Here is a 288358-nt window from a genome sequence, read left to right as displayed (position 1 = left end):
TAATACAAATTCAGAAATATTTATTTTTTCCATAAGAATAAACAAGCTGTTCTCAGAGGAAAATAAGGACCCCAGAACACTGTTTGAAGCTAGAAAGGTGGCAGGGTCCGCCACATATAAACAAAGTAAAACAGTATGAAACGCTCTTGTCCTTTAAGGTCAGTTTGTTCATTCAGACATGAAAACAAATAGTTTGTTTATTTAGTTTGTTTAGGCATAAAACATCTTTCGCCTCTGATTAAACTTTCTTTGCCCAAAACTACATAATGCACCTTTACAGCGCGGATAGGAGACCATAGTTAATGAGGCCTTCGCTATCCAGGCTCCTTCCTTCCAGCATTTCCTCATACGCACAATTATATGTTGTGGCTCCAATCCTCTCGAGCCCAGTTTATCACGTTCACCTTTTTTCCTCTTGATCTCCTCACACGAGCTATCTGAAAAGTAATAATCATGTCTATTTCATGCCGTCTGTGTCCTTGGAGCTCCCATTAGAAGCCTTGCAGTAAGAGCCCGGCTGCCCTATATGCTCTTACAGTACGCTGCTACCCTTTTAATCAGACGCATAGTGTCAGAGTCACATTTCTGTAGTCATGCTTGCTGATTACTCAGTTTAACTCTTGTTAGATGTAACAGATATTGTAAGCCCAAAGTAAGGCCTAAAAATAGAGCTGTGGGTGGCGTGGCGCTCGCAGGGCTGGGAATAGTGCATATTCTGAGCTCTGTTTCCATGGTTACTTGTGCTTTCTCCCATTGCCAGCGTGGTTCTTGGATTCAGAAAATTGGACCCTTTGCATCAATGGCTGCTGTATTTTTTTTTTTATCCCTTTGAGAACGGCCTAATTTTACTTTTTATCGTGTTTTTTCAGGAAACGTGCGTTAAAGTTTGTGGAGCGTGTTCGGTACACGCCGGTGTCACAGACTGCGAATTGTGAATGCGTGTGCTAAAAATGTATGGACACAAATACGCCATTAACCACGACTGACTCTACCATCTTTACCTCATCAGACTAAAACCAGAAACCAGGCTTGTCTCTCAGATGGGACACAAAATTGAGGCTGTTTTGAGCTTCCCCTGCAAACTTACAACACACACACACACTGGATCTCAGGACAGACATCAGAGTTGGACAGCGCTCATCACCAGCCCACACTAACACTAGGTGTTCCCAGATCGCCCCTGTTACATTATTGGCCCCCGGTCGCCATAACGACACAGGCAGGTAAACCATCTCTAAGTTGTTTACTTGACTACTCAACTTGATCATGATTGAGCCGACTCACTTGAGTTTTCCCCCAATTAAAATCTATATTTTCCATATCCATCTCCTCTCAGCTCACTGATTGCTGCTGTACACTCTCTCTCCACACGCACACATAGTCACACACAGTCACACACACACACACACACACATATACACCTCCCCCTCACAGCCTGTCCGGCGGCTGTCTCCCAGTACCCCTCTGTGCGCCTAGATGGCATGCTGAGAATGTTTACTTTCGCCACAGTGTGTATTTACAGAGCCTAATAGTTTTTTAGGCCGCAATGGCGCCTCGCTTCGTAACATGTGTACAACCCACCTACTCCCTCACACACACACACACACACACACAGAAAACATACATCGCCCCCACCAAACAACAAATCAAACCTCTGGTATTTGGGGTTTGGCAGTGGCGAGAGGAGCTCTGAGGCAGCCAGGTGACACGAGGAAGCAGCGACATCAGAATGCGACGTTACCTCTGCTGTGATTGGAGTGAATGGATCAGATGAAGCTAAAAATAAGGCCCGGAGAAGAGAGTGTGTGTGCTGTCAGAGGTTGAATGAATGCACGAAGGGTTTTGCAATGAATGGACACACGATGTCTTGAATGGTTATGCGTGACATGTGGCAACCAAAGAGATTTGTGAATGTGTGTGCACTACTGTACTGAGGGAGACGAGTGTGCAAGTGTGCTTGGATGAAACAGATTGCGTAGATGATACAGTTTAAGTGTGATTTCTGATGGCAACTTCTTCCTGGTAAGAGTTTCAAAATAGATGGGGGACCTATCAATTGAGTGTTCATGGTTATAGAAGGCAAAACACAGAAAATTATAGCAGAAGTTAAAGAAGAAATTGGGATAATGACACAATCAGCCAGGTACAGTGCTTCATTTCACAGAAACTGTCCTGCTTGCTCTGGTTTTTGTTCCCTGCAACATGTACTTCGCAAAAACATGACCGTACAAACAATAAACAACTGCAACGTGCAAGTTAGCAATCATGTCATATGACATGTCAGTTGCTGAACCGTGGGAAGACGCCAGTTTTCTCATTTTGTTTGCAGACCCAAAACATTGGGGAGCCACGATCCAAAGAATTTAACTGGTGGTTGTCCCTCCAAGCGTTCCTTCAATCCGATGATTCTTATGTTTTCTGTCCTGGACTCGTTCTGACATGGTTTTCACATCTTATTCAAGCATGGCAATCTTATTATACAGAGAAGTCTTGTAGTTCTCCACATCCCAAATACGTGATCCTGCCTCTGTTATGCGCTTGGTGGTGCCTTCAATAAGGTTGATGATCCCTTCCAGAGTCGCATGTAGTTTGGTAAACTTCCGATCCATTATAGCGCTGACTTTCTGTGTGACTTCCTGCGTGAGGCGAGTAGCCAGGTCTTCTTCCTAGCCAGTGGCACCGCCATGTTGGCTAGCTGAGCGAACAAGTTCTGGCCAGGGTCTTGAATTGGAAGCGGCCGTGCTCATAGCCAACATTAAAAAGTCCAGACAGAAACAAAAATAACTCGAAAAGCCTTATTTGTATCTGGTGGTGACCAGAAGCCTGAACCTTTCCTGTTGACGTCACGTCACCCCAAGTCCCCAGTGTAACAAAGTCTCAATCAATCCTCTAGTGTCTTTACAACAAGTTCCTCATAAGCATTCAAAATCAAAAGGTAAAAAATAAGTGTAACTAATGTTTTTTCCCCTGAATCAATAATGATATCTAATGAATAAGGCAGTGCTTTAACAATGAATGAAACAGCTCATACTTACACTGTTTGGTAATAAATGTTTATCTTGAAGTTGTTTACATGGATCGTGTTGGGATGACTTACGCAGGAGAGGAGTGATGTTTCCATGGAACTAGAAAATAAAAATTAAGAGCATGCTCACATTATATGCACGCAGCCTTGGAGGAAAAAGACAATCCTGCAAACCAGTTCTGTACAGTTTGTTGTCATGCTGGCATACAGTATTTCCAGCGTGCTTCATTTCAGTGGAGTCAATCAACCATTATACAGGGTTATTTACATCTTAGGGGATGCAGATGCCTCAATACTGTTTCATCAACGGTCATTGATCAGAATCCATGGCAACCAAAGAGACCATCTGTTGAATAACAGTTGCCACTTTCAAGCCATTATGTCTGCAGTAATGAGACAATTCTGCTGAAAATTGGTGCAGTCTGATGTGTTTCTTTTTGCACATTAAACCCAGTTTCTTGATCATGAATTTTCAAATTGTACACCTTGTGGCTTTAATATTTTCTTTAAAGGGACAGCTCACCCCAAAATCAGAAACATATCTTTTTCCTCTTACCTGTAGTTTGTTTTGGTGTGAGTTTCCAAGTTTTGGAGATACTGGCCGCAGAGATGAAATTGAAATTGAAAGACTCAACAGTGATGTCTCTTTGCAGAAATGAAGACCCAGTAAGTGTAAGATAATCCACAGACCTTGTTGTGAAGCAGTTTAATGTCAGAACTATTTTCTTTCTGCTGAACTACACCTGCCAGTCGTAGGTTAATGATGTCCTCTTTGGCTGAGCTGTAACGTTAGCTAGCTTAGTGAGCTTAATTAGCTAGCCTTTCATCCATAAATAGATGTAAGCTGCCTTCTGCATGGTGATACGGAAAGGAAATAACCCTACATGAAAGTGCTCACAACAAGGATTATCTTGACAAACTAGGCTATTGTTTCTTTAAAGAGACATTGCTGTTGAGTTTTATATTCCGGAGAAGGCAGACATTTATATGGCCAATATCTCCAAAACTCTGCAACTCACACCAAAATGATCTAGATGGATGGATTGCACTACAGGTAAGAGGAAAAATATGTATTTTTGATTTTGGGATGAACTGTTCCTTTAACCTTGAGTTACTATCTGCTATCCATCTAGATCTGAATACCACAAAGTCTCTGTCGACAGGTATTGTTGGATATGTACATGACGCAGGATGCAATGGAAGCCATCACAAAATCTCTGAAACACCACATACCTGACAGATTAATGATAAACAACAGCGTAAAAGTACAACAACTGATGTGTCCTTTAACTGTGATCACTATAAAAGGGGGTGAATAGGGCAGTGTACTCAATCCCACTGAAAGGACAGAAAAGGCATTAAGAGTGGAGTCTGAAACACTCAGGCCATTGTTTTATTTTCTTTCTCCCATAAGACAAAGAGTGCGAGGGAACCAAACAGGTGAAAATAACTGGCTGTATTTTTCCCCACTGGGCCGCCGCCGCTGCCGTGCACGACTTGGGCTGCTGAACCTGATGTCCTGACGCCTGCCTGTCTGTCGTATTCAGCCGAGGTGGTCTATTCAGAGTGAGGGACCAGGGGATACACAGCCCAGGGGGTGTGGACGTGTGTGTGCTCATGTATGTGTGTCGGTGGGGAGGGAGGAGGCGCTGTGAGCAGCGGGAGAATGCTTGGTGATGGGTTACCAAAAACAGAGCACCGGGGGACAATGGGACCCAGGACATTCCTGACATAACCCCAACACACCGGGGAGGAAGTGGAAGGGGGGGATTTATTGGTGTCAACGGCCCCTCGCCCCGAGAGGAGGAACGGGTGCCTCTTTTGTCCCCTCTGGCGTTGGAGATGGACTGAATCGAGACGCCTTGCACAGAGAGGACGCCTCTAAACACATACACACATAATCACCCCTTTGAAAGAAGAACCACCAATTAGGGAATGGACATATACGGCTATAGAGGTTTAGACTCAAAGGGGGCAGGTTTCTGTGAGTGTGTGTGTGTGTGTGTGTATTGTTGCATGCCTGCCTGCATGCACTTGTCAATAGGGCCTGGATGTAAAGGGAGAGCCAAATGGGATGCTTTTCAGCTCAGATTGCACAAGGGTTGACCCCATGGGAACACTGCTATGAACTTGTTTGAATCAGAGGGCATTTAGTCTCATTTAGGAATGGTTCGTGTTACACTGAAAGAGACCGCAACCAACAAGACAATGTAATACTCTGGTAACTGGCTGGACAATTGTCAAGTGAATTTCCCAGAGTGTTACCCAAAACTTTGAAGGACATGGGTCATACTCTCTTGTTGAGTGAAATGGAATGAAATTAATTTAGAATATTGAGATTTTAACATTTTCCTAGAAAAGGTGTGAGCCATACCACCCGTTATACCCATTTAATATCATCCGACTGGTGAGAAGAAACATCCTTTAGGTAAAGGGAGGGCTGGTTTTGAGTTGCATTGTAATTACTGACCCAGCCTGAGCCTCCTTATAGCTTATGCAAACCATACTGAAGGTAAATACCCCTTTTGTGAACGGAAATGACTACAGAAAACTGACCACCGGGCCTGACAAAGAATACCTTTTCTCCATCGATACTCGAGACTTAAACCCTACAGACAACATCAACACCATGTTGACTGAAGACAGACATTTAAGGTTATTGATTTAGAAAATACCGATAAAGCTGGATATAAAAGTCCATAGTTCTTATTGATCACCATCACTTTTAACGTAACACAAGAAGGTTTAGACGTTCAAAACAGATTTCTTCCCGGTCGGTCCAAACAAACAACTATCTATCTTTAAGGATAAACCTGCAGGGTGCCATATTGATTGATGCCATTTTTTTCTATACTATCCTGGTGTCAGTTTAGACCTTTTGATTGTCTGGATATGGCCTTTCTTCAATGATCACCTACTTTGACTTGGCTGAGACAGGTGGAGGAACATGTCAAACTAAATCAACACTGCCATCTTGTGGTGAAAACACTGTGCTATCCCGTAGAGTGAATGTGGGCAGGCTGGTAAAGCTGTGTGACTACACTGTAATCCCAGATAAGCGGTGGGAAGCTGACCTTTTAAGGACTTTTTGAACCAGTTTAAAGGATTGTTAACTTGTCAGGGATCACATGGTGCTTTATAATCAGATAAACTGACAGTTATCTCACTCATTCTCAAATATGTTAGTTAAAGCATCCTCAGTTTAGCTTTGCAGCAGTGTGACACAGGTTGGACAGAACAATGCTTCTCAAAAAAGGGGGAGCATAAAGGATAATCATTTATTTTCATCATTCCATCCATATATAACACAATGACCGAATATGTGAATATTTTGGTCATGACTTTTACAGACTACATGCTAACATGTCCAAAACGACAATGCTAACCTGCTCATGTTATGCAGATGTTACGTTTACCATGCTCATGATGTTACTTCTGCATTTGTCAAGTACCACTAAAGACCAAGTACAGCAGAAGCTCAGTTAATGCTCATCTTATTTCAGCTCAGGCCTATTCAACTGGAGGTCTGTGGGTCGAATGCAGCCCTTTAACAACCTCATTCATCCCTGGGATCATTTCATTAGTAGGCTAATTAGTCCATTGTGCCAAGGAGGTTATGTTTTCACCCATATCCATTTGTTGGTTGGTTGGTTTGTCAGCAGGATTACACAAAAATTACTGAACGGATTTTTACAAAAATTGGATGGAGGATGGTCTCGACCCAGAAGAGACCCCATTAACTTTTGGTGCAGATGCGGATAAAGAGACGGATCAAGGGAATAATGTGCTCTACTGAGTGCCATTCTAGTTATGTGCTTATTTAATTAAAATGTTTTAACTCAGGCTGTTAAAGAGGGGGGAATATATGAGAATCAAACTGACAAGCTTCTGAGATTAAAAAATGTTTTCTTCCTCTAGTGTCGTATATATACTTTCTTTTTCAATTATGCAAGTATCATAAAGTTGTTGTACAACATAAATTGAAATTTTGACCTGATGGTGGCACTAAATGAAAAGTCAAGGAATCTAAAATCTAAAATTCAACCTGACGGGGCCATAATTGTCTGACCCATATAGTTGTTGAGACATTTTACTAGTCAGGGGGCATCCTAAATGTTGAGATGTTTCAGTCTGGACCATTGACTGACAGACGCTGCCATCACAGGAACAGGAGCAGGGTGCTGTGGTGACCTCGGGGTTAAGTTATTTTAGTGTGTTCACTCTGTTTCAGCTGCTTCAGCTGAACGATCACCCACCAATCAAAACTGGTAATAATTACCATTTTTGATGTTAATCGACTTAGACACAGCGGAAATACCAAAACATTTAAAACTTTTCTTCTAATGGATTGCACATTTATCAGGCTGTTATTTACTATCAGTGTGATTGAACTGAGCCTCCACCATCATCCACTTCCAGCTCACTGGATTAGAAGTAATTCGTAGCGAGGCTCTGTAGCCCTGGGTGGCATTGTTGTGGCCGTACAATTTATTAGCTAATCGACAAGACAGTGCCAGATTCCGCCGCTCATGAATATCAAGGGCGGAATGAGAACCAGAACGTGAGCTTTCATTAGAGCGTTTCGGCTCTCTCACTCTTTCTACATCTTCAGAACACACATCGAGTTCAAATGGGAACTCCCAAGCGCTTCCAGCTGGCAACACTTTGGGATAATGATGCTGGATTCCACACAAATGAAGGGTCTAAATACCACCAGAGAGGTACCTGAACACCCCCCCCCCCCCCCCCCCTCCTCAATGCACAGACATGCATACATGTATGTTAAAACACACACACATACTTCCAAGGAATCTTTTTTTCCCACATGCACTACACACCGAGTGGGAAAGCCAATTTCCCAGCGTCATCCTGGACAGTCGCTGCTGTCAAATGTAAGCAGCTCACCCAAAAATAATCCCGCAGCAAGTCAACAGTGCACACAGACACACACACACACACACACACACACACACACACTGAGTCTTCAGGAGTGCAGATTGGGTTACTGCAGATTCCAAGCTGCGGCCTCAAGGTATCCTCATTTAAAAACTCTCTGCGGTTGAGTCATCAGTGTGAGCTGGGCAGAGACCACCTTCAGTGGTGTGATGTCAAAATGATGGATGGGACAATAATACTGGCAGAGGAGCTATTGATAGCTCTCTTTCCTTAATGTTGACATGTTGATACCGCACACCCCAAGCAATGGAAGTGTGTGTGTGAGACACAGAGAGAGAGAGAGAAAGAGAGAGGCTCTAGCTCTGCACACACACACACACACACACACACACTGCACAAGGACATGCTGGTATTATGCCCATTAATATCTCTTCCGTTCTCACTCAGGGCCCGTGGTCTTTGAAGTGGAGTGGCAGCTGAGCCCTGAGCGAGTGAGTGTGTGAGAGGATGTATACAATAACGCCAACACGCCGTCCCCGACTTGAGATGAGTCGGCAGAGGGAAAGTAAACAGGCGGGGTTCCCCAGGCGGCTGTCGTTATGAACAGGGGGTGTGCTGAGAGGGGCTCAAGCCGTTTATTTTTACACGAGACCTCAATGTCGTTTGAAGTGCCCTCAGTGCTCTCTCTCGTTCTCTTTTATAATCTCCTTTTCCAATTTTTCCCCCCCAAACCCTGCCATAACTTAACCTCCCTCCCCCCCTCTAACCCCACCCCTACCAACACCCACCCCACGCTCTCTGGGGTTCTCGCCAGCAGCTAACTAATTATCAGTCGGTTGGGTTCCCCGTGTTTGGCCCACTTCTCTCTACCGCTGACTGTAAAGGCATGTGGATGTGCAGTGTGCGCGACACATATCTGTGCAGCGGCGTGGAGTTTCAGGGCTGAACTGAAGGGCATCAGCAGGAGCTGTGCAGAATAATGAGGGTAACTTTCAGGCAGTGGCACCCTCACAGTGGGAGGAGTGTCAGGTGTGTGGGTTTGTGAGAGAGGTGTGGAAATGTTGGGTACTTTCAGTGAGTACTTGTTCAGAACATATACGGGCACTACTTTATCTTTACAAAGGATTCAGAAGCAGCAACAAATGGCCTTATCACCTCCGCCAAGGAGGTGATGTTTTCAGCCTTGTGTGTTTCTTGTTTGTTGGTTGGTTTGTCAGCAGGATTACACAACAAATACTGAACGGATTTCCACAAAACATTAGATGGACGATGGGTCATGACCCTGATTAGACCCTGTTAACATAAAGGGATGGATGCAGGAATTTCTTTCTCACTTTCCTTAACATTGCAAGATCGGACGTTCTTTGACCTTTTTGTAAACTTCTCAGGGAATAATGCATGTGGCTGATATCTATGAGTGATTGAAATGTAATGTGGACCTAAGATCTGGTGAGCTTAAATCACGTTTAAGCAGTTTTGGGTGGTGATACAGGGCTACAGAGTTTGACACTGGATTAATTAACTGTGCTTTTTGCAGCTTCTTGATCTAAAGCCAGAACGATCTCTTATTTTTACCTTTAATATCCAATTATAAAGAAAACTCACAAGGCTTTTACTGTAAATGTCCTATAAGCGTCTTTTAAATGTTAACAAATGTCTTATAAGTGCTTATAGATGTCTTATAACCTAATAATATTAGGATGCTATTACTGACATGTATATAGTCCGATCGTGACCTCAAAATGAGCCTTTTATATGTACAGAGGAAGCCAATCCGTTCAGCAAACCAGTTATGTTCTACATGTGTTATGGGAATGGTTATTGTTAGGACCTGACCTACACACATGATAGAATAAATATGTTTCCTGGGACAGATCGGGTACTAATAGGATCTTTTTCCACTGACTCCACCATGATGCACCACCATGTTTCTACAGTAGCCCAGAACGGACGAACCAAACACTGGCTCTGGAGAGGGCCTTTCGGGATTTTCACATTTTAAGTGAGCACCATAGAGGAGGGTGAAATGAGGTTAATCAGTTGGTTGCAACTTGCATCTTCACCACTAAAAGCCACAAAATCCTAAATACAGTATCTTTAAGTTAAGTCCGTTGCTCCCTAACATACAGTATGAGCCACATGCCACATGATCTCTGCTGAGAGAAGATTGCACACAGGAGTGTTTTATACCCAAAAAGAGTAATAAAGTGTTGAACCAGCTGAACAACTGGTGGGTTCATCATTACAAACGGATGGTGTTTAGACAAGCATTGTTAAAATAGAACATCGTGTTACATTTTGGATCAACATGTCTTAAAGATGATTCATCTCACAATTTTTTTCAGGTTTTTTCCATTTGATTTTGGCCATAAAAACTTGATGTTAGTGTTCTTATAAACGAAAGCCTGTAAAGTGTGGAAATGTTTTTGAAAGCTACCACTTGGAGACACTTGAAGAGAAAACAAAAATCTGCTTTAATGGGGTTGAGATAGATTCTGGAATCAAAATGAGAACACAAACAGGTTGATGTGATCGCTTTAATTCACAAAACAACCTCTTTAACAAACCCCATACAAATCCTGCTGTGCACCTACAGCTCAGCACTAATCCAATTACAACTGACAGGATGTGTTTGATTACTGTAATTTAAGTCTTTAGTCAGAAACTGACTCTGAACATTCTCCCTTATTTCATTTCATTTGATTTTATCACAGGGCTTTAAACCTTTCTCAATTAAAGCGGCACTGTGTCGTTTTGGAGAAGCAATTTAAACTAAGAATTTTAATATTTACAATATTAATCAGGTAATAATACAATTAATAATAATACATAATATTGATTTGTTCCTTAACTGCTGTTCTCAGAGGAAAATAAGGTTGCCAGAACACTGTTTGGAGCTAGAAAGGTGGCAGGGTCCGCCAATTATAAACAAAGTAAAACAGTATGAGGCTGTGTTGTCCTTTAAGGTCAGTTTGTTTAGTCAGTCATGAAAAAAAATCAGTCAATGAAGATCTTTCTCTTCTGGTTAAGATGTCTTCCCCAAAACTACACGTTGCACCTTTCCATAAAAAGATTTTGACTCTCAGACACAGGTGTGACTAATAACATTAATGATGGCTGCGTTCCATTTCGGAGATTTACTGCCAGTGCTGGTGTTTGCTGACTCACTTGCAGGGGTAGCTGGGACAACTTCATGGAGCAGAGTATCATTAATGTTATTAGTAACACCTGTGCTGCTATGACACGTCTGTATTAATCAAAGTCTTTATTGTATTACTTATATAAGGCTTTTTTTTATAAGGCATCTTTTATTATGACTACTTCTAATATGATGAAGACAAGAACTACAGTGAATTTGCTCCAACAGAATGTAAATATAAATCTGTGAGCTGAACTGTGAGGGTGGATCACTGGTTAGAAACCTGGCGGAGCTGTACAGGCGCTCGGCCACAAGAGGGCGCCCTCCCCCCACTGAACACCAGTCGTGGGGGTTTCCCCCTGGACAAGGTAAAGCATCTCTCCTTGCGCCCAACAGCAGGGGCGCCCAACAGCAGGGGTGCCAAAAAATGAAGCGAGGAAAAAGCCGGAGGCTGACATTTTCTCCAGGGTGTCCGCCGCAGGGAGCCCAGCGCTGAGAGCCCCGGGCTTTGAGCAGACAAACCACTGAGGCTTGTTTTGCAGACAAAATCAGCACACTGATCCAAGAGTGCAACAACTCTAAAGGACCGAGGAGAGCTCCCCGCTTGAATCCCATCTGACAGCAAGTGAGTGTGTTGCCTGTTGTTGGTCCTGCTTCCTTTCATTCTGTCTTTAACGCAGTCCAATTTGTAATTGGAGAGATAATCTACCTAGATTAGTGCCTGGCTGGCGGGGCTCCTTTATTTCACAGAAATGCGTCAAAATTGGCCCTCTGTGGAAAAAACGCATGGACACGGACAGTAGTGTCAGTGTGTGAAGAGGCAGTACTGTACGTGTGTGCTGGAAACGGAGGGTTTCATAGCTGACAGCAGAAATGTTCAGTTTGTTGTCTTGTTGCTAAGATTTACAGTGTTTTGTTCAATTCCAAGAAAACCAAATTATTGAAATCCTACTTTGATTGTTCCAGTTTCTCTACGCGCTGGCCTACTTTCTCAAATGTCTCAGTTTTAAACTGAAGCCTTTTAATTGAAAACACAGGAGAGCAAAATGATAAGTGTGTCTGCAAATAAAGAAGCAGGGAACACTGGGAAAATAAAAAAATAGGGGAGAATAATGAAGATTAATTATAAAACTAATTCATCCTCCGGTTAAGCCGATGTAAAAAGTTATTTTAGGGTCTGACTCAAGTGGGAAAATCGTCAAGACAGGAGAGAAGTCGAAATGAAGAATTGGGCTTAGACTAATAAAAGAGTAAAGTAATCGGACAGGAGGTCAGAGGAGCGGGAGGAGACCTCACAGTAAATACAGGCCAGAAAAAATGTGTCAAAAGCTGCTGTAAGTCTTCACGTCCTCGACATTTATCCTGCTTAGATTTAATTGATTTGAGCTCATTTCTGATGAAGCTGGCACCACTTCTCCCTCTGGTCTTTAAACCCATTAACTGCGTCTTATTCCTTTTTTTTTCCTGCCCTGTCGCCTCACTGACATCCTTGATCAGTATTGGCTGCAGGTGTGCTCTCACGCGGGCGTCACGCACGCACGCACGCACATGTGCGCGCACACGAGTGGAGTGGATTTGGGTTAATGCTTATTATTTTAAATCATCCGCCTGTTTGAATACACATTTTTAAAAAAAACGCTCTTTGTTTGAGATGAATTACTGGAAGAAAAGGCACAAAAGCGCAGCTCGGTCCCGGGCCGGGCCGATCCGAGCCGGGCCGGGCTGTTCCCCACAGAGGATGGTACAGTAAATACAGTAGGAATGTTGATCAGCTTACAGCGGGAGCCGCGAGGTGCCGATCGGCCGCGATGCTCGAATAATGAGGCAGCACCTGCAATAACACACACAGCAACGAGCCGGCTGTAAATTAACGGGACTTATGAAGCGGATTGTGGCCGTCCGCGCGGTTCTGCTGGACTGGTTTTTACAAATCCAACATATGTTGCTCTACATTATTGTTGGAAAATGATTACGGCGCTCGGATGTGATTGGCTGAGACAATTTAAAAGTTGTAACAGACCAATAAAAAATGAAACAGACGTCACCATTCATGCTCTTTGACTGCTTTATTTGTGTAGAAGTCTGTATTAATATAATTCATGACAATCAACTGCAATTATTGTACATCTACCTGTGGCCTCTCCGGTGCGCTTTTACGCACAGCCTCCCCTGATTGGCTGAACTCTCATCGTGACAAACCACATTTATCTGCTGCTCTTTAACCTCCACACTGAGAGAGGGCTATAAAGCCATATGAATGCGGTTAATGAGTTAATGGGCTGCTGTCATGGCCGAGGGCGCAGGGCCACATATCCCGTGCCAAAACGAACCCCTCTCTCTCTCTTTACGCACACACAAGAGACCCTCATCATGATGCAACCACGAGCCAACACCGTCACATATTTAATTTGATGCCACTTATTATGACATATTTCATAAAAACGTCAACATTTTTGGTGCCTTGACGCACGGGCTCATAAACCCAACATGTGTTGGACTATTATTAGGATTAATAAGTTCTAACATTCGGCATCTGCCTCTTGTTTCTGCGGGCCCCCGGAGCCCCGCCAGGCCCTACTCTGTTTCAACAGGTTCAACGTTGTGTTCTCATTACGACCTCCATATGGCTGCCTGTGAGCGCAGCGAGCCATGGGGCATTTGGAGCAGGCGGCGTAGTAAGAATTAGTCCGTAAAGCGGCGGAGGTATTTAAAAGTGAGAGCAGTTGTGTTGTTTGAGGGAGGGGGGGGGCAGAAAAAGAGATGTTGAACCAAGTGGTACTTTGGTGAATTGTTTATTTTCGTTTGTGCTTTCTTTTGGCTTCACGACTGAATTACACGCATCAGTAAATTGCAGGTAAAATGAAACTCATGTAAAGGAAACACACAGTGGGCTTATGGAATATTTGAACTCTCTCTCTCTCTCTCTCTCTCTCTCTCTCTCTCTCTCTCTCTCTCTCTCTCTCTCTCTCTCTCTCTCTCTCTCTCTCGCTCACACACACGGTTGGGGAAATCTGGGTTTGATTTTAATGGGGAGTAGCCTACCCCGGGCTCGCTTTACAACCTATGGATGTACTGGAAGGTTTTCAGTTGCTTTGAGCTTCGGGCGCGGATGGGTGCAGCAGTCAACTTCCTCTCGTGTGTCCCCTCACTTTTGACTGTGTTGCGCGCGTTCCTCTCGTCCCCCCCTTTTTTTTTTAAAAAAAAATATATATTTTAACGAGGCGAGTGTGAGAAACACGAGACACTTGAGCGCACGGAGAGGACGGTTTGTGACGGGAGAGCACCTTAAAGTGTGACTGGATCTCAGGGGGACGTGCTTTCAAACTCAAAGACATCGACATTCACGACTTGACACTGGGGTAAGTTTATAACTTGCGGGTCCGTTGTTCCTGTTTTATTTTTGAGTGTGGAGAGCTGATTTTACGCACCGCTTCTTCTCTCAGAAAATGAAGTGTGTGACTCACGGCGCCTGCTGTGACGGGCTGTCCCATTACCTGCCATTTGTTTCAAATGAACTCAATGACTGTCATTACTTTATTATACGCTGCTGAGGTCGTGTGACTGGACTGCAAGTAGCTGTTTGGGTCGCTGATTCAGCGGGGCGCGCTGGATCAGAGCGGCGGACACCACAGACAGGTGTCAGTCTCCTCGCTTTACGAGTGGCCCGAGAAAAGCGAGAAAGAACGGGATTTAATACGAGGTACAAGAGGTGGGCTATGCGGAGCCTGTGAGCTTTAATAGCGACTTGGAATCAGAGCCAAGCGCGGATGCCAAAGCAAGCAGCGCGCTTCTCGGTTCCCGTCTTCCTCGGCTCTGCCCTCGCCAAGTCTCCCAATGCGTTTGTCACTTCTAATATTTTCCCTCCTCGCTCTGACACCAGCACGTGCACGCTGAAAAATATTTATTGTTGATGATTGCTCTAAGTCACCCAGGTATGGGGAGGAGGGTGCAGGAACAAGATCAGGCAGCTTTAAAGTGCGTCCTTTCTGTGGTTTATGGAGGATTAAAGGTGCACTGTGTAGTTTTGGAGAAGAGATTCAAACTCAGAATTTCAATATTTACAATATTAATGAGGTAATAATACAAACAGAGAAACATTTCTTTTCCATAACTGTATAAACAAGCTGTTCTTAGAGGAAAATAAGGTCCCCAGAACACTGTTTGATGCTAGAAAGGTGGCAGGGTCCGCCAAATATGAAACAGTATGAAACTGTGTTGTCCTTTAAAGGTCAGTTTGTTTATTCGGTCATGAAAACAAAGAGTTTACTTGTCTTGGCATAACATCAGCCAATGAAGATCTTTCTCTAGTGCACCCAGATGAGCTTCATTTGACACGCTGTGGCCAAGGTGTGACAGGAAACGATAGCCTCAACGATGAGCTCCACCCTCTTTAAACTCATCTGCTCTCCGCTCACAAGCACCGACAAGCCTGGTAGTGAAAGCGAGAGTCCCATCCAGATTGCTTATCTTAACTGCTTCAATAGACTTAAAGTATGCCCCTATTGCACACTGAAACAGTGTCAGCCACTTGACCTACTTCTCACTCCTACCGCAAATGACTGGAATGAGTCCACCAAGCAGCAGCAGCAGCAGCAGAAGAAGAAGAAGAAGAAGGCCCCTGAATCCTCACTGCTCACCGAGGTCAGAGAGAACGTAGGAGTGTAAACTGGAGCAAATGTTTGAGTCGAGTGTGTGAGGCGCTGCTCGTCTGGAGCGTGGCCACCGGCTTGCCATGTTTTCACAAATTAATCATCATTATTTAATTGCATCACACCCCGCTTCCATCAATAACAGAGGCAGGGAGGTTAGAGCCAGGAGCAGCTGAAGGCACATGATGTGGAAGCTAATCCAGAGCAACATAGTGCAGATTTGTGTGTGTGTGCGCGCGCTTGTATGTGGTATTTATGAACCCCAGAGAAAAGCGGAGGGCTTGAGATGGGGATGGAGATGGAGAAGGCTGCCGTAACATAAGTAGATCGTTTTCTTCTACTTTGAAAAGCAGGATTCCTCAGAGCTCTTGGCTCGGTCCACCTGAGCGAGTAAAGTCAACACATCCAATGTATTTTTCTTCTTCAACAGTTTGACGGGGGGAAAGCTAGATGCGAGGTCTCTCTTTTCTGTTTTCGCTGGGTGAAACCACCCGTCCCCCGCTTCAATCTTCTGACATATTGGAAAAACAACCTTGAGCCGATTGAAAAATTTAGCTCAGTTTAACCGTGACCCCGCTGGTGAAGCTGTCAATGAACTCAGAGATCAGAATGATCGCCTTTCATTTTACAGCTGTACGACAGGAGCTAACATATCAGGCTCTGGCTCTTGATTCACACATTCACTGTCTCCGCTTAAGAGGTGAGAATGAAGTCGAAATGCTGTCTTACTGCTGACTTGCGGCCGTGTGTTTTTACTTTGAGAGACAAATTGTGTGTGTGTGACTGTGTGTGTGCTCACCTCTCCTCTTAAAATACCTGTCATTCGTCAGCGTGACACCCAAAGATGTCTCTCGCTGCGGGAAGAGGATCCAGGGGCAAAGATACACATGCTTCATCCTGCCACTCCCCGCACCCTGCTAGGCCTGCATGTGTCAGCCCCACATTTCCTCCAGATGCAGAGATTGTGTGTTTGTGTGTGTGTGTGAGGTCCGCACATGTGTTTGTGCCCACTTATCAGTGTTCTTATCTGACTTGGATACACATCATAGACGTCTTCTGTATTGATGGCAAATCTCATAGACGTAGTAACTATGTCTGAAAAGATGGGAGTTGATAATATTTTGACACTAACGCCATTACGGATTCTGCTAATTGGTCCCATTCTTTATCAATAGGTTTTCAGCATCAAGGCAACTGGTTTACTACCTCCACCGAGGAGGTTTTGCCCTTGTTGCTTCATCTGTTGGTTTGTTGGTTTGTAAGCAGAATTACACAAAAACTACTGAACGGATTTCCACAAAACTTGTATGGAGGATGATTCTTGACTCAGGATAGACCCCATTACCTTTCAGTACATGTCCAGGAATTTTCCCCCACCTTCTTGAACATTTCGAGATAGGGCGTGTTTTTACATTTTTGTTAATTTCTTAGAGATCTTGATGAAAAAATCAGGTATATGTAGGTGGTCGGTATCTATGAGTGAGTATAATCTGATGCAAATCCAAATAAAAATCTGGATTTAAATATTTTTTATCTGATATTAGATTAGGCTTGATCGACTTAAAGGGGACTGTTGGGCCTTGGCGGAGGTATGCGCTCTACTGAGTGCCATTCTAGTTATCCCCAAGTCTGATCATAGTAAAGCTGCCTTGAGCCAATGTTATTATAATATAGGATATTCACCCTTGTGTATAGGGTGAAAAAACATGGCATTCCTGGAATTGAAGTCCACGTTGCCTAGAAAGATCTTTCAGAGTACTGCTTGAGTTTGGCGCATTGTTTTTGTCATTGCCCTAAAGTTAGGCCAGCACTTGGCTAACATGCTAACGACTTGCGCTAAAGTTGTCCATCACACATCATTTTCTGACACTTGGGCTCTCAGTCAATACAATAACCACAGAGGGAGCAGAAGATCACGGGAGTTGTTATCTTCTTATCAATCGGCGTTGCCGTTTGGAGGAGGCCTACTGTTAGCCGAGTTGCCACTAATGTTAGCTCAGCTCGTTTCTAACAACTATAACTTTAAATCCAGACGTCTGATGACAAAAATCCTTCATTGTCTTAGTTGAAAGACATAAAAAGTGACAGTGGTGTGACTTGAAAGAGTAACAAAGTAGACGGCTGGAAATGTTTTGATGTCCAGTCATCCGGCCAACAACCGACTCTTGTGGAAAACTTTGAGCAAGTGCCCCAAAATTGCAAATGTTTACGTCCAGCCGACAAAGATATCTGGTTGTAATTATCAAGGGAACAAAAGAGGAACTGAGGTGACGTTATATAAGTCCATGAGGGGAGTAAGTCGGGGTGGATGGATGGGTCAAAAAACATCGGACTTTAACACGAGAGACCGCTGTTCGTTTCCTGTTTAAAACCAACCGTCAACGTATTTAAGCATGGGCGCAATCATCACAAACCACAGTGTTTCCTTAACCTTAACAAAGTGCTTATTTTAATCCAAGCCATCATTTTTCCCTAAAGTCATATTTGTACGGAGCACACGAAAGCTCTCGGTGGGAATTTCTTTACTCCAATACATTTTGCATTTCCTCGCATTAAATTTTCCGATCCCTCTGATCCATAGAGAAAGACTGAGCTTTATTATGATACATTTACTACGTAGTATTATGGAGGCAGAACAGCTCCAGCTGCAGTTACAGTTGTTCAGATCAGAAAACAGTTTGTCATTAAATAGGCATGGACAAATGGCAAATTCCACTTTTAATCTGGAGGATTTGGAAGTTGAGTTATCGTCAGGCAAGCTGTAAGACAGACACTTGGATGCTTTTGTCTTTTCGCTGTGAGGCCACTGACCTCTGGCCTTTAGGCGAAGGTCACCCGGTGCGTGCCGACATTGCCGTCGAGGGAGAATGAGCAGAGGTGGAGATAGGGAGGAGAGTAACAAGAGAAGAGGGGAAAGGGAGTTGTCCAATGAGTCACAAGCTTTGGCATCCTTTACAATGTGTCTTCCTGTGTGTAAGTGTGGGCACATATTTGGAACGCGAGCATGTGTTTGTCCGTCAACAACGTGTGTGTGTGTGTGTGTGTGTGTGTGTGTGTGCGTGTGTGTATGTGTGTGTGTTTAAGTGTAATGTACGCAACCGTGTGAGTATTCCAAGCACTTAATAAAATGATTTGTGGTTTTCTTCCCCCTGTGAGTTCAAAGCGGGTCCTTGCTTTCGGCTGTGGGGTAGAGGTTGCTCTTGTGCAATGGAAAAAAAAGGACTGTTTTCCTGTTAGGGGGGCTTTTTGGGAAAACCGCGGCTCTGCCTACCGCAGCCGAGCCTTCAAAGGGCTTTGAAGGAGTGCTCACCTCTCCTCTCTTTAAATCCTTCCATCCCTCCAAACGAGCTACTTCCTCTCATATCCAGGAACACCTCACCTGCCTCTCCCCGACCACCAGCGTCCTGCTGCAGAGCTGCGGTCAGGGTTAGGCTCAGGTCCATGGGAAATGTTCTATCAAGGAGCCCTCAGTCGAAACACACTGGAAACAGTGCACTCTGGGTACTTTAACCCCTCGGCATTTTTTGCCTGTCTTTATGATCCCGGTGACCCCGCTCCGCTGCATGGCCCTTCATCCAGTGACAAACTGAGAATCTGTGGCTCTGCCCGCCGATCGCGGGTCTGTGGGTGTCATCCCGTTCTCAGGCGCATCTTGACGGCACATGTAGAGGAAATACTTGTTGTATTTGAAAGCAGATCACAGTTTGACATAACAGGCTGTAAATTTGTTGAACTCTCATCCCCTCACTCCCGTCTATCGCTCTGTCAGTTAAAAATCCGAGACAAAGTGCAACTTTTTCACTCCCTCGCTCCCGAGTACACAGCTCTATTTTTCATTTGTAAAATATTTAGTCTTGACTTAAAGGTGCACTGTGTAGTTTTGGGGAAGACATTTTAAGATCTTTATCGATTAATTTTTTTTATTTAACTTCAACAAACTTTGTTTTCAGGAGTGAATAAACTGTTTATATGTGGCGGACCCTGCCACCTTTCTAGCTTCAAACAGTGTTCTGGGGACCTGATTTTCCTCAGAGAACAGCTTTGTTCAGTAATGGAAAAAATAAATGTTCCTAAGTTTGTATTATTACCTCATTAATATTATAAGCCTTTTGGTGTTATTTTTAGTGACACCCCAATATCTATCAATTAGTAATTCTCAGATATGACTTAAAGTACTTAAAGTACGTCTTGGGTGCGTATTTTATTATTATTTTATTGTATAATTCATTTATTTTTGCTTTTTATTAAAATTTATGTTTTTTATGTTTAAACCTTGAAAACACATACATATAAGTTGGAAAATCTTGTTTTATAAATGCCTTTTAAAGTCCAACCAACTCATAGATAACCTGTTGAGTATTTTTGATTTACTTGAGGAAATCAAGTAAATAAAGTAGATCTGGCTCATAGTCAGCGTGTATTTGTCTCTATCTTTCTCTTTGTGACGTTTTATTTAAGTCACTATAAACCACAGTTAACGGTTGTTGTTGCAACAGCAAACAGAACAATGTTTCGATGTGTCGGGACATAAAATCCGTGTGAAAATGAAACAAAGAGCCCCTCTTATTCTAAATATCTGCTTTTTCCTGTCTTGTCTCTCACAAATTAACCCTGTTTAACCCCGAGCCCAGTGAGTCACCGCTGCTCAGAACTTTCTGCCTGCTCATGTCCTCTCCCCTCCCTACGCCTCCCGTTTTCTCACCGAAAACACTGACCTCACAGAACACTTCATTAACAGAAAAATACACCACAACTTGTCCTATCAGCATTTTTCTACTAATGCGTATATGTGCACAATTGCAGAGAGCAGGAGCTTAGCGCGACTTCCTGTCTGTGAATCTGTGAGAACCAGCCCTGACCTCATATTCCACCTCGCGCTGTCTGTCTTCTCTCCTCCTGCTCGGTTCTGGATCAGGTTCTGTTGATTTTAAAGAACCGCCGTCGGACTCGGGGCCAGGCGTGTGGGCTGGGCCACAGAAGCTGCTGCATTCCTCTGCAGGGCGTTCTGTGCTTCTCACTGCAGTGTCTCTCTTCTGCCAGATTACAGAGATCGAAGGGCAGAGATGATTTCACTTATTGACAATACTTTATTTGTCTCCTGATTTGTCTTTAACCTTACAAACACTTGAGTGCCTGAAATGTGTTAGCCCAGTAACAGGTAGCAACTAGCTCAGGTATGGCCACTGGATCAGGTGCAGCAGTTTGCTCTAGTGAGCAGTTTTGAAAGTTAGAATTTGAGTAAAGAAAAAAACCCCATGACTAAACCTTCCAGACACACACGGAGCCTCTGAGCAGACATAAGCGGTCTTTAAAAATTTGTCAGTGATCCCCCGGCTAATGACGCTCTCAGCTGTGAGAGTTGACCCCCTCCTGCCCTCGGCCCTCCCTGCTCCTCCTCCCCTCCTCCTCGGTCCCTAATGAATGCCAGCGAGGAACTCAGAGTACCCCACACCTCCACCCCCCCACCCCCCCAACCACACACACACACACACACACACACACACACATGCACGCTTACACAAACAGCAGGACCGTCGTCACCGCTGCGGAGACGGCTATCGTCAAGTGGAATTCAGGCCGCTAATATCTGACCCTTGTTACCTGAGGCCTGTCAGTCATGTTGATTCATCTGGACAGGTTTATTTACCTATCAGATTACTCTGTGTGTGTGTGTGTGTGTGTGTGTGTGTGTGTGTGTGTGTGTGTGTGTGTGTGTGTGTGAGAGAGAGAGAGAGAGAGAGAGAGAGAGAGAGAGAGAGAGAGAGAGAGAGAGAGAGAGAGAGAGAGAGAGAGAGGATACAGATGGTAAGGATGTGTTTAGTGCTGAACCAATTAGTCATTTTATTGATTAGTCTATTGACAGAAAATGTATCTCCAAAATTTAAACCACTAGATGCACGGTAAACGAAGCTAACTAGCTAATGGCAGCTACAGTTAGCCAGAAGTTAGCTGTTACTCTGGTGATATGCTGCCCTCTATTTGTTTTGAGTATGACTTCAACAGCTGGCCAATTCTTACATATTGAACCTTTAATCTAAAACTCATTTAAATTATAATCAATCAATTTTCTACCTTTTTTTTGTAGAATAAGTGAATAAAATCTGCAGGTTCTACTTTTAAATATGAGGATTTGCTGCATGTCTTCTGTTCTATATCATTGTAAATGGCATAAAATCCAACTTCATTGGATTTTGGTCTGACGAAAACAAGCAATATGAAGATTTAGAACAGGCTCTCAGAAATTCAGATTCTCAACACTATTTGACATCTTGTTTAAAAAGAATCAACAGATTAGTTAGGACTGCACAAATAATAAAAAAGTATCCAAATTGCAGAAGCTGCATTTTTTGATAAAGGTAAAATGTGTGTCAAAGGAACATTATAATGAAGTCTGTCATGCTACAAATCTTGTTATAGATGTAACAAAACATTGATATATAATGATAGTTAGCATTTATAAAGCAAATTTCAAGGAATCCAATGATGATTGAACTTTTAAAAGGTTCAATATAGAACTTGAATGTGTTCAGCAGCAAAAAAAACCATGCGGGTTTTAAATGAACCCTCTGAAATGGTCTATATAGAACCTTTGAGGGTGCCAAATATGTACCAAGCTATAGAACCCTTAAAGGTTCTATATAGAACCAGTTGTTCTTATAGTGAACAGATGCCATCAAATGTCACAGTATCACAATTTTAAGTGAAAATGAAAATTGTGATGCAGAAATCACCGTCAATATATTCACAATATGATTTCAGCCCTTAGATGAATCAATAATGAAAATAATCCTGTATGTGAAGCTCTGATGTTCAGGTGAATAGCTTCAACTACAAACCATGTGCTGTCTGTGTACAGCGGGGTTTCTGACTTTGTTGCTGCTCTCACTGTTCTTTTATACTCACACAATGCATCTCTCCATAATGATAATGAGAGTGGAGGTGGCCCTGTTGTTACCCAATTAAAAAGTCCTCCATGGTTCTGGGCAGCCACTAATAACCCCACCAGGGATTACTGTACAGCAGGCTGGAGGGACAGCAGGGCACCAGTTTGGGCCCCAGCTTGCTGTCAGCCGAGAGAAGCGACCCCGTAGACCTCCATTCACTCTCAGCCATAGTGGGGCCACCACACCGACTCTCCGAAGCAGCGTGAAAAGCTCCCACTTGGGATACAAAGTGGCTCAGCTGTCCCTCTCCTATCTTCACCTCCCACGGCGCCCTCCTCTACACCCAAGCCAAATAAAGCCTCTCAGCGACTTCTGTTTTCCTAATCTGTGAACTCTGACAGAGGCGCCCACGCTTGAAAGAGAGACAACTCAACATGGGATGATCTCCCGGTGACAGGGAGAAGCTGAAAAAACGCTGCTGAAACCAGCGGACCACCCTGTCATCTTCCTGTTCCTGTCTTTCTCTCTCTCCGCCTGTCTCCCTGCTGCTCTCTGTTGCTCCCTCCATTCCTCACCCGCCTCGTTTTAATTTAATTTCCCTTCCTTTTGCCCCCCGTCATCTACCTTCTCTAATTGGCCTGTCACTGTTTGATTAAAACCATTGAATCCGTTCCAATAGCCAAATGGCCTGAGTGGCTTTTTGTGGTGATGCACAACTTTTTATGCAGGGGGGCTTCCACTCTAAAAGCCCCATATTTTTTGCATCCATTCACATACTGTGCCCATAATACTAATGGGCAAATTATTTAACACTGCGGTAGCTCAGCCACTGGGGATTGTAGCACGGCGGTGCATTTTCCCTGCCATTAATCCACGGAGGAATGTTGCAGTGATGAATTGGCCGTGCAGTTCGTATTTGTCACTGCGCTCCAAGCAGCCATTCACTTGGAAATGGCTTAGCTGCCACAGGAACAGTTTGTCTTTTAACAAACCAGATGGTGGTAGGGTTGTGTGCTGGGTGTCGGATCCAACTTTAAAGGTGCAATCTTTGAACTAAAGGTAAACAGAAAAGTAGCCAATATCAAAACTAGAAATAATTTCACATTTGGGAAATATGCTCACTCTGCGGTTTTAGTCATGTCCCGCCCACAACAATATCTCATTAGTTACATGTTCATGGGTAATAGCCTATCAACACTGAATAATCTGAAGCTACAAAGTAACTAATGGATAACGTTATCAAATAAATGCAGTGGAGTAAAACGTACAATATTTGACTCCCAAATATTTTGTTGTTCGAGAGGAAGCTGCATTGAATCTGATGAATTGCCTCCAATGATGTCACTCAGTGGCTAAGTTACATTGTGGGTAATGTAGGTGCCAGGTTTTGTAAAGGAAGAGGAGTGCGTTGAATAAAAAGAGGCGATATCTCTGGTTCTGCTGTATCGATTTTGATCATTTGTTTTTGAGTCCAACAGTGTTATAGGAGTGCAATGCAGACCAGTGGACTGCTTTTTCAAAAACGTGTGCCTACATTACCCACAATGCAACTAAGCTTCTGATTAACATCACAGGAGGCAACTCATCAGATTACATGCTGTGTCCTCTGGAGCTACAAAATGCTTTATACTACTTTTGTTCACATATGCAGTAGTATGTTTATAAGTTTTAAATACAGTACTTGAGTAAATTATACTTAGTTACGTTCAACCACTGATTATTATTATTATGTTAACCGTATATCAGTTTCAAATATCGTTTATCTGTCTCCGTGGTTGCTAGAAAATGGTATGTGAGTCTGCACGCTGAATATGAAGCTGCAGCCAACAGCATTTCTGTGTGGTATTCATTGTCTTCTTCAAACAGACGGAGACATGGGCCTGCAGCTGTTGCTACTTCAACCACACTTAATGAAAGACAATGTCTGCCCCCACTGAAGGAAACTTGCGGCTTGTTAAACACACTGTCGATGCTGAAAGCAGAGAATTTTCTTGCTGAAACAGACTCTTAGTATTTCAAAGGTCGACCAACTCCACCGTCATGCAGAATTAGTCTTAGGCTAGTCTTACGAAGAATATGTTTTTAATAAAGAGCAGCTTCTTGCCAGAGCGTAGTGTTGTCGGGCCGTCTCAGAGAAGCGTTAACACTTGCTGCGAGGCTAGCATCTATTACAGAGTGGAATTAAACAGCCTTGTCACTGTTCTCTCTCTGTTTAACCTACACGCTCATCTGCCAGACGCGCCTGACAGCACCAGACCCTGGAAGAATCTCTCAGCAGGCCCGGCGGCACACGGACCGCACCATATTTAGTCATCCAAAAGTCCAGACACAGACTGATGCAGTCCTCCACCTTAATCTGTCTCCCCTCTGTTTCTCTCTCCATCTCTGCCTCTCTCATTTTTTATGTCCTTCCCCTAACCCACCCCCCCTCCATCTCTGTCACTTTCCCTCTCTCCCACTGCTTCCATTCATATCTGTCCTCGCTCGCCCTCCCTCGAGTCGTTTCTGCTTTATCACTGTCGCGCCCCTCGCTGTTTTCTCTCCCCCTTGTGTGTCCCTCTTTTCCTTCTTACCGACTGAAACTCTTCTTTCCTCGTGCCTGTTTGTCCTCTTTTCAAATCTCTTAAGCCTGTCAAGTGTTTTCCGGCCTGGGTTTTCATTTTTGTAAAAACTTTTCGAACTTCCTCTCACTCCCTCGACGACATGCCCGTCATATTCTGAGACTGAATAATCCCCTCACTCCTTCTTTTTTCTTTCTTCCCTCACCTGTCATAATTTCCACTCCTCCTTCCTGCTCCCCCTTCTCCTCTCTCAGAGCCTCCCCGCTGTCTCTTTTCTTGGATGAACATGCTGCTGATGGAAGCTGGGCCGGGATGCTAATGAGTTGCTAATTCTATCAGCCGTCTCTCCATGCCCTCCCCAGTGGGTGTCGGGGCCCGCCAGCTTTTACCGCGGCCAGGCTTTTGATGGAGTGCCTCGGCTGATGAACTCCCGCCCGCGTGCCCACTTTAACCTCCTCGTCCTCGGACACATGTCATTGATCAACGTCCTTATCCGTCCTGGCAAGGCACACTCATAGAACAGTCATTTATGAGCAGGCCCATTCCCTGCAATCCATTTTTCATAAGTTGAATATTATAATAGCAGGGGATTTAAAAAAAAAAAAAGTGTTTTCATGTACAGGTCTTCGGATTTCTTGGAGCATCTTTAAAGGAGCACTATGTAGTTTTGGGGAAAGAGAAAGATCTTCATTGACTGATTTTTTTTTTTATGCCTAAACAAACTCTTTGTTTTCATGACTGAACCAACTGAATATACAAACTGACCTTAAAGGAAAACACAATTTCATACTGTTTTACTGTTTATATTTGGCGGACCCTGCCACATTTCTAGCTTCAAACAGTGTTCTGGGGACCTTATTTTCCTCTGAGAAACATCTTGTTGATTCAGTTTTAGTAAAAACAGATATTTCTGAGTTTGTATTATCACCTCATTAATACTGTAAATATTAAAATTCACAGTTTGAATTTCTTCTCCAAATATTAGTAATGAATCAGACATTTTGAAATACATGTATTTACCTGCCAATTTCCAGTGATAGAAGCAGTCTTACTTCCACTTTGCGACATTTTCTTCCTCACTGTCTCTCTGCTTTGTATAATTCCCTCACACTATTTCCCTTTAACACCCACTTCTCTGAGCTTGAGAAGAGGCCAAATGGCAGGGTTTAAGCACTTGAGCACAGACGAGTGGTCCTATTTACCAGGCCACTGGGCTCCTTTTTAGGGCTGCTAGCTTCGGACCCCCTCACGTAAGAAAAGAACGAAACTTTTGTTTTTTCCGACTCCCCTTAAATCCGTCTGTCTGCCTTCCCCGCTTGACTGAAGTGGATACAGAGGCGGCCTTTTGTTCTACGGAGATGAAGAGGGATGCTGTGGTATAGGAGGGAGAGTGAGGGGTAAGAGGCGGTGGGTGTGATTCATTGTAATCTAATAAATACCTCGCAAAGAGGGCTGGGGTGCCTTCTCAACCCCTCAGCTGTCTGTTTTGAAATGGGGCTCTTCTAGGTTTGACACCCAGGGAAGTAAAAAGGGGATTAGGGAAGGGAAAGCCTCAGGCCATATACATCTCTTTCTCTGTCTTTTTCTTTGCCTCGGAGCTTTCTCCTCCTGCGCCCCTCAATCATTCTCTCTTTGGGAGCGAGAGGGCCCCTCGCTGAGCTGCGAGCATATGAATGATGTCATCCAGGTACCTATCTTGACCGAGAGATTTAGAAAGGCTTGAATGGCCTCAGTCCTTCTATAATCCTTCAAATAGCTATCACTTTTTTGTGAATTTTCTGGTTCAGTGAATGAGCATAATGCAGCCTTTTCTGTGTGACAATAGTGTTGCAACGGTTGATTTCCCGTCAAATTCCGGCAAAAATCAAGTAAGAGGAAAGTAGGGCCGCGTCCTCGTATATGAAATAGTTAAAGCAGAGGTTTGACCGGGGTCACCCGCGGTCCACTGCTTTGCAGCATCACCAGGGATTATAGGGTAACTTCTGCCATGCTGCTCAAGCATGACCAGAAGGCTTGGCCAGTTTTGACCTGAATGGAAGTGCTGAATGAGAGGCCGGCATTGAAATTCAGGATGCAGTCACTTGCAGCCACTAATGTCTCTCTTTAAATGGTCACATCCTTTCTCTTGGGCCCCCCACCCGTCCAACTGTCTTATCCTCTGACAGGCTTTTAGTTCTTTATAACATTCACTCGTAATTGTACAGTACAAAAGATACAATCAAAGAGCCACATTTAGTTTGGATTGCACTAACTTGTTTTTTATGCAGCAGAATTCAATAGGCGTCACTTTCTATTTCATATCCTATTATGGTAAAAATATGTCTAACACTGACCTTACTGTTTGTTTCTCTCTCTTACAGGAAGGGCTCTGGTCAGCCTGAAGTGAAGGGTCACTGAGCGCAGACACTCTCCTTCCACTGACTCACACTTACACACACATAGGGGACAGTCACACACACAGACAGACAGACAGACAGACAGACACACACACAGGTCTGCACAAGGACACATCCACATTCAGACTTGTGGGTACACACACACACTCATCGGTGCATAAACGCAGACACACATTCACACACAGGCCCTCTGAGCAGGATGAGGGAACCCTGGAGGTGCCTGTTGGGCCTGTGCCTCCTGGCATGCTCAGCCTCCACCCACAGTGCCGCCAACCCCTTCGCAGGCCAGCAGACCCCGCCGGACCCTTGCTATGACGACTCAGGAGCAGCCCGCCGCTGTATCCCTGAGTTCATCAACGCTGCCTTCGGCAAGGAGGTGGCGGTGTCCAGCGTCTGCGGCCGGCCTCCGTCCCGCTCCTGCAGCGTGGTGGAGCGGGGCGACGACCGGCCTTCTGTGCGCACGTGCCAAATCTGCGATGCAGCCGACCCTCGCCGTGCCCACCCTGCATCCTACCTCACTGACCTCAACTCAGCCCACAACCTCACCTGCTGGCAGTCTGAGAATCTGAACACCTCGCCGCACAACGTGACTCTCACCCTTTCGCTCGGTAAAAAGTTTGAGATCACCTACGTCAGCCTGCAGTTCTGTTCACCGCGACCCGAGTCCCTGGCTATATACAAAAGCATGGACTACGGCAAGACCTGGATGCCCTACCAGTTCTACTCCTCACAGTGCCGACGTATGTACAATCGGCCCAACAAGGCAACCATCACCAAGCAGAACGAACAGGAAGCTCTATGCACAGATGGCCACACTGACCTCTACCCGCTCTCTGGAGGACTCATCGCTTTCAGCACTCTGGATGGACGGCCCTCTGGCAAAGACTTCGACAACAGCCCCGTCCTTCAGGACTGGGTGACTGTCACCGACATCCGCGTGGTCTTCAGCCGGCCTCAGCTACCCCGGGAGCTGGGACTGGGTGCTGGAAGCAACAGCGGAGGGCGGGACGACGACCCCACAGCGGTGACATCGACGCTGCCAACTTATTTCTATGCAGTAGGAGACTTCCAGGTGGGCGGGAGGTGTAAATGCAACGGACACGGCTCCCGCTGCCTGAAAGACAAGGAAGGCAAACTGGTGTGCGACTGCAAGCACAACACAGAGGGACCTGAATGTGACCGCTGCAAGCCCTTTCACTACGACCGGCCGTGGCAGAGGGCCAATGCCCGCGAGGCCAATGAGTGTCTGCGTAAGTCTTTCCCTCTATATGTCATTCTTTATGTGCTTTTAACATGTTTCAGTTGGTCTGCTGTGGAACATACTACAGGTTTCTCTTTGCCTGGAAACAATGCAGACCATTTCTGACAGCCTACATTTAGCACACTTTCTAAAAGGAGACCTCATACAGTGGCTTTATAAAGTTCATCAGAGGATAAATACATACCCTTTAATTCTTTTATATCAAATTTAGTGGCCATTATAAAAGGATTATGCAAATGTGATACGTTGACACCCACTCCTTCATAAGCTCTCTTCCATGTTTGGCTTCTTTTCCCTTCTAATGAATCACGGCCTCATTACAGTATTTCCCAAAGACAATCTCCTAAATACATCTCAGACTTCCTAATGAGGGAATGGGATTGAACACTCTCACACACCATTTACACTCTCTGGCCACTTCATTAGGTACACTTGTACAATGTCATGTGAACTAATGCATCAGCTCTGCCATAAAATCTGCCTTTACAAAGATACCGTACAATGTAGGTATTAATTTAAAGGGGCAGTTCACCCCAAAATCAGAACAATTAAGACCTAAATTAATCATCACTAATCATCGACATATAAATCATTGAGTTTGAGGCAGCAGTGGTGCTCAGTAAAGTGCCGTTATAAGAGGTTTAAGGGGGTTTATAGTTATCTTTGCAAAATGTGCCAAAGTTTTCCCAAATTTCTTTGGGAGGCCCCAACCATTTGCCTCTCCTGACTGTGCTCCTCTGTGAGTACCAGCCTCTCGTCCATGAGTAGATGCATGCTCCCTTGTGTCCAGTGATACAGTCGCCGGGTGTAGTTTGGTAGAGAGGAAAGAGTTCCAACATGAAACTGCTCACAACAAGATCTGTGGATCTGTCTTGAGTAACTGGGTCACGATTTCTGGAAAGAGTCATTGCTGTTGAGTTTGTCAGTTTGAGCGCTACAAGCTGAGTGCCATCCATTGTATTTGAGAGAAGGCAGACATCTCTGTGATCAATATCTCTCACACCAAAACAATCTAGATAGATTAAAAGCGCTACAGGTGAGAGGTGAAAAATATGTATCTTTGATTTTGAGGTGGACTGTCCGTTTAACCACGTGATTATCGTTGAGGTTGTAATGTTGTAATGCATTACGCTGAGAGGTGTTTCTAATATTCTGGCCACTCCATTTTCATACATGACAGAATATTAGTCTTTGAATATAATGCACTCCAGTACAGCACCACCATCCACTATGACCTCAATAATAAACATAAAGTACAGTTATTACCTTTTTGATGACGACGACGACGACAATAATTGTATAATTACAAGCTTCGTAAAAGTAGAATTCATGGCAGAGTGGGTGAGTGTATGAAAATTAGAGCATATTTGAAAATCCAGGTTGTTTACTTCTCTTTTGGATCGAGTCGTGACCTTTTCAGCCCTCATTTTCAGGATATGAGGACAGCGGTGTTAAAACGGCCAACAATTTATTCACACACACACACCAGGAAAGGGAGAGAGGGAGGTAAAAAAGGAGAGCTTTAACTATTATGACCTGTGGTTGACTGTCACATGGGTAATTAAGAATGTTTCCAGAACACACCGGATGGGTTTGTGTTTACACAGGTGAGGAGTCCTGGTAGCACAGAGTGGTCGAGCTCGCAACCTTGGCAAACGTCTCTCAAAACACGAGCCCATCCTTTCCTTTTGCATTTCCCATCAGCCCCCCATCCCCACCCCCCACCCCCTCTATTTACCGTCCCTCTACAGGCCTACTTTCAACAAAATCATGTTTTCTGGACTTGTCTATGAAAATACTCTTTTTCACGAGCAAGTCTAAACAGCGGATGACAACAGCTCGAGTCATTGGCACACGGCTGCAGCTAAGTCATCCAAGAATGTTATTTGGCAGCGTTTGCTTTTACCTCAAGATGTGCTTTGTAAAAGTCATCCAGACGGGCTCTGAAAGCCTGCCAGGTAAAATTATGGCAATTTCTGTGGCAATTTTTGTTAATCTAAATGGATTACCTTTGTATTGGATTAGGCTTTTAGATGATAACAGGTTTTTGATGTGACATTTAGCGCGTATATTAATTTCAAGCCATGTTCGCCGTGTTTTTCTCCAACATGTTGGCGTTTCTTTGGTGGTAATTTTTACAACTTTCTCTGTTAGTATAAATAGACATAGGTGGAACTTAATTCAGGTCAATTTTGCTTGTCATAAAAATGTGTTAGCGCAGGAAAATAAAACCATATTAGAAACCACTGTCCCCGTTTTAACCTTACCCCATAATGAAGTCAAATTACAGCCCGAGAGAAGAAGAAAAAAACAGAAAAACAGTGTATATTTTTCTAACATGTTATAATTGCCCAGTGAGCTGGCCTGGGATCATGTTTAGCATTGAACGGTGCCAGATCTGTTTAAAGGGGACAGAGAGTGACAGAGCCAGAGGAGCGTTGGACTCCAGCCTGACTTTGGCTCCCCATCTACCCTCGACACCCTCACTCACTCACAGATACACACAAACGCTCACACACCTAGCCTCCTTTCACAACAATATCCTGTGAATCCCTCAGTGTGTTCTCGCACACGCCCTCTTTCAAATGTCCCGTAGCTGTTTCCGAAATGTTACACCCGCTTCCCGTAGATCCCTCCTCGGCGGGACTGATATGTCACTTCCATCCACGACTTCTGGACTAAACAGCCCGGCTCCTCCAGCCAACTCTGATGACCTAATCCTAGTGTTGATACAGGGCAGTTAATGCCTATTGCAAAGTTGCACGCTATACCTGATCACACATCCGGACACGCCAAAAAAGCCAGTCCCAGATGTCCCCAATTTCATGTTAAAAGGCCTCTTTACAGCTAGAAACGGTTCCAAAGTATCCTCGAAGTAGCATTAAAAAAGCCCCTCCAGTGTATATTAAAAAGCAACCGCCCCTTGTTGATTTCTCTTGCTTGCTTTTCTTTCTCACGCGGTGCACAAATGGCGGCGGGCTTCACTGGGAGCCCTGAGGCACGCCGCCGTGGCAGCGAGGTGTAAGTATTTAGACTGGGTGAGTGTGTAAGAGTGGCAAGTTACAGAGCCGAGGAGTCCCCTAGGTGTCACCGGAGCCTTCGCGAGGCCTTGCGGGTGTTTGGGTTGGAGGTAGGGTCTGAAAGGGGGGCGGGGCTGAGGTCATGATCCTTTGTGGGGTGGTGACAAGGTTAAGTTGACGGGGAGATGGTTTGTGGGCAGATGTGGAGCAGAATCAATAGTTGTTTCACACCCCACCTCTGTGTGTGTCAGTCCTTGAGAAATGATGTGCCTGGTAGCCGATTTCACCACTTTGGACGTTATTGTTAAGGCTTTGCTCTCGCTCTTCGCAGTCTCGACCCAAGCCTTCACCCTGTAGAACAGGAACACTCTCTCCAACAGGCTGGTTGGATTGCTCGCTTGCCTCGCTAAATGTTTGACATGCACCGCACCAAGATTACTGTCTGAGCTCTTGGCAAGCTCACGTACTGTCTCCAGACACAAGCCATGCACACACACACACACACGCCCATCTGCCGCCTCCCTCGCGATGAATCCTGCCTCGAGACATCGGTTTACAAATCCTCTGCTCTAGTAGTCAGAGAGGGCAGCCTCGTAAAGGAGCGTGTCTGTTTGTATTGAGGGAGACATGATGGAAAAAGCTGTGATTTATCTGCCCCGGAGTTTGAGCCGCAGGACAGAATGAGGAAACAGATGGATAAGAGCTATTTGGTTACTGGTAGTGATTGAGTATTGGCTTTTCTGCTGGCATGGTCGATGCTGTAATGTAAATACTTTTATGTTGACTTAAAAATGTGAGACGGTGTATCATGGCGTAATAAACTCTGCCAAAGTCACTGTGTAAGATGAAGAGGCCTCTTGTGGACTCAACGACAATGTGACATCCTGAGTAGATGATAATTTATGGCGGCGGAGGAGCTCTCTGCAGCCATCTTGGCCCTGTTTGGCTGCGGCACCGAGCTGTTCTATTCTCCAGCCCTTCCTTTCCCTCATTTTGGACTGCAGGAAGTCCACAGCACTGCTTATGGGACGCTGGGCCAGACACCATCCATCCCTAATGGACCAGCCAAGCCAGGTCTGTTCCCGGTGTTGCGCCAGGCACACTGGTATGCATTCATAGCATTAAAATCCAGAGGTCACATGAAGGCTGTTTGGATTGCCATTCGGGCTGATTTGCCAGAAATGCAGGTGAGCTAGCTGCGGTTGGTAGCAGAGCTGGGTGTTCCTGCTCTGCTGCAGTGTTTGGGTGTGGTGGTGAATATTTGAATAGTAAATTTAGACATACTGAGTCCAGTGAGTGATACGGTGTTCTGCTTTTTTGAATGAGGAAGAGGAGTATCCTGGGAAATTAAATCAATCAGCGAAAGAAGTACTCACCGTAGACCCTCATCAGTCCATGTCATCACCTGGAGGGAAATCCCCACAAATTAGTCACTACCTCCAAAAAAGTTATATAATAGATGTTATTAGATCACGTCTGCCACACTTAATGAATGAGCTGCTTAATTTGAGTTTTACAGCGCAAGAAGGAGAAGATATCCAATCCTTGTCACTCCGCCCGATCAAACTTTTTGTGCGGGCTTGTGGGTTTACGACGGGCTCAGCCTCTGTTTTGTGGAAACTATTAGCCGGAATTAGGGGGAATTTGACAGATGGGTTTCTGAGGGAGAGCAGCGTGAACCAGCAGAGGTGTGTGAATGTGTAGCCAGGAACAGGGCTCAGATCACAGCCCGCAGGTCTGTGGAAACTCCGAAGACCACAGAAGCACAAACGTATTTCTCTTTCTCTCGCTCTTCGTTTTTCCCCATCGCCGACAAGGGGCAGATGGTTACTTGATGCTGATTAGAATTTCAAAATAGGCCTCCTCCATCCTTTCACACCATTTCCCCCCCCGCCTCTCCACATCTCCTCGCAAGGGCAAGCAGAGGTCAGGCCCGTGTTCCAGTCGTAGCGCAGATTCGTCAAGACACTCTTTAGGCCTGGTGATTGAGAATGACCTCATTCTTGAACACATGAAAGAAAGACATTCATGAAACCGTGGCGCAGTTTGTGAGTTTGCATGATTTTGATGCCACATGTTATAGTTTCTCAATCGCAGCATGGCGAGGAGCAGGATTTGTGTGCTTTTGTTCTTGCGACACCATGTTGTTTGGTCTTGAGCCATACAGTGTTGTTTGGACTCGGGTAGAGCAAAGTTAATGTCACCCGATTGCTTTGAATTTCCACACAGCAGCCTGAAATTGTCCTCCGAGGCCAGCTGAGGTTTTCGTTAACCATCCCTAGGGAGCAACGTTATATGAAGCTCAGCGAGATGCCAAATATAGACGGGCGAGGATGAAACAAGCCAGAGCTGCCGTTATATTACCGCATGTATGTGCCATGTTCCTACTTTCGCTAATTGACTTAAAGACCCTCCCGCTCCTCCCACCTCCGCCGTCGTCGCCTGTCGCTGGAGGCTAACAGGGAACCGACACTTCAATTACTTACAGCGCGACACACAAATGAGCAGGAGATGTTTGTGTGTGTGTGTGTGTGTGTGTGTGTGTGTGTGTGTGTGTGTTGAGGGGGGGTGGCACAGTGAAAGAAAGTGATTTTGAGAAAGAAACCTCCTGTGCTTTCGAATAATTACACAGCCAAGGAATGTTGTTCTAAAATCAACAGCCCTATGAAATGATGCCTGTGGGGTGGTTAGCGTGAGACGCAGGGGCTGCAGCTCGGAGAGGCCAACAAACATGCGGTGTGTGAGTTTTGTTTCGGTGGCGTTTTAAGGGCATGAAGCAAGAGGTACTTCCTTTATCTGGCCCAGACAACAAGGGTTCGGTCAGTTTGATTGGTTTGTACTTTAGCTCTGCTCTTTGCTTTTATTCCCTCTGTCAGTATTGCAACTTTGGTCCTTGGCCAACCCGCAGAGGATTGATGCTTTTTCTCATGAAGCCACCCATAAAGGCTCTCTGGCAAGCAGGAAACATGGTGAAACAAATGTTAAAGACAGCAAAGTGTCAAATAACAGCGTTCATGTCAGCTGGGTTAAAACCTTAGGAAATGCGCTGCGGCTGCCCGAGGCAGAAGTGTGTGTATGTGTGTGTGTGTGTGTTTGTGTGTGTGTGTGTGTGTGCATACGCATCTCCTTGTGCATGTGTGAGAGCCACATGTAATCTAGTAGTGCGATGTAGCGTTTCATCCCCGTGCCAAAGCAAACTGGTGGAGCTGCAGTGTGCCCAGCCTGCTCTCCCAGGCCCCCATCAGCTTCTCCCCCACAGATGGTAGCAATCACCTCCTGAGGTGCCCGTCACCGCCGGCGCTCTCTCCCCTTTCTATCCTGTGTAACCGACTCTTGTCGAAGATTAACTCTCTGCCTGGACGTTTTCCTCTCCGCTACCTCGTCTTTGATTTCATATATATATATTTGTCTTTTTGCTGAAATCAGCCGTTTTTTCCTCTCTTATTGAATTCTTTTTGTTTTGCTAACAGTTTTTATGCTGTCGCAGGCCTCTGCGCTCTATTGCCTGAGAAAATATGTGGTTTTTGGCTGTCATCCGGTGTTGCTGGTGGCAGCAAGATTCAGAGGCTTTTCACTGAAAATATATGTTTGTTAACAAATGAGCGCACGATGATCTCTTGGCTGCTGTTAGATGTGGTTTTGTGTGACTGTGGCTCACACAAGCTGTCAGTGTGTATGTGCTGCATACATTCATACAGTATGTAATGCATGTTGTTGGTTAGTGTATGTAAATATACAGGTCTGGTGTGAGTATTGTTAACAAATCCTTCACTACATTGTCCGGAAGCAGCCAACCAAGTTCTGCTTTTCAACCCAGGGGTTTCACATCAACCTTACACCTTGAAACCTGTCTGAAAGCTTCAGATTTTATAGTCCCATCATGTACAAAGTCAAGTTTGGCTTTGATGAAAAATTAAAGTTGTTGAATTAAAGGTTGGTTGATTAAAGTTGATGAACCATGAAAACAGTTGCATAATGTCTTCTGTAGTTTGTGAGGAGGGCTTTATCAGGTCTGAGAAAAAGACCCTGGTGATGTCATCAGCTTTGCCACAATGAGCCAGAGAAGCTTGTCAGTGCTTCTTGTTATAGATCACATAATACCATCTTTGCACTTAAATGAGTGCATGTATGCAGTTTTTTTTAAAACACAGGTAAACACACTGCATTGCAGCGCGTCAAAGTAGCACGTCGGGGAAAAAAGGCAAAAGCTAAAGTGGCCTCCTGGTTGTCATGTTTCCATCACGGATGATTGGAGCTGATAAATACCCGTGACTGCTGCAGCGTCATTTGACCTGGGACTGAATGCTGATTGTACCCTTTCCTAGATGTTAGTGGGTGATAGTGTTTTTACTGTATCAAGTGTGATAGGGGTATAAATCCCTGTAACTGCTAAGGGATGAACGCTCATAAAGTGTAAGATTCACATCATTTCATTCTCATCAAACCATTCAATTGGAAGAAACTAACCCTGACTGCAAAGCAAGTAAGCCAAAACATTTCCCCTCTAAACTGAAAGTAACGGTAAATAAATCTAAATGAAAAAAATGACTCATTGCAGTGGATTCGTTCACGATTTTCGGACACCTCCTGCCTCTTATCTTAATATATTCTTCTTCAGCTTAACCTTTGACCTCTAATTTTACTGTTCAATTCTGGGTCACCGATTACCAGCCCAGCACACACACGGCCCTGCGCTACAACCCTAAAACAGTTGGTTTCCCCTCTCACCATTTCTACTGTCATCTCTGGCCACAATGGTGAATTTACACAGTAGGTTCCATCTGTCACTTTCTATTTCTAAACCAGCCCAGGCATCGCACGCATCCCCCGGGGTGCACCTCATGGTTGTGTATGACCAGAGTCATGGCATAATAATCACTTTTTTTACTGATTCGCCATGATAATTTGATTGCACAACAGTCGTCTACTTCTGCTCCTGTGATCCGGACTGCAGGATATTGCCTGTGGAAAAAAAAAAAGAATGAGCGAGACAGACACAGAGAGGGAAGGCATAGGCGGGACAGAGATAACAATGTTTAGATGTGGGGAAGTGAAGTGGACCAGAGAGAGGGAACAGAGCTAAGGACTCAACTCTCCACTGACACCAGGCCCCTAACCTGGCAACCCTCCAGCCTAATCTTGTTAAAGTCTTTCCCTGCCTGATGCCATCCAGAGAGATGGAGGGAAGGATGGACAAGAGAAAGGGCCGGGGAAGGATTGAGAGAGAGGCAACCAGTGAGAGTATATAAGACGGGGTCTCATGAAAGTAAGAGGAAAGAGAGAGAAAGAGAGAGAGAGAGGGGGAGGCTTGAGGGAGGGGTAGGAGAGGAATTAAGGGGACTCTCAGTTCAAAAGGGCTCCCAAGAGCCGGCTCTTAAGCCCACGGCGTGAGGCTAACCGCAGAAACCAGCGGAGGGAGGGGAGAGCTGAGACGTGGTGTCAGAGCCAGAAGTGAAAGATACATCTGTGTGGAAGAGAAGGAAAGAGCAAGTGGCGCTAAAGTGACTTCACAAAGAGGTAAAAGCTCCTGTGTACATCATAGCACGGTCCATGTAATGCACACAGCAGGGCGACAGGAGTTTCCTGTTAGAGTTCTTAAATCTTCGTCTCAGCTTGTTGTCCACAGCTCATTAAAGGCTACAGACCCAGCAGTGTTTACATCGCTTTAAGCCTTACTTCTGTTTGCCTTTTTTGTATCTTTTGCCACTCGATCGTGTCATTTTGCGAGCGGTTTCCACCTTTTTGAAGCAGCGTCTCTGATGTGTGGGGGTGCGTGAATGTGTGTATGTGCGTTTGTCCACACTGTACACTCCTTTGGCTCTAATGAGGAGCTAATTAACCGGGTGTTACCCCCGGTGCCCTGAGCAGGTGGCTGGAGCAGCCAGGCGGAACTCAGCCCAAACACACACACACCATACACCATACACACCGGCACACACACACATGATGGCAGGAGCCCATATAGCAGTGCCTGTTTGGCCAGGCGGGGAGGGCACCTAAAGGGGGGGGGCGGGGGGCTGCTGCAGCAGGTCTGGACCGTGGCCTGGGCCAAGAGGGGAGAGGTGGTGGTGGTGGTGGTGGGAGAGCGGCCCTCTCCAATTTTCAAGGACCAATTTTAGCCATGGGATTTGGGTTTTGCACAGGCATCCAAAATCAATTGGCTGTGCTTACCGGGTTGGCTTTGGTGGAGCTGAAGGAAAAATGAGGTTAGATTTATCCCTGACATATGGAGGGGAACAGAGAGGCGGTGCGCTCCACAAACACACTTGCATTTTATTTGTCGAGCGCAGTCTTTACGGGCCAATTTGTCATAGCAGACTTGACAGCGCAGGCTGTGAGCTTGTTCGGAGCACAGTGACTTGTTGAGGCACCTGCCATGGAAGCTGTAATACACACTGAGGTGTTCTCCTGTCAATCTTACCTGAAATATTGCCTTTCTGTGTCCGTGAACTGTACAGAGGATATGACAAGATATTTACTCCCACCACATAAATTTGCATTTGGCACTGCTCATTTTCATGACAAACTGCTGCAACTATTCCCTCCTCTAATATTTTCCGAGGGGTTTCTTCCTCTATTCTCTCCTTGATTTATTTATTTATTTTTTTTTTTTTTTGTCTCGGCATCCCTCCGTTTGCCAAGCCTCTAGCTTGTGTTTGTTGTCTGATTTCCACGACAACACGAGGAACCACATTTACGCATCCTTTAATTGGACAGTGACCCATAAAGGAGACGTTTTCACAGGAGCATCACCGCTTCTTTGCCCACTTTCCACCACCCATGAAACTGTGCGCCGAAAATGTCTGCTTTTCCCTCCAACAGATAAGAATTAGCAAGTGTTTTGCGGAGAACTAGTGAGGCTTTGATGTGTTAATGAATTGAAAAATGGCCTTCAACGGTGTTCAGTTATCCCCGCTGAGCCTAATTTGGGTGAAGGGGGTTTGTTGCGGAGGCTGGGGGGGGAATCGGGGGGGAAAGGTGTCGGCGTGTGTGTGTGCACAAGCACTTCAAAACAAACCCATAAACATTCCAGGATCTTTGGGCAGCTGCAGCGCCGAGCTGAACTTAACTGCACGCAGCATGCACACCAGGGAAAACACACACATACAAACACCTTCTCGAGGCCATGAATGTTTTTTGCTTATTTAATTTCCTCAGTTATTAACCTTAGATCACTTTTTCATTCATGTTTTTCGATTACTTCCATTATTTCTGACAGAAACTAATCCTCTCATTCTCTCTGCCGCTGTTAAGCCATTCCCAGCCATCGCTGCTACACATGCTAAATCATTTAAAGGTTAAACTCTGGCACTTTCTTTACATTTTCCACACTCCAACATATCCTCTCCCGCACCACACTTTGTTGGACGATCTTGTTGCACGGCAGTAAATCGAGAAGATGCCATAAGAGGGCCGTCGGTACCTCGGCTGGGGGAGAAAATGTGACCCGTCGCTTTCATGTTCCGCTACAAGGTGTTAATGGACACAAGTGCTCACAGCTGTGTGTGTGTTTGAGACGCTTGATCATAATCAAGGTCCCCCTGCCTCGTTTCTCTCCCCCCCAGCAGCTCCAGCCACTCACCGGAGCTGGTGTGTTCTTTGTCACATTTCCTCTCAGAAGAAGTTGGACAGGCTGTTTGGTTGTTCACATGCGCACACACCAGATACAGACGCAGCAACACACACATATGCACACAAGGAGGAGCAATCACAATGTCAGTACGTCATCAATATGGTGTATATTTTGTCAGGTAAAACAGGGATTTAAACTGCCTACATATCTCCTTTGGACAATTCTCTAGGGTCAAAGCTCAACCCTCATCTTGGGCTTACCGGCTCATGAGAGTACAGCAAAAGATCATGCAGTGTCTCTACATAAACATCGCTGCCTCGATATGGATCCATGCGCGAAACAACATTTCATTAACTGCAGAATTCCCAACAAATTTGGCTGCATAATAACCAGATGGAATTGGGAAACAGTCTGGGAATGTGCTCCCCCCTTTTTTTCCAGGGTCTACAACCAGGGAAAACTGGGCCTCTTTCCCAACCTGGTGCCAGGCGTCCCCTCTCAGTGCGGATGGCGATTCATATCGTTCACTGCTTTTTACTTAATATCAAGTGATTCTTCTTCTCCTGTGAAAGAGCCACCAGTGACATTAACAGTCATTTGTGATCAATTTCAGGGAGCCCATCTAACATTGCAAGGATCATTGAGCTCGATGTAACTGCAGAAGTGACCTTGGCTGCAGCAGAGATACATGTGTCAGCTACACTGTAAAATCTAACACATTTGTTACTTTAAAAAAATTTAACTGATAACGTTAAAATTACCAATTAGACTAAGAATTTTAAGTTGTTCAAAACTTTGGCGCATGCAACTTAAATTTAATTGCATACTCGTTATTTCTGGGGTAATCAGTTTCCTGACTGTTTTTTTTTTTAAAGTAAAGTCATCTTTTAAAATTTACAGCATGCCAAAGCTGAAGTGTAAAAACAATTCATTGTGATATGGGGGTTATGTACCAGATGATTTCTTGGCCAGGCACAATAACTTCAGAAAGTAATTGCACCTTGCCAAGAAATAGTCCCACACGTAATCCGCATGACGCCATGGTGTGTCGGTTTTGCACTTCAGTTTTTATAGTAGATTGGCTCGTGTTTGTGCTAAGCAGCTGCCCGCTGTAGCTTCATATTTACCATGCAGACATTAGAGGTATCAAAATTCTCATCTAACTCCTGGGAAAATGAGACTGAGGGAAATTCCCAAAATGTAAAGATATTAGGAGACATATAAAGGAGACATATTATGCTCATTATCAGGTTCATAATTTTATTTTGGGTTACTCCTAGGTTTACAATTTAATGCTCAAAAAACACATTTTCTCATACTGTCCTGTGCATTGAGACGCACTGGACAGTAGCTCCTGTTCCTTTAAGGCCTCCCCTCCTGAATACCCAGTCTGCTCTGATTGCTCAGCTCACACACGCCTGAGCCAGACCCACTGTTTGGCTTCCAGGTGGCTTCACTTCCATCATGGATATAGGGATAAATTGTGCAAATGTTTGACATGGTGATGTAGTGTGATGTCAAGAAGTCAAAGAATTTAAGGCAGGACTACTGACGAGGAGTTTCAGGAGCTGTGTTTTCTGTTGGAGAGGGGAGCTCCCCTTTGCATGGACTTAACTTTCAAGACCTTTGACATGCACAAGAGCCTCTATAACACACTGAAGGCAACGAAAAAACTGAAAAAGCATAAAAGGTCTCCTTTAATAAAGTTTTGCAGGATTGCAAAATACAAAGTAAAAGCATTACGTTGCTTTTTGCCATAACACATTTTAGCATTGTAGGAGCTGCAGTATGCCTGACCAGAACTAGTTCACAGGACATGTTTTCCGCAGGAAATAGTGTCAAGAATGGAAAAAAATAAGAGAAGAGAGAAGTTCTGACCCTGGTTCCTTTCTCACCTCTGCACAACTGGCCAATCACAGTGTGATGTGGGTGTGCATGTTGGATCATGGGTTTCGGAAAGTTACAGAAATGTTTTCTGTACTAAATGTTCTTCTGCCTACTCACCAGTCCCTCCATTGCACACAAAGCCACACATATAGACACAAACAAAACAGCCCTCAGTCCCTCAGCCAGTCTTGTTTACTTATCCCCCATTGTTGTGTCTTATTCTATTCCAAACATCTATTGTTAGTGTGTTTTTCTCAAACACCAGATTAGAGTTAATTAATATCACCTTCCGTTGTGATGCCCTAATAATCCTCTTTTGCCATAACTGTTGATGTTTTTGGTCAAACAGCTCTGCAGTTGTTTACCCCTTCCTAATTTATCTGCGGGTAACTTTGAACTGGAGCTAAGCTCTGCAGCGATCGTCTTTGAAGCCACGGCCAAGTCTTCAGGTCCCAGGTCTGACTCTGATTTAACCAGCAGAGGGTCTGGATCAAACTCTGTTACACAAACAAGAAGGGCAGGTTTCTCATTAAGCTCCTCAAATGCAAACCCCACATGTAGAGAGTGAACGGAGCTGATGAATAATGTCAGAGCTGGTGAGTGTGGTCTAATATGGAGGAATCATTGGAAAGGCTTGTGAAGCAAAGAGACATGAAGGAATCGGACGGATTTCAAGTGGAACTGGGAGAGACTGTGAAGAGATATAACCTCACTTCACATGTCCCATATATCCCGGCTCGCCTCATTTAGAGGACAGCTAGCTCGAGCCCATTCCTTTATCGGAATCGGCCTCGCCTTTAATAGATCTCAGAAGTCTTTACTCATCAGTGATTCATGAAATTAATGTCTCTCTTTCCAGTGATTAATAACTAATGGGCTGAGAGAAGCCGAATTCATTAATTATGAAATGGAGAAAATGAGCTCTGCAAATATCACTTTTGATTGATGAGGTCTGGAATAGCAGCCAAGCACACAGCCGCAGTGTGGATTATAAAGCACTCATGACTGCTTTACTGGAAAATCTCTCCCAGCTCTCCTGTGATATGCACCATGTATGTTTCACTGCAGTGCACACTCTCAACTTAGACTCCACAAGGGGAAAAAACTGCGAAGATATCTTTTATCACACAACTAACCATGTCAACTTTCCTCTCTCCCGCGCAGCGTGTAACTGCAACCTGCACGCCCGTCGCTGTCGATTCAACATGGAGTTGTACAAGCTGTCGGGGAGGAAGAGCGGAGGGGTCTGCATGAACTGCCGCCACAACACCGCGGGCCGACACTGCCACTACTGCAAGGAGGGCTTTTACAGAGACATGGCCAGGCCGATCACTCACCGACGAGCCTGCAAAGGTAAGAAGAGTCAATAAAAAGAGGACGCTGTGGAGAGCACGACTTAAAGCAACATTATGTAGCTTTTATACCTTCAAAATCATGTTGATGGTACAGTGTCTTGTAATAAGGTGAATGGTGTCTCTGTCTCAACCACTCTGCCCTCCTATCACTTGTTTCTGCACTGTCTAAATTCAGTGAGAGGGGAGGATCACAGTGTTACACACGTTTACTTCAAGATACAAGTTTTCAACACGTAACATTATGACCTAATGAGTTTTGTTTGTAGTCAGCACTTACTGTACATTACGTCTGACAAATTGTTTAAGAACCTGGGATTTGTATTATGACAGTGGTGATACAATCAGAAACCAATTTCTACATAATGTTGCTTTAATTCTGTGATTTTATTTGTTTATTAATAGTTTTTTAAAGTGGTAATCAAGCACTGGTGGACTCAATGGCCCCATGTCCAAAAAAGCACCACATAAGTGCCCTCTCGGATGCCCCTATGGTAGATAAAACATGATAAAGTGTCCTCTAGGGTGCCCACCCAGTGTCAGCTGGTGCCCTTTTTAAATTTTTTTCGCCCCTGCCCCTCAAACATCCTGAGTCCACCACTGTATTCAGGAGATCCTGTACTCTGCGGTGCTGTAGGTGCTCATTGCTACGCTTCACTTGACAATCAAACAGCAACTCTGATCTATTTTCGTTGCATTTTACATTGATAAAATCTAAAGGGACAATCCATCCCAAAATCAAAAACACACATTTTTCCACTTATCTGCTGTGCTGTTTATCGATCTAAATTGTTTCAGTGTGAGATGCAGAGGTTTGGCGATATCGGCCGTAAGGATGTCTGCCTTCTCTCGAATATAATGGAAGTCGGCTTGTGCCGCTCAATGTGCCAACAAAAATACATTTGAAAAACTCACCAGCTTTGTCTCTGGGAAAAATACTTATTTGTGATTTTGGGGTAAACTGTCCACTCCAGTGTCTCTCAGTGGTTTTGTGTTTGTCTCATCATACATGGTGGGTGATCACTGCTCCTACAGCTCCAAATACCCAGTTGTTTTTTTGCTGTCAGAAACATGACACACAAGTATTTTTCCGGGAAGGAATCAACCAACCACTCTGATTACGACATCTAATGTGAATCACTTTTTGTGTGATATCAATCAGTAATAGAGTAGCAGAATGAATATTTATTTATATGAAAACGTCACGGATTATTAGTTTAAGCTCAGTTTGACTTTTCAAGTGTTTACGAAATGTTCAAACAAAAGCTGATTGAGATGTTCTAACCTTACTAATACTTGTGTAATCATGTCATTTCTGAAAAAGTTTAAAAGGAGTCGCGAGTTATGATTGGAAACATGTTTCGGTCACGGTAACTTTGACTGAAAAACATCAGCACGTCTGAGTTGCCATACCATAGCAGAGAGAAACGAATTGACACTGTGCCCGAAGCTTTTCTGGCTGTCCCACAGAATGTTTCCCCATACCACACACCACATGATATTATCACTTGACCAAGGCATGTCTCATGGAAACATGTATTTTACCCCTTTATTATTTCACATTTGCAGTGAATATTTTTCAGCCTGATATTATGCTGGAAGCGTTTCTCTCCTCTCGCTGGACTCATTGCAAAAACAACACCAGTTTCCTGTACTTGTTGCTCAGGAAAATACTCAAATCAATAGCAGAGCGGCAGTGTTTTTGATTCTGTTGATCCTGATGAAGGTAAAGAATCACTTCCAGAACATTTAAAAAACAGCGTGGGTGAGAGCTGCCAATGTTCATAGCCGTGACGATCTTTTGGGTTGAAATTTCATGGCGAGAATCTCCCACTGGCTTCCGCTCAGTTTTCCTTCTGCAGCCGTCCCAAGCTGTAACTGAACACCGGGAGGTTAGAAATGGCATGATATTAGTTGCGCTGAGATGTCGAGCCATTCATCATATGATGGCAAAAACTCCACAGTGACTTGGTCACATACCTTAAAAGTTAAGTCATTTGACCTGTTACTGCTCCAGAGCGCTGACAGAAAAGAGATCTGCCTCACCCCTGACAGGAGATCAGTCCTGAGATGTGTTCTCCGTGTGCAAATTGTTCCCTCATCTTCCATTTCCTGCAATACCTGGGAGTGTGAAGCTCTCACACACACTCAAGCACCCTGACTCTGCAATTTGTCCTTATCAAAGCCTAACGATCAGGTGGTAAACAGTTTATCTCCCTCCCTCACAAAGGCCCCAGATGTGACGGAAATGAAAGTTAGCGTCCGAAAAGCCTCTGCTGAGCGCCTGCCTCCGTGATTGATCAGAGCAATTCCACAGCCTTCCATGAGCCGTCATTTTCCTTCGCCTCAGGCCTTGCTCACTTTTTTTCATCTCCATCTTCTTCAGCTCCCCTGATTGTTTATAACCACCAGCTCTTCTCCCTCTCCAACTTCTGATTTCTCTCTAACTACAAGCCTTGAAAGCCTTTCTCTTGTGGTGTTCCTGATTTTATTTTCCAGCCCGATTCTTGCTCTCGTTCGTGTTTTATCTCCATGTGTCGGGGTCAAGATAGAGGTCAGAGGTGCAGTATGGCTGAAGGGGGGGTGAGTGTCAAGTCTGAAATGGAGTTACAACAATAAAATACAGGTGTTTTCTAAAGGCGAGACAAGAGTGGGGAGGGCTGGGGGGCAGAGCAGGCTCTGAGAGGACAAATAGGCCATGTCTGTTTCTAATAAGACCTACTCTGTAGATGGGTGAAGGGGGAGGAGGAACCACCTTTCTCCTGTCTCCATCACCACTTATCTCATTCTTACAAGTATTAAGGAGCCAATGCAAAGTGAACGTACAAGGCTCCAGCTCAGCAGCTGAAATGCCCATTCGCCAGCGTCTCCTGGAGCCCTTTATAGCGTCACAAGCATTAAAACAGTCAGCAGAATGAAAGAACCATGGCAATCACCACATGGCCTGGCTGCAGTATACGAGGTCTTCAAAATACAAGGTTTTTATGTGAATCCAAGCCATCCAGCTGGTATCCTTTGACCACAAGGAACATTGATAAAAGGCATTCAAAATGAGGCCGAAGTCGATGTGAAGCAACGCCGGCCAACATAAACCACACTGGCCATCTGACTCGAATGTCTTTCTGAAGGAGTGCGTGAGGATATTAGCTGTCAGAACGTACTGTGGACAGAAAAAGTATTATGCAATTTAATTCTAAAAGTAATAGTTGTATCCTTGAGGGCGAATAGACCATTTTTGTATCATTAGTATCAAGTTTTGCCAGTACCTGTTGCTGAGTCAAGCCAGAGAAACAAGATTTAAATATCAGATGTCACTGAGAGGGAGGGAGGAGCTGATCTTTGACAGCTTCAGCTTCACAGGCTTTCATTTTAAATGCTTAAATGATGCTAATATCTGTTAAATTATTATTTGTGTGCTCAATTTAATCATTTATGCTCTGAGAGTAACAATTTGTGAAAATTACTAAATTTAATCTCTCGATTTGATCCGATTTTTGCAGACGAATGACTAATTTGCGCTCTCAATTCAACATAACGACACAACTGACTGCTAAAAAGCTAACTACAGACAAAAAGCAGTCCTTGACAGTCCTTTAGCCCAGATGTGTACACACACACATTCATGCAGCAACAGGAATCAGTTAAATGGAGCAAACGCCTGTCAAAGGACTGCAAATCCCAACGCAGTGCCTGTCACGTCTGCAGGCGCAAAAAAGGCTTGAAAAGTCATCAACCTCTGAGGACGTTTTTACTGCTTCGTAACTGGCCCTAGCCCCTGCACATAAAACTTCAGAAAAACAGTTCAAGGAGGAGAGCCGGGGGTGGAGAACGACACCCCCCCCCATCCTGCCTCTTAAAGCCTATTCAGATCTGGCAGTTGCTGGTTGTTTACTGAACAGTGTGGACATTGGCAGTAAACTCTGATGTCCTAACAGGCTGCGATTATTTAGAAGGAAAGTGTCGAACATTACTTACATCTTGTTCATACTGACCGGATTGAGTTGATAGCTTGTGCTGTTCAGTGATCAGCCAGGAAACAATGGCCACATGTCTCGGCAGGCATGACAGACCGACTCCAGACTTGCATCAGACAGATCATGTAACAGGGGGGTTGCCCCACATGTGCTCTGGATGCATCATTTCATAGGCAAGAGTGAACCCAAAATCTTTGTAGATATTTATTTGAATAAAAGAGCTTGTTTACTTTTCAAACTGAAAACAAGTTTGTAATCATCAGCATATTTAATCTGTGCAAATGGCAGGAGATCCAAGGCGACCTTGGTACCTAGATCAGGTATTTAAATGTATGATTTAGTGCACTAATCAGATGGGTTTCATACATGGACATTTATTTCTATAGCGATTTTCCAGTCTACTGACCGCTCACTGCACTTTCATACTTTCATACACTGTTGGCAGAGGCTGCCATGCAAGGGTCCGACCTGCTCATCAGGTGCAATTTGGGGTCCAGTATCTTCAGATTCATCGTCACGCAGCTGGGGAATCATTCCAGCACCCTTCAGATTACCAGACGACCCGCTCTACCTCCTGAGCTACAGCCGCCCCTTTCATTAACAAACTAACTTTAATCCCTGGAAATAGTGGCAGGAGATCCAAGGCTACGTTTTATAGATTAAAGTTTCAAATGTACGTACGTGTCAGTGCATTAATCAGGCTTCATTAACAAACTGATTACTTAAGTACCTGGCAACAATGGCAGGAGCTCTGGCTGATGAATGTGGGTGGGTATAGAGGTGACAATATAGGTTACGCGGTTGCACAGAGCAACAGACAGTCCAGAGACTCCTTGCTGACTTGACCTCTGACATCCACCTCAGCTCTGCGTCTCACCCTACCATATGCAGACGTGTATCCCCTTAAGGTCAGTCGGAAACTTACCAAGTGTCATCAAAGCTTTAGTTTCCTGGTCAGGCCTGCGTGACTCAAATGGTGGGGATTTTGCATGGACGCTGAAGCATCAGATTTACGTCTCCGTGCACAGCTTCAAACAGAGCGCAGCCACTTTGACACCTGTGGACCGGTTGGCCTTGCCGGAAAAGGCAAATGTGTTTCTGAAGATCTGAGCTGCAGTTAATCCCTCCCAACCCTTTGCTGCCAGACACACACGATCACTCTTGGGTCAGTTTCAGCCATTTAAACCCTCTATTTGGCCCGTTCAACAGGTGGTAGGGTCCTCAGGCTCCCCTCTCTGTTGTAGCAGCTAAAAAATGTCCGGCGCAAATAAACACATTCACAGTTCTGCTGAGCGGTGGGAAGAAACTGTGGCATGTTAGCAGCTGCCTTTCTCTGGCAAGCCCTGTAACAAACTGTTAGGTTACAGGGTTTTTCCCCAAAGTGTAATTTTGGCCTTTCTTGTCTTTTCTTGATAAGCTTGGACAATTACAGCTATCGTGTTTCAGTCGAGTCATTCTTAAGTTTGCTTTAGTAATTATGCACCAGCCTGTGCCTGCTTTCCAAAAAAAAAAAAACATGTTGACAATAAGAAGTTCACCTTGCATTTCATGGCTTGTTGTATTTTTGGCAACATGTCAGTCGATAAGGCAGGAAAGGAAACTTTTCTGTATCTAACTTGCTTTATTCTGGATGGAGAATGTGAAACCAATCAGTCACACCCCCGTAGATGACTCAAGAAGATATAAGTCTTACATTTGTTTTGATATGTCACTGATGTGTTTGTCTGGCTGCATTGCTGTGAAATGTTAAGTATGTGTTTATTACTTAAAGAACAAATGTCAGGTTTTTTTGCAGACTTGGAGTAGCCACAGTTCTGCTGGATTCACTGTTGTTTATGCTGCTGAGCACACCAAAAGACTCTGTTTGGACTATACTGAAGCGCTGTCCCTCTCACTCTCTCCCTGTCGCTCTCCAGTCTTCTCCTTCACTTGTCACCCTCTGATATGTTGCTTCTCCCTCTCCCTGTCATCCCCTCTAACATCTCGTAAAGCTCTCTCGGAAGGCTTCGGACCAACGCGCCAGCTCTTGTATTTAACAGCTCTTTAAACCAAAAAAAGAAAGCCTCATGTTGCTTAAGGGGGTTTGAATAAATTGCCTAGAACCAGCAAAACTCATAAAAGCTTCGCCAAAGCGAGGTGACCGGAGCGTTGCTTGTTGCTGTTGGCATTTGATGGGCATCGACTGAACTTTCGGGAAGTGATGAAACTGCATAGCATGTGTCACCAGGAAGGCACCACACGGCAGTTAGGAGAGCAGAAATGAGCAGAGAGGACAGCACAATGTGCTTTTATTGGTCCCTTGATGGTGATATACTACATGCATCGGCCCATCCCCCTGTTAGTCCGTCAAAAAACAGAAATTTACAAGATTTAACAGAATGCCCTGCAGAGACGGTCATATCCAAGGAATAAGCTGGTGTCATTTTGGCAAACAAGTTGATGAATTAACGTGATATGTTAACGTGATATGTTTTCTCTCTCTCCTCTTTCTTATTTCACAACCCCCGCTCCCACTTTCACACCTGTGCCCGACCCCTTACCCCCCACCCAAGCCTGTGACTGCCACCCTGTGGGTGCAGCAGGCAAGACTTGCAACCAGACCACAGGCCAGTGCCCCTGCAAGGACGGCGTCACCGGCATCACCTGCAACCGCTGCGCCAAGGGCTACCAGCAGAGCCGCTCACCTGTGGCCCCCTGCATCAGTGAGTGACTCACAGAGACACGCACACACACCATCACAGCTCCCCGCATGTGGCACTGATAGCGTACACTGTCTTCAGCTCGGTGATTTTATCAGCTTGTTAGTGAGTCACTGCATTAAACTGTAAAACACAACCCGATCACCAGAATAACTGTACATTTCTGCAAACCGCTGATATGCTGCAACTTTATGTTTCCTTATATTCAATTTTCAACTTGGTTATGACAATGCTGCGTTTATGGTCTGGTTAGGTTGAGCCACAAAAACCACTTGGATAATGTTAGGAAAATGTCATGTTTGTTTTGTTTTCCCTGGTCAGTCTACAAACATGGCTGGAAAACATCCGACATGTCGTGAAAAATATCCAGTTGTTTCCAGTTTACAAATCTTGAAACATCGTCTCAAATGTTGGTCTCTGGCGTGTGACCCAACCACCAACATCCCCTCCATGACCATGTATACATGTAATCTGCAGGTGATATGACATGTATTATAGAAATGTTGATACGGTACAAGTATGACACGAACAATTTGAACTACAGCCGGGCGATATGGACTTAAAGGTGCAATATGTAAGAATTGACCACCTGTCGAAATCATACTCTAAACAGACAGGAGGCAGCATATCACCAGACTAACCGCTAAATGCTGCTAACTGTAGCTGCCATGAGCTAGTAAGCTCAGTTAGCCGTACAGCTAACGGTCTGGAAAGGGAGCTCGGGGACCACAAAGTAAATAGATGTCATGTTGTCAAAACTGTTTCTTATTTTCAGTTAATATTATGTTTTCAATTGAAATTCACCTTTAAATACAATATTTGTTAGGCTGTAAGATGATATCTAGTCTCATATCACGATCACAATATAATAACCATATATTTCCCAGCCCCATTTTGAGCATATCTAGGTTTTTTTTAATGCAAAATGCCAACATTTTATTGTGCTGACGGAGCTGGTAAAAGACTTACAAGCTCCATCGTGAAGAACATAATCTAACAAAAGACACAATACATATTTTCAGTAAAGTCATGAACTGCACTTAAAGCTGCACACACTAAAACCATGGAGATTACGCAGCATAATTGAAAGCACACTTCCCTGTAGCCTACAGTCATTCTCAGCCTTCTGACAGGCACACCCAACCCGATCTCTGCACTGCACACACAGTACACAGTACATGTGTTCTGTGGGTTGACATGGCCACTGAAAATGCAACGATAATTTCATAGAGGAACAGCCTGAAACATGTGTGCAAACAAGGACCCACATGTAACATTAGGCTAAACTGAAACGTGATCTTTGTCAACGTGTTGTTCCACTCGGCGTGTAGTGTGTGTGTGTCTGTACTCCACTAGCTGTAGTATGCATGTCGACAACATCAGGTTTTTAATTTCCTGTAACAAGCGTGTACATGTGCGCGTGGATTATGAAATTTGCCAGTGGCCCGGCACATGCAGGCATGTGTAATAGAGGGCAGCTTTCCACCACACTGTGTGCCAGGCGGTACGAGCACACACTGCACGCACACACACACACACTTAGAAGAAAACCTGCACCAAAGCAAACCGTGCCGCCCAGCGCCGCACCGAGCTGTGCCACACTGTTCCACATGCTGCCGTGTTGTTTCTCTCCGGAGCAGATGGCGGATGGGCGAGAAGGAGAAAACAACTGTGGTCATGGATGGCAGACCCCGCTCGTTTGAGTGCCACTGAACCGTCCAATGAGAACAAGAACAGTTGTGTATGTGTGCTTGGATCCATTACGAAAAGCGTTAATGACAACTGTGTGTGTCATTGTGGCCTCATGGTGGGGATCTTCTCTCCTATTGAGGCTCCTGGACACCAAAGACAGAAGACAAGCCCATTAAGCAGCCAATTAGTATGATGGCAGCAACCCTCATCTGAATGATCCTTTCATCATCTGTCTGTCTTCACAAGATGTGGCCCACAAGGGCACACGGACTCAAAGTGGCTTCTAGCAGCTGCGCCTGCCTTCACAAAGCTCTGTGCCCTTATTTGTTTTTGTTGGCGGGGCGTCCATAATTTCAGAGAGACAACTGCTGCTTCTGCCTCAAAACAGCTTACGCCCCCCCACACTCCCACTCGCTCCGTTCAGACCCTCCACCTCCAAATCCAAAAGCAGATCCTCTGGGTGGATGCGAAGCCAGCTTTCCAGTTACTCCGTTTACAGTTAAAAAGCAGAGGGCCCGTTGTTAGCATTAGCATTTGTATTGGAAAGTTGCATACGATTAGAAGAGAAGGTCCTGGAGGAATTCCACGAGGCACTTTTTTTTAAAGTAGCCAGCGGGCACAGCGAGGGAGGGCTGCATCTGTCTCAAGACGATCCAAGCAAAATTGCCCCCTTGCCATCTGTCCATCTGTCTATACATGCCTGCATGGAGATTACACAGCAGCGTTAACCCAGCATCTGTTAGGAGAGGACGAGACTAATCTACCGCAGCCACCTTTCCATTTTTAATCGGAGGGCTTCAAAGAACTTCTGTGTGTGCCGACTTTGAATGGATTGACTTCTCCGAACTGGATTAAGAGTGCATTTTTTTGGGTTGAATTTGGTCCTCAGACTCCACTATTTCTTCCACTGAGGATCTTTGAGTCTGTTCCCTTAAAGATGACAGTGAAACCACCACATTAGTCCGTGGAATGCATGGTTTATTTGAGCCTGTCTTCCCTCTCACCACCAATAAGTCTCCCTGTCAGTCTGTCGATGTTTATCTAGCATGTCTGTCTGCGATTCCTCATGTGTTTTCATCCGATAGCTGACATATGTCACAGTCCAAACCTCCTGCACGGCAACCCTGACACTTTCTACTTCTCAATCCTAAGCTGACCCTTTTGTATTATGTTGTGGGTGTTTTAATATATTCACAAACCCTTCCCAGATACCCACTCTTTTAATGAATTCAGACATACTTCATTTTCTTTGACCACACATGCACTCTGAGCAGGCGCACCGCCAAATCACTTCTTTGACCAAACTTGAAAGGCAGGAATTTACATTTAACCAGTAAAATAACTGTGTATTCCGTGTGTGTGTGTGTGTGTTTCAGAAATCCCAGTGGTCAACCCCACAGCTGTGGTGAGCAGCACAGAGGAACCAGCAGGTTAGTATACGCTCTCTGCACCTCGCCCATCAGCACCGCTGCTTTACGAGAGGAACAAAAACATATTTTTTAATATTTCTGGACTGGAGTTTTAAGGTGTGGAATAAATATTAATGAAGGGTGGGGTCCCATCTTTTGAAGTCGTGCAAAGAGAACGAGCGCACTGGGACCTGCAGAATTTTTCCATTGTCTTTAAAACCTGTGTCCTTGGCACACTTTCCCCAACCGCTAACCTCAAGTTAGTGGAGCCGTGCTGTGCTCCGAACCATAGCAGCTCAAAGCCAAGGCCGGCAGATAGGCAGGTGATTAGTTAGAGTTTAGCTGGGAGATATAGTGGAAGGGAGAGTTTCGAGGCGTGAAAAGAGTGCTGGCAAGTGAGCGGGGGGAAATTTGTTCAGTCTCTCCCTCCAACTGTCCAATTTAAGCTCCGGTCAATTACCCTGCCCTTATTTTTCATTCTGCGGCTGTTTGATTTGAATGGTGGTGTTGATTTGGAAATGTTGATTCATTAGTGGCTTTATAACATATATCATCACTCAGGCTGCAGATCGAACCCCCCACCCTGCCACTGATACTCCACTGCACGATTCACAGTGTATAGTTTTATTGTTTTTTTTATCCTTTTTCCTCTAAAGATTTATGTTTTGTCAGAAAACTCTCTGCAAATGACACTTTTGACTTATGGAGGTCTTACATTTCAAAGGTTTGAGGATATTATAACACTGACTTCACTTCTGTCCTCATTAAATCTAATGATATAGAATGAATAAATTAGTTTACATCAAAGAAATAGTTTGACAGTTTTGGAAAATGCTTATTCGCTGATTTATACCACGCATACCCGTAGAGTAAATCATGTAAATTAGCAACGGTAAGCTTACACCATAGCTTAGCTTGGCACAAAGACTGGAAACAGAAATGGGTAAAGAGAATTAGTCATTTGTCATCACACACTGACAAATAGTTGTTTTTACACTTTTTGTATAGATTAAACAAACAAGCTATAACAGATTTTGTTCCTTTGGAATAATCTCGATAATTAACATCGACATCGTCTCTTCTCAAGTTGCTTATTGGAGTGTAAACTGCGACCGGCTCACGGAAGAGGAAGTCTTGGCCCAGATATCCATTATCCGGATATCCGCTAGCTACGGTGGAAGCAGCCATTGGTCGCTGCCCTCAGAGGATTAATCGTCATTGGACGATAGCCGATTTGCTCCGAGATTGCCTTTGGACAGAGCCAGCCGAGCTGCTAAGCTAAGCTAACCAACCACTTTGGCTCTAGCTGCATGTTAACTGCACAGACATGAGTGTTATCTATCCTCTCATCCGACTCTTGGCCAGAAAGCAAATAAGTGTATTTCCCTAAATGTCTAAATATTTTATTTTTCAATATATATTGATCATTTTCTCACATGTGCAGCTTCTTTTTCACATGTACAACACTCCTCATTCCATTTCCTCTCATTACTTGGGCCTCTGAGCCATTAAAAAAAGCCCTTTCTTGTGTCTACTACTTCCCTGGGAAAATGTTACGGGGTCTAAGAACACAAGAGTTGTTGATCGCCAATTCACCTCAGGCTCGACCAAACACACCAGAGCATTTCCCCTCATCTTTCTCCTTCCTCAACTACCATAGAACGAGCTTCACCATCAGAAGCCGAAGGCCCCCAAATGTTTTTGTGTAAGGGGCGGTGGATGCAATTTGTCCTTGTCATGGCACAGTGAGAGGGGGCTCGAGGGAACGAGGGGCATCGAGAGCCCCGGAGCCAATTGTGAGTGTTTTCAGTGGGCCGGTCTTCTGGGTCAGTGGCCGATTCACCGAGAGCTTTTCCAGGTGAAACAGCCAGCAGTAAGTGAGTCTTCATGGGAAAACACACACCGTCTCCCAGCCAGAGTTACCCCACTGATACCTCCAGGCCAGCCACTGTATACCACACACAGAAATAACGGCAGTGATCTAATGAAATCCATGCACATCTCATACAAATGCATGCCTGTCACAGTTGCATGCACACTCCCATGATAATGATCTGCACATGAAACCACACGCTCTCTTCTAATGAAAAAGACCTTAAGCAAGCTATGATATTTAACAATTTAAGTCTGTGAGTAATGTTCATTCAAACACAAATCCATCCACACGCACACCTCTGCACCCGTCCACATCTACACCTCCACTTCTTTTTTTTTTAACGTCGCCCTGTCTCGAGGTTATTGGAAGCTGCCATCTGCTCTCTCTTTCTCCCGTTCTTTCCTTTTCTCTCCTCTCTCCGGCTAATAAAATCTCCAGCGCTCTGATATACAGCCAAACCTCCTGGACGTTTTTATGGGCTCCTCGGTCCCCTGTTTCTTCCCTCCTTCCATTGCTCCATCCGTCCTTTCCCCCCCAAAAAATGAACGATGCAACACCCCGGCTCTCATGCAACCCAGAGAGCGTAATTTCTCTCTCTCACGACCGTTTTTTTTTTTTTTTTTTTTTTTCTAATTGAGGCATTTCATGTCCAGCGAATTTTATTCGGTTTGCTTTGGGAAGCAAACAGGACTGAATGGTTTTTCTTTTGAAGGCCTGACCGCAGATACCAGCCCGGTTAGCAGCATGTGGTTTTTCAGTTTCATGCCCTGACATTCCAGGCGAGCAGCATGGTCAGCTTCTCATGTCCCTTCACTAAAACTAACCCACGTCCACATTTGGAAAATGAGCTTCTTGGCATTTCTCTGCATTTTCAGTCAATCATTTAAATTTTATTCTGACCTCTGATAGTTTTGTAATTGAAATAAGTGGATCCAAAATTCTACGCTTCATAAAATCTGGTGGCGTTGAGTCAAGTACAGTAGAGCTTTCCTAATGATCAACAGCGTCTGATTCTTTCTTGTCACAGCTCCAGTAACAGTAGTTACCATGAGCACAATTTGAAAAACACGGTGCAATGCTTTAAATTAAATGTTAGTATTGCTAATGTGAGCGCTTTCATCTGTTTTTTAAAGTTCATTTAATTTTGTTTTCTTTGTTCCTCCCTGCTCTCAGCTCATGGAAAGTGTATTTCATGATCAGAGAGAAGCAAAGAAAGATTTTAATGTTGAGCTGACAAAATACATATTTCAGGATTACAAGAAACAAACCAGGGGAAATTATAACATGCATGTTCTCTATTCAGCTTATCTTAGTTCATAGAAAGTGTTGCACACAGTCATTTTTCAACATTAAATCTACAAATAATTCAAAAATAATTGCAATTATCAATTTTTCTTCAGGTTGATGGAAATGTTTGGGCCACAGAATGAAGAGACGTGAGGTTGCAACCAGAGAGCTTGTTGTTTCAAGTCCTAGATTGAGAAATTTATAGCGGAATTGTTTCCAGTGCAGTTTCCATATTTGTGTCACTTTTTGATGAAAGATCAACCTGAAAAAGACACTCATAGATACAGCACATGACAACGAAAACCAAACAAAAGCTGCTTTTTCGAGTCAGTCAAGACGAGATCCAAGAGCTCCATTTTAACTGTCACAATTGTAATTATAACGCCTCATCACTAAGCCGACTCCACCTATGAGTGGTCAGCAGAGGTCATCTTTCCAATGTGTGGTCTCAGTCGTCACGCTGGCAGCCGTCTATTCACACACATCCAACCATGACCTGCTCCCACCGCGCTCTGTCTTTCGTCAAGATCCCAGAAAACATGTCAAACTGAACACTTTTACTACTCTGGTATGCATCACTCGCCTCGCAGCGCCGGCTTTTGCTGGGGTTTGATGTGTGATTTGTCTAAGTTGTTTTTTAGCACACAAAATCCAAACCAGGCTCAGCGTTATCCAACCTGCTCCAGTTTCCTTTGCAGCCCTCGGCCCTGTCAGTGACCAGTGGTGGAGGAAGTATTCAGATTCTTTACTTAAGCAAAAGTACTAATACCACACTATAAAAATTATCCAAAAAATCAAGTAAAAGGGCAGAAGTACTATCAGGAAAATCTACTTTAAGTATCAAAGTAAAACTACTCAATGTAGAGAAATGTCCCATGTGAGCATGCTGTTTATGGTAGATCTATAGAAATGTGCTATAATATAGTTGATCATCAGATTGTCATTACTCTTTTTATATTGTAATAATAATTTGATAATAATTATTTAATTATAGATTAAACCTCTGGTTAACCAATCAATCTATTCTATATTATAGTCACAATTAAACACATATAAGAGATATAGAGACAAGATATCTTATTGTGATATCTTGTTTTGGCCGACCAGCAGTTCAAACCTCAAAATGATTCAGTTCAAAGGAGACATTTTCAGGTTCATCATTTTATTTTGGGTTACTGCTACACTGCTTAAATGCTTTAACGCTCAAAAAACACATCAGTTTTCTCATACTGTCCAGTGCTGCAGCTCTGTATTCCCCATCTGTCTAAAACGCTCTGTTTTAGCTCCTGTCTCTTTAAGGCCCCCCTTCCCGATACCCAGTCTGCTCTGATTGGTCATCTCACACACACCTGAGAAGTTTTGAATGTTTTAACCATAATTCTTACATTTTGCACCCTTAAAGAACAGTACTGTAGTAAATGTAGTGACTAGCCGTTGTGAGGGCAAGTGTGAATATGAGCATTCTCGTCACAAGGTTGTAGAAACAAGCACACAGTGATTTATTTTGTTGCTGTTGACTGTGTTTATTTGTGGTTTCACAGTACATAACAGTTTACAGTGTTTAGTCACACTAACTCTGCAGTGCAGATGGTCGCTGTTTATGTGCTACAGGAGCAGCACATAATGCACTATGAAATGGTCTGAAAGAGACCCAAAATGTAACCTTATGGCAGCGATTCAAATTTCAAGTGTGTAAGTGTCCCTTTATGTGTGTAACCTGAGCGTCAGTGAGTGAGACCCTGCATGTTCTTGTCTTTGCAGATTGTGAGACCTATTGTAAACCAGTGAAGGGCAACCTGAAGATCAACATGAAGAAATACTGCAAGAAGGATTATGGTAAGACAGTAGAATAAATTATCAATCAAAATGAGTAAATCTGCTGTGTTTGGTGTATTGATCTGTGTGTATTTTTCATGAATGTGTCCTCAGCGGTCCAAGTGAACGTCCTGGACATGGAGACGGTGGGCGACTGGGCCAAGTTCTCAGTGAACGTGGTGTCCGTGTACAAGAGCCGCGGCGAGCCCTTGAAGCGAGGCGACAACATCCTGTGGGTGCACATGAAGGACCTGGCCTGCAAGTGTCCAAAGATCCAGATGAGCAAGCGGTTCTTGGTGATGGGCGGCAGCGACGGTGGAACGGGCACGGCGGCGGGTGCAGGGGTCGCGCCCGGGGCCGGAGCCACCAGTCCGGGGGCGGAGCGCCTGGGCCTTATGGCCGATAAGAACAGCCTGGTGATCCAGTGGAGGGACGTTTGGACGAGACGTCTGAGGAAGTTCCAGCGCAAGGAGAAGAAGGGGAAGTGCAGCAAAGCGTGATGGGAAAGCAGCCCTACCTCTCCCCTCCATCGCCCACCTTCATGAACCCTTCCCCCCTCTCCTCCCCCTGAATCCTTTGTCTCCCCCCCCATCACGGGAACACTGCACATTAGAAAGACTGCATGTACCCTACCTGTTTTAAGGACCACGTTTTGTGTATATTGTATAATTATTTTCCTTTTTATTTTTCAAGTTTTGTCTTTGTTATGTCAGTTTGTCCAATTGGTTTGCCTTAAAAAGGGACCATTAAAAAGGGTATGAAGTGTATACAAAAGCAGACGCCATTCCCTCCTTCGATGACAACAGCGGAATTGTCCACTCGTCCCCCAACTACACCCCAAATACCCTCCTCCTCCTCCTTCTCCTCCTCCTCCTGTCATGACTGTCTCCTGCCATTTTGTTTGACTCCACACTTCACACACTTCTCTGAGGATTTTATTCAAGTGTTTGTCACTCCGGAGAGACTGACTGATTGCAGCGACAAGACAAGCCGCACATCCTCAGCTTGGCCTCCTTCGCGTTTCATTGTCGAAACAAACTCAAGCTGTACCGCCTGACAACTTTTCAACACTTGCTGTCAAGATGTTCATTAAAAAAAACGGGCCTACTTGCTCCAGGTCTCTGCAGTAACTTCTACAGACTTTAACTATAAAACTGTTGTCCCGTGAGGAACCAAGGGCTCCCTTTGCAGGGACATTTTCCACAGCAAACCTCAGTCTCACCACCACTGCTGCTGCCGCCAGACAGCCCTCACAGAATAAACTGCTCATGTAGGCTGTTATATCTGCAAGTATTTGATGCCACTGCTCATAGTAGAGTTTATATTCTTCGTGTGGCGACGTTTTATCTCATCCATCCGTATCCCAGCTTGTTTGAGATGTATCTTTTTGTTTCATTTTAAGCAGAACAAACCCTGTTAGCATGTGTGAGTCACTTCCCAGGCCTCCGGGGCTGTGCCTCTTCACCACGAGTCCCTCTCATGAGTGGTTTATAAAGTCATGCATCACCATCATGACTCATTGCTTGTCACTTTTTGCGGAAGACAAATTAAGCGGTGCGGACAAATGGCTGGAATTTCAGAACAATACCAATATTTTCAAGGAGGCTTTTTTTTTTTTTTTGCTTTATGGATAATGTCTTCCGCTGGGTAGTGGCCTTCCAGATGTTGCTGTGTGGCCAATGTCGTTTCTTTGTATTTAAAATGTCTGAACCTTTTCCTGATGTGTCTAGCGACTGGCAGGCTTTTTGTTTGCCAAAATAAGAGATTGAAAGGAGAGTTCCTTTTCATGCAGTAAAAAGAAAACAAAGTCGGATAAACAACATAGTTCGTGTTTTTCTCTCGCATATTTCGACAAAATGAATGAGGCTGGAAAGTTTTTAGTGCTCACTTGATTGTATTATGACATGAGAGGGTCATATTTCATTCCTCATGTGCTTTGTTATGTTTGCATGCTTGTGGTTTTTTGCTGGTCCATCAAAACCTTACAGTGAGCAGAAAAAGACCTAAACCAATATGAGCATCAAGATCCAAAGGAAAACTTCCCCAAGTCGTCTTCCCCCCGCTCGCCCACCCTAACGCAGTCCCTGTCATCCTTTGCCAAATAAGCATAGTCAGTTTTTAAATTCAATTAAGAGACTATGGAAGTCAGGACCAACGAAAACCACAGAGAGACCCGTCTGGTTGCTCTCAAGCTTTTTATCTGCCTTTTGCTGTTATTTCATTTTGTAAAGCACATTACAAGTTATTTAAATAGAGTACAAGATAAACACGCAGTTTTGAGGGGCACATCAAGCTCAGCATAGCAGCGAGTGTGCCGACAGGCATGTCATGCTAGCTCGTGGTTACGCTCCTCTGGCTGCGGTGGTATGTTTGGTTTGTCATCCTTCCAAAAGTGTCTCTCCTCTGCTCTCTTCCATGTGTCAGCCACCACCCTCCCCAAACTCCCTCTTTTTTTTTTTAAACCTATTTTGCATGTCGTGTGTTCAGTGTTTTAGATAAGTGACAGCACAGAACGAGGCTGCCAAAACCCCCTCAGTGGTGTACTGTACTGCACTGTAGCTCTTGTTTTTCACGTCTTTCTGAGAATGTATGTCAAACTGTGAAGAACACACTCACACAAGTGTATGGTCTGATTGTAAGTGTTTATGAAATAATGTCACCAAGCTTAAGAATGTGGACGCCATGACAGTTGATGCTATTGTAAACTCTCGCTGCGTTCCAAATCACATACTTTTTCTTTTAGTACACACAGCAGCTGCCCTTACAAAGTAATGTACTCTTTCATGCAGTATGCATACAACTGGGACAACTGCACCTTAAACATGTGTGGCAGTCCAGCGTACACTGTAAACTCTGACAAAGTGACTTCACTTTAAGAAATTGAGGGAACCGATAACCACAAAATTACCAAGTAATGTCGACTAATAATTTTAAGTTTAAAACTTTTTAGCTCGTACAACTTAGGAATTACTTTGTAATTCTGAGGTAATCAGTTTCCAGACTTTTTTAAAGTAAAGTCAACTTTTAAAATTTACAGTGTAGTATATTAATGCATTAATTATAAACATAATTATTGTGGGTCAGAATAGCCAGAAGAGCATGCTGGCTTGCATACACTGTAAAATCTGACAAAGTGACTGTACTTAGAAGAAATGAGGAAAGCAATTACCTCAAAATTACGTAGACTAATAATTTTAAGTTGTTAAAACTTTTTAGCTCGTACAACTTAAATTGAATAGTGGTAATAACAATACTTTACTTTGTAATTCTGAGGTAATCAGTTTCTTGACTTTTTAAAAGTAAAGTTAACAAAATGTGACCAGATGTTGTGGGACATCAGGATATTTTTGGAATACTGCATCTGACATACTATGTATCGGGTCATACTGAATCTTGCTCTGGTATACTGTACTGAATAGTACAGTATGGGTATTGGAGCGCAGCAGGGTTAGATGATGTTCAAATGATTGTGGATCTTCATGCTGTTCATCTGTCCGTCTGATGATGACATTCTCTAATCCAAAAACAAACCGTAACCAAAACGAGTCATCGCCCACCACGACTTCTAGTGTGTGACAAAAGATCAAAAAAGGACATAAAAATCTTAAAGCTGTTATGGATAACATTTAGCAACTAAATGTGACATCCTATCCACGTTCCACATCACATCGTCACTGTTGTTCGAATCATCTGCCTCCTCAAGTGGCTGCAAGTTTGTGCACTAGCCAATGTTGCTAACACTAGCTACCACAAACTGGCAACTACCAAGACTGCTGATCGCTGACGAAACACAACTCGGTTCCCGCGGTGTTCTACTATTGGCTGACAAACCTCGTTAGAAACTGTCGGGATTCTTACACGGACATAAATAAAATACAATTATTTTTATTGATTTGTCTACGTAAAAATGTATGACCTTTACGTTTTGACATCACTGTCCAGAGCACGATTCCAACTGTTGAATTTCAAAATTTACAAAAATGCAGAACCAAACAGTCAATTATTTGTGCGTAGTGGTCTGTCAGACATGTGGTGTTACAGTCACACCAGTCTCCTCACCCTGGTATGTGAGTATACTGTGACACATTATGATAAATGGTCAAATTACGTGCCTGTGCGGCCTCTCTGGCGCTCAGCTCATTGAACACACTCATGGAGGAACCGTGGTGTCCTTGGATCTGGACTTTAGATTCGTCAAATCCCTCTTTCCTACCTATTGGCTCTCTGTTTTCCTGCTCTTAAACGGCCACCCTGAGTGTCGGAATAAAGATAAGAAGTGAGCCAGATGTTTGTTTGAGGGGTGGAAGCGTCGTCTTGTGAAAGCTATTTAGTGAGCCTCATAGGGAGAGCCGTCCTGTTGTTTTACGTTAACAAGCCCAGCAGCTTGGCAGTGGAACTGAGGCCATAACGGCTTTGCTTTTGTTCCCCCCCCCCCCCCTTTTTTGCAGCATTTATAGCATTCACAGGTGTGTGTCTGTGTGTGTGTGTGTGTGTGTGTGTGTGTGTGTGTGTGTGTTTGTGAGTGTGTGTGTGTGTGCGTGTGTAATTAACCCTACCCAAGTAAACAAGTGATATGCACATGAACTGAAAGTGTAGAGAGGTGAGAGAGCTCTCATTTGAAGGCGACAAAGCTTCTCACATTCGCCACTGTTTAAATGTCTAAACAGCCTCTGATGAAGAATTATCATTTTCATTCTCCTGGTCTGATTTCCATTTTTTGTTTTTTTCACTTCCATCTTGCCTTGTTTAATAAGTCTTGACACGTTTTTTAATGTTGTAAATATGTACTGAACTGCCTCTTGCCATTTTTCTGTTGTCTTTTTTTGTAAAGCGTCACTCGGCCTGGGATGACTCACGTGTATGGATGTACAAACCAGATGATGTTATATGGATGTAGAAACCAGAAACATATGCTTTTGTGATCACGACCAGAAGATGTGGTTCAGATGTTACACAGAATGTATTCCTTTCGGTTTTATGTTGTTTCCAGACAACAACCGCCCAATTGTAAATGACTTTGAGGAGAATCGAGTAAAAAAAAAAAAAAAATGTGACACGGACTGATCGGATTTTGCTTTTCCCGTCAACGGGAACTGACACAACAACCCACCATTTTCTGTTACATTAACGTCCCGGGAATAATGCTTCACTCACCTTCCTTTCTTCAGTTCAGTCCCGCTCCTCACTTCTGTTATATCAAAGTCTTCCTTGTACATTTTCCTCTGAGGCAATGAACCACTGACTTTTTAATCTAAATGATAAAAAAATAAATTATTAGTTAATGAGCTGTGTGTCGTGTTGATCATCTGTCTCTTTGATTGCAGACATTAGCCTGAGCTGCGGAAATCATATCTAATTGATATGTGTGTGTTTCCCGTTGGAAAGTATGCTCGCATACAGTGTGTTTCCACTCACAGGGGCTAGACTGGGGGAGACGGGGGAGAGTACAGAGCAGGAGCTAAAGCTCTGTAAATAAACACTGAGTGTGTACCTCACCTATGAGGAAACCCAACTCCCGAGTCAGGTCCAAAGCAGGAAACTCCTTCCTCTCTTTCCTCCCCCTCTCCTCTCTCTCACCTACAGTCTCCTTTCTCCTCGTCTCCCCACCCTCTAACCAAACAGGCCAGCTCCATCCATCCTCCTGAAGGTAAATTACAGGAAGGTGACCATTTATCATCACTCTCCCCAGGCATGGCCATCAAGGCTTTGAGAATAGGGGTTGCTGAGACTGTCTGGACACACACACACATGCACATACAGCATGACATATGTCTCTGCATTAGGTCCATCTATCCTGGGCATCCTGTCATCAGCTTCCCGTTCCTGTTTCAGCCAAAATGGTTTAAATGGCTATCACCCAAATGGACCGTGGGGATCCAGATGTATGGTCCTATGAGAGATTGAGCTACAGGAGCAGAGTCAGGCCCAAGTCTAAGTGAGACTCCCTTGGTTTCTCTGTTTTCTCCAAGCCAAGCTCCAGATAAACTAAACTATTCAGAATCGATATGTACTGATGGGTTGTCAACACTATTATATTATATCGTATTGTGCTGTTAAGAGACAAAATGGTACCAGGATCTGATGTCCTCTTAATTGACTGACATCCTACACAATGCATCACTCTGGTCAGAGAAATAATTAATAACTAGATTTCCTGCACATTCAAGGAGTCTTTTTACCTCACAAAATAAAACAGCATAGACATTATGATGATTCTTCATCGGTCATCTTTAACTTCTTTATGACCCTGTTTCTCATTCATTGTTCCGTTGTGTCTCCTGAGGTTGCAGTGTACTGAGCTTGCAGTGTTAGCTTGCATCATACTCTGTTATTTCTCTTTCTGTCTCTGGCAACAAAAAATGCTTTAATGTGTATTAACTGGCATCTTGCGGTATAAAGAGTCGAGGATCTGTGCTCGCGTTCATTGTCAGTTATAGCTGTAATTAAATGAATAAAGACAGAGTTTTATTGATTACTGTGTAAAGTGTAAAATGATAACTCTTGGTGTGTGTTTGGGAAACCTCCTCAGTGTTTGCAGAGAAAGCGGAGCCCTGGAGAGAGGCTGGCCTGAGAGAGAGAGCTGCTGCTGTAAAAAGAGCAAAGCGGATCTGGCCAAATACTGTCCATTCTTCCCCCTCCCTATCCTCCTGACACTCACACTCACACACACATCCACACAAACACACACCACCCAGCGGCAGACGAGGGGGGCTTACCAATCGTGCTTTCATAAGCTGCCAAAGCGGCTTCATTGGCTTTAAATGGAGCCTCATTACCACTGTGCTTCAAAGCTCAACAACGGTATTTTCCAGCATGGGGTCTCTGCGTGTGTGTGTCTGTAGATCTGTTTCCTAAATCTTCTCTTTTCCCATAATGTACTTCTTTTTTACCATTCGTCACATTCACGACTTTCCATTCTAATGATGACTTATTTCCCCTTTTTATTTCTTTTTTTCCCCCATCTCGTTCCCCCTCAGAGACACTGAACGCATGTGTGAATATCTGAATGTATCTGCGAACACTCATATGCTTGTCTGTGAGTCTGCGAGTGTGTGTGGGTCACCAAGTACCAACCCCCTCCTCCCTCCCTCCCTCCACACTCCTGAAAACCGCAAAAAATGTGGCGAGAAATCTGTGTGGACCGAGATCATAAATATTCAGAGGTGAAGGTCTGATCTCTTTTTCTCTCCCTCTCTGCTGCATGTCTTTTCCCTGAGTGAAACCAGCTGTCGTCTGAAGAGACACCACTCCCTCTGGAACTGACAACATGCGTGACAATGACCACACCTCCGCTCCCAACATCTGTCATCCTTCAATCTCTCCGTCGTTTCATCTTTCCAGTTTTCCGTTAAACTGAAAAAGCTTGTTTCACCTCTCCAAAGGAAACGTCTTCTTCTCACTTTGTTTCAACCTGTCCAACATTTGAAGCTGCACTATGTAGTTTTGGAGAAGAAATTCAAACTCATTTGTTCCATATTCACAATATTAACGAGGTAATGATACCAAATCATTTCCATAACTGAATAAACAAGCTGTTCTCAGAGGAAAATAAGGTCCCCAGAACACTGTTTAAAGCTAGAAAGGTGGCAGGGTCCGCCAAATATAAACAAGTAAAGTAAAGTAAAACAGTATGAAATTGTGTTGTATTCAGGCATAAAACAAAGAGAGTTTGTCTATTTAGTTTTAAGAATCAGTCAATGAAGATCTTTAAAATATCTTCTCCAAAACTACATAGTGCACCTTTAAGTCCACAAACGGGCCAATCGCATCCATGACACTCAATTTTCCAGACACAAACACACAGTGTCGAGGATTGTGAGGGACTGCTGTTGCACAAAACTGGGATTCAGTGTTCCTTTGTTGCTCTTTTTTATTGGAGAAACAAACTTTATTGGGCCAGTGAGTGATTGAAAATGAGCGAGGAATAAGGGGGTAATTTAACACCGGTGTGGTCCCTGATAGGAGCATTGTGCAGCACAAGCCTGCTCCTAATCCGCCCCTCAGCTTTGTGTTTGATTGGGTACTGTTGAAAATGGGGATGAGTCTGCCTCTTCAAAGCCTGTAACATAAGAGGAATGTGCGCGCCCGTGTGTGTGTGTGTGTGTGTGTGTGTGTGTGTGTGTGTGTGTGTGTGTGTGTGTGTGTGTGTGTGTGTGTGTGTGTGTGTGTGCGCTGCCCATGTATTAAGGTGATCACAAAAAGCGGATTGTGTGCAGATGGACAAATAGAAATTACACTGATACATTTTGCGTAAGCCCTATGTGAGTTGTCTTTTAATAGCTTTGCGTCAAGAATTACAATCCTGGCTTTCTTCAGGCTGAGTAAACCATTAAACTTTCACTTCAACGTGAGCACAAACACTTTTAATGATGTATATAAAAAAGCACTTTGATTTTGTTGCAGTGTTGGCGGAGAAACGCTCCATCTGAGCGCGGTGGGCTACTTCAGGAAGCCTGCGGCAGGCATTTGTAGTTTGGGATAAATGTTGGATACAGGAATCAGAGACATCTTGGCTTCAAGAGAAAAGATAATTCTCCTTGCAGTTGGACTGGATGATAGATGGAGAGGACTTTGCGCTCGCTGCCTAGATCCGGTTAAAAAGGGTCAATAAATCATCTCTACAGAACGTACAGTTCATTGAACCAGATTAACTGGAATATAATCATGAGAAAAATGCTCCCAGAACAGTGTTTGATAGGTCCTACATTTTACAGAATTGTATCCTGAATTATTAGATTTCCAAGAGCATTAGTCATTCATATTTTACAAGTGATGACAGACTGATTGCTGAAAATGTGCCATTTGAGGAGTATCCACCATGAACTGGCTTTAAGTTGCATCGGACGTCCCAGCCAGATATTTGATTATATATGCATTCAGTGGTGAACTAGGGGGCAAAAAAATCTGACTCATTTCCTGGAATACATATGCACAGCTTCTTTATAAATGGACATAGAGAAACATCCTCTAGAGCCAGGGAGGAATAGTGTTGACAATATGTCTTAAAGCACTTTCCAGAAAAAACTGTCTGACCTTAAAGGACAACGAAATTTCATACTGTTTTACTTTGTTTATATGTGGCGGACCCTGCCACCCTTCTAGCTTCAAACAGTGTTTTGGGGAGCTTATTTTCCTCTGAGAACAGCTTGTTTATTCAGTTATGGAAAAGATAAATATTTCTGACTTTGTATTATTACCTCATTAATATTGTAAATAATACATTTTTTAATTTTGAGTTCATTTCTTCTCCAAAACTACATAGTGCCCCTTTAATCTCAGATAAAACCCATGTGCAATTTTCCTTCCTTTCTGGAGTAAAATTATCTTAAAATCTGTCATCTTCTCTCTCTACATCTTTCCACGCACTACATCTTTTGGAGCCCAATAAAAAACTAGATTTAGGAAGAATGCTCCTCTTTCCTCTAGGCTCAGGCCGCTCTCTCAGCTCTACACCCTCAGGCTATACTGTACCGTACTGCGTCAGGCTGGGCCGATCCACTTCAGGCCCCATCTGTTGGCATTTAGCACCAGCTTCCCCGCCTCTGCGCTGATCTCCGGTCTACATTAACTGCCCTAATTTGTCTGCCAAAGCCCACTCTGATTGCTACCATGTGATGTTATGTGAAAGGTGAGGGATGCCTACTTATCTGTGAAGACGGACAGAGAGAAAGAGCAAGGGAGGGGGATCAAAACAAGAGAGGGCAAGCAGGGTTAGAGGAGAAAAAAAAGGTTGAGGGAGGAAAGGAAAGTGATTAGAGAATGACATGAGGAATAGAGACCACATGACAGGATGGTGACGAGATGGGAAGAATGGGGCGGCGGTTAAGACGGCTCATGAAATGTGTAAAAATTGACCCATGTGGTTTTGATGGCTTTGTGAAGACAGGGGCCCTTCCCTCAAGAGATAACTAAGACAGTCCAGACTGAGTGTCATCAAGCTCCAGTGTCCACAAGGACTTTCTCAGTCATGCTTCAATGTCTCCATCAACTTTTTCCTTTTAGAAGTTTTTAAATCCAATTTCCATTCTGGTACATTTTCTCTCCATCCGTCTCCATGTCTCAGGAAAAACAACCCTGAGGCTTTCAATGCAAGTGGGAGTTATGATCTTTATGTTTGTGACAGTTGGACAAGTGTAGATTTTGTGGTAAGAAGAGTCATTCATGTTATTGTACTTGGCTGTTCACAAAAAGTTATGGAAGTAGCGCGGTGTCTACAGCCGTGCTAGCAGTCCTGTTGGTACACTGTACAAGGATCTGACATAAGGATCTAAATCTGAAATAAGCTATGCCAAGACAGTATTTCTTCCCATGTTACATAGGCTACAGTACACATCTGACCGCGGATCGACATCAACAGGTATGTGACGGACTCTCCAACACTATCCCCAGTGCCGTAGGATTATAAAAAAGTCCCAGCAAAGCTCCCCACAGGCAGCAACCTGCTCTCAGTTCCCCCCACGAAGCCTCAGCCCAGCTGTGGTAGGGCGCCTGGCTCTACTGGACCGCAGCTGCTCACCAGGACATGGTTCTGCCAGGAGGACTCTCTACCCAGAGACCCATCACAGCTAATGAGCATTATTGGACCATACTCCCTCAACCATGGATATTTGAACTTGAATCATGATGTAATTTGAAAAACAGTCAGAGCAAAGGACTTGATCCATGCTGCTTTTTCTGCTGCTTTTTGACAGCCCTGACATTCAATCACTCACTGGCCCAATAAAGTCTTGTCATTTACAGACCTGGTAACTATTAAAAAACCAATGTCAAACTGCGCTGCATCTGACAAAATGAGCAGCATCAGAGAAGTGGTATCCGTCCATTCAAAATAACACTTCTCGGTAACATGAATCATGATCATTTACAGATACATAAACACAGCCTCAAATGACCGATTCAGGGAGATATGGTGGTGAGATTTGAGAGAGGAGAGGAGGGGAGCGTACGGGCACCCTTCCTCCCCCTGTCCACCAGAGGAAGTTCTCGACAACCAGGGCCTTGTGTCCGCCAGGGAAAGCAGGAATCAGGCTCTTGGTTCAACAACACAGGCACCTGTGAAAATACGGGCAGCGCACCACGTATCAAACCAAATAAACTCACCTTGGCGTGGAGCGAGGGCACGCTCTGATGACAGATGCCACTCGGCAGCCGCGCCCGCAGGCCAATAAAACACCTCGCTGGCGTGATGGTAGAGCTGTGGACTAGATCTGGTTTTCATGGCATGGAGGCCCTTCATTTGTGTAATAGTGTCCGTATTCAGATTCTGAGTGAAGCACAAACAGACGCCAAAAAACTGTTCTGGGCTCCGGACTGCCGCCTATGGCAGAAATAACAACCTCAGCAGATGCAAAACACCAAACTACACATACAATGAGCGATTGAGGCTGCAATCAGTCATTTTTAATAAAAGCAAATTCCTATGAGTGTATGTCACAGTTCAGTGGCTAGCAGGACCCAAGGCCTGACATGGTGCTGTAAAACCAGAGGAAACCACACTTCCTGTCCTCTACTCCTGTTTCTTGAGCGGTAATGGCTGAAGCCAATAAGCTACGGCCAGGGCTAACACAAGCAGCGGCTGCATGTAGTAGAAGCAGGCCACAAAATAAGAAAGCCGTCACAATTTACTTTGGCACCCAAACCTCAGGCCGGCGTTACCACCGCCAACGGAGACCGCCAGTCTCACACGACATGCTAAACGGGTATCCAGACACAGGCAAGAACCATCCTGGCACGATCCCTCCCCGTTTCCTTTTCCTCCTGACAGGCATAATGAAAGAGTCATGCTTGGCAAAATGTTGACGAGCTTTGGAGTGGTGCGGCGTGTTGGTAAATTGTTACTTTCGAGCGCTCATTGCAGGAGGAAGAAAAGGTACCTCATTGTGCAAACATGAGTGACTGGAAAAACAATCCGTACCAGCGCCATAGACCAGAAACTCATAACCACTGGCTTCCCTCTTTTAAATACAGGAGACTTCAGCCTTGTATCCGGGAAGCTTGACTGCAAGGCATTACACAAATTATTTCCATCATAATGTTCAGTGAACCTGTTTAAATCACTTTTTACACCAACGCTGGCACTAAATATAGTTAATGATTGTGCTTGCCTCATGGTTTCCACTGTCTAAAGAATGTCATATTTGGATAATTTTACTGTCGTGGGGAAGTTTAGCTTGGAATGTGATACCCACGGTGTACGGCCTCACTGAAGCAATTTATAAGTGACATGAAGATGCGATGAAAGTGTTTGCTTTGAAGTGACTGGCCAAAGGGTGAGCAAACTACACTTCGCACCGGAGAAAAGATGAAATGCAGGTGTGCGAACCTCACCTCACAATAAGAGAGCAATGATATTCTGAGATATGGGACTGTCAGTAAGGAGCAATAGAGAGGATCTTTGAGCAATGCTCCACCTGAATGTGCACCTGTCCTGGCTATCCCAGAAACTCGAGACAGGGGTGGGGGCAGGGAAAACCCCCTGGAAGTGATTGTGCCAGAGCCAGATGTGCTATTTGAGGTGTTTTTTTACAGGAATTTCAACAGACTAAAGGAGACCATCTTATAGGCTATTGGGGAAAGCTTTATGTGCAGGTCCTTGTAATAAGAATCAGTTAATAGGTAATAAGACTCCCATAAGTCCTTATTAAACATTATTAACATTATTATACTGTATGTTAATAAGACTATCGATCTAACTGTTAGTAATAGCGTCAAAAACACATTTATTGTTTGTAAGCACTTATAATTAAACATGTTAACAGTTTATATACCCCTCAAGGATGTTAACCTGTTCTTGTTTATGAAAATGTATATAAAATTATCCTAAAACACCTATCCCAGTCAAACCCGAGTACAGGCATGGTTTTCTGCCCTTTTTAAAGGTTATGAGGTGAATTTCCTTTCCCCGAGCTGTCAGAAGCTCTGTACATGCTTCTGGCATTAATCTACTGAATTATTTATTTATTTTTCTCACTTGAAGAAGTCTGCAGATGACCAATAATTGCCCCCTTTATCTGGAAAATACAATGGGTCCACATCATATAGTCTTACATGGTGGTCCAGATTCAGATTAGATAACATTAACACATTTTTCTAAGGAAATATCCAGACCATTTTGTGACCTCAAAATATCCCTGCTTGATAGTAACAGGGCCAAAACCTCATTATAGTTCTTTATTTCCTTAGTTATACTAACTGTGTGCATATAAAATAGTCAAAAACACGTGCTTATGTGGAAAAACAGCCCATTCAAAGAGCAAAGCACATTAAACTACATACACTTGCAAAATGTCCAAGTTTAGGGCTTTAAAAAACTGATATAAACTATATTTGGCTGGATTTTAAATCTCACTGGCTACGTTATGCATCAGTCATCCAGAGAAAGGTGTGTAGGTGCCTCAGTAGAGAGGCGAAAGAATGCTGTTGTAGGCTATAGGGCGGGCGTAGACACTCCTATCTACTCAAATGAGGTGTCAATTAAATGGCTGCCATCTCAGGATCTAGCTAGTATAGAGGGATAATAGGAATGTTTGTTTGCTTCTGGATTATACCTGCCTGTTGTAGTTTTATGTTGAAATGGTTTGCATGAACTGAATCATGAAGAATCCAAGCTTTCTACCAATGTATGGCCTGACTATACACTTAAATTGAGGCGTTAGCCTGTTTACTTAGCTGTGGTTGTATTGTTATGCGAACAAGCCAGATGGCTGGAGCTTGTTAAAGTTAAAGTGCATAATAAATTATTTATTAACCTTAATAAGGCATTTTTCTAGCTTTAGATTCTGTGCTACGCTGAGTACAAGGACCTTAATATGAAACGTTACTGCTACAGGACATCAGTATTCTACATTTCCCTGCATCACATTCTTGAAGATGCCTCTCTTAATGTTTGACAATCCTCCTGTCTCCTTGAACCTGCATGCACTCTCATGTGACCTTAGGGTTCTATATACATTTTCTCTCATGCCTTTGCTTTGAAAAGTCAACACTGATGTTCATATATGAAGGCTCGGGTGTTTACATAGCCCACTGACACCAGCAGGCCATTTCGCAGAGAGATGAAGCAGCTTTGCGCATAATCAAAAACACAGCAGACCTGAACGAGGCATCATGAAGAAGCACTTAACTGCTGAATCCGTCTATATCCCCTCTGCTGCAGCGCAAGAAGCCTACAAATGACAGTTATCTTTGGGGTCCAAGCTCTCGGGCCTCCCCGGTCAGGGCTGTGTGTGCCAGCGTGCCATGACAAAGTTATGATTATTATTTCAAGGTTGAGGTGAGGAGAGGGTTATTGGGGAAAAGGGAGTGGGGGAGGCCGCACATCACAAAAAGCATGCGTAATAACAACCAGGTGAGAGGGATTCACAAGCTCGCTGGAATGCATCAGACTGCTGAAGCGTCCGTCTGATTACAAAAATAAAGTGAGAGAATAAAAATGAAGAAAACACAGCAGAGCATACGGGGTCTTTGTTTATGTTCTCCTTGTCTAAAACACCATACTTGACCTTCACAAATTGCTAAGCTTGTAATCATAGTAGAGTTAAGTGCAGATGGCGCAAGCCAAACTTGCTTTCATAATAAAAATCTGTTTGTTTTATGCCAGAAACACCATAACTGTCTGGCAGCTCTCGCCTGTTTTTCTCTCCAACCAGAACTCCTCTTCCTTCCTTATTTATCTTTCAACAAATCTAACTGCTCAGTCAGTCAGTTAAGGCCGCGACATTCAGTGGGAGTCAATTACAAGACACCTTTTGAAAAGTCCCCGAAGACCTGTTGGTTTGCGGTGTGAACAGCGGTATCACGTTACACATCTTAAGTGAGCTGCAATAGGCTGACGGTCATTAGAAGGTGTTGAGCTACAATATGGCTAACACCAGCCCTACAATAACCACTGTGGTTATGACTTTTCAGCGGCGGTTAGCACAGCCTACTGTGGAGTTTGATCCACTCAAGCGCTTCGGAGTGAATTAATGTTGACTTGTAGCCATTAGCGTGGTACCCCAGAAATTCATGGACCTGGATATTTATTTGTGGGGAGGTAATTTGAAGCAGATTTGTGACATGTGTCATCTGACAAATTCTCTCTGACAGGGGTGTTTGTTTTGCTGCGAGGTTTAGCCAGAACAAGAGTTCAGTAAGAAGGCAAAAAATTTGTTTTTGAGAATTTGATAGTTACTTTCATCACTCTTTTCAGGCAAAATGTATTTATTTATGAACCCTTAGTATAAAATAGTTCAATACTGAGAATAAATTCAATCTGAATTACCCTAAAGGTGCACTACGTAGTTTGGTGGAAGACATTTTAATGACTTAATAGACTGAATAAATAAACAGACCTTAAAGGACAACACAGTTTCATACTGTTTTACTTTGTTTATATGTGGCGGACCCTGCCACTTTTATAGTTCAAATAGTTTTCTGGGGATCTTATTTTCCTCTGAGAACAGCTTGTTTATTCAGTTATGGAAAATATAAATATTTCTGAGTTTGTATTATTACCTCATTAATATTGTAAATGTTTGTTCAAATGTTTGAATTTCTTCTCTAAAACTCCCCTTTAAAAGGCATTTATTCCTTTCTTATGACTTAATGACTCAACTCTGCTAGCATAAGAATAGACCTCTTAAATATTTAAGTTTTTGATATGTTAAACTTGGTTTAACCTTCCTCCTGCATTTTATTGGTCCCAAAATGTATCCCAATATGCATCTGCAAAGACAAAAGATTCACTGTATAATCACATGCCATCACATAGGTGACAATCTTTATATTTCTGAGTGTAATACATGCATCCTTTCATTTTTTTTCTCATTCTTTTTTTAACTGCCACCATCTGGTTTTAATTAAGGGGCCATCTGGATACCCCTCCTGCTTACACTCCACCCCCACCCCCTTTAAAAAAAGATGGAAAGTTACACATGTGTGCAGCCCTCACTGTTATACCTGAGAGGTGAGCTCTTTCCAAAGGGAACAATGGCTAAACAGTAAAGAAGAGAGCTGTTACAGGTGAGATGTTTGGATTGGAAGGCAAGAGCCTATGGTGCCTGAGGTGAATATAGAGATGATGCAGATTATTAATTTATCAAAATGTATAACACTTATTGGCTTATGGAAAGTGATATGTGTTGTTGAAGTAATTCAGGGTCAAGTTTTTAATCTTCACATTGTTGGTATCATTCATGCCTGTTGACAGTAGATATGAGTTCGGACTCCACCATAGCCTTGGACCCAGAAGTCCTTTTTTTCAAGCTTTAATCTGGCCGCATGTTCTTTGATCCCATTTCCAATTTCTACCCCTACCTCCCATTTTCAAGTGCCCCCTTGCCCTCAGATCAGAGTTACAGGTGGCAGTGGTTGAAGTATCCACTGTGAAATGGGACAACCCTTCAAGACCCTCAGTAGTTGTTGGTGGTATTTAAGTAAACAGATGCGACCGGACATTTCCGATATGTGATCTCACAATGCCATTCACTGTTTATCTGATGGAGAGAAAAAGCATGGATGCTTCCAATTAGTTTACAGCTTCACACGGTCAATCAAGTCATCAAATAAAGAGGAACACTCCTTCATGACCTGGCCGCATTGATATGAGAGGAGCTGTACCAAGTGTAGCAACTTCGCTGCTGGACAGAGACACGAGCAAACTAGTAGCGATTTTTTCATGCTTAAAGAAAAGGACCGTTAATACATTAAAACGAGAGAGAGTTCTGAAAACCCTCGGTTTAAGGTGTGTGTGCCGCTGAAAAAACTCTGCTTAGCCCTAACACTTCACCCTACCCCTCTATCCCAACAAGTGCAAAATGGAGGGGAGAGCCAAGTGGTGGGGCAAGGGGTGTCCAAAAATGGAGCTAGAAAAGAGTGAATATTGTCACTGTGTCACTCTGTCTATACATACTAAAGTTGAGCATGTCGATTTACTATCAAATTGCTAACCGTGCCCTCAAGTGGCCAGTTTTAGTTTAAGTTTAGGAGTAACCAACTTCACCACCTCTAAGTTAAAGTGTACATTTGTGAATTTCCCCTCAGTCATCAGTTGTACAGATGACAGTTTTAGCGTTACTGTCAACACCTAAAGTCTGTCATTAATTCTTCTGAGTGTAAGCCATTTCTTAAATCCAGTCTACATCCCGACGGCAGCCTCCCCACCTCCATCCCCTCAGCCTCGGTCCAGCTGCACAAGGATTCCCCTCACTCTCTCCCTGTGTCTATTTGTCTTAACATCTTTTACCACCCTGCTAGCCGCTCTGTGTCTTTCCTTCAGCTTTTCTCCCACGGTGGAGAGCGCAGTCAGGCTGCAGATGGCATGGACCTCCACCCATTCTGAGTATTCCAACTCACAGCCTCGTGCATACCTGTGGCCAAGCCCAGCTGCAGCAGTACAAACATACAGAGAGACTGCATTCCTATACACCCTGTGCCTGCTGCTGCTTAGTCTGCTTAGCATCAACCACTGACTGTTAAATTGCTACTATGCTGTTGTTGTGGCAGTGTTAGAATAATGTTAGATGATGTTGAAGTGAAGAGTGCTCAGCTGCCGCAGCCCTAGAGGCAGCCATTGTCATACATCATGCAGAGAGTCAGTCGGTCGCTCGGTTACATCCTCCTGATAATATTTTTCATTAAGATTTTTTTTATGTTTTGTACTAATTGTAAGAAAAGGCTGCAATGTGTTTTAAGGCAGAGAACCACTAAAGAGACCCTGGGGTGAGACTGTTTTGTTAGCCGTAAAGTTTGGTTAAGGTTAGAAGAAGGTTTTTGTGATGGTTTGGCTTTCTATGCTTATAAAACTGCCACTGTTCAGTCTGCAAATTCATCTCGTTTTAAACAAAAACATTACGCTCCTGTGTGGTTGACCCCTCAAGCGGACTACAAACTACATCCTGCACTGCCAACGGTCATTTGCCCGCATGTGGCTATGTGAAACGGCACCCTTTCATAGTATATCCAGCGACTGGCAACAACCCTGACTCCTGCCACAGTGTATGGAAATCTGCCTCTCAGCTGACATCAAAACTACAAAAACACAACAAATACTTTAGCAATACATCTGTACTACACTAATGTCAAATAGTCTGCATGATTTTAATTTATGTGACACATTCCAAAAATGACAAACATGGGGGCAATTTGTCAGATATTGCCAGAAATTTGCTTTAAACATTCAAAGATGAACTGATATGTGAGTGTGAAGATACAACAGTGAAGAAGTTATGCCAGAGATGTATGCACTGTGTTGTAGAGATATCTACTGAAGTTAGCACGCTAACTAATCCAATACCACTCTGTACCACAAGAGGTGATAGTCCAACTGCCCCTGAAGTTTCAGCTGGGAGATGTTTGTTAAGTTTGTAATCAGTAAACAAAATAAACTCACAAAATGTCAAGAAAGGAAATATTTGTAATAAAATATCAAACGTCTGCATTTTCAGGCCGACAAAAGGCAACAAAAGCCCCTGAATGTACATATTTGTTTTTTCAGAGCCGGCTTTAATCAGTTCCAGCTGAGAGGCAGCTGCAATATTTACAATATCATTAATGCATGCAACAATGTCAATGAAACATATTTAGACCTTAAAGTTTGTGCCTCTGAAGTGTATACGAGGTGTATTACGAAATACTACACTGAAGAGGACACAAACTAACACACTGCGCAACAAATGAAAAACATTTCTCGGAGCTTTTCTATCAGACCATTTTCTGACTCAACCTGTAAACTGAAGTTCATTTAATTACGCAGTAAGTGAATGTTGGATCCATTTAACAAACAGAGCTGTGCGTGGCATTCATAATTTGCTCAAACTGAAAACATCAGGATGGATGCTGTCCAGGTAAAATAAAACACGCTTGTTGTGGAAACACTGCTCATGTTGAAAAGTGAACTCTGTAGTTAGAAGTTATTATTTCAGAGATTTACAACCCTTTAATCAGTTTTTAATATCCTATCATATCTGCACCTCTGTCCTTTATACGACTGTTATAGTGCTCTCTCACCAATGATTAGGCTAATAAGTCAGGGTGTCAGGCTTGAACAGTGAATTAAGTACCATATTTTCTTTTAGTTAATATTTGTTATTTCATGCAGCGTAGGGCCAGTTGTATAGTTATCTTGCATAGTTTCCATGTTTTGCAATGGCTGGATCATTAACGGCAGGTTTTCCACACAAGTGAGGAGCAAAATGTGCTAAAAGTATTTCAGCTTGAACAGGTTAAAGGTCCACTCTGTAAGAAAGATGATTTTTGTGTCTTATTGACTAGATCTATGCTCCCAAAGCGTCAGCATTTTTAAGATAAAGACAATGTAATGGGATAGTTTTAAAATTGGGAAATACTTGCTTCCTTTGTGAGAGTAACTAAAATACCTGTATCTGTATCCTGAGTGGGATTAAGGTGGTCAGTGCTGAAACTAGATGATGGTGGGGGACTGATCTGATGTTGTTAACTGAAGTTGATCAGAAGTTGCCATATTTATTTCTTCTTAGAAAACTACTTATTAGATCAGTGAATTTTGTCAGTAGTTGTGACTTAATTATCTATTGTTTAGCTGCTCAGATTAAAAAGTTATTGTTTGGTATGTCTGTGCGTATGAGTAAGTGCGCTTGTGCATATGTTGGACCAAGTCACTCTCATTAAATGCATCCTCGAGCTTGTAAAGGCCCTTCGGAGAGGCACACCTGAGTCGACTCGTAAAGCGACCTGTGCAGCTGTCTGCCAGTCTTGCTCACCGGATGGCTGCCTGCTACACGTCCATCATTTTTATCACGCGGTCGCGTACACTCAACTTCTTACCTTCTTTACTTCTTAATCACCGGTGACCATCTTGATTTCAGTGTGTTCTGTTACCAACGAACACGATGAGTCAGTTTCTGGTTGTACGTTCATTTCAGTACAACTTGAGCCCCCGTCACCTTTCACCACCGCACACACCTGCACAGTCGCTTAAATACCTGTTGTGGTTCCAAACCCCTCATTCACTTTCCCCTCCAAAGCTTTTCCTTCCACCCACACTGGATAAGTGCATGTTTGTACGCAGCTTAACATTCTGAACAACCTGTGCTCACATAAACACGCATGCAAACACACAATTTACGCACATAGAAACACACACGCTCACTTCCCTTCCTGTAGGTATGCATCCATATGAATATCGAGCTTATGGCCAGCAGGGTGGAAGGTGAGCTTTTCCCATTGGGAGCTCTGCCAGTTTTCTTTTCATTACTCTACCAGGGGGTTGGACCCCCACTATCACAATAAGCTTTATTTTTATCGACATGTCCAGACGGAAGAGGCATTCCAGGGAATTAGGCTCAATTTCACTTGGCCTCCAGTGTTTTTAGGGAATACCGTGTTCCCACAATTGCACCCTCCTTCCCCCAATTTTTTTTTTTGCATATGGAACAAGCTGCTCTCTGAATATCATATCTCCACTGATATTGCATATTGTTATTCCAAAACTGTACGGATTAACTCCATTTGTTTTCACTGAGGCAGTTATTTTGCAGTCGATCGAACACTCAACATCAAAGTCCCTCAACATCATCCTGGTTTCTATCTGAACCTGCCAAAAGGTACATGTCAAAGACTTCTTTATCAGATTATAAGCAAAACCTGCTTGGAAAATACGTCTCAGGTGTTGTCTGGTAACACACTAAAACATCCCACGTGACAGCATGTACAGCAGCTGCTATATGAAATGTCCTATCTATCATATTTTGCATACTTAGGGAAGCAGTAAAGCCACATATATGTCTTGTATTCTGTGTTAGTATAAACTAGATCAGTGGTATTTTGAGGGATGGGAGCAGTTGTTGTGGCGGGCCAACACTGCCTTCGTCTGTAAATCAGCCTACAGAGACAAGAAAGAAGCCTGATGCTTTATCCATCACACTGTCAGTGTTTTATACAAGTTCTGAGTATGGTTCATATACATTCAAGCACTGTAAAAACACATGTTACATTAACATACACAACTATACATATGCCTGGACACATATTCATGGGTGAGAATGTATTTAATGCTGAGCTGAAACCAACATACAACATTCTGACGTAGCTGTTCTTATGTTCCAGGTCTGTGGAGACTGAGTGGAGGGCAGTAGATATGGCATCCTCTTAATGACGTCCTCCCCTCAGCTGAGCTGTAACGTTAGCTAGCTTTGTGAGCGTCTTGTCTATGACTAGATAGTTATCGGGTGTAGAAAGAAAGAGACACTGGTGTTGAGTTTTTCAAATGTATTTTTTTAGTGCTTTGAGCACCACAAAAAGAGTGCCATCTATGACATCTCTACGACTGATATCTCCAAAAGCAACTCGCATAAAAACTAATCTAGATGGATACAAACTAAAATCTAGAAATGAATCTTGATGGATAAATAGCACTGTAGATAAGAGGGGAAACTTTTGATATTGGGATGAACTGTGTGATGAACTGTGTGATGAACTGTTGAAACAACCAGTGCTGGGCAGGTCTTTCCCACAGAAACTCCTCTTCCATGATGTCATTTACTCCATATATCTGGCAGCAGGAACAGAGCAGAATAAGAACTCAGTAACCAGATTATCCAGTGGTAACCCACACACAGAAAGCAGAGCCCCACCTACAGAAATTAAAATTTGACACAACTCAAAGTGACTCTCCAAAAGACATTTCTGAATGTTACCAAAGCGACATCTATGACGGAGTATCAGTGACGGGCGTAGTGACCTTCATGTGGTAACATTGTGAAATGAGGCAATAATGCTACTTGGTTCGGTTTTGGAAAAGATCATGGTTTGGGTTCAAAGAAGTACACTAACTTTAGTTACATTATGTACCTGATATAATTACTGTAAGTATATTTTGCCATTTAAAATTAGTCAAAGTTCATTTTTAGTTTCACACAGGTTACAGGTTAAAGTCTGGATATGTTTGAGCCGCCCTTCCACTCCATTTTGTGCATATGTGCACTTTTTCGCCCTTTATATTACATCATCTGTTTTCCCTTATTCGCTCCGGTTATTATTACTATATAGGCTGGAGATCGCCACCTGACAATATATGAGTCTTAATGAGCTGCTTGCACCGTCGTGCACTGTTTTGGTGCGGACGAGCTAGAGTTTCACTTTAGTAAATGTTAAAACAGTTACAGTTAAATGCCTGAACAGAGCATGCAGTGAAATCATTGGTAGATTGGTTATTTAAAACATGGACTCTCTCTCCACACACACACACACACACACATGTACATGTGCACTGAAACAGAACAAACTCTTTTTCACTCTATTCTTTTCTTCTGATCTGCTCAAAATCTAAAGTCAATAATTAAACTGGCCTGTATTCCTCATTTTGATCATCTTAGCCAAATAAACCACATTCCATATTAATTAATTAAACAATGTAACATTTTTCCCTTTAATTATCGGGTGACTGTTGTTTCATGCAAGATGGTTTGTAATTCTAGCCGTGACCATGTCAGCATGTCTGGAATGAGAGAGTGAAGGAGAAACACTACTATTAGTGGACAAGGTTAAACCACTGGCTGTGGAAACTGTATCTGCAGCTTCTGGGTCAAACCACAAGCATCAAGTCATCAGTGAAGCCTTTTCATAACCCCAAATCCTGCAAAATAAATCAAACTGTTGAGTTCTGTCCAATCTACATAGCCTGTCCTGGTGCTCGGACTGAATCTGCACTTTGTTAAGATGATGTTTAATCAGAAGCAGTTGGTGAAAACACTTAAAATCCACCTGTTAAGGCTTAGTTTCTACCACCATAGTAAGGAAATAAACTGCTGGCAATAGCATGTGTTAGCCTCAGCCTATTAGCGTTTTATCATCCATGCTTTGAGGTAGGGTGGTTCGGTTGACCTTGGGTAGTGGTGCCTCCCCCTCAGTCTGAGTCTGTACATAGAGCACCCCACCTGTAATTATCTGGGGATTACCCCTTTATATGAGCAAGCTTTATAGCGTCCGAAGGGACTTCCTGCCCCCCCCCCCCCCCCCCCCCCCCAAAAAATAAACCTCCAATAAAAGGCCACCTCTGTAGCATCACAGCAGGGCACCAACCAATCAGAATCCCATGTTCAGCAAAAGGATTTTTAAAAGCCGTTCAGTTCAAGTGGACTCATGTACATGTAAAAAAAATATGAGAGAGAATCATACACCTGTAGGGCCTGTCACATTACTCACACCAGTATTCATAGATGGTGGTACAGTCTGTGTAAATGGAGTAGTTGGCGTGTTTCAACCACCTGCTCTCACGATATATATGTTTTCACGAGCAGTGTGCCCACAGCTGGAACACATCTCATTTTTGAATTGTGAGGCTCATTTGCCAACAGGTTACTGGAACAATTTTGCTATTGGTCAATCTCTTCTATTTTCAAAGTGTTACTGTTCAGATCAATGGACGAGTCAGGATGCTTTCCAGCTCGAACCCTATAGGCTGAGGCACCCCTCCTTATCCACATTCTGCTGAAGGGAACAAGGAAAAGGAAAGAACTGTAAAATCAGGCAGGAATTCTGTTTATGGGGCACCAGAACACAGCTGCCTGGTGATGGAAGTCGGTGTCACAGGCGAAGCTGCGATCTGTTGGACCTATAGTGGCGTTTGCCAGATGGTTAAGTCTTTTAAGCACACATATGTACAATATATACACTGACAGATTCAAAAACACTCTAGCTTAATACAGGTGCATCCACTGTCTCACCAAGCAGTAAAATACACACACAGATACACACCTCTACATCGCACCAGCTATGTTATTGCTTCTGGACTGCACCTTTACAGCCTGTTGCACCACTGTCGCACGCAATGTGCCGACTGAAAGCTCCCCAAGTCACAGAGAGAGAGGGGAAGCCAAAGTGGGAGGGAGAGACAGAGGGAGCATGCAGAGGATTTAGACATAGGGTATGAGAGTATGAAAAAAGTCCATTAAGTGACTCATCTAGCTTTGCCAAACACAGTCACACCCAACCCGAAGGATCAACTAAATTCCACCACTTGTTCACGGCCAACTGTGAATAATTAATTTCATGGATCAAAACTGAAATCTCCATTTAAGTGAGTGATTGGGGAAAATCCAAGAGAACGTTTTGTTAGAAGTGCGTTCTCTTTTGGTCAGAAATCACTCAGCTTAGATTTCACAAAGTGAAGGATTTAAACAAAGCCAGTGTGCACAGGTGGCTTAGAGTGAGAAAATGCAATGAACACCCGTTTTTACAAGCCTCAAAAACCCCTAGGTGTATGTTGTGTGCCTCATTCTGGGTTGTGTTTGGACTGTTTTCCTGGCCCATAAAAACAGGCATATTTCAAGAAAAATGTGTGAAGCACAGAGCTTTGAAAGGCCCTGCAGTACTTTTAGAAATTAAACTCCATGATGGTTTCCTCAATTTCAAGTGAGAACAACTTGGGTCGTCTTCTTTACAATGATCATTGTTGACCTTTAGGCGAATGAATAGTGACAGAATTGTAAGCACATGAAGATGTGAGCTGAAGCTTAAACCTGCCGTTAATGATGTTTTTTTTGGACTGCTTGGAGGGAGCGGAAACAAGCTGTGAGCACAAAACCGACATGTTATTATGTTTTAAGTTACCTTCTTTGCTAACAGCTTCAAGTCCAGCAGATTTGGAGCGCCATTAGCATTCGTTTATAGTCTTTGTGTCTGCCTGCTGAATCAAAGTTCAACAATCACTCACCTATTAATTCTTATTTGGTTTCTACAAACCCCTGAAGAAAGTATGTTGCTGTTTAGTCGCTTAATTCTTGGTTCACCACCTGGTCGCTAACTTTATCTGTCTGCTGTCTGGTACGGCAGGTAGGGTTAGCATACAGGGAATTTTATTAGCTTTTAACAGCTGCCTGCTGCAGGTAAAACTGTTGCTCAAGAGAGTGGTAAGAGTGAACCAACAATAGTTGAAAGCTGACAACAAAAGAAGCTGGAAGAATCTATGATGGTCCTGTTATTCTCAGACAGTATGCATGGCATGCTATCCAACCATGTCGGACATCAAAAGTGTTTGATCTGAATTCACAGGGTGAAAAGCCAGCAGCCATTAGGACTTTTCTTGCAGAAATTCAGCGAAAAATACAACAGCGAAGGCTCGCTATTACGTTGGCTTTGCTTTTATACACTGAACCAAACAATGCCAGCATGATGCCGCCAAAGTGAGTGATTTTAGATAGCATGCCACCGTTCTGCAAGCAAAAAAGACACGTCAGTGTCGTTGTCTAGAGTGATGTGTGACATATGCCAGCGCTTGCTAGGGAAAGTAGCTCCCTGACTTTTTCCTGTTGCTGTTCTTCATCTTTGAGTTGTAACTGCTGCTAACGTCTGCTGCTAACACACATGACCTGTTAGCAAACATCACACCTCTGTCCCATCCTGTCGGCTCACTGTTTTTACACGCACAGTTATTGCCATGTTGGATTTGTTGCTGTAACATTCGTAGTTAAATTTGCTCCAGGGCCGATCACATTTTGAGACTTGTGAAGTAGACCACAAAAAATCCACGCATAGGAGAAGTTAGCCTTTGTTTATTAATGCAATACAGCTAATCTGGATGGTGAATTTCTTTCTGAAGTTTATGTGCTTTTGCTGGTATTTTTGTGTCTTTAAGTACTATATTTGACCCCAAAATATTGTTGCAATGATCGAACAAAGTGAAAGATTGTAGCAGCTACAGGAAACACGTTTACCTTAACATGTCCTCGTTCCCTTTTCTGTGTCTGTACTTGGCAAGGTGCTTCCCCCAACAATTACAACCAGATGCAAAGTGGGGGTCAAGAGGGGTCAGTCCCTTTTTATTAAAGGGTTTATTAAAAATAATACAGGGGGAGGAGTAGAATCGTACTTCATCATTCTTTTCATGGCTATTTTTTCTTTGGCAGCAAATGCAGCCATGGCAGGTGCAGACATTCCTCCTCCACTTCTTCTCTCCGTTCCAACCCTCTCTCACTCTCTCCTCACTTTATCCTCACTCCCTCTCTTCCCTCTTATTGTTCCCTTTTTAATTGCAGATATAAAAATGGCCAAATGCTGCCCTTTGATGGGACGGGACATTCCTGGCGTCTCTCAGATGTCTGCGCTGCTTTGCTGTAACCCAACCTCGGTTGAAAGCATTTTCCTGGGAAAAAGAGGCGGCTCGCGATCGACGGGGCACAGGGACACCTGCAGCTCCGGCGTAGCAGCGACTACAGATCAGCCCTGGACGTGACTCAACACCGACCCGGGCGCACAAATGCACACACACACCCTGACACTTGCATTCACACAGAGAAAGTACTCCAGCCATCGCCTACGCTTCCACACATTCCTCTCCGCGACTTCCCCCACCTTTCCAGCTGCCTCTCCAGTTCATTCAGTGATGTCCAGGCTGATGAGAAGTAATACAGTGAAAATGAGGACAGCTGCTCCCATAAACCCTGTCATCAATTTGTCCCGGTCATTAAAATTGTCTGTAATTGGCCTAATTGTGGTCAATCATGCTTTCCAATGGTGCAGAAAAGTGTAGGGTATCCCTTTACAAGAAGAGTGGATGATGTAGTCGGAGCGGGCCGCTCTGCTTCGGAACAATGATTGGTAAGTATAATCTTTGTCTAATCCTCACCGCAAATGGCCTGTTTGATCAAAAGGAGCACAAATGATGCCCTAATGGCACACAGGTTGAAACAGTATGAGGCCGTCTTTTTGAATGTCAGCTATGACTTACATAATTCCCTCTGAACAATGTCTTATTTTTACTCCTTAATCCAACTCCGTACCGCTGGGCTCTGTTTAAAGTCAACGTATCATTTGATCAGTCGCAGCACCTCGCGACAGCAGCAGGATTACATTCTCAGGTCCTGCATGGCGAGGTCTGCCGAGACAAAACAGTTTCAGGTACTGCGAAACTCGATTCCTCCAGCGGGGCCGTAGACTGACACTCGCGGCCGTGAGATGATTGACTCCCAGAATGCCGCTCTCCTCAGACATCGCATTTCTTATGCACACAAACACGGACACATCAAGCGTGAGGGGAATGTGACAGGCGGGGCGTGAGTGACAGCTAAGCATGCTGGGAAGCTTGGCGAAGGGTGTGAGTTTCTAGGGGAGGTGTGCTGGGGCAGCTCAGGTCGACCGGGACACATGGCTGCGCTGGGAGGAATTTGTATTAAATTCATCCCCCCCTAAAATTGTTTCCAGCCCGCGGCCATCAAAACGCTGTCAGATCACCGACGCTCTCGGTGTCTTCTCTCCCTCTTATTCTCCCATCACACACACACACACAACCCTTTTCGTTCTCTCTCTACTTTGAGCTTTCACTTACACAAACAGTCAGAGGAAGAAAAAGGAGGGGTGCTCGGGCAGTCTGGCTGTCTGAGCTCTGGTTCGTGTGTGTTCAAGCATGTGTGCCTCTGCCTGTATTGTTTATGTATGCATGAGCCATCAGGAAAGGTCTAACCGCTAAAACGCGGCGCTTGGAATAATTTAGGCGCAAATATGTCTCGTGATTTCATGCATGCTTGGCGGCGGTAATCAATCTCTTTGAAGTGGTGGCCTGTCTCATTTGGAAACCAAATAAATGGCCAATTTCACTGAGTTGTTTGACATCAGGTTAACTGATTGTGGAAAATAGAAGCATGATTTTGAGTTTTCATGTCGTATCATATCAAGTGGCTCTCTTTGTTGTCTGCGCAGTTATCTGAACTGTAAAGGGAAGCCTTTCAGCAGGTTTCAACAACCTCCAGTGAAACTCTAGTTCACATTTGCCGCCACCACCGTTGAGGCATCTGACGTCACTCTGGAGGATGTTTCCTCAGAGTTCTGGTCCCAGGTCATGGTTCTGGGTCCCAGCTGTGAGCGGTTTGATGGTTGGGTGAGCTCAGACAGAAAAAACAACCTCTCTCCCTGCTTCTCAGGCCAAAGGTACAAGGCTGTGTGTGTGTGTCAATGAAGGAAGGGAGAGGGAGCTCCTATTCACCACTTCGGGATGTGGAGATGCTGCGTGGGGTTACTCGGGGCGACGGGCCACGCCTGACTGGGGGGCCCCAGTCAAGAGGGTGGAGGTCAATTAGAAGCAAATGTCCTCCATCATGATCGTTCCATTGTAGTACACGGTGGAGGACTTGATCTGACCCTGGCAATATCACTCTCACTCCATATCACTCTCAATAACCATCATCCATCCTGAAAAAGCCCATAAAATTCAGAAAACCTTTTAAAAAAGCGCCATAGTCCCTGTAATGCAATCCCGTTGTTGATCCTGCGATACGGAGAGACCAGCTCAACCGCAGCCCCCACCATTTTGCTTTTAAAGACGGTTTGCATTGGCTGTCAAAATTGAAAACACTTTCAGAAACTTTTCATTGTTTCCCTTCGGAGCCGTGGAAACATCCAGCATTACTGTAAACAGCAGCTCAAGACGAAATAAGTTCCGTGAGGTGGACGGGTCAATAAAGACATCTCCTTTTCAGCCATCCCCCTTTTATCATGCTAAAGCTCTCAGCACCAAGACACCACGTCTCCTTCACACTTGGACACAATTATGCTTATAAAACTGTCTCTTGGAAAGGCAGTTTCTTACCCAGTCGCCCACACACACATACACACACACACACATGCACGCATGCCTTCAAAGCAAAGATCTACTCCAGATTTGAACTTTTTAAGCCCCCTGACAGTTATAAAAACATACAGTATGTTTCTCTGACCCCTGGTGGTTTAGGATACAACTCTTACCATTGACGTCTGTGGAGAAGGGAGATGTTTTTGGCATGACTCTCTCAAAGCAGTGGGATGTGGGACGTAAGTAATACATCCTGCAGTGACACAGTTGCGATGCTCCTGTAGGAAAATATTTCAAAGATTTTACTCCAGAGTGGATGACAAGTACAGCGATATCTGATGTGTGCAGGGGAGACAAAAGGAAGAAAGGACTTCATCAAAAAGGTGAGACTGTATAGAAAAGATGTTGGCAGGGGATATGAAAAGGAAATATGAATTGTGAAAGAAAGGAAGACTGCTGTCAAAGAAGCAGGAATGGGGGCAAAGGCAGGGCTGATGGGATAGATGAAGAGACACAAGAGAAGGGCTCGGGGTGAGACGGAGATGCAGATAGAGTAAAAGAGTCTGTCCGCGTACGGTGGATTAAAACCACATGTGTCTGCCTGAGGTGAGGACACCGCAACACTACGCACACACGCGAGGAAGAATCACTCGCACCCACCAGGGGCACCGCACGCCTGTTTTCCAGAATTAATTTCTCCTGCCAACTTTCTGCCGCTCGCAAAAATGTGTCGTCTCCGCCGCGTCCTCCATCGCTTTCGCCTCGCAAAACAAATAAATAAATACACTCTTTTGTTGAGAGGTCATCTTCCCTCTTACTCGGCCCGCTAACAGAACAATACTTTGGAAAGCGTTGCCATGACAAGAAGCTCCCTGATGAAACCTATGCAGTCCGAGAAGTCATGGGAAGAGGGCAACGGGGAAACTGGATGCCCGGGACGCACTGGAGCGCCCGGTAGTACGAAGTATGTGTACCATGCTGTGAACGTTTCTGCTCCGGATTTCTTTATGAATTCGATCGTACGTTCTTCACTTCCCTGTTCCCTCCTGAAAATACATTTGTCAAAATTAATCTTTCGAAGAACTGACTAATTCTTGGATTGAAGTGGTCCAGATTTTACATTTGAATACATTTAGCATCACTTTCATTTTAATCACCTACACATATATTGACATGGATGTTCATAAATTATACCCCAAGATACCCCGACTTTATACGCATCATCTGCAGTAAATGCGTATTTAGGACAGTTGGAAGAGTGAGAGGGAGGGAGAGATGAGAGGGGTAGCTGGGAGAAAAGGGGGCGAGACGGCCACGCTATGGGAAAGTGTTTTGGGGAAACCAAATTAAGGGGAAGAAAGGCCGGACACAAAGGCCTTTGAAAGCGGCAGACAGTTCCCTTGACATGTGCCTTAAAAGAGATGCTGCCGCCGATGCCAAGACGGGGGGAAAGGACAGAGGAGAGAGAGAGAATGGAGAGAGAGCAAGGGAAAGATAGACCAAAAGTAAAAGGGCGACGGAAAGTGAGGGCAAGCAACACAGAAGGGAGAGCGGAAGAAAGAGGTTGAGTTCATGATAGGTGTAATGAGTGAGAATAAAGGCATCAGTGCAGGCAGAGCTGTAGATTTCGGGGGGGCGGGTTGGAGGGGACAGGTCCTCCTCAATATTTAAAGCACGTGCTTTATCTTCCCCAATAAAAACATTAAAGTAGCAGACGACTTTTATTCCTCCCTGCCTTACTGCTCATTATGTTCTGAATTTTCACCTTGCGCCTGTATTCTGTGTTTTTCCTTACATACATAGATAAAGACATTTCCACTATAAACTGATGCAGAAAAGACACAAATCTGTGTATTCAAAAATCACCTGAATGCAGGAAATGTAGTGTTGAATGCTCAAAATTTCCTGGGGAGGGAACACCGTTCACATGCGTCCCCTTCAATGTTGAAACAAAACCTATGCTCTTGAGTCCATGTCTGTTTCAAAACATTCCTCAAGGTGTCTATGTTCATGCATATTCTCACATGTGTGTGAGAAAACTTGTTTGAGATATCTTGATAACAATTATCCGGGCGATGACTTCCTCTTCTGTGTGCCAGTCATTATTTACAGTCCAGTTAACAACTTAAGACGCAAGGAGCAACATTTCGGCTAATCTCTTTAAAAATATATCTGCATATGTTAATTAATTAAATAATTAATAATTAATAATTAAAAAAAAGCTAATGGAAAGATAAATCATCATCAGACAATAGCCTATGGGTCCTGAGATTTAATTTCTGCCAGTGCGTTCCGCCTCTTTTGCTCTCCACACAGACTGTGTCCCCATGTCTGAAAAAAATGCAGCAAAAGTGCCCTCTTGGATGCCCTTTCAGTGCCCTTTCTCTGAGCTGGTGCCCCACAGCATACATGTGGTGCCCTTTTAATTTTTTCTCGCCCTTGCCCCTCAAACATCGGGAATCCGCCACTGGTTAACCTGCTTGCAACCAAGGCCTCAAACGGATACCAAAACCTTGTCCCTTGCCAACAGATTCTCCATTCATATGCAGATATCTGTTGATTATTCAATGGTTAATAAAGATTTAAATTTAGTTCAGTTACATTTTATCAGCATTCATGGAAATACACATATCAATTCTGGTTTAGTGTTCCACAAATCCCGTCTTAGATCTGTCTGATGCTAACTGACATAGCGAGTGAGAATAATGGTTGTAATCTCATTGAAAATATAGTTCAATGGACGTGTAGTTTGGGAATCTGTGGAACAGAAATAATCAGTGAACAACAAACACCCACTTTTTTTGTGGCGCTGCCTGCTGCCGATGTCAACAGCAAAATAGCATCATGCTTTTTCTCATGCAGATCCAGCCTCTTTGATGCAGGTCGGCCCCTCTCCTCTCCTGTCTCTCCCTCTCTCCTTCTGCCATTGTGTGCCCCTCAGAATTCACACTGGACTCTCTTACTCTCCGTCTCTTCCTCACACACACACACACACACACGCACACACACAAACCCACAGACAAACACACACACACACAAACACACACACACACACACACACATATTATCCCTTCCTTGGGGCTGTGTCTGACTCCGGCATGAAATCAATTTTGGAGCCTGCACCCTCCCACCACCCTTCTCCAGCGCCCATTTTCTCTCACCATGAAGCGAGACCGTTGCTGTGCCAGCCTGAGAATGAGTATACCCCCTCCCCCCCTCGCCTTAATGCCCCCATCCCAGAATCCTTCAGTGCTGTTGCCCTCGTAGCGCCCGCCGTCGTCATCCAGTCTCCCTTCCTTCATTCCTCGCCGTCACCCACTGTTCAAAGTGGCTCTAGGGCCCTCATCTGTCCACCATTTACCTCATATATGACTATATTTTAGATTTAAATATAAAAATGTAACTCACACAGATAGATGAGACCACACACTGTGAATCAGTAAAACTATGATTCATTTTCACCCTGAGCATGCTGTTTTACTACCAACTGTATGTGTTGAGTACCTGTATAAATCAAAGACTTACTCAGCTATATAATAAAAAGTTTGCCTTTGATCATCAAAATGCACTAGTGGGACTAAATGGGAGCCCATTAAACTAGCTCCACATCAAAAAAAAATTGAAGCTTAACAACAGTTTGGCAGCATGAACGCAGCATGAAAAGGTTTGGAATCCCAAAATTGGTATAAAGTGACAAATAGTGAGTAAGTTGAAAGAGGGATGGACATGCAGAGGTGCGGCGGCACGGCTTTTATCACTGTTATTCCCTCCGCCGACGCACACCGCTCCTTCCTAATCTGCACTGACAGAGTTTTCATCGTCTGAGGAGGTGGGGACGACGGAGGACTGGAGGGAATCGGGAGGAGGTGGGGGACTTTCCTCCGCTCTCTCCCCAGTGGCGTTGCGGCCCGAGCGGGCTGCAGCCGGGGCCACCAAGGCCCCCTTTGTGCCGGTTATCACCAAGTGGTGAGTGATGGCACCGCGGCCTCCCGCTCTCAGGAGAGGGAGCGGGAGGAAGGGAGGGGGTGAAGAGGAGAGGGTGAAGAGGAGAGGGTGCACATGAGGAGCAGATTGGAATGTTCCCAGAAGAGACAGAGAGTGCGAAAGAGAGGAAAAGAAAGGAAAGAAAGAGGCTGTAGTTGTATCATCTGGGCTTGTCTCACAGGTGCGCTGCAGGAGGAATGTGCTTCGCTGTGATGACTCAATAGAGCTCGAACCATCAATGAAATAGTGAAGAAAAAAAAACTCCCAGCGGTGTGGGAATGGTCAGGATTTCACTCATTATCTTTCTAGTTCATCTCATAACCTTGTTTTATTTGACAGGCTCCAATTTAACAAGCTGATGTCATCCGAGCGCTAACTAGACCCGCTGCGTGTTTCCTGCTATGATTTCATGTCTTGACTCAATTATGCTTGCTGAGACGCGGTCGAGAGAGCACTGAGTGACGGACAAACGTCTAGACAAAGAGCAGACGCTGAGACACATCCGAGTTGCTGCAGATGGATCTTGGGAGCTGCCCAGACGATGAAAAGGGTCAAAGGTCAGGTTACCCCCCCTCGCCACTGCTCTTCTCCCTCCTCTCGTTTCCCGGCCTTCTCCCACACTCCCACCATCACGAACACACCTGTGTCCTCGCTCGCACCCAGGTCCCTATTCTCCCCTATCTCTGTCACACACACAGAAGCATGCATACACACAGATACCAGTGTCACAGACATCTCCCTCTCTCTGTCTCTCTCTCTCTCTCTCTCACACACACACACACACACACACACACACACACACACACACACACACACACACACATTCCTTGCCTTCCCAGCTGCCTGTGCACCTGGGCTGGCAGCTGTCATCGCCGTGGTAACTGGCATACAGCTGGCTGTGTCACTATCACCTGGCTCATCTGCTTCTGACAGAGAGAGAGAGAGAAAAGTGGGCAGAAATGGGGAAAAAGATTGAACAGGAGAGTGAAAATGGACTGAAGGTGTTTGTGAGTGAGACAAAGGAGACGGGGGGAAATAGAGAGAGGACAAATAGATTCTTCCTCTAGAGAGACAGCAAACTGAGAGACACGGACACGAACAAACAAAAGTGAAAGATTATCTTAAAGACAAAAGAAAAAACAGGATTCGTTGCTGCCATCTACAACCACTTTTACGTGCTCCTCTCTTCTGCCTCTCTGTCATTTCTCCACCTGCCCACTAGCGGTCACTATGGAGTTTCCTACCTCAACTCATCACTTCACCCAGTCAACTGCTTACTCAGCTGTTCCTGATTTGCCAAAAGCCACAAAAGGACAGCTATCAATCGCTTCCTGTCAGGATGCCTGTGCTGGCTTAGTGGTTCAGCTGTTATCTTCTTGTCTGGCTACCCTCTCACACCTGAAAAATCTAAAAAAATATTATAACAAATGCTTTCATTCAGGGTGTACTTGGCGTCCGTATTTCTGCATGTTTTCTGAAAGCTTATGGATACAGACCAACGGAGCAGTACCTCTGGTAGTCGTGGGGGGCAGTGAAGCAGTGTTGCAGTAGTAGTTTTAAAAATGGTGGAACTTTTTGAGGAAAGAGTTTGGCAGTAAAATGGCTAATTCCCAGCAAAAGACAGCTGCTAGCTTGTTAAGGTTGATAGTCAGCGACCAGGTTAGGGTAACTTGCCATTTTCAGTATGTAGGTTGTTGTAGTTGTTTACAGTAGTGGTGAGGATCTTTAAAAATGGTGATACACAGCCTGCAATTGGCACCTGAATAGTCAGCAAATAGCAGTCTTAAATGGCAAAAACAATCAAGGTGAAGCGATTAAGCTAGTTAACTGACAATGTGGAAAATAAATGAGCTTCTGTACAGTACAAACACTAGCTTACAATAGCAATGGCCACCATCATAACCATGTTGACGCCCCCTACTGGCCTGGAGTGCAAATGCCCAGATATTACTTTAATCAATTAATTAAAACACCTATCGTCCTTGAATTTGTGTTTATATGAGGTCCTGCCTCCTGAGTCTGCTTTTAGGTACGAGGTCTGTGATCCAGTGCTAACTGCAATGTCAAAGTGAGAGATGAGATATTCACTGTTTCTGGAGTTGTTCTGTATTGTTATTGGGTTGATGAATTTGGTCAGCACTTGTCAAATGCTTGATGGACATTTACTATTATCACAACAGAAAAAACCACATCACCAGACTCCAGCCTTTATCATTTCAACATATTCAACAGTGTTAGGAAAAAAAGAGCCTCACCCGCTCCGTCTTTAAAAGGTCAGGATCAGGGGTGTAGCAAAACAAGACTTTTAGAGACCCCCTGCATGGGCGGCTTTAATTACAGCTGAGGAAGTGGCGCAGCTTAACGTGAACCACCCTGCTTGGCTGTTACATCCCATGACTCTGAATGAAAGCAGAAAAGCAGTTTAATATCTTTTAATGTGCCTGTGTGTGAGAGAGAGAGTCGCACGCTAGCAGTGTGTGGCAAAGGCACCGTGCAGCATATGGGCAGGCATGTCTGCAATGCCTGTTAAGCAGAGGGGACATCAAAAGGTGGGTTTTAACACACACACACACACACACACACACACACACACACACACACACACACACACACACCCCATTGCCACCCCTCACTATAAATCCCACCCCAAAAGGAGCCATTTATGGGACAATAAGAGCCTATTTATGGGCCCCCAGAAAATGAAGGCAATTCAGAGGTGTAGGATGAAAGATGACAAGGGCTTTCTTGGGGCTAGCTGGTAGCTCTGTGTTTCCTCACAACGTTCTCCTGTGTAGCCTTTGTGCAATGCAGGCTTTCCTTCAAAAATCAGGTCAGTTCCAGGCATAAATGTAACCTGTAAGAAATCATGCAAGTATTTTCTATTGTAGCTTTTGCAGAATGTTTTTATGATTTTCTGAAATGACTTCAGATATCACATTTTACCCCAATCTCACATGACATCACTCTTTAGTTTTGAAGCTTCTGGTTTGGTCTTACAGCGTTGCCATCTTGGTGACTGTCACAAGGTAGCCATGCCCTAAAGCATACCCTGCTTTATTGTCTATTTTACTCTAAATGGGACCATGATTTACTAAATAAACGTCAAGTTGTATTAAAGAAGGCTTGAAACTTTTAATTGAGTCCATAAACTCATCAGGAAACTGTTTACTTAGGTGATAAATCAAGGGAGAAGTATCGTCATTTTCTCATAGGCTTACATACAATCTGACCTCTTTTTGAAACCAGTAGAGTTGCACCCTGTTCCCCATCAGAAGAAATGCAGTTTTGAGGCACTTCCACATTGGCTTTACTTCTCAGACCTGGAAGCACCATCCATATTTTATACATTCAGTAATTTTATCTTGTGGCTGCCGCTGCTGGACGACCTCTCCTGTCCCCTGGAGGTCACAAAGCGCCTCCAGTTGAATACATACATAAAGACAATGGGATTAGCAGCATCACACAACCACACACATAGAGGCACAGAAGAAGACACAGACACATCTGCCTCAGACTCACTCAGGTGTGGTGAGATTGCTGGGAAACTGACATGAGACGTTGGGGGGAAATCATGGAAAAGGCCTGTGCCATGCCCTGACTGCTCAAGCATATACAACTGCTCTCTGGCCTGTAGTGTGTGTTGCTGATTGATGTAACAGCACATCAGGCGGAGCACCTCTGGCTATTTTATCTGTCTCTAGGCAGACGCAAAAACACACTTTTTCACTCAACAAATAAAACCGACTTCCACATTGCTTTAAGGTTGCCCAACAATGAGTCAGCTACCTACATTACGTCTGGAAACAACTTCTTAAGGAATCACTGTTCGCTCCGCTCCCCCCTTCTCTTGCTCTCGTTCCTTTCCTCTTTTATTCATTTAGTTTAATAGTCTGTAATAGTTACCAAGTATCATTAAGGCCAACCTCTGTGGCTTCTAACAGCGCTGTAGGCAAGCCAAGTGTTTGTTGTCGGCACTTTATTGGCTTCCAGGGAGGAGGGTTGTTGTTGTTCAGTGTAATCTTGGCACGCCAATAACAGGTTTCAATAAAAGCAGCTGCTTTCTTATGGTAGTTAAGCCGCTCGCCTCCCTCCTCCCTTTTAGAAGAGTATTGGCTGGAATAAACGGAGAGCTACCTGTAGAGAAGACTGGAAGTGTCTCCGTTTGTCCTCACACATCTGCAGTACTTCTGTTTCCCTTAATCTCTCTCTTGTCCGACATCTAAAAATCCCTTTTTTGGGGATTTTTTTAATTTTTTTTATCTTTCTCTGTTTTTATCTGTTTCCTAAGCAGGTTGCTGAGGTTTTATGTGGTATGCTGTGACTTCAGTCAGTGATAACTGGTTTAGCTTGACCACACTGCCCCCTTTAGGGAACTACCTACTGTTGCAAGTCAACAAAGCTGGAAAGGCAAAGAGGCAGAGGCTGCTAAAGACAAGGTGATATAAAGGCCATACAGTCTTTAAGTCAAAATAATTTGGCCCCTGTTAGTTGCATCTGCCCTTTTTAGAAACACATACAGCGGTGAACTAATAAGTATGATGCAAATTTGAGGTTATCCAACGATACGCAGTGAACTAAACTAATAAGTTTCTCACATTTGTAACCAATTAGTCACTGTTCCCACACATCTGCTTTTAAACATTTTCATCCCATTAGACAATGGTGAAAGGAATTATTTACACCAAGACTATTTCTTCATCATGTTATCAATGTTTTAGTAATAAAAACAAAACAAAAGAAAGATCAAGAGTGTTACATCTTGTCCAAGTTGTGCTTTTCCTATTAAAACATTGTTTTAAAGGAGACATATGATGCTCATTTTCAGGTTCGTAATTTCATTTTGGGTTACTACTAGGATAATTTTAAATGCTTTAATGCTCAAAAGATGTGTCTGTTTTCTCATACTGTCCAGTGCTGCAGAACTGTATTCCCCCTCTGTCTGAAATGCTCTGTTTTAGCTCCTGTCTCTTTAAGGCCCCCCCTCCTCGATACCCAGTCTGCTCTGATTGGTCAGCTCCCACATGCCTGAGCCAGCACCACTAACAACAACAGAACTGCTGTGCTTAATTAGTTCTTACCTGCCAAACTAGCTTCTTGGCATAAATTATGCTAATGTTTCGACAAGGTGATGTAGTGTGATGTCACAAAGTCACAGAATTAAAGGCGGCACTACTGACGAGGCATTTCAGCAGCAGAGTTCTCTCTGGGAGAGAGGAGCTTTGGGCTTTGGGCAGACTTTGGGCTTTTAAACTTTACTTTTCAAGCACACTGAAGGAAAGGAACAAAATGAAAAAGCATGATAGGTCTCCTTTAAGCCCAAACTGTCTTGATCAGTGCCAGATTGTGTCAGCATTGATTATAACATGAGAACACAGCATGGATAAAGATGTAGTAAGAAAGGGAGACGAGGGTGAGAGGAAAATTATGTGAAGAAAAGTGTTAAAGTAAGAAAAAAACAGGCAGTGGACCAACTAAAACGAGGAAACGTGGGGGCATTCGTTCAGTCTGATGTGGTGTTTGACTGGACACGAGGAGAACATTGGGAAACACTTGAAGATCCAGTGTAAACAGTGTGATTGATAGTAAACAGTCATGCAAATATAATACGGCAATAACTACAAATTTCGGTGATTGCAACATTTTCCAGTAACTCTCAGGAAGAAAAGGACACGGGTGAATTATGTCTATAATATCCCTCTGATTATATAACTTGAAGTTGATACAGGGCAATCATTTAGGAGTTAATGGAACTCTGTCCTGTTTATGTGTTTTGTCATCCCTAGTCATTTATGTGAAATAACAATACCGTCTGAAAGGAATATAAATTGTTATCTCACTCCTCTGCAGCATGAGGTTTCTCTGAATACATTTAATCTGTCATATAAAACGACAGACCTGACACAGGTTGAAAGTTTGAATTTAAGTGAAACGCTCCCTGTATTGCGTTCGTCCATAAGATCTCTCATTTTTCTTGGCAGTGGAGTTTGATTTGCCACCGCATTCCACAGTTAAAAGGTATAGGAGTAAGAGTCCCTGTGTGGCTGAAAGAGTTCCTGTCTCTCATGTAAAATTAAAAAGCACTCAGACAAACATTATTGAACTTCTACTGGAGCATGAACGTTCCATGATGTCTTGGCTGACCCCGACACAGGTTCATGTTTCCTCTCATGGTTTTCTCGGGGGGTTTTGTTTTTTCTCCTCCATCAATCATCCCTTATTTTCGAACCGTCTAATCGTTATTTCAATGCGCAGAGGTGGCATGACGAGCGCAGACTTCAGTATTTTTAGCCATGCTAGCAGCACGGCTCTATGGAGGGCAATGTCAGTCTGACGGTTGTCTATCACTTTAGTCCAGACTGAATTATCTCAACAACAACTATAGGATGGATTGAGATTAAATTTAATCCAGACAATCATGTCCCCCTCATGATGAACTGCAATCACTTCGGTGATCCACTCACTTTTTCCTCTACAATATAAACATCGCCAACAGGTCAACATAGACTCTGGTTTATGACTGAATTCCTGCATAACTGATGACATTCTCATCAACTTTAGCTGTACTTTGTATTTAGTGCAATCTAGCATATGTTAGCATGCTAAAATGCTAGATTAAGAAGTTGAACACACTGCTAAAGGTCAGCAGATCGCCATCTATCTATCTATCTATCTATCTATCTATCTATCTATCTATCTATCTATCTATCTATCTATCTATGTCACATTCAGTTCCATTCAGTATGAGGTCAGTGGATAGTGAAGTGGAACATTAAAACCTTTGTCTGTCCACATTTACGCAGTGGCTCTGTATCTACTCTGTGCTGTTTTTGAAGCCTTAGTTTGAACCCTCTGCTATCAGCCCCCGGGGAGGTGAGTGACAGCTTTTATATGCCATAACACATGTAACTGATATGAATTACCATGACTCATCCAGAAATGACACATCAATTTCCAAAAATTTCGTTTTTCAGACACGTCCCTCTGCACTTTTATTTTCCTTTTATCCAAACAGCTTTTTGACATAAACACAAGTTCATTTCCATTGTCTTTGGACCGCTCGGCTAATTTGACAGGGCCAAAGTGAATTCACCAGCAACCACCAAAGTCATCACGAAATGTTGTTTTCATGCACCGTTTCACAGGCATTTACAAGTCAATCACATTGTCAATTGGTCCTGTCGTCGCAGCCCTGAGCGGCCAGATCCCTGAGTGACAATATGTTCTGGTCGCATGGAGTGTATCCTGATGGAAAAGGTCTCCAGTCCTGCCAGTTAACATCAATGAGTTTCCAAGAAAAGCCTCACATTGATCCAGTTCAAAGTAGCAGCTTGTTGCCATTGTTGGAGCCATCTTTGCTAACAGCTGCGCTGTGTAAATCCAGCACCCCATCACTTACGACACTGATCGTGGGCTGTAGTTTGGCCTTTAGATGTAATCATTTGTTTCTTGCACAAGCTGTTTTGCAGGCAGGGATGATGGGATAAGCCTGTTTGACCAGTTGAGGCTTCTGAAAAGGACATTTTAAGGCGTAAAAACCTCTCTTGTGTGTGCCACGTAGCTAAATCATTGTATTTAAAGTTTCCATGTTTGTTCATAAACATGTAAAATACTCTTGGGGGGGGGCTCAAAGTATCTGTAGGTCAATAAGACAGGCAAGGAATAATATTGAACTCTGGGCAAAATTAGTCATCTGTTTTGATCAAAATCATTTAAGATGTAATTTTCTAGTAAAATAACTCAAGAAAACATAATTAATCTTGCCTTCGGTGACTTTTTCCCACTATAAATGACGCAAAATATGCGTTTGAAAGACAAACAATAAGGTTTTGACTGGGCTGGTGAGGTGGGGGGGAGCTGAGGGGGTTTCCTAAGTCAAAGACGGTTGGGAACCAATGGTTTATATGACAGTATAATCATGGTCATATGGCTGTGACCTCCCAAAGGCATCCAGAGGTTATCCATGATTCACTCAGATAATGAGCCTCATCACTTAGGCTGTCACGCGCTCTCCTCCGAGGCCCGGGCTAATATTTGAAGCCAGCAATGCATCGAGGGGGTTACATGAGCGGTAATCCCATGCAACGCTGACCAGTGTGATACATTACTGTGAGAGAATGAATGATTAGATACTTATTTAGCATAATATTGAAGTGCACTGTACTGTGATCTAGAGCAAAGTAGAAGAAGTTAAACACTGAGGATTATATGGCTTAGGAGTGGTGCAACTTCTCACGTATATTCATTTAAATACACCTTTTCCCTAAAGTGCACCTTTTTGCTTAAGGGATCAAGGAAAAGCTACAATAACAACAGTGACTTTACTCTGCGTTATGAGATACCGGGCCTTGAATTCAGTAGTACTTGTGAAGTAACAATAATTAAGTTCTGGTTCCTGAGTAATAAATCAGTCTTATCCATAACAACTGCACAAGACAAATCTAGCGAGTCGATCCAGACTGCCATATTTTACACGTTTCCTTGAAGTAAACATGGCACAGCTTCTCTCTTGATTGATCCCTGAATAGTTGAATGTCCACTTCCTTTAAGATGAAACCTTATCACTTAATGTGTTTGTGATGAATTAAAACAACGTTATGTAACTTTTTTTACCTTCAAATCAACATTTTCATGGTAAAGTGTCTTGCAATAGGGTGAATGGTGTGTATGTAGGATCACAGCGTTACATGTTTACTTCAAGATTCAAGTTTTCAACACACAACATTGTTACGACGTAATGACTTTTGTTTGTCGTTAGCACCTACATTACATCTGACAAATTGTTACAGACCTGAGATTTGTGTTATGATGCTGATGTTGCACTTAGAAAATCATTCTAAAACATTGAATGCGAGGAAATACTGAAATTATTCCTTCACATTATTGGTGCACTAAAATGATTTCATCATATCAATGTGCACATGATAATAAAATAGAGTGCAAATGTTATTTCTTTCAAAGCTTTGTTTACATGGAGCATAATATTCTGATTATAAACCCAAACAGAATAAAAATGCTCCTCAATCAGAACAAACAGGCCCAGCCTGAAGACAATTTCAATCGGTTGAAGAGGGGTAGTTTAAACTTTTCATTGGTTATTTACCAGCGTTCTTTTCTACGTCACCCTCTTGATGTAAATGGTCAGTGAAGTACGTTTCTCCACTTACCAAAGACGATGGCTTCTAAGGTGAGTTGGTCTACAAACTCTTAAAGAACTTAACATTATAGATTATAGATGATCAAACACAAGGCAAAAGAGATAACATCACTCTTGCACATGTCACACAGCTGTTCTGATTAAATTTGTTGTTGTACGTAAACACCAGACCACATTAATCCCCAGAAATATTGTCCATGTAAACATAGCTAGTGCGAGATCCACCAACAGGACCACAAAGATTTCAGTCATATTGGCAGGACAGTATCTCTTTGGTCGAGATCCATTCTTTACCTATACAGTATGCATTGCAGATTGGCTCTTTGGTGCTGTCTTGATCTTATTACCTTCTTCCCCTTCTCTTCCCTTCTGTTTTTGCTATTTCCTGAGTTCTTCTATGTTGTTTAGAGGCAGTCAGGGCAAAGTGCCACCTGCCCTGGTAGGTGAGCTCTGCAGGGACAAAGTCTGCGATGTGAAGGGTCGGAGCCGGCACAACTGAACAGCAGAGTCTCCTGCTGGAGGCCACAGTGTCGACCCCAAGGACTGTAGGAAGGGAACAGATGGTTCACTTCCTGCTTCATGCTGGAGCAGCCTATCCCGAGTCTACAAAATGGGAAATTAAAGCATATTTATTTATGTATACTGGCGACCTACATCCAAAAAGTAGATGACTGCTGATTTCTCACCTGTTGAATGCAGCAGGATTGTTCAGGTGGTGAAACAGAGCGGGCTCACACACGTGGGAGGAGCGTCGACACACTTCTACACATGACTGACCCAGGGGACCCAGGTGCACCCTTAGAGCACTTTCTGGTGGCCAAGTAGGGACGGATTTACTGCAAAGATTCTGGAGGGATTCAAGAAAAAGAAAGTTGAAAATGTGGAGAGGTTGAACTAAGCATGAACTAAATAGTTTCTCTGTTATTCAAAACCTTTAGCGGAATGGAAAAGCCTTAGAAACGTCTATTATATGTCCGAAAAACTCCAGTTTTGGGTCGGACTATTGTAGACATATAAGCATCAACGATTCCCAAAAACACAGTGTGACAGGTCTATCCTGTACGGCTCGACTCTGTACCTGATGAGTGATATAAGCATGAACCCTCTCCAGCATTCCCTCACATGTGAACTCTCGCGGCGTGAAAGGCTTCACCTGCAACAACACACACACAGACTCTTATTTAGTGCTACTGAGACTGAAATCAGTCAATCACAATCAAGAATCACAAAAAGTGTGTCTGTATACATTCATATATACCACCTCCGTGTGTAGAATGGCTCTGACTGCCTCCCGTACATCAGTCTCGTTGCTCGCATCTACAGTCCACACGTTGGGTTTGCCGATGAATGTTTCAGCGTACGGGTGTTGGGAGGAGATCTGTGATCCAAAGTCATTTATTACGATATTTATATTTAATTCAAACTATCCTTTCATTTCAGTTGAAGGAGTTGCCTACCTGTCTCGTGGTGGGCTTGCCTTTGTAGAAGTCATTGTTGTCTGATGAGTGTGGTGGGTCAAATCGTGGCTGAAGGAACACACAGCCTAGAGCTATCGCCTCAATGGGAGCTGGACCCTCGTAGGGGAACCCAAGGCCGACAAACACCTGAGGGAAGCAGCAGAGGGATGTTATTTTGCATCATCTTAAGCATATACAATATATACACTAGATGCAGATTCACCGGGGAGATGAGCTCTTATCTGACCTTGGCTCTGCGGAGAAGTCGTAGGAAGCGTTCCTGAGTCAGCAGGCCGTGGTTTGTGATGAAGCTGGGCAGGTTAGAGACGTGTCCTGGAAGCTGGTAGACTGTAGCGTGGGTCTCCAGCTCTTCACTGATCACCCCCACATACTCAGATTTACCCTGATATATATACACACATACAGAAACATGCACATACAGCAACCAGAGTGTGTAGGCTTCAGTACAGCAAGAACAGAAACACAAGGCTGTCTTTGTGAAATCTTGACTGTCATGTAAAATGGTACAGTATCTGGCTTCTTGATGCATTTCTTCTTGACTGGGAGGGCCTTTTTAGGCATTCCTATACTTCACTATATCAGTCATTATACCTGCCACATGTAGTCCTGTTTGCCATAGACGACGGCTATCTTGTCTTTCTTGTAGGCGTCCGCCTCCAGCTCTTCCTCCCTCGCTTCCTCCCTCACTGCCTCCTCGCTCACAAAGCCCAGGAAGGAGTTATCAGGAGTATGAGCTAGAGATGACAGAACACAAAGCGGTTAGATGACACGTGTAAAGATAAATAAATTGCAGCACAGATATTGTTCTCAATGTCCATGGACCATTCTATAAGAAAAGGTCAGGACTCTGTGCTAGAAAGTCCATTTTGTCTTAAAAATGTCCTAAATTCAGCAGTTGTTTTACCAAAACAACATGAAGATGGTTAATGCCTTTGGACACATCTTCCTTAAAAACAAAACACAAAATAGAAAAAAGATATTACGTCAAAGTTATCAGAGGATCGATAAAATTACAGTGGACATTGATATTACTGAGAACATAAGCCAAAAATATAACGGCTGAGATTAAAATTCTGTGCGAGAGGGAAAACACGCTGTGCAGAATAAATCAGCAGTGAAAGGAAATGAGATGTATAAGAGGTTAAACGTCTGGCTGTTTGGATAGGCAGCTGCCACCCTGCTGCCCTCCGACACACTGAGGAAGGTGTGAAAGACGAGTATTTACTTTGCTAGGAATGTGCCAGCAAAGGTGTGTGTGCAAGCATCTGCAACATTTGTGTGTGTGTGTGTGTGTGTGTGTGTGTGTGTGTGTGTGTGTGTGTGTGTGTGTGTGTGTGTGTGTGTGTGTGTGTGTGTGCATGCATCATTCTCCCCTGTCTCGAGGTAGACAGACTTTTGCCAAATCTCTTACAGAATCTCCCCACTTGTCTCTTAAACCTGGTTCACCGCCTCACACACTCATCTATCAGATGAGCAGAGATATGCAACAGCACAGATATGCAACAGCACACTGATATGATCAAGAACATGCAACATGCGGGGGTCGGATAACAAGCTGTGAAGGAATGAAGTTTCTTGTTCGTATCAGTGTCTTCGCCGCCTGTTTACAGTTCGGCTTCGTCTGCTTGTCTGTTTAGTTCAAATCCTTCAATCGACCGTCTTCCTCGCCCCCATTTCAAAACAGAAGCATAAACAGCGGCCCGCAATCTTCTCGAGCTTCTTTCTTTCCATTCTCCTTCCTGAGTCTTTGTTTCTCTTTTGCTGTCTCTCTCTTTTTCTTCCCTTTTCTCCCCGCCATCAGCTAACAGCCATCCCTCTCTCTCCCTCCGTCGGACAAATAAACAGTGTTCCAGGCTGAGACATGAAGGGTGGCTCTCGGCCCAGCGCGTCCAGCTTGTCTCCATCTTCCGGCAGGGTGGGAAAGATGACAGGGAGAGGTGTTGGAATGAAAGCGCTGTCTGGGCACTACGTTTATTTAACCTCAGACATTAATCCTCTCGCCGAGAAGACGCTCAGAGGGGTGTACGTGAGGGATCAGTGCTGCGGCAGCAAGATATAAATGTGTGTAAATGTGTGTCGACAAGTGCATTGCTGAATCAATCTACTGTACTAAGTCACCAACACACAGCTGTGTTCTCACACACACCGAGTCACATGTTCGCATGATTACAGATGTGCACAAACTTACGGAACATGGTCATGTACTGCAGAGGTTGCAGACCCCAGCTGCCCCACAGTGTTTTATATCCATGGCTGCGTGCGTAACTCCCTAAGTTAAAGGCTGGTTCCGTGCCAAAAGAGTCCAGGATTCTGAAGCGACACCTAGAATGATTAAAAACAAAATGTATCCTACAGTGACACACGTTGAACACAAAGAACAAATGGTGTGTAATGCTGCCTTCGATATTTAGTATTTGTTTAGTCTTTGATAAGTTCACACAAAAATGAAAATCTGGTCATTATCTACCCACCCCCATGCCAATGAAAAGTCAGGTGAAGTTTTGTAGTCCACAAAATATTTCTGGAGCCTCAAGTCAATTTGGGATCTGGTTTTTCTGTGAAGCTCTGTTTTGTGGACTGACTTTCCATCAGCATGGGGGTGAGTAGATAATGACTGAATTTTCATTTTTGGGTGAACTGTTCCTTTGAGTGTACCCGGTAAATATCATGGCAAAAGATATTAGAAATATGGAAACAAAAGTTGACATTGTACTTTGGTACTGTATAATGTGAATTATGCAATAAAGCCACAGTGTGCTTACACAAATAAATCAGTGTCACACTATAATGCAAGTTACATTAAATCATTGAGAACGTTTTTGTGGTTGTACCGATAATGCAAGAAAGCCAGTCCCATGGCGCCTTGAAGGTGAGCAAGGCCGTGGTAGTCAGTATAGATGAGGTCAAAGGTCAGGGGCCTCTGGATTGGACAACTGCCTTGGCCTGGAGCAGCACCTATCAGGCTGGACCAATCACAATAAACACACATCACATCACTACTTTCTCAACATGATTCAGCATTGATCTCTTGGGTCTCTGCAGACATCCATGAATACATCATATGTCAGTTGTTTAAATCCTACTCAATCCAATACACTCCTACCTGTGAAGTTGGTGCTGTGAGGTGCTGAAGGTTAAGTTGTGGCCCAGAACTGTCAGACAGGCACTGAGGTCAGCCCACTGAACCAGCTCCCCTAGAGGTCCCCCTCTCTTCACCATGGCTTCAAACTGCTGGCCAACGCTCCCAGCCAGGGCTCCGGGATAAAGCAGCACCTAGAGGACGGCAGATGTGGATGTTATAAAGACAACAATTTTATATGAAATATCTACCACCTAAAAGCCCTTTACATAAACATGATCACACAGGCATGTTTGAAAACAACCAGAGTTGACATGCTGGTTTATACCTTCATCAGGGTCAGGACTGTCTTGTTGCTGCTCTGCCTCATCCTCAGACCTGCCTGTATCCACCGTTCAGACATCCTTTCCACTCTGGACCGGATGAAGTTTACGGCAGGACCGCTGCTGTTGCTGATGACCTCATACAGCGGCCTTAAAGTTGTACGTATCTCAGCCTGTGTACAACAGCGGTATGAAACAGTGAGGAAGTGCAAAGTATGATAGAAATTATTGTTGGGTAGTGTTTTAGTAAAGTAGACTAGTGCTCAATCAGTCAACATCAGCCAGTGATATTTTGTAAACACATTTATTTTTGCCTATTTTTAATTTTAAAATATAGTTGTTAAAGGTGTTATATGTATGAATTTTAGTTGAGAACATCAAAAAAAATATATCCACAGAGTGTGAAGTAGTAACAGTTCTGACCAGCTAGCTAACCCGCTCATCTCAGGCCGCCCATTCAAAGCTCCCGTGTTAGCAGTTTAAGCATCAACACCCCTGTTGCTCCAAGCTCACCGCCCGGACCGCAAGCTACACGGCTAACTAAGCTATCTAGCTAACGGCAGCTACAGTTAGCAGCGATTAGCAGTTTCTCTGGTGATATGCTGCCCCCTATTGGCCAATTTCTTTACACATACTGCACCTTTAAATAATGAAATGCTTTATTACTGTTTCTGTGACACTTGTCCTCCACAGGTGTGGTCGTACCTTCTCTGCGTAAGCGTGAGGTTTCTGGTGCCATTGTGGGGAAGAGTGTTTTTTTCCAGGACGAGGGGGACAAAAGTCCTCTATTTGACTAAGATAAGTCAATATGGAGCAGGTGGTGCCATCCACCCCATAAAAGGCATAACAGGGGTCTGACTGCCAACGGGCACTCAGGAACTGCCAGAGAGACAGATGTTAAATCAAAATAATTATAAGTCAAAACAACAGCACATGTTTTTGGTTATGTACAGTAATTCATCATGCAGATTAGCTTAGCTAGTCTATAAGGGTCTTTTCATATCCAGCTCATATACTTGGAACTAAATATTACACTTTAAACTTTAAGTGGAGCCACACAGTTCATGCTACCACATACAGCATATTTCCACTTTCTCACCTCCACTTTCTCCGCACACACCGGATACGCAGGATCCATTGGCACCTCGCACTTCTCATTGGGCCCTATGGGTGAGATATTAGCCGTCACACCATTTTTCTTGACGTGGACGTTTTGAATGCATCGTTATTCCACATGCCTGGCTTTAGCAACAAAAAGAACATTGTAGAGTTAATGAAGAACAGTGGATAATAACTTTGATATACAACCTCTCCACTCACAATGAATAGCAGCCATCAGCGCGATGTATGGTGCGGCCATGCGTGTAAGAGGCATTAGTAGAGGCAGTGTGTTCTCAGAGGCCCCTTCCCGTAAGCCCCCCACCATCTCTAGCCAATGTCAATCAAGTGGAATGAACACACACGCTCACACACACCTGACCCACCTGCCTCCTACCAAACATACCCTTTTTACAATGCTAGCCCATGCCAAAATACACAGTGTTTAACTATGTAAAACAACCTAGTAAAAAGGAAAAGAGATGAAAAAAGATAAGAAAACCTGCAGCCGTAGTCGAGGTGTGAAAGCCAGAAAACAGTGATATGCTATAGGAGCGCGGCAAGAAAAAAAATAAAGTGCTCCCTCTGCAAAAACAAGTATATGAGTAGACAAGTTGGTGAAAGGACTCGTGGGTAATTCAGTCGTATTTTATGGGTGTGTGAGGTAATGTGAGAGGAAGAGGGTAGGGGGCGAACAGGCTGGTGATGGCGGAGTGTGTGTTTGTGTGCATGCGGGTGGCATGTGTGTGTGCATGTCGACAAGTGTGCGCCCTCACATATGCACAGTATGGTGTCCGTGTGGCCCGAGCTTTATGAATTCCCCTTTTTTTCAGCAGGGGAGTTAAGCATGTACCCACTCATCCCCACTGCCCACACACACACACTCACACACACACACACACACAATCGCTCGCGTGCCAACCAGGGTGCGTAACCTGACTTTCACCTGACACCTCTCGGGAGGGTCATAGCATAGACGTAAACTTTTTTTCCTCCCCACGGCCAGTTGACCGGCACTGGCTCTGTGGGACTTGTTAAACTTCTATTCAAGGACTTCATCCCCCATAACCACCTGCACCCACTGCCCTTTAACCCCCCCATTCACACCCTCCATTATCACAGCTTGTTAATTTCACTGTGTGGTTAACCTCTATTGAGGCTATGAACCGTGCGTTTGGCTCGGAGTATCGCACTACCACAGCAGTAAACCACAGAAAAGCTTGCAATTGGCCAATTATTGAAGCTGGCAACATGTAGGGGGGAGGGAGTGTATTCATTTGGTGTACAAGAATGTAAAATCATATTATAACTGGAACAAATCCTAAAATCTCTGTTTTTGCTGCAGGACAATGAAATGGTTTTGGCACAGTACACAGTAAAAATAAAATTTAAACCCAGCAGATCCTCCCAATCTGCTTTAATCAAATTCTTTGGTTGGGTATGTACAGCACTTGTACACGACAGGACATGACAAATCTAAACTAAGGAGCCAAATAGAAACTGTTTCCTGAAACACTATCCAGAGAAAAGTGGGTTTCTTTTGCCTTTCTTATCTTTTCCTTCATATCAAAAGCATCAAGGTTGGTAATCATGAGCATGCTATGTACGCTTTAGTGAAATAATGTCATGTAGGACACAATAATAAGTATTTACTGAAAATGTAGTAAAAGTCGCACTAAAAGTGATTGAAAATTGTAATAAAAAATGTAATATCAACATTTTCACCAATAACGTAACACCTTTCAGTTGAATTCCTTTTTCCCAAAAAACCTGATAATGTAATATTTCTGATCCTGATGCTGATGTAAAGTGTGCAAGTGTGACAAAATAGTATGAAAATGTATAATACTCTTAGTCTCATGTTAGCCTACTTTAAACATTTGACACTGATTTCATGTTTGGAAATGTAAACTCTGGGCTTTTCTTTGCCTCTTGTGAAATTCTTGCATTCAAAAAGGGTTTTAAAGACAGATTACATATGATTTATAGGCTAGGTATCTGCTGGGCTTTACCTGTGTGTAGTCTGAGTTCATCATGCGGTGACGGTGTGTGAGACTGATGGTGATGGTGACGGCTGAGCTGGTCGAGCCTCTGAGACACTCTCTTCAGCTCCCTCTCTACCAGGTGGGCTAAGCCTTGCTGGTCCTGCCTAAAGCTGTAACAGAAACCTTCATGTAACAGCACTGTATGACGAAATATAATAAACCACATCTGTATTTTCATTATCTTCTGTTTGTATGTTAAGACTGTAGATGTTGTTGAATACCTCTGCAGTAACAGACTGAGATCTTCTCTGGTCAGCTGGGTGACGTCTCGCTCTCTGCTCAGCCTCTGCACTTGAGTATTCAACGCCTCCAAGCGGAGAGCCAGCCTGCGAACGCCCAGACCACGCTGACCTATGATATAAAGTGTAAACAATATGGCACAGTATGTCATGTATGTACAGTATCATATGCTACCGCCTATCATAATGTTTAAGTAGTGATCCTGGGTATTATGTCATAGGAAATCTTGATCTGTCTCATGAAATAGCAGGGTTATGTAATGCTATTTTCTTAACTTGATCTTCTGTAAATGAATCAGCACTGATGATGGGGTGTTTTCCATGTTCCAACGGCAACTAATCATTTTCACAGAGGTGAATTTCCCTGAATGACAATTTTATGAGGGATAAAGATGGTGTTGAGTCATAATTTCTGACAACCACATCTTTCCTAGAGCTTTGCAGTCATCTCACATTACATGTTGTGGTTTCAGAGACAGCCCCCCCACATACACAGGCACGTACACCTACAAGGACATAGTGAATGCTATGTTTATGTGAATGTTTTCACACCTTCATGGTTAAAGCATTAAGCTCAAATTCCTGACTTCATATGCTGTTAAGGTTATATTTCAACGTGTACAATGACGTCAGGCTATTCACAAACAGCACACTGTCCCAAAAATGTTCAAACTTTGGGGAATTGTATTCAAAGTAATCGTGCGTTTCATCTGGAGAGAGGCGAATGCTCACCCCTTCTGCTGGACGACCATCCTTATTTGAGAAAAATGTACATATGATAGTGAATGACAAAAGAGAAACTATTTTTTTAATTGTGCCGTGAATTACACTTACGTTTTTCATAAAACGGCTGAAGTATGAGACTTTGAAAGTAAATAATTAAAAAGAGCACACATCCAACAGTCACATAAGTGACGTCGTCTTGTTCAACACTCACCAGAACCCATTACCAAAACCTTGTAGACCCAGTCCCATACATTAGCTAGCTCACTAACCTGACTAACTTAGAGTGACTGCAGTTGTACACAACTATCTTTGACTTGCAACTTGCAACTATCTTAAAAATTGACAAAAATCATATGTGTAATTCATGGCACAGTTTAAATGGGATCAAAAATAGAATTCGTCCTTCTTCATTGACTACTTACAATTTTTTTTTTCGCAAATAAGGTCCCATGGGGCACACCAGAAGGGTGAGGCCTCTATGTATCCCCTTGACCCCAAGCCCCCGGGAAGCCAATTTGACATAGTGGCCAATAAGTGTAAAAACTTGGGATTTTTTTGGGTGACACAATCCCACAAAATAACACATTCCATTCGATCATGAATTATTTTATTCCCATTCAATGAAATATTAAGATTAAAATTAAATCATTATACTGTAAACCTCTGGGACAGTTGAAAACAGTTGTTGGGAAAGACTGCTCACTCTGTGTTTTCTCTATTCAGTGAGGCGGGTGGCGTTGGTGGAGTTAGGGTTGAATTGAGGTCATAAGGATCTCCTTGGGAATTGAGATTTAACCTGCGCAGTAAAATCCTGCAGACTGGTGATGTCACTTCATTTCTGTTTGCTCAGCTGACTGTCAGCGTATCACTACTCACATGTACAGGGGCCCGTTGGGTACGGGTGCAATGAAAGATGAATGAGAGAGAAGAGGTGGGGCCCTGGAACAACTTAATGCCAGCTAGGTGAGATAACCATAGCCAAACAATTTCTAGACTCATAAAGGTGTGTATGTGAAGCTTATAAAATTGTATGTGTGTGTGTGTGTGTTACTTACTAGCTATATCACACACTAGACAATATACTATAAGTTATTTCTACAGTGTCAGATCACATGGAAACTGAAAGTGTTTAAGTGTTTTTAGTACAAAGCTCCTTATTCTGTGTTTTCCAAACACAATAATATGTTTTTATGTTAATATGTTAACACTACTATACATTCCTCACTGTCAGTGCCAACATATTTCTTTTTCATTGACAAAATCCCTTCATGAGGAACATCTGTAACTGTCTCATCACCCGCCACCCCCAGTGCTGGAGTGATCTTTAAATTAAAGATAACTGTAAATAAACTGACTTGGTCAGACAGATGATTTTTCACAGAGATTGGTTGAAAACCGAGCATCTTTTGGTAATAAATTTGAGCTGTAATTAACTGTGTGTGCTGACCAACAGCTTCCCCCATGTGGTATATTTTCCAACACAACCGTCGCCGGGTGGCTCTTTATACACAAGTCGTGGTGGGTCTCTCAAAGCACAGAGCAATTAGGGGTCTGTGGCTGGGATGCACCCGTGGGTTACATTGTCAGCTAAAAACTATTTTCCTAGAATTTGAGAAGAAAATGATCAGGATGTTTGGATAAAAAGTTATCCTCTGGGATTACATTTTGAAACTGATGCAGTTGCCACATTGTCCACGTCTTTCACAAAAATTGTTGAGAGTTTATTCTGTCTTAAGTTAAATCTGTGTATTATGATATTATATCCACAAAGCTATATTTACTGACAAAACATTGCTTTGAATTGAGAAAAACAATAAAAACCATCATGAATCAGGATCTGTGCTAGATCATCATTTTTCATTTGGGGTCTAACGCAAAAAACTAAATATCATCAGCAACTATTTAAATGATTCAAACGTTCAAACGTTCAAAACAAAAGCAACAAACAAACAACTTAATGTTTATTTGAGACTTCCTGAACACCTCAAAACACTGAGTGGAGCTTGTTGAGTCTATTTCCAAATTGCTCCTGATGATGTCTAAGAACAACTGTTGGGAGAGGCACAGCACCAGAATATTTCATATTTTTCATTTGGTGCTTGATGAATGCTGATTTTATCAAAAAAATACACTTTGGAGAAGATTGTTGACGACATTTGTTGCTTCCTTGTAAACCACAAAGAAGGCTTTTGCCCAGACAAGCTTGTCTACTGCCCTCTTAAATACCTTGTTTAGCAACAGTTTAAAGAGTATTGTATTAAACAGCAGTATCTATTTCTTTCCCGCAAACCCACAACTATCAAACACATGGGAGGTCCCACTGCTATTGTGTATAAAGCTTTATCTAACATTGGTACTGGTATACACTACTGTTGCCCTATTTCCCATTTAATGCCTACTAAGTTGCTATTTTAAAAGGGCTTCTGTTGTTTACCAAGGTCCTGTCCTAAGCTAAACCACGTGCGTCCATGTGTGTAAGTTACCTTGTTCTTCAGGTGACCTTCCGGCAGGTTCATCGCGGGTCATCTCAATTGGCACCCAGAGGCTCTGCAGCAGCAGGGTGAGCACAGACAGGCACAGACAGAGCAGCAGGCAACCACTAGAGGGCACAATACACAGTAAAAAACCTCTCTCTTCAAATGCTATACATCAAGCAGCATGCAATACATCAACTCAAGTAGTAGTGAGCTCAAGTAACCAATGACAACTAACTTTTTTTTTTTTTAAAAGCTGCCATTACCTGTTTCATGGAGGCTAGGCTACATGTTAGACTACTCATAGCTATTTATTTCAACCATTTATGCATTAACTATTAGCCTGTCATCTAACTATCTAACATAAGCTAAAACTTTTTATAGCCTACTGTTTGGCTTTGAGCTTCAGTCTTTTATCCACCATTGTTGCTAACTAGCTTAAGGCTTTCCTGCTCGCTGGCTAACTAGCTTTCAGCACACTCTATATTTCAGTTGTTAATGCTCAGTGCTGACTCAATATGCAGGTATATCTCTTTACTCAAATCATTCTGTTTTCTCAGTTGAGTTAAGTTAGCTTGCTATGTTTCCACATAGGAACCCCCTCGCAACGGCACATGTTCCCCCCAGGGAACTTGATGGAAGACCATGTCCAGTGCATCATATTTTTTCGAGTGCAGAGTCAGCGCTGTGTGCAACTCCAGATATGTCATTGTCATATTTTTTTAGTAGGTTTATTGGCCACATATTGGACATGACATAAAAGGTCACTTTTAAATAATTTGTGTCAAACCAGCCAGTTATATATCCTTTTAATTTAATAGATTTGATTTTAAGAGCCGATTTGAAGCAGTAAAAACACACCGCCTGACTTTGCCTTTCATCAAATACACTGAGAATGTGGAGAAATTGTTCCATGACTTCAAGTGAGAACCCTGGTGTGTCAAAACAAATATCTCGAGCGCGATGTGCCGCTATAGCGTGCCTCTGCTCACTGCTCGAATGGGCTCCCAGCTTCAGTTTAACTGGGGCAAAGAGAGCAATCACTTTGCTCTCACTTTCATCAGGCCAGTAAACCCACCACCCTTACCTGAAGAAACACGGCGTAGCCAAGCTCAAGTACATGCACAAACAGTTTCAAAGCTCTCCTAATGCCTATAAAGCTCCCCATTCAGATCCAGACAAACTATTTCCATTTTATTCCATCAATCTGCATTTCGTCAAAGTTGTCAGAGCACTCGTCACGACATAGCATGTCTTCGGTTGAGGGCATGTACAGTATGGAAAAGTAGCACAACTATAAAACTGCACAGGAGGAATCGTATTAAACCAGACCACGTTGTGATAGTTGGCCTGATATACTGTAGGGGACATTACATGCAGGAGAGATACAGCACCACATAAAAGAAAGGAATGATTACAAAATAATCAATGACGTTATATTTATACGTTATATGCTTGGTCACAATGTGAGACCATAGCTGTCAAAATGAGAATGAGAATTGCAATTTTTTGCTTGCAGCCAGTTAAAGTAAAGCCAAACATCACACTGCAGGGCATGACTGAGGTGCATCAGTTACTTCATACTGTGCATTTACTTCCTGGCCACTAATTAGACACTAACCTAATGATGCTGAGCCTTACCTGCGTGGCCGCAGTGCAACATGCATGGCCCTCTCCTCACAGGATGTTGAATCTCACTGTCAAAACAAGGATTGCATATAACACTAAGTGCAAAATGCTCATTAATTATTAATGCATTGTTATTTGTTTGGCAGAGAAATACATAATTGCACTGTTGTAACACAATTACATTTTCCATTCAAATATTCAGATTAAAGCAATAACAATCCATTTTTTCTATAAATTGGAATTGAATGGTCACGATTTCCACATGAACTGCATCAATATAGCCTGTAGGCATAAATAAATAAATACATTTCAAAGTAATGTTATCGCCAGCATTTCTGCAAGTGTGGTAAACATGTCCAATAAACTGACAGAAACACTGAACCTAAAAGAAACTAAAACTGCTGTTACCAGGCTGTTATGTGTGTCAATGTGAGACAGATACAGAGATGTCAGCGGTTGAGCGTGGAAGACAAACCAGCACATGCACAACCACGCACACACACACACACACAACCACACACACACATCCTCACCTCCTCAGCTCTCCGTCCCAACCCACTGGCAACCATCAGGCCTGTTTTCAAAACACACAAACTCAGAAAAAAAGGAAATAAAGTTGGGGCTGGGAAGTATCTTGCCTCCTTTTTTGTCTCTTTTCGCTTTCTTTCCCTCCTTCTCTGGCCGTGCCTTTTCTCTGTCTAAGAGCCTATGGGTAGGCATCCTGCCGTTGTCAAGGTAACCTGACTCCCCTTTAAGGAAAACAATACCCAGAGTGCTGCTTAGGCCTTTCAAAGATACAATGGAGCCCACGCTATTGGGTGACACAGTTTCTTTCAGTCTCGCTGGCGAGAGTTAAGCCGTGGTTGTGAATTGATACTCAAGCAGGGAGCTCATTTAAATAGCTCAAATGGTGCAAACCTCTGGCACTGAATGCACAATGCAGACAAAAGACAGTACAAATTTAATGACAGTAACAATATAAAGCATTATAATGGACCCAAGAAAACACCCAGTGGAACCTTTATAGATAACAATTAAAAGTTGTTAAGTTAAGTTGTAATTCTGACTTATTGTGTTGTAACATTATTGACTCACATAACTTAATCAGACAAGAGTAAGCATGTATTTCCTTCAATTATTATTTTAGTTCTTAACGCTAGAATGGAAATGTATGAGAAAGAACCACCTTTTTAAAAGACATGCATGTTTCACTGACCCTCAAAAGTTCTTTATTTATAGTCGAATCACTGGTAATCATGCATGACTGACGTTTGCACGTTTGCAAAATTACTGATAAAAGACTCACTGAGTCCCTTATGTGACATAATATGATGTGATGTTAAAAAACAGAGCATTTTTAGGAACTTTGCTTAATATGTCCACTTTTACCTCAAAATGTGTGCCCTTTAAAAATAAAAAATAAATGACAATTTAATCCTGCATTATGTTTTTGAAACTGAAATCTAGACATGGTTAAGTGGAAAATTCGTAAGAAATTTAACCTGCAAGTTACACTTGTAATCATCTATTGGCAACAAGTGGAGAAGCTACACTTTTTGCAGGAGATCGGAGGCTCCCAGGTACCTGAAGAGGGCGCCACTGTGCCAAAGTGTGCCAGTGCCAGAAGCTGAACAGGAATGTGAACAAGATCAGGAAATACAAATGTTTTCTCAAAGCACTGAGACAAAATTAAGAACCTGTGTTGACCGTTTAAAGAGAAAACCTCGAATTTGAGTTGAAGCTGCATAAATTCCTGCTTAGGAGACAGACATAATTCAGGCATGAGTCATAGCAAATTAACTCTACAAAAACTTAGGGAAGGGACAGCGGAAACAAAACTGGTATTGTGATCGCTTTAAATTTGGCCTCTGATCATGAGAATGAGCATGCAACAGCAATTAGGAGGACTAAGGATCACACTGCCATACAGCATGACAAAAGTGTCCACACCGCTTAACTAATTAACAACATCCCATTCAGACAGAAATAGACAGGAGACATATGTTACTCTGACAAGGATTTTCTTGCTCAGTCAGTTGAAATATATACACATACAGTGAAGCTACAAACAGGGTTTATAAGAATTTCGTACAGAATAGGACGTGAACACTGTTGGCCATCAACTTAAGGGCCCAGATGTCATACTGTCCTTCCTTTAACAAGTAAACAGTCACAACATCGAACCCTGATGGGCTGATGCTCCTCGGTGTCAGTTGAGGTAAAACCTCCAAAGGTTATCCAGGGAGAACGCCAGGTCAAATGCATGCAGCAAACACCCTGATCAAAACATGTGTGACGCAGAACGCTACAGGAAGTCATTGCTTATTGTTGCAATTAGACTAGCTGACCTACCTTTTATGGAGACGGACTTACAATAGAGTTCCAATTAAAGATTACTTAAACTACTATCTCTTGATAATCATTGTTCATTCAACATGTTTGTTAACACATTTTTTCTTATTTTTTGCCTGTTTATGTTCATTTTTGTAATTTTTTCTGACCAACAGTAAAAAAACCAAAAACTAAAAAGCTGTTAATTTTTACTGGTAAATTACAAACAGATTAGCGTAGTTAGCATCCATTCAGTTTTTGGTGACAACCCCTTATTTAGGCGGGAAGCTGCACAGTGCAACTTGAACAGTTGCAGATTTAGTGCCTGTGAAAATGGAAAGTTATCATACCATGTACATTTGCTTATCTACGATATTGGATTCTACCGTGTTAGCATTATTTTTGAAAAGAAAATCAAGATTATATCAAGTTCTATAACTGTCAGGACAGAATGTTTTATAAAATTATAATTAAGCATTTCTTCAACCAGAAAAAACCCTATGTTTTCATTCCCTTAAAGCTGGGGTCGGCTTCAGTCATTATCTCCTCACCAATGCGTTGTAGCATTCTCCGAAACAATGGAAGTAGATGGTAGACTTGTTTTAAGGGTCATTGTAGCTGATAATAGTAATTGTACAATACTGTAATACAGTAAAATCGTGATATTTTTACCGAAATGGTTACAGTACAATGAAAATCTCATAACATTACAACACTGCCCACTATATCCCAGTCAAAGTAATTTACCAGATGTCTTTGATATCTCTCGGCTACAGAGGGGTATTTAATTCTATTAATGTCATTGCACATCTTCTCTGTTTACTAGAGTACAACCTTGTTCTTACCACCGGACTAACTGGTCTAATATGTGGAGATGATCAGATCTCACAGTCTACTGTAGGTCTGATATGAAAGAACAGTTGTATGTAGAGTGTGTGTACAAACAAGTGTGTGTTCATGTCTATGCATCTGTGCAGTAGTGTGTGTGTGTGTGTGTGTGTGTGTGTGTGTGTGTGTGTGTGTGTGTGTGTGTGTGTGTGTGTATGTGAGACAGGAAGATGGGGTGGGGCTGGAGTGATGTCACGTGACGCAGTGTGTGGGAGCGAAAGGATTTGATGAGCATAAACCTCCATAAGCTAGGACCTAAAGGCTTACTGGCTTTGCACCCATCTGTCTCTCTCTCACACACACACACGCACACACACACACACACACACACACTGACAACCATTCACACCCAAATTTTTTGGTCATTTTTCCCCGGTGTCCTTCACAATCACTCACATGCCATCACATGCATGCAGACAAACACACTCTTTGTCTCAGTTTGATCCAAATGTCACAGGCTGACACTAAATATTAAATCATCATAAAGATATGGAGTTCCTGCAGATTATACAGTATATGCTCTGCATACCTCTTGTGACACACTCAAAAGCCAAAGAGATCAGCACAAGCTAGTCAGAGGTTGGGGGCGCCACCTTGGCTATGAGGATCTTCTGTATCTTCAAGAGCGGAAAAACACAATCAGTAACATTAAGAAAACTCATACTGCACAATGAATGGTTGCTGAGATGTAGAAGGATTCATCTTTTGACTCAAGCTTCCACCCAAATGCTGCTATATCCCTGGCATAGACTTAAGGACTGACTATCATCTCAGTTTTAAGGTAACATTCTGTAAAATCTGAACATTCAGATGTCTAACTTTGTGACTTTTCTTATAATACAGTCCTAAGAAGGTCACAGTGAATGAGGCCATGAAAAACATCAGCCGGAGCAACGAGACGTGGCCAAACAACATTTCACCCCGAGTTGTTGTGCAGGGCAGTGATGGTTCCACAATTTAATTATCAGTAATAACTGTCATGTGTTGGCCGGTTGCTTTGAGTGCAGGACAAAGGCCGAGTTTGTTGCCCTTGCGAGGGTACTTCCTGTCCTGTCTTGTCCTGTCCTAGTGCCATGGCTTATTTGACAGAGCATGTCTGCAAATAAGCAAGACAAACCAGATACTGTGATCTGTCATGCAACCTCTGCACGGTCACAGGAAAGTGAGAGTTGGCTTCTGGAGGAATATGAAGATATCTGTGCTGGGTTGCTCTTTGATGCAAAATAAGACATTATGCTTTTGATTGTTTAAATAGAGATTTTATGGAAGTGCATGTATATTTGAATGTGATGTAAGTGGTTGATGATGGTATGTAGAGCACTGTTGAGTACAGTATCTGATTAGCCAATAATCCAGTTGGTTTTCTTAATTTATTATTCAAATCCTGCCAGTTTTCTAAGAGAAGTTCAGCCACTCTTGTGACCACACTGCACACAGAGGTGGCTGTAGTATGTAGCCAGCCCACCTGAGCCCCTCTCATGCGCACAGACGCGGACCGAGACGGGTCGGAGGCACTGCGCATGCGCGAGGCAACTTAATATGAATGCAGCCTCACGTCTCAAGACATCTCACATCCAGGTAAGGATAACGCCAGTTTTTCTTGCTCTCACTCATGTATCATTTGCTCACCAGTCTTCTGTCCTGTGCGGTAGAGGTAAGTCTTCCTCCCGTCGTCGGCTTTGTGTTTTAAACGCATCGCTCTTCCACGAATTGAAGCCGAAATCTCCTCACATCAACAAACTCCAAGACAGCCTGCGGACCATATTAATTTGTGGTCGGTAACGTTCATGCTAGCTGCTGCAGCAACGTTAGCAAGCATATTTTTTCTAACTACGTTGTTTTGTTGTTGGTCAGTATTTGCATGGTGTGTGCGTGTGTGTGTTGTGTTTGTCAGGTAGCTAACGTCAGTTGTGTGTGTGTGTGTGTGTGTGTGTGTGTGGTTGAAGTCTCGTTAGCTGCTGACATGCACTGACAGGGGCAGCTTGCAGCTAGCTAACGTTAGCAATGCTAACTTGGCAGCTGTGAATGGAAAAGGGTGTATCAGATTTAGTCGGGCGGTAATGTTAAATACCCTGTGACCCGTGTGCCTCCTCTAACGTGTAAGCTACGTGTTATCGCCTCAGCTGGCTAGCTAACGTAAAATAGGTTATTCGGCTAAAAATACCACGCAGCTTTGCGTGCATTTGCAGCTTTCAGTCCAGTTTCTGTGTACACACCTGTACTCGCAGATACTGTAATGTGTGCTCATGTCTTTGTGTTTGCTGAGACTCCAAGATATAGATTAAAATCCCGGATTCCCCTACAGCAACGTTACCTAACCCTGTCTGTTCAGTTTTGCAGTGGCACAGTCCAAGTCCAGGAAGCTTTCCTTTTAGCTTCCCTTTTCTAGTCAGTGTCTAAAGTGTTGAAATGTCATTTGCAATAGATCAGTCACCTTACGATGACCTATAGCATTGGAAGAATAATTCTGATTGTAGCTTTTTTTGTCTCTAGATTTTGGTACAGGATTTGAACAAAATGCATGAACACATGCTGATGTTGTCATCTCTCATTTACATGTATTGGCTGCAAATGTTGTTTAGCATATAGCATTATGGCCAAAGTGGCAATCATTATATAGCCTACTGTAATGCCATGGTAAATACAGTAACTGTTTTAACAGTAAGGCAAAGACAAGATTCTGTTACGATATCCTTCGAAACATCTGTGTCCTTTGACTGGGCTTAATCCTTAGCCAGGAAGCCGAACCTAGAAGTACAATCACAAGTATAAGGATACAATTGTGAAATGGGACCTATGAGTAAGAATGTAAAGTATGACTGAACACCCGCTGGTGTTTTATGAACCATACAGGCCATGTCTGAGGCCTGGCTTTCAGTTCTCATTTCTCTCTTCTCAAAATGTACTTTTTATCGGGTACATGTCCTGGTTTTTATCTGAGTAGCTCACTTATTTTATTTGTTTTAAGTTGTTGTTAATTATTATAGATTTTTAGTTTGTGCTTCTTGTATTTTATGATTTCTTTGGGTATTCTGTTACATTTTATTAAGCACTTTATTTTTAAAGAACTTTTCAGATCAAAATACAAAGTTTATTATTATTGTTGTTGTTGTTGTTAAAACAAACAAATTCTTGGTTCCTGTATGGACCATGGCACAGACAATATTCAGTAGCGTAGACCCAGGCGGTAGGAGACATGTTGGCCAGATACTGCTCTACTCTGCAGGACTAGAGCTCCAGCACCCTCAGGAAACAGTATGCAAAGTTAATCAGTTATTATGGGATAAGTGTTTAAATGATCAGCACTAAGGTTACAGGTTGACTGGAAGTAAAAATTGTTGGATCTGACGTCTTACTAAATAGCATTTGAACTTCTATGTACTAAATGCAGTCATGCCTCCCTTTGCATGGATACATGATGTATTAGAAGACAATGGTTCAAGGCTTTGGTGTAGTGAACCTTCATCTAAGTGATTTGCAGAAGGCATATATTGCCTGGTTCTTAATAAATTGACTAAAATGTCAAAGAGACCTTTGACCAATTCAGTTTCTGTACGCTGCACTATATGGTCAATCAATCATATTGTGGTTAATTTGATGGATATTGTGATTAGTGGGGATGATCATTTTTGTATCACAATCTTCATTTTCACAGAAAAAAATATTAAAATCATGATGATGTGACATTTGTTGGAGTCTGTACCAGACTCTTTACATATATAAACATGTTTTCTTCCACTCAAGAAAAAGGTTTTTAGGCAAGGCATCTCTGCAGTACTACAGTGCTTCATCATATTTCTGTTTTGTCACACGTTTCACCTTTATCGAGAAAACTGCAGCTGTCTGTGATTTGGATATTGCACTTGCATCGCTTCGATTATATTTTGAGTAATTGTGCAGCCCTAGATTCAAGTGTACCATTGACAAATTTCATCATGTGTCAAAGGTAAACTGGCACCATTGGGTTAACATAACTTCTAAGTAGGACAGTTAATCTTTCTTCAGACTCGCCATGGATGCTTCCAGTTTAAATGCTGGAATGTATTGGTATGCACCTCCATGTGACTTGCTGGACGGCAGTGTGAAATGATCTGATGATTTTATGACTGTCATCTTTGGTATATTGCCAGTGATCTTTGGACATGCGTCTACATGTGACTTGTTGAAAAGCAGTGTTAAATGATTTGATGATTGTACGAAAACTGTTCTCAGTACACTGTATATTCCTAGTGATCTTTGGACATGCATCTCCATCCATGTATCGTGTGGTCTTCTTTGGCGGAAACTGATTAACGAATGAATCAGTTTTAAAATGTATTGCTATGATCTTTTTACAGCGTACAAAAAGTTTACATTTCCCTCAGCACCAGAGATACAGTACCGCTCTGGCCAATTCAATTTACCAAAGACACATCTCTGCATCATGGGTCATCTATGAACCATACAGGCCATGTCTGAGGCCTCGCTTTCAGTTCTCATTTCTCTCTTCTCAAAATGTACTTTTTATCGGGTACATGTCCTGGTTTTTATCTGAGTAGCTCACTTATTTGATTGGTTTTAAGTTGTTTATTATTTTGTTTTTTTATTTTGTGCTTCTTGTATTTTATGATTTCTTTGGGTGTTCTATTACATTTTATTCATACAAAGCATAAATGGTATCACAACACTGTCATATGGTATCACTATTGCTAAAATAGCTTTGGACTGCATTCCTTTCCAGCTATGGATTTACTTGATTTGTTTTCACTTCAAAGTGTCACATGCATGTACATGCTTTTTTCCATCTGAAGATCTTTACAAGAGCATTAATCAAATCAGTGAAATGGGCTAACGTTGTTTTTCAGTACATATTTATTATGCCTAGTTTATATTTGATAATCGGTTTGAGTAAACTTTTTGAGAAAAAGAATCAAAATTCCCAGATTACAGCTGCTTAAATGAGGATATTTTCTAATTTATTTACTCCCCTGTGAAAATTAAATGAATATCTTTGGGTTGTGGACAAATAAGACATTTAAAGACATCGTCTTAGGATTTGAAAAACACTTATCAACCAAACAGCTAATAGGTAAATTGAGGAAGTAATAGACTGATGAGTCAATTGCAAAAACATTGACATAGTTGCAGCCCTATAATGCATCGCTCTTAAAGTATTGCAAATCACCTCTTATGGATTGACATAACATTCTCAAGTTATGCATTATCCAAGAGTAATTGATATCATAGTCTAAGAGGTAGCCATTTCTATAAGAACAGTGAGGCTTGTATGAATTCACCAAGGACTGGGCTTTGTAGGTCTAAGAGATTTTGGTGTTTAACTTTCTTAACTTGATGCTGCTCAGTATGAAACATGCCTAACTGTAGAAAATATAAGTGTTATTATGCTCAGATTTTGCAGTTATTTAATAATAACCTAACCCTAACCCACATTAATCTCCTCTTTTTCTCCTTTGTGTCTTCCAGTAACCATCATGGGCAGTTTAGAAAAATAGGCTAGTTATCTGCTGTGGGGAGGACAGAAGGTTAGTAACACCCCGTAGCGTCCCTTCTCTCTTCCCACGCGGGCAGTCCAGCAAGTTTCCAGCACCATGGCCGAAGAAGAATATGGCAGCTTTGTGGACTGGAACCAGATGGGCGATCTGGCCAACAGCAGCGGGCCCACCAAGGTAGACTGTAAAGACCTGAAAGAGTTCAAACAGATGGCTCGGCAGGGTTACTGGGCCAAAAACCACAAACTTCGGGCACAAGTCTACCAGCAGCTCATCAAAGCCATTCCCTGTCGTACAGTTACCCCAGATGCAGAAGTGTATCGTGACATTATGGGAAATGCAGGCACAAAGAAGCCCTCCTCCCACATCCCACTTCCAGATTTTGTGGATGGAAGTCCTGTGCCGCGGTACTGCCTGAAGGCAGAGGCAGTAGCCTCGGCACATCAGATTATCAACTGCGTGGCTGGACAGTTTCCAGATATCTCCCACTGCCCATCACTACCAGCTGTCACGTCAATGCTCCTGCACTTAAGCAAAGACGAAGCTCAGTGTTTCGAGCACATCAGCCGCATACTGGCCTGCAACGAGCCGGGCAAACGACTGCTGGACCAGACTTTCCTGGCCTATGAGTCTAGCTGCATGACCTTTGGTGACCTGGCCAACAAGTACTGCACAGCCGCCCACAAATTGATTGTGGCCACAGCTCAAGATGTGCTTGAAGTCTACTCAGACTGGCAGCGCTGGGTGTTGGGTGACCTGCCTTTCAGCCACGTGGTCAGGGTCCTGGATGTCTACCTAGTGGAGGGCTACAAGGTTCTTTACCGTGTAGCTATAGCCTTGCTCAAGTTCTACCGCAAACATAAAGTCCAGGGAGGCCAGGGCAGCCAGCAGCCACAGGATTCAGACAAAGTAAGGGCGGACATTCAAGCTTTTGTCAAGGGCATTGCCTCCACCGTCACACCGGACAAGTTACTAGAGAAGGCCTTCTCCATCCGTCTGTTTAGCCGCAAGGAGATCACCCTGCTACAGCTCACAAATGAGAAGTCCCTGCAGCAGAAAGGAATCACTGTCAAACAGAAGCGGTACAGTCAATAACATGATTTTTGTCTGGTAAATTGTGAGCATCTTTCTTTTGCCTTTTATGTAGAAACTAGGACAGTACTTCGTGTGGCCTTACTTAGCAAATCTACTGCCTATCTAGGATCAGAAAGGACGCATGATCCATCGCATGGATATCTTTCTGGTGTACGCATCTATAATATTTGAAGGTTATCAAGGGCGTAGCATTATCTCATTTAAGAAATTACTCAGCTCTCCTGGGTATTTTCTGGTTTTGTCAGATTTTGGATAATTTTGATATCAAACTTAAAGATTTATGGATTTGACAGAGGCCTTGTGAGACCGACCATGAATTCAAAATAAAGCTGCCACTTTCTTCCTTTTCTTTTGTATTTGGGTAATCTTATAATAATGTCAACCACAGCCTTCACTTTTTGCGAAGATGCATTGTTGGGTAGTTGAGCACTTGAATACAGTATATTTACTGATTTGAGATGACAGGGGCACAGTATGAATACTTAAATGATTCAAAATTAAATTCAGTTCAATTTAACATGTCTGTTGCTCTGGTTACATGAAGACACAGTTTCTGGAGTTTAAATTAAATCACAGTGGTATGTGGAGAATGAGAGGAATGTGATGTTAAAACAGGACTATTTTAGACTATTTTAATACAATTTATCCCAAGTGTACACCAGAGAATATAAGATAGATTTCAATAGATGAATGACGTAATCAGTTTTATTTGCGTCACTGGCTTGAATGTCCTTTTCATGCTTTATACTCTGCCATGCTCTTAGGAATGGTTTAAGTTGCTCTTGCATTCTTGTCTCACATTCTGTTGTTTCCTTCTTGTTTGGTTTGTGCCACGTTTTTCCATCCACCATCTTCTGTCTCGTCTTCACTCCACTCCTGTGTTTCCTACATTGGTTATTTCACAGTTCTAGGTGGGTTTACACACTCCATCTGCTTCAAATGACTTTAAAGCTTTGTGAACCACCTCACGTTCTGTACCTCTTCGTCTCTTTCTGCGTTGTCTCCAGGCGAAATGTGCAGCTGGCTCTTAACCCTGACACCTTCTCCTCGGAGATCGTCAGTGCCAAGGAGATGCGAGACATCTGGTCGTGGATCCCTGAGCGTTTTGCTCTGTGCCAACCACAACTCCTCTTCACCACCGCTACCCACGGTTGCAGCCTGAATAGGTACACTGTCCAGTGCTTACCTCAATACATTGATCCAGCTTTTGGCTGTTGCTCACAGTCAATATTTCAGGCCCTGTTTAGTATCGAGTCTTTGAATTTGATACGGCCAAAAGGCTGGAAAGAAATGCCAGAGCAAAGAAAGGCAAGAAAAGGATGTATACTTGGATCAAAAACTGCAAATAAGAAAGAATTAGCGAGGACTGCTGTCATAAAGTTTCTTACATTTTTTTAGTGTCCATTAATATTAGGCAGAACACATGCAACTTGATAAAAGAAGAAAAACATTTTAACTTTGCACATAGGCATTTCTTTTACTTTTGTGCTTCTAGTATAAAAGATAAAAAGAAAAAAATATAGTCAACATTTATTATTTTGTGCGTTTTTTTTCCGTAACCTGTTAAAAATATATATTCTGTCTGCAGTAACCAGGAGGCCTGCCTTTATTATCATGCAGTCATTAGATCAAGCATTTCCTTCACCCACCTGTTCGTTGGTTCTATTTCTGTATGGAACAGATCTAATTAGTCTCTAATGAAGTAATTAAGAAGCCACTTAGCTGTATTTAACCAGTGCTTTACTTAAAGGGGCGGTTTGTAAGATATGGCGTGTTGATGTTATGTCTATGTACTGTGTTGCAGAAGACGCACTTCATTTAAACTTGACATAAACTAAATAAAACCCAAGAAAACCATTTGGTTTGTTCAAGATAAATACTCAATCCACGGGGTGAGATGTGAAAATAATCCTGCTGTAAATCAGCTCTGTTCTGTATCTCCTGTCTTCATACTGGCATAAGTCGATTTTAGAGGTTCAGAGTTCAGTCTGGTGTCCAGCTGTGTTCACTGGGAGATGGCTGTGCCTCGCTGCCCACTGTGACTCCCACGTGACCTGAGGTCATGGTGCAGGCAAACTCCTGTCAGTCAATCGAACCACTTAGCTCCATGTCTAACTAAGCTACTTGCTAACAGCAGGTAGTCTAACATCCAAATATAGCTACAGCAACAAGTATAGTGAACAGCAGTTATGCCGCCCCCTATAGTTTTTAAGCTACCTGGCCATCTCTTATAAATTACACCTTTTAACTGTGCATGCAAACTCAACCCAAAGTACATGTTTGTTGTAATGACATAATCTGTGAAATATGTTTAATATTAGATTCAGTAGTGGGTGTTGGAATGAGTTAAACTTTCACATTTTCCTCCAGATTCTACTCACATTGTGAAGGCTACGAACCTACTCTGCTCCTCATCCGGACCACAGATGGCGATGTAAGAAACGCACACACAGAAAACAAACTGTCTCACGAGGATGCTTATTAATATGATTGAAAACACTTACAAAGATTTAATATCATCCTGATGTGATAACTAGGGGAATTCATAATGATTAATTTCCCTGACATTTAAACATGGACTAGATGACAAGTCTAAAAGGAAGAACGCACTCAGAAAAGAATCAAAATTAAACACAAATACTTCTAAAGGTTAAACACTGTCTGAAGAAATATTGTGCATAATGTAAGAGCCATTTGAACCTCTTATTTTTAAATAACCAAATAACCATAATTTAGATGCTGCTTTTTTATAAAGCAACATTTGATTTGAAAGACATTTAAGTCAAATTATGAAATTATTATTATTAACTTGATTGATATGGTTGCTAAATATAGTGTTTAACATGAGCTACACTTTCTGTTTTGTAGTGCAGAATTACTTTGATATTCAGGCTACAAAGTGAGGTCAAGTGCAGTCGAAGCAGCGCTTCTTGTTTCAGACTCTTTGTTTATCAGTAAAATGCGGAACATGCTTGTAGAAAACTTGCTATTGCTCGTGGTGTCTGCTACAGGCAGTTATGTACTGACCTACACAAAACTTCACAGTAATTTTGTCCACTTAAAAATAGACTCAAGTTTTATACCAATCCTGAACTCTGAATCTGTGTCAGAGGTGATAATTGCACGTTTAATTGGCGTTTGATCCCTTTGTTAACCCATAATCGAATCAAAGTCCGAACACTGGCAGCTTACAAATAGAAATCTTCCATGAGTATACATTTTGAGGTGTTCTTTTGAAGAGATAAACCTACTGAAGCTTTTTTTTTGTTTTGCCACAGGTATGCGGAGCCTTCCTGTCCACAGATTGGGAGGAGCGGAAGAGAGGAGGAAACAAACTAAGCTTCTTCGGAACAGGGGAGTGTTTTGTCTTCAGGGTGAGTTCAGTTTTAGTGTTTTGACTTACTTCCTCTAAGCAAAAAAACAAATCTCGTCTTCTTCTGTTGTCATTCATTTGAAGCAGTACCACCCCTATAACCACCAGAGGGCAGCATCCACTCTACTTTTATATGTTCTTGATTACAGCGTCACTGGCCCTGGTTCATCTGTCTGGCTCTCATTTGGAAAAGCCTGCCTAGTGGGTCACAACTGACCATTCTGACAGTACCATGTCTTCCTCCGTAAAAACAACCACACCTCATGCTTTTCTGCCAAGCATAACAAATTGGCTAGGAATAGAAATATCAAACCAGCCTGGCTCTCTAATGCCTTCTGTATAAATTATTTACTTGGCTATTTGTGTTGATGCACAGCTGTTGGCTGTGGGAGCCCACACACTGGAAAACAGTCGTCTCACCCACTAAGACTTACGTACATGCAGATCGGAAACTCCTGTAACCTGATCCAGTAGTATCTGTCCTGGTCTTTACCTGACACCTGACAGAAACGGAGACAGTCTGCAATGACTGATGATGTCTATCCAATGTTTTTTTTTTTTTTTATGTTTTATTTAATCGTTTATATAGACAGGTATTCTCATGGAGATCATGATATATTTTTCAAGAGAGACTAGTATACAAGAACAAGCATACAACATAGAATTTGAAACCAGTTCTTTAAGGCTCACTTTGAATATGTGGTACAGCGACATGACAGTACTTGATATTGTAAGTACTGTATATGAGACCAGAGATCAGAGGTAAGGAGGCTTAAAAGAAGAGCCTTATACCTCAATTACACCTGGTATTAAAACAGGATATGTATCTGGACACGTTATCCAGATAACAAACAATGCAATCTTACAGATCATATTTTAATGACCAGGTATAAATGGGATGTTCGAGATAAATAACAGTACAATGCCACTCCCTTCCCAGTAATCAGGTCACCACATGAACTGCCTGATAAAGAACCAGGGGAACTGTTTGTATTATGATCTTTTTGTCACCTTCTCTATAGCTGTGATTCAACAAAATAGGTATTTCTTCTTAAGTAAATAAATGTGCAGTACTGCTCTGTTGAATGTGCAATACTAGGTTCTGTAACTGATGATGAATGCCTGTTTCCTTTGCCAGCTGAAGCCAGAGATGGAGCGCTATGAGTGGGTGGTGATCCGCCACCCTGAGTTAGCATCCTCCACCAAGACTCAGGACCAGGAGGACACAGCCTCCTCTGAGGGCCAAAACGCAGAGAACAACAGCTTACAGCAGCCGGAGAAGCCCGCTGGAGACCTGTCGCCCTTCCTGTCCGCCCGCCACTTCAACCTCAACTCCAAGAATACTTCAATGTTCATGGCTGGCAACTTTGACTCCATCATCATTGGTGAGTGGATTATTACTGTATTTGGAAATTCTGGTCTCTTTGTATGTGGTGTTTGTCTCTTAGATTGATGATATTCTATTACACGGCAGGTATAGTGAATTTTTCAACATTCATCTAAAACATGGAAACACATTAAATATGGGATTTTAGTGTCAACCCTTCACCATATTTAATTCCACATTTTGACTGAACAATGTATAGTAAAACTGTGTGCTCTTGTGTCTGATCAGGTGGTGGTGAAGGCAACGCTCTCTACATTGACTCTGAGCTCAACCACGGGCGCACTGGAAGGTGCGCCACCTTTGACAACCCGCCCCTGTGTGCTGAGACCTTCCAGGTTTCACTGCTAGAATCGTGGGGCTTCCAGGACGCCATGGCCTCATAATAATGTACACATACAAACATGTAGATCCATACAGAGAGATTCATATTTATGCACACACATTTTAACACTTAAACGTAGGTGAGACGCTACAGGTGAAAGCATGTTTTTTCATACTCGGTTCGATTTTGAGATTTTGGGCTATTTTGCTTCCATAACATGTCTTGTTTAAGACTACTGAAAACATGTATGCGAACTAGTGCATATTTGATTCAATAGCTTAATTAGATTAGCCGCACTTGCATATTCAAACATAGAATATCAGAAAACTTCCCCAGGTAGAATCAAATTCTGGAGTAGTTTCATGGTGATATATCATAACATTTTTTTACCTGTTTCATTCACCTGTAGTGTCTTCCCTTTAAGGTGCAATATGTAAGAATTGGCCACCTGTTGAATTCATACTCCCAACAAATAGGTTCAGCATGTCACTGGAGTAATGGCTAACTGCTGATAACTATTTTGTTACACATCCATAACTGTAGCTACTGTTAGCTTGTTAGCTCTGTTAGCTGTGCACCTAGCCAGATTACCAGGGAAGTGTTGTTGTTTACACTGCTAGCACAAGAGCTTTGGACCGGTGGAAAATAGACCCAGAGGTAGATGATTAGCATGCTAACCTCAGGAGATATCTGTGCAACACAATACACAGACGTCTTTGACATAACATCAAAACTGTTATTTCTCGACATTCTGACATTGTAGTTAATGTTTAAATGTTTTAAAACAAAATTCTTACATATCGCACCTTTTAAAGCAGAAACTCTTTATATAAAATGTCCAGCAAAGTGTTTAAGGTGAAAGACACAAATATGCAAACAGAGCAAAATCCGTCCTGCAAATTCATATATGATTTTTTTTTATTTATTAATGCAGTTATTATAATTTCTACATGTGAAAAAATATGTGGTATTTTTGTGTTTCTGTTTATTTTTGTATTTACAGATTATAATGGTGTACTAATTATGAAATATGTGTGACTGTTCAGGATCAACTCTAGGTAAAGCCGATTTAAGGTTCATTTAGAGGGGGTTTTATGTCGGCTGTGATTTGTCCATGTTAATGCTGAACTGAAACTATTGAATTTCTGAATGTAAATTCATTCTTAAATGTTCTGTGGTTTAGGTCAATCTGCCAAATTTACTGCATAGGCAGCTCTGCAGTCCTTAAAAAAAAAAAAAAGTTATTCACCGCTGTGTTGTGAGATTACGATTTAATCTGTGAAAACAAGAGTTGGTTCGATGAGACGTGTTTTTAAATGTTTGAAAACTGTAAGATTAAGAAGTAGCAAAGTTATCCCATTTCACCAGATTTTTGGTCCTCTTCCATTCCCCCACACATTTTTCTGTAAATAGTCAGAAATCTGCTAAATGAATTAATGTGGTAATGGTATGTTTGTGAATGTCGGTGGTGAATTTGAGTGTTGCCATTTTGCACCATATGTCAAAGCTTCCTTTTGAATGAGTGGCAGTTTCTCCTTCCACAGTGCAAACTTTTTTAAAGAAAAAAAAACTTGAGGTGTTTTTGGTTTACAAGTAATGGGTATAAATGTAGTTTGTTCATCTTTCTCATCTTACCAGTTACATCCGTCCTTTCCAGTGTGAAGATAGTAACAAAAGAAGTCCAAAATTGTTCCCTGCTGGCAAAGTGTTGTTGGGGTTATACACCCTATTTGTATCTGTATGATTAAACATGACAATACAGCAACATGCTTTCAGTTTCTTGTTGTTTTAGCCACTTCTTTTTTCCTTCCAAATCTATCACATCTCTGTCCTTGCAAAGAGAGGGTTGCATTTCTTCAGACAGTCACAGAAGTGTGCCAGATGCCTTTTTAAAGTCAGCTGACCATGAATCTAACTCTCCAATCCCCATCTTCTTGTGCTTTGCTCTACTCCTAGTACATGTAACTAGTGTGCTTGTTCCCAAAATTAAACTAAACATAATTTTGAGTGACATACTGTAAAATGACAATGTTGTAAATTGCATATCTGCAGGTCTGGGTCTGAAAAACTGACTACAAAATGACTCGTGCTTCTGTATGTGCGCTGTCTATTTTTTGTTTGGACGTCTCTGCTTTGTGGAAGCTGACAGTGAACTGCATGACTGGAAAATATTTGGCAGAGATGAGTCAGATAAACTTAAAAATATCTGTAAAAGCCTTCTCCTTTCAAGAATCGGTTTATTGAAGTCATTGTTTGATTTCTACCGAACCTAATAGAGAAATAGGACTCTTTATTTGCTCAAAGCAGTACAAATATAGCTACAGATACAGGGAATGTCAGGCATTTCATTAAACACGTCGGTGTGAAAGCTTTCCAGGTCAATCGATATGTGCATTAAAGCTCTATTAAAATGTATGGACAATTCATTTTCAGAGGGCGTGGCACAGACTAATGCCTGTGAGGAAATGTAGCATCTTGGACGGAAGAGTGTCAGAGTAAGTCCTTCTTTACAGCAAGGGCCATTGACTCCCCATTTTCCCTGTCTTGCCAGGGCTATGCCATTCATTCAGGATTCACACTCTGCTAATCGCACATGCACTTCTATATTTAGCTGCTCCTTTGGGTGTTGATCTGGCGCATCTCCTGAAAACCATGCTTTCCAGCCTCTAGAAGTAAGATGCTTAAGTGTTAAACCCAACACTGAGACGGGTCTCTCCTTGACCAGCCCCCACCCCGCAGATAACGAGCGGCTGTGGACAGGGGATTAGATGCAGACTAAGGAGGTCCAGACATATTGTTTTGATTTACAGGCTGAATATAACAACCTGGATATTGGGACAGAGAGAGAGAGAGAGGTCTCTGCTTCCAAGAACTACCAAATGTTACTGATTACATGTCACAAATCTTCCTTAAGGACTGTATATCTGTCCTTCAAACTGAACTGTAATAATCTTAATCGTTTTTTCAGCCTGATGTCATAAAGGAAAGCAAAAAAGTGTTATTAATGCAAGGTTAACGCCTTTCCACATCAACCCAGTGAGAATGAAAGAGAAAGAAACCAGCCCATATGGGAAAAATGCCAAACTTGAGAGTAGCTTGGCACAGTGACTTCCTTCACTAAGATGCTGGGCAAGTCTTACACAGACTTGAACTGCATCCTGGTCTGATGGGTCTATCAAAGTAACAGAAGCATGCAAAGATCTAGATCTAGAATTATGTCAACCTGTTTGCCTGTATATCTAGGCCCCCCTCCTGAAAAGCCTAGTCTGCTCTGATTGGTCAGCCCACACACGCCTGAGCCAGCACTGCTCACCATGTCTCCGGTAGGCTCTGTCATGTTTTCAGCTTCCAGTTAGCTTCACTTCTACCACGAATAAAGGCTAAAATAAATGCAAATGTGTGACATGGTGACATAGTGTGATGTCATGAAGTCACTGAATTGAAGGCGGGACTACTGACAACACGTTTTAGCCACTTCGGGAGCACCATGGGAGAGAGGAGCTCCCGTTTTTTAACTTCCAAGACCTTTTTACATGCACAAGCATCTATATAACAAACTGCAGGAAAGTAACAAACTAAAAAAAAAACATAGTAGGTGTAAAAAAGGTGTATGTCATGCTCTTATCCGCTACCTTTAACAACCCATTGATCAGTGCCATTCAAGGACAAGAGCGTCTGCCTAACCCCTGTGTCCATCCACCCAAAGCAAACAGGAAACAATGTATAGGTACATGAGAGATCATATTACTGCATGTTGTCAAAGGAGCTGGTTGCAAATGTCTGTAGGCAGGAACATCATAATCCAACCCCTACAGAAAGGCTACATTGCTATCCACCTAAAAGAGTCAGTCCCGGGTCATTAAGTGTTCCGTCAGTCGGGCTGAGCAAGAGACAACAAAGTGACAATCATCTCATTTATTGTGACCTTTTTGTTATCAGTGCATCACTGCGCACACACATCATCCCTGCCTCGAAATGATCTATTCTCCTTGCATAAAGCAACCTTGCATTTGGCGGCCGGAGTAAGAGGGTTTGAAAGGAAGGAGGCCTGTGATGCTGGTGGAGAAATTGCATCGTGAGTGAAGGGGCTTATGGGGGGAGGGGTCCTGCTCTGGTGCTGACTAGACCAGGCAATGCAGAGGGAGCAGGATGGAGGGATGGATGGAGGATGAGGAGGAGGTGGCATGGGTAGTGCACAAGCTCGCTCTGACTCACACACACACACTCCTCTCCCATGGTGTCCTAGCTCCCTCGACCCCTCCTCTTTCTGGAGCTGTGAGCCTGCTGCTTGCTGGGAGCTATACAGTGGAATGGGGATTCTCGGTTCCCTCCCCCCACCACATACACACTCAAACCTACACACTCAGCCTCAAATTCTCTCACTCTCACGCTCCACGCTGCTGCATATCACAGCTGACTGTAAACCACCCTCTGCAGCATGGTAGAGTCCTGGTGCAAAATGCAGAAATGTGGTCGACATGTGCAACATTAGGAATTTCAGTTTCTTGGAGAGGCCACTTAAATCAGATGTAGGGTCCTCTTGGAGCCTGATATTCAAATTACACAGTCTAATTCATAACATAATGTAATAAGTCACTTGGGGGAAAAAAATATTATTTTCTTGTTTTTCTTTCCTTGCAGGAAATAATGTAAGAAAAACATTTTTTGTTTAGATTGGCAGTGTCTCCACACCCTCCTGCACATCCCCATCACCCTCCTGCTTTTGAAGGGTGAATGCGTAGATATCAAAGGGGAAGCCTGCAGCGGAGCACACCAAAGTGATGCGTGATAGGGGTGACCTTCAAAAATAAAGGGAAAAAATGTATAAACATAAAATGGTTTCTTTTTACGGAATAAGTCAGTCATCATTTTAAATCCACATTTCTTGTTTCACACATGGGCTGTGTGACACGGTATATCATTAACGAACTTTGTTTTAGTGCGCCCCCCACACCCAGTCGATGATAGGTTTTATCCGTACGGCCAGTCAGGTGATATTTTCCGCTTCGCCATTTTGTACTGCTGCGCCGGGTATTTATCAGAAGAGTCGTGACTATCCCGTTTACACTGCTAGTTAGGTAGTCAGACGGTTCCTGGTGTAGTCGCTTTTACATTTCAAGCCTGTGGCCTTTGATAGGTTTCGCGAAGTGCGATTTTTGAGTCGACATTAATATTTAATTTTGTATATTTAGTTTATTTTTATACTGTGTGAGAAAGAATGTCGGCCGAAGCCCCCGAATACTCTCCGTTCTTCGCAGTGATGGGTGCCTCTGCGGCGATGGTGTTCAGCGGTAATTATCACACAATTATCACCTTTCTTATTTAAGCTATCTGTCAGTTACATTATGTCTCTGTGTGCATTTTCTGCTAACTCCCTTTCCATTTACGCGATTTCCCACCAGACTGCTTTGAATAGTCAACCATGGTGCGTCTCAGGAAGCTCACTTGTAAAAGCCATCTGCTAGACTTGCTAACGTTAACGTCGCAATGCTAATCTTGAGCTGTCATTTATTCAGACTTAAAAGCTAGTTAGGGCAGCCACCGACTTTAGTTCATTCTTATCATGGCAATGGTTAGTTAGTACTAGTTAGTTAATACAGCTGTCACTGCTAGCCTTTCTGCTTCAACTACAGACAGCAAAGACTAGTCAAGACTAGTTAGCTACGCTAGCTGATGACGACTACATAAGTTAGCTTTGACGTTAGCTCAGTTTGGTCATGTTCGCTGTATGCTTTATCTGGAAAAGGACAAAACAGGGAATACTGCTAACTGATAAGAAATGGTGTCTGTCTTAATGAAGAAGTACTGATTGGTTAACAGCCATTATAAAGATGTGAAAATGTATGCCATTTGTTCCTTGTACAGTTTCCTGCGTGTTAGCTTGCAGTTAGCAGGAGGTATATACGTTTAGCTGATTTCCATCATTTCTGCAAGATGCCTCACTATTACTTGCGGGGTTGATGGATTTTAAAAGCAATAGGTGATGAGGGTTAGACGAAATTATTTATTGTAGCTTGCAAGTAGATATCAGTAACCAATGACACTGAATAATTGAATTGACGTCGTCTTGCGTAAACTGACGAAACTGCTATTCTGCAAAAAATTGCCAACTGTCAAATTGGACAGGCCACATTTAACATAATGTAAGCTATCTCGAGCTGAAGCAGCTTTTCCTTACAACTCAAATGACCATTGGAAACAAGGATCAGCTGGTTAACTTCCTTATTGCTCACAGGAATGACACAAGGTCACATGATTATCACATGATGAGACTTCTGACTTGGAATTGCCATCTTGTAATACTGTGCCTGTGAAATGTTAAACTAAATGCAAAGTTAATCAGTTATCAGTGAGTCTTTAAAAACAATATTGCTTATTTTGAGAAAAGATGAAGGGTGTGACACCACTGTTAATATTAGTGTTTGTGGATAGAAGGTGAGATCTGAAGTGGCACAGAAAGTGAACTTTGAGACTGGCTTGTTTTATAATCGGTCATGCTAGTTTCATGGATTCTTTCCTATTTAAGTGTTTCTCTTTCCTTAATCCATGACAAGAGCTACATCATATGCCAGTGGTTTGCTTATCATCAGCAAAGGCCCCCATGTGACTTGGGTCACTGGTGGGATGAGTGCAACTCAAATAGGAAATCAACATACCAGTAATTGAACATGTTACGGAGGGCTTTGACCCACGGTAGCTTGGGGCTTTTTGCAAATGCGGCTAATTTATTGTGGTGAATGGTGTATATAGGTTTGAGGCACATGTCGCAGTGAAATACAATTTGTAAAACCTTGGAAATTTACTAGGTCTTTTTCTGACAGAATACAATCTTGTATTATGTCCCCACCTTTTCTTTTGTCTTATCATAAACATTTAAATCCACATGCCCATTACATTGTTGAAAGCTAAGGGATGTTTTAACACGTCTTTCAACAGATCACACTGGGCTGCATGGTGATGAGAAATATCATGAAACATTTTCAGCTACATATTTCAAGTAATTCAGGAATTTCTTAGAGAAAATCTGACCTAGTAACTGCTGTTTTAAAGTATTGCCATTACATAGGCCAGCCCTACCCGGAAATGAGAAGCAGCTGGATGCTGAAGCCATCCCTGGTCTTGTCATTGCTCAGGTTTAATTTGTAATGATGGGCAAGGGCAGTGTGGTGGTGGGGGCCCCTGAGGCTAGCAGTAGTACTAGTCTGTGGTGGTGAACGAGTGACAGCTGGGGAATTAGCTAGTAGGGAGGGGATCATGCTGGCACAGAGAAGGGATGTGGTAGTGGTGGGATGGACAGGGACACTTGATGATTCAGACATCAGCTTAAAGTGATCTTTCAGTGTCTTGTGGAGTCATTGTAGCTTGTGCTTCTGAGATGTTAGCCACCGTAGTGTACAGGACTATTAATGCTTATGTCATTCTTAATTGTCATTTGTAATCAATCTGTCATATTTGGGTGGGTTTAATCCAAAATTCATTCTGTAAAATATTAAAAATGATGACAAATTCACAAGCCAAGTGGATAGATCAAAATGTCATCTTTCTGAATGACAGATAAAAACTTAAATGCACTTTATTTGCATTAATTAGACAATGTCTGTAACAGGATGTAAGCAGCTGTGATCTTCTGGTGTAAGGTGATGTTGCATTGTTTTAGTGGTCTGTAGTGGGGACTTCCGTCAGTGATGCCTGGCTCAGAACAGGTGACACTCACAAGATACCATTATCCATGAGACAAGAACACTCCCACTGGTCTGTTTCCCCCACCCCTTTCACTACACCTCAACAGTCTGTATCTCACACTTTCCTCTCTGCCAGCAGTATCACAATGATAAGTTTAAGGCCCACTTTTATTTTAAATAACTGATATGACTGATGAATCTGACTACAATGTAAGCTAAATGTTTGCTTCACATCTGGAAAAAACTCTTGCTCTGCATCATCTGCCTTCTCTAGTTTATTGTGCAGCACGGTTTGTATGTTTTGAGTAGGATAGCCTACTAACTAGTTATTTTATTCATTAATCAATAGTGCTTTCATTTGCTTGACCTTTTGTTCACATTCCGTAGTCTTTCTTGAGCGCACACTCTTCAATAGAAAGGTCTTATTGGTGATGGCAGCTATGTGCTCTAGACATCCCTCAGATTCTGATGCAATAGACTGGTCAGCGAGTCTCCATAATTTCTGCATGCCACCTCATTTTTACATAGTGGGGGCTGCAGCCAGTGTGCAGTTGTGTAAGACAGGAAAGCGTTTTTACTACGACCTTCAAGATTTTTCTCTTTCATTCCTGAAAACCAGTGCTTCCCCATTTACACGCTGTTAGGAGCAGACCAATCTGCTGTCTGTTGCGTGGGCATATTGCATGCAGGATCAATCAAGGCTGGAGGCACCTCCTGCTCTGACATCACAAGACGTCACAAGGGCATCCCATACATCCAATATTCTGCAGGGAGGAAAAAAGAAAAGGGGGGAAAAAAGCACTCTACCTAAGCTGAGGGGATTAGGATTAAAACCCAGAGGTTGTGCCTGCACACCGCTGCAGACGCCGTCCCGTCACACATCAAACCTTTAATCGTCAGGACAGAATAATGATGTTTGAGGACTACAGTGTTTCTCTATCAACCCTCACCTGTCACACCTCAGTGAGGCCAAGCTTAGCAAGTCTGAGTCGGAGGATAACGTTACTGACGGTAACATATTACGCTGGTTGTTTATGGATGGCTGAAAGAGACAGCTGCTCAGAAGAGGGCTTAGGTGTTTCCAGAATAATGTCCCAACAGTGTTTTGTATTGCTAAATGACGAGGTTTGTTCATCTTGGTCAGTTTTTTATTTTGAACTGCTAAGGGAAGGTTGTGTTTCCTACACTCATGTGTAAGTCCGCTTGTTTGATGGGATGTACCATATAGTTTGTTAGATTTGAAGATTTAGTCCACCAGCAAAGCATTTGGCACTTGTGTGTTGGCATGGAAAATAGTGCCCAGATATACTCAGACACATCTCTGTAGATATGCAGGAGTGATTTAACCTTGTATTGATAGCATCAGTCTAGTGATAGATCATTCTAAGTAGTTGGGGGACGTGGCTGGCTGCCATGTGCACATTTGAAGATTGGACCACGTCATCTTCTGTCTATCTCCTTGATCCATTTGCCAGAAAGCCTCACAGCTAGTGTTGGAGTTAACCAAAACTGTCTTCAGGCTAGCTCCAACACATTGTCCCAAGAAATGAGAAAACACAGGGCAGGGCACCTCGGGCTGTATGCACAAGGCTGTCTCCCAAGATGATATCTCAAGAGGCTTTTCACATTTAATCATTGTCAGTATGTTGGCTAGGAGGAAGCAAGAAAACTACTGTGCCAGGTCCTAGTTTTTATTTGAGTGCTTTGCAATATAGTTGATGTTTCACCCTGTTACATAAGTTTTTACTGACTTAACTGTAATGTCTCCATTCAGACATCTGTTCACAAATAACATACAAGCAGGTTTTATCTATGACATGTTTTGTCAATGCAGTAGAGAAGCCTCAGAAGATGGATAGCTATAGAAACGACTTCACCTCTTCTAGAATTAATCACATGCAGAAGCGTGTTTAATACTGCTGGATAGAGGAAGAACTGCCACAGTATGTACGAACCAATACATCAGATGCTATGCTGTGGTCGGTGTTGACTCTGAGCTTTCACTTTGCCTTGCTTTTGCTGCAGACGAGGAAATAAACCTGTTCACATTTACACACACACACGTGCACACACACGTGTGTGAGGACAACTTGCCAAACCAGCCTTTGTTGGATATTGCTAAATACTCTCTTGTTAGTCTGTTCTGCAGATATGACATCTATTGCTAGTCTGTCCTTCCTGGAAGAGGATTCCCTCCTTTCTTGCACTTCTTGTGGTTTCTTCTATTTTGATTTCCTATTGCATATTGTTAATCTCCTTGGGGCAGATATTGATGCAACATCTCACCTGGACGCTGTTCACTTCGTTGTTGTGCAGAATTAAAATCCATTCCTGTGTAATCCCGATCTGTGCTGATTGATAAATTGTATTTTCATTGTCATTGTGATATGAACATGCAGAAAAATCACGTCACAAAAGACTGCCTGAAAACCCTAACCCTAACCTCAACCCACGATGAATGAGAAAAATAATTTTATTTAGACACACCATGCATTCAAATTAAGTAATCAAACATTTGACCTATCAGATGGCGCCCTGGATACACGGACCATGCATTGTAGACACTAAGATCCTCATGTTTGCCAATTATGTACTGGGTGCCAACATATATAATATGGCCCCCTTGATAACCAATAATCGTTATTGATCGGCCCTGAAAAAATAAATATTAATAAATATATATAATAAAATAAATATATTTGTCAATCCCCAATGCATTTACACCATTTGGCCAATCAGATGAAGCTCCAGTCAGTCATTATCTACCCTCAGATTAATTTGGTGGAGACTGCGAGGTTGGTTCACACGATGGCTGAGAAAAGAGATTTAAGCAAATATGGGTGCTTAATTGTTTATTCATGGCAAGTCATAACCTGATCACTATGTTGAACAATGTTCCTGTAAATTTTAGATTTCCTCAACTTGTAGGCCTAGTTGCTGTTCTGTATTTGGTTAAATATGGTTTCTAATTTTAGAACAGGGTGTGATCTTTGATTTTCTGTTTGACTCTCCTCCTGCAGTCAGACTTGATTTATGTGTGTGACGCAGGTAGCACTGTGCTTTCTCCTCAGCGTCACAGCCCAACGGAGCTAACATGCTGATGAAGCTTTTTGTTCTCCTCCTTCCCCATCACATGACAGTGATGTTAGCCAGAGACTAGTGTGGACTGGAGATAACACACAGCAGATGTTGCATGAGTTTGTACTGCTAGTCCCCCTCCTGGTGCCCATCTTGTTCTGATGACGTCTCAGGAGATGTGGTATCCTGCTTCCCTAATGATGTCAGCAGTTCCCTCTGTGCTTTAGGCCTAATGAGGCTTTTTTTCATTCAGAGAGTGATCTACAACTCTGCAGCTGTCTGCCAGAGTCAATTCTGAAATTACTGGGACTGGAGCAGTTCGAGGAGATGAGACAAAAAGACACACAAAGCTGTTTTTTGGTCGCATAGAGTCTGCGTCAAGCACTGATCAATTATTTCCCCTTGACACAAGCAAAATTCCCCAAGTGGAGCCATGTTGGATTTTTAAGGGGAACAGAAACTGTAACAGTTGTTGCATCTCTTATTTCACTTCTGCTTCATTATTCAGCTGTGGCCTTTGGTTTCTCTCATCAGTCGGACAGCCTATTGTAACTTGCCTTGTAGTGTGTCTATTCTAGTATGCTATCTATGTTTATTTAATTAACTAACAAGGTTATCTTCTGTCTCTTCCCCACCAGCCTTGGGAGCAGCCTATGGCACAGCCAAAAGCGGTACCGGCATCGCCGCCATGTCTGTGATGAGGCCGGAGCTCATCATGAAGTCAATCATCCCCGTCGTCATGGCGGGTATTATAGCCATCTACGGCCTGGTAGTAGCAGTGCTGATTGCCAACAACATCTCAGAGAAGGTCCCCCTCTACAAGTGAGTTCAGTTGATCAGTCATCATCAGACATTTGATTGTCTACATTTCATTTTTTATTCTGTGGCCAAATTAAGTAGAAAAGCCTTATTTGATCATCTCTAAAGTACTAATGATATAGCCCTGCCACTTGTTAGGCTTGGCATAAGCCACAACATAACTGCACAGACACTGGTGAACCTTATTATCAACAAAGCCCCAGAAGAGACCAAAACCTTCAGTGAGTTCTTACTACTAAGCCACCACCCTGATATTGCTTCACCAGATCCATTAATCGTTAACTATCAAAACACATTGAAATGTTACACTGAATGACATGTTACATATTGCTCAATTACAGTGAACACAGTCAGTAAAGTTTAAGAAATCTGACTGCAGTTTCATTTTTATTACACCTCTGCACATACTCAGGACATAGTTCCCATGTTTACACTGGTCTGTGGTATAGACGACACTACAGGAGTAGAATTGCTGTCGGAGTCTAAAGAAGGAATTTGTCTCCCAATACAGCCACGTGACTTACAATACAATAACAGAGTTTAAAGGGGCACAGAGGCACAATAAAGATACAGTAACAACAGCCTTAAATCCTTTTATAATCTCACAGGTTATTAAAGAATATGAGCACATCTGTGATGAGTTCACTGTAACTCTTGCGTACATAGTCATTCTTCTTGTGGGTCAGTTTAAAATCTTGTAGGGTAGGAAGTTTTACCACAGTCAAATTCTATGGAAAACCACTTGCACAATGCATACAGACATGTATAGTTACAATGTACTCAGTCGCTTAAGTTGGTGACCCATATTACTCAGTTATCTAGTAATCGTCCCTTGTACTGACACATGTCTCTGTGTTTTCAGGAGTTTCCTCTATCTGGGGGCTGGGCTGAGCGTGGGCCTCAGCGGGCTGGCAGCAGGCTTTGCAATCGGCATCGTAGGCGACGCAGGCGTGAGGGGCACAGCTCAACAGCCGAGGCTTTTTGTGGGCATGATCCTCATTTTGATTTTCGCTGAGGTCTTGGGTCTCTACGGGCTCATCGTCGCCCTCATCCTGTCCACGAAATAAACACCCAAAACATCTCCACTACAAGATCTGTCCTTTATGTTGCTGCTGGAGGAAAAAGTGTAAAACGGGGAAAAAATTGTAAAAATTTCTGCCACACAAGATGAAAGAAGTGAAGGCGGGGAAAAAATGAATTAAAATGGCCCCATAAATATGGTCTTATCTCAACAATGTGTACAGTCGTCCCAATTTGATAGTCAACTTGTAAATGCGCAATGTAGTGATTTGTCTGTCTTGTGTGTGTGTGTTTCAAAACAGTTGTATGATGAAGATTCCTTTTTTCCCTCCACTTATTTCAGGCCTTGAGGCCAGCTGAGGCAGCCTGGCCTCTGGTCTTAGAGAGCTGACCAAAGGGCCGCACAGCTTCCTCTCCTCCCGTATCAACTTGGGAGTTGACACAATTTCTGCATTAATCTTGAGGATCTATTTGTAAAGAGAAATGTATATGGACTTACGATTTTTTTCCACTGATTTTATTTATAAGAAATTGTTCATTGAACTGTTTAATGCAGCAAAAGTCTTTAATTCCCCCAGGATATATTATACATATATATACAGACATATAAATATCTATATAGATAGATTTAATGCACTGTGGGGTAATTGTGATAAGTGGTTGGAATTCCTCTGGATGTAATTCTTGGTTTAATAATTAAGATTGCCTTTAGTATGTTGCTGGTGAAGTGGGAGTTTTGTGTGTGTAGCTGTATTCTAATCATTACGCAAACATTCTCAAAACTTCAGTGTTTTTCCTGTAGTACTGCTGTTTGCATTAAAGGTGTGTGTGCCCCGTGATGGGTCTCACAAGTGTAATTTCCAAATCTCATCTCCTCTCCATCTTATTCACCTCCCCCTCCTCCTCTCATCTGTGGCTGTACTTCATCTCTTCCACATTCCAGCCATTAAAATCCTGCATGGGTTTCAGTGTCTTGTTGCTGTTGGATATGAAGCTGAAGAGCAGGCTAGTTTCAGAAGATTTAATCCAGATCAAAAGCAACTTTAATGTCATGTAATTCATCCAAAGAAAAAAAAGAGGGGGAAAAAAATCAAGTTTAAATGACACATGAAGACTTGATGGTATCGTTCGTAGTGTGCAGCAGGAATCTAGTGAGATTAGTGCTCAAGTTTGGCCTAGTTTCATGCCAGGACCGGCCCAATTTGATCTGGAGTTTGTTTTCTGAAAATGGAACTGCTGCTGATGCATTTACTGAAGCGCCAATCTTACAATCCTGTATTACCACTGGTATTGAAGTTATCCTGATGTGTCGACGTGTGTGTCACAATCGAATTAAAGAAGATTCCAACTTAGATTTGACTGGCTTCCAAACACACAAGATGTAGTGTTTTCAGTGCTGTTTATTTTACTGTGACACAATCCAAATCTTTTACAGGCAGCGTGACTTGTCATTTTTATTAATTTCAAAGTAATGTGTTGGATTTTGCTGAGCTGGTGTTTATAGTGTACTTCCTGTTTCACTCTGCGGTAATCGTTACACTGTGGTGAACACCCTCAAGAGTTGCAGCTGCTGCACTGAAAAGATAACAGCAAACATAGCCTGCATTGTACTGTTGGCAGATTGGATTTTTTTTGTAAAAATAACGTATAAAACAAGATAATTGGAAATAGTTTAATGTTTAACTGTACAGGACAATAATGCAACAAAGAGACTGTTACATTTGCACAATGATTAATATTTCTGCATTATACTGTACATTTCAGAGCCTGTGTACTAAAATGTGAACACAATCCAGAATTCAGAGCAAATAAATTCATGCCTCATGTGGTTTGTAGGCTTTCGAGCAGAGTCTGAGATATACTGCTGATGGCGCTGAAGGTGGCACTGTCAGGAAATGACTGTATGAAGTCTTTGCCCTCCTCTATACTGGTGCTGAGCAGAGGATCCAAGGGCACAGAGCCTAAAATGAATAAGAAATGATCATGATTACTGATCTAACCTGAACCAATTAATATCACACCTGATAAATGATCCACAGCCACCTTATACCTGAAAGAAAAACTCAACTAATGTTCAAATTAATTATAATTAATAGTGAGAATCAAGTGGATGTTAAAGGGCATGTCTGATCAGATACGTGCTTGGCTAAAGCTATGCAGCTCTGTCACACACAGCTGCTGTCTCAGTGCCACGGGCTAAGCTGAATTAGCTGCATCATTACTCAAGAGATTGATCAGCACACAAAGCGGATAACCGCTGAGGGAAAACGTTAAATGATCTAATCATTTGACCAAGAATTATTGATGATCATGTATCATGCTTTCACCGAGGTATTTTAAACCCGCTGCTGCCACTGAAAACTGGATCGACCATTTTAGCAGCATGGCAGTGATGTAAAATGCCTCCTAAATCATGAATGGTGGGTGAGGAGCGATGTGCAATCACAGTGTGTTGTGACACCTTGTGGCTGGAAGCTCACATCACATGTAATTCAATCCTATTGATCTCACCCAGGAATACTGATCCAGTCAGCTTGGCCAACTCTTCGCCGCCTCCCTTCGAGAATACATTGCTGCACTCCTGAAAAGGGAGAAGATTTGTTAAAATGGATACACTCTGACTACACTGAACTGACACTGCATCAATTGATTTGCAGATGACCTTTATATCCTTCAAAGTCTGTCATGCTTGAATGCACATTAATGTAATTTCATGAGAAGTATTTCACATCTGAATTCTCCGAACAATTGTATGAAAGTTAACGTACTGAGCAGTGTGGACAAACAAAGCCGCTCATGTTCTCTACGATTCCCAGGATCCGGATGCCTGTCTTCTTGCAGAAGGTGATCTCCCTCCTCACATCCCCTGTGGATACTGCCTGTAGACAAAACATGACCAGAAAACACACATTTGTTGAAAAAATGTCATTATTTTGGTAGCTTTCCAGGAATAAAGATGGCAGGAATGAGCAGCTTTCTAGGTATAAAGATGGCAGAAATGAGCAGCTCTCTAGGAATAAAGATGGCAGGAATGAGCAGCTCTCTAGGAATAAAGATGGCAGGAATGAGCATTATAGTAGTAGTATAAGCCACAGTGCTGGTCACTTTGCGTTAAACACACATGCAGGGTCCATATTGTGTATGACTGAAAAGGTAAACAGCCAAAGCTAAATTTAGTGACTTATTTGTCAGTGTTAACCTTCCCCTACGATGTCACCCATACGATTTAGGTAGTCTCCTTGCTCCTACTATGGACTGTAGGGTTTCCATTTTGTCGGGTACCTGCGGAGTGGTGACCAAAACCGCTCCATCCACTCGGCTGTGTTTTTTAAGGTTCTCCACTACCGACAAATGCTCATCAGACGTCCCTGGCGGCGTGTCCACCAGCAGCACATCCAGCTCTCCCCATGCTACGTCTGACACGAACTGGCCAATCAAAGCTGTAGGACAGGAAAATCAGAGATGGAGAGGATAATGTGGAGAAGAAGGTGAGTTCAAGTGCAAAACATGCAGCACAGGGATTTGTGTTGAAAGATAAATGTTAAAGCAGACAAAGAGTGTCTCACAATGCTTGTTTATAATATTTTGTTGGTGTAATTCCTTCAAAAAACAACCATTACAGTCAAACCAGGACTCCAAAAGTGCTGTGATATGTCTAGCATACCATTTTTTTTGGGCCCCCTCCACACCACTGCTTCATCTGGGTCCTCCAGCAGGAAGCCGATGGACATCAGGGCGAGGGTCTTCTCGGCGTCCGTGTAGACGGGCACCCATCCTGAGTCACACTGGTGCACATCAGGCCGGCCAATGCTCAGCATGCGGGGGATACTGGGTCCACACAGGTCAACGTCCAGGATGCCAATCTGATGAACACATCAGCAACAGCACCATGTGAACTACTTAATACATAACATGTGTAGTGCTGCACTTGAATATGCATCATTACAATATATAGTCTCTTTAACAGCTCCTCTGTGTTTTCTAAATAGACTAACAACATATCAGCATGTCCTGATAGTCACCCTGTATGCTGATACAGAAACACACTGCTGGTCTTTGAACTCACCTTTTTGCCAGCATGCCTGAGAGCCAGTGCTAACTCTGTGGTGACGGTGCTCTTGCCCACTCCTCCTTTCCCTGACAGGACCAGCACAACATGCCGGACCTGGGACAAGCTCCCCTCTCACATGAAAAGGAGAATAAAATGGGTCAATTCAGCAGCATGACCAGCAGATACGTGACGGGTTCAAATGTCAGTAAATTACGACACTGCTGTAACGAGAGCTGAAAACTGAACTGTCGAATAATCCGAAAAATGGGGTCAGAAAGAGATGTCGCAGTTAGATACTGGTGTCACATTTCATCACCCGAGTTCACAAGTTCAACATAAGTAGGCGAGAGTTCCTTTGGGATAATCTTTAACGTTATTGTTTATGTAATAGCTTTTTTCACATAGACAACAACTCTCGGTCAGCTTCGACATTTTACCAGTTGACAGAGCTGAATATTTAAAACTTACGCGTACATGTTATTAGCATCCGCTAGCCAGTTAGCTAAATTATAAATTGGTAACTATTATGAAACACGCATCCGTTTTTGACAACTGCCATCGCTAAAGAACTAAGATACAGTTCGGTGTACTGCCGAAAGAGCTACAAGTAAGGACGTAACCTCCTAATGAACCGATAACTTGTTCCTACCATTATTTGCTTCCATATTTTGGATGTAAGGATTAAACAATGCTCACAGCACCAGGATCTGCTACTTCCGCTAACCGTCACGTGCCACCTAGCCAATCACACAGCGCCTGTTACACTTAAGTCCCGCCTCTATTCTAACGCCGCCAATAGGCTGCCAGTGCGCACCGTGGTGCTTTCAATTGCAACACGAACGCTCAAATTTATGGCAAATTTTGGATTTTCATGTGCGATTTAGATGTCTCTTAACTTGGAAAACAACGACCTGTGCGAAAGGTGAACACCTGGCTCCAGACATGTCTTTATATCTACACATAAAGCTATTTTACTGCATCTTGTTTACCAAATGTTCCCAAATTCATGATAAAAACATAAAAATAAAAAATAAAAATCAAATAAAATTGTTTTTATATCTGCTTTTAAATAGGCTACATGGTGGGCATTCCCCTCTTTGTGTAATCAAATCAGCAGACCACACATGATGTCTTCACATCACTTGCACCGTAGATACTCAGAGGTAAAGGTAACTACAGACATTTACATAAACCCCTCCCCCACGCACGTCTCATCCAATAAGAACGCGACAAGGGCGTGGAGAAGTAATGTTTACGTCCAGCTTGCAGAGAAGTGGGCCAGAGTGCAAACTGCACCTGTTTACACAGTCGGACATAGAGACACACCAGCATTCAAATGAGCCACTGCAAGACGGTGTATAGGAAGACCACTGTAAGGTAAGAGCACAACTGCTGCTTGGATTCAGACATTCATATTCATTCTGTGGCAGATTGAGTTTTAACATGAAGATACAACAAAACATCAGCTGTAGTGTTACATTTGCTTAATATACATACACTGTCTGCTCAGATTTAAACATTCAACTGATGCTATTGTCAAGAATGACTTGGAAGAATGACAGATAGTCTAAGTACACTGATCTGTGTAGTAATGTGTCCGAAATGGATCATAAAGAAAGGACAGCTTGACGTTCTGGTGTATTTCAATAGAAAGTCTGGACAGTGATTTGATGTGAATTATAAATTGTCATTCATGTCACTGTCACAGTCCTGCTGCATTGATATCATATCGATCAGAGCACCGGTGCTGTAGTTTATCTTGGCTGGGTTGTCCAGATGATGCCTATACAGTATGTAGGGTAAGGACCAATTAAAGTGAGACTATGGCTCCAGACTAACTAATCTAAATCATTGGCAATTATCTCCTGCACCTGCTTGCAAAGCAGTCACCAGCTGCTGTGTTAACTGAGACATGCTATCAGGTTGAGGTACATATGTTTTATATATATATATATATATATATATATATATATATATATATATATATATATATATATATATATATATATATATATATATATATATGTATATATATATTTTAACTCTAAAAACCGCAATACATTTTAGAAAAACAAAACACTGACACTGAGGGTATTGATTGTAATGATTACTGACTGTGAACATGGTAAACAGTTCAAAACAAACATTGTTCAGTTCTGTTTTTCATCAATAAATCTGGAGCTTCCCGATTTAAGGTCATAAAACACAGACAGGAGGTTGAAGTTACCAAAAATATCCCACTAAGAATTATGCTTGTCTTAACTTCCGACTGTGTGAATACAAAATGATCTCGTCATTGGAGTTGCATCAACTTCACTGACTGTTTAGTCTTTATAGGAAACAATCCTGGTTCACTCTGTTACAGTGTAATTGTTCCTCATGTCACAATGGAGAAAACTTTGACTTAAATAACCCCAAAAGTTCCTTTAAAAGTGGTAACTTTACAGTCACATGGAGGAAGTTTAATCATTACTACAGAACCCACTTCCATTCCACAAGAATTATTTCCAAACTTGTCTTACATAATTTATAAACGTGTCAGATTATTATGTAGGAAGGCGTGACAGTCAGTAATAGCAGGGGTGTAAACACAAGGATGTTATAACCATAAATTTATGATTGGCACACATTGTATTGTGAGGTTAGCTGACCTTCCCTGTGTCTGTCTGCTGACAGACATGCTGTCACAGTGGCAGAGCAGAGGGTTGGGTTAAAAAGATTAAACAAGTGCATGGAAACACCTCCTGCTGCCAACTGTGGGGCATATGGGGCAGGTGGCAACAGGCAGACAAACAGTCTATAGGTGAATAGACGTGTTTCCTCATAGGGATGTTTGCAGCTACACACTGACATTAAAGGGGCACTATGTAGTTTTGGAGAAGAAATTCAAATTTCAATCATACAAATGACGAGAGTTTCTTTAATTTAGTTTGTTTATTCATAAAATATCATTCCATGAAGATCTTTCTCCTCTGATTTAAAATTTCTCCCCCAAAGCTACGTAGTGCACCTTTAAAGTGGTAGCTTTTAGTGTCATATATGCAGAAAGTTTAATTTTTATTACAGAATCCTTAAAATCCAGTTCCATTCCAGCAGAATAACATCCAAACTCGTCTTACACAGTGAATGAAATGGTCAGATAATCATGTAGGAAGGCGTGACAGTCAGTAATAGCAGGGGTGTAAACACACGGATGTTATAATCTTAAATTTACGATTGGTACACATTGTATTGTGAGGTTAGGTGACCTCACAATACAATGACAGACATGACAGACATGCTGCCACACTGGTAGAGCAGAGTGTTGGGTTAAAAAGGTTAAACAAGTGCATGGAAACACCTCCTGCGGCCAACTGTGAGGCATATGGGGCAGGTGGAAACAGGCAGGAGGGAACAGTCTATAGGTGGACAGACGTGTTTCCTCACAGGAATGTTCGCAGCGTTACACTGACATTAAGAGCTGTGAGGCAGTGGTTCTCAACGTGGGGTCTCGGGACCCCCTGTGGTCCTTTAGGAGTTTCCAGGGGTCCCCAGCAAATAATTATTTTCATTATTATTCCATCTTTCAGTAATATAATGACAGAACGTATGATTATTTTGGTCATGTGTTTAATAACAGAAAAAATCTAGAAGCACAAATGTAATCAGACTGGGGACAAACTCTAATCAAATTTAGTCTAATTTGTGTCAGTTTGAGGGGTGGTTGATGTGAAAATGTTTGAGAACCACCCTTGTTAGGTGAGGAAAGGTTAGTGAAAAACACACATTTTTCTGATAAAGCCTCACAGTAAGTTGGAAATACAAGGACTTTAACTGTGAGTCCATTTTAAGGAGAAAAAAAACCCATTGCACCCTAAAAGTCCTCAGTCAAACCATAAAAGATACCATCTTCCAATAATGAAAGACATGCAGACAACATGTATTTATACGCTGATCTTTGCTTAAAGGTGCACTATGTAGTTTTGGGGAAGACATTTAATGAGAAGAGAAAGATCTTAGTCGATTTTTCACGCCTAGACAAACTAAATAAATAATCTCAATTTGTTTTCATTACTGAAAAAAATAAATAAACGAACTGACCTTGAAGAACAACACAATTTCATACTGTTTCACTTTGTTCATATTTGGCGGACCCTGCCACCTTTCTAGCTTCAAGCAGTGTACTGGGGACTTTATTTTCCTCTGAGAACAGCTTGTTTATTCAGTTATGGAACAGATAAATATTTATGAGTTTGTATTATTACCTCATTAATATTTTAAATATTAAAATTCTGAGTAGTGCCTCTTTAAGGATATTTGTCATTTATTTGAGATACCTGTGTACAGCTCAATTAGTGTTAAATAGGACAACTTATTTCTGTCTCTCTTCCTCAAATATAGCCTGCTAGTTTTAGAAAAAGAGAAATCGGACACGGTATGAATGTTCAAAAAATAATCTGACCTCAATAGTAAAGTAAACAAGCTGTGAACCAGGAGTCCAACACTGACCTTACTTGACACAAATACCAAGCACAAGACCTACTGCACGTATGCCAGCTGGTTGTAAGGCACTGGGTCTGCTGTCCACAGAGCCGCCATGCTGAGAAGAGGCAGGAACGGCCGGGCTCGGCATCTGGCCTGGAGCGAGACACGGCAGGAGACAGATGCCATGGCAGTGATCCAGACACAGGACAAGGAGGAATGGGAAGGCCAGACAGCGACACAGGTGAGACACCGGGGTTTTTGCTGCTAAGAATGAGAGAAAAGTGGAGCAAAGGAGTGGGAGATTCAGATGGAGTGTATATGTATTTGTATGACTGGAGAAAGAAGTAGTTCAATCTAAAGAAAAGGTATGGCCACGTGTAGGATGTATCAGTAGTTTTCCACTGGGACTGTCCCCATTCTGAAATGGCTGTGTGTAAGACATGGTCAGGTCTCCAAAGGGAAGAGGAGGAGGCTCAGTATTTTTGGAAGGGGTCTAATTTTACTTGCTCGCACACATGACCTCCCTTACCAATGGGAAGCTGGGGCAGCATTTAGGGAAAAAGCCATCTTGTTAAACATGTCAGATGGGCGATATGGCTCTCATTAGGCTCAGTGGAACACAGGAAGGTTGTAGATTTTTAAAACTGAGCAGACATTGAATACAATCCTCTCCACTGGATCTAATTTGACCCTGGACCATGGCCACGTCTGTGGACTTACAAGATGCTGTCTGTGCTGTTTCTGTCAACCAGCTAAGCGACCTGGAGTCCGAGGTGGATTACCTGCCGAGCTCTCAGGCCGTATCTGAGGTGGTGGCCTTGCCCAACACGGTGCCGGTGATAGGGGAGTCTTTCTGCGAGTGTGGCCGAGAGGAGGAGCTCAGCCCGGGCTTCAGTGTCACCTCCGACGACTGCCTCTGTGGGGAGGAGGATCAGGGTGAGCGAAAGCTGACGAAGACAGTCATGTAGCATGTGAACACAGCAGGTTACACTATAACTTGGCACAATCTCTGCAGACAAATACAAGGCCTTGGCAGTATTAGGAAATTATATTACATGTACTATAATTGGCTTTTGTGAGCATAATTGCATATTGAGCAATGTCTCCTTCAAATTCAGTAAAACAGATCTCAGAAATGACCCAAGATTAACCAATATGACTAGTGCCATGCAGCAAGCATGAGTGACAATGAAAAAAAAATAGGTTACAAATAAGAAAGCATGTAATCTAAGCTATCCAGCTAATACACCTGTTTGTGTGTTCATGTGCTCAGGTTTTGACTGGGAGTGGGACAATCACTTCAAGTCCTCCGGAGCCTTCCTCAGCTGTGACAACAGGAAGGTCAGCTTTCACTCGGACTATAGCTGCGGCACAGCGGCCATCCGCGGCACCAAGGAGCTCGCAGATGGTCAACACTTCTGGGAAGTCAAGATGACCTCGCCTGTCTATGGAACTGATATGGTGGGTGTTATATTGGCTGCTGTGGCCTAAAACATGCATAAAAATGTCTCTAAATCTCTGTTCGGTATTACGGATGTAATGATCATTGCAAACTCTCACTGTTGGTTATTTGGTTTGGTCTCGCTTTTGATGTTTCCCTGGTGTAGATGGTGGGAATTGGAACTTCGGAGGTGAACCTGGAGAAGTTTAAATACAGCTTTGGCAGCTTGCTGGGCCACGATGAGGACAGCTGGGGGCTCTCATACACAGGTTAGGAACTTTTCACTTCTATGCCACTGAATTTTATAATTTTACATCACATTCATTTGACAACTGAAGTTACAAGTCATTTCTCAGATGTAACAATAAGCTTTTCAAATTTAACACATTTAACACACAAAATATAATATAGGGTAAATAATAATAAAATATGTGGTTGTACATATGCGAAATATTTTTGTAATTAAAAATGATAATTAGTTATCAAAATTAATAATAACAATAAATATATACATTCAAACACAGTATTTAAAGGAGACCTATTCTGCTTTTTCAGTTCTTTCCTTACCTTCAGGGTGTTATATAGGTTCTTGTGCATGTAAAAGGTCTTGAGAGTTAAAAAGGTCAAAGTCCACACCAATGGGAGGCCCCACTCCAACCAGTGTGGGTTAGTTCAGTTTAAACAATCTACTAATGTAATGTATGATAATTTGTCACCCAAGAATACTTTTTCAGGAGAAGTAGTGGGATAAGTAGGAGTACTTTTACATATTAGTGTTGGTACTTCTGCATACTTTTTCTACCACCATGATGATCATCGATTCAAGAAAAGAAAACCCATCTATATCTATTTAAAGGTCACCTCCAGCACAAAGGGGACAAAGTGAAGTTCTCCTCTCGGTTTGGCCAAGGCTCCATCATTGGAGTGCACCTGGATACCTGGCACGGCACCCTGACCTTCTACAAGAATCGGCACTGCATAGGTGCGTGTTTCTCTGTAATTCAAGCAGGTTTTGTTAGCTACATGAAACACAATTTACTCATGTTGTTATCGTCTTGTTACAACAGGTGTTGCCGCTACAAGGCTGCAGAACAAGAAGTTCTACCCAATGGTTAGCTCCACAGCAGCCAAAAGCAGTATGAAGGTGATCCGTGCCTGCTACACACCCACCTCCCTGCAGTACCTTTGCTGTGCCCGGCTCCGCCAAATGTTGCCCAGCAGCCCAGATGTACTCAACACTGTAGAGCTGCCGCCAGGCCTGCGCACTGTCCTCCAGATACAGCTGGGCTGGGTCTTCACCCTCAGCAGCAGCAGCCCTGAAGCCTCAGAGCAGCACAGCGACCCGCCTGAGGACTTCCCTGAGGAGATGAGCCTGCCGTCGAGCCCGAGCCCGAGCCCGAGCCCGAGCCCGAGCCCGAGCCCGAGCCCGAGCCCGAGCCCGAGCCCAAGCCCGGTGTCCACTCTGAGTGCCTGCGCCTCCCCGAGCCCATGCACCAGTCCACTTCCTGACACGGTCTCGTACCAGTGCTCCTGTCAAATGTCACCATGCACTTGCCACTGCCCTCCGACTCCCCCCAGCAGCGACTACGACAGCTGCTGCTCCGAGCCAGAGGATCACCAATGCAAAAGATGCCGCTGGACATGACTCAGCAGTCAGAATGTATTTGTGAGTGTTTGGCACACAGATATTCTACCACTGCCATCCAAATCTCCTGCTGGAGACAAGAGCAATCTCATCATTTAGCCAATATTTCTTATTCAACATTTTAAGTGGATCGCTTCTTTTTTATTTAGCAAATATATGGTATTTAAAACTACAGAGGAGGGTTAAGCCAGTGTTAAAACAAATAAAAATTTAGGTCTGACTTTTTTTTTCTCAGAATTCTGATTCAAATTTTATTCTCAGAAAGGTCATGCAAGTCAGAATTCTGAGAAAACATTTTGGAAAAAAAAACAGAGCTCAATTTTTTTTTTTCAGTGGCCCTAATCTTTCATATAAAACAGTTTTGTCCATGAATGGGAGACGAGAGTGAGTGTGTAGTTAGTGAAACCTTTAATAAAGTCGTGTGTTTGGCGACGTGGGTCATTTATTCTCATTTTAGCCAACTTCTATTATGTGGCTAACAAGAGCCATTTGTACTGCTCTGCTTTTTCTGTTTCATTTTTTAAAAAACAAATATGTCAGTCACTGTCTTTGGAGGGCCTAATGTTTGCCAGATTTGGCTTTGACAGAAAAAAAAAAAAATACACTGGAAATCTTGTGTATACAGTTGTTCTCAGGGACTGACTCCAGGGGGACAGGAGTTGCTTTTTGATACTGTGGAATTGTCTTTTTGTACAGTAAAATGTGTGTTTTGTAATCAGCATGGCTTGAATATCAACAGCGGTTGTCTTCTTGCTTACAAGAGGATTTGTCTTTTCTATTAAGAGTTATGCTTTCTTACTCTGGAAATTCTCTAAAATAAAAGAAAAAGATGAAAAGTTCTGCTGCAGCTCATTTTTATATACAGAAAGCAGTCCTAACAGTGCATGCTGCATTTATGCATAAACAGAATATTGTTTCAAAATATACAAATACATATCATATAATTAATATATTCTATTCGCTGTAGTTCACAGGAGTACTAATAGTGCTTTCTTGGGAGGCAAACTTGATATCTAAGATCTATTCTTAGCTTATAAACATCAACATTAATACATTAGCAGCCAAGTGGTCACGAGTGTAATTAGAAACCAGATTTATCCACGCTGACGTCCATCCTTCTCGTTCTCAAGTGGATGAATTAGTCCAGGACCAGCTGGCCGTTCTGGGCAGTGAGGCAGCGGTAAACTCTGGCTGATATCTCCGGTCCTATTCGCCTCTCTTTACCTCCACTCTTCACTACAAGACCAGCCAGGAGACCCTTCCTCTCCTCCTCTGACCCCAAGCTCTGGTATGCCTAAAAACATATTGTCACAAAGCCAAAGAAACAAAAAAAAAAACAAGTTTAAAGATGTGTTTTCAAAGCACTGAAAAGCCACAGTTGCATACAGCGAGTGGTCAAAGTGGGGATCCAGGCCACCACCCCTGCTGGTGTTGGTGTACCTGCAGCAGCAGCTGAGGAGACGGGTAGGCAGCGGTCACAGCGGAGGCCACGGCGGGGCTGATTCTGTTCAGCTGCTGGATCTGCCTGCTCCAGACCTGGATCAGCCCCGAGCCGTCCCTCTCCACCCGAGCCCCGCTGGCCCACGAACCGTCTACACAGAAGGGCAGCTCTGCTCGCTCCGTCAACAGTCTGAAAGGATATGGAACATGGAAGGATATCTGTATATGTGAAAATGTGTATACTGTGTATATAATCTATATATTTTTGTGTATATTGTTTTTATCTTGCTGCATATTTATTTTCTTGCTGCTTCTGACTCTCTAGCTGCCATAACAAGTGAATTTCCCTGGTGTGAGTTCAATAAAGTTTTATCTCATTATATTCTATAAGTGAGGGAAGATTAGTCAGATATTAACATGATAGTATTAAAGACATTATATCAATTTCTCTGACTGCTCTACAGTATGAGTAGTTTTTTAATTAGTGAACTATATTAACTTTAATGGAAAATAGACAGTTAACAGCTGATGGTTATTTTACTATGGATTAAAGTGGCTGCTCACTTGAAAGGGCGCTTTGATAAGGCCTTTGTGACAGCGCACACATGGTCGGTGACCTCCTGCCAGCCATCCAGGAGGATCAGTGAGATGTTCTTGCAGAGCTGTAGGTGCACAAGAACCTGGAGAGGAAAGGAGATGAAGAAACAACGACTCATCTTCTGGCTTGAAAAGTTAAAACTCAGCTCATTTACAATAAAGTGTACACGAACGTGTTGATGTCGAATATTTGCAGTGTTTAAGAAAAATGTAGTAACCTGACCTCCTCGATGTCCAGATGCTCCATCCCCAGTTTGGACGCTAGTGTTCTATCTAGTAAATACACACCACGCGCATTGGTCCTGTTGGCAAGTAAACTCATATGTCACGCCAGAATTAGTGTTTTATCTCACTTGAGATTAATCAAGTTATTAATTAAGAAAGTAACCAGGCTATTAAGTGTCCATCAGAAGCTACAGACACACACACGTACCTGTAATCTGGCTGAGAGTCTGTCACTATGAGTGTGACCACCTTCTTTGCATCCCTGTTGAGACACTCCAACAGAGGACTGAGGAAGGACCCGACCCCTCTCTCCTCTTCTTCACTGTCTAGCATCTGTAGCGGCAACAAAAAAACAACAAAGTGACCATCAATTCGGCTGCCATCTTAGCAATTTTTTTTTTCTTTACAATGTAATGCTTACTTTCTTCACAGAGACCACCAGGTCCATGAGGTCAGTCAGATCCAGCACCAGAACCACTTGTTCCTCCTCCATAGAGCTCTTTCCGTCATCTCCCTGCTAAATACAAAACAGTAAAGAAAACATGCAGATGTTGATGATGATGATGATGATTACAAGCTGTGCACCCACCAGATGTGCAGCAGATGTAGGAGCAATATGCATAGAAATGATGTTACAAGAAGCATAAGGTGCCTACCTGAGGTAAGTCTCTGGTCCAGGTGATGCTGTGTGGGAGCTGCTGGCTCTGAATGCTAAACCTCCACTCAAAGGCAGCCAGGGTGTCCAGCAAGATGTCTGAGCCATCCTGTTGGAGAAGAGCTGGAGAAAAACACACATGTGCTTATGGATGAACAAACTTTAGGCTTCTTTTCAGACTATTGTCCTAGTTGTGGAGGTCATAACCTGGTCAGATGATACCTTTCAATGGTCTTTCAATATATCTAATATACATAAAAAAAAATTGCCTGACTTCCAACAAGTTTCATAACATACAAGCTGTGTTAATATTTCTTAAAATGTTATTTTATAATCGATGGAATGCACATTTCCGACGGCCCGTGAAGGCAGCACCTGGGTCTACGCAGACAGTCAGACTCTTGAGGCAGTTCTCCGGCCGGAGACTCTTGAGGTTCTCCGCAGCCTCTCTCCTCCTCTGCTGCTCCCGTCTCCTCTCCTCCTTCTCCCGGGCTCTGGCGGCTCTCTGTCTCTCCCTCTCCTCCTTCCTCTCCCTGGCTGTCTGTCTGTCCGCCTCGATCTCCTCCTTGGTGCGGCGTTTTCTTGCGGGACTCGGTGTGCCACGTCCAGCTGGCCTCGGAGGAGACAAAGCAGAAGTTTGACCAGACTCCCTCTTTGTTGCAGACGATGGGGTGGTTTTGCACTTGTCCTCTGAGCTCTGGTCCTCTGTTAAATCTGTGCTGTTTGTTGCTATCTGACTGCTGCTGGGTTTGGTCTCAGAGTCGCTTTCCTCAGAATCAGACACTTCCCATGTTGTAGCTCTGCGCAGCACGGACATTTCATTAGTTTAGGATATAAACAAAACCCTCCAAAACTCCTTGAACACATCACACACACAACACATGGCTCTAACAAACATTCAGAGAGGAACAGCTGTGTTTTGATCACAACGACGGTGTCCGCTGAGGGACAAAAACTAAAAAAACGCGCTACATATGTTCTACCTTTGCCCCTTACAATGAAAACAGACTTTTTACGAATAAACACTACTAAAGAGTAGATTAGATGTCTTTATTTTTTTAGCTGGGTCATTTTACTCAATTACTGACTGTACTAAGTATTACGTGGGCTCACAATTTTGAGGTATTTGTACTTTGCTTTATTTAACAACATTATGTAGTAGTTACTATGCAGATTAAGATCATTAATACGAAATATAAATCAACTAATAGATCTTGCATTATATTATTATTATCATTATTATTATTATTATTATTATTAGTAGTAGTAGTAGTACTACTAGTAGTAGTAGTAGTAGTAGTAGTTATCAAGCTACCCAGCTATATATAAAGTAGGCTAATCAAAAATAGTTCAACCTTTCAAAGCTGCAATTTTGGAGACTTACACATGAATGCATCACTAATTCTAAAACAGTGATACAATATAACAACCACATTATTTATTATTATTATTATCATGGAATTAGTCCTCCTGCATGATGAGTATGTTGGTACTATTCTAATGCAAATACTTTTCTACTTAGTAAGTAGTAAGTACTTAGTAAGTAAGATTTTAAATGCAGGGCTTTTACTTGTAATTGAGTATTTGTACAGAGTGTTATTGCTACCTTTCTAAATAAGAGTATTTGTGAGAACTCCTTCCGCTGTTAATTAGATCAGCAGATGGTAGAGTAAGACTCAGCAGCTGTCACCAGGTGGACTATGGACACCACAGTCTGTGGCCGACACATGACGTGGTTTTGTGGCATTAAATCTAAGGACACACTGATAAAACACTCAATGAGTGGGATGGGATTTAAAAATCCTAAATCTAAAGAAGCTGCTGTACTTTGTGTCATTTGGGAGCATATAAAAACACATTTAAAGACTAACCTATAAATAAAATAAAATATTTTAATCTGAAAAATGTGAACATGCATATATTCAATTAACCAATGCAGTGTCCTATAATAGCCACTTTAATGCTTTTGGTTGATGTTTTGTTGTTTCTCTTGGAGGGTTTCAATAGACTTGAGACCCCTTTTTAAATGTAATGTAGTTTAAAAATGCTAGTCAGACACATTAATGACAGAAATACATAACATACTTGCATAATTTAAATCTATATGTATATGTTTTATATTATATAATTTATATTTACATATGTTAATTTGAATATTTAAAAAGTTTATTCAAGTTCACAAATATGTTTTGAAAGACCAATGAAATTTAAATTTTCACTTCAGGCTTCTTTTTCTCTCTTTAAAAATTACATAAAAACAAAAAAGAAAATAGCGTTACAGTTACATTCATAAAAAATATTTTCTTTTATTCTAATTTTACTTTTTCTTTAATGTTTATAATATAATATAATATAATATAATATAATATAATATAATATAATATAATATAATAAAGATTCAGAATTGTTCCTCAATAAAGTTTTCGGATTTTAAAAAAAGTAGTCAGGGGCGGCTGCAGTGACGCTGCGAGCGCAGATTTCCAAACCATCCTCTACGTCATCACGCAACACTACATCTATCCATGTAGTTTAAAGATCTGCGGTGTGCGGACCGCAGCAGCAGCAGAGTTGTAGCGGACCGCAACACAGCCTGCTAGCTCTGCAACACTAGCCTTTACATATAAACAACACTGAAGGATGTGATTTAGAAGCTGTCTTTTATAGCCACTGTCGTTTTCGCTCACTATGACGCAGCCAGCGGAGAAAGGTACGTCTGAATATAGTTTTATTTCCCAAAAAAATGACTTCAAATTTAGCTTTAGCTAGCCAGACCTGTATGTCGAAACTCTCCCCCCCCGTGAAAAACTGGGTCACTGAACTGAACAACTCAGCGTTTTAAACTTCAAGTGTCGTTAAGAGCTCATGTGACTGAACGGGAAGTGACCAAAACGTTGAGGTTAGCAGTAATAGTTTGCCATCTCATGAATATATTATGAAATAATACCTCATTCACTAAATCATTTACCACCACTGAGCTAATTCTGTCTCACAACAGTCTGTTTTCCCAGTGAGGTACACATGAAGCACCTATTCACACAGATAAAGGAGATGTCATGGGGTACATCAGCTGACAGAGTTCAATAAGTGTAATAAGTCCCACTTTTTACTCCAATACATTTACTTGACAACATCAGTTTCTAGTTATTTTGCAGATCCAGATTCAATTTATACAAAATGTGAGTCAACTGATTAGATTATGATGTATTATATTGGAGCTACTCAGCATTAAATACAACAGTTGAAGTTAGCCCACTTTACCAGCTGCAAGTAGTGTTTGTTGCTTACACATGAATGCATCACTTATTCCAGTGATATAATACACTTTATTTGGAAATGGGTACTTTTACCTTTGCTTCTTCAAGTATACTTTGATGCCAATACTTTTACTTTTAATTAATGCAGGACTTGTACTACTGGTAATGATATATCTATTCTGTCCTGTAGTATAACTACTTTTACGTAAATAAAAGATCTGAGTATATTCCCCTAGATATTAAATGCAAGTCACCATAACTATAAACCAATGCTGCTATTGCTGTATGTAAAACACTGAAGTGTTCAGTGGTGTTGGTATCTCTTCCTGTCCATGCTTTAGACTCACTTTCATAGTGAAGTTAGGAAGCTCGTGATCCATTCTTTGTTATTTTTACAGCGTATTACCGCTTCTTGGTGCTCTTCTTCAACTGCCTGCTGACGTTTGGCTCCTACTTCTGCTTCGACATCCCCAGTGTTCTGCAGGATCAGTTCCAAGGGGTGAGTAAGCGGGAGCAGGAGAGCGGACCTAAGCTTAAATATGTTATCAGTATTGAATGATTCCTCCGTATTACCTCAGTATGATCATTGTAGTTTGAGGTCCCAATTCCAATGTTTGTGACCCCCCCTCCCTCCTCATCTGACAGAACCTGACATGTCCCAATGCAACCGTGATCAATGGGACAGTGGACTGTGTGGAGGGACTGGGGATGAGCCCTCAGCAGTACAATCTTCTTTATGCCATCTATGCTTGGACGTAAGAACACACACACACAGTGACTCTACTGTAATAAAGACATATGTCTTCATCAGAAAACAGATACAGTTGGGGCTCTTTTCTCAACAGGAATGCAGTGGTGGTGATCATGGCTGGGTTCCTGATTGACAAATTAGGAAACCGCTGTAAGTGTATCTTATCTGCAAATGTGCTTAAACAAACAGCTGACTTATGGGAGCTCATGGTGAATTGATTCTTCTCTCCCCCTCTCTGCAGTTGGAGTATTTCTCTTCTCCTTCCTGTGTGTTCTGGGCTCGTCGCTGTTCGCGCTGGGCTCCCACTTCAAAGGGACTCCTTATCTGCTGCCACTGATGCTCACAGGCCGACTACTGTTCGGATCAGGCAATGGATCTCTGACCAGTAAGGCCACCTAACGGAAGTAATACACATAAACTTTTTGCAGAGTGAACCCAGAGGAATGTACCTAAGCCGCTCTCTCTTTGTGTGTACTTATTAGTTGTTCAGAACCGCATCACAGCCTTCTGGTTCAAAGGGAAGGAGCTGGCCTTGGCTTTCGGTCTGACCCTGGCTTTCTCTCGCCTGGGTTCAGTCCTGAACTTCTTCCTCACCCAGAAGTTTGAGGAAAAATATGGCATGCAGTGGACACTTTGGGGTGGTAGGTGTATTCCATGACTGAATAATGACAACATTTTCTAAAAAGAAGTTTAAAGGGGGGTTTCAGAAGTGTTAGTTAGTTAGTTAGTTAGGTGTAAATTGCTAATGGCTACACAGCATTTTGAATCAGTCTACTAGATAAGCCTCAGCTCAGTGGCTGCAATGTTTTCCTTTTGGGCAACTTGAAAGTAAGACTTCTAAAAGTGCTTGTTTTTGTCAATTACAAGTTCTCATTGTGTCTGGCAACATTATTAAAAGGATTCCGACACGGGTAGAAGATATAACACTTTCACCAAATCCACCAGATTCTATTTACAAAATAAGTACTTTTAGAATGGTGAAAGACACTTAATGCAAACTTGAAAAAAAACAAAATAAAACTCAGAAAAAGCCTTCATGTTGCGTCTTTCCACTGTTCCAACAACCAGCAACCCTGATTTGGTCGTTCACAGTTACATGTGAAAATATTCTGTCTCTATGTACCGTTTTCCCCCACTGCTTCTCTATGTTCGCCCTCCCTCTTGCTCCTCTCAGGGTATTTTCATGACTAATGTGGTGCTTATTCTGAACAAACCAGAGTTGGTGATTGTTGGAACGGTGAATTTTATTCTGCTTTTCTCCAATTTAACTGAGTGTGTTTAATAATGATAGAATTTCTGTTTCTGTAAATGGAATCTGGTGGATTTTGGAAGAGCGACATAGCAAAACAAAAAAGGAAAAACAAGCATTTTGGGTCAACTTACTCTTGTGGTAAAAGTTGTGGTTTAAATATGCAAAACATTGGACCTGGGTTTAAAAATGTATTTATTTAAGAGTGTTTTTCCTTCATGCCACATGGCACATGATGATCTGTTTTCTAGGTGCACTATTGTGCGTGCTGGGCTTTACATCCGCCATCATAGTCAGCACCCTGGACAAGGTTGGGATGAGGCAGCTGGGGCTTGATGGCGCCATCCAAGAGGAGTCTCGCAAAGTGGTACGAACAGAATCTGACCTCAGTTTTTTCTGTCACATGGTCAATAACTTCTTTGTTTGGCAGTGATTGTGTGGACTAAATTATTGTTTTCTCTCTTTCTCTCTGTGTGTGTGTGTGTGTGTGTGTGTGTGTGTGTGTGTGTGTGTGTGTGTGTGTGTGTGTGTGTGTGTGTGTGTGTGTAGAGGATTCAGGATGTGAAGCTCCTGTCGCTAAGATACTGGCTGCTGGTTCTCACCATTATGTTCTTCTACAACGGTATCTTCCCGTTCATCGCTGATGCCAGGTACGGCTGACAATACCCAGAACATGCGTATTTCTTAGGATAAAAATGACGTTAGATGAACCCCTTTAGCCAAAAAACTGACAAATATCATAAAACAACTGTATTGATTTGATCATAGTGCATAAACACAAAAGAAGCATTTATTTTTTACATGTTTCTGTTTGTTTCCTGTCCAGTAAGTTCATTCAGGATAAGTACAGCGGCTACAGTCAGAAGGAGGCAGCCTATATCGCCGGGGCGGTTTATGACAGCTCGCTGGTCCTCTCAGCCAGCGTGGGCATTCTCATAGTGAGTATCTGTAACCTAAATCTGTTTCTGAACCTGCTGTATGAATCAAAATAAAATAAGTAGTTAAGTTTGTGTAACATGTGATGTCTCTTGTGTTTGTTTCAGGATTATGTGGGCCTGCGGGGCATTTTCGCAGTGGCCTGTGCCGTCCTCACGCTCCCTGTGTTTGGACTCCTGGCCTTCACTTTTGTCCCTCCTCTCGTCTCCACCATATGGCTGGGAGTCACCTACTCCTTTGCTGCTGTGAGTTTAGATCCAGTAAAATTTTTGACACATACTCTCTCTCAGACAGATGTCATGAGGTGTTTTTTTGTCTTTGTTTATAATTGATATTTGTCCTATTTTTTCTAAACTTAAGCAGATGCGAATAGATGAGTCTGTGACTCATATTTAGGAAAAGCATGCTTCTTGATTTAAACCCTCTGTGCTGTCTTCCAGTCGAGCATGTGGCCGTCTATCCCCCTCGTCGTACCTCAGGCGACTCTTGGAACAGCCATGGGTCTTGCCACCTCCATACAGATGGTGGGAATCGGGGTGTCCAATCTGGTTGTCGGACAGATTTTGGGCACCAAGTCTAGGTAGGAAGTACTTCAGAACAGGGAGTCATTGCAGATGCTACATGCTGTATGTTAGATCTTGACTGACCCATAATGTTTTCTCCATTTCCTGTTTAAGTGAAACTAAGATTCCGTTGTGGCGTTGGCAGAGGATGATGATCTTCATGTTGGCCAACACCATCGGCTGCATCGTCACCTCGGTGATTCTCAATGTTGTCGACCACAGACAGGTCAGACACCCTACACACAGCTTGTGTACTGTTTTATAAATTATATATGCTGCCCCTACAGGATGTTAAGTTAATGTTTGTTTTTCTGCAGGGCGGGACCCTGAACAAGACGACCAAGAGGTCAGAGCAGGCGGAGAGAGACTCGGACAGAGAGCCGCTCAACCAGGGAGAGGAAGAGCAGGATGAGGAGGACGAGGCAGTCAGATCTCGTTCTATCAACTCCTAAGTTTTGTTTCCTCCAATCTCAACATTTCTGTCTGTTTTTTGACTTTTTACCTATTTTTTCTATATGCACCAGTTTTTTAAATTGAACTTGCTTCACTGCACACCTCATTGAAACCACATTTGTCTCCAGTCACTGCAGCAGATAACTATTCAGTTATCAGTTTAATGAACGAGGATAAATCTCCGTTAAACAGTATTTACACTCATAAAGTATAAATATATTGTATGAGATGTTAACCAGGTATTGCAGATTTTTCAGTAATACGGGTAAGTAGAAAAATAAAATCCATACAGACAAAACAAAAACTCTAACTTTTTTGAATTTTGTTTTTTAGCTTATTTGAGCTGAAGCACATTTAATCAACCATATCATAACTCAGATATCAACCGACTGTGTGAAGCTTACTGAGGTCACTAAATAATTTTTGATAACATGTTAAATGCATGTCAGAAAAACATATTGTCTGTTTTTTGTTTGTTTTTCTTTTTTAATGACGCCTGTATATTTGTACCTCTCATCTGTATGTTGGTTAGAGATTTCACTCTGTACTTGAAGAAGGGAATTTTCTCTGTTTTTAAATTGCCAAAATAGCAAAAGTAAAATGTTTTTCACCTTTTTGATGGTATGATATTTGCTACATGTTGTAAGAAATAAACATGATACATGTTTGCTTGGAACCATCCAGTTAGTGGTGACTGCGGGTGTTTGTCATCCCTGATTCTGCACAGCCGGGTTTATTTCAATGGATAAGACATAAGGAGTGAATGACTGATTATGATTATTATTGATCATTAATACATCCTACAGTACCAGTGGGAAACCACTTCCATTCGACACAGCTACTAACAGTTTGCCACCCATACAGGGTATTATGTTTTATAGTGTAGAAAATCTTACACATAAAGCGTCTATAATCAGTACTTCTTTAATAAAAATTATCAAATGACATCGAAACAAAGGGATCGCTCATAGTGATGAACCTACAGAATTACCATAACCTGATCTGTGGCTTCAAATAGCTTTATTTTTTTCACATTACAGCCAGTAGGTGGAGCTCTTTACACATGTGTTTGCAAAGGATAACCTGCAGCCTCTTCAGTAAGCAGTGGCGTATGAAGACTCCACAACTTTGTGATCCTCCCGAAAGCTTTTAGCTCGTTCAGGTTTTTCCCAAAGTCAACCTTCTATTTTAGTAACTTAAATTTTAAGTAACTAGATTCTTACATATCAGAAACCCTTTTGTAAGTGTGTGTGTATTTAGGGTGACGTGATAACAGTACTTCAAATCACATCCATCATATTGTCAACAACTGGACGGTTGTAGTCTACATTTAAATAGCTACCGCCAAATGTGGCAGCAACACACACGAGTGTAACACATTATACATGTACGCTTATTTTACTTTTATACATTTAAAGGTGCAACATGTACGAATTTTGGTTTAAAACATTAATAAATCAAATACGTATTTCTGTAGAAGACATCTCTGTATTGTGTTGAGGAGATCTACTCCCAGCCATCCAAAGCTCCTGTGCTAGCGGTTTAAACACAGACACTCCTCTGGTTGTTCGCCTAGCTGCACGGCTAACTGAGCTAACAAGCTAACATTAGCAACAGTGATGGCTGTATAAGAAGAATACAATTAGTAGCGATAAACAATTATCCTGGTGAATCTATGAATTCTTACATATTGCACCTTTAATTTTTTTTTACAGATGAAAACATTTAATTATTGGTCTATATTTATAAGATAGGTGTTTTTTTCCCAGAAAGACGTTACCTGGTAGATCTTTGAGCCCATTATCACGTTTAATCAACAAACATCTGATTAGTTGTAGGCACTGGATTAAAAAAAAATGCTAATTAGAGAGCGTCTGAACGGATCTACATTGACTTGTCTGACCTTGAATAATGCTGCAGTCCTCAAATACTTTCAGGATCCAGGTCCAGGGTGCCGACCTCTTGTCCCTGACTCTTTGCCAGGTGAAGCTAAGCATCCAGAAGACTGCTGTCCATGCTGGAGGACACAGGGGATTACAATATTTGCACTCATAAGGTTATGAGAGATTTCTGCAAAAAAACAATTCTGTGCTCATCTGGACCTTGTATTTAGTCATAATCCAACAACAGATCAGGCAGAACATGCTTGTACAGACATTTACTGGAGATTTAAATAAAATATAACTGCATACTGGATGATACAATAGCTCGTAATCTTCTTAAAAGAGCACCCCAATCACTAGATTACTCGAAGGCTGGAACTCATGTGTATGTGACTGGAATGGAGGGAAGAAGGTTACCTGATAGAGACTTCCTTGAACTCAGATCCTCTGTTTACCTTGAAGATAAACCCTAAAAATATACCTTACTTAATCTTCTTAAGGGGCGTGTGGCAGGAGTAAATCTTTGACTGCCTGATTCACAACACACACACATACGCACACAAACACACGCTGAGTCAGTCCCACAGTCTTAGTGCCTGACATTCACCAGAGGGCTTTAACGTCTTGAGGTTTGCTTTATGGTTTCTCGTCTGGGGTCAGTCTGCAGCCTCAATTGTTTGGCTGAAAGCCTCGACAGCAGCAGCATGTCAGGCCTTCTCAAACTCAGCAGCCTGGGCAGGATCTGCGGCGTCACGCACAGCAATGAAATGGTGGTCTTGGACCGGGTCAAGAGGAAGAACTCTGTCAGGCGTATGTCGATTATAGAAGACGGGGAACTTGCAGAGGTTCTCTACCTTATTCCCAAACAGAGCATGATGGATCAGCTGCCGTTCCTCAACCCCAACGACTACATCCTGTGTGAGAAGTTGGCCAGTATACCTGCAGAGATGTCAGGTAACGGATAGTTTACTTGTGTATGTGGTTGTTATTTGAATGTCTGGTCACTTACATTAAATAATTTGGCCCTAAAATCTCTTGTGGATGTAGCATATTGTCACAGATTTCCAACAAGGAAAAGGCTGCTTATTGATTAAAGTCAACACGTTCTCAGCACGTTAAATATAAGCATTTTCTTGTATTTCTCAGAGACAACCTGCAAAATCTTTTGTTGTGTATTTCAGTGAAAAAAAGACTGTGAATGCTGAGGTAAAGACAGAAATTCTTTCCCTAATGAAGCAAAAATAGACAAAGTATAATATTGCACACACCAACCAGACAAGCTAAATCATCTGCTCAACACTTTGACATTGTCTCAACTTACTCTGCTGCCTCTACGCAAACTTTGCATTTGCATCCAAAACACAATTTCCCCCTGTAAAATCAAAGTTCACATGTATTTGGCAGACTTGACACACCATTTCCCTATTTTTTTAATGCTAAACTAACATTTTTGGTCACACATTGGGTCAATATTGTGCTTCATTTATAAGGTTTCACCCTAAAATGAAAATTCAGATGACGTTTCATAGACCACAAAGCATTTCTGGAGCCTCACAGCACAACGGCGTGGCAGCATTCTCCTAAACAACTGAAGCAGATGGGGACTTGTTTTAAAACGTTAAGAGAAGACAATTTAAAGAAATATAAAATGGCTCCATACAGCTTGCCCTGTGAAATCAAAGTCCTCATCTGAAGAGGATGCACAAGCTTGATCGTGTGTCGAGGGTGTAAATAACATCTTTTCATACATCTACTTGGGACCTTGGGCCCTCCGAAAACTTGTCAGACAATCTGTAAGAAGCCATGTTGTGTTTTTTTCAGTCTTTTTTTAACATTTTAAAACAAGTCCCCATCTACTTCAGTTGTTCAGGAGGATACTGCCACGCTGTTTTGCCGTGAAGCTTCAAAAATGTGTAGACTACGAAACTTCACTTGGCTTTCCATCAGCATGAGGGTGAGCAGATATTGACTGAATTTTCATTTTTGGGTGAACTTAACCTTTAATGCTATCAACACTTATTGAGAACCGATATCACTTATGTAGCCCAAAGAAGCGTACGTATAGAAGACGACACACACATATATTCAGTTTGCTAGTTTAAAAATAAAGCGGAGTCACCACATGCTAGAAAGTGAGGAAGTATCAGCAGCAGGTAATGTCATTACTGAGTCATCTGTACTGGACAAGAGTCCCACTGTGGAAACACAAATATCATGGTTATTCTCTCTAAAGGAACAGAATCAGAAACAAATCTGTATGCAGTGTTTTTAAAATCACTGAGCTGGTTATTCTAGGTGAATGAAGGAAGGAGTTTAAAACTGATTAAACTTGGCAAGTTCGTGTGATTTACCTAAAAAAAAACTAAATCATTTAAAACTATATCAGCATCACAAAGCGCCAGTGCATTTTCCAAAATGCAACCGGATTTAATTATTCTCTTGTTCAGCCTGGTTGACATCATGGTTCAGAATCACAAGAGCACTTAATGCCACTCCTGCTGTCCTCTTTGTTTTAGAACGTACGCACACGCACGCATGCACACACGCATGCACGCACGCACACACACACACACACACACACACACACACACACACACACACTCCTGCCCTCTGTGTTTTCGGACCACCCCCTTTTCCCTGGGACCAGCAGTCCTGTTAGTTCCTCTCCTCACTCTCTGATCTGCTGCAGTGCCACAGACGTGTGGAAACCAACTGTCATGAAAGAGAAAGGTAGACATTTTTAATACTGTGTGTGTGTGTGTGAGTGTGTTTCAAGTGTGTCTGGTTGTGTACGTTGTTTTATGTCTTTTTTTGCGTACTTATGATTCGTTAGCAGCCTGTTATTAAGTTAAAAAGTATCTGAGCTTCATCCACGGTTAGATGTTTGTCAAAGACAATGAACTATATCACTGTGACACATTATTGTGCTCACTTTATCACTTCACACATTTGTATATTTTAAATTCTTAACTGTGTTTGTGCTGCAATCTCTTTGGTTTTCTCTGTGAGGTTGCATTTGATTGTTTTAAACATCAAAACAAATATTGCTTAAGACTTTGTCTTTGCTTCTCCTGCAAGTACGTATAGTATTATCTTGTTTAAACTTCATGTTATTTGTAATTTGGTATGCCTTGGTGGGTATTTGGCTGTGTGAAAGCTCTGGTAGGTGATTTCTGACAAGAAAATGACATTAATTTATTCTATACTTTTAGTTTTTTTAAGATGTTAGGATTCTCAAACTCTTCCTAAATGTAAAAACGTGGATTTGTAGATAAAAAATTGCAGAGGCCAAGTGGGCAAAAGTGGAAGCACAGCTGTTACCTCTAATCGCAGAGCATCGTGGTTAGGTAACACCAGCATGTGATTTTTGGAATACCTCTGAATGGAGCAGTGTTTCACCGTGATTATTCTGTTTTGCAGCCACAAGGAGGAGATTTAGGCTATTGTGAGTGAACTGATGCTCTTTACTCAGAGTAAAGTGGTGGGAAAAATACTTTCACTCATTTCACTAAACCAGCGGAAAATAAAGGGGAAGTGAGATAAAAGCCTCCTGCCACTTTCCATTTGGATATTGTAGTTCGATGTCCTGAAGAAACTCCTGAAACTGGTCCACTCATACTGAATGGAAAGATGGCTTATTTGAGCATTTATTTAAAATGAGATAAGATAAGAAAAGTAAAGACTATATACAATATACTATGTATTCTTCTAGTGTTATAAAAGTATAATATATATATATATATATATATATATATATATATATATATATATATATATATATATATATATATATATATATATATAACTCAAAGACTTGGATTGCACAGGATCATTTCAATGTATGAATGTAAATATATGGATATGTACACATATGTATGGAAGCCCATTTCCACCAGTTAAAGTTGATGAAAACTTAAGCCAGGATAAATAAAAATATTCCCATCGTATGTCATAACTATGACTATGGAAAAAAGTCATAATTATGGGATAAATGTTGACCTTTTTATCTATGAATTTTGACCTTTTTCTCATAATTGTGACCTTTTACTGGTGGAAATGGGCTTCTGAACTGGCACAGAGTCTTAGATTTCACATAATACAAGCAGGAATTTGCACAGGATAGTTGCCCAATATGAATATAACTGCACAGGATAAGTTCACTGTATAAATGTAAATATATGGATATGTGAACACCATAAAGGCTTCCATAAAGCCCATTTCAGAAGAAAATATATACTTCCACTGAGTGATCCTGCTGGTGAAATCCTGAAATTGTGCTTAAATAAATGTTGTACTCCAAAAGATATTCTGTGATACTAAAAGCTCTAAATCTGCAAACTCTCATTCCTTGCCCGCTTCTCCTTTACCATGACAGGCGCTTGAGAATTACCACGCTATTTATTGATACATTACCAACAATGACACCATCCAGTGTAAAGGAAACACACTTCTAAAAATGATGATATCACATACAGCTTGTAGCCCATATGACCTTGTTGTACTATCAGATGGTTAAATTTAAAGTCTTGTTACTTTGTACTTCAACAAAAATAGAACCAGTTGTACTTATACATCAAAAATTCATAGTCCCTAATATAGACACTCCCTCACTCCTTAACCACACAAACACACGCACACAGATGCAGTTTTTCATAGCTGGAGATACCGGCTTGTGTGATTAACCGTCCGTCTCAGGTTTCCCTCCATTTGCTGTCTTTCTATATCCATCATTTGCTAATACTCGACACCATATCAGCTTCACATTCTGGGAGAGATCAAGAAAGAGCGGACGACATTTTGGACTCCATCTGACAACTGCACACGTTGGTTGTGTCAAAAAACAGGATAATACCGCGCGCATACTGGAACTTTATATTGTATTACGATGCAATATACAGCCTGTCCTATTGAAACAAAACTTTAAAACACTGGAGCTGTAATTCTGTGCATGCCCCCATGAAAAATTGCTTGCCTGTATTTGTGTTGGCATCACCGCAGCTCTGTCATTAACAAATATCTGAGGCGTTCTAGGACAAAGGCCAGTTTGGCTGGGTTTTCACTCATTGTTGGCGTGCCACCGCTAAAAGAACGTCCCCACTAGGATTTTGTTTGGCAGAAAGGACACTTACTTTCACAACATCTCTTTTTTCAGACCTTGATTTTTAAGCGATCAGAATCACAGAGTGTCCTCTGCTGCTCTTCTAATTTGCAAAGGATGCTGCAATCAAAGCCTTTTTCTCTCAGTAGGCTCAAAAACTCTTTATTTTTTTACAACAACTCACGATTTGGGGTTAGGGTTAGGGCTGTTTGTTGCATGCAAAAAATCCCAACCCTGTTTTGAAAGCTTTGTTGTTGTTTGCATGTTAATTCGATTTCTTCCGAGCTAGACATAATTCGATTTCTCCACGATGCTAAGCGGTGGCTCACTCCAAAACCGCACAATCAGTTACATTGAACTTGACTTTTGGGGGGCATGGTCTCTTAATCTAATTTGTTATCACATACTTGTTACCATGTGACAAATCTCTCCTGTTGTGGGGCAGAGTCGGGGCCACATACCAATGCTCCTCGACTCAGTTCTCTCAGTCTTCACGAGGCCGAGTTAGGTAATCTGCACAGTTAAGGAAACATCATATACATGCGGAAATCTTTTTGTTTGGTCACGTAACTTAAGTTAGTGAAGCTGAGATCTGAGGTAGATTTCAAGTGTCGCTGTTTTTTGGCTCATTTGTGAATTTGTATAAACTGTACATGGAAAGAAGAAAAGATGGAGCTCATGTGTCCGTTCATCTATTTGTATGCTGCGTGTCCACACACTGGGAGACGGAGCGCTCTCGACGTGCCACATTCTTTCCTCTCTCTCCTCTGCTAATCACATTCGAGACCTTTCGAGTGGGCTGTGATTAGATTGTACAGGCATCCACTGCTCCTGCTGCCATTTAAACATGAAAGAGATGGAATAAGAAGGAGCGAGGCTCAGCTTTCTTGCTGTAGCACCAGACAGGGTTTGGCAAACAAGCACCAACACTCATGTAGCACATACAGTATTACTTTATGAGCTCTTTGTGAGGTAATCTAAAGATTACTGTGTGTCTGTGCCAAAGCAAAGCACGTCTATACATTATGTTCAGTTATGTAACCACTGATGGGACGACTCCAAGGTAATATTGTATTGTTATGAACTGCTTAGGCAGACAAGGATTAACCTACTGTGTGGATGAGGGAGATTTTTTGATCTTGGATTTACATTCACGCTGCTTGTACATTTACCAACTGACAGAGAAGTGTTTTGACATGAACGCGTTTTAGCAGCGTTGAGTCAGTCCACCACCCTGAAATAGAAATACTTGAATAGTACATTCAGTTTAGTTTAGCAATATAAGCATTATTTAAGTTTGCAATGTTTGCATGGTTAGCATTACATCTGCTAAACAGCAGCATGTTAGCATTGCCAATTAGAGCATGCCAGCGTGCTGATGTTAGCATTTAGCATTAGGTCGAAGCACCGTGGCGATGTTCACCGAGCTGCTAGCATGGCGCCAAAGTGCAAAACATGACATGACATTCCTGTTTGGCTCTGCTGAAATTTGTGTTTATTTCTAATTGAGAAATATTAGCATGCTAACACACCCAGCTAAGTTTAGCATGTTAAGCAACGTTTGAGTGCTGTTAACCACGTTTAACACGGTAAATGTTACAGCTGCCAAACAGCAGCACGTTGGCATTGCCTTTGAGAGTGTGCGAGCGTGCTGATGTTAGCATTTAGCGTTAAGTCAAAGTACCGAGTACAGCTTCACAGTCTGTTTCCACATTTATTAAAACAGACTGCTATGTTGAATCAACCAGACCTTTAACTTTTCAAATTTCCTTGCATGATTAAACATTAAAACTTGCAGATATATTCTGAATACAAGCAGACTAGCAGTTTTATAAAAGGGATCCTACAAGATGCATAAAGATAGTAGTTTCAAAACTGAGCTGCTTAACTTGGCTTTTCTAATGACATTTAAATTTAAATGACTAATTCATTTTTTCTCTCCTGCAGTGCTACACACTGCGGATGGCTGCCATGCGAGCCCTTCAGCGGGGAGGCGGATGATCCAGTGCTTCAGATGTGGGGAGCCGTGCAAGGGAGAGGTGCTGCGAGTCCAGGCCAACCACTTCCACGTAAAGTGCTTTACCTGCAAGGGTCAGTAGTACCATCAATATGTTGCTGTGAGTTAGCAGATGCAGGTTCACTTAAGAAGCGTCCCACAATCACACCTCAGTCAGAATAGACCTTTTGGAAACTTGAGAGTAATCCAATGAAGAGAATTCCTCATGTGCAGTGAATGGGAATGAATCCTGAACACATTACGATCAGAGGCCTGATGATGCATTCATCTACAGGCAGTCTGGATTTGATTTTAAATTAAATATCCAAATAAAATATCCATATTTTCCAGTTGTTGATAATTTTACACACAAGAAGTAACACAAGTGACATTTAGTTTAGTTAGTCTTAAATTGAGCAGAATCGGCTGGTCATTAGTCATTTAGCCCCTCTGGTGCCATGAAGATCAATTCATTACAAAACATCTACAGCGGGCTGTTGTGAGAACCTCCTAGGTTGTCAGACAGTCATTCACCAGATTTATTCTGTTTCGTGGAAAACATATTTCCTCAGCAGGCTATTGTCCCCACTAATCGAAACTGACAAGCTTCTCGTGTTATTGCCCTTTCATCGCATTGTGATGGTGTTTACGGGGCCGAGGAAACAAAGAGACTCTCAGAGCTGAGATGGATGCAGTATTTTTAACAGTGGGAAGACCCGGCGGATTGAAGGGGTCTGTGGGCTTCACAGAATCAGAATTTGCCTCAAAGTTTCTCAATTTGAATGTAAATAAATCTGAATTAAAATAAGCAAAGAACAGATTTTTTTTTCTTTTACTGATCCATAACCGTTTTATGAAGCAATCTGTGGGATCAGAGGAATGTAGCCACATGTTTGTGTTGGTTTTATTCAGACTTTAAAATTGTTATTTCTAAAATAAAACCCATCTTTATTTTGAGTGACTTGCCGTCGGACAGGAATAGAGCAGCATAAATCTGCCCTTGGCATCTCAGCGCATTGTGTTGCGGCAGGACTGTGGCAGGTATCAAATGACTCCAAACAAGCTGAGAGAAAACACTGCCTTCCTGTCGGTCACTGCTGGACTGATCAGCAAACACACACAATCACAGATGCACACAAACACATAAACACCTCAGAAACTCTGGCAGACCCACAAGGTCAGACAACCCAAATAGCATTTATCTCATCGCTTTGATGGATTAGGTGGCTGCTGTTAACTACGACAACAGCTTGAAGAAAAGGTGACAATTTAAAACTTGAAATCCATTCAAAGCAATACAAATTCAAGTGATACATGTGCAAAAAGTTACAAATGTTTGGTCCCAAAGCTCAAGCGATGAAAAAAAGCACACAAATGTCAGGAAAAAGGCAACATAAGCAATCCAATACACATAAAAACAAAGAAAAAACTCAAAAACCTGAAATTTAAGACTGAGTTCTGGCTATTATAGGATCAAAATGTTAGAAAGTACAAAAGCAGAGCTTTTTAACGAGGCAGGATAACAGCAGTGTGATGCCCTGGTAAATTGTCATGGATGGTTTTCCTTAAGCTGCATTGATTGAGAATGGCTGCCTGGAGGGAACAGGCAGCCATTCAGCTGGTTAAAGAGATGACACGCACAACATCCACTCAATGACCTGCTCCCACAGACAAAAGCAGAAATATACACACTTCCTCACTTTCCTTAACATGGCGAGATGGTTTTTACTCATTTTTGTTCATTTGGATCTTAATGAATATTATTAGCCATATTTTAGGTGGCTGGTATCTATGAGTGAGTACACTATGGGACTGTTAGGCCTTGGCGGAGGTGTGCACTCGTATATTGTTGTTTTATGGCATTTTAACATGTATGCAGTTGCACATTTGAGTACAGTTGTATTTGTAAATGCACATCTATGAGTGTGAATGTATGACTGCATACCGTGTGTATATAAATATATGTATAGTGGTTTATTTCCATGATGTAAAATCATGTATAGAGATATTTTTTATAGATATTCTTTAAAATCCTGCTTCTGCTCGGTCGTTAACTGTGAGCATGAAAGCTAATATACCTCAACTCAAACACACCTTTCACTATTTGGCGAGGAACAACACACACGTCACCTTATAAAGTTACGACAAACAGGTTTAACCACAATTGGTTTAGTCTCGGCTGACTTCACAGAAAACAAGGCCAGGTCTAAACCTGGTATATGGTCAGTCTACTGCCAGACTGCCAGTGGTAAAACTCCAAAACTTGACCTACCAATGGCGTAACTTCATCACTCTCATTGGGATGTTGAATCAAATGATTGAATTCTTGTTCTGTGTGCTGGTTATAACAAACCAGCAGGCCTAGGTTGACTATCATAAGCCACATCCTTTATGGTACACACAAGATAATATACAAATATTGACTATTGCAGCTTTAAAGTTTTCTGTCATCAAACCTTTTCATCTCTTTCTCCCTCTTTGTATGTGTGTGTGTGTGCAGTGTGTGGCTGTGACTTGGCTCAGAGTGGCTTCTTCATGAAGAGCGGTGACTTCCTCTGCCCGCTGGACTTCCAGAGGCTTCACGGCACGCTCTGCAACAACTGCAGGGAGTTTGTGGAGGGGGAGGTGGTCACAGTCCTGGGGAAGACCTACCACCCAGCCTGCTTTGTGTGCACCGTTTGCAAGTAAGTTTAACACGCGCGGAGGAAGAATAACTTTTCTTTTTTTTTTTGGATTGTGAGCCATACCTCTGTCTCTTTCTGTGTTTCTCAGACATGCCTTTCCTGCTGGGGAGTGTGTCACCTTCAACGGAAAAGACTGCCTCTGTCAGCGCTGCATTCGACCCGTGTCTCCTGCTCCCAACGATGTCAGCTATCCAAGTAGTAAGAGCAGAAATAACTCTCTGAGCAAAGGACTATTAATCCAGTGCTCTTATCAAAAGTAATTATTTATGAAGTTTTAAAATGGATCAGAGGCTTTGATCCGGTGCAGATATGATAATCCCCCTTGCCAGCCTGTATGTTTCGTTTATCCTGAGTCACTCAAGGTCAGAGCCACATATGTCAGCCGACTATATCATAGGAAGATAAACTCTTACGTATTTCTGCAGGTGACACAAGTGATTATATGTGTGTATTTAAGGATGCAAGGATGCTGGCAGCAGGCTAAACAGCGTCCCTAAGTCCAGTCTTACCTACTCCTCCTTTACACATTACTTCACAAATTCTGTCGTCCTCCTGGGATGCTTCCAGGCCAGTGACTCGGAGAGATGGTAGAAGTCAACTCAAAGTGAACCTATCCAGCTAAGAACTATAGATAGAAGAGGGATCCAGACTCACAAAGCCTCTGGATTAAGAGGATCTCTCTGCAGGACTGCGCAGTAGATCAGAAAACGCACACAGCTACTAGGATGGATCTGTAATGTTCAGTGTAAACATGTTTATACAGAGACAATTAAGAAGAACTGAGTAATTGAATTAGAAAATGTGAGTAGGCTTTTCGGATGTCCAGTGTTTGATCTTAATGAAAATGTGTGTGTGTGTGTGTGTGTGTGTGTGTGTGTGTGTGTGTGTGTGTGTGTGTGTGTGTGTGTGTGTGTGTGTGTGTTTCAGACTGTTCTGGCTGTGGTAGAGACATCAAAAATGGCCAGGCTCTGTTAGCTCTGGGCGGCCAGTGGCACCTCGGCTGCTTCAAGTGTAAAGCCTGCCGGAAAGTTCTGAGCGGGGAATATATCAGCAAGTAAATATAAGTCTCTTATTTATGACAAAATTACATTAATTAGAGTCCATAACAGCTAACGCACAGATGAAATACATGTGTTTGTTTTGACTTTTCAGAGATGGCCTTCCCTATTGTGAGCGGGACTACCAGATTCAGTTTGGGGTACAATGTGAAGCATGTCACAAGTTTATAACTGGGAAAGTCCTCGAGGTGAGAAATCCTGAGTGAAGAGGAAGCTCCTGGTCTGTATTTGTATCACTTGATACTGAAATACATTTTGAGATGTGTTTTTCAGTAAAGTTCTATTAAAGGTGCAATACGTAAGAATTTTAGTTGAAAACAAAAAGAAAAAGATCAACAGAATGTGAGGACAGTTCTTACAGATTAGTTTTATCATTTGACGAACTAGTTCCTTGCTAGATCGGCCTAACTATGACGCTTCCATCTCTTTCTCGTTGTTTTCTACAGGCAGGGGACAAACACTATCACCCCACCTGTGCCAGATGCAGCCGATGTGACAAAATGTTCACAGAAGGCGACGAAATGTATCTGCAAGGTCAGTTGGATTAAGTGAATATACGCGCTTACACTCATTCAAAGTGTACGTTGAAGGTTGTTCACTGTGTTAACTGTGCATTTCTTTTGGCATGCTGTAATTTTTTTTGCCATACTGCAGTAAGTAACTTTCCCTGCTTTCTTCACAGGATCAACAGTTTGGCACCCAGAATGCAGAGACAGCAGCAGAACTGAGGACAATTACAGGGTAAGACCACTGATTAGAATCAAGGTATGACACGACACAATATCCACATAGCTGCAAAAGTATTTTTTGGGGAAAAGACTCTGCAAAAAGTAAAATACCTGCATTCAAAACCTTACTGAAGTAAAAGTATATAAGAATTATTAGCAAAATTTACTTAAAGCAATACTGCATTATATGTATGTTGCATTTTACTGCTGTAGATGTTTAAGGTTGAGCTAATTTTTTGCACTTTATAGACTGTTGGATAGTTCAATCTTCTTTGTTTATTAGTAAAATACAAATTTAGAAATGCCAAATTTATAGATACATGACTGTAGCAGGAAGTGTGAAACATTGTAATCAAAAAAAGTAACTAGTAACTAACAGGATTTTAAGAATATATATTATACTTTCCACTTCATTACATTTATTTGACACTTTTGAGACTTAATTACATCTACTGCCAGAAAATATTTGGATAATTTAGTACATATAATATCAAATACTTTCACTCAAGTGCTATTCGTATGATTGACTTCCACTTTTACAGAGGTAGTATTTAAATACATTATCTTTACTCTTACTCATTCATGACTTTAGGGTACACTGAGTAGAAGTTTACAGTTGCGAAAACTGTAAATTTGTACTTAAGTTTATGTCCTTAGTTACATTAAGCCATTATATCATGCATATAACTTCTCCAAATAATAAGTTATTATCTATAGCTGGTGTCATTGCTGCTACAAGGAGGATGTGAGTGTGATATGTGTGTAAATGTCTGTCATTTCCCAGGTCAGCAGACCAAAAACACCTTGTCTCGATTTCTTTTACCCCCCACATGAACTGAAGGTCAATACTGTGAGCGGGCCTGCCGTTTGCACTGGTGGCTTTCTCTTGAGTGAGCAGGCTGTAATCTCACATCTTGAGATTAACCGCACACGCTTGTTTCACATGCAACATGAACACACTGCTCACCGGGCTGGCCAATTACATCTAGTGTGCTAATGCAAAGAAGCGAAAAGAAGTTAACCTTTGATACACAGAATAAGATTCCTTCTTATGACTTTTGCATCGAAGAATGATGAAGAGAAGCTTTTAATTTGTAGAGCACGTGTACAGTTTGTATAATGTGTATTAATTACTACATTTCATACAAAAGCTTTCAATCAGTTAGCTGTAGTATATGATGTGTTACTGCTGACCGTACTGCATGCTTGGCTGTTTCCTGTCATCTACGAGTAGCCGCACAATTTAGTATGCTCTTTCACCATTAAAGGAACAGATCACCCAGTCATTATCTACTGACCTGCATTCCGATGGAAAGTCAGAGGAAGTTTTAAAACGTGAAAAAACAACTGAAAAAAACATAAAGAGGTATGTTTTGTGGACAATGAAACCTTACCTGACTTTCCATGGGCATAGGGTTGAGTAGGTAATGTCTTTAGGCAAACTGTTCCTTTAAGTTCTGATCCAATTTGCAAAACAAGTCTGGCTGATTCAATTGTTCAGCACAAATGAAAGTGGAGATCTTGAGCCAATTACAGTACAGAACAATGCACATAAACTGCATGATGCCAGGCTGTACACTGCTGCATTATGATTTCTGGAGATGGCTTATACCCACTTTAGTAACAGGAAACTATGAGATGATCCAGTTGTGTGTGTTTATTAGAGACACTGAGCGAAAACAATGGAGGCTGCCTAGTGACACCTTAGCTGAAGCAGAAACCGATCATTCTCAGCATCCTATGACAAAGGTGTGTTTTTTTCCCTCTTCAGACCACTAGATCTTCATCTGAAAGCTCCTGCTCCAGGCCGGGTTCATGCACTCCAGGGAGTCCTGGTCGCACTATCTGTGTAAGTCCCGGTGACAACATCTGCTCAGCATCCTCCGTGGTGCACAATTCACCATGGGTTGATTTTCATGTCATTTATCCCTTTATTTGTACAGGGGAGTCGCATGGGCGAAGTGTCTCTGTTGCAAGACGTTTCTTTTTGACAGTAAATGCAGACAGACATTTAGGAAAATAGCCAATGTGTGAGTCTTAAAGGGACAGTACACCTCAAAATCAAAAAATACATATGTTTCCTCTTACCTGTTGCGCTATTTATCTATTTAGATTGTCTTAGTGTGAGTTGCAGAGTTTGGGAGACATTGGCCGTAGTGATGTCTGCCTTCTCTCGAATATGATGGAGGTAAATGGCGCTCAAGCTAACTAAACTAACTAAGCTAGCTATCAATACAACTCAGCTGAGCAGGATGCCATTAATGTTTACATGCCGCACTGTACCAAGCATGAGCTTGTTCGGTAGAAAGAAAACAGTTCCTACATGAAACTGCTCACAACAAGGTCTGTGGATTATTTTGAGTAATAATTTTGAGAACAGGAAGCTGTTCAAAGATCTGAAACCTGGATATATATACTGTATACTGTATATCCATATATATCCATCCATTGTATTGGACGAACTAGATGGATAAACAGTATTTACTACAGGTAAGAGAAAAATATGAATCTTTTGTTTTAGGGTGAACTGTCCCTTTAATAAACTATAAATCTAAAAATATAAATGCAATTTTTCTATAAATTGATCAACTTCACCTTGACTGATCGGAAACTAGTTTTGAACTTGTTTGTAAGAGAGAAATGGGATTTCAATTGTGGTTGAATGATGAAGGGCGTGCAAAAAAGATCTTAAATGTAATCATTGACATAGTGATAAAACTCAACCACATATTGAACAGGAGTTTAGATTGATTTTGGTTCATCAATTTGAATGCATTGGCAATTCAGATTGCAACTGATTGTAAAAGTGCTTTCAGTGTCCTTTTGTTTCCTCCGTACCCTAGTGTGTGGAATAAACTTTACCCCCATCAATAACACATCTTAAAACATGAGCCTTTTTATAATTATTAGCCTGAGAAATAATGTAGTGAAACAGAAAAAGGCCACAGATTATCACATTAATCTTTCCACTTCATGTGCCAAAGTCATTGTGGTGTTGTGGGGTAAAGTTTCATTCCTCCATGCTGTGATGTTATAAGCAACATTTGACCTTTGACCTGACCTTACCCATACTGTCTGCTCCTTCTACCTCCCATCCTCTGTGTCCTTCTCCTCACCCACATCCTCCCCTCTCTCCTCCCTGTCCTGGTCCCAGGCAAAAGTAGACAATGAGGTCATTGATTACCGAGACTTAGCGGCAATTCCCAGAGTCAAGGCTATATATGATATAGAGCATCCTGATATGATATCTTATAAGTCTGTGAGCGACAGCCCCTCTACTATGGACAACAAAGGCAGCAGACAGGACAGGCAAAGCCCTGCAGAGGTAACTGCATTCCACGCTCTGAGTTATGTCCAGTGACATGTTTGTGTGTCTTGGTTTGATTTATGAGTCAAACCAAGTGAGGTCTTGTTTTATTGTTCTGACATTTGAGTGTTTTTGGCCCAAAATGCAAAGACATTTTTTGTGACAGATGTGTCTTTGAGAGTGTTTTGGAGCAGTAGTGGTTCTACATTAACAAAATGTTATCTAAGTCTATATGTAGGCAGGTATACAGGATACTTACTCTCTTACAGTTAGCATTTGTAAAAATATACAGAGGGAATTTCAATTAGAGAATGTTTGCTTACTTGTTACGGAGTTGACTGATTAAAAACGTATTTACTTTTTGTTGTACTGTTGAGCATTTATTAATATTCTGTGCCAGGTCACCTGATACTAACTTACAATAATTAGCTGATGGATCCTCTGTAGTCGAGTCCTTTAGTTTCCTTCCTTCCATGTCTCTCTTTATGTGAAAACCTCTTAACTCCAGGTTTGGTGGATTGCAGAGTTAAAGGGTAAGTCCATTAATTTTACATATTAAAGTGTGTTTACAGGTCTTGGGGTTTACTACTGTACATGTGTAAAAAGTAGTATAAAGCCTTTTGTGGCTCGAGAGGAAGTTCGTGTAATCTGATAAATTGCCTCCAGTGATGTCACTCAGTGACTAAGTTGCATTGTGGGTAATGCAGTAATCACATTTTGAAAAGAAAGAAAAATGTGAGGAATAAAGAAGTTGATATCTCTGCCTCTGCTGTATCAATTTTGATCGATTGTTTTTAAACTGTCTGTAAGATCAGTGGACTGCTGCCTACATTACCCACAATGCAACTTAGCCACCGAGTGACATCACTGGAGGCAATTTATCAGATTACATGCAGCTTCCTCTGGAGCCACAAAAGGCTTTATACTACTTTTTTCATGTGTACAGTAGTACTCTTCAAGACCTGTAAACACACTTTGATGTGTCAAATTGGTGGAGTGACCCTTTAAGCATATTATACACACCGTCCTACTATAAAACATTTATAACAAAAGATGCATAAATTAGGCTAGCATAAGATCAAGGTCAAGTTTGGAGATAAGAGGTTTTCACCTGAAGGGACTCTTGTGTATGTTGTGTTTCTGTCTGGTTAATTTTTCTTCTCCTGTCTTTCCAATTCAGTCACCAGGAAACATATCTGACAGCACAGAGGTAAATATTAACTCAGTTAAGGTAGAATAGACCTGTAGAAATACTGTGACATCGGGTCACATACAGTTTGGATTTGTTGTGGTGTTTATTTTTACACTGGTTTGTGTCTTTCTTCTTTCAAGGAGAGTTTTGAAGTGATTAAGCGCATACCAAAATCTACAAGTCACGGCTGTTTCGGAGTTCATGCAATGTACAATCGGCATAGCTACACTCCGACTCCGTCCAGATCACCACAACACTTCCACCGACCAGGTGAGAAGACCGCTCTGAAGTTCAATCATCTCAAGCTTTTTTTATATTATCTTTGCAAAGATATTAACCCACACTCTTCTCACCTTTTCTCTGTTTTACCACCTTTCCACTACCCCCACAACTCCTACTCCTCTTTCCACTTCTTTCGTTATATTATAAAGGGTTGATGCTTTCTCCCTCTTTATTCTCTGGCAACAATGACTCCTGCCCCACTTCCCCTTTATGTCACCACTTTCTTCCCCCCACCAAAGGTAGGAACCCCCGCTCCTCTGCCACCCTTTTCTGCACCCCTTCTCCACTCCCTACCTTTTGTTATATTTTCTAATTTCCTATTAAAAAATGCACACCTACGCCATTTTATGCTTAACTACAAGGCACAGTGATGAATCCAGTGGCAGGGTAAAAACTTCTACAACACCTAAATAACTAAAAGCAAACTGGTTTAAGGTTAAACGGTCAGAGTTGACACTGAAAAGGATGGCGCAGAGATGTGGCTCACTTTATTCTTAGAAACACTGAGCCATCTAGTGGTCAGAGTTCAGACACTGTCAGTCGCCCACACTGACTCTTTTCATATTTATGGGAGACAGGATGAACACAGAACCAGCTAGCTGCTTCCTTCAGATATTTCACTAGTCTTCACCTTTTCTCATGTTGCATATTTTACCTTTTCTTTTCCCATTGTTCTGCCACCTCACCCACAGCTCAAAATACACTCCTTTCAATAAATCTACACCAAAGTAGGTATTTATAAAACTGGTTTGATTGATTAAATAAGTAAATATTTCTGTGCCTGTTCCCAACTTCACTTACACATTCCTCTACAGACAGGTCTATTTATAGCAGTGCTGTGATTTTTTTTTCAAAGCCTGTATTATCGTGTGTGTGTGTGTATGAGATGTGACAAGCTTTGACCGGTAATCGCTGGCATGGTTTTTTTTTGTTGGGAACTGAAAATCAGTAAGAAATCTAACAACCAGCAGGGCCTTGATTTCTGTATGCAGCAGTGAGCGCTGCTTTACAACATTTAGTCAGTTTGAAACACTGGAATCTGAAAATGATCCTGATGATCAACGCCGCAATTACATGAAATTAAACTGTATTTAAGAAACTGCTAACTAAACTGTCTTTGTTGTAAATGTGTTGTTATCTCATTATAGCATCACTATTTGCAGTGCTGGCCTGTTTTGTTTAGACAGTACAGTACTATATGACATAAATGTCACCACACCTATTGTACATCTGTTGAACCTTTACCGAACTTTGCACTTAAAGAGCTTTTAACACTTTTTTGAGCAATTAAATTATGTGCACGGAGGCTCTATTGAACTATGAATTGAGCCTGGTCCCAGTCTTCACATTGTTTGGCTTTTTTCTGAGAAGACTGACTAATTCTGTGATGTGATGAAGCTTTGTTCCCCTAATTTTAAAGCATCAAGTAAAGTTAAACAGTTTGAGAAAAATCAGGATTTTAAGTTGTTCCACATAAATAATATTATAAAAAAGAGGAAAGGGAATGATTTGGCGCTTTGCTGCTACAGGGACACTATAGTAGGTTTTTACTAACAATGCGTCATTTTGTTTTTGCCGTGTAAAATAATATGAAGCTGCATTCTTTCCTATCTGCAGACGAAGGCTTCAACATGTACAAGAGGCCTCCGATTTATAAACAGCAAGGTACAATAACACATTATCACCAGTTCATGTGAATGCTGCTTGATTTATTGTCATTGTTTGAACTTTACTTAGGTAACACTACAATATAAATCAGTATACAGGCTATATAAGCTATGGGTAAACACCTGGTAAAGTAAACTAGCTTAACCTAAACAATGGCTGCTTTAACGTCACACCTGTTTTATGGGAAATGTGAGTACATAAATAGAACAGTACTGTGAAGTCAGTCTTTCAGAAGAATTAGCAGAAGGCTAATTAGAGAACCCCAGGAGGTATATTTTGCTCAGTAAGTCTGATCTGAATTTGGCAAAGAGCTGAGTCTGGCTGTAAGTCGTCTCACCACGAGCTAATCTGTCTGCCGTTTCACTTTCACATAGATCCAAATTCCTCCACATCCCCAACATCCTCCTTGCCTGCATACGGGCGCAAAAGCCTCAACCCGGTAAGAGAAACGCAACTGATACCTAATTCTCTCTTTAGTATTATTCTATATTACTGTTACTGCAAGTGATTTTCATTTGATACAGTCGGCTGAATATGGAAATATACATTATTTTGATAACATGGAGTCCAACTAGCTTCCTGGACTGCTTATACTTCACTTCATGTTTAGATTATGACACAACTCCATGCTGCAAAATAGTGACACATGCTTTTTATTGCTTTATGTTGTTTTATTGGGAAACAAACTTCAGAAACTATATGAGTTTAGTTAATGGATGGAATTAATGACCCTGAAGATATCTGAGTTGCTATAATAATGTTTTAATGTGTTTTCTTCTCTTTAAGCCACGGTCAGCTGATTTCTCTCGTTACAGCGGTGACAGATTCAGAGGTGATTTGTAGACATTTTAAATCTTATTCATCTATGATGAAAAAAAAAATCAATTTAATTGATGATTATGTAAATATTAATTGTCTTTCTTGTCCTTTGCCTTTTCCCTTTCAGACTTTAAGGTATGTGAGAATAACTGAACAGAGCTTTGTATCATGGCCATGCTTCCTTTCCCTGTTTGGTTTACTGCATTTCCAAAGGACTGTCTGCATGTTATATGAAGTATACAATCAACTCAATTTCAGTGCAAAGCTGGATTTGCAGATCTCTTCATTAATACATATATTGCACGGATGACATAACTCTTTAACCCACACATTTCATACGTACACTTCACTTGCTTTGGCTTTTAGCTCGAAGCGACTAATCCTGCCAGGACATTTTCCCATTGCATGTGTTTGCTTCATTCTGTAGCTCATCCATGACGGTCTGCATCCATTAGCAGGAATGGAGAGAGGAGTGTCTATGCCTAATTTGTTGGAACCAAAAGCAAGTATTATTTGCATATTCGTGCTACCATTTAATTTTCTGCCAGTGTGTTTACTAGAGGAGAGTTTTAGCTAAAAAAAAAAAAGAATCATAATACAGTACAAAAAAAGGAAATACAAAGAAATCTGAAGGATAAATTTGCTACAGTCATTTAATAGCTCCATGGAGCTGAGGTAACACACTTTATAACTAAACAGTATATGTAAAAGCAGCCTGAAGGCTGAAGCACTGGTATTACATCTATCCATATTTGCATGGTACATATGGTACATGATGTTATAACTCTGCCTGGTATCTCAATAGCTCGAAGCCTTTCATGTACAGAATTGTGTTCAGGTATAGCATGTGATGATAAAGTGTTCTCAACCGGTCTTTGTTGTGTCAAGGTCTACCCGTATGAAATGCTCACAGTTGCTAATAGAGGACGAGCGAAGCTTCCCAGGGATGTTGACAGAACAAGACTCGAGGTACAGTAACATGAGAGAAAAGCACTTTTACAATGTGACACTCTGAACAGACTGCACACTAAAAGTGGGGCACAAATTCAAATGCAAAATATTTTTCATTCATTTTTCACACTCGACCTTGGGTAAAATACTACCCATACCTTGACTAAATCGTACTAAGAGCAGGATAAATTCCTCAACAGTGTCATCATCTGTCGCTCCTCAAAGGTTTTTCTTAAAAAACAAGATGACCCATAGTATGAGAAATGCACCAAACAGATGAACTGTGCAGTTTACCAATACTTCACCCTGACTTAAATCTTTTATTCTTTTTTCTGCTTTCCTCTGCAGCGTCACCTATCCCCGGATTCATTCTTTGAGATCTTTGGCATGGAGATTCAAGAGTTTGACAGACTCCCACTGTGGAAACGGAACGACATCAAGAGGAAGGCAAATCTCTTCTAAATGCTGCCTAATGCATGTTTGAACTCGTGTTAATATGCAGTATATGTTAAGTTCTGATCACCCCTTCTTTGCAAACTGTGTCTTTTCAGCGACAGGATATGTTGTTTCCCCGTTTGTTTCTGTAGGCTATTGTAGTGAATAATGCTTAAATTATATTACCTCAAAGCAGATATGAACATGAGAACTCAATTTATCTATATTCTTGGAGTCAATAATATATTATTTTTTTTGTCTTTCCCAAGTCAGCCCTGTCTCCCCGGGTATTACGTTCATATTGGACGATTCAACTGAGACAATTCATGCCCAGTCATCGTTAGTGCAGCAGGTAGTGTGGCATTCGTATAGCATGTCGAAAAGTGGAAACTATAGAGAAAGTAACATGATCACCTTTGATGCCGGAGACCAGGCTTTGTTGTTTCAAAACATGTATCATTTAGGAATGACGGTGCAAGACCTTGGGTTATGATCAGCACCAACATTACTGAGAAGAACTAATGCTTGAGGTGGAATTACAAGAACGTATCAACACGTAGTGTAAAGGTGCAATATGTAAGAATTGGCCACCTGTTGCCATTAGCTAGTTAGCTCAGTTAGCAGTGCAGCTAGCAGTCCAGACTCAGAGCTCAAAGCATCAGGAAAGTGTTTACAGCTAGCAGAGGATATTTGGACCAGGATGAGCCAGGGCTAGCTTGTTAGCATGCTAAACATCCTTTGCGACACAATACGTAGATGCCAAAAGAGTCAAAACTGTTCTTTAAGTTTTAAGTTTTGTATGTTTTCAGCCAAAATTCTTACATATTGCACCTTTAATGTATGGGAGGATGTTAGGCCAGCTACGTGAAATGTACATAAACTGTTATCATCATGCAATTCTGATACCAGATAATTAATGCTTTCCTCAAGAGCTGCATGCATTTCACCCATGTTGTCATTGTTACTCCCACAAGATATTATATTTTTGTTACTCACTTTGTCGCCTGCTGGTTACACAAATATTTAAGCACAAAACTGAAAAGATAAGATTTTTTGTGAGCTGTATTTTTATGTCACTGAATAATTACTGAAATGTGCTTTATCGGACTGTTAAAGGAATATTTAAGATGATTGTCATGACTTAGCTGCGTAAATATGACTTTATATGTGATTCTGACAATGCTGTAACAGCACACCACCTCAAGCGCCCTAAATAAAGTCTTGTACTTCTTACAAGTTGAGTAAATGATTGTCTTTTTATTGACAGAATGGATGAGTCTGTGTATGAATGATGACTTTTGAGGCCATGTTTTTCCCCCAGGAGAATCTTCCAGTCTGGATCAACTTCGAAAATTTTAAAAACGTGACTTCAGAGAACCTGCCCATGTCAACAGACGTTATTGATCTGGTTTTCTATGCATGCACATTTCAGTCAGACTATTAAGTTGCTGAAATCCTAATTACTCCCTGACTTTCCTGTCTTCCTGTCAAAATCAAGAGAAAGTCGGCCCGGACTGAGATAAACTGCTTCATGAGAGCGCAAGCAGAGGACAACCAAAGAACATCAACACATTTTCGTGACACCTTGCCAAATGTGACTGTGTTTGTATAGTGTAATTAGATAAGCTACCCATAGTGTTATGAAATAAATGAAGTAACAAGATTTTATAACACTACTCACTGAGTTAAGACAACAGACAGTGTGCCAGCACACTGCAAAGCATTTTCAAAACATCACAGCATTGAGCAACACTTCACATTTTCACTCATAAAAACAGCCACATGGTGGAAGAGTTGCAAAACTCCCTGACTTAACTTCAACTGCTATCCATAACTCAGACATACCCACTTGATTTGGCTCTGACATATTTTTACAATGTGTTTTTCTTTCTTTTTTTTTTCTTTCTATTTTCCATTTCTTAACTTGACCCAACCATGGGCCATTGGAAATGTAAGACCAACAGATGGTGCTGTGGAGCCTGGAATCAAAACATCACTATGTGGTTGCTCTCCATGTTTAAAATTCACATTTGAGAGACTTTGTTTGAGTTTGAATTAGAGCAATATGGTTGAGATGTTCTTTTTCTTTACTTGTATCTATCAAAATGCCATGCAGTAGTAGTGGTGGTATGAAAATAACAACCCCAAGCAAGGTCGATTGGGTAATGTATGCAAATAAAATCATCGTAAAATGATTGCTTTGTTTCTGTTATTTACTCATTTGTTGTTATCAATTTTATATGTATATATGTATGTATACATTCTTTTAAAAGTCCACTATGTAGTTTTGGAGAATACATTTTAATCAGAAGAGAAAGATCTTCATTGACTGATTTTTTAAAAAAAATTTTTTTTCCTAAATAAACAAACTCAGCTTGTTTATTCAGTTATGGAAAAAATTAATATTTCTGAGTTTGCATATTTACCTAATATTTTGAATATTAACATTCTGAGTGTGTATTTCTTCTCCAAAACTACATAGTGCCCCTTTAAAGTGCAAGAATATGATGTCACTGTGTTTCAAGTCATATTATGAGTTATACGTACAAAACTTTTGAGATATAAGATGACATTGCTGCAGTGGGCTTCTGTTATCCTACTCTTATTTATTTGCACTTTAATAGTAGCTGAGGGGATTGTAGGACGTGTCTGTGACAGGCCAAATAATCAGTATATCATCTTACTCATTATAGTAGCGATTCAATTCAATTCAAATGGCTTTACTGGCCTGACGTAACACTGTACATGTTGTCAAAGCAAGCATTTAGACATGCAGAAGCTAAATACTAATTAGAAAACATACCATAGCAAATAAACATACTTCAGCAAATGGACATACTACAGTTATCTTCACAAAAGAAGGCCTGAATCAGCTTGTTTATTTTTCATTTTAGGTGACAGTTTTTACTGTTTAGCAACCTTCCTTTTTATTTATTTGGTATAAAGGAAGGAATAAGAAATGTTTTGACAAATACTAATGTTTCTTTTCTCCTTTGCTCCCCTGTCCTGTTGCTGTGGATTTTAAAGATTAGCACACCACATAAAACAAACAAATATATCGGCTAAAGAAATAACCTGAATAAATGTAGGCCCGCAGTCTGTCTTTTCAGCCAGAAATGCAAAAATATTAGCTCAGGCTCATATCAACAACATAACAGTTTCACATAGCAGATAGTTTTTGCTGTCATGGGCTCTTTAAAGCCCACCTAGCATGAGGGAAAGTATCGGAGATGCTTGAGGCTTTCTATTGGTCGCTAACGAGGGTGTGGGCGTGCCGATGAGTGCGATTGGTCGAGCTCGCTGTCACTCACCACTCCACTCGCTTTCTGAGCACCTCCCCATCTGCCCACCGGACTGGCTGTGCGGGCCAGGCGAGGATTTTCACGAAAACATCCACCGCAGACTGCGCACAGAGGCGAGCGGGACCCGACGCTGTGGATTCAGCGGCGTGACAGCCGAGTCTATGGCGTGTTTAAAGTTGGATAACGGTGTTTGGCCTTGAACGGAGACGGTAAAAGCGTAAAAGAGGTTTAACGGCGATGAGTGCGGTATCACTTGTTAGATAGAAAGACAGACAGAGAGAGGCAGAGAGGGGGCAAAGTGGACTCCCTCCCTCCGTAGAGCTCGTTCCGCCCGATGGAGGATGACGGGACCCTTGCAGTGAGCTCGAGGCCCGGAATGTCACCTGTGCGACGTCAACACCTCGTCGGCGGACGTAATTAAAGAAAAGACCGCGCACACCTGTCCGCCCTCTCGACGACTCTTCTGACAACTTCTCAGCGAGCTTTGTGTTGCAAAACAAAAAAGTTAGCAGGTCAACGTTAGCTGCGTGAGGCGACCCCTCGCGCAAGATGACTATCATAGACACCACTTAACGAGAGGTTATTCACCGCCTCAGGTGAGCCCAGGGAACAGGACAGGTGAACAAACGCGCTGTCGCCTTCTTGATGGACTTCTTTCTTCTCACGGGTTTGTTCTAGAAAAGTTGTCCTGTTGTGTTTCGCCAGCAGCAAGTCGACTCCAGCTCATTTTGTCTGAGACAATTTGTCAAACGAGCACTCCTTGGACATTTATTTTTTTCCCTCATCAAGTGTCACCTATTCCCTCCAGCAACCATGTCATTCAAAGACAACCCCTGTCGGAAGTTTCAAGCCAACATCTTCAACAAAAGTAAATGCCAGAACTGCTTCAAGCCCAGGGAATCTCATCTGCTGAACGACGAAGACTTAAATCAGGTAAACAAATGCTTTTGGAGACATTTTATATTTCATGAAAGTGAAATTGAAAGCTGGCTTTAACTTTGATGTCAAACCGGTTGAAATGTGAACATGTGTCAATAGAGCATGAAGTGCAATGGTTGGGTTAATTGGACACAGTTATTTTCTCGCCTGAGGGCTCATATTGACCTTAATTCATGCAGATACAGGCCTCCACCCAGCTCCATGCCTTACAGCACAGTAGCCTGCTACCAACTGCCTTTGTTGAATCATTTAGGTTACAGTTATCTCTTCAAAATCCTTTTAAAAACTTGCTGTAATATCTCATCCTTTTAGCATTTTGCCTTATTATTTGCCTCATTGATGCCCAAATTAGCATAAAAGTTGACTCCTAAGGCACTGAGGGTGTGTAAATCATAAATAAAGATATTCCACTAACAGTCCGTGCTGGGCTGTGTTGTTGATGTTGGCCTGAATGGTGGCTCCAGGTCACACTGAGCTCTGTTGTGATCATTCATCTTGGTAAGCTGTTTAATGGGATAGGTTAAGTTAAGTCACCTGTACCCAGGTAGGCATCATCTATGAGTAACTGCGTGTCTTCGTCATGGCTGCGCGAGGACTAACATTTGGCTAGCACTGTGCACATTTTCCTCCTCCATGATTAATAGCTTCTGTGTTGGAATGGAAACAGTCTCGAGGTTATTTCTCAGTGGAATTTCTCTCACACTGGCTATCAAACTTTTCCTTTTATGACTAAAAGGTTATCATCTGGTGTCAGAGGCTGAACACCCTGAACAGGATGGCCATGTTGTTCGACGTGCCTTGAAGTCCTGTGAATCCAATTCTGTGAATATTTACTTCCAGAACTTTTTTTCATCCCTTTAGCCGACCCACCGACTCACCACTCGGAGGCCCACGCAATCATTGCAGTATCACTTAGTCACTTATGATGGGTTTGGGGCATGGACACACACAGATACACTCAAATGACTTCGCTTAACCACTGGAGGGTAAAAAATGACCTAGATTCATTTCGTCTATTCCTCTCTCCCAGGAGGACTTGCCATCCGGGCTGCTGTCAGGTCATGTGAGGAGCGATGGGACATTTTTCTCGATGTTCCTCCTTAGGCTTTAGACTCCTTTTTCCACATGCAAGGAGGAGGCTAGTGTCTCAGCATTAGTGTGATTCCCACTCAACCGCTCTTTTCCGCAGTCCCATTATCAAATAACTCATCTGCAAGGTGCTTTTCCTGTGTGCAGTCGCCTCTCAGGTTGCCTTTCAGAAATTGGATGTTTCTCGTGCAAGTCTGCACAAACTCTTGACTGTCCAAGGTTACATTTACAGGCTTATGTCTGAAAATTCCTGTTGTGTTATTTTGTTCACAGAGTCACTCAGCCGAGAAATGTGCTGCACGTCCTGTAATCAAAGTGAAAGAGGATTTTATGCTGGATTATACTCGGCTTTACATGGGATGAAGTTATGACTGTAATCAAAACCACTGATAGAGGGACATAGAGGTGCCAGGCGGCTGTAAATGTCAGAGCTTTTCCAACTTGATTTGCAGACCACTGTTCCATAGTCTTGGGAGTGCAGCTGAATTACGTAAGGTGCTTAATTTGTTAAGCTCTTTAGGTGTAGGTGAGATTTGAGTGTAAATAGATTCAGTCAAATTTGCGCTCCTGTGAACACAACCCTGCAGTGGTTATGCAGGACTTCTTTGGCTCAGCAAACAAATGCTGACTACTAGTATGGCTACAGTTCAAATTTGAACCAGAACTATTTAAGAAAGACTGCCAGGCCAACTTGCATTTCTCAAGTTTGAATTGCAAATCTGTGTAGCCACAGAAGCTCTCAGGCTCTGCGCTCTCTCCTGTTTCTCATCCACTGTTTTTCTTGCTAACTTCTGCCTCTCGCTGCCCCCTCCACCCACCAGTCCACCCACTTAGAGGATCAGAGGGAAAATCATGTGTGTTAGCCTTTCCTTTTTTTTCTTTTTCCAGGACAGCATGGTGCTCTGGGACACGGCCAGCTGGAGAATGTAGCCCGCAGTCAACTCAAGGCAGCTAGTGACTAATACACACTTTTCTGGTGTTAATCTAACGTGTGTGTGTCAGTGCCACATACTGTCTGATATCGGGCCACCATTTGTAGCCTAAACGAGGGACTAGCCTCCAGTTATATCTGCAGTGAATTAAATGTGCATAATTGAGCTGCTGATCGATAAGTTAGTGTGCCTGTTGTAGTGTTTACTTTCAATGCTTTAATTGTGTTTTATCCTCACCAGGCAAAACCTATATATGGAGGATGGTTGCTGCTGGCACCAGAGGGAACGAATTTTGACAATCCCCTGCACAGATCCCGGGTAAGTGGTTCCTTTGCTGGACATGATTATGTTCCGAATGGGATAATGGGTTTTTAACTTCCTTTTAATGGAGTAACTTGTGTTGGAGCTTCATGAAAACAAAATCATAACCTCTTGACCATTTCGCAGTATGTCTCAGGTGGAATGACGTTATTTTAAGTGTAAGCATATAGACATTTACATACATAGGATACAGAAACCAATATAATCACTCCTGCAATATGATTTTGTAGAAAAAATGTACCTAGAATCAAGCTTATACATGGCCCTGCAAATTTGGATGTATTTTAATAAGCTGTCTGTGTTTTTATTGTTCATCAAATTGCTCTGAAAGTGATCCCAAAGGTATTCAGTGTTTCCCACAGACGGGCTGTGTAGTAGTAGACGAGAGGGGCAAAGCGTGGGCTGATTGTCACCTAGTTAATCAATCGTAGATGGTGTCACTCCCTCAAAAAAAAAAGCCTGTCAAATGCTTAAATGGGTCGACAAATATTGTTGGCCGGCCCGCCCAAGTAAACTGTATGTGTTGGAAACATTGTTATTGTTCGCCTAGGGCATTTTAGTTATAGTTGTGGTGTGGACTCTGCCATTCTCTTGAGTTAGAACTATTTTTAAAAAGATGTGTTTGTAATTATTGTTAGTTATTGTTCTTGGTTCAGGTGTCAGTTAAAAATTTGTAGTGTTGTAACAGTAATTAACCTTGTTGGCGTCTCAAAGTATACCGTGTTGGGAACTGAGGGAACTGGGCCTGAAAAGTCAACGAAAAGTAGATGTTTAAGAAGGTGCTGGAGCACTGTTGAAAAAAGGAAATTGGCTTACATAGCCCTTCCTTTGATTTTATTATCCATTCTGGCACTCATTTGACATCTGACAAACAGGAGGTCTGGTTGTTGTGGCTCCGGCCGCTGTGTCATGGATTCAGCAGCTTCCTGTGGGAGGCTTGGCCCTCTATCAGAAGAAGCCTCTTTCTTAGGCAATAATGAGCCTAATATTGACTTTTATTTCACGAATTGTGCTCCCCTAAGCATCATGTAACGGGAGCCCCGCTCTGTTGCACCGCTTCCTTTATCAGCTCCCACATTATACTGTGGTGGTGCATCCCAAGAAGGAGTCTAGAGAATGTGGGGGAGGAGAAGGAAAAGTCCCAGTTCTCACAGCCACACTGATGGCTTCCATATGGGGTTTTTGGGGAAAAGCACCTCTGGATCCTTCAACTCAAACTACTGTCAACAGTCTGCTGCTGCTTTAACATAATCACTGATGTGCTCTGCCTATTCTTACAATCTTTTTTTTCACTGTAGGGGTATAATTGGTGGCCTGTACGTAGTGCTGAGGTGAGCAGGTTGGTCAGGTTTTGACTGACCAACAAGCAAATAACAGAGAAGAAGAGCTGACACATTGGATGAGTCCTGTTTTAGGACCACTTTAGTCTGACAGGTTGTGGTTGGTTGTTCTACTCTATCCATCAAAAACACTGCAGAATTGATCTTTAGAAGCCCCTCTATCACCTTTTAATGGATATGGCTGTATTGTCCTTTTTAGCATAACCTGTGAGGCCTATCAGTGCCCCTATTGAGACCTTCAGATGGCTTTTAGGTTACAAAGCACTTCTCAATATTTCATGGATTGGGCTCAGTTGGAATCTGAGCCCAGGATATTTAACACTGAGACAAAACGGTGCATTAAGATAAGGGGAGGCAGTGGAGAGGATATCAGGTCAATAGAGAAATTGAGGATGAAGGATGGAAGGAGATAAATGGAGTCTGGCAACACATCATTTTGACAAATATTGGCAGAAATGCCTTTCTAACCAAGAGATAAATTGGAATAAAATTCTATTTGACCTTGTAGTTTCAGAAATATGATAGGCTTTATCTTTCTCAGTATGCTGGGGTCCACTATATGGATTTTGTTCAGCTGATACTGATAATTACCAGCTTCCCCTGGCCGATACTGATTAGATAACCGTTAATTTCACATTTTTGTATATTAAAAAGAAATTCCGAGTCCTACCCTGTAGTTTATGCACATCTGTGGGCAAGAAATGCTGTATCTCACAAGCATAGTAAGCAATGATAGATGATTTAATATTCCATCCTAATTAGATTTGTTGTGTTAAAAGTAGACTTTTCCCCTCCTCTTGAAACCCTTGCAGAACATGTATTGTAAATTGCCCTTGTATTGTCTTTCTCCAAAACTGAAAACACCGGCAACAACTTCTTCTTCCGCTACTTCTCCTTCTTCTTCTCCTTCTCCTCATTCTTCTTCTCCTTCGTCGTCTTCATGTTCTCTATATATATTGGCAGATGGCAAACCGACTTCAGTCAATGAAAGCAGTTTTACTTCATATTATTGGCTCTATATATCTGCGCAGACGTGGGCATTGTTAATGTTACCATAAGTGTAATATTGTGTACTCCTGTGAAAGCTAGGACATAATAAAAGGGGGTTTCCTGTTCTGTTGTCTCATACAAAACTGAAAACTTTTCCACTGAAGCATGACAAAAAATTTATTCCAACTAACTTGTGTGTGCTGAAAGTGTGCCAAGAACTGTGTTGGCACTGCATGACAATTGTTTCTCAGAGACTTGCTCGTCCTTTTGTATTTACTGTTTGTCCTGTATGTGTGTGCATCAGTGGTATGGCTATGTCTTATCTTATAGGCTGATGTGTATGGTATATAAGAATCAATATTTTAATTGGGACATTTATAGATTTTTTTTTTTACAGGTTCAATGAAGAATCTCTAGCTTTATGAACTAAGTATCTGTCCCTACATAAACTGTCATGGCTAAAATTAGCTAATTACTCATAAATAACAGCTTTCAAACCCTGTGCTAAATGTTTGCTTCATCTAGTATAAAGTTCTAATGCTGAATTTCTCTTTTTTTTTTATACAGAAATGGCAAAGGAGGTTCTTCATCCTTTACGAGCATGGCTTACTTCGCTATGCCCTGGACGAAATGGTGAGTGAAAGCTTTGCTGTCTATTGATTTCCTGTATAATACATCCCATGACAGTCATTGTCTTGTTAAGTACTTTTGACTTGACTAAACATTGGACGTGTTTTGATAGTTAAGGTTGACTTGTAGTTCACTCTAGTATTTTTAGTAGCATTTTGGTTTGTCTGAAGAATAGATGGAGGCTGTGATGGGTTCATTGCCTCAGTGTTAACACCAGTTCTCTCTTACTTACAACAGAGTATTTTGTTTGTGTTAGTGTTAAACACTAAGCTAACCAGCACGGTGGTGACTAAAGGGATGAAGTGACACCACATGGTGTTGATCCTAAAAGTCATGTGCTTAGCTGTGTGTTTGTTTTAGTGGCTAACGCACTTATTATGCAAGAGCCCCGTGGTTACTTCCTGTTCTGAGAGAAAAACTGGAAAACAACCTAACACCAGGAAGATGAATGTCTTTTGTGATCTTAATTGGTGCCAATAGTTGAATACTCATAAACCTATTAATTAGACGGTCTCTTTCATGTTTTTGTAGCTCACTTCTTAAAATACTAGGCTATATCGTTTGTCTGTTCTGTTATACTGCAGCACAAGGCCGTGCTGAATATTGATTGACCCAAAGCAGTGCTCGACAGTTTTTCTAAACGTGGGATGTGCTTTGAAATGAGGTGAAAGCAGAAGTAGTTGAAACAGCACTTGCTTTGTTGCTTTTGACCCTTTCATACTGTATGTGGCATTCTCTGGCAGAGGAGAGGGATGCTGAGAGGTTTTATGTAATAGAAGCAGCAGGACCTCTGATGCTGTGTAGCTTTGTTTTCTTTGCTGTGCCCTTTGGGGTCATTTCATTCCCCCTATAGAAATGTGTTACATAGCAAGGCAGAGAGGGTATTTTTCTTTTTAAACTAAGAATTTTATCATACAAAACATGTCAAAAAGTGCTGTACAAGCCTTGGAAGGGCGAATGATGTGTTTACTGGAAGAGACAATGGAAAGAGGCGGATGTCGTCCATCCATTCATCGGTCTCTCTGGATGTCACTCTTCATCTTTTCATCTCCTCTCTGAATGAAGGATCAAAAGGAGAGAGGGGGTAGCAAGGGTCTGGAGCTGGAAATATCAAGTGATACTAAATATAGAACCTACTTCACACCGAGTGCATTAGAATAATTGTTTTGTGTTGAATAAGCAGCTGTACAAACTTGGCTAACTGGTATACATGTCTGGCACTCATTTTTGTGGACAAAGATGTCGGGTTAGAAGCTGTGAGTGGCAGTATATGATTTTATAATTTCTTTTGGACAGTAAAGGTAACACATTAAATATATTTAGTGTAGAAACATTGTGAAGCTTCTATAAATATTAATATCACCAGAGCAGTGAGTGTATGACTGATTTCATATAGAGAGCCAAAGTCACACCCCTTCCAGTCGAAGGGTGTGGTCTGGGACCTAAAAACTTTGTATAGTAGTGAATGGAAAGAGACAAATCATGTTTTGATCCCACTTGAATTGCGACCTGAAATACATATACGTTTGTCAATTAAAAAGATAATTTTTCAACTTCAGAAAGTCTGTTTGTAATAAAACTAATAAAAATGGCATTGGTGGCCATGTTGGTGTTGGTGACGTGTTGAGTGAGACAATGCAGTTCACTGAGCAGTTTAACACAAGGCTAGATGGTCTTCTTAATTCACAAACATCATATGCGTAGTTCATGGCACAACTCAAACGGGATCAAAAATGTATTTGTCTCTTCCCATTAACTACTGTACAATCTTTTTCCAAAATAAGGCAGGGGCAGGGGCAGGGGCGTGACTTTGGCAATCTATTAGTGATCAAAGCCAAGTGGTTGGTTTAGTTTAATTTAAGCAGCTTTGAAATTATTACAACATTTGTGCTGTGATGACAACATTATAATCTAAACTTTATTGCACTATTGATGTGTTGTCAGTTAATCACCCATACTGGTTGATATTGTTTTGAAATTTGATACCTATCTGTGCATCGTATGCATACCACATGCAGTTAAAATGTTCAGTGCAAAATGTTTCAGATGGCTACAATCAACATTAAATACAAGAAAGACACTGACATTAACATCAATTTGAATGCTGTATTGTGAATGACATCAGGTCAAAACTAAAGACTGCCAGCTTTCGCCAGTATATCATTGCTCCAGACCACATCAGAGCCCCCATCTGAGAGCACTGGCTGGGGTTGTAGATGAGGAGGTGCCCCTCTGTTTTCCTCTCGCCCTAGTTTTATGGCTCTTGTGTCTTTGGCTCTAACCAAACCCAGATGGGCTGCGGTCCCAATCTTCAGGATGTGGCACGGCTCTGGGGGAAAGGAATGGTTTAGTAAAGGCTTGGGAGAGCCATCGATTTGGGGTTGCCCACCTACGGTGAACACCCAACACTGCACACCACCGCCATCATTTTATGCTAAGAGCGGCGGTGGCTTTGAAGAGCCATTATGTGCAAGAGACAAGTGGTAAAAAGAAGAAAATGTAGCTGCAGGAATAGCAAGATAAAGAGAAAATGTGTTCTGACTGGAAGGATGGAGAGGATGAATAGCTGAAAATGTTGGCCTGCATAGAAAATGTGCTGCCATGCAAGGCTAATGTGTGAGTGCTGTTTTCGTGGATAGTTCTTGGCATAGGTCTCCAAAGAAGGGACTTGAAATGTGTTGTGTCTAAGCTAGTTCACTGCATTCTAGCACTTAACATTTTATTGGCTGCAAACATGGAAATAAGATAAATTTTCTCACAAAGTCCTCTGTCAATTCGTTCTCCAGTACAAGCTAGATTTTCCCAGAGCAGCCCAATGCAGTTATTTCAGTGGAGCGTTACCAAGGCAACATGTTTTGTCCCATTGTCCATGGTATGTGAAACATGGGACAGTTATTCTCTGTTTTGTGGAGAGCTCTTGCTGTCTCTGTCCTGACTGTATGGACACCGGACAGAACACTCTGGAAGCAAAGCACGAGTGTGTGGGCTGAAGCTGTCTCTAGGCTCAGTCATATGGTGAGCAAGCCTTTCTACAGTAGCTGTAGAAAAAACACCAGACACAGCATTGAAACAAATGTGCAAGGCTGGATTGGACAGAGTTGTAGTTTCTGCTGAGCTACACATGTTTCTGTGTGTGTGAGTGAATGCACCTGGGACCGAGGGTGCTTGACTACTGAGGCTATGTCAGGAACAGGTGTTGCAAGGTTCAAGAAACCTTAGATTTAAACTGACTTGAGCTTGAGCTAACACTGTTCAGAGAGGTCTTATAATCCGTTAGTGGCAAAAGAAGCTAAATGAACAACATGATCAGTGGCTACTCATACACAACAGCGTGATTAAGTTGTTTAAGTGATGTGAGAAACACACATACACACAAAAAAGTCCATTAACACCTTGTGGTGAGGGCAGGTATGTGGGTGTAAAGGACTCTCCAGCGGCACAAAGCCACTTTAATGACGTCAGTGTGAGTTAAAATGATCAGCACCCACGCTATAATAACTGCTTCGCTATACGGTCCTAAATACCACACACAGCACCTAGCTTCTGTTGACCTTGCTTTGAACTGTTTGTAACCTATTCTTACTGACACACACACACACACACACACACACACACACACAGACACACACCCCTCATCATATGATCTAGATTTTTTTCTTTGCAGTGTCTCAATCTCTGATGTGGTCTCTGAGCTCACACTGACTCACAGCCTGAATTTTGTTTTACATCCTTGGATTAAGGAGGCTTTTTATTGAAACGCTTTAATTGCTGTTGATGGAGGATTGTGTGCAATATTATCTCACTTTATTTGGAGGACACTGTAGAAAAAGATGGGACACTTTGTCTTCTCATGCTTGTATGTTAATGTTTTTTAGTTCAAACGGAACAAGCACAGTATACCTGTAAATAAAATGAGGCAGCCTCTTAGGTTGCATTACACAGAAGGCCCATTCAGAGACACTTGAAATGCATTTGCTTTTAGACTGTCTTGCCTGCAGTCGACTGTCTGTATCACAGCCATATCCCCTGTTATTCAAAGTAGAACATGATGTTCTCATGACGTTTTAGTTGTTGAAGTCATTCTCATTTCATCTTAGCTCAATTAATTTCTTGCGTGTTTACTGGAATTCAAATAGTGGACTCCTGCCCCATAGCGGTGTCCAAGAAGTGAGAGCGTTTTGACAAACTTCCTTCCATTTCCCACACATTTGTGCATTCTTGTAACTTGAGGCACACCATTCAACTGCTTCTCTCCTGAATCTTCCAGACAGGACCATACACAACCTCAGCCCAAGTGTTTGCCCTCAGACTCATGAGACCTTTTGACATGCTGAAACATGCATTAACCTTCTCCCTTTTCTAACCCTGTGAAACATGAAATTGCAGGCTATTTTTAACAATTTTTGAGTAGCTTTTGTCTCGTGTTGGTTTGGGAATGAGGAGAGCTTTCTAGGGGATGGATGAGTGGGCAGGGCCTCTGAGTTGTGTTGTTGCCTCCGGGCACTCTGTGCAAGGAGTAAGTGGAGGCTGACCACCCCACCCCATCAAATTAAGGATACTTATAGTGGGAGCTCCAGTCTTCCACTCACAGCAAGCCATGAGAAACAGAGGGGAAGTAAAGACTGCCTGGAGTAGACAAGTTTGTGTTACAGTACGAGATGGAGAGACGGAAAGGTGAAAGAATTAGAGGTGGGCAGATTTGGGAAAGAAGCGGATGACTTAGGTGTTGGTTGCAGGTTGTATTAAAAAGACTCTGTACATCTTCCATTTTGGATCATTGTGGACTGTTTACTAAGTGTGGGACCTGGGTGAGGCGTGTGTTGGTTTTATAGAGATACGGTGCGTGAGAGTCTTCTTTAACCCCTGCCCTTCCTTCCCCATGTTTCCAGTAGGAACTGATCTGCTGGAATGTAAACAGCCATGGATTACAGTGGGGTCACTGTTCCCATTGCACAAAGCCACAAAACCATGGGAACAGCCATTCATACAGCTTGTAATCATCAGGGTCTACAACACTGTAACTGCCACTCAAACTAATGGCAACCCCACATCCTAAAGCTGACGCCCACTGTAGTGTATTTATAAAGAGCATTCCCTTGTTTTTGTTTTCATCCACCGAACTGGGGATTTTTTGTGGATTTTTTTTTCCCAGTTTGGAATTCCCAATTCCCTGTGCACTGATGACATTGTCACTGCCATGTGTGCTGTTGGCAGGGGGAGGCTGACCGCAATGAACTAAAGTGCAAGGGTGCAATGGGCAGGGTGCTTATCATCTCCAGTTTTAGCAACCAGCCAGTAGAGCCCCTTTCACACACAAATTCCTACCTAGAAATTGTCTGGACATTACCTGGAGGAGCTGTAATGTAATGTGAATGTAAATGTCCAAATCATTTGGTTCAGACACTAAACACCTCGGCAGCTGCCGTGTACAAAGTCCAGGAATAAACAGGTTATTAACCAATTAAATTGTTAGACCACTGTATAATTCTGCGGCAGATACACCCAAATACATGAAGCATTGCTATCAATGCAAAACAGTCATCATTACAGATGAGTCCTCCTCCTCCTCCTCCTCCTCCTCCTCCTCCTCCTGTGTGCTCTAAGCGCCTAACCAAGCCTAAACAAACCAAGAGGTGAGAACATGTCTGACAGGGACAATCTCCTAATTTGTGCTAAATGTGTGAAAGGGCAACTGACAACGTCTGTATAATCAGGTCCGCACATTGATCTGAGTTCATGTGTGGAAACGGCTTAGGAGTCAAAAGTGCAGTGACAAATATTTTACATATGAGGTAATGAGGTCGCATGAAGAAACTGCATGTTGCACCCGATGGCTGGCTACCAGGTTGGCAGTATACACCCTCCCCAGGCTGTCAAACTATTCAACAGCACTGCAGTGCATAGGGAATAAAATGACTGGTAATGCTTTTTAGACAGTTCCCTTGGCTGGTCCTCTGTGCAGTGACGCATTAGGCCACCTCATGAGCACAAGATCCAGTGTGAACATGTCATTTTGTGGGAGCACAGGTCTTAAAAGCACTGTACCACACCCACTGCTTTCCTGTAAAGTTTTATCAGGACTGTAATGTAGAGGTGTCATCAGAAAACATGGTGCCTTATTATTTCTAGCCTTGTAACTTAAGACAGGACTATATTTATTTTTTCTTTCTATACGCTAAAGCAATTTGTCAAGCCCAACTGAGCTCTAGAAAAATCAGACCAAAACACCTTGGTAGTCTGAAGTGATCATACATCCTTACTTCTAAAGGCAGAGGTTATTATCCACCAGCTCCCAATGATCGCTAATCAAGGGCCTTGCTGTCCTCCAGTGACCCAGTATGCATGTCCACTTTCCAATGAGACTTGAGTTGACCATTAGAAGGAGAGTATGATTAAGCCTACTACACTGGAAGAAGGGCAAGGTTACATTTTCATTTGATAAATGACCAGTCTGACTGTCTTCTGGCCTTTTGATCTGACTTCCCAGTGTATTCTTATCTGGGCTCTTTAGTTTTTGCCTTGGCTTTAGTCACCACATCGTCCCGGATGTGGCTAAGATAATAATCTTATCTCGTCCACTTGTTCACTATCTGAATACTTCAATCTCTTTAGTCAAAAGTACAGTAACCCTGTCTGGCTCAGGGCCAAGTCTTTAAACTTTAAACTCCCAAGCTTGTCCTGAGTGTGAGCCACTATTCTACATGGAACTACTTTGGTCACTTTTATTGTCTTTAAACGTGTAATTTAAAGCATTTTAGTTTCATTGGTGTACAGACACACACAGCGACCTGCCAGGAAACATAATCCCAGCTGATTTGAAACTAAACTTAAGTGGTGTTTTGTGCTTGTCCTAAACTCTCAAGGATCAAATGTGAAGGACAGGGAGACATTTTCATGCTTTCTCACTAAATCCCCCCTCACCCACTCCTATTCACCATTTATTGTGTGTGTGTGTGTGTTCCATCGCCAAAAGGCTTAATGAGGCTAAAAATAATGGCTGTCAAATTACACTTATTAAATTCAAATTACAGTCAATAAAACAGCATTGTTCTCCAGCGTGCACACTCAGGACACACAGAAGAGACGACTAAGCTGTTCCCATTTGATTGGATGAGCAGAAAGTGCTCCCATTGACATGTATTGACCTGGAAATGCACAGACAAATTGGTGCAAGTCAGACCAAAATCCAAGGCACTTTGGAAAACCTCTCACCTCAATAAATAGGCTTTTGTCTTCTCTTATCATATCAAAAATGAAAACTTTTCACAGCATTAAACCTCTGTTTATAGGGCTCTACTTAGACCTTAAGTAATGTAAGCTGTAACAAGTTGGGAGACAGTCCTACTGGTCAACCCTCCGGTCTATTATTATATTAGTGCTCACTCTTGCGTGAGCCTGTGGACAGGAGCTTTTAACACAGGGCACTAGGTCTATCATCACCTTGAGGAAAATAGTACTATTTCTCTCATAGAAAATGTTTTCTCATAAGGTATCAGTTTTCTGCTGATGTGGGATTCCAGTTAATGGTGAACTTGGACTCTTTTGATTTTTTTCTTGGTAAAAATGATTGCCATGTTGGGTTGAGCAAAAGGCTTGATGGCGGTCCACTGTTGCGCCATGGTTAGTCCTCAAAAGGCTCCTTTTTTTCAGCATGTCTTTTTACCATCCTTCCCTTTGTACCCTCCTTCATTTTCTTGTTCTTTTTAATGATTTCCAGCTATTCATTATTCAGAGAAAGGCCGGCTCCAGGAGGCTTTGGCTAAACCAGTGTCCACTCTCGCTTGCATGGCCCTCACTTTTACTTTCCCATTACTCAGTCCGATTCACTTTCCCTTCCTTTTACCTCCTCGTTTTCTCTTATTCTGCCACTCTGTCGTATCTCTGCCTTTCATTCCAGTTCTCACTGGCCAATAAATCATTTGTGTTGGAGAGAGCAGCCAGCAGTATTGTGTAACTTCTCTCCCCCCAAACCCTCCCTTGTCTATAAAGCCAAACATTGCCTGACAGACTGCTCGCTCAGTTTGTTCTAAACACTAGACCAGGACACTCACAAAAGGTTTCATTTAAAGCATCAGGGTGAGGGGTTGGCCAGCCCTGAGACAGGCACTAATAAAAAAGTGGGGTAGGTGGGTAGGTGTCTGCATGTGTGATGGTGGGGGGTGAAGGGACACTGAGAGACATTTCCAATTTAGTTTGTATAAAGTATGTTGAGGTAATATTTGTCATTTAAATAAAGATTTGCCTACATGCTTCATGGTCTTAAGCTTGTGGGGACGGATGGCAGAGTTGATTAGTTACATCACTGCAGTAAGACGTCTCAGTTGGATGAAGTCCAGCTGTAAGCTGGCCTGAGACTGGGTGTCTAATGGATTGCTGCCTTGTGATGGCCCGCAGTAGTCACAGCTGCAGTTGCACGTCTTTCAGAGTTGCAACAGGTGCAGGTGTATTGGATGGCCTTTAACCTTTCACCTCAGCTTGGCGACCTGCCAATCCAGCCACCTGTTTAAGTCACGGTTCTGCAGCCGAGATATTTTTAGAAAGAAAGAAAGTGCAGCCTTGGAATTGAGTCTGGTGATGCTTCACATGAGGACATTAACAAGGGTAAAACATATATGCCATGGTAGTTGTATTTAGATAGAGAATATTTGATATGCAGGTGAAAAAAATCTCCCACTAGAAGCTTTTACAACCATTTTTGGGCCTTATTTCATCTGTAGGTCTTGCTTGTAAAATCCACATAACCTGCAACTTAAGTATGTTGGCTTGTTGCTAATTGTTGTTGGGTGAGCCACTCGCTCTTTAATAACCCACTCCAGCTTCCTCAGGACCTGGCCCAAAATTCTCATTTCAAGCAGCCATGGACTGGCCTACATCCAGCCTCAGCACCTAATCAGCTTAGTGCTCTCTACTCAGTGCTTTTTCTCGGTTTTAACGAGAAAGCAACAAAAAATGCCCTCTCTACTTAAATAAACTGCAGTCCTTTTGAAATGGTAAATGGTCTTGCAAGGTGCCACCCTGCTCATCAGGAGCGACAGCATATCCTATCAAAAGCGTCCGACGATATTTCTATGCTCGGCTTTTCACATACACACAAAATGATAGAACAGCTCAGTATCTTTACCAAAGATACTTCAGCGTGCAGCTGGGGGATATGGGAGTCGAACCACTTAAATCATGAATAAGCACAGAAGTTATGAAAGGGGCAATAAGCTTTTCTAGATATCAGCAGAAGAGTCACAACTTGAAAACCAAGAAAGCCATCTTTCTTGTTTTCATTAACTTCGAGCTCTTCTTGCATACAGCAACATAATTGTGTTCAGGTAATACTTACACATCTTTGGCTAGATGATTACCTGAAAAACACTAAAATATATGCGTATCTGAACCAGAGTATAAACTGTAAATCTTCTCAGTTGTATCTGATTGTTTGTATTCTCTGTTTTTCCATTGATATAAATGAACCTCAGTATCTTTTGAGCTCCAACCAAATATTGTATGTAGCACTGATTATAACTGTCATGTACTAATACGTCTCTGGTTTAACCTGTATTTATGAATTACTTGGTGTTATTTTTATGAAAAGTTCTTGTCTTTGCTGTATTGTGTTAAGACAATATCTGATGATTTTGTGAAATGATTAAATGCTCTTCAGAAAAACATTTATCCTAATGAAAGTAAAGAATGTGAAAAGTATTATTTGTGTATTAGCACAGAAACCTGGGTATTACATTGGTACTAGTTTGAATCTTAACCTGTCCACATACAGAAATCTGAAAATGAATTTGGGTTCTTTTACCTGATGAATCGTCTCTAAGCCACTAAAGTTATCTGCTGTCAGCACTGTTTGGTCAGGTTCACTGTTAAACCCGCAGACCTGGGCGTGTAGGAAGCTGCTCCTCTGCCCTGTGGAAAAATAGCTAGCTCCAAAACTGAGGTATTAGCTGAATTCCCAAAGGAACATTTTCCTATCCCTCCCCCATTTTCCCTTCCCTTCTGCCTGATGGGCTAATTTGCATTGACTTAGCAAAGCTTTGGCAGATTTTCAGTCATTATCAAGAGTTAGTGGAAGCCTGACTGCAGGTCTTGGATAGTTTCTTCATAGTGTAGACTGTGTTGCAGAAAATGTGTTAATGGAGTGAATGATATTTATATACTGCTGGGATTTTGATTAAAATAGTTTGTATTAGGACCCTGTGACTTTACAATTGCCACAGCATATAATGGGTGTCTATTCACCTTGGCCTACTTTCCAAAGTGCTGTGTCAGAGCACACCGTATGGGACGCTGCAGCAATCCAGACACTGCTGTTTTGAAACACACTGTGATCTTGGAGCAACTGCTTTTTTGCAGTGGAGACTAAAAGTTGATCCAAGAGCTGCAACTCTAAGATTCTGTGCTCTAGAATTCAATGAGTGAGTGGCACTGTATTTGAGAGAACGTTAAGCTAGTTGAAGAACAACACTGGTTAAAAGAAGTGTTGTAAATTTGTCACCTGTCCAGTTTGTAGGGCATCCAGTGGTAATCATTATTGGAAAAGGAGCAGCTGCAATGAGCTTATTAGTTTTAGTTAGGGCATAAAGCCGCGTTTACAGCAAGCAGACAAGTTCAGTTCATTTTGTCACATATTATTTTTACATTTCCATTGGTAAAAGTTGTGGACCATCAGAACCACTCTCTTCTGTTCCCTTTTTCCGTCACCTTTCTGACAAAGTACCCATAGCACACATATCCGGGACTTAAAGGTAGATCTAGAAAGACTGCAGCCAACAGAATCCTCACCTTTGCACAAGACTACAGACTACACTCCAGCCTGTTATATTTTGTCCTGAAAATGCTGGCCTGCAACTATGTGTTAGTTTTTTGGGGTTTTTTTTTTTAGAGCTCCTTTTGCAAGAAAGTTGAGTGAGAATTATAAAATACCTGCAGGGCTGTCATTCTTAAACATGTTGGAAACGTTATTCCTATACAACCACAGACTGTTCGTTCTAACCAATGGAGCACTGATATCTATTTTAAAAATCACTTTCAGAACTGACAGAGCAGAAAAAACACGTACACTAATTCATGTGCTTCTGCTGTTTGCATTTCAACAAGACATTAGCCTGATATCTGCAGACAGATGGCTAGCTTACATTAGCTTACCCAACTGCAGGGGCAAACTGAACAAAATAGAATCGGCACACTGTTCTGTCGATTCTCTGTTTACAAGAAGCAATGCCTTGTCAACAAACACCTCTTGGAGTTACAACAATCCAGTAAACTGCAGCAGATGCTTATGTAGAGTTGCAAAGTAGGATGAGCTTTTTCAGGCGGAAGTAAAACTGCCACAGTTCCTTTTCTCCCATAGACAATGTAACATGATTTACAGTTGAAGCTCTTCTACAACTTTGATCAGCATATATCTCTTCAGTTAAATCAACTGCAATCAGAAAAAAGTAGATATAAGCACAAAAAAATGTGAAGTACAAGTTAATGCTGACTCCAGAGGATTCAGCAAGAAAACAAATCTTAAAATGTTGTGTTATGTGCCGCTAACGGCAGGTGAAAGCTATTACTATGTTAAGAAAACTGATTTTAGTATCTCCAACTTAAATCAATCCATCTTTTTGGGGCTAATATTGTGCACTGTTCTGTCAACAAATTCAACATCAAACTGTTTTGAATTTGTTATGCTCTAATTCACACCTCTGGGCAGCTGGGCTGCTCTGGCTCAGTTGGTAGAGTGGTTGTCCAATAGTCAGAAGGTCAATGGTTTGATCCCCAGCCTCTGTAGGCTCCATGTCGGAGTGTCCTTGGGCAAGACTGAACTCCAAAATTGTTTCCGGTGGTGGTAGCCTCTGCCACCAGTGTATAAATGTGTGTGTGAATGAGTGAAGGGTGACTTTAAGTGGTCAGTAAGACTAGAAAAGGGCTAAATAAATGCAGTCAGTTTTTCCTTCTACTGTGACTTACTGCTTCTCCATGGCAACGGTGGAAAAGTCTAATAGATATTGTGGAATTTTTTATTCTCCTCCATGCCAAAATAATTTTAAAACTGGGTTTCACAGAAACAAAACTTAAATTAAAACCAGTAGCCATAACATAAACTTATAGAATAGGAATGGGAGAGTCCATTGTTTCTACATTCAGTAAAGTTTCTGATATTGATTTTAAGGAGAAATTGAAATGTAAATAAACACTGATTTGGGAATAACCAGCAGCCTCTACCAGTTCACGATTCATGCAAAATCCCATTAGTTAGATATATCGCTCAGCCCTGTTTAGCAATGGCTATACAGTCTGTAAGGAGTGGAACGTAATAAACTGAACTAATAAGCAGGAGCAAGCAGACATAATGGAGTATAGTAGAGACAGTAACATGGAAAGAAGCAGCTTTGATGAATATTAAAGGGTGTTGAATGGCAAAGAAAGGAAAAAGTTACAAGTCTGGGAAACCACACACACTCACAATAATTCTCCTTAGACGGTCTGAAGAGCCAAGGAAACATGACACAACTCGATCGCAGCACCTGTTTCTCCAGCCGGCCCATCTACCCTGTCACCACCCAGACAGAGACTGACTGATTTCTCACACTCTGTCTGTCTTACAGTTATTCATTTATTATTGTTATATACATTACATAAACACAACATTACTTCTAGTACTACAAACTACTAGAAAGCTCATTTATTATCATTTATTCATCGTTTATTTATTCTACCCTGGAGCGGGAAAGATTTGGCTTAAGTAGCTTGAGTACGGTTGCATCTGATTGACCGATAGCACAATATGAGCTTCCATTTCAAATGAATCCTGCTGTACTAGCAGAGAGAACTACTCTTCATCCTCCAACTCTCCCTCATCTTCCTCCTCCTCTGCATTTGTCGACTGCTGGCCTCCTAACACAAGCATTCAGCCACCCACATCCTCTCACCATTCTCTGAAAGACGCAGCACTGCTACCACCCACAGTCCTCTTTGAAATACCTGGTACAGTTATGTGTGAAATGTGTGTTGATTTCATGTTATAATTGCTCATTCTTCTCAGAATATTGTGCTGAGACAGTGCTCTCGCAGTTAACCTTCACTGCAGTACTGTTGCTGCGTAACCAGGCTTAGAGCTGATGCCTTTACTGTAGCATTCATCTGAACATCTTGAATGCATACCAGTGGAATGAGGTGTATCTGAGAATGCCTGGATGACTGTACTTGGCCTTGCAACAGAGATGTCAGATATCCACCATATGGCTTTTTATAGAGCTATATGTTTGTCTAAAGTACAGGCAGGGGTTAGGGTTGGTATTATAGCTGAGGCAAAGGTAAATATTGTGTGTGATTGCACTGGCTTAACATAGTCTCAATATTGTGATAAAATTAAAGGACCGTGAGGGACAGTGATGATTGTAATCTTGTCTATGACCAATCTGTCAGCTCTGGTTCCTAGCCTGATTGCTATGTATATCTTTGTTTGTATGATTATTGTGGACTTAAAAAGGAAAGAGAGAGAGACAGTTTGATATTCCTATGTAGCAGGACGAGAGGTGACTCCATCTGTCTGGCACCTGAGGACATTTCCCCGCAGCTGGTTGTTGGCATGCTCACTGGTATCAAAAATGTGTGTTTACCTCTGTTGTCCTAAGTTGCTAAGGAAAGATTTATTGCATAATTGCTGTTATCGGTTATGAGCAGACTGGATGTTGGACCCCGAAGAGACCTGATCTAGGCCGTGTTCGTGAGTCAGGATGAAGCGGTGCCAGTTCATCAGCTTTCCTCTTGGCTTCCATGTCTTTAATGATCAAAGTCAAATGGCTCTGGATGCAGAGTGAAGAACTTGGAAACAGTATGAGGATCCTGCTGTTACATGTCTGAAGAAGCGTAATGTAACGAGTGAAGCTGTAACTTTTGCATTTGTCACCACCAAAGTTGGCAGACAAACTGGCACCTAATAACAAATACCAGATGTTGCTGATCAACTCACAGGTGTTCGTAACTAACTTGGTCATTGAGCAATATTTTAGGTGTATTCATACTGTTTGAAAATGGCTGAGAAATTAGGTGTTTATATGTAATAAAAACCAAAGATGTTGCAATATGTGACTCAAGCACATAGTTAAATGCCAGTTCATTCCCTCATGCTCCTCTGACTTGGGTTTAACGGCACTCTTGCTTTCCATGACCAGAACTGAGTCTGTCAAACCCAAAAATGTTGATGGCAGAGGAAGAGAATTTGCTTCACAACCAAAAATGAAAGTTAGACAATCAGCCAGCTGCCAAAAGAAGCAAATATTTCTCTGGCTGTGTCATAAGGGAGAATGGGATGTTTTGCTAAGCTGTGGAATGGCCAAGAGAGAGGGAAGCCAAGGGTGCAAAGGCATGCATGCGTGCATGGAGCTAACTAATTACCATTTTCTCTAAACAGAGCGTTTCTAATGAACACTGTTGTAATGCTACATAACATCTGGACTGAGATCACAAGACATATGAATATTATATGTAAAGGAGAGGATTTTGCATTTTGATGCAATGTTGAACTTGAAAAGAAGCTTTGATTTGAAAGCATTCGGCCACAATGTTGAAAAGTTTTTTTAGTTTCAGTTGTATTTCCTGTTTCTTCCCTGATTGGGTAAACTGGGAATAGTGCCTCCATTGTCTCCTCTTGCACAGCATAATATAGTGATGGAAATAATACTTCATGGAACTTTCTTGTAGCTTTAAAGCTACTGTTTTTTGTTTGTTTGTTTGTTTGTTTGTTTGTTGTTGTTTGTTAAAAAGACATAACTGTATAAAATGCTAAAACAGGTCAAATATACTTGGACGACCTGCCCAAGTAAAGTCTCTGTGCGGGAAACACTGTCAAAGAATTGAACAACTAGGAATGTCAATGGTTTTGGTTTACCACTGAGAATATTTTTGCCTTGTCACACAAGTCAATTTACACACACACACACACACGCACACACACACACACACGCACACACACACACACACACACACACACACACACACACACACACACAGACGCACACACACACACACACAGACGCACACACAAACACTCCATTAATGGCTTCGCTATTAAACCATCATAGATTTAAAAAAATAAAATAAAAAATTGTGTGCGCTAAGTGAAGCTCAGTGTGGGAACATTTCTTCAAGAAATTAATTAAGCGAAATGTAAATTGTGTGATGCTACTCGTCAGTTTAGCACTAATACTAGCACTATGCTGCACCTAATTACCAGCTGCTATGTCTGAGGATGGCTCGTAGCCCAAGATTATGGCTGCAAGGAGGGGGTGAGAAAGTGTGACACGTGCCGGTCTGAGGCCATCCGCCAAAAATATTTAGACCAGAATGGTAGATCAGTGTGGTGAAGGATTCAAGTACGTCATGTCATCAAGAGCTACTACTAAACATATTGAAAAGCAATTTCAGGAGAAAGGAGGATAAGATAAAAGTCAAGTTAGCCTGGGCAGACCACCGATTTGCTCTCATGAACGAAAGCTACATCACATCCACTTCATCAGTGCTGCCTGGGAGATGCACTTCAGTGTGCTTCTTAGTCAGTCTGTCCATCTGGCACATGAGTAAACCTTGCTGAGAAGCTCATTTAGGTAAAAGTGTGCTAGGATAAAAGGAAAGCGCCTCTTGTTCTTGTACACATCATTTTGTGCTTTTTCTTAAAAATTAACCAGTTGGTTACTGGTTAATGGGTGTCATGCTGTCATAAGCAGAATTAACCAAAACTGTCAGCCCTAGGTAAAACCAAATGATAAAAATGTTAAATATAATAATAAATGTTTTATAATTACACAATTAAATACTCATATATACTTGATGCAATAGGTGCCAATATTTCAATTTGATGTTTGCCACTATAACACACTATTACAGTTAGGATTGTATGACAGCTAAAATGACACATCTGGCTATTGCTTCATAATCTTTTCAAATATATATGCCAATGAATATTGTTGCTGATACCATGGTGCAGTCTGTGATCACTGTGATACAGACATCACAGGCTGGCCTAGAGAAACCAAATCTTTATCTGATTTGTCCTTGTCTCCCCTTGAGACTCTGCTCAATGACTCCCATCGAGACAGCATTCATATTATTGTCTGAACAACTTGCGAGACTAGAATAAGTTTATGCTGTCTTCATAATTTCCATGTTCCGATCACAAAAGGACACTTGTTTGGGCCTCTTGTCTCTCAGTCATTTCCTTGTTGAGGGTTAAGGGGAGGAGTGGCTCTGTGGACTGTGGCGGCTGACAATCCCACATTGTGTGAACCGGTGCTGCTTCACAAAGGGCTCATTGTAGAGAGCAGTGGCCCAGGGAGAGGGGACTGGGTCTAGGCTAGGTGACAGAGAGGTGTGGGTTCGAGGGGCCTGGGTCTGGGGGCTAGAGCCGCGATGGCTGTCCCAAAGCGGGGACGTGTACTGGCGCTCAGCTGACACAGTGCTGCCGGTGCAGGGAGGGCGCACACGTGTGAGTAGTGAATGGATTGCCACACAGCTCCAGTGCAAAACGTATACTGTACTCCCACATGAGCGCCACCTACTTCATATAAGCACTCAGATCTCTCTCTGAGGTGAGCAGCTTTATGAAAATAGGTTTTTAATCAGAGCTGTTGTCAGTCTGATTTATTTTCCGTGTCTGAGAGAATCCGATGCTGTGATTATAAAACTGGGGGGGCTTAAGCTGCTTGTACAACTGTTCCCAGAATTTGAAATATTTTGCTGTTTATCCTCCTCTGACTCCAGCTCAAGGACAAGCCCACATGTGTGCCGTACTCTAGATTTGTTTACTCAGACAGATGGCCTAGCAGTCCAAAGTCATAGTCCACCCCCCCCCCCCTTATTTTCCCAGCTTCACTGCTGTTCTCCTTGACCACCAGCTTGAGACTTAATCTCCCTTTTCTCACCGCATACTGTTCCCACTCTCTGTCCCCAAACCTCCTTCTTCTTTCCGTGTCTGAGAGTGACAGGGCTCTCAGGTCAAGCTGACGCCAGTCTCTCTGTCCAGTCTGAAGCAGGTCTAGGCCCTCGCCCAGCTGTCCCGAGGTCTGTTTGTCCGTCTGTCTGTCAAGCCCGGCTGTTGCCCCGGCCTCTCACCTCGGTGTCAAGAGCCCTTCGGTTGTGGAGCATTTTAAGGCCAAAGACATAAGAAGTTGAACCAAAAAATAATGCCCGACTGAGTCACTGCTTCTGTGGCACTCTTGTTTTACCTGGGCCACTCACTCTTGGCCTACTAAGTCCATCCTTCAGTTCTCTTCGTTTAAATCTGCTGTGCCAAATTTGACTCTACTATGTGTTACCATGTTGACAGCTGTGAAAGAGTCGAGAATGAAAGTGACATAAACAGTGACGAAGTAAACAGGGCCTCTCATCTGCCCTCAGGGTGGGATTACCACAAACTGTTGACTATTGACTTCTGTGTCCACATTAGAGAAGCCATCCATAGGCTTCAATTCCTCTGTTGCTGACAGGCTATGGTTATGCTTCACAAATTGGGTCCTTGAGTTAGATTTATTCGGTCACGAGCTCACGTGAATGTGATACCTTTTAATTTGGTTTCCAGTGCCATTTCCTAATATATTCCTAGATTTGCTGAAGGCTGTAATTTATCATCTGTGGCTACCTGGTATTTAAAGCATGGAACCACTGTGGTATTTCGGTGTCTATAATTCTGTGTCTTTAGTGCAGTGAAAGTAGGGCCCAAAAGCTACCCATACCCAGTGTGCTTACTTATGCAGTACTATGCAGTATTTACTGCATTGAACAAATATAAATCCCTCAGTCAACATAAGCTTATCAAGGCTTTTCCCATTGTTGGGGGAAGTCAACTGGAGGTCAGACTTAGCAAAAGTCAGTTTTCTGAAATGGTAATATTTGTGGTACTGGACTTCTTGAAAGTACTGTCAAACAAGGGTTTTATTGACCAATGCAAACTAGTTCTAGCACAACACGTTCACTTAGAGCGATGCAGTTCAATGGACTATAAATAGATTATCTTATCTGTTCCAAGTTGAGCTTACATGTCTCCATTCATTGCAAATGAGCCGTGCCCGCATACAAAGCCACTGTGTGCTAACATAAACCTGCATGTAAAACCTCAAGTCATTGAACACATAGTAGTATTATTGTGGTCACGTTATTTCTGGCTGACACATGGCGTCCATGTCAGTGTGTGGAGTTGGGTTTACACCTCACAGCTAGGCATCAGACACAGCTAGACAGATTAAACTCACAACCGCTCAGTGAACCCATGAACTTGCACTGTTAATAAATGGAGCAGACCATTTCACAGGTGAGCCTTTCATGCGCTTTCGAGTGATACAATATACAACGTGGCTGTTAAACAGTCTAGTTCATTTGATGAATAACACAAAAATTAGTATGATTTAATGTCTTTTGTATGCTTGTGATTGTAGATTCCACCCTATTCTTTGACAGCTTAAAGTGCGTCATTATTACTGTGTTGATTATGGATTTTAGCCTGAATAGAGGGCCGACTATTAAGTTGTGAACAGTTACCTAATTTCCTGGTCGAAAAGCACCCTAATTATGGCTATAGCGATACTTTCTTGTACAAATAGAGTAAATGAAGTAAAACGCTGCACATATGATGCAATTATGTAATAACAGTCATTGAAATTCTCCAATACATATCACAAGAAACAAAAATATCACAGAGAGCCCTAACAGGAACATTTGGCTGTGCACAGACTGTGTCAGTGTGTGGCATGCGAAGCTTGGCATGAAAATTGATGCTGGGGTGGATAGTGTGAGAAGACGGAACCATGTGGAGGGATATGTGGTGCGGGCACGTCTGTTAACACTTCATCTATGTGTCTCTTCTGTTGTGTCCTCCAGCCCAGCACTCTGCCCCAGGGTACAATCAATATGAACCAGTGCTCTGACGTCATCGATGGAGAGTCCAGGACAGGTCAGAAGAATTCGCTGTGCATCCTGACACCTGAGAAAGAGCACTTCATACGGGCTGAGTGTAAAGAAATTATCAACGGGTAAGACAGGAATGTGATCTGTTAAAGTCTTTATATATGTGATGTATTATAACTGAGGCCTCAGTATGGGCAGTGTGGTTTGTGTTGCTCTCTCCTTTGGTTTGAGTGGATAGAGATGACAGAGACTTGGACAGGGAGAATAGTTGTGCGCAACTGCCTCTGCTGCCAAAACTGCTCTGCCCCCTGCTGTCTCCTTTGAGCTGTGCTTCTCAGAGACTTGTAATCCACACTGCAGTGACACTGCACATTCTTGAACTGTTTCCTCTCCCTGTCTCTCTAGCCCCTCTCCCTGTGTTCACAAACTCCCATATGCCTGGTCACAGATCATAGTACACAAGCCTTAAGCCTCCTAATTACTCCTGTGCATCTCCTCCAGTGCTGCACCTTCAAAAGAGTGTCTCTGCACCGCACTCTCCCTCCCTGGCTGTAGCATACATATTATGGCTATTCTTAGGGAACTGTGACTCACAACACCCACTCTCCGTTATGGTACCTGCTCCATCACTGTACGCCTCCCACTCTCTATCATCTGGCTCCCATGTGTTGGTTCTGGGCCATCGCACAATCATATTAGACCTTGCAAAGTTGCCATTAACGACAGCCAGGATTTTAAAAATATATACTGTTGTTAAGCTCTTTACAAATGTCTTTTGACTCATTATAAAAACAGTGCTGTGTGGGGACTCATGCATTTATAACTGCGTCACATGTTTGTGTACAATATTACAGTTCATAGTGTGACTTTCCACTCTTTACAAAGTGGGTGGAGTAGAAAAGTGTTTGATAATGTATGAGTGTCTATAGACATTGACTTGATTATTCTAATCCAGGGGTTTCTGTATTGTTCTATATATTACAGTGATTTGAGGATTATTGTTAATATTGACAGCTATTTTTTGTTTATACAAGCTATTACCCAGTGTGGAAGTAGAATTTTTTTTGTTTTTTTGTAGCTTTAAGTGTGGGTGCATTATTTGTGCTGTATAGTAAAAAATGCATTTCTTCTTAGCTAAATCCTCTCCGGCTAATTAGATCACTGTGTCCTCATGAATTGACTTTTTGTAAATCCTAACATTCTTACTCCCCACAATGAGCAAAAAGGCAAACATGAATTATGAATGAATGAAAATGAAATGTTACCACATTGTACCGAGCTTAACGTGCATTATATTGCCACCTAGGGGAATAGACACTGAGAAAAGGTTGTCTTTCGCTGCATTAGCTCAATGCTTAGAGAGTAGAGGGTGTTGTGTAGTTCAATATTTTTCTATCTGTTAGTAGTATTAGTTGATGCACAGACTTGTCCTGCAAGTATAATGGTTTGTATTTTGCAAAGAACTTTGTCCCAGTCATGTATTGATCCACCATGGGTGCAAGGTTTGTGTGGCGTGCTTTTAGTGTCCCAAGATCAACAACAGCTTGACAGTTTAACTTTTCGCAGGTGGCAGGAGGCTTTGACTGTGTACCCCAGGACCAACAAGCAGAACCAGAAGAAAAAGCGCAAGGTCGATCCACCCACTCACCAGGTAATGTGCTTATTCACACACTCCATAGTGAAGGAGAGAGTAGTAACCAACTATAGTCAGATGAAGGTCATGTTTTTGATCATTTTTTTCTGTTGTGTATGGATGGGCTCTTGAATGCTACATAATAACATGCACAAACTAGAGGACTCCTGTGCCTTGATGTGGAGCAGAGAATAAGGAGAGGATGATGTTACAACTTCAGTGAGAATACAGATGAACAGTATTTTGAGATGAGGTTTAGGTGATTGAATATATATAAAATATAATAAAAAATGTGCCATTGCTTCAAAAAGGAAGAATGTAGATATAAATTCATATTTAAGGACAACATTTGCTGTGGAAGTATGCTGTATGGCGGCTTTACATTCAAACTACACAAGCTGTTTTCGTCTCAGAAAGAGAGAGAGATGTATCGTTATTTTCTGCCAGCAACATGATCGACAGTTTATGCTGTCCATATTTGCATTCTTGAGTCACACAGTGTGTCCGTCTCGATAGACGAATACACTTCATGCCAAATCTAAATGAATTCAGGTGGTCATTGGTAAACGGTAGTTAAAGAATTAACAGTGTTAACATTTGAGTAATTCCAACATTGCAATTCTGGTTGTAGAGATGTAGATCGGACCAAAAACTTTCAAAATATTCCTGTGCAAACAGTCAGCTGTAATGATGACAGCTGCCTGCTAAAATAACATTCAGCAGCGACTTTCAGCAATGTGGCCATGATCCTCTCGCTTATGAATTTGCTGGTGCGCTGTGTTTCATTGTGACGTCCAGCAGCTGCTGTCTCACCTGCCAGGCGTTTGTCCTTTGTCGTGCCCGTTCATTTAATAACCTTGTTTGCCTGGTCAAAACAACCTTTTTTTCCCCTAAGAAATCATCACCTGTGTGTCCTGTGGCAGTGTGTGGGTGTAGGACCATACAATGTCTCAAAGTGTTTAATGAGGAATGGGACATTGCTTTGTGAAATCACATGTTAGCTGAAACAGAGGCTTTTCTGTTAAATGGGTAAAACAAATCAACAATCATCATACCATCATTTTTTTCCCCAGATTTGAGACGTCCTCATGTCACCCTGTTTCTAACAATGCAGTACTTTGAATTGTGTGTAAAATCCTCTAAATGGAACAAAATGTCCATGATGGATCCTACATTTTCTGCTCACACCCTGTGACAGCCCTGAGGCCTTGCAGTTATTGAGAATGCATGTCAAAGTCTCTTTGTTAGCTCACTTTCCACATTGACCATCCTGATGATGGGACTAGAAAGAGAATTTCTCGTTTTAGAGCAGTGTGTCTGGAAAGAATCTAGAAATGGATAAAATGATAATATAGTGTATCTACACCGAATGTTTCAACTATATACCAATCCACCTTTTTGCATTCAGCAGTCTTAGAGCAAGGTGAGCAGCATCATGTGACATCCATTAGAAACACAAATGCCCATAGGGAATAAAAATGCTCTTTTCATGTTAGTGCCGTCATTTTTCTCCCTGGTAGGTAGAATAAAATGAGAGGACTAGGTAAAGCTTTATTACCGGTATAATGGTTTCAAGATGAAATATAGACATATAATGTAGTGTTGTACAGACCACCCACCGTGGGATACAGTTTCCCCCCTTCCCTACCTCCTTTTTGATGCAAGGCCAAATTTGTGGTGAGTGCACACAAAACTCTGTCTGAAGTTCATTGTCTCGTTCCTCTAATGAAGGTGCCCTGAATCAGTGTGTGACCTTTCTTGGCTTACACCAACAGGCTCATTTGCAGAGGGACAGTAGTGACACAGCGATGACCTTAACTGTGTCCCATGTGACCTCCGTCATTTATGCCTCTTTGTTGTTGTGTTGATCAACAACAGAAAAAAATGACAACCACTGCTCTGTAAATGTGTTAGTCTTAACATCTAACTAGAGATCGACTGATACTAGATTTTTGGGGCAGATACCAATATTATTGAGTGAAAAGTGATCCCTCAAATGTTGTTACACGTTACAAAGATACGTATGTAATGTAGGCTGGATATTTTACAGAAACAATGGAAATTTAAAGGAGACATAGTATGCTTTGAGTTTTTTACTCTCCTTCAGTGTTTTATATGCTCTCGTGCATGTAAAAGGTCTTGAAAATTAAAAAGGTCACACCAACAGAAGCTCCTCTCTCCCACAGAAAACACTGCTCCTGAAACGCCTCGTCAGTGTTCCCCCTTTTAATTCTGTGACTTTGTGACATCACACTACGTCACCATGTCAAGTATTTGCATAATATATGCCTAGCGGCTAATTTGGCACATACGAAGTAATTAAGCACAGCTGCTCTGTTGTTGTTAGTGTTGCTGGCTCAGGCGTGTGTGAGCTGACCAATCAGAGAAGACTGTGTATTCAGGAGGACAGCCTTAAAGAGACAGGAGCTAAAACAGAGCGTTTCAGACAGAGGGGGAATACAGAGCTGCATCTCTGGACAGTGTGAAACCTGAAAATGAGCATAATATTTCACCTTTAATAATTATTTAATATATTTAGCACAAGCATCATTTCTACATTTTGTTTGGTTTTCATCGATATCGATCAATACCAATATATCTGTAATAGGCTAATATCAGCTGTACGTTATATCAGTAATATATCGTCTAATAACACTGTCTGATTGTACAAACCTCATTGTATTTTATCTCAGTAAGTTACTGATGTCTGTTTTTAAGAACGATACTTAGTAGTTCCTCAACTTAGCTGGTTTCGTAAGGCAGAAATGAATCTTTCTTAATTTGTGAGGGTGATTATTCTTTCACTTCTCATCATGTCGGTTTCTACCATTGTCTCATGAGCTGTTCAGTTGTTCTGGGATGTAAATTTAATATAGATTTTCCACACCACACTTTTCCACCTGTAAGCTCTCCTCCCACTCTTCCTGAAGTCACTGGAGACGTGATCTAAAACTACTGCAAATACTTGGGCACAGTCACATGTTTGTCTTCTGGGTGGTGCCCCTAAATTGACGGCACCTGACCTTCAGTATAAAGAAGTTTATATGACTGGCAACTTATGTGTGTCTCACATTGTAACTGAAAGGAGTTTTTACAGATTCTTGTGTTGGCTCATAAACAACAAAACATTTAACAACTTGTTTAAGTGCTGTACTTTATACATTTGTATGTATTTATCCCAAATGAGAATTAAATAAATGGCATGGTTCAAATAAAACAGACAGATGTTCGGGTCTACCTGTATTACTAATAATACGCAGTACATAGCAAGTATTAACATCAAAGGCTTTTTGTGATTGGCAGGGTGGAGTAACTCCAAGCCAGTGTTTTTCCACTGAAGACATGAATGGACACCCAGTGAGTTCAGCTCAGCCCAACTTTTTATCCTGCTTCACCCTCTGGCTTTGAAATCACAGCCTTAATAGATTGATATATAATGATCAATCCAGGTGAAGGGTGAATAAAAAGGACATGATTTAAATCTTCTCTGTCTAATACTGAAAGAGTTAATTTTAGCATAACGGCATGTTTGTGGCAGCCTGGCTGAGGAGATGATGTTTGAGGGTCACTTTGCTTTGGAAATCTCGCTTTCTCCTCTTATGATTCCAGTAGGTGACATCAAACTCTGAACAAATCAGCAATGAGTGTTTAATTTTGTTTTCTCTTTGTATTCTTTAATCAAATGAAGAAGATCTTTATGATTTTTATCCTACAAATTCTATTACATTATATTCCACTTCTGCAGATCTGTTTTTTTTTTCTATCCTTCAGTAATACAGGTGGGTTTGCCTTGAATGAACTCTTTGTTCTTTGTCAAGCTGTCAATCTCTTTCTACTTTCCATGCATCCTCCTCCTCTCTTGATGATGAAAGCAGTTCTCTTTTGCTTTGTCACTGTCATTTCCCTGACATGTGCATATAAAGGGAAAAAAAGGCAAAAACAGAATTTATGGACCAGTTACTTAGGCTAAATTTCACTGACTAGTCCAACGTCGACCACACAGGAAGCAACTAACAGAGGGAGAGAGAGACCCTGGAATAGACTTGTATTGTGATTGGCACATGATTGGACACAGTTGAAAGTAGGCATGATGCACATACACATCAAGAAGTCTAGATTAAAAAAAACATCCATTATTTGAGTTTTCACAATTACCTTTTCTGTATTTAATTCTTCTTTAATCTCTTCCTCCTCGTATTCCTTTTTGTAGTCTCTCTGTGACCTTACCTCCCATTATATCCTCTCCTCTTCCTATCCACTCCTTCCAACCCGAACCCCCATTCAGGAGCCTGGCCCTGCCAAGGTGACGGTGACCAGCAGTGGGGGAAGCATTCCCTGCCTACCCAGCAGTATCGCCAGTGCCGAGCGAGTCCCGATGAGCCGTGCCACTCTGTGGCAGGAGGAGAGCCGCTGGAGCAGGGCCACCATCCCCTGCAGCCGCAGTGCCTCCTGTATCAGCCAGCTGGGCCAGAGTCAACACGAATCCAGTATCACTACTCAAGATGGTGAGTCAAGGTCTTAAAATAATGTTGATGAAGTTTCTCAGTCATGCAGGTCATGGTAATTCTAAGTGCTGTATCATAGGCAACTGGACTTCTTTCAGTTTCGTGAAGTTTCACTTCTCATCCAAGAGGATTCTCCAGTTCTAACTAACTAGAGAGGAGTTGCAGGCTTTTAAGCTCTGTGTGTGAGCGTCCTTACAGAGTCGTTAAGGACACATGTGTGCTCTTAAATAGTATTTGGATATTTTTAGACTGTATTGCAATAACCAATATACTGTATATCTCAATATTTTGACATCTTCTCAAAAGCACTTCATAAATGTTACAGCTGGGTGACAAAATACCTCAATATTGATAATATAACTAACCCACTTTTGGAGGCAGTTGCTATCACTATGCATGGTTAACGTTCTGACTCCAACTTGACCATCACTCTTAACTGTTAGCAGAAAGTGTAACTTGCTTTGATGAGACACTGTTTTGTGTTTGATATCAGTGGTACTGTGTCCTTGTTTCAGATGCTGGCACAATGAGCACTGGACGCAAGGTGCGAGTGGAAAGTGGTTACTTTTCTCTGGAGAAGACCAAGTCGGAGCCCTCTCCACAGTCTACACAGCATTCTCAGCCACCCCAGCATCTGCCCCTGTCCTCTTCAGCATCCTCCTCCTCTTTAGGAGCTCTCAGTCCCAGGTACAGCTCTGAGTCAGAACCCCAAATTTCCCCTTTTCAACCCTCCCAAGATCCTCTCCCTTCTCCAGGTGCTCTAGTTTCCCCCAGCTACTCCACCATCAGTTCCTCCCAGAGCTCGCTGGACTCTGATCCCAGCGTCACTACACCGACCTGGGAGGGACACAGTGGTGGTGGAGGAAGCACTGGCAGTGCCAGTGGTGGAGGAGGCAGAGTGGGCCGGTCTGGCAGGGAATACGCAACGCTGTCTGATGTGCCACGAGCTCGCAGACTGAGCTACCGCGAAGCCTTCCGCTCAGAGAAAAAGCGCCAAGAGCTGAGGGCACGGACACGGAGTCCTGGCAGGGAGGAGGTGGCTCGGCTGTTTGGGCAGGAGCGCAGGTAAGAGGTCATGGATAAGTGTCATGCTCGGGACACTGCAAAAAGAAGACTCTGAATACATGTCACATAGCTGAAACATACATGCAGATTCATTGGTGATAATATAATGACAGTCAGACATGATAAATAATCATTAATGAGCCACTGGCATAGCGTTAAAACATATAGATAGCATGTCAATTGATCTATTATGTAAAGCTCATGCATTGCTTAAAGCATTCAGCATTTAGCACCACCCTGTGGCTGCTGTCTTTTAGGAACACCTAAGCTTACCAGTGGTTTGCCATTAATGATTTGGGGGAATTAAATGCATGCGATACTTGCTTTTCTATGGATCTCTTACCTTTTTGCTCTGGCTATTTTGCTAGTTTGTTTTGTTGTTTCAATCTTTTCCAGGGGCTTCTGAACAGAGCTTCTCAGATCTAATGCTCAACCAACCCCTCCACCCCTGTCCCAATGCTGTTCCCTGCTGGTCACCGCTGATTCCTGCTTTCTATCATTTCATCTCTGCACTGCCTGGGAGCACACACACACAATGTTTCATACATGCTTGATTTACTTTATATACTGAACAAAATGGTACTGATGATGGGTTTTACATACAGTTTGATCTCCTCCTTGTTTCTCATACACACACACTTAATACATACACATTAACAAGTGCAGTGTTTTAAGGTAACAGCGACTGTGTCACCATTGCTGCTCCCTCTGCAATTTGTTTAATCCACCATTCTGGTCATTTTCCTTTTCCTCTAAAGTTTAATCTCTCATCATATAACAAACTCTTTATTCTGTGATATATCTTTGTATTGCTCTCTGTGGGATATTATTTCTACCTTGTGTAATGGTGCCAAAGTCAAGCTACCTACATATTGTATGTAAATGCCCAAAATAAACTGAAACTACTTGTAACCATTATAGACATTAATTTTGGCTCAAATTTGCTTTCATATCATTCTTTGGTATTGTTTTTATGCTGATTCTGCCACCATCTAAGTATAATATGCTGCTTCAATATTTTTGTAAGAACAGCCAATTTATTTTACTGTTGTGTTTTTAGAATTCTGCATTTTTTAAGCATGATCGAGATATTGAGTTCAAGACTTTTATGTGAACTGTTTGTGCTGCGTGTTGAGTACATTTTTGTAAGGAATAGTCGCTCTGTGTCTCCTAGGCGTTCTCAAATCATTGGCCGATTCGAGGAGGGTCCGCATGTAGAGCGCATGGACACGAGCAGCTCCACAGAGCCCTCCGCCAACACCACGCTAATCCAGAGACAAGGCCGCAGCGAGAGACGCTATCTGGCTAATAAACATGTATGCTATTCTCTTTGTAAATCCTCAACAGCTTAATCAAAACAAAGGTGTTATATACTCATTCATTCACAAATTCATTGAATGGCATCTGCACTGCACCAATCGGCCACTACATTAAAAGGACTAACAGGTGAAGTGATTAATTTTGATCATCTCATTACAATGCAATGTTCTGCTTGGAAAAATTGGATCCTGGCATTCATGTGGATATCACTTTGACATGCGCCACCCACCCAGCACCGGGCAGAGCAAGGGCACCTCTCATGGCATCAGCGTGAGGAACATGACAAGAGCTCAAGGCAACGTCCTGGCCTCCAAATTCTCCAGATCCCAATCCGATCGAGCATCCATGGACATGCTGGCATCGACATGAATGCCAGGACCCAAGGTTTCCCAGCAGAACATTGCATTGTGACGACATGATCGATGTTCGTTAGTCCTTTTAATGTTGTGGCTAATCTATATCTGTAATTAGAATTGGACATGATCTCCCTACTTTGATATAGAATTACCTCTAATTTCTGATACCAATTTGATATTTATAGGAGATGTCACTGGATGCAGGAAAAGACCGTTCAGTCCCCGATGTGTCCAGCTCCACTTTTGCTAATTTAAGAAGAGCCAAGTCACTGGACCGCAGAGTCACCGAGTCCTCAATGACTGTGAGTATTTCTACAGTACAGTACCAGTAGACTATAAAATCATGTCAAGGTCCCATAAAATGGTTTTGAGATTCAAGATTGAGATTGAGCATAGAGAAAAGCATGTGATCCCTCACCGCTTTCCGACCTGTGAAAACTGTCAGTTGTGGTCAGTATTGCATCAGGCCAGCCCAGAAGCACAGCAGCAGAGACTAAACCCAATATACTGCAGTGGGCACCCAGCGCTTTGTTATTTGGTGTGGGGTTTTTTCTCCCTTTGCACCACCTAAATGCACAAGGGTAGATTGACAAAAGGATCATTCAAAAATTGCAATTTCAACATATAACACAAGATGGTTATAAACAAAGAACTGCACTCAGGCACACTGTGTAACAAGGAAAAACGCATTTGTCATGAGACTTTTAAATGGCTGGTAGGCATTTCCAATTTTTGTGGCACAGTATGTGAAATGATATGTATGTCCTCTAGTAATTTTCAGTTTGCACAACAACAATTTTTCCCACAATGCATGTAAAATTCAATAAAAGGTATGTTTATGGACTCGAATAATGATGCACTTATTATAAGGACAAGTGTGCACATCTTTGTGGCATCTAGTGGTGTGGTTGCAGATTGTAACCAACTGAATACCCCTTGTCTCACACTACACTAAGGTGGCGATTAAAAATGCTACAACAGTGCGAAAGGCCCTCTCTGTAGATATAAAATTCTCTTTCTGAAGTTACAAAAACCTAAGGATTCTTCGATAAACATCTTGATTTATTATTATATTGATGATATTATATTACATTTATTATATATATTAGAATAACAAATAATATATTATATTACAAATCTCCCTAAATCCTACTCACCAGATCTTCAACAACTATTTTCTTTAATTATTATGTTTTTGTGAGTATGTAGGCATAGTTAGACACACTGATCTACTCTTAAGTTTGTTTGTCATTTTGACTCATTCGTTCAAGCATCCATGAGTTACCTCATTGCAATGTGCGCTAGTCATTCATAAAATTAGCATACATCTTTTAACTTCAATTACTCCCGAACCCAAACAACATTACAACTCCACATATAACTGTACAACATTACATCAGCACTTATTTTCTTCAGTTTCCACAAGTGAGATAAAAGTATCCCTCAAGTTGCTTCAGGTTGCACTGGTGTCTTCCTGGAGGTCTGACTCCTACCACTCTGACAAACTGATCTGAGGTCTGTTCAGAGAGTGCTGCAGGGGTGATCCATTCAGTGTGTGGTTGGTCTCTCTGGCCAAGTTGCAGCTGCCAAACACCCCCACCTACTCAAACACACACACACCCCCACATTCATGTACACACCACTGCCACCACCGCTGCTGATGAGTATAAATAGCCAGCACAGAAGCAACCGCAGTTGCGCGTATGTCCCCGGGATAGACGGAAAGAAACAGATTGTCAACATATGAAGTGAAGGCAGTTAGCCATCAGAATGACTCTCTGCCAGACGGTGACACCACACCTGATGAAGCTCAACAAAAGCAAGGTATTGTTGAGGAAGTAGAAGGCAGCTTTTGGACGAATGGTTTACTTTAGAGTCTATAAACAGACTTGAGCTTGGTTGCAGCAGTTTGTGTTTCACAGGGAAAGTCCAGCTCCCGCCAGTCAGTCTCGTTAGCTGGAGCCACGTAACAGCACTTATACTTCTGTAACTGAAGCAGGGACCTAAATGTAAACAAATGCACTTAAATGCAAACGTGTTAGAGGAAATGTCAGTTATGTATTCTGATCACATCAGTGATGAATAGTGACTCAATAACAACCGCTTGTATAGTGAAATTAGGACAAAAATGTTCAACAAAATATAATTTGTTTTGGGACTTTTTTTCTAATAATGTGGTTAGTGTTTATTTGAAAGTAAGATCTAAGCGGAATTTCCTTTTTAATGATTTTTAATGAGTTAATCTAGTCACATCCCATCATATCACATCTCTCTGATCTTTCCTAATTGCAGCCAGATCTGCTGAACTTCAAAAAAGGATGGATGACAAAACTGTATGAAGATGGAATGGTAATTTGCTTTCATTAGTCAGATTAAATGACCATCTGCTTCTTTTCCCTTCTGAATAAGATCGTATTACACTTACTGAGGGCTGTTGAAATCCAATTAATGGTGTCTTTGTGTCTTTAGTGGAAGAAACACTGGTTTGTCCTGACAGATCAGAGTTTGAGGTACTACAAGGACTCAATAGCCGAGGAGGTAAAACTTCAAGAGCCTACAGTTTTTGATCCTTATTTTCCCATGAATAATAATTCATTCAATAATAATTTTATTCATTGTTGTTTTTTCTGTTGCATCTGTTTACCTGTTTTCCTCAGGCTTCAGAACTGGATGGTGAGATTGACCTCTCCACATGTTATGATGTCAAAGAGTTCCCGGTCCAGAGGAATTACGGATTCCAAATCATGGTGAGTGTTGATTCTTCATGTCATCGTTTGTTCCGTGTCGTTAATCATGAGTGAAGAAGAGAGTTATTGTCTCCACACTTGAGCTCCTCTGTCTCCTGCCAGTCTATAAACAGCTTTAGACCACAGGGGGTGCAACTTTAGGTATCAGGTTTTGCCATTTCTCTTCCTGAAACGGTTCTTTGTCTGTCATGACGGATGTCACTTGACTTGTCATCTCCCTGTGAGAGGCTGACATCATAGTGGTCTAAATCTGCTGCGTTGCCAGCCCTGCTTGTTTCTCTGATCCCTATGTGCCCTTCATCCTGCACAATATGTTTACCTTGCATTCAGAGGCCTCGACCTGTCCTTGTCCACTTTTGCTTAATAACACTTATTTTTCAAAAACATGTTTGTTTATGGTAGTGTTACTCTTAACTATAATTGCATAACACTTGTGCAATTCTGTGTATCCTGCTGTGAACCGTTGACAGAATACTTTCGTCATATAATCCTTCAACCATTAAACATTTTTAGCACTTGTTGCTGGCAAAATACTTACTGGACACATATAGTTTCAATGCAATGCTTTCATTATCCATTTAATGTCAGTGAGGATTTGTGTTCTGCCACATATAGACCTAAATTTGCCATACTAATCCTATATGAGGAGAACGTACTGTAGCTGCAAGGTCATTTCTTTTGTTTACATTTGCTTAAAGCGACACCCCCCGCTATTTTGTGGAGGAAGTCAGAAATAGAGAAGTGGAGGGGATCGTTGTCTCTCTGGCTGAGAACAACATGGGTTTGGTGTCGAGAAATTAATAACTCCAGTATTTATGTCTGCTCTCTCTGCTCCGTGGTCAGACTGGAGGGGGCTGTTGTTCTGTCACTGCAGCTAAAGCAGTGTAGAGTTAAACAGAAGTTAAAGTCCTGATGTCTGGAAGATTTCAGAGTAACTGTGGTCTTGTAGAAATTAACTTCCAGTAGAGGTCACTGTATATAAAGTTGAATTATACTCGTTGTACATACAGTGAATCTGAGTTAGAACCCCATTGGGTGTAGGATACCTCTGTTTCAAGGGAGATTTCTATAACAGAACAATTTTGTAGAAATTTTATATCTTTCACAATCTAGGAAGACATGTTTCAACTAAATGTAATGTTGTGCAATTGTTTATGTAAAAGTTTTACATTAACCTCAACTCATTATTTAAAGCCAGATGCTGCTGACATTAAATTATATTTATAAAAATCCCAAAACTTTCAAAATTTCATGTTTGAGGTAATAGATTGGTCCAAGACAAGAGTCAATAGTAACGCTGATAGTATTATGATAAAGCAGTCCAATGAAAACACCCATGTTAGGTAGATGCTTGGTAAATGCATCGCATATTTAGTCTATATGCCTTTCAACTGAACATAGACTTTTTGACATAGCAATGTATGTTGAACTACCTATATTTGTAATAAAGCAATGGCCCTGAAGGGTCTAGTGCATTGAGTCTCCAGGACAACAACAGCAACATATTGTTTTCTGCATGAAATAAATGGCTTAACACCAGATTTGATTGTTGTAAATGGTTGCCTCTGTTGGACTTTCACAACTACAAAATCAAGCATGTCACAGCTAGCAGAGTGGTATGTCAATTTGATTTCACAGTAAAGTTGTTTGTACTGCACAGTAAACAAAAGCATCCTCTGTTACTTGTGTCACTAGCTAAAATGGTGTGAAACTTGTGGGTGTAGTGACGGGCCAAAAATACTTGCTTCTCCTTAGCTCCGTGTCCGTGTGATGCTTTTGGTGTTAAAACAAGCTTTCAAAGACTGAACTCAGTGTAGTGTAACAACATAACAAAGTAAAGCAAAGGATAATAAAGGACAAGGATGTTTTGTCCCATTTCACAGAATTCTTTTTAAACATTACTCTTCTACAGATAAAACAACAGTCTGAGTAGGATGTGGCTATCATCATCTGTTGTGTGTGTGTGTGTGTGTGTGTGTGTGTGTGTGTGTGTGTGTGTGTGTGTGTGTGTGTGTGTGTGTGTGTGTGTGTGTGTGTGTGTGTGTGTGTGTGTGTGTGTCAAACATTTCTTATTACTCCAGAGCATTGTAAAGTTGAAAAATCTAAATGTATTAAAAAAAGAGAGACATAATCATTTCCAAAATTCACAACATGTTTTGATCTAACAAAATATTCTGCTTCAGTCCATATTTTTTGCCAGCTGGACTTTTAAAAACAACATTTTTACTGCATTCATAAAGCTGTTCGCTCTCCCACTTACCACACACAATGGGAGGCATACAACTGAATTAACAGGGTGGTCCAGCAGCAACTGCACTATAAATTGCATTTGTAAAACCACAATGACAAAACACCGTTTCAGCTCTAAAACTATAAAAATGTAGGGTTTTGTTTATTTTTTTGTTTATTTGTTTATTTATACGTTATTGATGCCAAAAAATATGATAGCAGACATTTGAAACTTTAATTGAAAACCTCAATAGAAGCTTCCAAGGTTAAAAACAAAGACGTTTGGTAAAGCCGTAGTAATAGTAGTAGGTTTTAAGAGGCTTGTACAAAAACATGTACTAAGATGTTTGTGTCAAAAAGATATTTTTATCAACATGTTGTCTCATCCCTGTCAGTCATTTGAACGAGATGCCTTTATGCTTTCAGTGTAAAGAGGGAGCGTGCACCCTGTCGGCCATGACCTCTGGAATCCGTCGCAACTGGATTCAGGCCATAATGAAGAATGTGCGACCCACAATCGCCCCTGATGTCACCCGGTAATACCCAAAGAGGATTAACACTGTCACCACTGGCAGATATAACAACTGCTTTTCTCACTTATTTTATCTTAACCCCTCTCTCCTCCTCCTCACCCTCTCTTTCCTCCTTTCTCTTCCTCCCTCGACCGGTATTTTCAACCTGCTTCCAGGAAAAACATCTCTCTGAAACTATCCGTTCTGAAGCCCAGGTTGGAGTGCTTGTGTGTCGATCTCCCCCTCCCTCTAACAGTGATGTTATTGCTCAGCAATGTCAGCACTCTGGCGTGTTTGTCGTCCCACCCTATGTCATGTGATTGTTGAGTAATGTCTCCCTGTGCTACTGTAGAGACACACACTGCAATCACATCAACATACTAGAAATAATCTACCCAAGACTTATTTTAGTGATCATTGTAATGTGACTGTCCACTGAGAAATGGTCACAGAACAACAACAAAACCACAGCTGAAGGAGAAAAGAGCGAATAGAGAGAAACGATGGTATATAAAGGTTTCTGGAACAGTTCACCTGAGGATTTTTGAACCACCTAAACATTTATTTTTGTCTTTTTTAAAGCTGAGTATTACCTTTCACGTGGCTCATCACATGTGATACTGTATACACGCTCTGACCTGCATTTACTGAGTCACACTCCTTACTCTGCCAGCTATCTCTAAGGGGAGAATGTGTGATATTTTTGGTATTTCTGCATAGACGCCTTACAGACACCTCTTTCTCATTCTTGAGCTCTGTCCCTTCTCATTTTACCCCTGACCAACACCTCATGACACCTCCACTCAAGGTGATGAAAATAGATTATTATATCAGGTCACTTTTTAAAAGATGCTCTGCCCGTTAACACTAGCACCAATCAGTGTGCAGTTTACTGCAAACACATTCTTCACATTGAGAAATTACACTACCATAGAAGCTAAAGGGGGGCATCAGGCTTACCTCAGATCATGTCTGTTAACACTAAAGCTGCTTTCAGCCTAATGCAGTGTGCCATATAAGTGTCTTGATGTGGATGTTTTTTCACTGATTTTTATCATGCTTTGTGCACAATTAGACGAGTCTGCTCTGCCAGGAATGTATGCATTGTTGTTTGTCCAGCAAAGTTCTATATAAATGTGAAGCTTGAGCTGATGTAAGTGTAAAAATAAATCATTGTGTTCTGTCAAAGCCGTCTTAGAGTTCTCTCTTAATTTTTTGTTTTCATTCAGATCCCTCCCTGAGGAGAAGATAAAAGTGATGCTGGAGCCATGTCCACAGACCACCACTGAGCCAAGCCCCAGTCCTGAGGCCCCCAGGTCTGACGTCCACAGACAGCCAGCTGGCACTAATGCCCCTTGCTCTGAGCCCCGGAAAAGCCGCGTTCGTGAGCGCAGACGAGAGGGTCGCTCCAAGACTTATGACTGGTCTGAGTTCAAAATGGAACAAACAGGAAAGCCGCTGAAGGAACGAGCAGACACAGTCGACCTCAGCTCATCATTCTCAACAACTTCCTCATACTGTTCTCCCTCCTCTTCTCCTTCCTCATTAGCGTCCTCTCCTGTCTCTACCTCCTCCCTCTTAACCTCTTCTGTGTCAGGTGCTCACCCGCCCTCTATGACAGAAGATGCAGAAAAGGAGAATGTCAGGAGGGGTAGCCCTTCACATAGCACAACCAGTGCAAACCACATGCCAAATACTGTTACAGTCACCATGACCTCCACGCTAAACACTACATCACCGGTACAGCCATCAACACCTGAATGCCAAGAGCAAGGAAAGATGGAAGTAGACCATCCTGGTAGTGGAGATAGGAAGGACAGCAGAACCTCAGACGTCCAAGAAGAGATTGAGCAGCGGTGGCATCAGGTTGAGACAACACCGTTAAGAGAAGAGAAGCAAGTGCCCATCAATACTGCTTTAGCAAACTCTGGAAATGCTGACAGACTGCCTCCACATGAGCTTGCTGCGCTGCTAGACAAAGAGGTGTGCTTCCTCAATGTGATCACATACATAATAATGGTGTCACTGCATCTTGTGTCGTTCATTCATAATTTCTTGTCTGTCTTTCTTTGTTCAGTTGGGACAGAAGCAGAAGGAGCTGGACCGTCTACAGAAGCAAAACAACCTTTTAAAAGAGCAGTTGGAAAACGCTCTAGGGAGAGAACATAGTGCCAGGGAGGGCTACGTACTGCAGGTACTGCATTTACCATCCATCATGCAGGATCACTATGTGTTTGACACCATATACAAATAGCAGAACTACATGAATTTTCACCAATAAACCTTGAAAATGTCAATGTTCAGAATGGTATTAAGGTTTACAAGATAGTTTACATGTACTGGGCAAACATGCAGTGCAGTAAATGTTAATGAACAGTCTACTGGCTACTGTAACTTGTATAATATTCTACTAACAGGTGTGGGTGCTTTATATTCTGAAACTGATATGCATGGTTGTGGCATTCTTAGCATGAGTTTTCACTAACTGTTTTTACGGAGTTTCACATCTCCTGGGAAAATAATTGGTTTGATCTGATATGCTTAAGGTAAGAAACTTGATCAAGAAGCCTTGCGCTGTGCTTTTTCTCCCTGTTCATTCATGCTTTCTCTGTGTGTCCTCTCCAAGCTTGATCTCTGCATGCATTTTGGTGTTCAGAGTTGTATACTGTAACTAATTGCTTTTTCACGTTGTGCAGTTATAAGTTATTCATTTAAGTCATCACAGAACCAGACTTCCATTTTGTTGAATCACATCATTAGTAGGTCTGCTTTTGTTTTTTGATTGATTTATTTTTTATTTTTAATCACCGTATAAGCCACACACAAATTTTTCAATTTCCACATCACCTCTGAAAAAGCACAGTGGAAGTATGAAAAAAAAAAAGCAAAATCCAGATTGATATGAAGAAAGGAACAAACTTATTTTCCTGATAACCCCTGAGATGTGGTTCTCCGTTTATGGTAAGTGACGTAAGGTGATGTCATTAATGAAACTGTCTCATCAATCTTTTTCAAGAGTGCAACGCCCCCTTCCTCTTCACCAAACAAAGTGCCATATCAACGATTGCACACACTTACTCAAGATTTGCAGAGCGAGTTGGAGACCCAAAAGCGCAAGCAGGATCTCGCTCAACATCAGATTCGGACACTAAAGAGAAGCTACACAGAAGCACAGGATGCTGTAAACCGCCATGAGACTGATATTCAGGCTCTGCAGACTAAACTAGCATCTGCAATGGCTGAAATCTTGGCAAGTGAAGAGGCTGTGGCCAGAATGCGCAATGAGCTCAAGCTAGAGCAAGAGCGTTCAAAGGAACAAGAAGAGGAACATGGCCGTAGTGAGACCACCCTACGAGCCCAGCTAAAAGACAGTGAGGATCGACTCCGTGAAGTAGAGGCCAGTCTCTTAGAGCGAAATCAGGCCCTTAGGCACCTGGAGCGCCAGCAGGCCCTGCAACGAGACCACATGAGAGAGATACAGCGGTTGCAGGAGAGGCTTCAAGAGGTGACTGCTCGACTAAATGCAACTGAAGAAGGTCAGGCGCTGAAGGAGGAGCGCTTGAGAAAGGAGCAGAATGGCATGCTAGAGAGTCATGAGAGGGAAAGGCAGAATCTGTGTAGAAGATTAGCTGAGGCTGAAGCTGCACAGAAAGAGATGGAGAACAGAGTACTAGAGGCTGAGCAGCAGGTGGAGGCCCTGTTAAGAGGGAGGCAGGCCTTGGGAGGGAAAGAATGCAGGGAGGAAATGCTGAAGTTGCAAGAAGAGCTTGCCCATAAGACTGACATGGTTGAGTCACTGAGGGAGAGTGTGCGTAGGCTAGAAGAAGAGAGAGGCCGTCTCACCTGCCGCTGTCAGGAGCTTCTTAACCAGATTGCAGAAGCAGACCGTGAGGTGAATAAGCTCCGCACTCGTCTGGAAACAGAAGAGGCTGATTACAACACCCTGGAGCACTCGTATGAGAGAGCTACCCAAGAGTTTCAGAAAATGAGCCAGTTCCTGAGAGAAAAAGAGGAAGAGATCCGGCAAACTAAAGAGATGTATGAGAGGCTGATGGAACGCAAGGAAGCCGACTTGAAAGAGGCCCTTGTTAAAATGACTGCACTTGGCAACAGCTTGGAGGAAACAGAACAGAAATTGCAAGCTAAGGAGGAGCTTCTTTGTCAAATGAGTCAAAGCCTCTTAGATAAGGTAGAGCCCTGTAGTGCTGAAAAGGATCTTAAGGCCAAGCTTGTGGTTGCAGAGGACCGCATAGCAGAGCTCGAGCAGCATCTCAATGCTCTGCAGCTGGGCTATGCTGACCTACGCATGGAAAGGCAGCAAATCCCTGAACAGAGCAAGAGAGGAAGGCTGAAAGCATCGGTCTCCTTCTCACCAAACACAGATCTCCAACTTTCCTTTGACAAGACATCCAAGACGGAGAACTCCCCAGATGATAAGGAGTCTCAAGCTAAGAGACCAAGGATACGTTTTAGCAGTATTCAGTGCCAAAAATACATGAATCTAGAGGGCATGGACACTAGTACCTTTGCAGACACAAGTCAAAAACTTAATCAGGACATAAATGAAGACAACCATCCAGCTGATGGAAACTCTGATACCACATTCCCTCACAGCAGTGACCCAGAGAAGTTTATCTCTATCATCCATGCCCTAGAGACTAAACTGCTGGCCACTGAGGATAAACTAAGAAGCCTCACACAGAATCTAGAAGAGCAACGATCCGTCCAAGCAGAACACATCTCCAAGATTGATCTAAAGATGACTGAAACAAAGGCTAACCCTGATAAAGAATTGAGTTGTGGAAGTGAGATACAGAGTAGTGCCAGTAAGCATTATGCCAAGGCCCTGGTGTGTGTGGAAAGTAGTCGAGAGAAAGTCAGGTCTATTCTCAGTGACTCTCATGAAAGCACTGATTCAAAGCTGCACTCATTGTCAGAGATAGAGAACGAGTTGTTCAATGCATCGCTGTACATCAGACAAGGACAAAAGACGTTGGAAGAACAATCACCAGTTGTCCCTCAAACTCAAACCCCAGAGACTCTAGATAAAGATGCGCTGCATCTCTTTGCCAAAACTCTGTCTTTTGAGGCAGTAGTGTTGAACAAGATGGCTTTATTAATACAGACTTCAAAGTCTGACCTCCTACAAGCTCTTGCAGAGATATGGGAGGACATAGAGAATATTAAAAGGAGTGACAAAGACTGCTTGGCTGTAGTTTATGCTGATGTCTTGACCAGAAAGTTGATGTTGGAGAGTGCGTTCTGGAAAGAACTGGAGAAAGCTGAGACAGATGTTGCTAAATCCAAAGAGGGCAGTGTTTCAGCTGATGTAGATGTTGATAGCACCGTTATCTTTAACACCTTCATTAAAGCAGAACTAGCCTACTCTATTCAAAATCTTAAACATTGCTATGAAGAGAAATTCATAATACTGAAAAGGGAGTTGACTGAAGCCCGAAAAAACCTACATCAAAGGGAAATGGCCCTGAAAGCAATTATTGAAGCTTCCAAAAGGCCTGAGTTGAAAAGTGTAATAAAGGAAGTGAAAAACAACTTTGGGTTTAGTAAACAGAAGTTAGCTGACATTCACCCCCCTGAACTTGCTCCCTACATGGAGCAGATTGAAATGGAAGAGGCTAAAGATTTGGCTGAGGAAATCGTAGACAGACACTTGGCTGGAGAAATGCCTTCCTGTGGTGTTGACTCGGTTGAATCACTGCGAAATGCTCACGAAACCCTGGCTAATGAGCTCCAGAGACAAGCAGCAGTCCTCCATAAGTATGCTCAAGAGATAGAAAGTGGTGGAAACCATCCTGGACTGGCTAAAATGATCCATGCTCTTCTAGGGCACCAAACCTCACATAGTTTCACAAGTACCTCTCTTTGTATGCACGAAGCCCTAATCCAGTCTCAAGTGGCTTATGTGGCATGCCGGTTACGGGCCATGCATGAACAAGAATTGGGCTGGTGTAAACAGACAGGTCAGAACATGGGTGCTCTTGTCCAGCAGCATGCCCGCAATGTCAGTGTAATCCAAGAGAAATATGAAGCATCCTTACAGGAGGAGCGCCTGAACTTTACACAAACCGTCGGCACTCTCCAGAAGGAGAACCAAACTCTGAAGAGTGAGATCAGCAAACGTGTGGACCAGCTCTCCCAGCAGCAGGAGCAACTGGCTCTCCTGGAGGAGCGATTCAAGAAGGAGACTGAAGAGCTCAAGCAGAGGCACAAACAAGAGCTAAGCCAAGCAGAGAAAGGTCGCACCTCAACAGAGTTGGCCCTCATGGAGACCACAGCCGACAGTCAACGAAAGCTTGAGGTGCTGCTGGTGGACATGGACACCATGGAGGAGCGGCACGAGAGTTATGTGAGGAAACTGGAGGAGCAGTTTGAACAGAGGATCTGTGAGCTCCAGCAGCTACACAAAGAGGAGCTGGAAAAGTTGCATTCGCAGTATATGGCAAACATTCAACGTGTCCAAGAATACCAACAGGACAAAAATGATCCTGATGGTTCTCATTCTGATGAGGCCGCTACACCAATGGAAGAGGAGGAGCAGGGGAAGGGGGAGAACGTACAGGACATGTCAGAGGGGGACTCCATGGTGGTTCTGAAGGATCGGATTCAGGAGCTGGAGACTCAGATGAACACCATGAGGGACGAACTGGAGATCAAGCACCTGGAAGGAGATGTGGCCAGCCTGAGAGAGAAATACCAGAGAGACTTTGAAAGTCTTAAGGTTTTTGCTCTTTCATTTTACCGTAGTGCATTCATTTATATAATAAATGAGAAAGTAGTAGATATTTATTTAAATAGTTCATCAGTCTACTAATATGCACAAATAATGCACAGATTTGGAGTTGGGAAATGGTGTAATTAATGATTATTTTTAGATTCATGAAACCTGCAACCTAGATTGCATCAATTCGCTTGCAAATTATAATATTCTTTTAATTTTAGCTTTCAGGGATGTCCCAATCTTTCTTTTTTAATTTTTCACAATACAAGCTCTTTAAAGCAGACTCCACAAACTCTGAAATGTATTTTTATGCCCCTGCGCTGACAAGAGCAGTGGCCAGAGGCATTATGTTTTTTGATTGTCCATCCTTCTATATGTCTGTACGACGTCCGGTTCTTGTGAACACGAAATCTCAAGAACACCTTGAGGGAATGTCTTCAAATTTGGTACAAACGTTCACTTGGACTCAAAGATGCACTGATTAGAATCTGGTGGCAAAAGGTCATAGGTCAGGGACAGTGTGACTTCACAAAACACATTTTTGGCCATAACTAAGATTTAACATAGAAATGTCTAATAGGATAAAATGATAAAGTTATGACATTTGATATCAAGAGGTCAGAGGTTAAATGCACTGTGACATAATATGCTTGAATGCCACAGCTCTGTAACCCCAACTTCACTGGTGCGTGGAGGCATACAACCTCGATGCAGTAGCTCTAGTTACCCATGCTGGTGTTTTGGTTTTCCTTCAGTGATCCAGATGTTCACATTTATGGTTTTCAGTGAATGTCCTATCCATTAAGTTCTGTGACAATTAGTCTAGTCAGCCATGTTCCCCACAGGGTTAATTTTAGTACATTTTAGTGATTTTTCATCTAGCACTGTTCAGGTCAACACCTAATGACATTCTCAATGGCCTTAGCTGATGAGAATGTGTTAAGCTCGTCTTAGTGATGATAAGCAAATGACAGCATGCTTAACTGAGAATTTTTGTAAATTATTGTAAATATTATAACTACTAAACATCAGCATGTTGGCATTGTCATTGTGAGCATGTAAGTCAGTAGCCTCACAGAATAAATGGGCCATTTAGATATAAAGCTCTACATTGAGAACATGTAACTTACATCATAGTTGGAGGGATCTGTTATGTTTGTATTGTGTCTCAATGTTTTGTATATTATTAATTGTCTCACATCTTTGTCTTAAGTATGAACAAAATACTGAAGTTCAAGTTTTCCAACTAATAGCAGCTCTTCAGCAAAATGAAGCACCTGAGAAATGCTGCTGAAAAACAGACAATCCAGTTATATTTTTTTTTATCATGCAGCTCTTTTTGCATCACTTGGTGGTCCCCATTGACATCATTAGATGAAAATGCAGACTGCTCTGCACTCTGGTTCATGAATTTTGGTACTGAAAGCAATATACGATAAACATGCTGAGCCTGTTGGGTTGGGATATCCCTCGTAGTTTTTAAATAATGAAGCAAAGCAATCTGTTGCAGGTTGTCACTACTTAAAAATGTAAATTGTCTCTCTTGTCTCCAACATTGCTTCTTTATTTGACCATCAATAGACACACCATTCCCCACATTTAATAATAAAAGGAAGTGCAATCTATAATGACTAAAATGCAGCTGCAATGTAATTGAATCTCACTGCTTTAACATGCTCTCTTACAGTACTAACTTAGCTGGGCTTTCGATCATGAAAAGCTTGCATGGCTTCTATCACTGATTTTGCATGACACACAATGTAGCTAGTGAACCATTAATATATACTGGAATGAATCTATAGTCACAAATTAAAACGTAGGTGATAAGTGCAAAATGATTTTTGTGATGACAGATGACCCTTTTCTTTCCTGTAGGCCACATGTGAACGTGGCTTTGCAGCAATGGAAGAAACCCACCAGAAGGTAATTCAAGACATCCAGAGGCAGCATCAGAGGGAGATTTCCAAACTAATGGAAGAGCGAGAGAGACTGTTGGCTGAGGAGACTGCTGCCACAATCGCTGGTAAAGAAATGAATTGTATTACCACACACAGTTGCTAACATTTAAACAAGTCCAACATACAGAAATGAAGTGTGTCTCTTTTGTCTTTGATGTAGCTATTGAAGCTATGAAGAATGCACACAAGGAGGAAATGGAGAAGACACATCGCTCCCAACTGAGTGGACTGAACTCTGACATTGATGAACTTCGCTTACAATACGAGTATGTTTTAATGAAAACTGTTAAATTTTAAATGAGAAGAACGATATTTCCTGTATTTGGTAAACCTCAGATGAGAATTTCTGTTGATATTATGATGGTCTGACTGTGTAGGGAGGAGCTGCAGTCCATCCAGAGAGAACTGGAGGTGTTGTCAGAGCAGTACTCTCAGAAATGTCTGGAGAATGCTCACCTGGCCCAGGCACTGGAGGCCGAGAGGCAGGCCCTCAGGCAGTGTCAGAGAGAGAACCAGGAACTAAACGCTCACAACCAGGTCTGAATACACACACGTGCACGTGTACATTCAAAAACAGCTGTCTACTGGTTACAACACCACTTTATTCTGTCCAACAGGAGTTAAATAACCGACTGACTACAGAGATCACTCGGATGCGCTCCTGTTTCAGCGGTGAAACAGCACTGTCACCACTCACACAGGGCAAAGATGTGTATGAACTGGAGGCAAGTAAACACAGCATACAGACACACACACACACACACACACACGCTTGCTCTTTAATCAAATGACTATTTTTCTCCTTCTTTTAGGTGTTGCTACGAATTAAGGAGTCAGAGATCCAGTATCTTAAACAGGAAATACACTCTTTGAAAGATGAGCTGCAGTCTGCTTTAAGGGTAAGCAGAGCCAATGTTTATATATTGCAAACAATGTTTTGAATGCATGAACCTGTATTGCATGTCTTATGAGTCATACCTTAGTAACAGTACTATTTCATTTGAACAGGACAAGAAATATGCCACAGACAAATATAAGGACATCTATACAGAGCTCAGCATTGTGAAAGCAAAGGCTGACTGCGACATCAGCAAACTGAAGGAGAAGCTGCTCATTGCCACAGAAGCTTTAGGCGAGAGGACTGTCGATGGAACGGTCACATCTGGATATGGTAAGTCATTATTTACCTGCCATTGAATCGACTTAAAATATCACACCTGATTTTTATATTTATAGCTTTTTGTCATATGGACCGAGTGTTTGTGTATAAAACAGAGCCCCAATCGTGCTGTTGCAGCTCAGTTTCAGTTTAGCATTTTAAATAATAAAATTATTGGGTGTTTTCAAACTTTCCTACACACCTTGGGTCTTGGCACTTACTGTATAAGGCAGATTAAGCCATATATTAAAAATCATATTGCATCTAACTGGTAAATAATAACAGACACAAAAAACTAAACATTTTGCCATTTATGATTTTTTTTTTAATCATTTATAGATGTATAGATTATAAAATCTTCTCAAATGTGTTATCATCTCTTAATGTGACCTGTTATCTTATGTAATAGCTTTTGTTACTTCTCATACTGATACCTGACACCTACCATGATTCTGCACCATCATGTTATTGTGGTAGTAAGCTGACACAAACAAACTTTTTCATTATTGTGTCGAGTTAGATCTAGACAACAGTGCCATCATGTGGCCACACAGGGAAACACTATAATGCCTGTTATCACTTGCAACCAGCAATAAAAATCTAACACTCTAGGAGGTGAGTGCCTAATTTAATTTTATAAAATGAGTGAATGTGAACTAAAGTCCTCGGTCAAATTTAAGGGTTAAGACGCCTTAGCAATGTAGCTCTAAGTTTGGGCTGTTGGATCCTGTCATGCTACTTGAGGTTAATAATAATGACATGTCTTCATTGTGTTTTTAGATATCATGAAATCAAAAAGTAATCCAGATTTCCTGAAAAAGCAAGCCAAGCAATCAAGAGGCGTAAGGTCAAAGGTGAGTGTCAAGTTTAATTGTATCATTTCTAGATTATAATTACAGTTTTTCCTTCCCTGATTATCTCAAATTAAAACAGTCACTGTAAAGCTTCCATCTCAGTTTGCTGTGTGACGTGATGCTGAAGCTTTTGTCGTGCAGACGTTATCACTGTTAACCGTTCAGCCACCACGTGTTGTAGAAATGTGCTCCACAGTCAGTCGGTCAGGACGTTTTTTACGCTTGTCCTGTAAGTTTGTCATCTGTCTGTTTTGTCCGTCAGTCTGTCACTGAACAGGTCTCATGGGACAGCTGACACTCCCATTGTGGGATGATTCCCCCCCAACCCCCGTCCCAAGATGTGCTGTAGGTATAGCATGATGTAGAGCAAAGCATGTGCTTACCACCCTTGCATGATCACCCCTCTCCCCAAACCCTTCCTTTTTGCCCCAACCTGCACCACCAAAGCCGATTGCAGTGTCCACCCCTCAGTTGAATATCACAAGTTGCAGAACCAAAACCCTTCCTTGTCACAGTCCACTCCCGTACATTTTGGGAGAAAATTGGGGGGAAATTTACACCAATCTTCCATCTGTGGGGTAAACCTGAAGCTACAGTACAGCAGCAGCCTAATAGCTTAGCCTAGCACAACAGGGCTGTAGCCAGGCTGGGTTAAACAAACATTAAGTATAGTTTAAAAATTACAAATTGTGTTTTCAAACAAAAGAGATATAACATGTTAATTAGTGATTTTTAAAGGTGCAGGTAAGTGGCCTTTTTTTTTTCTTTGGACAGAGCCAGAAATGCAACCCCCAAATTTACAGTAAGCTGACGGGCAGAGGTCTGTTATAGTTTGTGAACACCAGTGGATTTATGAACTAGGAATCTCCAGATCATTAAATGGACAAATAAAGTCACTCTTTTTTTTCCAAGCAACATCAGTTGCACCATTGTTTTGCTCCATCAATATAAAACTCTCTGTAATTGTTGTCTTTTGTTTGTGTGTGTTCAAACCCTCTGTGTTTAATTTTGTGTATTGTGTAATTACACTTGTGTGGCATGATCATATTCCTGCATAACCACTTTTTCCTGTACTTCTCATATTGAGATTCAAAGGGACAGTTCACCCGAAAAGAATACATATTTTTCCTAAGAGCTGTAGTGCTATTTATCCGTCTAGTTTGTTTTGGTGTGAGCTGCAGAGGTTTGAAGATATCATCCGTAAGAGATGTCTTCCTTCTCTTGCATATAATGCAAACAAGCCCTAAGAAAATACATTTTCTCGACAGCAATGTTTCTTTCCAGAAATCATGACCCAGTTATTCAAGATAAACCACAGACCTTGGAGGACACCATTAAGAAAATGGTTCCTACTTGGAGAACTGACCATTATCTTGAGTAACTGGGTCATGATTTCTGGAAAGAGACATTGCTGTTGAGATGTCGAGGCTGAAATCTCCAAAAGTCAGCAACTTATAACAAAACAATCTAGATGGGTAAAATGCAGTACAGGTTTTTGGGGTGAACTTTCCCTTTAAGTATGTCATCCAGAGCAGAAACATGCCTGGGATTGACAGCTGACTAGCAGAAAAAATAACCATTTTCTTATGTGTGTTTTTTGTTTTTAATCCTCTCCACATTCACCTTTATCATCTATTTACAATAAATGACTTTCTCTCTCTCATCTTCAACAGAGCCTGAAAGAGGGACTGACTGTGCAGGAGCGTATGAAGCTTTTTGAGGCGAAAGATTCCAAAAAGATTTGAATATCAAGAATCTAACGTTTCTTTTCTCTTCTCTGACCTCAGTTTGTGGTCAGATTGCTACGGCCGTGCCAGCATCAGCTGAAACTCTTATAGGAAAATGGAAAAAAATCAATCAAGGTCAATTCTCAATGTGGACCTGCTGCTTCCATGCCTCTGATAAGTTGTCATATTTTTTTTTATTAATGGAAAACAGTTTTATTGAATCAGTCCTGTGTAAAGCTTCTTTAAAAATAAATACATAGATGTATAATCTGTCCATGTTGGAGATGTGTCAAATAAGCTGTGAGAGGGATATACGACAGCATTTTTATTGATCCTTCAGAATGCCAAAACAGACAGCAATACACAGTATGAATAATATATATTTCCCAATATGAATTATTAAGTATCTGCTGTATTTTATTATTGTTACAGTTTCTATATCTAATAATTTTTAAATGTGTTTAATGTTGCACCAGTTCTGTTGTACATAACTACTGGATATATGTAAGAGTATGGTTTGCTATTGATTGTTGGGGCACCTGCTGTACTATAACTATGGTTTGATTGATAGTGGAAATCAATGTGATGCTTAACTTGCTTATGTATGAGAGTTTTATAAAATGGAGTGTCTGTGTGTGAAGCAGGAAAGAAGGGGTGGGATTGCACTTATCACTTGACTACTTGAGGAATCTTTTATTTTTGTCTCAATTTGGTGTAGTGACTTCAATCAGTTATTGCAGTGCAACCAAACATCCTGACTTCTGTTAAATTTAGTAAACAGCCGTGACTTGTTAGTGATACTGGAATTTTTTTAAAACCTGAATTTGTGTTTGCTCAGTTTTGACTTTGGTGTGACAATATCATCTCAGAAAACTTAAACTATTTAGGACTTTGCATGACTGTACAGTATCTTTTGAATTGCAGAATGATCATGTTGCCTCATTTTCCTACTTTATGCTTTAGTGTGGAACTCTTAACACTAATAAGCTTTGCTTTGCAAGTCCTACTGTTTAGGTGTTGAGATTGAACTGTTTTACTGTACGCGGCAGTCTTGAAGCACTTGGCCCAGTCCCTGACCTCTCACTGAAATCTAGTCGTGCCTCAACTGAGTGAAGAATATTAAACATCCATGAAACCTGTGCAGCTATGGATACACACTGTATAGTATTCAAACCACGCCTTGTACATATGCCACACGGAAGACTTCTGTGTTTTGTTTTAAACTTGTACCTTGCTCACTAGCTCTATATTAAATATATATGAATATTTTTTATTTTCATTTGAATGTATAACGTCAAATAAATGAAGTGTTTGGAAATCCTGGAGTATTTTTTTTTTTTATGTTTATTATTGCTGAGTTAGCCATAGATATATATTCCATATTTATAGTGTTAGCTAACCGAAATAATGGTGGTAATTTTTTTCTTTCTACTGGAGGCTCCTGAGTCACAAAAAAGGTACTTGAGTGCAGCAAACTGTCTGCCAGGTGATGTTTATTAAAGTAATTCATCAAACCAACCAGGTCAAGTAAGTAAACAGAGCTTACGTAGACGCTAAATATAGATTCTCTCTTCTTACAGTACTTTTCCAACAGTGCAGTAATGTAAAAGGAGCAAGTGAGTAGACCTAAGTCATTCTCACTTCTAGCTTTATATCACACGAAACCTATCTAAGACACCATTTTAAAATAATCTAAAACAGTTGAGTTTAGTCTAAGTGCACTGTGAAACGCAACATCCATGAGCCTAAAAGTTTACAAGCCATATATACAACATTTGACAAACCAAAGTAAAAGGTACTTGCAGTGAAATTATAATAGCTGCCAACTTCAAACTTTTAATGTGGAGAACACCCACATATACTGTATCACAGAGACAATGCACACTTCACTTGGCAGTGGGAAGATCCTGGGGAAAAGTACCCAGCTGTATCGTGGGAGCACTTTTTATTCGGAAACAACGAAGTGTGAACATGAATTTATTGAGAGTTGTCTGGTACAAATCCTTCACTCCAGACTCTATGACTCAAACCACACAATAAAAAAGGAAGGAATTCTCTCTTAACTCACACCTATTTTGTCAAAGTGGATGACATCAGCAGTGATATCATATATTTAATAAACAACCCTGTGACCTCAATCCTGTGTCCTTGGTGTCCCCGTTTACTAAAGTAAAGGTACTCAACAGAGTGTCCACAACAGTGGTGACACCAAGGGGTGGCCAGGCGGGCCCAGAGCCACCTTCATACAATTACTGGTCCTGTAATATATGCAAAACTGGCCTACTTGAAGAAGAATGAATATCATGTATATACAGTACAGATATACAACACATTAAACAGGATTGTGGTGAAACTGTGCCGGTATTACGCACATCAGATAATTTGCAACATTAACCGTAAAATAAGAATCAAATGTGTCTCAGAACAGGATTCCTTCATTCTCATATGTACATATTTTTCGACTAGTCTATACGAGAACAGCATAAATTGAATTCCTGAAATGCAGTTTTGGGTATAAGATTTTCAGTGGCCTCATCTGATCTAAAAACAGTTCTCAGCAACTGCAAGTCATTCCAATACAACAACTTGCCATTTATTATTTGATTGGGTTGATTGTACTCAGTTATTTTTTTTTTCTTATGTGTGTTTTTTGTTTTTAATCCTCTCCACATTCACCTTTATCATCTATTTACAATAAATGACTTTCTCTCTCTCATCTTCAACAGAGCCTGAAAGAGGGACTGACTGTGCAGGAGCGTATGAAGCTTTTTGAGGCGAAAGATTCCAAAAAGATTTGAATATCAAGAATCTAACGTTTCTTTTCTCTTCTCTGACCTCAGTTTGTGGTCAGATTGCTACGGCCGTGCCAGCATCAGCTGAAACTCTTATAGGAAAATGGAAAAAAATCAATCAAGGTCAATTCTCAATGTGGACCTGCTGCTTCCATGCCTCTGATAAGTTGTCATATTTTTTTTTATTAATGGAAAACAGTTTTATTGAATCAGTCCTGTGTAAAGCTTCTTTAAAAATAAATACATAGATGTATAATCTGTCCATGTTGGAGATGTGTCAAATAAGCTGTGAGAGGGATATACGACAGCATTTTTATTGATCCTTCAGAATGCCAAAACAGACAGCAATACACAGTATGAATAATATATATTTCCCAATATGAATTATTAAGTATCTGCTGTATTTTATTATTGTTACAGTTTCTATATCTAATAATTTTTAAATGTGTTTAATGTTGCACCAGTTCTGTTGTACATAACTACTGGATATATGTAAGAGTATGGTTTGCTATTGATTGTTGGGGCACCTGCTGTACTATAACTATGGTTTGATTGATAGTGGAAATCAATGTGATGCTTAACTTGCTTATGTATGAGAGTTTTATAAAATGGAGTGTCTGTGTGTGAAGCAGGAAAGAAGGGGTGGGATTGCACTTATCACTTGACTACTTGAGGAATCTTTTATTTTTGTCTCAATTTGGTGTAGTGACTTCAATCAGTTATTGCAGTGCAACCAAACATCCTGACTTCTGTTAAATTTAGTAAACAGCCGTGACTTGTTAGTGATACTGGAATTTTTTTAAAACCTGAATTTGTGTTTGCTCAGTTTTGACTTTGGTGTGACAATATCATCTCAGAAAACTTAAACTATTTAGGACTTTGCATGACTGTACAGTATCTTTTGAATTGCAGAATGATCATGTTGCCTCATTTTCCTACTTTATGCTTTAGTGTGGAACTCTTAACACTAATAAGCTTTGCTTTGCAAGTCCTACTGTTTAGGTGTTGAGATTGAACTGTTTTACTGTACGCGGCAGTCTTGAAGCACTTGGCCCAGTCCCTGACCTCTCACTGAAATCTAGTCGTGCCTCAACTGAGTGAAGAATATTAAACATCCATGAAACCTGTGCAGCTATGGATACACACTGTATAGTATTCAAACCACGCCTTGTACATATGCCACACGGAAGACTTCTGTGTTTTGTTTTAAACTTGTACCTTGCTCACTAGCTCTATATTAAATATATATGAATATTTTTTATTTTCATTTGAATGTATAACGTCAAATAAATGAAGTGTTTGGAAATCCTGGAGTATTTTTTTTTTTTATGTTTATTATTGCTGAGTTAGCCATAGATATATATTCCATATTTATAGTGTTAGCTAACCGAAATAATGGTGGTAATTTTTTTCTTTCTACTGGAGGCTCCTGAGTCACAAAAAAGGTACTTGAGTGCAGCAAACTGTCTGCCAGGTGATGTTTATTAAAGTAATTCATCAAACCAACCAGGTCAAGTAAGTAAACAGAGCTTACGTAGACGCTAAATATAGATTCTCTCTTCTTACAGTACTTTTCCAACAGTGCAGTAATGTAAAAGGAGCAAGTGAGTAGACCTAAGTCATTCTCACTTCTAGCTTTATATCACACGAAACCTATCTAAGACACCATTTTAAAATAATCTAAAACAGTTGAGTTTAGTCTAAGTGCACTGTGAAACGCAACATCCATGAGCCTAAAAGTTTACAAGCCATATATACAACATTTGACAAACCAAAGTAAAAGGTACTTGCAGTGAAATTATAATAGCTGCCAACTTCAAACTTTTAATGTGGAGAACACCCACATATACTGTATCACAGAGACAATGCACACTTCACTTGGCAGTGGGAAGATCCTGGGGAAAAGTACCCAGCTGTATCGTGGGAGCACTTTTTATTCGGAAACAACGAAGTGTGAACATGAATTTATTGAGAGTTGTCTGGTACAAATCCTTCACTCCAGACTCTATGACTCAAACCACACAATAAAAAAGGAAGGAATTCTCTCTTAACTCACACCTATTTTGTCAAAGTGGATGACATCAGCAGTGATATCATATATTTAATAAACAACCCTGTGACCTCAATCCTGTGTCCTTGGTGTCCCCGTTTACTAAAGTAAAGGTACTCAACAGAGTGTCCACAACAGTGGTGACACCAAGGGGTGGCCAGGCGGGCCCAGAGCCACCTTCATACAATTACTGGTCCTGTAATATATGCAAAACTGGCCTACTTGAAGAAGAATGAATATCATGTATATACAGTACAGATATACAACACATTAAACAGGATTGTGGTGAAACTGTGCCGGTATTACGCACATCAGATAATTTGCAACATTAACCGTAAAATAAGAATCAAATGTGTCTCAGAACAGGATTCCTTCATTCTCATATGTACATATTTTTCGACTAGTCTATACGAGAACAGCATAAATTGAATTCCTGAAATGCAGTTTTGGGTATAAGATTTTCAGTGGCCTCATCTGATCTAAAAACAGTTCTCAGCAACTGCAAGTCATTCCAATACAACAACTTGCCATTTATTATTTGATTGGGTTGATTGTACTCAGTTATTTTTTTTTTCTTATGTGTGTTTTTTGTTTTTAATCCTCTCCACATTCACCTTTATCATCTATTTACAATAAATGACTTTCTCTCTCTCATCTTCAACAGAGCCTGAAAGAGGGACTGACTGTGCAGGAGCGTATGAAGCTTTTTGAGGCGAAAGATTCCAAAAAGATTTGAATATCAAGAATCTAACGTTTCTTTTCTCTTCTCTGACCTCAGTTTGTGGTCAGATTGCTACGGCCGTGCCAGCATCAGCTGAAACTCTTATAGGAAAATGGAAAAAAATCAATCAAGGTCAATTCTCAATGTGGACCTGCTGCTTCCATGCCTCTGATAAGTTGTCATATTTTTTTTTATTAATGGAAAACAGTTTTATTGAATCAGTCCTGTGTAAAGCTTCTTTAAAAATAAATACATAGATGTATAATCTGTCCATGTTGGAGATGTGTCAAATAAGCTGTGAGAGGGATATACGACAGCATTTTTATTGATCCTTCAGAATGCCAAAACAGACAGCAATACACAGTATGAATAATATATATTTCCCAATATGAATTATTAAGTATCTGCTGTATTTTATTATTGTTACAGTTTCTATATCTAATAATTTTTAAATGTGTTTAATGTTGCACCAGTTCTGTTGTACATAACTACTGGATATATGTAAGAGTATGGTTTGCTATTGATTGTTGGGGCACCTGCTGTACTATAACTATGGTTTGATTGATAGTGGAAATCAATGTGATGCTTAACTTGCTTATGTATGAGAGTTTTATAAAATGGAGTGTCTGTGTGTGAAGCAGGAAAGAAGGGGTGGGATTGCACTTATCACTTGACTACTTGAGGAATCTTTTATTTTTGTCTCAATTTGGTGTAGTGACTTCAATCAGTTATTGCAGTGCAACCAAACATCCTGACTTCTGTTAAATTTAGTAAACAGCCGTGACTTGTTAGTGATACTGGAATTTTTTTAAAACCTGAATTTGTGTTTGCTCAGTTTTGACTTTGGTGTGACAATATCATCTCAGAAAACTTAAACTATTTAGGACTTTGCATGACTGTACAGTATCTTTTGAATTGCAGAATGATCATGTTGCCTCATTTTCCTACTTTATGCTTTAGTGTGGAACTCTTAACACTAATAAGCTTTGCTTTGCAAGTCCTACTGTTTAGGTGTTGAGATTGAACTGTTTTACTGTACGCGGCAGTCTTGAAGCACTTGGCCCAGTCCCTGACCTCTCACTGAAATCTAGTCGTGCCTCAACTGAGTGAAGAATATTAAACATCCATGAAACCTGTGCAGCTATGGATACACACTGTATAGTATTCAAACCACGCCTTGTACATATGCCACACGGAAGACTTCTGTGTTTTGTTTTAAACTTGTACCTTGCTCACTAGCTCTATATTAAATATATATGAATATTTTTTATTTTCATTTGAATGTATAACGTCAAATAAATGAAGTGTTTGGAAATCCTGGAGTATTTTTTTTTTTTATGTTTATTATTGCTGAGTTAGCCATAGATATATATTCCATATTTATAGTGTTAGCTAACCGAAATAATGGTGGTAATTTTTTTCTTTCTACTGGAGGCTCCTGAGTCACAAAAAAGGTACTTGAGTGCAGCAAACTGTCTGCCAGGTGATGTTTATTAAAGTAATTCATCAAACCAACCAGGTCAAGTAAGTAAACAGAGCTTACGTAGACGCTAAATATAGATTCTCTCTTCTTACAGTACTTTTCCAACAGTGCAGTAATGTAAAAGGAGCAAGTGAGTAGACCTAAGTCATTCTCACTTCTAGCTTTATATCACACGAAACCTATCTAAGACACCATTTTAAAATAATCTAAAACAGTTGAGTTTAGTCTAAGTGCACTGTGAAACGCAACATCCATGAGCCTAAAAGTTTACAAGCCATATATACAACATTTGACAAACCAAAGTAAAAGGTACTTGCAGTGAAATTATAATAGCTGCCAACTTCAAACTTTTAATGTGGAGAACACCCACATATACTGTATCACAGAGACAATGCACACTTCACTTGGCAGTGGGAAGATCCTGGGGAAAAGTACCCAGCTGTATCGTGGGAGCACTTTTTATTCGGAAACAACGAAGTGTGAACATGAATTTATTGAGAGTTGTCTGGTACAAATCCTTCACTCCAGACTCTATGACTCAAACCACACAATAAAAAAGGAAGGAATTCTCTCTTAACTCACACCTATTTTGTCAAAGTGGATGACATCAGCAGTGATATCATATATTTAATAAACAACCCTGTGACCTCAATCCTGTGTCCTTGGTGTCCCCGTTTACTAAAGTAAAGGTACTCAACAGAGTGTCCACAACAGTGGTGACACCAAGGGGTGGCCAGGCGGGCCCAGAGCCACCTTCATACAATTACTGGTCCTGTAATATATGCAAAACTGGCCTACTTGAAGAAGAATGAATATCATGTATATACAGTACAGATATACAACACATTAAACAGGATTGTGGTGAAACTGTGCCGGTATTACGCACATCAGATAATTTGCAACATTAACCGTAAAATAAGAATCAAATGTGTCTCAGAACAGGATTCCTTCATTCTCATATGTACATATTTTTCGACTAGTCTATACGAGAACAGCATAAATTGAATTCCTGAAATGCAGTTTTGGGTATAAGATTTTCAGTGGCCTCATCTGATCTAAAAACAGTTCTCAGCAACTGCAAGTCATTCCAATACAACAACTTGCCATTTATTATTTGATTGGGTTGATTGTACTCAGTTATTTTTTAGTATTTTATCATCATTGCAAGTTACAACTTGTGAAAACATCATTTTAGGTATGCTGAAACTGTTAGCATTTGGTCTAACCAATCAGTCGTGCCAATTCATCATCTCCTCCTCTCTCTCCCTCTTCCTCGTCTTTCAAAGCATCTACCAGTCTGACCCAGAAAGCGTCCTGCTCTTGTGGTTCCTCGGGCCACAGCAGGTAGGTCTTCTTCCGTACGATCTTTCGTAAGCGTGTGTAGGGAGACAGACAGTGTTCAGGTATCTCCTCCAGGAACACCAGCAGCAGGACATCACTGCCATCACATAAGAGCCTCAGACTGGCCAGCTGAAACTCCATGGAGCACCACTCACTTCTCAGGAAATGACGTGTCACCACACAAATGGTGTGGCGGGAATTGTAAATGGCCGCCTCGATGTTCTCCAGCACTGCAGTACCGGGGCGGAAGTCTCTATGGTGGAGGCACAGTCGGAGCCTCGGTGCACCGGCGGCTGGCCTTTCTAGATTTGGCACCAGTTGCTCCATCACCCAGGCTTCATCCTGAGAGCTGTAGGAGATGAATGCATCATACTGGAATCTGCCCCCTGCTGCCCCCTTACGTCCACGGATTTTGGCCCTGAGGATGAGCAGCAGGTAGCGCAGAGTAGGGCCTTGTGTGTGCCAGGCCAGACACACACATACAAACACAATGTCCAACACAGAGAAGGTGAGGAAGAGAGTGAAGGAGACCTCATCATAGGAGCAGGCCTTATCATCAAACTGCCACAGGTAGGGAGAGGATCTGTTGTTGTCACACTGCAGGTCGTACAGGTAGGACACCTGGAGGGAAAACAACAACATTTGAGCTGTTAAAGAAAGCCATGTAGTTTTAGTTGATACTGTCTGCAGCTTCTATTACCTGTGTCTCAGTGTTGTGGATGGCCCAGGTCTTGAACCAGGCGTTAGCACAGGAACAGGTAAGTGGGTTTTCTGTGATGTCCAAAGTACGCAATCTGAAAACACACAAACACCACGAGTGACGTTTTGATCACATTTAAATATATGCCAGTTCAGGTAAAGCCCCAGCAACTGCAGTCGACAACAAAAAGAAAACTCACCAGACTCCCTTATAAAATCTCTCAATTTTGTGAATTGCTGAATTAGGAGAAAGTGAAACTTTCTGAAACACTGTCTTTGATTAATACTTAATTATTTGGGCCTTCTTGGAAATTCGGCAAATGTTACAGGCTGGCCACACAGGATGCTTGTTAAATGCGTGGCAGCACCGTGGCTGAGCTGCTGATGCTCACTCACATGGAGCATAAACTGTTAACAGAGACTCCATTCTGCAGTGTAGTTCATAGATACATGCCTTCTCTTAGTTGGTGCTATAGCCCCCTCAGCACCCCTACAGTTTTTTTATGTTTCATGAAATATAAGCTGATATATTTTTAACCGAACTATACTTTAAATACTTTTAGTAGTATGAGAAACAAAAACTAAAAGTAGTCTTTGTTGTTAGATGTCACTGCCACATAAGGGTTAAAGGAAATTTGACAGTTTTTTAACACAGGCCTTGTAAAAAAAAATGTTTCCATATCACTTTTTAGCTTTAATGTAGAAACATTCACCACTCTGCTAAAACTCCTCGTCGTCTGAGGCCGTGGTAAAGTTTGATGTCATTTTCGTGACATTTACACTCACACCACAGATTTATCGGTTGATAACACTTGACAAACAGCATGGTGTGAGATGCTCTTTTTAACAAGTGAACACAATGTACTGTCTGACAAGCTGGCCTGTCAACATATTATATCTTGTTTGCTTAATCTTAACAACACCCAAAGTTCAAAAAGTTGTAGTGGTTGCGTGCCGGACTTTATCTGGGCCGGGTGCAGTGACCTCCTGGTATCTGCTAGTTGCTGTGAGTTGCACTGGAAGTTACTGTGCCTGGCTAAGAGATAATCTGGTTTGTTTTTGTACTGATATTTTACAGATCAAAAAAGTGCAATATATCATGTTAATTACTGAGCTTTAGAAGGGGTGATTTTATTACTGTTAGACAATGCTAGCTGTTGGTTACCCCCTGTTTAAAGGCCTGCTGTTAGCTTTATTACCATCAGAGTGATATCTTCTCAACTAACTCTTTACAAGAAGGCAAATCGTTCCTGCTTGCTAGACGTTTAAGTAGCTCTTCTACCTTGGCAGAGCATCCAGCATCGTTTTGTCCACAGTGCGGAGGTGATTTGCCTGGAGTTTGAGAATTTCCAGTCTATTATCTGGTGGCAGCAGGTTAGCAGGAAGAGCATCGAGGTCTGCCCTGTAAAGTGTCAGCTTCTGAAGGTTCTTCAGAGGGGACAGCGTTGCACTCAGGTTGGTCGTTTTCATAACCACTCCAGCTATGTACAGGTATTTCAAATGGACCAGAGGAACAAAGGCATCAGGATGGAAGTTGACCTTGATGCTGTGCCCGATGCCAAATGAGGTAAGTCTACGTGGACCCTGGAAGAAATGCGGTCCAATGGTGCCAATGCCTCGACCTCCGGGACCCTGGTACTCCATCTGCACATACTTCAAATTAGACGTGGAAGACACACAAGTAAACAGATTAAATGTTAGACAGTGCATCACTCTTCTCAAGATTTACTGACTCGAGCAAAACACATACCTCCAGGGAAGTAAGGTTGATGAAAGGAGTTTCATAGGATTTAAAATGAAGGCGGTTGTTGTACAGAACAAATGTCTTCAAATTCACCAGACCAGACAGAATCGGTGGTGTCAGCCTCTTGATGCGGTTCCCACTCAAGTCCATGTAACTAAATGACAGATAAACGTGTTAAATAAATGGACAGTGAGCAAAGTTGATGAAAGATGACTGTGCAAGCAGAGAACACTCAATACCTGAGCCTCGTCAGGTCTTCGAAGGAGCCTTCTTCAATGAAATCAATGATGTTCAAACTGAGGTTGAGCTTCGTGAGCCTGCGCAGCTTACTGAAGGGCTTCTTGGAGATGTATTTCAGCAGGTTGAATTGCAGGAAGAGCTGCTCTAGCTTAGTAAGGGCGCTGAATACCTTTGGTGGCAACTCTGTGATTTCATTTTTCAGGAGAGAAAGGCGGGTTAGCCTCTTCAGAGGGACGAACCAGTTGGGGTCGATGTCACGAATTTTGCTCCTGTCGAAGCTTAAGAAGGTGAGGTGGGTCAGATCTTCAAATGTGTCCTGCTGAATGACGATCTTGTTTTGATTCAGCTGCAGCGTTTTCAGCCTTGGGTAGCCATTAAATGTCGTACGTGATATCTGCCTCAAACCACAGTTGTTGAGATAAAGTTTGCTCGTATTCCCCCTCCCAATAGAGAACTGAGCAACATCCCCGAGGTTGGCATCGTTTATAATGACCACAGGTGGAGTAGCGCAGTCCAGCAGGCTGGTGTTAGTCTGAGGTAACATGGATCCTTTCAAGTCAACCTGTATTGGATTAAATGCACATAATATTTCTTTTAGATTTTGCATAAGCAATGAGATGCTGAATCTCAACAAGTGGACGTACCTCTATTCCCACAAGCCGGTCCATTCCTTGTAGCAATCCACAGATAGTCAAAGGAGATTTCTCCACAAACAGAGAAAATGCCACCCGAGAGAGATTCTTCTTTGTCTGTGCCGAGAGTCCCAGCAGCTCTTCTGCTTTAACTCGCTGACAAAGAAGACTCTTCAGCCTGGGGTTGGAGGCAAAAGTATCCGCCTGCAACTCCAGCTTCGAGTTGTTGGAAAGCCGGATGTACCCAAGGGCTGGGAAACAGCTCACATTAACCCTCTGGATGAAGTTTGCGTAAAGATCGAGCCGCTGAAGAGTGGAGGACCCACCGGACTCTCCACAGCCGAATGCCTTGAGCCTGTTCAGAGACAGGTCGACTTCTCGAATCGCTGGGAGGGAATTAAAGATCTCTGGAGAGATTGTTGCAAGTGTGTTGTGGATCAGAAGCAGGGTTCGCAGCCTGGGGAGTCCGTCGAAGGCATTGGAGTGGATGTGTGAGATGTTGTTGCAGGTGAGGTTGAGAAATTCGAGGACGTCCAGGCCACTGAATTCTCCTCCTTTGAGAGAGACCAGCAGGTTCTGGCTCAGGTCCAGGTGTTGGAGGCCAAGCACCTTACTGAATGAACCAGGTGGGATGACTTGGATCTTGTTCTTGGACAGGTTGATTGTTGTTATGTTATCGGGGATCATGCTAACGACTTCAGAGAGGTTAGCAATGTTCCGGTTGAAGCACCACATGACGTTGACCACGGGGAAGTTCTGAGCACAGCCTTTAAAGCCGAAACCGCAGCAGGCCGAGGTGTTGAGCAGGAGCAGGAACAGGATGGTTAGCATCATTTTTACTTCTTAGCTTCCCTTGACTGCATTGAGGTCAGGAATCTGAAAATAGGTCAAGATAGAAAAGCCAATGCATTAAGAGGAAGTTAGAAATGAATCTCACCAGAAATCTGCACTGACTTTTTACACATTTTACGCTATTAACGTTGATCTGATAGCAAACAGTTCCTTATTTATATATGTAGACACTCTGTAATGGGTTTCTAACTGCTACTAGGGGAAGTATCTGGTTCTTAAGCTGCCCACTGCCTCACTATTTTCAAAGGAGCTTTTACGTGGGAACAGCTGCCTGCAAAAATGCTTGGGGAGGGAAGCTGGTCAAGGTGTTAAATTTCAAGTTCATCACAAGGAGTGACCCCTCTCACCTCGTCACATCGTTTTAACATTGTCAAATGATACGGTGTCATACAAATATCGATTAAAGCTGCTTCAGTGTTTAAGGGTTTCTCCACTGTAAAACATAATGCCTACTTTAATTCATTCTTCTGTCATTTTTAAGTTCTTGAACCATCTTTTTAGTCGTCTCATTTTCAATTTCTTTCAATCTGACGTATGGTTTGATCAAACCACATTCCTAAATTTGAAATAACATCCATTCTACATAAATACAACATCACTGAGCCATATGAGCAGCCAGAGTTGCAGTGAATGGTCAGAGTCAAAGGAAATCTGGTCTTGCTTTGTCGAAAATCTTTTACCTCTATGCCCTTCATAATTGAATGGTTAAAAATCAATTGTTACAATATTGAATGATTGTGATTACATCTACAGAACTAATTATAAAAAACCTGTTGTCTTATACTTTTTACAGCATGTTCTTCTTCTATGGTATTGCTTTACTTATTCCATCCTGACTCTGTGGCATTAAATATTTAATTAAAACATTTAAGTTGTCTTAATTTTATATAAGAACTTACCCTTTTATGCTCCTCTCATGCTGCTTTACTTCTCACAACTGCGCTCCCTATTCTAACTGGCCTCAGTTCTCTAAATGTGTTCTCCTTTTGAGGAAGGATGTGTGTATACAGTCACTGCAAAATATAGTTCTGGCCAGTTATCTTTGATAATGATCTGTAAAGACACACTGGTGTGATTGAATGTGTTGGTGTCAGGTGACTGAGAAAATGTGGTGCAAAGATCATTGCTGTGAGTTTTAAATTCTTTTCTTTTCTTTTCTTTTCTTTTCTTTTCTTTTCTTTTCTTTTCTTTGCTTTTCTTTTCTTTTCTTTTCTTTGCTTTGCTTTGCTTTGCTTGTTGGTAATTTCTAAGTGCTGACTGTCCCATGCTGTCCATCTGGCTCTAAATCATTTGTCCACATGAGGGAGCTATCTACTTGGATCCTGATTTTAGTGAATACAACAGAGATTAACATCTAAAACATCCAAATTGCCATTAAGCAAAAACCCTTAAAACAAGTCAGTGACATTGTGCCGATATTGAGATTTCTTTTTCTATTGTCGACAGTTGATATGAAACTCTTCTGTTGTTTTGTTTATACACAACTATTGTAAAATTTTAGCATTTTTACAGCTCTGCTTCAATGAGAAAATTGAGAGATCTACAGTATCTGAGAAAATGACAAAGCACAAGAATCAGATATTTATTTTTTAATAAATAAGTATTTGCTGTGGGGGTCTAATGTTTTTATTTTATAATGAGGTTATATTGAGGGGATGGACGGATAGATGTTGATCCCACATCGATTTAAAAGAAAGAAATTTCTTTTCTTTTAATACCAGCTTCTTAAATGTTAATATTTTCTGGTTTCTTTAGGCCTCTCTATGACAATAAACAGGGAATTTTTTGGTTGTGGACAAAGCAAGACATTTGAGGACATCATCTTGGGCTTTGGGAAACACCGATTGACATTTGTCATCATTTTCTGACATTTTCTATGACATTATTCTTACAACTAATCGATTAATCAAGAAATAATCGACAATCATTATTAAATAATTAGCAGTAAGTTGCAGCCTTTATTAAATAATATATCTGAATATTATACATAACTCTAAAATTCAGATTCGCAATTACTTGCTTGAATTAAAGCCTTTTTTTATGGAGCACAATAAGTAAAATAAGAAATGTGATTTTTGTGATAACTCAATTCAGACTTTCAGCAAATATCAACTCTAGATAATAAAAAAAAAGTTAAAAAGATCAGATGGACATTTTGACCTCTTCAGGCTGAGCATCCAATGTGGCTGCTCCTGTTCGAGGCAGCTGACCTTTGCTGCCGTGTCTTGAGTGTGAGGGTGGTGAATGGATGCGGGGCAGCCCAGCACTAGGTGACCATCCAGGGGGCGACAGGTAGTCTACGTGGAGCTCAGCCCTGGAGCCCTGACCTTTGAAGGGGGGGGGGGCTCCTGGATCCACGAGCAGAGGCACAGGTGACCCCACTGATGGGAATTTGGCTTAAGGAGCTGCTTCACCTTTAGCACAGCCACCCGACTCTGTCAGGGCAGATAGAGGAGGGTCAGGTGGTGCTGCCACTACGAATTTGTTAGTCGCTTAGTTAGACTCTAAATGATTGTGATGATGGCATTTAGCCTCGTGGGCTTTCCAGCGGGCGTGTGCTGCAAACTGTAAATGTAATTTCTTTTATTATTTTTGTTTTCTGTTATTTATTTAATTATTCCACATTCATAAAAAGAATGAAACTCTTTGTTTTTTACTCAGTTTATTCAAAGAAATACAACGTGTATAATACAATTTATCGTCATCAAGTGAAATGATGCAGTCCAACATGACATCATCCATATAAAACCATTTACCCTTTAAAACATTTTACTTACATTTACTGTATTTACAATATATACAAATCCATTCAGAGGATTGTCTCTCCACATGATTTTAATGGACTTAACTGTTCAAACGATCCTGATGGAAATTATAATAAGTGCTGATGTTACATTTTTAGAAGAATCTTATTGTAACAATCAATGTCCGTAGTGCATTTGTAAGACTTTTCCTTCAAATATTTTCATTCATTCTCTATATATAAGGTGCAAAACGTTTGAGGTTTGTGTGAAGTTAAACTGAGGAAAAGAGTGACAGTCCTCACCCGGTCAGTGAAAATCAGACATGTCAGTAACAATGAAGAAAACTGCATTTGAATAACTGTATGAAGAACAGAAGTTTAATTGTCAGTGGCTGTCAAAGGGCTCAAAGGACACTGGGCTTCTAGTCGCTGTATGGATGGGGGTCTCTTTGGGGTTTTGACAGAGGATGGGATGTCGGTGAACACCACCGATCGGCCGTCAGGGCACAGCAGGACACTGGAGTCCGCCTCACACTTGGTGGTCCTGCTCGGCCACAAGGCCTCAGCAGAGCTGGGCCTCATGCCAAGACCACCAGGAGAGAGCACCTCCGCGTTCACCATCGACGCCTGACTCATCTTGATCAGCATGTCCAACGACTGCTTCCGACTCTCTAACGAAGCCTTCATCGCTTTCCTCTCGTTCTCTTCCTCCTCCTTTTTATCCTCCATTTCCTCCTCCTCCTCCTCCGTCTCTGTCGTGTTGTCTTTAAAGCTGCCGTCCTCCCCTGTACCGTGGTCGCCAACCGAATCTGACGAGCCCCTCTTCACTGACAGGTCAAGAGGCCCGTCGCTCTGTCGGGCCGTTCGCTCTAACGCCAGGTGGATGTGGGAGAGCTCGCTGCGGATTTTGCTGAGGTGTTCCCAAAGGTGGCGCTGGGCAGGAAGGTCCTCCTTCTCCAGGTGGGAGATCTTGCGCTCGGCCTCCTGGTACTCCTGCAAAGCCTTGGAGAGGTCACTGAGGAGGGCAGCCACTGACTCTGAGGCTCCCTCCCCTGTTGTACGGGCTGCAGAGGATTCCTGGGAATTGGTTCCTCCAGAGGAAGGAAGAGAAGATGTTTCACTGGTGGGACTGGTGAGAGGATCGTTGTACCAGAGTTCAGTGGGCCGGGACTGAAGCTGAGCATCCTGTAAACTGAGAAGAGGAGAAATTCAAGACTTTTTCATTCATAAACCCTAACCCTTAATCATAACATCCCTGTCGGTAATTACATGATAAAACAGTGATTGTCAGAAACTTTCTAGAAATCCTTACCTGCCATGGAAGAGAAGTTTGTCTGCTGCCATATTAACATTCGATGCAGTCTGAATGTTCTTCAGGAGGTCCAAAGTGAAACCCATGGCCGGCTTCTTCTCCGTAGGAGTCTCGTGGTTCCCCAGTGGGGCCCCTGTCCTCTTGAGGCCCCAGCTTGCTTTTCCTTCCTTGGCTGTAGCCTGAAGTTTCTCCCCCAGCCGGTAGCCCTGATCAGGGGAGTCTCTTTGAGGTGACACCCAGCCAGCAGGGGAGACCGCGGTGGTCCCTGGCCGCAGAGCAGGCACTTTCCAGAGGTTCACTTTAGGCTGGAAGCCAGACAGGGAGCTCGCTTCTAGACTGTTCGGGGACGTCTTGAGCACTTTACCGGTGTCACTCTGACTGGAGGCTGGTCCGAATGTGTGCTCACACAGGAAGGGGTAGTAGAGACGAGGGGGGATAAGAGCTCTGTCGGTGATGGTGCTGGAGGCCGGGTGCATCAGCTGAGCAGCCGACGCCAGGAAGGGGAGCTGGGCGAGCTGTGCATGGGTCTGCGCGGCGACACCTGTGGCAGCAGTGGGAATGGCGGAGTTCATGTAGGAGAAGAGGCTGGGGCTGATGGGGTAGCCAACCCCGAGCATTGACAGGTTGAGTCCAGTGGGATCCTGGTAATCCACCAGGTTCGGCGGGGGAGGGTAACAGGGGATTGAACCGCTCACTCTGGGCTGAGCACCATCAGCTTTGGCCTTAGTGTGGCTGGACGCTAAGAGCCGCCACTGCTCCGACAGCAGGCCGGGCGCTGTCAGACACGTCTTGGACAGCTTATAGTGTTTGAGCTGGGCTTCTACCTCGACTGATCGCGCTCGTAGAAGCTGATCTTCCAGGGAGAGCATGTCAGCCATCAGAAGCTCCGACTCTGGCTGTTTAGGTTTCTTGGCAGGGATCTCTGCGGCGTCTCCTCTGCTGTTACTCGAGCTCTCCCTCGTGACCTCTACTCTCTCTCCTCTTTCTCCTTCCTCCTCATCTTCCGCTACCTGGCTTTCCCTGTCCTCACCTTCCTCCTCCATCACTCTTTGTTTCCTCTGTCTCTCCTCGGTCCCTGTTACCTGCTCTAGCTGATCTTTCCCCGCAGCTTGAAGGCCGTGCGCCTGCTGAAAGGGTCGCAGCTGCTCCGGATGCAGGATGTTTCCCTTTTTATACGGCCAGTCCGACTCTATGAGCAGGGAAAGGGAGTTCTTGCACAGGCTGTACTTCATATGGTTGTACAGGTGGGACTTCTCCATGCAGGTGAAGGGGCACTGGAAGCATTTGTAGTTGTAGGGTTTGCCCCATGGCCGGGGAATGTAGTGAGGCTTCTTGGGCTTGCGCTCCTTGTGTTTGCTGGCAGACGTCACCTTACAAGCATCGTCCTTGGACATGATTGAGTCTTGATATTTATAAAGAGTATGTGATCGTTTTAAAAGGATGATAATTCAAGACAGATTTTTAGGTGTTCTCTCTTTTGTGCCAGGGTGCATTTCACTGGAGTTTTTCCTCAGTTTGGTCGATGAAGAAGAGCATTTCTTGAACCTGAGAAGACACAAGACAGTTTTGTGTGAATGAAGGTGATCACATATTTAAGCAATATCCTTCAAATTTCACCTCCATATTTGTTCTGAAAGATTGCTCGGTAAGAAATCTAAATATCCCAGATGAAGTTGCTTGTGCACTGAAGGGTGCTATATATTATTATGCACATATGTGTATATTACAAGAGCACATTTGTTGTCCGCCTAAGCTGAGGGTTGCCACTAACCTAACTGCAGGGAGGCCCACGCTGCTCTGTTCTCACTGTACCTGCCACTACTCATTAGTTCCACTGCAGTACCAGTGGCTAGCAGGGTCCAGGGCTGGGGGGCAAAAATGAGTCCGTCACAGGGGGCTCTGCACCTGTGCAAGGGGCCCCTCACAACACTCCTGCTTGAGTTTAGGGCTGGACCCTCGGAGGGCGGCTAAAGGCGCAACGCAGCCAGGCTGAGGGTTGCATGGAGGCGGGTGTGGAAGGGAGAGAGGAGTAGGGGGTTTGAGGCCTGGTTCCTAATGAGAGCCTGGCGTCATGCCTATAGGGCGTCATTAGTGCCAGGTCTGGGATCTGGGTCAGGACATGGTACATAAGTTCAACTGCTCTCCTATACTCTTGTCTCATCTTTCTACCTCTGCAGTTAAAGTCGGGTCAAACTTTATTACTCAATTAGCAATAATAACATAAATGCATCATTACAAGGTGTTAGGGTGTAAGGATTTTAAAGACTGAAAGGGGCACTATGTAGTTTAGGAAAAGAAATTCAGAAAGGTAATACGTACAGTACTGATAGGATGAGAATAAAAACGCAGGAATATTTATCTTCTCCATAACTGAATAAACAAGCTGTTCTCAGAGCAAATTAAGGTCCCCAGAACACTGTTTGAAGCTAGAAAGGTGGCAGGGTCTGCCACATATAAACAAAGTAAAACAATATGAAATTGTGTTGTCCTTTAAGGTCAGTTTGTTTGTTCAGTTTATTCAGTCATGAAAATGAAGAGAGATCTTTATTTAGTTTGTTTAAGTATCACAAATTTTTCACTACTGTTTAAAATTTCAGCCCAAAAACTACATTGTGCCCTTCTCAATGGTGATGGATGAAAAAATATTTTTTAACTTTGTAAGTAACGTTTGTTTTTACTGTTGATTACTTTCTTGATCAATCAATTAGTTGTTTGGTCTATAAAATGTGAGAAAATGGTAAAAAAAAAAAAAAATGCCGGTCAGTGTTCGTCCGCAAATGTCGTGTTTGGTCCACAATCCAAAGATATTCAGTTTACTGTCATAAAGGAGTAAAGAAGCAAGAAAATATTCACATTTAAGATGCTGTCGAAGAATTAAGATGTTTTTTTCTTTAACAAATTACTCAAGCCGATTTATCGATTATCGGAAATGGTTGGCAATTAATTTAATCTTTGACAACTAATCAAATAATCATTTTTTTACATTATTTTTATTATTGACATAATTTTATGTAGCAAGCTGCTTGTTCACCTGCATTTCTGCTTTTAAACTAATCTATTTACTCAAGTAAAACTGATCACTGTCTCTCTTTTTATTTGCCCTCCCTCTTTATCATTCCACAGCATTAGTTTAATTAATTTCCCTCTCTTCTTTAATCACCGAAAATAACTGTAAGTACCCAACGATAAATGCTTTTTTCATCTGTGAAATTACAGAAACTTTGTGATCTTTTTAGACTTTAAGCCAGGCCGTCGGGTGAACCCTGCGGTGGAAGAAGATGTGAGGAGGAGTGCGCTCCTCAATTTAAAACACTCTGCTTTGAGGCTTTTATTTAGTCTTTTTTTCCCCCTCAGGTCATTCACAGATGAAAGTCTGTGTTCAGGGTCCAAAACTGAAGTAAAACTGAAGACTGCTCATGACAAAGTTTTGAGATAAGGGCCAGTGAAGCAAACACAGGTGATGGATGGCCCGTTATGTTGAGAGACAGCAGACAACCTCATCTATAAAACCCTCAGCATGATGGCTGATGATGAAAGACACAGTGAGTGTAACACAGGATGGCAGGCTGTTGCCAAATGCTCTCCCAACTGGACCCCAGAATTGGCTCGTTTAGCTGCCGACCATTTGATTGGCTCACTTGTCCGCCCCGAGGCTCTGACCTGGGCTTTGAGCTCATAATGGGGCCTAACAGCTGCTGCTACCATCCAATCAATAAAAATCATTTTTACAGTAGATTTTTTTTCCTCTTCTGGCCACTGCTATCCACTCGCTTCTCCACACTGACTGTGCACTTTGGCCCCCCGCTGCCCCATATCCAAACCCTGCGGTCTTGTTTTAAGCTTTTAGGGCTGATGATCAAACATGCCTATAACCGCTTGAACATCTATTGTTGCAATTAAGGAGGTTCACCACACTAAAAGCTTTGACAAGTTACATGCAACAGCAACCACACCACTGACAGCCAGTGGGACGGGCTCTTTGTACAGTATGCACACAAGAACTTTAACTTAAATTGTGCTTTTCAAACTTTAATTTAAACACTTTACCTAAGATGGTTGTCAGGATGCTGAGCTGGTTGTCTGGAAGAGAAGAAAAAGATTATAAATTTATTGTCATAGTCAGTTTAATGTTTAATCAATGCTTCATTTTCAACATAATAAGGCAGAAACACATTTATTTGTAACTCAATTTGATATTGCAACCAAACTACTTTATAAAAAACACATTTTATAGTAAAGTAAAGCTGCAAATTTATTGTATGTATGAATAGAAAAATGATTGAATGGCATTTAAATTTGACAGGAAACATCAGATGATTCTGCTGGAAAATTAATACAATTTTATAACAATACGACATTCTTAGTTACAGGAAATGCATTAAAATCACATCTTATTATTCTATATTGCATTTGTAAAACTAGTGGAAATGCAGTATTTGCATTTTAACTTCAAAAGTGCTTATATTTAAATAAAGGCTACTATATTTTTTTTTACAATTTTGTGTCCACAAAACAAAAGGCAACCTCATTTTATTTTTTTAAAAACTACAAAATGCACGTGCAACACCAAAAGCAATGTTCTCACTGCATCCAGACGCACCACAGCAGGCCTCTCCTTAACTTCTTTTATTAAATATCACTTAATCTTAGCAAACTAAGCTGCCTGCATGCCACCAGCTACCTGAGTAGAGTAGAGAAGAGATGTATTCATCCGTACCTGGAGAGGGAGAGAGCGTCCCGGTGAGGCTGGCTGTCACTCCTCTGCAGCGGCACTGAGAGGGCAGCGCGTCCCGCTCAAATAGGAGCGCAGGAGCGACTGTGGAGATATATATTGACTGGGAGCATTGCCCGCAGGCGCTACAATACAGCAGCTCCCCCCTCTCCTCCTCTCCTCTCCTCTCCTCTCCTCTCCTCCCTCTCTCCCCCCTCCTGGATTGTCAAACGCGGTCTCTACCTTGCAGCCAGGATGCAATATAACAACTTACACAATATTGGCAAAGGTTAGGTTGGTGGTGGTTTCTCCTCATGACGGAGGATGGAGATGACATGTGTGTGTTCCTCTCATGAGGTCGCTGCGTGTGTTTTTATTGTTTTTAAAGAAGATGGAACCGGAAGCTGAGACAATTAAGTGTTTAATTGGGCTTTTTTTGTGTGTGTGATTGTCCGATTATAGGAGCACCCAGGTGAGGGATAAAAGTAACTGACTGGACTTCAGTTGTTGTTTATGTTGCATGTATTATGCGGAATGTTGAGTCAAGATTTGTTTTTAACCATTTTAAAAGACATAAACAATAAAAGATTATTCATGAAACGCCACAGTCAAGAGCTGAGATCTTTAATAGGTTCCCTTCAAAAACAGAAAAACAAACAAACAAAAAAAAAAAACACTTGTCTGTCAATCAATGTTAAAAATAAATAAATAAATAACAATCCTGAAAAACAATTTCTTGTTTTCAATCAACATTCACTGGGAAAGGTTAATATTTTATAAAGATAATGACATTAATATGAGAAAATGATTTTTTAAAACTGAGCTCTGTTGAGATTAATTGTTTGTTTTTTGACAAAATATCAAAATATGTGACATACAGTGTATAAAAAAATAATAATAGTAATAAAATCATTTCCATTATGGTCCTTTGTTAAAGTTTAATCTATCTATCTATCTATCTATCTATCTATCTATCTATCTATCTATCTATCTATCTATCTATCTATCTATCTATTATTTCCATCTGAATGACACATTATTGAATGATTACTTTTTACACTGAAAACTAGATGATCACTGGATCACAAATATCCATTTAGTGTCTTGCTTGTTTCTCGTAGTTTTTGACAATAAATAACATATTTTGTAGCTAATACTGCACACTGACTTTTCTCCCCTTTTCTGAGTAGATGGATAAACTCAGGATATATATTATTTATTTTATCAAAGAAAAAATCTCTTTAACCCTTGTATTTCTCTCAGTAAGAAGTGAGATTATCTCAACCTTTCTTTGATGACAAGGTGAAAATATCTCTCCATCGCAAGAAAAAATTGAATTATTTGGAGTTATTTTATATAAGAGAGCCTCCAATTCTCTGTTCTGCTGCTCTACACAGCGAAGCATTTGAATACAGACTACCGTCCCCTAGTTTCATCTATTCATGGTCACAATATTTGCCTTTGTGATCTGCAATGCGTCATATTAAAAACTCTTCTTAAAGGAGCTTTTCTTACAGTAAGAATGGGAGGACATCAGACTATATGTGTGGATTTCTGTCATCACATGTGTGCACCTGTGTGTGTGTGTGTGTGTGTGTGTGTGTGTGTGTGTGTGTGTGTGTGTGTGTGTGTGTGTGTGTGTGTGCACCTGTGTCTGCATGCCTCTCTAACACTGTCTAACACAGTGAGCGTGAATGTTAAAGCCAGTAGTGTAGAAGTGTGTTTTGTGGGTGGCTGGGAGCTCTTCACTCCGCCTGCATCACCAACAACATGCAGGCAGCCGGGTGTAGAGTGGGTGTAGAGGGGTGAGGAGGGGTGAGGAGGGTGTATGGGGGTAGGTCTTTGGCTCAGCCTCCTTCTGAAGGAAGTGTGCAGGGGTTCAGAGCACTGGATGGGTGACTGACATGAGCTGTAGGATCACATCCACAGACGATGACTGACATGTGTGTCCTCTGTCAGCTCAGACTTCTCTTTGTCCTCTCCCACTTCACCTGTCTCTCTTATTTATCCCCTTTGACTCCCCTTCCTCTTTCTTTTCTTTTCTCTTCGCCTCAACCTCTCAATCTCCACTTCCTCTTCCTCCCCCCTTCCTCCGTCCCGGCTCTCTTAGCCCGTGGCGGGCTTTGGGTCAACTCCAGGTTCTTCATTTCCCTCCTCTGGCTGGGTGGGAAGAGCGCATGCGAGCCCCCTTTGAGAAATGTCAGTGTCCGTGTGCTGGGAAAGTCGGGGGGCCTTCACGAGCCATCAGACCCGCTGTCACATCGAGGCGGCCAAATGGAGACTGACAGGCCACTCCATAGAGCCTAACCATCTGTACCAAATGTGACAGCAGGGGAAAGAGGATGTCTGGTAAATCAGGAGGAACGACGGGAGCGCTCTATGACACGGAGGAGGAAGTGGAGGCAAGAGAGAGATCCTCTGCTTCTTAAGGCGTGGGGGCACATGGGAGATAATGTCAGTTATTTTTCCTGTTTCTCCACAACTACAGAGACACTTGGGAGACAGTGTCAGTTTCTCCTGTTTAGTGTTGGTGTGTTAAGTGTCGACTGACTCCTTCAGTGGTGCTCCTTCCTTCAGCCCTTTTTGTTATTGTTATATGTTACATGTTGTTAAAAATTCAGTCAATGAAGAGCTCTCTCTTCTGATTAAGATTTCTTCCCCAAAACTACATACTGCACCTTTAATGTTGATCGTGTTTATATTCTTGGCATTATAGTTTGGATTTAGTTTTGGATAGATCAGTGAAACAACAGTTTCTCTTAGGATTGCCAAGGTTGTTACTCTTGTCTTATTTAATCTCATCTCGTCTTTATTGTCAGTGTGTAAAACAACAAAACAGTGAAGCATCTCCCTGAGCTGTGTTGGGCAGAGTTTAAGATAAAAGTAGGAATAAGATAGAATAGAATAAAATAGCCGATTAAGAATAAAGTAGTCTCTAAGAATAAAAAGGCATTTAAAAGGATTGTCTACACGTCCTCTGCAAAATAGAATGAAATAGTTATCCAATAAAAAGATAGAAAAGTAGTCAGTGCATCTTATCTTATCTTATCTTAAAAAATATTACTGCATTTATTACAATATAGCCGTAGCCAGATAACACGTGCCAGATAAATCAAATGTCTTTGGTGCTACGTCCTCATACTGTACATGCACTACATTTAGTGATATTAATCAATGGACACTATTCAAAAATAAAAAGTTAGTTTACTACTCAGTTGCCCATCTTCATTCATATGTCACCAACTATTCTGATTTTATTTCAGTCTAATTTCACTGTATGAATGAACCAATAAAATACTGACCAGTTCCGACTTAAATGTAGTTTAAAGTGTTTTATTATCTTCCCCTGCACTTATATTTAAGAACATGTAGGTAATATTGTCATTAGTACCTGCTTCCTATAACAAAATTACTCTGCAAATGGTGGGCTCTGTTAGAAAGTGTTCCTGCAACTTCATGTATCCATCGCAATGATTTTCAGCTGTGAATCATCCTCACCTGCTGAAACAGATGTAACAGCACCTTGAAGTTCAAAACAGGATGTTGGTTTTGTGGTTTATGGAGGGTTTTTGCCACACAAACATGCCCAACGTGGCCACATGTAGTGTGACATATTCTATCATTAGAAATAACGGTAGAGACACACAACAGTAAAATCTTGATTTGCAGTTGGTGGTGCACCTGCTGCTGATGCACAATGCTGTCTGTTATTTGTGAGTATCAGAATATTACAAACAAAATATTTTCAAACTATTGATGCTACTCTGTACAATCAAAGCTAACACAGAAATATGGCTGTTGTTCTTCCATTTTCATTTTATTTATTTGGAGGGAAGAAAATACTGTTTACTGTTTACCGGCTGATCTGTAATCTCAACTTTGGTTAATTATAAAGGATTGTTTTATATATTTGCTTACTGTGGAAGGACAGGAACAGCTTTAGCCTGTGTTTAATGATGAAATGAAATTAATATTTTGTGACAAATAATTAATATTGTCAGTGAGTAGCTTTGTATGAAGCAGGATATTACACAGGGCCTTGAGTTGGGCTGTATTTTTCATCTTTCTTATTTGCTTCTATATTATCTCTCACTTAAGAGACACACTTCATACTCCAAGCATAGAAGTGCAGTCTAAGTCCGAATTCAAACCGCAATGTTTGACTTCAGCAGGAAAAGTAGGAGTACGGAGAAGCCGAGACTTGCAGTGTGAGCGCAGAACTCTCCTGGCGAGTTAAGAGAGTTGAGGGTCCTTATGGAGCGGCATCTGGGGAGGCTGACAGGAGCACTCTATTACCACTCAGAGAAAGGAACCTGAGGGCTGCAACAACACCGCTACCAGGGAGATCCAGCTGTGCACATGCCTCCGAACACACACACACATACACACACAACCCAACCCATGCAAATTAAGAAAAAAAATCCTCAACGCACACGTGCATCCCCTATCCGACGAGACGGACTATAGAGAGATATCCAGATAGGAAGATGGGTGACTAAACAGTGACCTCTAACCTCAGTGAGTCTCCGGCTCCACCGCCTGAGTTTTAGGCCTGAGGTAGAATAGCTAACAGCTCCTCTCTTAGCCTGTGCTGCTGGGCACATTAACTAAACTCATATCGCTCTCAGCCACTATCAATTATTCACCAACCCCCCTCCCCTCTTTCCCCTTTTTCCCCTCTTTCCCCTCGTTTTCAAAGGAGAACAACTCCAACAGCCATCCCCAGCTTTATACAGACAGCCGCAGCGACAAAACAAACCTCGTGCCCCCGGTGACTTCCTTTGGTTTTCCTTCAGTGTGTTTTATGACTTCGAATTATCATTATAATCTTGATAATATTCTTTAACATGCTAATAACTGTCTTACATCATTGTTGCAATAATACAGTTAATATACACTGCAGCTGCTCCATATATAATTGAGCAAATTTTTCACATTTCTGGTGTTTTTGCTTTTCCTTCCAGGCACTTCAGCAGTCCCGGAGCAAGTGGAGCTTCAGTGTTTTGCTCAAGGACACTTCAGCAGGATGGAAGCTCACTATACGACCTCCAGCTGAACAAACTCTCTCAAACTGCAAAGCCACTCTCCAGCCTAAACAACGATGGTCTTGATTGTCGTTCAAGTTGCAGATGGCTGTAATGTACAAAATGTCCAGTATGTGATTGTTTTTTGCTGTGATTGGACCGATGTCTCTGTTTTCTTCCTCCTTTGTACGACAGACCTGCACCACACATTGTAAGGTTGTAATGAAGAATTAGACAACCTTTTTTAAAGGAATAGTTCATGATTTTGGAAAAGGTGCTTATGGGTATTTGCTTACTTATCGAAAGTTGCACCTTGATTTGTCCTTCACGCTCCTCCATACCCCACTGGGTGTTAATTTCGTAATTTTGTTCCTTTCCTTTTTTGTGATTCCACCATGGGTGAATAGGCTACATGGTAAAATGTTTTCTTTTTTTTGGTTTGTTTTCTGACTTTGTTGCACTGTAAGTCTGCACAGGTTGTTTAGTTATGAAAATTGGCTGTGGACACATAGGGACTGTTCTCTGCAGAGCAGAGGGGGGGACCCTCCTGAAACCACAAGCATTGTCTAGAACTACCGTGATCAGCTCTGGCGGCCGCATCGTAGCTAAAATGCGGCACAGTCATGCCCGCTGGAATGTGGGGGATAGATGCTACATGTCCTCTAATTACAAACGGAGCAGGCTGCAGGTAACTAGCTTAGCATAATGACTGGAAACATGGGGGAACAGCTAGCCTAGCTCTGTCCAGTGGTAGAAAAACAAATCTGCCAACCAGCAAAACTCACTAATTAACACATTACATCTTATTTGTGTATTTAAGTGTAAAAATGACTAATTATGGGTCTACTGGGGGTTAAGTGCGGGACTAGAGCTAGAGTCTCTGCTTGTTGCCTGCCAACTTAATGGTGATGACATGGCTACAGGAAGTCACTGCTCCCGGATAGAACCCCGACCATAACTTCACCTGAATTATTGAGCTTTTGAGGTGCTGGTTGTGACAACTGAAGTTAGTCAGGTTGGCTGTTCCCTTCCATTTCTAGTCTTTATGCTAAGCTAAGTTGGCCAGCTGCTGATTGTATCTTAATATTTACTGGACAGACATGAGATTGGCATCAATCTTCTCATCTAACTCTTGGCAAGCAAGGGAATATGTATGTTTTTCAGAACTAATTCTGTCAAAGGTCATCGATGGCTCATCCAAAAGTCTCGACAAGTGTCCTTTTCGGAGGTGAACTGCCCCCACAGTATGTCAGGGAACAGCGCTGGGGGCACACAATGAGACATTTTCAGCTTCACACTTAAATGAACACACAAAATTATACAGAGGAGGGCTAGACGGACGCTGGCTGTTTTCCAAGGTGAAAACACAGCCTTGAATGTGAGCTGGGTTGATATCTGAAAAGGGCAGATGTGAAGGTTTAGTCATGACTGGACATATGACTCGGTGGATTTTTCTCTGCAGAGATCTACGCCCTTCTCTGAGTCTCGGATAAGGATGCGACTCTGCGGCAGAATCAGTAGGTGAGAGGGGGCTTGTTCCTATCTGTCTGTCAGAGGCATTCATTTGGAATGAGATGCGGCTGATGCCTAACATTCACTCTTTATCATTCACATATCTGCGAGTGTGTGAGCAGAGGTGAAGTTCACACCGACGCCTGTGCTGTGGGTCACTGACGGGAAGCAGCTGGTGCCTCGGTCGCCCTCTTCTTTCGCTCATTGTCTCACTCTCTGCCCTCACGTTTCCACCAGCTGCCCCCAGACGCACCCGCAGGAGGCGGGGTCCCTCTCGCCGAGGCACCTGTGGGTGTCACCTGATGGGGGAAAAGCAAGTGGAAATGAAAGGAAGCAGCCGAGTCTGTCAGAGTGAATCAGGACTGCTGTCCATCACGGCGCTGACCTTCAGGGTGTGTGCGGGTGTGTGCATGTGTAAGTCTATCAACAACTGACCCAGTGTGTGTGTGTGTGTGTGTGTGTAAGTATGTGCATATTAAGTCACTGACCCACAGGGAGTGTATGCGAGTGTGTGCATATGTTTGTTCATCAATGCAGGGTGTGTGAGACCATGTGTGTACATTAGCGCCTTGATCCCAGTGAGTGAGTGTGTCCGTAAACACATAGACCTTGAGGGTGTGTGTATGAGTGTGTGTGTCTATCTCAGTGCAGTGATCTGTGTAAGATAGCTGCAGTAGCTGGTAGGTCATTGACAACCCTCTGATTCTGAAACCAAAGCTCCTGACCTCACTCGCTATCCTCACTTTGAGTTCTGACAAATTCCCAGAGAAGAGAGTATCCGTGTCCAAAATCTGAAGGCTAATGCTCAGCAAATGTCCATATGTGTTGGGACCACAGTACCAGCATGTCCTCTTGCGGGGACCAGGGCTTTTATTCCCTCAGCAACAGGGCTCAGCGCAGCACCACACTCTGGGGACCAGGGACAAGAGGATGGTGTCAGCCAGTTTCCCAGCTGCAGCCAGGCCCTCCCCATTTATACCCCAAAGCCAATGGCCCCTCACCTCCTCCTCCTCCTCACTCCCTCCTCACCATCTCTGGGTTTGACTGAGGATGGGTGTGGGGTCACGGGCAGCAGCGGGGAGAGGGAGCAAGAGGCTGCACTGCGCTGCTAACTCCTGGAGGACGGCTGTTCGGCTCTGGCTGTCCAAGCGGGAGGAATTGAGGGAGACAGGGACCAAAGCCCGTCAGCTCCATCCCTTAGGGTGCCTCGGCCTCCCAACTACAAGTCCATGTTTTAGCAAACCATATGTTCACCCTCTCCCCCACCCAACCCCCCCACCCAGTTAGCAAATAAACAAGTCAGGAAGCCATAGCTAGAGGGGAGTCTTGTTTCCCTCTCACTGGCTGTCGTTCTCGCGTATTCTCACTGCCGCTTGCAGACTCTCTCCTCTCACGTCCAACAATTTGGAGCTGTGGTGCACAGTAGATGGGTGATGGAGAACTTTTGATATCTTTTTTGTTTTTTTTAATCATCTTTTATTTTGAGTTTCTTTTTTTCTACGTATTTTTGCATTTTTGATTAAGAAACTTTTGACTTTTGTCAGGTTTCATATTTGGAAAATAATGCAAATGACATTTTTAGTTCAAATTGGACAGTTCTGCACCACATGATATACATCAAATGTCAATGCAGCAAGTAGAGTATGTAGCAAGGCAAAAAGTACGAGTGTGGAGGTCGGGGGGGGTGAACAATAGTGTTGTAACTTCCGTCACAGACCTGCACTTATAGGAGCAATATGTAAGAATTGGCCACCTCGAATTCATCCAACTAGGGGCAGCATATCACCAGAGTCGCTGCTAACTGCTGCTAACTGTATTCTTCTTACACAGCCATGACTCTAGCTACTTTTAGCTTGTTAGCTCAGTTAGCCGTGCATCTAGCCTGACTAACGGGGGAGTGTTGGTGTATCTTTTAACACCAAGTTTAAAAATTAGCCAAGTATTGTTTTATTATGTAAGTTATGTAAATGATGTAAAATGTATAATGCATGTCCATAATAAACAGGAAAAGCCATGCTAGCTGCTCTGTGAGCCTGTACTTGAGCAAAATGCTAATTTAAGCATGCTAACATGGTCACAATGACAAATTGATGATCAGCAGATATAATGTATACTATCATCACCATTTTAGTTCAAAGGGGCTCTATGGAACCTGTGGAAGCCGGCCGTTTATGTTTCTGGACTCCATTTCTCAACTAACATTAGCTACTGTTGGCGGAGCGGAGAGACACACTGAGACGAGGCCCTCGAGAACTGGACTGTTGTGGAAAATGCGACCCAAATCCAAAGAAACCCACAGTCCAGCAGCAATAAGTAACTTAAACAAATCATCCATGACAGACCTTCCTTGTCTCAAAGAGGCAATTAAGGTCTCATTTTTCACATCAGATTGCAATCCACCAATAAAAAAATTATGAATACATGTAAATTGCTGCAAATTGTTACACAGAGCCCCCTTAAAGTGTTAGTATGCTAACATTTGCTAATTAGCACCATGCGCAAAGGACAGCTGAGTGATTAGTTTTGCAGGTATTTGATTATAGAGGAAAAGTCAGGGATATTAAACAAAGATAGATCATCTGGGCACTATGAATATCAACCAAATGTTTTAAATGTAATGGCAATCTATCTAATATAGATAATATATCTATCTAATAGCTGTTGAAGCTTCAGTTTTGACCAAAGTGGCGGAGCAACTAACCAACCAGTGCCATGCTGCTGCAGTGGCATGCACTCTTAAATCTGGAGGATTTTGAAGGAACCGTTGCTCTCTCCGGTAACATTAAACCTAAAGGACTCACTAATTTAATATAATTTCAATAAAAAATTAACCGAGTTGTCTGCTTCAGTTTTCCAGGGGGTGAATGTAAGGCCGTCCCAAACAGATGGGCAGCTTGTGTACGAGGTCCGGCGAGCCAGCCAGTCCTCCCTTTGGGCAGCAAAATTGTCCAGAGATGGACAGCTGTGCCCAGGGCAGGGCATATAGGAAGTGAAATCACACACAGTATTTATGGCTCCCTCGGGGTCTGGCGACTCACTGACCTGGCCATCCAGCAGCAGACAGACATGCAGACAGTCGGCTGTCCAAAGTTTTTCACAAGGTCAGCCACCATCCAGCATCCACTACACTTTTTTCAGTGTATTTTATGTGAATAGTTTTAGTTTATTTGTAAAGCACCATTTCTTTTTTGGGATGCATTTTTGCCCTGACTGATTAGAGACACAGACAGGAAACACAGGGAAAGCAGGATGAGACATCGCTGCAACAAAGGGCAACCAGGGACGTTGTGGTTTTATCTACATATCTATCATTAAGCACCATGTATAAAAGGGCTTTACAGGGAAATAAAACATTAAGACAGACTTAGCCAAGCGAAAAGCAACCGAAAGGAAGGAAAAGAAAGACGAGCACAAGCACTAAAAACAGCCAAGAAGTCCAAAAGAATATGGAATAAACTGTAATATTGGTTGCAATTGTGCTTTGATCCACGCACATACATTGCAGTGGCCCGTCTTTATGTACATTTGCACACAATCCATGCGTTCACCTGATCTGATGATGCAGTAATTGGAGATTGATGTTGAATCAGAACGAGCCTGGGCGAGCTTGTGGAATTTCTGACATCCTGATCGCATCTTTATAGATTTTGTCCTCGTTGATTTCGTCATTGGTTTGATAACTCTGGTGCACACACACACACACACACACACATATATACACACACAAACATGAACACACACACATAGTGACATGACAGCCTGCCTCACTGACTGGTCCATTGAGTCATCAGTGACCTTCCGTGGGATTGGAGTTGCCAGGCCAATTGACCAAATCACTGATCTTTAAAAGCGGCTCTGCGGGCAGGAGGGGAGTTGAGTAGCACACACACACACACTCACGCTCACTCCATCCACCTCACTCTCTAATCAAGGAGCAGGCAGGCAGGACTCTGGGTCGCCGCAGCGACACTAACAAGAGGCGACAGCTCCTCAGCGCTCGGGGCAACGACCAGCTCGGCTGTCGAGACCGCGGAGAGAGTCCGCCAGGCACGCACTGAGGCAAGGTTTGCTGTTTTGGGAGGAGGAGGAGGAGGAGGAGGAGGAGAGATGGAGGAGGGGAGGGGGAAGAAGGAGAGCGAGCTGGTGGTGTGGTTGCGTTGGGAGTTAATGAGGAAGCATGAATCTAAGAAATGATACACATCTTCCTTTGATGCTGTCACTCACTCTTCTGTCTTCTAGTGCACATTTACACATTTCTACATTTGAGATTAAAAAAAAAAAACACAAACACAAGCAGGAGCATCAACGCGCACACAAGCACGCAATCTGAACTGACGCGCACCCTCACCAAGCCATCCAGCCCTGGGGCCTACTTGCAGAGTGCAGTTGCCCCCACCCAACCTCCAAGTACACCCCCTCCCTCCCTCCCTCCCCCCTCATCCCCCATCTCCTCTGGAACACAGTTTAACTTCTGTCATTAAGATGAAGCAAGTGAGTCAGTCCCAGAGTGGCGAGAGGATGTGACAGGCTGGTAATGGACAGGACAAAGAGGAGATTTATGAAGTATTAGTAAACCTTAATAATTCACTAAACGAAAGACCCCGGGAGTCCCCCCCACAGACCCCCTGTCTCTGGCTCTCGTCCCAGCCCTGACGTCCCCTGGTTCTCTCTGTCTCTCTATCACAGCGCCTGGTAACAGTCAGAATCAAAGGCAAGAGGCAGCCAGAATGACTTAACCGACTGACGATATCAGTCAGGACATTTTTTTCTGTCTCTGTCTTCTGTCAATACTCCTAAAAACTGTCATTTAAAATGTCATTACAGTTATCATATCGTTCTAATGTGTATTGAATTGAACCTCTCAATGAGAATTCAGCCTGAATGAGTCTCACTACAAAGTGCATTAAGGAGCTGTCTGGAGTTATCGATTATATCACATGATCTTCATCCACAGAGAGTTTGCCCAGTTATTATGGATTTGTAGATATTCAGATTTTAATTTTTCAATTGATGTAATGTTTGTCCCTGAATATTGTGATGTGCTCTTCCTGCTGCAGACACCACCGACTGACAGCATGACAATGATAATAAAAAGAGGCAGAGATCCTCAATCGGGTCTACAGCCACTCTGTGAGGACGTAAATAGCTGGACCAAATTTCACATTAGTGCATCCAATGATTGCTGAGACATTTTGCCCATTAACTAACAACAACTTGATGTGTATATAGGTGGCTGGTATCTATGAGGGAGAAGAATTTGGTGCAGATTCAAGATCTGGTGAGCTTAAATTACGGTTACAAAGTTTTACTCTGCCCATCTGGCTCAAATTGTGAAAGAACTGGATAACAACTGGATAAATCAATTCATACTTATTTTTGTTAGAAACAAGCCCCACTTTGTGCAGACTAAGCTAGAGGAAGAGTGAGGGGGTCTCCGAATCATTATTCAACTTCTGGGAACCATGAAAGTCATTTTTGCCGATACGTCTGTCAGATGTTGAGATATTTCAAAGGATAAGTAAAAACTGTTACAAATGTTGTGGTAATCCATCCAGAAGTTGTAATGAATGAGATGAATTTCTCTCTAAAGATAAATGGTAACTTCACTGTGGCGTTAAAGGAGGGGATTTAAAAAACACAAGGTTTCATCTTCTGGGGACCATGAATGTTTTAATCAGATTTCTTGGCAGTTCGTCCAATAGTTGTTGAGATATTTGACTAAAAACTAAAGAAATGTCAACCTAATGGTGGTAAAAGTGAAACCTTAGGGGGTCAGGGTTCATCCTCTGGGCACCAAGAATGTTTGTACAAATATTGATGGCAATCTGTCAAATAGTTGTTGAGATATTCCACCAAAAACTAAAAATGTTAATAAGATGGTGGTACATGGGAAACGTCAGGGGGGTCACAGACATCAGTAGCGTTCATCCTGTGGTGCCCAGAGGATGAACACTACTGATGTCATGAATGTTTGTCAAATATTTGATGAGATATTTCACTTTGAACCAAAATGGTGTACCACGACTCCCCCCCTCACCTGTCTCGGGAGCAAACAAAAGAAGAACAAAAGCCACCGTCTCAAATTTAGGGTACCTCCCTCCACCTCTACTGGCCACCAATTAACTATGATCAGAGTTGAGCAGGTCACAATCAGACAGACAGGCGGCCTAAAGGAAAACACACACATGGATAAGCCTCCTGCGTCCCAGCTGCTCCACCACGGGTCCATCATCAAACAAACAGCGTGGAGTTAATTCCCTCTCTCAGCAGCCATCTCTGTGACGACTGCAGTCATGGCTGTGAGTGGCAGGCGCAGTCATTAGATCCCTAGATACCCCCACTGGCTGCTCTTTTTACCCTCTTTATGTGTGTGTGCTGAGTGGTGGTGGTGGTGGGTGGGTGGGTGGGTGGGTTAGGTGGTGGTGGTGGGGGGGGTTACAGAGGAGCAGTGACGGGTGTCAGCACTGAGCCTTGGTCCAGTCTGCCGTGGCCTTGTGTGACAGCATCGCTGCCTGACCACCCCACCCCTGACCCCCTCTCTCCTGCCTGCATCGCCCCGAGAGACGTGGAGGGTGATGGGGACTGGCACCGCAGGGGCCTCCCTGGCTGGTGCCTTTGCTGGTGGTCTCCGTGGCCTATTAGTGTCTTGCTATGGGCCTGTCAGACTGACAAAACAGGGGCCTGTCAAATTAAGTAGGGGCTGAATATCGGAGATATGTATTCAAACGCACCAAGGGGAGATGGTGGCGGGGAGGGCTGAAGAGAACCAGGATGAGGCAACCACCGGTGCTAATGTCGACGCTAAGTGAGAGTGACAGGTTGAGAGTTGATCGGAGGGAGAGGACAGAGAGAGAGGAACAGTAGCGGGAGTTGATAATGGTGGCTCGGTTGTCCTGAGGAGACTTGTTAAGGGCCAGTCCAGACAGAGCCAGACAGCCACCATTCCCAAGGATCTGAACGCAGGTAAACTGCTCCAAGTTTGGCCCAAACAGCTTGGAGTTACAGCACTTTCACTTAATGAGATCAGACTGATGAGCCCTGTGTGCAGGTGTGTGTGTGTGTGTGTGTGTGTGTGTGTGTGTGTGTGTGTGTGTGTGTGTGTGTGTATGCTCCAATGAAGCATCCCAAACCACAGAAGTATTTACTGGAACAATAACTATTTCCTCTTTTTTCCGGCACACGTACCCAAGGCTCTGCTGAGTTTCGTGTAAGACATGCACGTGAAATAAACAAGCATTTATCCGGACACCGAAGGCATCTTGCACAATCTTTTCTTGTCATTGCATCGTAACTTCAACTTTTTCTCTCTTCACTGTTTGTCTTACTTCACCTCTGGAGACACGTTGGTTACTTGTGCTTCAGGCCAGGCCATTATGAAGCCACACACAGTTTTACCTGCACTAAATCTCAATAATATTGAATGTCACTGCGCATGGAGTTACCGGGAAAACTTCTCTGAGTCGCTCTGAGCCTCGTCATGTGTTCAGCTCTCTGAAAAAGACACTGAAACACAGGGGCAGGTGAAAGATCAGCAGCAGGATTAAGTGTTACGGCCGTCGTGTGACAAAGCCCTGTGTGAGCATACATGTGTGTACGTTACAGTGGCTGTGTGTTTGGGAGAAAGGGCTGCGACTCTCCCTCTCATGTCGCTGCGCGTTGCTGAGACTGAGAGGCTGATGCACAGTGGCAGCTCCCCCCTCGCAGCCACAGGCCTGCCCAGAGCCACTGCAGATGATAGTTTTAATTGCTTTCAATCTTTCAGGCTAGTCCCTGCCCAGTGGCACAGAGTGCTTGTGTGTGTGTGTGTATATGTGTGTGTGTGTGTGTGTGAGTGTGTGTGTGAGATGGTGTTTTTCTGTCGAGCAGTCATTGTCTGTGCATGCTGTACACATATGTGGTGTGTGTTTGATGGATGTGTTTGTCCATTATGAGAGGAAAATGAAGAGAGAATCGAGGCCTCGCAGTGATACATCTGACGCACACTTCTGCAGAAGAAGAAGAAAAGAAAACATATGTTTATCAGACTGACGCCACTCTCAGGTCCACATGCTCGACGCCTTCCATAAAGGTTACGTGTGTTTATAAATAATAAAGTTCAGGGTTTTCATGCAAAGACCTCAAAACACGCACTCACATCCTTAAAAGCATTTCAAACGCGGTGAAGTACAAAACCAAGCGATCAATAATTCAGAGCGAACGTCGAGATGGCATAACAGAACACAGAAAACAGCCTGCAATTAAAATGACAGTCATTTATTCCATATGTGTGAATGGAGTCGTTCCCGCACTACGACTAACAGCTACAGTCAAACAGAATCTGGAGCAAGTGGAGGTCGCCTGAAACGAGGCAGCTGGAACAACAACAATCTTTTCTTTGGATATAACTGAGAAAAATATAAGATAAAGATATACATTATTATATTACATACAGTGGTGTGTTAGTCTTGTTGCTGATGGCGCTGGACAGAACATGATATTCTTTTCTGCATATCTTATCGTCTAATCTTCTCAGAGGCTGATATACATTTAAATAAAGTCCTTTTAGTTCACTTTGTGATTGTGGTTTAAAGAGCTAGATTAGAAATTGCTGGAAAAAGTCGAATAATATAAGGTTTGCTTTGGCCCACCAGATGTTTCTAGTGAAGAATATAATAATACTAATCAAAAAGGTATAATATGAATCACTGTCTATGTTATTTTATTTTTTTCTGGGAAATGTCAGGTGTAAATATGTAGAATCCCTAATTATGGATCATTATTTTGTGCAGGAAGTCAGTCAATTAAAGGAACTTGGGATCCCAGTTCTGTGGAGGCCCCCGAGAGGGAGGTGAAAAAAATAACTAGGGAATTAAGAAAGATTGCCCTGGCATCTTTTAAATCTGTTCTTCAGTAATAACACAAGAGAGAAAACAATTGAGATCAGACTTCTCTTTTCTTCTCACTTGCCTGTCACGGCTTCTGTTAAAGTATCATTTTGCATCTTAACAATAAAATATATACAGTAGATTTAAGCTGGTCTATAGTATATAGTTTATACAGACATTTATAACTCTCACTTTACATGACTTGAATGAACCTTTTTGTTCAATTTTATTTCTTATAACATCTCATTGAGCAATAGATTAACATTTCAATTGATTTGTCTATCATTTGTTTGTCTGATTTATCATTATTTCTATAATTTGACCAGTTATTCACATATGTATTTATCTGTAAAAACATTTGACCGTCAATTACTCATATTTCTTATTTAAGTTATAAACACTAATGAAATTATGTCAATGAAGTGCATGAATTACCCCGACCTTGTTAGTATGCAGGATTCAAGCCTGTTCATCTGTATCAATAAATGTTCGATACATTTCTGTAAAGAAACAACAACAAAAACAAACAACAAAAATACATCCAAATAATAACCATTTACATTCTTCAAGTGGAGATTCTGGTTTCGACAGGGGGTGAAAGTAACTAATGCATCTGCACAACGTTACTTTACTCGAGTAGCTCCATTTTAATTTAAGCTAATTTCAACTCCATGTCAGACATAAATATTGTACTTTTTAACTTCACTACATTTATTTTGAAACTTTATTAAGTCACTTCCCAGATTCACATTGTTAATGCAAATTAAAATCAAAAATTACATTTTGATGTGTTATTATAGGTTATATAGAAATCAGCCCCACTTTTACTGCAGTATGAGAGTGATACATACATGAATGTGTCAGTGATTATAATCCAGTCTTATATGTAATAATTTAATAATAATTAACTAATATATCTAATATATTATTATGAGATAGGTCTTTCTGCATATTAAGTTGCAGAAATTGATTAATTAAATGATTAAGTTATTATTACTAATGATAATAGTTTTAGATCAGAGTCATTCATCCACCACTGCTTTCTGAGAACTGAGTGCCAGTTTAATACAGATGATACATGCTTGTTTGGATGATCTATGGTCTGTGACACAAGGTATTCATTCTAACTTCATCGATCCAATGAGCTGCTGTGTGTCTTCTCCTCTACTCGTTAACGTTAAGACCAAGTTCAGTCAGTTCATTACTGTAGCTTCACAGCACAAGAGGCTAAATCATTAGATTATGAATAACAGATTCTTTAAAACTCAAGAAATATGAATAATATCCTCCAAGAACATTTCATCACTCTGCTCCTATTCTATTTAAAGCACATGAGTGAAGACCTTACAGCTGACATGCTCGTCTGACAGTTTTTGTAACAGCACTGATCCTGTTGACCTGCTCACACCTCGGAGCTGCTGCAGAACATTCACCCCATGAAACCGCAGAACATCCTCCACTGACCTACTCCTGAAAAACACGCCATCCATTTACAGTGGGGCCCATGTACAACAACCCCTTCCCTCCCTGATTTCCCTTTCACATCTACACGAACACACACTCTCTTCATACACACATACACACACACACACACATCTGGCCGGGGGGTAAATTAAGCCCTAACATTCCCACAGAGGCTAATCTCCATCCATTTAGAGGGCTGTAATATTTAATCAGGAGGCCCTGGACCGTCTCCCAGCGCCACACGCTGTGGCACGGTTCATATGTTCACAGGAGAGGCCAGCCCAGAGGCGACGGAGGAGAATTCACTGCTAAAAGCCACAAAGCATTCAACCACAGAGCCTCTCGCTCTCCTCTGCTCTCCACGTTCCTCTGGGGTGGAGGAGGCAGGAAAGCACCGAGATGGATCGGGAATTTTGGCTGGACATTTGCAGTGTTTTAGCTAAATATACTGTAGTGCTTATAGGACACTGTTAGGACGAGATATTTATTTATTTATTATTCCCTATTTCTTCAGAAATGCAAACCCTGCAATGTTATTATGCAACGCCAAGCCACTAATGACCGTGTTACTGTCCTATGAATATAACATGGACAATGGTTTTTTAAAAAAATTTTTTTATAAATTAATTAAATCTACATCATACTGCATCAGATCCAAACTAAGAGGTTCCTGCAGGGGATGGACAAAATAACATGAATAATTTCCAGTGTAATCCAGCTGATGATTATATTTTACTTGTTAATATTGATTATGTTTTAAATGTAACCTAAAGTGTTCCCAGAGACAAAATTGACATTGTTAAATTGCTTGTTTTGTCTCACAAACTTTAAAAAATTTAAAAAAGTTGAAATTCCAGTGATATAAATCTAAAAAAAAAAAAAGCAAATATTCAGATTTTAGAGGCTGGAAACTGCACATTGTTGGCATGTTTGCTGAAGCTTTAAATTAAAACCATACTTCATGATTTTGTATTGCACTCATAAAGTTCCTGGACTCCAAGAGACAGGATTTCCAAAATCAGTACAGCAGACTCAGAGACATTCTGACTATAGTCCCCCAAACCCTAAAACCATCTGATCCTACACTTCCCATAATGCAGTTCATCTTTCTCTCACTGCCTTCTAAACATGTCCTTCAAACCACACAAACCAGTTTAGAAAAGAAGTTTTCTGATAAAACATTTAAAGTCAGGAATCCACAAACTCAAGGCTTCCCAAACTAGAGTAAAGTACATTTTTGAACTTAAGTACAATTTCGTGGTACTCATTTGTTGCTTGAGTCTCGTCTTTTCATGCCACTTTCTTCTTCTACTCCTTTACATTTTCAAACATATTGAACTTTTTATTCCACTACAATGATCAGCTTCTTTAATTACTGTCAACTTTACAAACAAAACATGCGAAACTTGTAAAATATGATGTGTTGTTATAAATTTAAGTTTATATGAGTACAGCTGAAATTATTATTTGATTATTAGATGAGTTGATTAGTTATTTTTTGTGCAGAACTATTTCAACTGTCCAGATGCTTTTCCTTTTAATTCATATGTATTGATTTTGAGGTTTGAGCTGTTCGTTGGACAAAACAATGACACTAATCATTTTTTGTAGTTTTATACAAACAGTTAAAATTAGCTCCACTTCAACTAACTGCAACAATAAAATCCTGCTTTTACATGAGTGCTGGATTAACAATGATCTCATGATATAAAAGTATAAGGAGTTGTACAGTTATCTGCATTGAATACTTTTACTTTTAATACTCCCAGATACATTTTCCTGATTTTACTTACATACTTTTGCTTAAGTATCATTTTCAGTTCAGGCCTTTTATTATAAAAGAGTGTCTTTACAGTGTGCTATTAGCACTTTTACCCAAGTCAAGGACCTAAAAACTTCCTCTTCCACTGCAAATGGGTCAATGATGTTACAAAGAAAAAAGGTTTTCATGCGCATATCTGGCATAATACATTTTTTCACTCCCTTCCTTTCTACTTTGTAAAGATTTGAGTCCAAGCCGAGAGTCTCAAATGAAGAAACTTTCTCCAGGACCACAGAAAATATTACAAAACAAGTTTCACAGACAGAGTAGTACTCCTCATGAGGTGGTAAACTGATTTTGTATGTAAAGTTTGTGTAATGCCCCTTTATTTTGCTGTCAAATGAGTAATTAAGTAATTGACCAATCATTTAAGTACTAGATGTAATGCAATAACACCACAAATGATGGCTTTTAAAATAAGAACAGAGAAGACATCTCAACAAGACCTAAAGGTTGTAAGTTATCGTCTCGTCCGGTGTTCCTGTTATTCTGTCCAGTCCCTGTACGCCTTCAGTGTTCCAGGCTTCCTGACAGTATGAAGTGCAGTATGCTCAAAGCTAGACGGTACAGTGTTCGCCGTCCTGCCCGGAGGTCTCAACTCTCACACTCTCACACAGTAAAGGTCAGGTCTCCCACCATCAGTGTGAAAAGCCTGCACTGAAAAGGGTAAAGTCCATCTGTGTTTAACCGTTCAGGACTGCTCATTGTTGTGTGTGTACAGTACATACAGTGGGAGCTTGACCCGACCTGCAGCAAAAAAAAAAAAAAAAAGTTGGCAACTGCTGTGATTTTCGTGTTTTCGTAAACATAACATTTGCGTTGCTAAGTGTCGATTGATAAAAAAAAAAACGTGTCGAGTGTGTGGCCATTGCAACGCCTGCCGCCTGATTCAGACTGACTCTAATGGGAAGGCCTGGTGAATTTTTCATACAGCCCAGAGGGGCAGGACGAGCGACCATACTGGCAGATTACAACCTCTGAGAGAGAGAGAGTGAGAGCAGGAGAGTGACATTCAGGTCGCAGCTTCAGCCTCCATCAGGCTTTTGGTGAACATTGGCTCAGAAAAGATTACGTTTTTTTGTCTGTACTTTTACATTGTTTAATTGTATTGTAATTGTGATCTTTTACCTTTGCTGTTTTTTTACAGTATTACTCTGTAAAGCACCTTGAATTGTATGAAATGAGCTATACAAAAAAAGCTGTCTTGCCTTGAATCACACTTGAATCGAAGCCGATCAATCTTCAGCAGAACAACAAGACAAATATTTGAATAAAGTCTGCTGTAGACTCTTTTAGACCTCTAACGTGGCCGGAAACAATCATGAGTGAGCACAGCACACAAAGCAGACTATAATCTGTTTGACACGCTGACTATTAAGACTAAATTTATGCCCTTTTAGCAGCTCAGAAGAGTCTCTGGTGAAAGAAGTGTTTGCAGCAACTATAGTTTGACTCAGCTTGAATAAAAGGGACACAGCCTTCTCCTCCCTCTGCTGTATGTTCCCGTCTTGGCTTTGTTAATGCATGAATTCACAGAAGTTGATTGAAGCATGTAGGATTTCTGTAATATCTTTGATTCATCAAAACACATCAGACAACATCATATCAGTGCTCTAAATCTGATCAAAAAGAGCAACTTGATCCTGATGTGAACAAAAAAAGCAGGCTGAATAATGCCCAAGATCTCAATTTAATGGGCTGAAATTTCTGCAAGAAAGCTCTAAAAAAATTACCCATCTGTTCAATGCACACATGCCACGGCTCACTCAGATAGCTCGTAGCACTGTCTTGCGTATGCAAATATGTTTTGCCTGGAAATCTATTTGGAGTTGCTCGAAGGAATCCAGAACGGCCCTCCTTCTGTCTCCCCTCGCCGGCTCACGCGCGGCTCCCTCTTGCCGTCTATCTCCTCTCGCGTGGAAAACATTTTCACCAGCTCCACACGCACGGACATACAGTCAGTGGCACCGCCTCGCCTCAGACAGCTTAAACCACCATGGGCCAATATGCAGATCTCACAGGCCCACACTGGCGGCCCTGTCTGCGAGCAGGACAAGGAGCCCTGCAACTGTTTGCTCAGTTGGATAATACATGCAATACAGGGACACAGAGGGAATAATTATCCACTCTGTGAAGAGCCCCGGCCACTGATTCTGCCCTTCTGTTACTTTAATCCTTCTTTGGTGCAGAAACAGTGGAGTGTGTTTGTGTGTGTGTGTGGCCCCAGAAGATTAACCTGTCTGCGAATAAATAGGTAAAACGGTTGTGTTTATTAAAGAGAAAAATTGATTTTTTCCAACATTTTCTTTGCAAGAGAGATGTTTGAAAATGATTCTGTGATTCAATTTTTTTGAGTCGAACCTTCGGATGTTTTTAAATTGAAATGACTGAACCATTAAAGGCTCTCAACGAAGTTAAACCTTTCTAATTTTGCATGTGTATGTTTGAAGGATTAGTACCCCTCTTGGGCAGAGATGCAAAAAGAAGGAAGTAACAGACCGTGTGTGTGTGTGTGTGTGTGTGTGTGTGTGTGTGTGTACCAGAGGGCTGAGGGAAGCCAGGCTTGGGCAGATGGTCCACAAAGGTGTTACCGCACAGTGAGTGGGCACTGCGATTGATGCATTGCAACATCCAAGAAGGTGGAACATTTGGCTGCTGACCCGCAGTCAGAACTCATTGGCCCTGCCTTCTCCTTATTTAGCTGCTGCGAGAGAGCCGATGGGTGATTTGGTCGGAATAAACACACACACACACACACACACACACACACACGCACACACTCGGAACGCAGCACTTTCCCACCCTCAAGGGAGCCTAGCTGCATGGGCTGCGCGCTGGAAACTTCTCCCTCGTCTCTGCAAGGAGGTCACGATGGTGGTGCAGGGCAGGGAGGATGAGTGCACGGAGCCATGTAGACGAACAGAGACGGCACAGTGGAACTCAGGGTTACTGTGTTACACTTGGATGGAGAAGATCTGACCTTGAGCGTATTCTGAGAGGGCTTGTTAGTAGAGCAACTCCATATGACTTGATTTCTGCAAGTTACATGTAACCATTCATCTCGTTCAGTTCAAGTCGATTTTATTCATATAGCCCATTATCACAAATTTGCCTCAAGGAGGATTCACAATCTGCACAGCATATGACATCCTAACCTAACCCATCCTAAGAACCTCGACGTGGAGAAGGAAAAACTCCCCAAAACCACTCTCACACGGGAAAAACGATGGTGACCGTGAGGGTCAAAACACAACAGCATTTCGGAAACACTACATTTCACAAAACACAACATTTTATAAAATACAACAATATATCAGGAAATGCAGCCAAATTTTAAGAAACATGATGACATCTGACAAAACACAACAACATTTCAGAGAGCTTAATAAAAAAAAATCACAATGTCATTGCACAAACCTCATGTTTCAGACAGCACAACATTTCACAAAAACACAATGACATTAAACAAAACACAACATTTCAGAGAAAACACAACACAATTTCATGAACACAAAGACATTTCAGATTACAGAGCAAGGTGGGACAATACTTTTCATTTGTGATTGGACAGAACCAAAGTCTCTGGCCACAGTTAAATGTCATTTCAGGTTTGTACTGTGCACTGTGAGGAACCTCAGGAGGAGCAACAGAGGAGTGATCCCTCAACATGGAAAAATTACAGCAGGGACAATACGGGGTGACAAAATAATAGATTGTAATCACATGAGAAGAACGAGGATCCAGGAGGACGTAGAGCGACTTCCAGGTGCCGCCACACGGACCTGAACCACATGACGTCCTCTCCGCCATGAACACCTGGAGAGATGACAGACGACACAAACACACAAGAGGCAGAGCTCAAGCACACCATTCACACAGACAGAGAGACAAGAAGACTTATTATGTCTCTTAAAGGTGATTTACTGAGGAGGACTGGAGAAAGAAGAAGAAAATATAGAGACGAATCTCTTTCATTCGGGTTGAATTTGTGCTTTCTTGGTAAAAAAAATAAAAAATGACTAATGGAAAAGTGGCTGATTGCATTTCTCTATCTGTGTAGAAGCTTAGTGTCTGCTTTCTCCTCTCCAGCCAAACGAGTGAAATTAATTTTGAAAGATTCTTCTATTAATTCCTAAATAAACATAAATTACATTTAATAAACCCCTTGTTGGAATTATGTACACAAGTGATTATTCCTTTAAAATCTGTCCAAAGGAGAAAAAGATGATTAAGAAAAGGAAGCCGAAAGAGTTCAAAGATGAAATATTCTCTTTAATTACAAACAGTATTAGTCATGCACATGGCAAGATTTTTATTTCAAACCCAAAAGCGTTCTTACATCAGTTGAAACATGGAAAATTCATGAGTGAGTATGTTAACCGAGGGCAACATTATGGCAATGGATTTTAAACACGATAATTGCTATTTGTCTCTGGGTGCAGTTAAATCACTGAGTCTACAGCAGAAATAACACATCTGCCAGTTTGCTGTTTTAATAACCTTCACCTTTTTATCATCGGTCTCACTGGACAAGCTAATGAGCACTGACTGCATGCATGTTATTGCATTTATTACAATATGTTCAAGTCTGATAAAATAAAGACAATACTTTGGAATCAACTTTTGTCTGTAATTTTCTAATTTAATTCTGATTTAAAATGCCTATTATTATAAAAGTCTGTTGAAAATTTCAACATAATGTAAGCTGATGTCTTCTGGTAAATACTTGTAAATAATAAGTAAATAAATTCAAACTGATCAGGATTGTAGCGACTGTTTTATTTTCTTAACATTTCAATCAGTTATTGGTGGCCTTGTTAATAATCTGTCAAATCACATTAGCAGATGGCAGCTTGGTTGTGCTTCAGTTTAAGGAGTGTCTGTTTGATGTGAACTAGTAGAGAGCGCCACCTCATGGACACATCTGGCACAACAACGTTTTAACACGTACTTAAGTAGTGAACTAAAGTGCAGATTAGAGCCAAAGTACTTTTATGCAACTTTATACTTTTTTACTGTGCAACATCTCAGAGGCAGATATTGTACTTTCTACTCCACTGCACTTATCTGACACCTAGTTACTTTACAGATTACAATTCTTCATAGCCTTCCTGTCCAGTGAAAAGTGTCTATCCCCAAATGTGATGATGGTGAATTGTTTGTGAAGGGTTCCTTTATGGGCTGAGAAAATTCTCCTACATTTAAAGGGGCACTATGTAGTTTTAATAGAGATATTCTAACTCAGAAAGGTAATATTAACAATATTAATAAGGCGCTAATATAAATTCATTAATATTTATCTCATGACTAAAGCAACAAGCCGTCCTCAGAGAAGAATAAGCTTGAATAAGTTTGAAGCTGAGAGCTGGCAGGGTCCACCAAATACAAACAAAGTAGAGCAGTATGAAATTGTGTTGTCCTTTAAGGTCAGTTTGTTTATTCAGTTTATTCAGTCATGAAAATCACTCATTGAAGATAAGATTTTTATTTTCTGATTAAAATTGCTTCCCCAAAACTACATAGTGCCCCTTTACAATAAATAAACTACTACTTAAACCCCTACTTGGATTAGCTGGAACATGTCATTTTTGTGGTTCTCACAGGACAGTGATGAACTGTCATACATATGATCATCTTATCGGACATGATGCATGGCTGTAGATTAAACTAGCCAACAGTATATAAAGTAGTTAAATGAGTTCAACCTTTAATATCTACAGCAGTAAAATGCAACATACACATTAATGCATATCTCTTTAAGACCCCTTCCTCCAAAATATCCAGTCTACTCTGATTGGTCAGCTCTCATACGCCTGAGCCAGCACTGTTAGCAACAACAGAGCAGCTGTGCTACTGTGCCACTGGGCATAAATTATGCAAATGTGTGACATGGTGACATAGTGTGATGTCTCAAAGTCACAGAATTAAAGGCAGGACTACTGACGAGGCGTTTGAGGAGCAGCGTTTTCTGTGGAAGAGAGGAGCTTCTGTTGGTGTGAGCTTTGACCTTTTTAATTTTCAAGATCTTTTACATACACAAGTATTTTTATATAAACAAAAAAGCCTATTAGGTCTCCTTTAAGTAAGGTTATGAAGGCAGGACTTTCAATTGTAATGGAGTATGTTCACAGTGTGGTATTAGTACTTTTACTTAAGTAAAGGATCAGAATACTTTGTACACCACAGCTCACAACAATTAAAGAACAAAGCTTTGAGATACAAAGGAGTTACTGATGTAAAACAACTGACTTCTGTGTTCCACAAACTATTGGCTTTTGTTGCAAGTGCATTTTACTGCTGAAAATAGTTGCAGGCTATAAATGGGAGGATATTCAACTAAGCCCAAAAACATTGCGCCTTTCTACTCTCTTTCTAACCATCACTAGGTTCCTCATGCAATATTCAAACAGAGAATTGTGTACTTTCATCGAAGAACAGTTGAAGGGCCCTAAAATGAAGCAATAGTGAATCTAAGAAAGACAACCACATATATCAGTATCAGTCCGTCACACATCTCTAAAGCCTCATCTCTCTCTGCAATCCACTCCACTGGGAGTCAGTCATCATCCACCACCATCACGTTCCCGTTCAGCTCATACTCCAGAGTGCCCCAGTCGAAGATGTTGCCCTTGGGGACCTTGTGCCCGTAGTGCCAGGCCTGGATCATGCTCCTGGAGAGCACAAAGTCCCACATATTCAGATCGGTCACCTCTCCTACGAAGCTCTGCACGGCCTCCAAACCCCCCAGGTGTTTGTCTGGGTCCTGCCCCAGGAGGACGGTGCCTTCTGGACGGATGGTGTGCCCCGGTTTGTAGACCTGGTAGGTGCTGCGTTTCCCGTCCACCCAAAAGGCAGCCAGGCCGGTGCGAGACTCCCAGGTGAGGCAGAGGCTGGTGCGGAAGGTGGTGAGGGGTGGCAGGTGGAAGAAGGTGCCATCACCACTCATGTAGAAGGAAACGCGTCCATCCTTCTCACGCCACACGTTGAGCTCGTCGTAGTCAGCGGTGCGGTAGGCGAACAGGATGATCTGCCGCTCCTCCGGGAGTTCGGTGGCCACACGCATGCAGAGAGTGAAGGCCCTCAGCCCCATCTCCTTCTGTGGGATCAGGGCCACGAAGCTGAAGTCCGTCTCATAAGGGAAGACCAGGACTTTGTCGGTCAGACCCACTGGAGCAACACAAACAAAAGGACGACACTGCTCAAACTGAATGTGGGCTACATCTAAAGAGGACATCTGTGTATAAATACAAGTTAAATTACCATCTTTCTAAATTAAATTAGTTTTTTTAACTCATACCTTGGGTGGCTGAGGAGAACCCAAAGACACTAAGTACAACCACAGCAAACCTCACAGTGTTGATAGTCTGCAAACACACACAAGACATCCATTATTATCTCAGAATATGAAGTCCTATCAGTCTCTGAACAAACAAGATACACTAGAGGCCGAAATATGTGAAAAGTTACAAGAGGAAACAGCTTTTCTCACCATTTTAATGCCGTTTTGTTGTCCCTCGATGTTGCTAACTCAGTCCCACTTGCTCTTGTCCCGTGCCCAGTCCTCTTCCCTCCTAGCACAGGCCATGACGTCAGCTCTTCAACCGATCCTCTGACAATAGGCCCGGTGTGTGAGGGCTCAGTGACAGTGCTTTTCGTGTGACTGATGCGAACACACACAACTTCACCTACAGTGTGTGTGTGTGCTCCATGTCACATGATAGACTGACAGTGTTTGCATCAGGGAGAACAATCTTTTGTAACCACATGTGAGAGATTTGTGATGTTTAGTACTTAAAAGGCTCAGCCATGAGTTGAATTGTGACATCACTCTGCACTTGAATGAGTAACCATGGGTGTTTGTATTAAAGGTGCAATATGTAATAATTTTAGTTGAAAACACACATAAATTATGTGAAATGTGAAGAAAGAACGTCTTCAAGGAGACATAGGATTTATGCTTCGCCAGACTGTTTCTGGATTTTTTCTATGATGATATATTAGCTGATATATAACATATAAATTACATTCTATATCTATATATATCTATATATATATATATATATATATATATATATATATATATATATATATACATATATATATGTATATATATATACACACATATATATAAATATAGAAATATAATATATATATAATATGTATATATACACACATTACATTAAAAAAACACTTGCTTTTTAAGAATTTTGATCTAAATACTTACAGGGTGGAACAGATTACAGTTGAATATGAGCTATTTTCTTGTTAGCAACCTACTCTATGTGATGCGACACTTTCTTTTTACTTATTCATTAAAAATAAAAGCTTCAACAAATATGCATTTTTAGCAGGGCGCATGTTATTGATTGCACTACAAAGCTGTTTGCTTTGCTTTGTAGCATAGCTGCAAAATAATTTAGTGGGAAACCATTTGATTCTTGTGAACAGATTTCTATTGAACAGCGGTACATTTGTCATCATACTTGGAATCTCTTTAATGACGATTCTGCGTCAAAAACACAACCACAAACAAACTCAAAGTTCACGGTTTAATGGGGACAAATGAAAACTGAACCAAGCATTTTATGTTATCAACATATCTACATTTAATACAGTTTCTCAAGCTCTAGGATTTCTCAAGAATAAAAGAACCCTAACTTTGTCAAGAAATAAAATCTGAGATACACAAGCAAATTATTTACACTGCCTGCACCCCGACACGCACCACCGACAGGCCCAGTTCATCACAGACACACATTCGGCTGAAAAACCTGTAAACTAATAGCGCTGAACTGAAAATGTGTTTTTGCAGAGCATGCGAGCGAACCAGCACGCCAAAACTTGGACTGAGGTATGGATGAGATAAGATGGTCGTAACTCTTCCAGCATTTCTAACAGAGGATTCTGGTACAGCGATGCTAGCGATCCCCTCAACAAGACATGACTTTGACTTTCACGCTGATAGTCTGTTAAAATAAGCTGCTGCGACCATGTTCTTCATTACTGTGACACTGTGAGGAGAAGGTGCATGAAATTAACAGCATCAAGGTGAGGCAAAAAAAAGACAGCCATCTTCTTGCCTTTGCAAAAGGAAAAAAACAAAATTCACTTCATGCTTGATGTGAGCGTCCACAGTCATTCCAGGCGAACAGCACGAGCCAAACACGACGTCCAAGCACATTTTTGTTTCTATGATTGACACAGACAGCACGGACCATTCTTCAAAGCAGATTTAAGCATCAATCCAAACACCTGATGTCGTCTATCAACACTCAAACATTTTCAATTAATATCCAGCAATGTGAAAACTTTTTTTTTTTTGTACACAGCGGTCATTTCCGTTCATATTCTGCATCCAGTTCAAGGCCGCTTTTCATGAAAACCGTGTAATTGTACTGATAAAAAACATTTTGAATTACTGTAGGTCAAGCCTAAACCTAAAGAGTACATTATGCATACATTCAAATTATTTAAATTGTCTGTTATGGGGTGTGATTGATATGCAAAGAGGGGAAAGAAACAGCTATAATCTACTGAAATTCTTACAGTATGTTGACATGAGGTGGGTATGCTTGGAACGCCACTCAGAGGTGAAGAAGGGACCCTGCGACTACGTTTCAACTATCGTCATGTAAAACTTTGCGTACAAACCTCGTTGAGTACAGGTTTTT

At 42.0% G+C, this 288358-nt stretch overlaps 14 protein-coding genes across 20 annotated transcripts in view; 7 read left to right on the top strand and 7 right to left on the bottom strand.

Annotated features, from left to right (window-relative positions):
* The first annotated feature begins 11488 nt into the window (after nt 1–11488).
* Nucleotides 11489–58987, top strand: ntn2 (netrin 2). The gene is made up of 7 exons (XM_073489865.1): nt 11489–11685; nt 27515–28800; nt 42456–42644; nt 49170–49319; nt 52385–52438; nt 57342–57416; nt 57510–58987. Exons 2-7 carry the CDS (start codon nt 27750–27752, stop codon nt 57893–57895), a joined length of 1905 nt encoding a protein of 634 aa, XP_073345966.1. The 5' UTR covers nt 11489–11685; nt 27515–27749; the 3' UTR covers nt 57896–58987.
* Nucleotides 58988–99413: 40426 nt separating this feature from the next.
* On the bottom strand, nt 99414–112181 carry LOC141016010 (alpha-1,6-mannosylglycoprotein 6-beta-N-acetylglucosaminyltransferase B-like). Its single transcript, XM_073490243.1, has 17 exons — nt 112156–112181; nt 110524–110639; nt 107297–107426; nt 107043–107185; nt 105032–105096; nt 104638–104811; nt 103938–104105; nt 103634–103803; nt 103362–103493; nt 102719–102852; nt 101122–101264; nt 100757–100912; nt 100510–100656; nt 100314–100430; nt 100131–100205; nt 99739–99899; nt 99414–99655 (listed from the first exon to the last, which is right to left on the bottom strand). Exons 1-17 carry the CDS (start codon nt 112179–112181, stop codon nt 99457–99459), a joined length of 2256 nt encoding a protein of 751 aa, XP_073346344.1. The 3' UTR covers nt 99414–99456.
* Nucleotides 112182–116878: 4697 nt separating this feature from the next.
* Nucleotides 116879–128793, top strand: tbc1d24 (TBC1 domain family, member 24). Of its 3 annotated transcripts, none has more exons than XM_073488949.1 (7): nt 116879–116940; nt 120826–121933; nt 122954–123112; nt 124317–124380; nt 125225–125320; nt 126458–126704; nt 126935–128793. In XM_073488949.1, the coding sequence occupies exons 2-7, from the start codon at nt 120951–120953 to the stop codon at nt 127087–127089; spliced, it is 1704 nt and encodes a 567-aa protein (XP_073345050.1). In that variant the 5' UTR covers nt 116879–116940; nt 120826–120950; the 3' UTR covers nt 127090–128793. The 3 variants fall into 3 exon arrangements, with proteins under 3 accessions (XP_073345050.1, XP_073345051.1, XP_073345052.1); XM_073488950.1 differs by lacking the exon at nt 116879–116940 and adding an exon at nt 116962–117016; XM_073488951.1 differs by lacking the exon at nt 116879–116940 and adding an exon at nt 117188–117211.
* A 3201-nt stretch (nt 128794–131994) lies between these two features.
* On the top strand, nt 131995–140492 carry atp6v0cb (ATPase H+ transporting V0 subunit cb). Its single transcript, XM_073490110.1, has 3 exons — nt 131995–132319; nt 138427–138610; nt 139470–140492. Exons 1-3 carry the CDS (start codon nt 132247–132249, stop codon nt 139672–139674), a joined length of 462 nt encoding a protein of 153 aa, XP_073346211.1. The 5' UTR covers nt 131995–132246; the 3' UTR covers nt 139675–140492.
* Nucleotides 140493–141285: 793 nt separating this feature from the next.
* nubp2 (nucleotide binding protein 2 (MinD homolog, E. coli)) lies at nt 141286–144406 on the bottom strand. Its single transcript, XM_073490109.1, has 7 exons — nt 144328–144406; nt 143694–143809; nt 143292–143490; nt 142910–143067; nt 142396–142506; nt 142139–142208; nt 141286–141588 (listed from the first exon to the last, which is right to left on the bottom strand). Exons 1-7 carry the CDS (start codon nt 144341–144343, stop codon nt 141449–141451), a joined length of 810 nt encoding a protein of 269 aa, XP_073346210.1. The 5' UTR covers nt 144344–144406; the 3' UTR covers nt 141286–141448.
* Nucleotides 144407–144729: 323 nt separating this feature from the next.
* Nucleotides 144730–152067, top strand: spsb3b (splA/ryanodine receptor domain and SOCS box containing 3b). Its single transcript, XM_073490106.1, has 7 exons — nt 144730–145055; nt 148248–148383; nt 148895–149078; nt 149416–149603; nt 149750–149852; nt 150440–150565; nt 150651–152067. The coding sequence occupies exons 1-7, from the start codon at nt 145015–145017 to the stop codon at nt 151226–151228; spliced, it is 1356 nt and encodes a 451-aa protein (XP_073346207.1). The 5' UTR covers nt 144730–145014; the 3' UTR covers nt 151229–152067.
* Nucleotides 152066–155036, bottom strand: eme2 (essential meiotic structure-specific endonuclease subunit 2). Of its 2 annotated transcripts, none has more exons than XM_073490107.1 (8): nt 154521–155036; nt 154147–154268; nt 153912–154007; nt 153699–153823; nt 153489–153567; nt 153233–153348; nt 152669–152858; nt 152066–152522 (listed from the first exon to the last, which is right to left on the bottom strand). In XM_073490107.1, exons 1-8 carry the CDS (start codon nt 154960–154962, stop codon nt 152367–152369), a joined length of 1326 nt encoding a protein of 441 aa, XP_073346208.1. In that variant the 5' UTR covers nt 154963–155036; the 3' UTR covers nt 152066–152366. The 2 variants fall into 2 exon arrangements, with proteins under 2 accessions (XP_073346208.1, XP_073346209.1); XM_073490108.1 differs by having other exon boundaries at nt 153912–154004.
* A 1673-nt stretch (nt 155037–156709) lies between these two features.
* On the top strand, nt 156710–162034 carry mfsd1l (major facilitator superfamily domain containing 1-like). Its single transcript, XM_073490306.1, has 13 exons — nt 156710–156852; nt 157798–157898; nt 158045–158154; nt 158245–158300; nt 158392–158535; nt 158633–158791; nt 159651–159766; nt 159949–160049; nt 160226–160337; nt 160443–160580; nt 160776–160915; nt 161013–161124; nt 161216–162034. Exons 1-13 carry the CDS (start codon nt 156831–156833, stop codon nt 161348–161350), a joined length of 1446 nt encoding a protein of 481 aa, XP_073346407.1. The 5' UTR covers nt 156710–156830; the 3' UTR covers nt 161351–162034.
* A 1838-nt stretch (nt 162035–163872) lies between these two features.
* On the top strand, nt 163873–183479 carry LOC141015965 (actin-binding LIM protein 1-like). Its single transcript, XM_073490193.1, has 21 exons — nt 163873–164188; nt 170280–170423; nt 172829–173012; nt 173101–173210; nt 173940–174066; nt 174165–174258; nt 174517–174604; nt 174753–174811; nt 175583–175639; nt 176570–176647; nt 177953–178123; nt 179286–179315; nt 179438–179567; nt 179729–179818; nt 181197–181244; nt 181622–181686; nt 182034–182079; nt 182194–182201; nt 182494–182568; nt 182955–183035; nt 183366–183479. The coding sequence occupies exons 1-21, from the start codon at nt 163873–163875 to the stop codon at nt 183477–183479; spliced, it is 2115 nt and encodes a 704-aa protein (XP_073346294.1).
* A 3362-nt stretch (nt 183480–186841) lies between these two features.
* LOC141015388 (uncharacterized) lies at nt 186842–239999 on the top strand. Of its 4 annotated transcripts, XM_073489448.1 has the most exons (26): nt 186842–187687; nt 189955–190032; nt 192933–192998; nt 211851–212002; nt 213444–213528; nt 216814–216867; nt 217796–218015; nt 218531–219080; nt 220255–220396; nt 220942–221058; nt 223049–223105; nt 223226–223294; nt 223414–223503; nt 226159–226268; nt 227474–228227; nt 228322–228438; nt 229261–232983; nt 234859–235006; nt 235102–235207; nt 235319–235478; nt 235559–235666; nt 235754–235840; nt 235950–236112; nt 236881–236954; nt 237217–237299; nt 238628–239999. In XM_073489448.1, exons 1-25 carry the CDS (start codon nt 187568–187570, stop codon nt 237247–237249), a joined length of 7383 nt encoding a protein of 2460 aa, XP_073345549.1. In that variant the 5' UTR covers nt 186842–187567; the 3' UTR covers nt 237250–237299; nt 238628–239999. The 4 variants fall into 4 exon arrangements, with proteins under 4 accessions (XP_073345549.1, XP_073345552.1, XP_073345548.1 ...); XM_073489451.1 differs by lacking the exon at nt 237217–237299 and having other exon boundaries at nt 218531–218702; XM_073489447.1 differs by lacking the exon at nt 237217–237299.
* A 6949-nt stretch (nt 240000–246948) lies between these two features.
* LOC141015758 (uncharacterized) lies at nt 246949–251217 on the bottom strand. Its single transcript, XM_073489935.1, has 6 exons — nt 250396–251217; nt 249751–250313; nt 249518–249665; nt 249050–249420; nt 247769–247862; nt 246949–247689 (listed from the first exon to the last, which is right to left on the bottom strand). The coding sequence occupies exons 1-6, from the start codon at nt 251215–251217 to the stop codon at nt 246949–246951; spliced, it is 2739 nt and encodes a 912-aa protein (XP_073346036.1).
* A 3139-nt stretch (nt 251218–254356) lies between these two features.
* Nucleotides 254357–256684, bottom strand: prr35 (proline rich 35). The gene is made up of 2 exons (XM_073489936.1): nt 255291–256684; nt 254357–255170 (listed from the first exon to the last, which is right to left on the bottom strand). Exons 1-2 carry the CDS (start codon nt 256682–256684, stop codon nt 254357–254359), a joined length of 2208 nt encoding a protein of 735 aa, XP_073346037.1.
* A 28559-nt stretch (nt 256685–285243) lies between these two features.
* Nucleotides 285244–285792, bottom strand: LOC141015768 (C-reactive protein-like). The gene has a single exon (XM_073489948.1). It carries the CDS (start codon nt 285775–285777, stop codon nt 285244–285246), a length of 534 nt encoding a protein of 177 aa, XP_073346049.1. The 5' UTR covers nt 285778–285792.
* A 1430-nt stretch (nt 285793–287222) lies between these two features.
* The window catches only part of stub1 (STIP1 homology and U-Box containing protein 1), a 6112-nt gene continuing 4976 nt past the window's right edge, over nt 287223–288358 (bottom strand). Inside the window, exon 8 of the mRNA XM_073489947.1 lies at nt 287223–288358. This exon is cut by the window's right edge and continues 763 nt beyond it. The gene's annotated coding sequence lies outside the window, so the exon portion shown is untranslated.

Source organism: Pagrus major, chromosome 20 (genome assembly GCF_040436345.1).
Source record: "Pagrus major chromosome 20, Pma_NU_1.0".
Classification (NCBI taxonomy): Eukaryota; Metazoa; Chordata; class Actinopteri; order Spariformes; family Sparidae; genus Pagrus; species Pagrus major.
This window is presented reverse-complemented; position numbering and strand designations above follow the sequence as displayed.

What these genes read in the sequence shown, in the direction of transcription:
- ntn2 (XM_073489865.1), top strand. Translation starts at nt 27,750, where the DNA reads ATGAGGGAACCCTGGAGGTGCCTGTTGGGCCTGTGCCTCCTGGCATGC. An exon ending in ACCTGTGGCCCCCTGCATCA is followed by an intron (nt 49,320 to 52,384) that starts GTGAGTGACTCA and finishes TGTGTGTTTCAG; the next exon opens with AAATCCCAGTGGTCAACCCC. An exon ending in CAGCACAGAGGAACCAGCAG is followed by an intron (nt 52,439 to 57,341) that starts GTTAGTATACGC and finishes TTGTCTTTGCAG; the next exon opens with ATTGTGAGACCTATTGTAAA.
- LOC141016010 (XM_073490243.1), bottom strand. Translation starts at nt 112,181, where the DNA reads ATGCATGTTGCACTGCGGCCACGCAG. An exon ending in GAGCCATTCTACACACGGAG is followed by an intron (nt 100,206 to 100,313) that starts GTGGTATATATG and finishes GTGTTGTTGCAG; the next exon opens with GTGAAGCCTTTCACGCCGCG. An exon ending in AATCCTGCTGCATTCAACAG is followed by an intron (nt 99,656 to 99,738) that starts GTGAGAAATCAG and finishes CCCATTTTGTAG; the next exon opens with ACTCGGGATAGGCTGCTCCA.
- tbc1d24 (XM_073488949.1), top strand. Translation starts at nt 120,951, where the DNA reads ATGGCCGAAGAAGAATATGGCAGCTTTGTGGACTGGAACCAGATGGGC. An exon ending in TCCGGACCACAGATGGCGAT is followed by an intron (nt 124,381 to 125,224) that starts GTAAGAAACGCA and finishes GTTTTGCCACAG; the next exon opens with GTATGCGGAGCCTTCCTGTC. An exon ending in GGGAGTGTTTTGTCTTCAGG is followed by an intron (nt 125,321 to 126,457) that starts GTGAGTTCAGTT and finishes TTCCTTTGCCAG; the next exon opens with CTGAAGCCAGAGATGGAGCG.
- atp6v0cb (XM_073490110.1), top strand. Translation starts at nt 132,247, where the DNA reads ATGTCGGCCGAAGCCCCCGAATACTCTCCGTTCTTCGCAGTGATGGGT. An exon ending in TGCGGCGATGGTGTTCAGCG is followed by an intron (nt 132,320 to 138,426) that starts GTAATTATCACA and finishes CTTCCCCACCAG; the next exon opens with CCTTGGGAGCAGCCTATGGC. An exon ending in GAGAAGGTCCCCCTCTACAA is followed by an intron (nt 138,611 to 139,469) that starts GTGAGTTCAGTT and finishes CTGTGTTTTCAG; the next exon opens with GAGTTTCCTCTATCTGGGGG.
- nubp2 (XM_073490109.1), bottom strand. An exon ending in TTTTGGTCACCACTCCGCAG is followed by an intron (nt 142,507 to 142,909) that starts GTACCCGACAAA and finishes TTTTGTCTACAG; the next exon opens with GCAGTATCCACAGGGGATGT. An exon ending in GACTGGATCAGTATTCCTGG is followed by an intron (nt 141,589 to 142,138) that starts GTGAGATCAATA and finishes TATTCATTTTAG; the next exon opens with GCTCTGTGCCCTTGGATCCT.
- spsb3b (XM_073490106.1), top strand. Translation starts at nt 145,015, where the DNA reads ATGAGCCACTGCAAGACGGTGTATAGGAAGACCACTGTAAG. An exon ending in TATAGGAAGACCACTGTAAG is followed by an intron (nt 145,056 to 148,247) that starts GTAAGAGCACAA and finishes TGCTGTCCACAG; the next exon opens with AGCCGCCATGCTGAGAAGAG. An exon ending in CTGTCTATGGAACTGATATG is followed by an intron (nt 149,604 to 149,749) that starts GTGGGTGTTATA and finishes TCCCTGGTGTAG; the next exon opens with ATGGTGGGAATTGGAACTTC.
- eme2 (XM_073490107.1), bottom strand. Translation starts at nt 154,962, where the DNA reads ATGTCCGTGCTGCGCAGAGCTACAACATGGGAAGTGTCTGATTCTGAG. An exon ending in GACTCTCAGCCAGATTACAG is followed by an intron (nt 153,568 to 153,698) that starts GTACGTGTGTGT and finishes ACTTGCCAACAG; the next exon opens with GACCAATGCGCGTGGTGTGT. An exon ending in TTATCAAAGCGCCCTTTCAA is followed by an intron (nt 152,859 to 153,232) that starts GTGAGCAGCCAC and finishes ATATCCTTTCAG; the next exon opens with ACTGTTGACGGAGCGAGCAG.
- mfsd1l (XM_073490306.1), top strand. Translation starts at nt 156,831, where the DNA reads ATGACGCAGCCAGCGGAGAAAG. An exon ending in TGACAAATTAGGAAACCGCT is followed by an intron (nt 158,301 to 158,391) that starts GTAAGTGTATCT and finishes CCCTCTCTGCAG; the next exon opens with TTGGAGTATTTCTCTTCTCC. An exon ending in GCAGTGGACACTTTGGGGTG is followed by an intron (nt 158,792 to 159,650) that starts GTAGGTGTATTC and finishes TCTGTTTTCTAG; the next exon opens with GTGCACTATTGTGCGTGCTG.
- LOC141015965 (XM_073490193.1), top strand. Translation starts at nt 163,873, where the DNA reads ATGGTTTCTCGTCTGGGGTCAGTCTGCAGCCTCAATTGTTTGGCTGAA. An exon ending in AAAGTGCTTTACCTGCAAGG is followed by an intron (nt 170,424 to 172,828) that starts GTCAGTAGTACC and finishes GTGTGTGTGCAG; the next exon opens with TGTGTGGCTGTGACTTGGCT. An exon ending in TCCGATTTATAAACAGCAAG is followed by an intron (nt 181,245 to 181,621) that starts GTACAATAACAC and finishes ACTTTCACATAG; the next exon opens with ATCCAAATTCCTCCACATCC.
- LOC141015388 (XM_073489447.1), top strand. Translation starts at nt 187,568, where the DNA reads ATGTCATTCAAAGACAACCCCTGTCGGAAGTTTCAAGCCAACATCTTC. An exon ending in CTGTTTGGGCAGGAGCGCAG is followed by an intron (nt 219,081 to 220,254) that starts GTAAGAGGTCAT and finishes TGTGTCTCCTAG; the next exon opens with GCGTTCTCAAATCATTGGCC. An exon ending in AACTGTATGAAGATGGAATG is followed by an intron (nt 223,106 to 223,225) that starts GTAATTTGCTTT and finishes TTGTGTCTTTAG; the next exon opens with TGGAAGAAACACTGGTTTGT.
- LOC141015758 (XM_073489935.1), bottom strand. Translation starts at nt 251,217, where the DNA reads ATGATGCTAACCATCCTGTTCCTGCTCCTGCTCAACACCTCGGCCTGC. An exon ending in GAAGACCTGACGAGGCTCAG is followed by an intron (nt 249,666 to 249,750) that starts GTATTGAGTGTT and finishes TCTGTCATTTAG; the next exon opens with TTACATGGACTTGAGTGGGA. An exon ending in TCCACAACACTGAGACACAG is followed by an intron (nt 247,690 to 247,768) that starts GTAATAGAAGCT and finishes TTTTCCCTCCAG; the next exon opens with GTGTCCTACCTGTACGACCT.
- prr35 (XM_073489936.1), bottom strand. Translation starts at nt 256,684, where the DNA reads ATGTCCAAGGACGATGCTTGTAAGGTGACGTCTGCCAGCAAACACAAG. An exon ending in AAACTTCTCTTCCATGGCAG is followed by an intron (nt 255,171 to 255,290) that starts GTAAGGATTTCT and finishes TCCTCTTCTCAG; the next exon opens with TTTACAGGATGCTCAGCTTC.
- LOC141015768 (XM_073489948.1), bottom strand. Translation starts at nt 285,777, where the DNA reads ATGGGGCTGAGGGCCTTCACTCTCTGCATGCGTGTGGCCACCGAACTC.